Source organism: Populus alba, chromosome 2 (assembly GCF_005239225.2).
Source record: "Populus alba chromosome 2, ASM523922v2, whole genome shotgun sequence".
NCBI classification, from domain to species: Eukaryota; Viridiplantae; Streptophyta; class Magnoliopsida; order Malpighiales; family Salicaceae; genus Populus; species Populus alba.
The window spans coordinates 7,364,445-7,618,431 of NC_133285.1; the positions used below are offsets into that span (position 1 = coordinate 7,364,445).

Genomic DNA, 253,987 nt, shown 5'->3' on the forward strand with positions numbered 1-253,987 from the left:
AATAATATGAATATTTTAAATTTATATGTTAATTTTAAATTTAAAAATTGTGGAAATATGTAACACAATTGTAATGTTTTATGTGGCACATTTGAGAAGTATGATAAGTTTGAATAAAATAAAAGAAGAAACAAATGGATTTGTGTGCAATAGAAAAAATTCCCCTCGAGAAGTGGGACCATAAAAAAAAAAAAAAAAAAAAAAAACAGCGATGCATGTCTATCCAGACGGTCAATCAAAACAAGTGCAGTAGATTTTAGCAAGCCTGGTCTTCTAGAAGGTAGCTTGGCGTGGTCAAAACTCAAGCCAGCAATCATTTACTAAGATCGGAGAACGGTGGTCAATGGGAAAGCACAAGTTTTGTATTGTACGATTATGGGATGCTCCTTAATTTAATATGAACACAGGAGGAAAGGGACCCGTTAAAACATTTATTAATTAGCTAGATGCTGATCAATAACATATGATTTCTTTTAACAAATCAGAATATGATGTTAATTTCCATCTCTCTTTTGGGAAGAACGACACGAATTTTTATTGAAAAAATAATGAAATCTTGAAGCAAATTAGGATGAATTAAATTGATCTGGGCGTAAGTAAATCTAATGATCATCCTCTATTTATTTCTTTATTTATTTTAATAATGCTACCTAGTTTTTCAATAATAATACACGTATTTTAATTATATACAAAAAAAAGATAGGAAACTTTTTTTCTAATTAATAATACACGTACTTCCTCACTACCTCCATGAAGATTCTCTTCACAACCTTTATGATCACAATAACATTGGAAATACCATTGTTACAGAAAACAATAATATTCCATGAAATAAAAATAATTTTAAGCATAAACATAATAAAAAAAAATGTATCATGAAGCTCGTGGATAGGATTGGAGAAACCAAATTCTTCTTGCTCACACTGAGTTCCGCACACAGCCCTTTCAAATGCAACGTAATTGCTTGTTCTACATTGATTGTTCTGGTAATCTGAAAGTTTAAATTCTCCCATGTACTTTATAAAATTAATCTTGACTAAACATATTAAATTATCAAACAATAAATAAAATGGACATAAATAAACTACTAGCTCTTATATCGTTAGACTTGACCATTATATTTTCATAAAGAAGGAATTTATTGTCACTGGAAGGTGTAATTAAAAGGATATCAAAGATTGGCATTAAATTAAGCTCTCTAGTCTGGTCAAACATAAATTATTTATATTGAAATTTTGAATTTTATAACTTCATGAGGATTAATTGCTTATAAAATAAAGAACTTTTGAGTATTTTATTTTGAATTAAATAATTTGATATTTAAATTTTGGTGGTTGAGTAGTAGGCATAGAATAACGACCCCTCAACTATATATATAGACAGCCACTCGATTGCTAAAATTACCAACCATATACGTGGCTGTAATTTTTGTTTTTCAACTACGCGCGGGGTTGGAAAAAAAAAAAATCATGCACAACTAATTAATCAATTAATAATATAATTAACTAACTAATTAACAACATAAATAAAAATTTAATATTAATCTAAACCTAAATCATACACAACTAAACATATATACCAATATTTTGACACAAACTATATATAACTTAGTTTAAAACAATAATCACAACTGCACATACATTTTAACTAAACATAACATATATTATAAATTTAATATTAAAAAAATACCTTAGAAATTTGAAGACAAAGTTGCTCTTGTTTTTTTTTTTTTTTTTTTTGTGTCCTCCGAATTCAAGCATAAAAAATTATTTAAAACTGGCCAAACATGTATTAAATCCATAATAATAATAATAATAATAATAATAAATACATGTCATACACATAACGTACCTCTAATTTTTTTAAAAAAGTTACAGAAACGTATATATGCAAGTGGAGAGCTCGAAGAAGATTAGGGAGGGAAAAAAAAAAAAAAAGGAGAGAGAGCACACGTGTGGAGGTATAAAATCCAAATTTTTTTTACCACCAATGCCTCTCTCCTGGGTAAGCCATCGCCAATTCTGAATTTTCAACGGTTACCAACCGCAAGAACACCAAGAACAAATTGATCTTGTCCCCTACATCCTATTTCTCATTGTCTTGTTTTTAGAATTTCATCAAAATACAACCTCCTATTTTTTGTTTCTTCACTAATTATATTTGATATTGTTTTTACTTTATTATTTTTTAACTAAGAATTTATTAAAATAATATTTTTTATTTATTTTTTATATCAATATATCACAATCATAAAAAAAATTTAAATTTTTTAATTTAATATTTTTAAAGTAAAAGATAGTATAAAAATCACTTTCGAAAGACATATCAACCAAAAGAACAAATACATCATGTCCACAACTTTTAAAACCGAGGTACGCCACAAACATTTTGAGAGTTTTTTTTTTTTAAGTTAACACAATAAGTTAAAATTCTTGAGAGAATAAAATCATTTATAAGAGCACATAGGGGTAGCGTGTGGCTATTGCCCAATGTTCCCATCAGCTTTTGTTGTGGTCCGAGGAAGTACGTACAGTGTACGGTGTACGGAGTTGCGGACCTTTCAGCTCGACTGCTTCCAACATACTACAAGGACCCTCCATGCACTGTTGTGGATTTTTCTCAAGCGGATAATATTAGGGTGTGGCAATTATGGACCTTAGTAAATATATATATATATGTAAATTTACGAAGGAGACTCGTGCCCACTACATCACTGTCTTAAGCACCGTTTGGTAGGGAGGTTATATCTGTGTTTTGCTTAAATTTAATTTTTTTTTTGTTAAAATTGAATTTGATTTGTACTTTTTGAATCGTTTTGATGTGCTGATGTCAAAAATAATTTTTAAAAAATAAAAAAACATCATTGGCATGTATTTCGGCACGAAAAGCTATTTAAAAAGCAACTGCTACCACGCTACCAAACACGCTCTTACATCGTGAGTTAAACCTTCGAATTGTAATCTATGGTGGCTTGGAAATATATATATATATATATCTCTAATGCTAGCATTAATTATCTCCATTTTCAACCTAGCTACTCACCATTTCTGTTTTATTTATTTATTTTCCCACCAACTACGTGATGTTCTTTGATGATGATGATGCCATAATAATGTTGCTGTTAACCTCTCAATCTCCATCTTCTTCGTTTATTTTTTGGGCTGGACAAAGTTTTCTTATTCGAGATAGTAAGTTATTCTACGTTAGACGAGAAAAAATATATTAATTAATTAATTCGATTAATGTTATTTTGTTCTTCGTCGTGGACATGCTATCGTGAATGAGATTATTTATGCCTCCATGACTTGGAGATATTTGCAATAATTTTTTATAAATTAATTATTATTATTATTTATTAATATTGATATTTGAACTAATTTACACATTACTCGATTAATTCTCTGGACCTTAAAGTTAATTAAAAATCATATAAGTCTACAATGACTCTAAAGTTTGTGTAACTTGAACTGATAATCTCAATAGAGCAAGTTTATAGCTTGACCAGTTGAGCTACACCTTCAGCAGGAACGGAGTTGGAATTATATAATATATAATTTATTATTAAAAAACTTATTTATTTAAAATAAAAATATATTATATTATCCTATATTTAAATATTAAAGATATAAAAATTTAAAATATTTTATAGGTCAGCTCTTGCCCGCCTTTCCTGGTTCCGCCCTGCCTCTCAGGGTTGGGTCGTAGTTAACTAAACCAGTCACCTTAATAAATTCACTGCATTAAACAATAGGTTTTTTCCTTGCGTGTAGGTTTATTATTGGGTCATATTTCAATGAATATATATATTTGAATTCTAAGCACCGAACAGACATATCTTTTAATTAGTTTGATTATTTTTTAATAGAACTAGAAATTAATATAAAAAATATCCTTGATCGTCGAGGACAAATCACGTCGCAGAATCCAACAATTTCTTGGAAGGAACCCCGGTTAAAAATCTGGGATGCTAGGTCAATCCCACGGCTTAAAATGTCCGGACAAGTACAAATCAACGATCCACATCACCATTAATTGTTTCTTTATTTTCTAACGACTTTTTGTGTAAATCTAACCGAAGCCATCTCATCTGACCGTTCGTTTATCTGACCCCTGACTTCTCTCTCTCTCTAAATTTCAACACATTTTTTTTTTTTTTATGAATTTCTTCCAGGAATTCAGAATCGCGTGGCTGACTATTTCTCTTTCCTCCACTTTTGACTTGTTAGAATTCTAAATTCCCATATTTAACTTTCGTATGGCGGAAAAAAAGAAAGAATGAAAAGAAGATCACTCCATATCCGTCCATATGAGTATGATTATTAGCAAATAAGTCCTCAATATTCAAACCTTTTGCCCTTCCTTTCTTGATTTAACATTCCTACCTCTTGTTAATGTTTGTACGTTTCTTTTGTTAATGACAATGGGTAAAACACGTGCAACCGACCAAAAACAATCAACATTTTATCGAATCAAATTTTGTTGTTATATCGTTAAATTAGTTTTTACATTTACTTGAGTTTTTATTTTAAGATTCGGTTTAAAATCAATTAGGTGAGTCTTATATTAGGTATGAAGTAAGAGATTTTAAGCTTGTTTATGAGTATGATAAATATTGTTTTTCAAAATATTTTTTACTTGAAAATATATTAAAATAATATTTTTTTATATTTTAAAATTTATTTTTAACATCAAAACATAAAACAATTTAAAAAAATCTAATTTTAAATTAAAAAAATTTAAAAACATGATTAAACAACGATATCAAACAATATTTTCATCTCAAATAATAAATAAATCATATTTTTAGTTGAAGGATAATTTTCTCCGTATATATAAAGAACAAACACATACATTAATTTATAATTTGCAAATTTCCTTTTACACTAGAATCAAAGCAGGGCTAGGGAAAAGCTAAAATGATTTTAAGGTTTGGGGCTGAATCGAAAAGTTGGCTTTCTTTCTTTATTTATATAAAGGGAGAGGGCTGCTTTGTAATTTACTCGAAAATAAAATTCCCATGTCCTTTGCTTTTTACCTATGTATTTGTCTTTTCTAGTGGTAGATTCTTCTGTTGCATCCCTTTATATACAACCTCTCTTTAGTTCCCAATAGCTCTAGAACTGCTCACCTCCACCTCCTCACAAGAATAACCAGAACCACCACAAAAATCACCACCTTCGTCCACCACCACGACCATCACCACAAGATTTGGCATCAAAGGCAATAACTGATACTTGAGGGCGAGGAGAAACGGTTCAGACAGGCAAGTGTTGCTACTCTTTGGAATGAAAGTCTCATTTTGTAGCATAATTTGAGATGTCCAACATACCAACCTCTCTTTCTGAAGAATGCCTTGCCCTCTTCCGCTTAACCATGTCTGTAGTAGACCCATGGCCCTTTTCAAACCCCATCACACTATAACATAGCACCAAGTTTACATCCTCATAAAAATTCGTAAAACGCACTCTTATACCCACAAAAACTCCTCTTTTGGTTTTTCTTGTACTCTTAATATATCAAATGATGAGAAAGAATAGAGGTTTCAAGATCGGCAAACGGTTTGTCCGGATCTCAACTTGGATCTTCAGTCGGACGCGGATCCACCCACCGGGTTGCAACTCCATAGGCCCATCAGAATCAACATGCAGTTCGAAGTCAAAGTCCTTATCGAAAATCATCAACTGGGGCCGTCGTTTAACAAAAGGAGCTAAATCAATTTGCAGTGCGAAACCCCGGTCGGGTTATATACCCGTGGGTCATGAACCGGTTTGTGATAAACCTGTTCCAGTACCAAAAGGGCATTTGGCTGTTTATGTGGGTCAAAAAGATGGTGAGTTTCATAGAGTTTTGGTGCCTTTGATGTATTTTAATCACCCTTTGTTTGGAGAATTATTAAGAGAAGCAGAAGAGGAATATGGTTTTAATCAACTAGGTGGGATTACCATTCCTTGCCGGTTTTCGGAGTTCGAGAGGGTCCAAACCCGCATTAAATCGGGGTCAAGTGGAAGGAAGCTGACGTGGAAACGTAACCAACATTGAGGAAGGGTTTTTTTTTCTTTAATGACGACGACGACGATAATATTGTTTAGATGGTGATTATGTTTGGAATTTATATTTAGGCAGTGGTTTGCTCTTTTGTTTTTTGTTTTTCGTTTTTTACTATTGTTTTCTCTCTCTCTCTCTCTCTCTTTCTTTCTTTTCTTACCAATACTTATTGTAATGGATTTATTCTTTTAAATTGATAGAGAGTTTGCCCTTCGATTGTTGCAATGAGTTGATAGAGATGATAATAATGGATAAGTGATAGTAGAATGATGCTTGCTATTTTTGTTCGATTTGTTATGATTACTATATAATATAATATAATCCATTCACTTAAGAGTTAGTTTGGGCTGTGGGTAAACATGGTTTTTATAAAATCTTGATTTTTTAATTTTTAATTAATATTTTAAATTACTGTATCTTTTGCAGCCATGAAAATCTTGCTGGGATGTAGAATAGAAATGTAAAGTATGAGAGGCTAAAGAATGCAAGAGATCATTCTGTTATGCAGGGTCTTCAAAGGTTCGTTTTCAGGTAGGATTTAGGTAAGAATGAATACCTAAATGCTACCATTGGTGTGTAGTGGAGAATCTTATGATCGAAATGAACTGGAGCACTACGCAACACCCACCACAACTTTATGGGAAAATACAAGTCCTTTTCCCGTGTCAAGGTCCGCAGGTTAAATGGACCAGATGGTGTCTTTGCTGTATATTGCAGCTTAGCCAATGGACGCGATTGACCCTTTGGGTCAAATTTATCAATCAGCAAGGAACTGTATCACGTTTCCAGGATGATGGTCATGTCGCAGAATCAATCAACTGCAAGGAGAAGCAGCAAGTCTACGAGGGAAGAAGTAGCTTAGCAATGGTGTCTTTGCTGTATATTGTAGCTTAGCCAATGGAAAGGTCCAAGCTTGGAAAGGTCCCTGCTTTTTCACGGAAATAGCCGCAGGAGGAGTGGTTGTGTTGTCATCTCAATATGCATGGGAAGGGGTCAATCTGTCCATTCCAATGAAGTTTCAGCCCAAGGTCCTAAACTTAAGCAAATGCAAGAGGAAGGCCGCTTGGTCAACTTGTTGAACTGGTCAAATGGGCCAAGCGGAATTTACGAGGCCCTGTATAAAGTAAGTCGTCGTTCCAGCAGTGGTCAGGAGGAGTATGTACGGCCTCGTGTTGGAATGAATTAAAGATTCTGGAGCGTGCACGACGACTCATTCAAAGCGTTACGTTTTCAATGATTTTTTGAAATGTTGTGGTGATACCAAGTGTGAATCTCAGATTGTGAAATACTTTGATGTGAGGTGTTTTTGTTTTAAAATATATTACACTGATTTTTTATTAGATGAATAAAAAAAAATTATTTTAGTTCTGATTTGCTTTATTAGAATGGTTAAAGGGTACAATCATATTTATTGGATTCTTCTCTCCAAAATAAATTTATTAAAACCAAGAATTGTTTTTTTAGCCAAAATGTTGTTGACCGAAACCTTTCTCTCCCTTCTTCTTCTTCTTCTTTTTTTTTGGATAAATTTGTCTTTTTTTTTTCTTTCTATATTCCATGATTGAAACATAATACAAATTAAATTTAATATCAAAAGATAAATATCTAAAACTATAAAGATCAAATAAGTAAAAAATATAAAATTGAGAGACCGAGTTATAGTTTGACATGTCGAGATTTTACAATATTAATGGCCGCAAATCTTTTAGTTTTGTTTATAACATAATGTAATTGTAATTATGACACCGTTATGTACAAAAATACTCATGAACTACCAAAGATGAGAATATACACGCATGGTCCTTTCCTTGTGAAAACTCCTATATATATATATATATATATATATATATATATATATGCAAGAAATTCAATATCTTAAAGAAATTATTTAAAATAGTGTTTGAAATTATATAGTGATGTTTAGACAAATCACAAAAACTTAGTAAAAGTGTACTTATCTTATCAACATTTTTATAAAGTTTCAAAAATTATTTTGAAAGATAATTATAAAATGGAGGTTTTGAGACTTTTTAGCACTACCTGTCAACAAATACCTTTGATACCACAACCACTACTATAACAATCGTAGCTAATAGCCCCAATGACATCCAAAATCACAGAAGATGTTCATGTTAGTTTACTGATAGAACAACGTGCCATTGAGGGCATAGGGAAAACAAAATGAATTATTCTTTAATCCCTAGGTTTTGGATGTAATTGTAACTTACTCCTTCATATTTGAAAAGTTATACAAATTATAGTTTTATATCTACTTTGTGAGTAATGTGAACTTATACCTTAACTTTGTATCTATAAAGTGATTATTTATTTTGTATATTTAAAGTTGTGAGTAATGTGACACATGATCAGTTTCTGCAAACTTTTAATTGTGCCTCGTTTCCTTCGTAAATCATGTCCTTTTACTCCGAGGAAGAAACTGGCAAAGCGTCTGTTCGTCAGATTTAATAATTGCCTGTTACATGAAAATTGGGTTTTGTAGAAAATTGAAATGCATACGGGAGTGAACCAATCGCGGCGTGAGGTTAGGTATGGTCTATGATTCATTGTTTAAGCTTTTGGATTAAAGATTGTGCTCTTATCAATTTGTGTAGGCCCTCAAGTGCAAGAGAGCAGGCCCATGAAAAATCCTCAGTACAGATCTCCCAGTAAGTTCCATACGTGCTTAATTATCATTTCCTTTTCCCCAGGAACTCATAATTGTTAATGGCCTTTGCGCTCCACCAAACTAATTTTCCATGCGATGCATAATGATTGGCAGGCTCAGTGTGATGCTATGGCAAACACTTCATGATTTCAATGCTTTTGAAGTGTTTAGTTAAAGATCATATGATTCTGAAACTATATATCAAGATTGGTTTTTAAGGAATCGAAGTTCATCTCTTGCTTATCCCGATAACGATGAAGTAGAATGAGTAACACTACATTTTGAAATAGGATTGCAGTTTTAATTATAAAAAAAAATCAATACGTTTGTTTTCTTCTCTTGTGATAGTTTTTAGGACGTGGGAATCAAACTCACTACTTGAGTAGGGATGGTGGCATGATTTCTAATGTTGTTCAGCTCCAATTCTGAAAGGTCACTAACGCAGGCTGTTTTAGAGTTTCCCCAGAGGACTTCCATTCTAAGAAAGTTCCGATTATTTTTCCAAAAGAAATGATCGAGACAGATCAAATAAATCTACTCTGGTGAACATGGCAAGTCGGAAGTAATTAGACAAGCACAAGAACAAGAAATTTGTTGTAGTTTCCGTAGTTCAGATCTCTGCTAAGGTGTTGTGCCTTTAGTTAATAGCTGATGTAGCTAAGCAGAGTGTTTCCCAAGTCTGTAAGAAGGCATCCTTTCAATCCGACTGGCTGCAGCAGCAACTTTCCCACTATCAAATTAGAATAATACTGTTTAGAAACATCTTTTTTAGGTCTTGGCAAGAATTAAAAGCAATGGTATATGCTGATCTTTATTGAGGATGAAGTAAAAAGTTGAAGATGTCAACTTACAAAAATAAATCACGAAGAACAAATGGGCACTTTTCTTGGTGGGAAAATAAGAATTCAGGGAAATCCAAAAGGCAACCACATTCTCACTCCTTCACCATCTGAGCAAAGCACAAAAACAAAAACAAAAGGAAGGAAGGAAGGCCAACCTAGAAAAAAACAAGATAAAAGAAATGTTGAGAAGGCTTCACTTATACTCCACTCACAAAACAATCCCGGCTCCGAGACTCACCTCACTCTTCTTTCTCTTCCTTTCTCTCAGTAACTACGACAACTTTGTCAAAGCTCATATCTTCATCTATGCAGACTGCTCTCAAGAAACGTATGTGCCCAGCTCTCCATTTGAAGAAAACCATAACTCCCTCCTAGCTTCAATTGTCAGCTCATCTTCTCAAGCTTCTTACAATAGCTTTGCCATTGGAAATGGAAGCTCATCACCCCCTGAAGGAATTTGCTATGGCTTGTATCAGTGCAGGGGTGATTTAAAGACCAGCGATTGTTCAAGATGCATTGAAAGCGCTGTTAACCAGATAAGTTTGGTCTGTCCATACTCTAATGGTGCTGCTTTGCAACTTGAAGCTTGCTATGTAAGATATGAGCATATTGATTTCTTGGGAAGGCTTGATACGAACCTGAAATACAAAAGGTGCAGTAAAAGTGTAGACAATGATGTTGAGTTCTTTAGGCGAAGAGATGATGTTCTTGCTGACTTGCCAACAGCTATGGGATTTAAAGTTAGCTGTTCAGGTCCGGTAGAAGGTTATGCACAGTGTTTAGGAGATTTGAGCTCTAGTGATTGCTCTTCTTGTCTCGCGGATGCTGTTGGACAGTTGAAGAATCTATGTGGATCTGCAGCAGCAGATGTGTACCTGGGTCAGTGCTATGCTCGCTACTGGGCATCTGGTTACTATGATCTCACTTCAGGTTTGATTCATGCTTTCTTTTTTTCTTCATTAACAAATGCTAATTGAGGAGGAATTTTTACTATAGCTCGCGAGTGAAATCATGAATAGTTATTTCACGGTCTGCATATCTTAAAAACTTAACACTGGTTATTGTAGGCATTTAGATATTTCTACAAGTTTTATTAGTTATTATTAAATTAATAGGAGATAAATAAGTTTTTTTTTTATTTTTAATGCAGAAGAAATAACTGAAATATTATTGGAAAAAAAAAAATTAAAATTTATATAAAGGGGAATTTTGCATTTTCACAATGTTTTTTTTTTTTTTTCTGTTATCAATTCAGCTAAAATACAATTCAAGTATAAAAAATAAAAAGCATAAAATGATAAAAATATATTAAAAACAAAAATTTTAAATCCAGTGTTAAGGGGCCTTTTTTTTTTCAAAATAGTTTTTTGTTACTTTTTTTTTTAGTGATGTAGCGTGTGTCAAAGCGTCTCTACATTTATTATTGTTATTATTTATTTTAATTAAAATAAAAACCAATTTATTTCATTTAGTTAGTCACGGATTTTTTTAAAAAAAATCATTATTGCAACATTATTTTTAATGCAACATAGCACTGGCACACAGCCAGTGTCATTCTAAAAGTAGAGAGGTGCCATTTTTCAGTAAAAACAAAGAACAAGAGCTTTTGTTTTTTGTTCGTCAATCGTAGAGCCAGGCTGCCTTCTCCCATGCCTTCGGTGTAAACCAGATACACAGTCTCTTTGTTAAAAAAACACGAAAGAAAAAGGCATTCAACCATTTGCAATGGTAATTATGAAAATGAGGGCAAAATTTGTTTTGTAAAGGTTTCAACTGGATAGTAATCTTTGCCTGAGACTTCGTCGGCGTCGATCAAATATTTACAATATGATCACGTAAAATAGCACAGAATGATCTATATAGCCTACCCCAACTAATTAATTTGATATCCGGACTTTGCTGTTGTTACTGTCGTCTCCAATGGCGGCACCATGCCTCAATGCTTTGTACTAAAAGCACTGTAGAACTTGCGTATGGTGACAATGTATTCCATTCCTGCCTTTATGTCATTTTGTGACAATGAAGACCTCTTGAATTCTTCCTCAAGCAAGAAGCAAGCAAATATTGCTTTAATAAAGTAAATCATCAAGGTGTATGGGCGCCTTGGTTGCTTTCTGTGAGGCCCTTCCTCTCCTCTATCCATGGTTAAACAGTCTGATGGATAGGAAGAAAGAGTGTTTGTGTTCCATTATTTCTCAGTGATTAGGCCAACTCAACACTGCTGAGGTAGAATAGATTCCTTTTAAAGGAATCTAATACACATGGTAGAATAGATTCCTTTAAAAGGAACAATGTCATGAGGTGGTGGCAGCTTTATCTAGTCTCCTGTCAAGCCGTTTGCAGAGGACTAATTCTATTGCTTTTGGTTTCGTATAGATTCCTCCAACGAGGATGATGAGGGGAAAACGGTAGCCATTGTTGTTGGAATACTAGCAGGTGTAGCCATCCTAATCGTTCTCCTCTCTTTTTGCAGAAGTGTAAAGGGTATTTTCTTCTTCTTCTTCTTTCAAATTCATGTCATTTTTATCTTCATTTGAAGTATAAATGATACTGGATATTGAATCTTTAATGCAGATTAAGAAGAACATGACATATGGTATCTTACAAACATTCTTGAAGGATAATCATGTGGTGGCTAAGTCCTTGTTGTTTGTTTTAATAAATCTGTGAGAGAGAGAGATTGGTTTTCTACTTTTTTTCTATTTAAATAGACTAATTTTTGACACAAAAGAAGTTGGTGTTTTCTTCTGGTAGCCAAGTCCTTCTGTGTTAGCTGCTAATTCCCTTCTCTTCATGCTGTCCAATAAAAACCCACCAGTATTCCTCGACTACTTGCTTATTTACAAAGCCATACATTTCTAGATCAGCTCTAGAAGATGTTGATGTGTGGAAACCGATCCAGATTAAGATCTTCTCTAACTCTGACAGATTAATCATTTGAGTAAGACTGACTAAGATGGACCTGTTTTGACTATTCAGTTTGCATTTCTTCAAATTCTGAAACAATTTATCTTGAGGTTTTGGAAGCATGCATGGAAAAACAGAACAGAGTACTTTCTGAGTCTCTGTTCATTAACACCTAGATCTGTTTAATGCCTACGAGGCCTCAACAATGGAATCAAGAATAACGATCTCGAACATTTTGTGGGTGTCCTTCCTCCTGAGTCAGAAGCCAACTCCACGCATGCCGCCATCCCATGTTGACAAAAATCTTGGATGACCGATAACAATTTCAGTTTCTGCACGATGGGCCCAATATGGATCTCATTTGTTTTTTATTAAGTTTACACTCAATCAATCCGTATTTGGGTCGTTCTGACGGCCCACTTTCTATAAACGTCTATAGCAAATCTGACTTGGGCCTTAAGATAAAGAAAGCCCATACTCTCAAGAGGATGGGAAGCATGGGCTAGGCTTCAGGTAAAAAATATATGTTCTGCCGTCAAAATATTTCCTTTCGGTGTCTGCACTCTGCAGTCTGCACCACAAAAAAAATAAAAGCTTTGGTTGTGAAAAATATTCTCCATCTTGTAAATTCGCTTTCGCTTGCACCATGTGGATTTCGCCTTTTCTTTTATGGAACCATGTGGATTACTTCTTCTTTTTTTAATGCAACTTACTCTTAAAAAAGATTAAAAAAAAGAGAAGACAACAGGATAAAATCCAAAAGCTCTGCAATACAAATTTACAATTATTACATGAATGAAAAATCATAATTATTTCTTTACTGAAATCTCCACAAAGAATGAAAACTAGAGGCTGAATATGAACCAGACACTGGCAATTTATTTTCTTTTGTGCCAGAAGAAACTCAAATCAGTACGTATACCCCAGAAACAACATATCTAAATAACAATGATCCCTTGTAGATATATAATAATTCGAAAGAATAATTAAAGGCCGGCGGTGAATGGTACGTTGGTGGCCGGCAACCAATTATTCCCGGAAATGAAGCTGCCCACGGTGAATTGTGATGCTACGGTTGAACTAGTGATGACGCGGTAGCCTTTCCAATTAACTCTATTGGCAGTAGATGATCCAGGGCCAGTGTTCATGTATTCTCCATAATATAGAGTGTCGAGAGCAAAATTACCACTCCATGGCAACCAACCAGCTGGGTTAATCAAGCTATCAAGGAAGGTTTTCATAAAAACAGTCCTCGAGTACTGTTTCCACGGCCTACCAAGGTATGTCTTAACGGAGCCTTGGACCGGCTTTAGATCGGAAGCAGCAGTAACCCTACAGTTGTGAATCGAGATTCCTGTGTTTTGGTTAGGGTCAGTTCTACCTTGAGCAGTAATGGTAATTATCTTGTTTGGAGGGCTTCGAGCATAGATGTTACAGTTCTGGAAAACAACTGCAGCATTGCCAAATATGAAGTCAACGGTACCATAGATGTCACATTCTCTATAGAATTGTCTCTGAGAATAGACATAGAGAGTGTCCTGGTATCCTTCAAAGCTGCACTTGTAGAACACTGAGAAATCGGAGCCCGAACGCAAGGCAACTGCCTGGTGATTCTTGGCACCAGCTGTGTTTCTAAATGTCATGTCCCGAGCAATAAATTTATCTCCGACCACGGCTGAGAATATCCAAAACGATACTTAGAATGTTTCGTAGATTACTTTCATTAATATTGAAAACATAAAAGGATGACTAAATCGTTAGTTATAATGGTCTAATTAGCATATTTGATGAGCAAAATATGGTTGCGAAACTGCAAATAAACTTTTTTAATTTTATTCTACCATGGAGATCATCAATATCATGCCCAAGTCAAAACCACTACTTTCTTAAAATTATCATGATGGTACGTAGACGTACATGCAATTTGTGCAAAGCTTAACTCAGGACACGTACATGAAGTGCTTGACTAACTCATAATTAGTGGAGTTAAATCACTGTGATTAAAATATGTCATGAACCAAATTTTCTGGGCAATCTCTATCTGGGATTTCCAAAGAAAGTTCCCAAATCATTAAAAAAATCGAATAGCATCGAAGTTTCAGCATCAGTCTGATGAAGCCAGCTTTAGCTCTATATTGTAAATTAATAAACAATCTTAAAATATGATGATTGATGGCAGAAGATAATGTTTGTTATATGAGCAATCTCTGTTGGCCCTGAGGCTTGCCCCTATCAAAAGCACAAGACTTTCCAAGTGGAGGAACCAGCAAGCTTAGACTTCTAGGATTTGATATTTGCTTAAAATATTTGTGTCTCTTCCTCTCAAGCAACTCAGAGCCTATTGTCCTCTTGGAATCAAAAGGACCATCCAAACCAATGTAGATACCGTATATGGTCCCTAGTATGATAGACAGCCTCCAAAAAGTTATCCATTTTGTCGCTTTCGACATGACATCCGCAAGACTAAAGGTCATATTTTCTACATTTGATAACTTTTCGAGGTATTTCAAGGTGTTAAATGTTAGTAAAGGAATATAAATTGTGTGTTAGGTAAGGATGAGGTAAGATTTTTTTTAATATCAACAACTGAAAATATATTAAAAAAATATCAATTTAACATTTTTTTTCAAGCTAAACAAACTCAAAAACATATTCAACCTAAAATTTTATATTCCTCAATTTTGGTTTTTTCTTTTTATTCTTAGCCAAAAGAGTTATATTATACAATAGGGATAATCATAATTCTTGATTTCCCTCTATTTTCTTTTTTCTAGGATTGAGCTTAAGAACGCTAAGTATAGAATCCCAATAATTATTTGCTAAAGCTTTGTTCTAGAGACAATTTTTTCCTACTTAATTAACAAGGATATATGCATCTAAGTTCAAAACTTGCCCCCAATAAACTCTTTTTTTCCCCCTCCGTGTCACCTTAGCTAAAAGCAATATCTATGTAACAAAGCTTTCCAGCTATATATATATATATATATATGTCAGGATCCATTAATTCCCAGCAAGGTTAAAAATCTTAATTAATTAATTTATTAAACAAATTAATTGATTAGGGATACTCACCAAAAGTAGCTGACTTGAAAGTTGTAGTACCTCCTCCAGCGCTTTTGCTACCGGTGACAATTGTCTTCCCTATACCGTCACCAACAAACATAACATTCTTCGCATTTTTTCTCACCTCAACGTTTTCATTGTATATCCCTGCTTTCACATAAATTACATACCTCCCTGACCCTGACCTTTTCGATGCCGCATCTATGGCCTCCTTAATGGTCTTGACGTTCCCTGACCCATCTGTTGCCACCACAATGTTTGCCTGAGAAGCTGGTGAAGATGATTGCAAGAGTTTCCGGTCACCAGGGCTGACCCAGGAAGGAAACCCTGCTTTGTAACTAGGTTCACTGTATGGTACCTTGTTAATAGCCAAAGTGTTGCTAATTAACTTGGACACATTATTACTCATCAAAGGCAAAATAAAGTCAGTCATCCCGAATTCAGTGAACCCGGTTCGGCACGTTTCTAGGTTGGTTAGAGCCGTGCTGAGCCATGTTTGTGCATCATAGTCTGTGCACTGGCCGCTAGTGGTTTTGCTGAGCCAAAGAATGGTGTCTTCATAGAGCTCAAGGCAATCTTCCCATGCAGCCTTTTCAAGCCCATTTCTACATTTCGAGCCTAGGGAAAAAGTGTTGACTTTCCCTTGCATGGCACGGTCTAAGGCTAGTTGCATAGAGATTTTGAGAAAATCGGACTCATGTGTAATGGGTGTATTTCTATGGTCATGGCTTAAAAAATACTCACATGGTTGTGGGTTAGGTGTTTTGCTACACCAAGACATTACCTCATCGGAATTATACCCCAAAATGGTTGAGGAGAGTAGAAAAGGCACAAGTAAAAACGTGAGCACAATCCGAACAGCCATAGAAATGGCTTATTGAAGTTATTGGGTGGCAAGTTTGAAACGGGTTTTGAAGAAATGGATTTGATAGAAGGTTTAGGGCTTACGAGTTTGTGTGGATTCGTGTTCTAAATTAACTGCCTTATATAGAAGCTGGGTGTTGGCTTGGTCGCGTAATAACCAATGGGTACATGCTTGTACAACCTTCTTTCTTGACAAAATATCCATGTACCGGTGAATCTAATTAATTTCGACGAGGAATAAGTCCCTGTCCCTCCTATGAATTTTTAGTTTGTGTTTGACTAGACAAAAAACGCGTTATTGAAAATTTCTTTTGCATGCAGTACTCATTATTCAAACGAAGTAAAGTATAAACCAGTGTAAATCTTCCGCTGATGTTTGGTAATAATTTTGAAGAATAAATAAAGAAAGAGATATCCATGCACAAGGACGGCTCACTTAAGGAAATGAACTTGGCTGGTCTTGGTTGGTATCTCGTCCTCCTCGTATTCTTGTAAGAAGTGATCAGATGTTCGGTCCCAACTCCCAAACACATCAAATTCATACATTTCTTTCGAGTTAATATTTAACGCATATATTTGGGTTTTCATGAGCTCCTTATGAGATCCAGTGATTAATTTCACACAGAGAGAGTGGAAAAGAGAAGAACACCAGCTCGTGAATTCGGTGTTCTCCTACGCGGATGGAGATAAGGAGATAGGCCGGAGATGCAGTTACCATTTGAGATGCCTCATACTGTCCATTACTAGTCAACGATTCTGCCCATCCTTTTTTAGATTAATTAACTATATATATTATTTATGCATTAATTTGGGTAAACAAATCAAAACGGTGGCTTGTTAGAATAGTCTTGCTAGCTGCTTTAAACCATGGGTAAGGGGGCCGAAGCTGCAAGTTGCAACGTGTAACAGTGCTCTCAGCATTTAATTATTGTAATTATGTTGTAAGAAGAAAAATAAAAAAGGATCTTTTGTGGTTTCTTGAGAGCCCACAGTGTAATTATAAAGTTTTTAAATTTATGTAATAATAAAACAAGATTATGATACATTAAGTATATTAATAATAAATTTATGATCATTTAATTAAAAACTAGTTATGTACGTTTTTTATTTGGAAGCATAATGATATAATTGATCAGAAACGGGTGATCAATGGATGCACAACAAAAACACCCAATTATTTTAGTATATTCTATATTCTGTAAATATTATCCTTCATTTTTATTTTCTTTTATAAAACTTTGAAACCAGGCCGCTAGAAAGATATATTTATCATCTTCTTCTTTTTTTTAACGTGAAAGAGGACTCTTCCAATAACGAAAGTCTTGAAGGTGGAGATATAATAACTATCATCCGACGCTCGATAGTTTTGGTGGTTGTTCCCATTATAAAATAAGAAATTTTTTATGTGCAATTTGCAAATATTCTATTTTGGTTTGAAATCTTCTGTCAAAACTAATAATTAAGCTGATTTCTCAATGATTTGTAGTGATCATCCTTGGTTTAAAAAGGAATAAATGTGGTGTGAGTTTCATCATCATCCTTAAGGGGATGTTTAAATATTTCAATAATATGCTTAACTAAATCATTTTATTAAAAAAATCAAGGACTGTGAGCTTAGCTCTTTGTGCGAACACGAGAGTCACTTTCCTTGCAATTATATATATATTCTCGCGTCTTTTTTAAAAAAAATTACATGCTTTTCTCTCCATAACGACTGGACGATGCAGCCAGCGATACAAATACAAGCAGAACTGAACTCTCTTGATGAGCTAAGGTTGTCGTTTTAAGGGGGAAATATCGTGCGTACGTGTGCATTGCATGATTACGTGGCAACATCATAATCTCCATGATGAAAAAACAGTGTCAACGACTTAAACATGGACTTTGACTTCCCGATCATCATCCTTATCCATAGACAGAAACAGCATCATCATTCAAAACTCGACAGCGCCACAGAACTAAACCATGGATCATACTTCAATTAGTTTGTCATCAAATTCATATTGAATTGCTAGCCTTAACCCTTTAATTCGTTGCGAATTATTTCCTTAACCACTTTTACAAGTTAGAATTTCATACTGAAGAGCTTCCTCCAGCACTAAAGGTATAATTGCTCAAGAAACAAGTTCATTTATGTCCAAAACCATCAATTAACCATAAACATGAGAGAAAGACATAGAGCCTAAATGTGAAAAAAAAAATATAGATGTAAGGATAAAAAGCTCATGAAATCTTCATGGACTATTAGATGGCTTATTATTCATTCAGTTAACCAAAATAGTTGACTTGAATTCAAAGATGAACTACTTGATGGAGATCTTTAATCACAACTAGCAACTCGGCATCCTTTGAATCTTTAATTCCAAGAAGGGCAGAGAAAAAGCTCAATACTAAGCTTTTATGATTGCGAAGAACCCTTCTAATACCAGCAAGTCTAGGTTTGCCAATGGAAGAACCATAACATTTCATTTTAATGTATAACATTCAGGGGGAGACCATGAAATCAGAGCTCTAACACTCTTGTTATTATCCATCAAATCTAACAACCATGAGAAATTAACAATTCAATAGAACCAAAAGAAAAATTAGAGAATAAAATATTGATCCTCACACACGGTCTTGTTAGAATTAGAAGAAAGATGGCATCATAGTCAAGTTACTTGCGATTGAAGAGTAATTCATGTCAAATAAGCTAAAAGGATCATAGGATTGCAGAGAACAACATAAACCAAACTTTATTTTGAAATTTTTCTTAGACAAGAGATTTCTATTGATGAAGTAAGTCTAATATATTTCTTGGGCAATACCAAGATATACCCCATCAATCAAAGAATTTAATTAGACCAGATGCTTAAGTTATTATGACAATGAATAAGTAATCCAATGATTCCTTATACACTAAACATAGTGGACTTTGAGAATATCCTGCCTAAACATGACTTCTCTAATATTGATTTTACCAATAATAGTTGTCCAACAAAAAACTTCAAACTTTGGGGGAACCAATCCTTTTCATACATCATTAAAAGAATCATTAAAAGAATTACGTGAATTAGGAGATGATAAAAAGCCAAACATAGAATTGACTAAATAAACACCATTATAATTTGGTTTCTAAATCAATTGGACAGCAAGACAAGTATTCCCCAACCACACATCATTCCAAAAGCTAGGGTCATGACCATTACCAACCACGACACAAACTTATTTCTAAACAATATTCTTATTTTTATAACAAACATTGACAATCCTAGACCATGTATTACTTTGAGTTCATATAGATTGGGGGCATTTTTATTGTTGCTTTCTGATTCGAAGAATTGGAAATAACATCCTTCACCTTATTTTTGGAAAATAAAAAGAAGGATGTTTTTGCGAGTATTATGTGCTTTTTAGTTGGGTTTTTTTGTTATATATATATATACCCTTTAAACAGCATCATTATATTGAATAATGTATGTGATTTAGATGAGAAATGTCTAATACCTTTGGAATCCAATTGAAACAAATTCATAGTTACGAGAAGTGGTAGATATTTGGGGAAGTAATTTGAGATTTGCCCAGATAATTTTCATTTACTAAAATTTGATTCGAGTAGCAAGTAGATAAAAATGAAAGTTTCGGCATTTAAAATAATTTTACTATTTTAGACCTTTTAATTTTATTTTCTGGCTCAGCCCTCGAACACACGTAATAAAGATTTAATTTGGAAGAGGTTTTATTTAGAATTTGATTAAAGAAAATTATTTTATTATATATATATATATATATAAAAGCTGGTCGATTATGTGCTCACAATAAACAAATGATTTACTCGCAATATTTATCTGCAGGTTGACAGCCCATTCAAGTTTTTCTTTCCTTTTTTATTAGTGGGACCACTCTGAGAAAATAGCATCTCGTTTCTTTTTTTTTAATTACCAGAACCCACTTTGAGGGCACATTTGGAAGGATTGGATGTATCACTTCTAAACAAAGTCGCGCAAATCATATTGGCGCACCAAAAACAAAAATAACATGAGTTAATATATATAGATAAAAATATTTTTCATTAAAGTTTTAAAATCTAACTCGAGAGTTAAATCGAGATAAGATTTAAGTTATGAGTAAAGAGAATTAGTTTAATAAACCCAAAAAAAATTAAAAATAATCAAAGTAATCTTGTTTTGACTATTGTTTTTTTTTTTTTCAAAAGTTAATGAGTTTTTTATTCATTTTTTATTTTAGGTTAACTTGGGTTTTTGATTAGGTCAGGTCGATTTAATTATTTTTTAATTTTTTTTAATTTGGACTAGTCTAGGCCCTGAGTTAACCCGTCAAGTCAGTCCTAATTTTATAACTAGGGCTATTGTAATATTATTAATTTCAACACTCAATATAAACTAAAATAATATATATATATAAAATAATTTTGACAATAATACATATTAAGAATAATTTTTGTTATTTTTTATTATCTTATCTTATTTATCTTTATTATCTTTATCTTTTTTGTCTTAGAATATTAATCAAACATTATCTTAATAATTTATTTTACTGCATATCACAACAAGGAATAAAATTTAATTTGAGAAGAGATTATATCTAGAATTTGTTAAGACAATAATTTATTAATATGGAGACCCATAAAAATGTAACAGTAAGAGAAATTAAATATTTTGATGCGTCTAACGAAGTTAACAGATTATTAAACTTAAATGGTTTTATCAGAGATTTTTTTTTTCTACGGTGAGATCCAATGAACTTAATTTGGACTCACATAAATACACAATTAATGAGGATAATTCTATCTTAAATCTCATTCTATCTTCTTCCAATAATTGAATTCAAGATCTTTTCAATGGAAATCCCAAGGGTGGAATGGGAGAAGAAGTGTTGGTGAACACTAAGAGCTGTCCAAGTTTGGGTGTTTTATTCTCTTTCTTATGGGTAGTATGCTAGCTTGGAATGCATGTGGTCTGGGTGGCAAGGACAAGAGGAGAGTTTTGAGAAATGTAATTAGAAAGAATAATATCGACTTTATTTGTGTTTTGGAGACTAAATTAGAAATCGTGGATGAGAAAATTGTTCATGCTGTTTGGGGACGAGAATATAGGTCTTGGTATGTTGTTCCTTCGCTGGGTTTATCTGGAGGAGTTCTGTGCATATGGAATCATTCTAATTTTTTGTGTCAACTCGTCTTATGTAGAGTTCAATGGTGCGAACTCGTGGAAAGAAACACAAAATCTTTTCATTTATCTGCAGCTATGAGAAGGGAGAAGAATGTTATTCTTTCTTTATCTATTAATGGAAGAACTGTCTCAAAGCCATTGGAGATCGATGAAGGAGGAAGTGGCAATGCTCTACAAAAGTCTTTGTTCTCATGAAAAAAAGGATCAGATCATCATGCTCAAATCTGTCGTTCAAGAAGCTTTCACCACAATATGTTGCTGCTCTTGAGATCCCTTTCTCTTTTGAGGAAGTTAAAGATGCTATCTGGGAATGTGATGGCGATAAAGCACCTGCACCTGCACCTGCACCTGATGGAATCAGTTTCTTTTTCTTTCTTTTTTTTTATTATGAAAGCATGGTATACAATCGGTAATGACATTTACAGCATGGTGCTGATTTCTACACATCAGGCCTGTTACCAAAAGGCATAAACAACTCCTTCATCACTCTTATTCCTAAAGTTGCTAGGTCAAATTAGAATGCTTGTATCAGGGGAGGACAGATACTGGATAGTGCGCTCATTGCTAATGAAGTTACAAGTTATTTAAATAAAATAAAGGTTAAAGAGCTACCTCTTCAAAACTGACTTTCATAAGGCTTTTGATTCTGTAATTTGGGAATACCTGGATGAATTTATGGCTTGTATAGGTTTTGGTTCTAGATGAAGGGGCTGGATTAACCCATATGTCTCGACGGTTGAGCTCTCAGTACTAGTGAATGGCTCTCCTTCTGAGGAATTCAAGATGGGAAAAGGTTGGAGACAGGGTGATTCTCTATCACCTTTTCTTTTCAATATTCCATGTGAAAACCTGTAATCAGTAGAATCATCTCAGGACCTTATGCTTGGAAAGGAAGACACTTGTAAATTGGTGGGAGGGTGTCTCTTTAAATATGTTTTAAACAACCTGCTCATATATTATCTGTCTTTATTCCCTATTCCTTTGACGATTTTAGCTAAAATTGAAAGACAGATTCGATTCCTTTTGTGGTCTGGGAAGGAGGAGGGTAGAGAAATGTGTAGTGTCAAATGGGCTTCGGTGGTACTTTCAAAATGTCAGGGTGGTCTTGGGATATGTTCCATTTTGGATAAAATAAAGCTTTGTTGTTTAATAAATAGGAGTTCCATTTTAGGACAAGGTTAAGGCTAGACTTAGTCTCTGGTTAGAAATTCTCAACAGAATCAACGCCAAAGGGGTTTTAGCTAGAAGGGGCATTGTTGGTGTTGTGGATGCAGTTTGTCCAGTTCATCTTCTGTCAGAAGAGACTCTGGAACATCTCCGTCTACTTATTGCTAATTTCTGCTGTGGGGTTATGTTTGTGCCCTTGCATGACAATTTTGTTTATGTTGTATCAGCTTTTCTCTGACCCTTTTGGGTTAGTTTTTCCTTCTTCGTGCTTTAATGTATTTGCCTATCAAAAACAAAATCACTTATTTGTTTTCCTTCAGAACTCATTATGATGAGTTAGACTTTCTAAGAAAAATCTGTGAAGAGTTTCTTGATGATTTTTACACTAAAAGTCATAGTTCATGAGAGAGAGCAATAACTTCAAGATTTATCAGGAAATTCATCGCTTGTTAACATATGGATGTCTGTATCTTTCAATTTAGCTCTTCCGTTTGTTTAAGATCTTAATTACTACATTTAGTTTAGCAAAACTTTTAGGAACCTCTTTACCTCTCTTCTGCTTTTATTATTTGTAATTACGCTAAATAAATATCATAATTAATATTAACATGTTACGATAAAAATTGCTTCTTCCCCTGGCTGTATATATATATGTATCACATATATAGATCGATCTTCAAATTAAACAAAAATGTCAAGTGCTGGTACTGCCACCATTTTCCTCCTCCTGGCCCTAGCAGCCACCACCACCTTTTGCCATCAAGAATCGGAGAAATTAGAAAACTTCCGAACCCAAACTGATCAAGCTAGTGAAGCTCTAGCTTTGAATGTGAAGTCCGGTAAAGGGCTGAAAAGGAGTAAGTATATCTTAATATGGCTATTTCACTTGTATATGGCCCCGTTCACAAAACTTTTTTTTTCCTTTTTAATGATAATTAAGGTTCTAAATTAACAAATACCTCATTTATTTTATCGTTATACTCTATGCCAGAAGCAATTTCAAAAGACGCCAAAATTCTCCGAGTTCCAAAAAGTTTGCTGGGGATTAAATTTCTTTTCTGATTTTGCATCTCAGGAAAACCTAACGGGAAACTTCTGACATCATGGAATCCAGCAAATTCGAAGGCGGATTACGTGGTGGCGCAGGATGGCTCCGGTACACACAAAACAATCAATGATGCCCTTGCTGCACTTGACAAAACGGGTGGTGACCGGAGAAACCAAAGGGTGATAGTCTACGTTAAAGCAGGGGTGTACAATGAGAAAGTGGTAATTAAGAAAAACATGGAAAAATTGATGTTTGTGGGCGATGGCATTGATAGAACCATTGTCACAGGCAACAGAAATGCTAAACGCGATGGATATGCAACGCACGAGACAGCTACATTCGGTAAGATCATTGAAAGTGGAGCATACATTTCAGATTGTACAATTTGTTGTTGTTTTTTGTCTTTTCAAGAGCTGAGAGCTAAGATCGAGCCCTGTTTCAACAATAATATAGATATCAAAATTTTAAGATTTGAATTACTAATTGATCTCCTATTTTGTGCAGGTGTACATGCAGATGGGTTTTGGGCTAGAGACATGACATTTGAAAACACAGCAGGCCCCGACGGACGGCAAGCAGTGGCACTAATGGTGAGTTCAGAGCAGTCGGTTGTTTATCGTTGCAGCTTCAAGGGTTACCAAAACACACTCTATGTACGATCCAAAAGGCAATTTTATCGCGACTGCCATATATATGGCACTATCGATTTCATATTTGGCAATGCTGCGGTGGTTTTGCAAAACTGCGACATCTTCGTAAGAAAACCAAATGAAAACCAAAAGAACGTGATAGTTGCACAGGGAAGAAGAAGCCCTGATGAAAACACAGGGATTTCTATTCAAGGATCGCGAATTAGGCCGGCCCCGGATTTTATTGGCGTCAAAAACATCCCTACTTTCCTAGGCAGGCCATGGAGAAAGTATTCCCGGACAGTGATTTTTGAGACGGACATTGATGGATTTATTGATCCAGCAGGGTGGTTGCCATGGGAAGGCAGTGTTCATCTTAATACATTGTTTTATGCAGAGTATAACAACATAGGCTGTGGTGCATCTACAGAACACAGGGCAAAATGGCCTGGCTTTCACGTGTTTAAAAGTTGGAAGGAGGCTAGCCCTTTTACCGTTAATAAGTTCATAAAGGGGAGCTCATGGATTTCTCAGACAGGCGTGTCCTATAAGTTGGGAGTCTAAAAGCCTCTCTTTTCGTCCTAGTAATGTGGTGTTCACCATAATAGTTGTTTCAATTAGCATCAAAAGTGTCCTGTAAAATAAATGGTATTTTTATAATGGTGAAAGCATGAGTTCATTGCAGAGTTCTATATTGTTAATGTCATATCAATTCAGTGAAAACACCCAATACAGGAACTTCTTGGATAATAGCTCTACGAAATTGAAGATTTTCTCTACGAAGATAATCTGTTGTTACAAAAAAAGGTAAATTCAATCTTAATAAAAATTAAAGCCGATAAGCTCTCCCCACTCTTGATTTATTGCCGTCGTCTCTGCCCCTCGACGAACTCTGCTTCTTCGTTGAGACCACCAGGATATGCTCCATCGCCTTCTTCGCAGTAGCCTTTGCCCATACAACCGATGTCGCCATCACGCAAAGAGCATCAGCTGAGGAATTGTAGACTCGATCACTTGCGACGGTTCTAGAGGTATCTAGAAGTCTAGAGATAGCAGGAGGTTCTGGTTATGAAGGTTTTGTTAAGAACTAATCTTCACGAAGAGCTTAAGTGTATAGAATGGGATTGAGAGTTAGAAGAAATGAAAGAAGAAGAAGGAGAAGGAGAAGGAGAATTCTGCAGATTACAGAAAGATTACTTCATTCAAAACTAACTCTCCTTTGCATCGTTGTCACATTACTACTACTATAATGCCATTTTTCTGTGTTTGGATTTTGGTGAAGAGCAACCATACATAGCCTGAAAATGGCTCATTATAATCTTGGAATGATAATTGGAATTGTAACACCATTTTATTATATGGGTAATATAATAGATAAAGAAAATTATGATGAATTTTATTTTTAAAAAATAGATAAAAAGTTCTCTTGTTTTCAAGTTCAAATAAATACAGAATCAAAGAGGAGTACAATGAAGCGGGTCTTGTGGACGGAGGAGAGATCGGAGAGTTGTTGATTAGAAACGATGTCGTCAAGGAGAGATTTGACGAGTTTCCATTCTTGTAAGAAGTGTTTTCGGAGAAATCTCTCTTACGAGTCGTGTTCATCTTCCGTTGGGGCAAGCATTAGAAAAAATTGAAGAGTGGGGGGTAAGAAAGGAATGCTCGCTTGCTTGCTTGGTCCTGGGATTGAAATTGAATTCCCGCCTGGATTTATTTAGCACTCCTTTTCTAAATGGACCCCACTGAAGCTCGAGATCGAATTTAAAAAACGTTTCCGTTGCCGGGACTTGAACCCGGGTCGCTCGGGTGAGAGCCGAGTATCCTAACCAACTAGACTACAACGGATTTGTTGTTTTGATGCAGCATCATATATAATTTATATATTTCATCAATTATCGACCAAACTAGTTTTTTCAACCATTTGAGTAGTGGATGCGTTCTAGTCCAACGAAAAGCATTATATACAAACCGGGCCTTTGGGTGAACTTGTAAAATGTTTACGCGATGCCTAGCTTGCTTTATGATCTCCACGTTATAGCCTCAAGTTTTGCTTCTTTTTTGTTTTTTGTTTTTTGTTTTTTTTTTTTTTTTCAACTAAAACTGAGCTTTAAAAACTATCATTTTAAGACATTAAAAGCGTACCATTTGAAAGCAAGCAATCTAAACAAGATACTTAATATAGTTTACTCAGATGACTAAATGCATATGATATTCATAAAAAGTGCAGGTTGGATGTTCAAAAGCTACTAAATCCCATGTTACCTATTTCTAGTCTAAGTAGATATAGTATTTCCTTACATGCATTATGTACTGTGCTGCATATATATATATATATATATATATATATATATATATGTTGTTGATAGGTTTTTTAGCATAAAAAAATTAAAAACTATATCACGATTGATCTAATTAACTTGACAAATCTAAAAAAAAAATTAAATGATTAATAAAAATATAATTTAATTAAAAAAAATCAAGACAATAACTTTTTTAAATATTAAAACGACAATAGATTAGATAAATTCTAGTTAATTTGCCAAATTCATTACTCAGGTCACAAAACCCTAATAACCTTATAAAAAACAAATAAAATAAAATTCTTAAACACAATTCTCATTTAACCTAATGTTGAAGAATGAAAATTAAAAACAAAATTCAACTAAAAATTAAGCCAAGTCAAATGGCTTGAATAACTAAACTGAATGCACATGTCTCTTTTATTCTAGCATGCGATCGAATAACCTCATAATACACAAATCAAAATAAAATATAAAACTCGATTATCAATCAACTCAATATTAAAAGATGAAATTGAAAAAAATAACTAAAACAGGATAAAGAAAACACGAGTCAACCGGCCTAACCCACGACTTTAGTTATAAGACCATGATAACTCTATAGAAAACAAATTAAAAAAAAAATTTAATTATCAATCAACCCAGTATTGAAAAATAAAATAATAAAAATATAAAAAAATAACTCAAATCAACCCGAGTTAACTAATCATACCCAAGTCAAGAGAACATGATAACTTTATAGAAAATAAATCGAAAAAAAAATTATAAAATTCAATTTTCAATCAACTAAGTGTTGAAGGGTGAAATTAAAAACAAATATTTAATTAAAAAATAAAATATATATATTAAAAAAAATTAATTAAAAATAATATATATATATATATTTTTTAATTAATTTTTTTAATTTAACCCTTCAACATTTAGTTGATTGAGAATTGAACTTTATAATTTTTTTCGATATATATATATATATATATATATATATAAAAGTGTTGATAATATGTTTTCTGGTAAAAAAAAAAATCATATAATAATTGACCGATATAAATTAATTTAATAAATTCATAACCTGAATAATAGGGGAATAAACGAAACCATTAGGCGATTAAAAAAAAAAACAGCATGAGCAGAGCAATAGTTAATTCCCCTCTCATTTATTCTGTTAATAATAATAATAATTAATAAGAAGCGGAGGTTAGACACATCTTTTAGAGGGATCAGGGGGCTCATAATGGAGGACTAGTGAGGTTTAAGGCTTAGAAAACCCGCTCTCTCAACTCTAATGTCTTTAAAGAAAGAAAGTAGATTTAAGCAAGACTCGCTATTTTAAACCGTGTAGGATGCAGGCAAAAACTTTCTTACACGAAACGGAAAAACAAATGATAATGTCAACATCTTACGCAAAAGGATGAGATTACTGTTCAGTTATTACTGGTTCTTGAAGGTTCTTTGTTCACTTTGTATACAATTATACAGGAAACTGACAGAACCTCAAAACCACACAGTAAGAAATCTTGAACTGCAAAGTTTGATTCAGAAAGACAAGCAAGGTTTACATGTATCCTTATGGCTTGTGCTTTGAAGCGTACCGGTGAAACAAGGCTAATGCATTGCTAGCAGTCTGTGCCACATTCAAAACCTTGGCCTTGATTACAGCCTTTAACTTGTTCATATCCTTCCCCGGTAACTCATCCACACAAGTACTGGCATCAGTCATGGCAGAGCTTACCCAAGTCTCGAAATTACTTACATGCCAGAAGACGTCACCGCCACCCGCAGCACCTGGATGTTCCAGGCGATGGAGCTCTCTAACTGATTGGCTAAGTTGATCCACGCTATCACCAATTTGATCCAAGCAGTCCTTCACAGCCTGGTAATCCGTAGATTTCATTGCCTTGAGCTCCTTGACCACTTTCAACATGAATCTTCTTGTTTGGAGGGCCTTGTATAGGCTCACGGATAAGGCAGCTTGGGCTAGTTGTTGAGGGGTTTGTATTGTTGAGTTTGCAAAGACTGATAGGTATTGGGTGCATAGTGATGGATAAAGGGTCTTCGTGCACGCAGTCTCGATATAGGCCCGAGGCCGGGAATGCCTGGCAAACCTTGCCGGTTCCACCGTGCCTGAAATGCAAAGTATGGATAGCAGCAGAAGCGGTATGGAAAGGCCGAGACGATTCATTCTTGTTGAAGCTAGTAGAATTGAAGGAAAGGAAATGTGTCAACCACAGAAATGAACTTTCCGTTGAGAGCAGAGGAGTGGGGTAAGGCTGTATATATAAAGAGGCTGTCACAGGTTATAACTTCATAAACTTGGATCTATCTTGCACTTTACTCGTATTAATCACAAATAATACTCAATTATTAGTCCTTGAAAGAAGCCTGAATAGAAAATAGGATTATGCCTATCCGGGTTAGTCAAATGATTAGCCCTAAACCTGCATTATCGAGAGTATCTCGGATCTGCAGTAATGAAAAACAAACCTTGGCACGAAGATGATGGTTATCCGAACCTTCATTTTACCATAAAACACTGGCAGGGTTTCTCGGGAAGGGGCACGCGCGTGCATTTTGATGGTCAACATTTTAGGTTCTTCATGTTTCTTAATGACTCAGAAAGTTGGATCCATTATACAGTAGTGGCGAACTGCCGATTCCTTGTTTGTTTCCTGCCGTTGGATCGGTTGCACTGGAGAGGGTTCAGCGATGCCCGTGGCGACCTGTCTATAAACATGGCAATAGCTGTTAATTTCTGATAAACAGTCTGGTCAAAATTATCTTTAAGAAATAAAGTTTTTTTTAAAAAAAAATCTTTCAAAATATTTTTTACGATATATTAAAATAAATTTTATTTTAAAAAAAATTATTTTTGAATTATTTAACATAAAAAATAATTAAATTTTATAATAATCACGGTTAGGCAGCAGAGACAAGCCGTCTCCCAATGTGACACCTCGCAAATCATGTGCTTCTGAACCTGAGTAATCTTTCAGCAAAGATCAGCCACAATCTCTATCAAATCTACTTTTTTTATGATCCTGTGGATCCTTGAGCATATCTTGCATTGTTCTCCAGTAACATGATTTGTCTTGCATATTATTCAATCCAAGCATCTATATCCTCCCAGAGATTATACCGCAATTCCAAGCGAGATGCACCTTCACAGAAGCAAATGGCACTGATTTTCTCGTAACAATTTACCGATTTACTATCTGGAACATACAAAACCAGACAAGATCATGAAGCAGAGACACAGAGTGGGGCAGAGAAGATATGAAAGCTCATCTCTTCTCATCTCATTCAACGAGAAAGACAATTACATAAATTACAACATTATAAAGGAAACACAAATTGAATCCAAACACACCACATAAACAACACAGCAAATATTTGTTCAGGTTTGGTAATCATTCGGCAACCTTCACACCTGAGAGATAAACACGGCTCTGAATCACACTGCCTCCTATCCAAAACCCAGGCATAACCATTAGACCAACCCTAGGTTTTGGATCATTTTCATCTAATATCAGGTTTTTTACAACACTTTCCATATAAACCTCCGAGAACTCATTTCCTCTCTTAACCTGGAAGACCTTAACATTTGGATCAAAGGAATAAGCCAGCCTGTGCAAAAGCCAGATCGACTTGGCCAGTTTCAAGAACACCTGGTAGAAGGGCGTTCTTGGATGCCCTCCCCCATTTATATAATTTCGCTGATCTAAATTTCCAAAGAATGAAGCCTCCATCTTTGGGTGAACCACCACCAGGTATTTGCTCCTGCAAAATTTCCCAAAAGCAGAATCTGGGTTCTGACCTAGCATGTCCAAAGGATCCATTTCCCTCATAGAAAGAAATTGGTGGAAGAAAGTCTCCTTTGAAACTGCCCCACTGTCTACTTTAATTGAGAAGTTCTCGTGCTGAAACCCACTAAACATTCTTTGACATATATGAGACTCAAATGCGTACTTTTTGTGGGCTCTCTTTGCATAAACAACGTTGGATTCAATGGAGTTAGCTGCAGCATCAAGATCCCACCCAGCTGCTTTCATCATGTTGATCAATGGTTTAGAAAAATCATGAATGGCTTTGAAAGCTGTTTCTACCACAGATATGAAGAGATCCGGGGTTAGATCCACAGAATAAAAACCACTTTCATCTCCAGAACCCTCTGATTCTTTGGTTGACAAGCCCCTGAGTTTAAGATTCTTTTCCAGTTTTGCTCTTTTCTGGTTTGCCTCCTCAATCATCTGCTGCAACTGAAGAATCTCAGAATCTTTATTCTGAATTTCAGATTGGAATTTCTTCACCATAACCTCATATGTTTTGAGCAGGCTCTGCTGTTCTTGGATCTCTGCAGCTAACCGAGAGTCCTGAGGAGAAACACATATTGGCTTGGGGTTGTTTTCCCTGTAGAAATGCTTGAGCTCGGATAGATTTTTCAGCTCGGAAATTACATCTTTGTCAGCAGCTTGTATCTTATCAGGATCGTAGGGAGTATGAGCAGATTGGAGCTGGATGTAAGCTGACTTCAGAGAGGAGATGTTGGTAAATATTTTGGATATCAAGGCTTCCAAAGCTTCTGGATTTTGATTTGCAGAATCTTCCATGGGTTGAGGGTGGACCTTTTGACTGTTGCTCTCGCGGGGTTGATTATCTTTCAACCCAGTGGGTAGCATATCTACTTTCAAAGGATGGGCAATCTAGTTGGATTCCTTCTGAAAATACAACAGTGTGGCACAACCTGCAAAATCTCACAAAAATATTAATGATATCCAAGACTATCAGCAATGCAAGAAGCCACAACTCAAGCAATTCCCAGTAATATTTCACACATGCTAAATCCAAAATAAGCCTAAACTACGTCCACATTACAAAGCAATATTTCAGATATTGATCGCATTTCTAAACTCATCTCAATTCTGGCTCATGCACCATTGAGCAACCGGGATGAAGAATGTTGTGTTAGCACATAATGCAAGAGAAATCTTGTGAACAGTGATCATTTCGCTCCAGAGAGCTTATGAAAAATGATAAAAATGTTTGATGAATAGATTCGAAAATAGAAAATACTGCTTCCTGTTGCTTACTATACTCCACACTTACAAGGTGATAAAACATTATTAATGAAAATTTTAGGGGGGGGGGGTGTCCATAAAAGCAACTAGTAACAAAGGACTGAAGAAACCAAACCAAAGATGTCATAAGGCATATATCAACATGATCCCAACAAGGCAAGAGAGTCACAATGCCAGAATACCACAATCAATCACTTCTTTTTTTAGTAAAAAATTGCACTGGCAGGATTTGTACCAAAAACTCATTCTGGCCAAAGCCCTGATTGATTGGAGACAAATCATCCCCTTTAGCACTTGGACAAGAACCTAATGGCCTCTCAATCACCAAAATGATTGGAGGGAAATCATTCTATGCTCGACAGGTGAGCCCATAAAGTCAGGAGCCCAGAGACAGTACTCCAGCTAAAAACTTAATATGGTTAGAGAATAATGAGAACTACACAAGTCAGGGATTGACCTGGATCACAACAAGGCTTAATGATGTATGAAAGATCTAGCACCAGCTCAGTTACTAAACACTCAATCTGATTGCAGGACCTTATTTTGGCACAACCAGCTGAAACTATAAGAATTTTTTGGGCTAGTTTGCAAAAAAACAAATTTTAGCTCTCTGAGTTTGGAAGCAAAGGTAAGGCTGACAAAAAGAGAGAAGTGAGTAAAATAAGAAGAAAAGACTACCAAGCATCAATCCAAAAGGTCCTTTATCATAAAAGATATGCTGTTGACTACCACATTATAGCATCTGAAGAGAAATTCTCAAAGTGAGTCCACCTTGAAAACAGACCTATTTTACATAATTTCCTCAAACTTACTTCTTTTTCCAAAACCCCAGATTTGATCGCTTTTTGTCATCAAGCCCTAGAATGAAATAACTCACTTGACTAAAGTCGATCCTAGGTAGAAACTTGGAGTGAAGTGAAGATTCAAACTTTACATATATGTGAGCTTCTGATAACTCACTTAACTGATGTGAAATCTCAGTAGAAACATGCATAGAAAAGACAAATTCAAACTCTTATGTACATCATGCGCTTGCTGCAAAGACGTGTCTAAGACTCCAGACATGACATGTACTCCCAGATTATACTCAGTGAAACCACTTATCAGCACGTCAACCATGCGCATATGATACAGTGATCAACTTGATTCGGAAAAAGGCAAGTCACAGCATGGAACAGCAGTTGAATCATCCATAGATCAAGCTTCGAGAAGATGTAGAAGAAACCAAAAAAGAAAAATACACAAATAACTAGTATGATAAGGTCATAATCTAGCAGTTTCACTCTTTCTGTAGCCAAAACAAAATCAAAACTAAAACTCTTCAAAAACATTCATATAAGTTCAAGTTTCTGTGCCGTAGAATTATATTCCTTCTCACTTGATAGCTTATTTAGAAAATGAATAAGAAAAAGTTCATCCGAATCATAAACCACTTTGAGCTGCTTGCTTACCTATAAAGATCAGAAGGCACCCTCAGAATGCACCCAGCTAACATAATACCCGTCAACCTAAAATAAGAAAAAACAAAACACATCCAGTTCATTGTCATCGAATCTTGAAAGTTCTATCAAAACCCTAAAAGTAAAGCACAAAAGATTCCAAATTCAGTACCCATCCAGTTTAATTGGGCGTACAGGAAGTTAGATTGGGGGGGCGAAAGAAGATAAATACCTGATCGGAGATGTTTCCGGGGAGTGACCGGAGGTTTGAAAGGCAGGGAGTCGATGAATGTAATGGAGAGTTTGGTAAAGTGGAGGTTTCAACAAAAATATACCTATCTCGGGAACTCTCTCTGTTGCTTTACTAACTTTCTATTTCTGTGTTTTTTTATTATTTTTTTATGCGTGGGTTTTTAATAAATAAATAGATAAAATCGTTGTCTTTATTTTGAAGAGAAGAGGAAAGTGTAGGTAGCGCCGTGCTTTTTGAAAATTTAGAATTATTTTATTTTAAAATAACTCTTTTATTATTTTAATATATTGATATTAAAAATAATTTTTTAAAAGTAAAAAATATATATTATTTAAATATATTTTAAAAAACAATTATTATTATAATTTCAAAAATCACCGTAATGTTGGTGTAACCTATGATGATGAGTCATCAAAACATCCAATCTTATTTGTTTCCATTCCCGTAATAACAATGATTGAAGATTCACTATTTCATAATAATTCACCATAATCGCTTGTATCCCATGCTTTCTTTTTCTTAACTCTTTCATCTTGCTTAGAAGATTTTTTTTTCAATTAAAAAAGAATTGAAAAGATAAAGGTATTCATTGGTATCACTATGGTTTCTGGGTTTTCTGTTTTTTATTTAAAATAAAAAACATAAAACTTGTTTGAATTACCTATTGCATATTTTTTATATAAAAAAATAGTGTTTCTCTTATTTGTTGTTTATGCATGATGAGATAAAAAAAAAAATAAGAGTTTTATTATATAATGTCAAGGTGGAACCATATGCAATATAAATAAAAAAAAATCTAATAATAAAAGTTTGGGATTAAAAATTTGTTTCACCTGTTATCCTCAAATTTGAGTCTTTGTGATTGCTAATATGATAACTACTAGAGATTTACATAATCGTTAATTTTAGGATTTGTAGGATTAATCGAAGTACACGCAAGTTAATCTGAATATTCATATTAATAATAAAAAAAGTTTAATATGGCTAGTTATTGATTTTTTTTTATTTAGTTTATAATTTATGTGATAAAATCGGACTGTGATGAGTTGTAAAATACATGACTGATGTCGTTTGTTTTATGCGAATCTCCATTTCTAACTAAAATTTACTTCATTTTCCTGTAGAGTAAACTAGAGAGGTGTAATGCTACGTCAAATGTTGTGCCAAAAATTTTACGAATATAAGAAATATATTAGAATCATGGAGAATTTTTTGGTGGCTAACAGATAAATACTGAAATTTTTCAACTTAATTTTTTATCTAATTTAAAATTTAAATTAAATCAAAATTTATTGTAGTGTTAAATATGTTGTTAGCTTCTTTTTAAAAATAAAAATAAAAAAGTGCATGATTTAGGGATTTTTTTGGAAGTGTGGTTATAGTTATTTTTTAAAGTGTTTTTCATGCTAAAATGCTTCAAAATAATATTTTTTTTATTTTTAAAAATTATTTTTGAGATTAATACATCAAAACAATCCAAAATATAATAAAAAATAATTATTAATAAAATATAAATTTTAAAAATAAAAATATAACCACATCAAATGCTTTTCTATTCGGTTAAAAAAAATTAGACAGGTGAACTTTACTTGCTTGGCACAAACACATCTAGTTTCCTTTTTTTTAAGGTTTGATGCGTGCAAACCCGGGCAAGCCTAGAACATTCTTTGAACCCTTCTCTTCCTTTTAAAACAAAACCCTATTTATATAAATAATAACAATACGAACAATATTTGAAAAAATCATTCAACTATACTCATGGTTTTTAAATAAAATAATAGTTTTGTACGATAATATTTGCAAATTACTTTGAATTATTATGTATGAAACTATACAACAATTTCTTTTAAAAAAGTTACATATGAATGTTCAATGAAAAATAAATAAATAAAAAATATTATTTACTATTTATGGTTCCTTATATTTTTTTCCTGAATTAATTATTGTTTAATCTTTTTCAAGCAATCATAGTTGAAAATTGCTTTACAAATCATTAAAAGTTTTTATTTGAATCTTTTTCTCATCAAAGTAGGAAAAAAACTAACAAATTAACAAACAAAAAGTTGCGGATAAAGAAATATATGTTTTTTTCTTTTAAATTTAAATCAATTGAATTTTTATCATTATTTATTTTAACTGTTTTAAGTTTTTTTATTTAAATATGAATAAATAAATTGTTAATTAAAAAATGATTTCACCAAGATAAAAACAAATTATAAATAAAAAATATAATTTTTTCAGGAATTTAAATCGTTATAATTCTTATAAATATTATTATAAATACTAATATAGTTTTTTATTAGTTATTATATAAAAATGCATAAAAAACTCCAATTTTAAAAGAAGGAACCAGTGCCTTCCAAACCAAAAGCAAAATGGAAAAAAATGGATATAATTCTTTTTCTATCTTGACTCTCATGGAGTTCAACTCCAAAAACTATTAAATTCCACAGGAGAGGAAAGATAAAGAGAAAGAACGGTACCGTACCAAAATCTTCCACCTCTTGTCCACCATTGTCAAATTCTCTTCCACCGTAAGTTTCTTTCTTTTCGCTTTCAAATCAATTACTTGTTTGTCTCCTTACTTGCTTAATTAAGCAATCTAATTAGGCATTTCAGAAAATTATAATGACTGTGCTGAATTGCAAATGAGTTAATTTTGGGTTAGTAAATGACTCGTTCGATTTGTACTGAACCAGACTCACTCAGCAATCCTATGATGGGATTTTTTTTTGGCAGGTTTACACTGTTGGGTTCCACCATTTATTTTTGCGGTAATGGCAACTACTATGACGTTGCCTAATAATCCGATAAAATCTAAGCTTTCGACTACAAAGTGTTTGAAAACAGTAGGATTTCATAGAACTGCGTGTGCTTCTGGCCGGAAATTATATTCTCAGTGTTCTTTTGTCCATGTGGCTGAACCCTATTTGGCCAAGAATTTTTGGTAAGCATCCAACACGATTGTTTTTGAAGTTAATTATTAATGTTGTTTGTGCTGCTCGGCTAAGGTGCTTAAAAATGAGTCTTTTATTTATGGTTTAATGAGTTTATAGAGAAATAGTGCTTCGAGTGGAATCGAAAGTTGAATGCCATATTTAGACTAGACGATCACTTTGTTCATGTCTAGGTTTTGGTAGATTTCTCTGAGCAGCGTGTTTATTGATAGGGTCCTTAGAGTAATTGAGGCGCCCATGATTGATTTTACTTGTATGGGCAATCAAAGAAGTACCCTCAATTTCTAACAAATTACTTGCTGCTAACTCATAGTTTCATGTGAAGTGCACAATTGTTAGCAAAGTTGCTGTAGTTTCTTTGCAACAACAAGTAATGTTTACATTATGCTTTGGTATTATGAGGTGTGTGAAATTAATCAGGGTCATATTGTTCACATTTGTCTCTTGATGTTATTAAGAGCTTCTCTTTGAATCGTTAAGCAGGAGGGATTGGCAGATTAAGAGCAGTGTAGATGGTAGTGGATTGGATCCTTCTTCCTCGAGCAGTGGTGGTGGAACACGATTAGTTAGGGCAATTCAAGCTTTCCAAACCAGGCTGGGTGCAAGAATCCGGGAGATAAGGAAAAATCTTCCCATGAAATTACTCTTTTTCTTGGTGGGATTTTATTGTGCAACTGCCTTTGCTACGGTTATTGGTCAGACAGGTGATTGGGACATCTTATCTGCTGCCTTGGCGGTGGTGGTTGTGGAGGGGATTGGAGCCCTCATGTACAGGGCTTCTTTTCCCTTGGTCAAAAGTATTCGGAGCATTATCAGCGTGTTTAATTATTGGAAAGCTGGCCTTACTCTTGGTCTGTTCTTGGATTCATTTAAATATGAAATTGACAAGATTTCGAGCTTCAGTAACTTGTTCGATTTTGAAGTGGATATCTTCTCTCTGTTTTTGTGAAAGTTGTCCGTTTCAGATTCTATCGGTCAATATAGTTTGCCCCTAAGCATTATGAGATGACTGTACATATAAGTCAGGACTTGATTGCACACATGCGCTTTGCAAGTGGAAAGCTCTGCAGGGTCAACAGCACCTGGGTTGAGGCATGCCTTCCTTATGGGATCCCTTGTCTGCCTTCCAAGTTCCATCAATAGTAAGCATGATGAGTTGATTAACTGAAGATGGTGTTTCAGCAATTTACTTTGAGCCATGCGATCCTCGTATAGTTTTGATTGGTTGTACGCCAACATATGGCTTCTGTAGATACATAGATTTATATGATGGCTGCAAATATGGATTTTTTATTCGTTCAGTGCCTTGCATCTGACTATTCTCTCTTTCTGCTGTGGAAGTTGCTTTAAGTATGGAGAATACAATTGGATCTGATTTCATTTCAGGATTTCTGGATAGCAAGGCTTCCCCACTTGAAATGGGCTATGGTTTTACATAGAGTTGTGTTCATGCCTATGGCTAAGCAACTGAGAGGAAGGGTACTTATTTCACACCAGGATGGCTATAACATGAATATTTTCCATTTGACAGAACACTGTGATTCACTGTAGTTTAGTTTATAGGAATTGATCAGTGCAGATCATACTCAAATGCTTTGGTGAATCAACTCTGAAGGAGAAAATTATAGATGCAAAAGTGGCAGGCCCATTGTGCCAATATTGTTTTCTTCTCCAACTCAGCCATGGAATTGTGGTTGAGATGGAAGCTCAAAAAGGACACTGGGTCTGGCAGTTACGCATTTTTAATCGATACGCTGCACGCCCAGATTGCTACCAGTCGCCAGGCCCTGGTCCACCCGCCTCTTCATACGTTACATTGGTGCTGGATGAATTGTTTATGCAAAATGATTCGAGTCCATGCCTTGTCTCTTAGTAAAACATGTATATCATGCATCAAATACATGCAGAGGGCGGAGCTGTGATTTGCATAGTGTTTCAATTCGTATTCCATTATATTCCCCCCACTGCGAAAAATACTAATCCCGTGGTGATGCTTATCCGGGGCAATTCTATTCAACTTCCCTTCCAATCCAAGCACTTCTATCTATTTACACATGGAATACAGTTTATGGCACGATCAGAGATACCTATCATGTAACTCATTATTGAAGTCTGACTTACACTTTACAACATATAAAACAAACCTTGTTCCAGCCAATGAGAGAACAATGAGAACACTCTTGGCCTGTCTCTCGCTCCCCTCCCCCGCCCCAGACAGCCAAACCCGGAAAAACGAAAAAAGAATGCACAGGGGAAGAAATTATGAAGCTAATGTCACGCATGGGACTTGTATAAACCTCAGAATACAAATTATATTCTCGTATGAAGTTGTAACTCTTCAAAAGCTATTCTGTATCTGTATGTACTTGTTTTTGATGACAAAAGGCAGCTGACAGAAGCCCTGAGTGTTGCGGCAAACATATTGCAATCATGCATCAGTGCTCGGGCCAGGATAAGCTGGCAGATTCATTATCCGCTTGTCCAAGACAGGGCCTCCAACAGTGAAGTGATACAGACTCTGGAAGCTTGATCCCCTTAATCCAAGATTTTCATGCACTGCAACAGAATAACATCAGGAAAAGTTCAAGTTTACAATCTCAGGACATGAAATGCAAGAATGCTACAACGGGTACATCCTAGAACCTACACAGGCTGCACTGCAATGATCTTCTCTACTAACTAAAGAATGCTGTCATGCAGTACAACCGAAATGAGCTTCTTTTTGAAGAAATTCTTGATATGAAAGCAATTCACAATTAACAACATTTCAACTGGGCGCCAGGATAATACATATGGTGCCAGAGAACTGGAGACCAAGGCGAAAAGAAGGTGAAAAGGAGAAACATACCAGGATCATCAAAGAAGCAACCAATCCCAGTAGCAGAAATGCCAACTGCATGCGCTTCGAGGTACAAAACCTGGCCAAGAACTCCAGTCTCCCAAAACAATCTAGGATACATCCATGCACCCTTGCTGTGCAAAGTAGGCTCAAAATGAGCCACCATACCAAGGCTGAAGCATCCATCACTAGCAATGTCCTGCATGAAAGGAATATGCTAATTTAGCAAGAATTGGATTGTTTCAGGCCACCCCCATCAGAATTTGGTATTTCAGCTTCAAATTGAGAAAATCAATACACAGAAGTGACTGAAACCTCAGAATTGTTCTCAGGTTAGTGAAATACATATTTGTTTGCTGGTGATACTGGAGACAAATTACTGAAGTCCTTTGAATAGATGGTAATTCAAGTTTTTTACAGTAGTTTTGATGCTTGGAAATTGCAACAATAATTTCTTAACTGTTTAGGGAAGCTATTAGTTGATTTCAAAGATGTGTAAATTTTGTTAAAAACACTATTTTTCTTCTCTTTTTTTTTTTTTGATAAGTGAAAAATGCAAGGTGATCGACTTTTTTATTCATTGAAACACAACAAGGTGCTTTTATTAATCCACAAAAAGATGATGCCTCATTTAAATCTGCTGTCCTTTCCAAATTCATGTTCATAATCTAGGATTATTTGTTGAGCACCAATTTCAGTTTCATAATCACATGCTTGCCTAGCAATCTACTGATAATATTAAGAAATTGCAATGGAAAAAGTTAGGTAATGGCACACCTGATGGCATGAGAGCTGTTTAGCAATCTGCTGGCAATCACCCCTAGCAAGTTCATACAAGGGCAAGTCATCAGGACATCCCTCTGGTTTCTCCCACTTAAACTCAGCCCTTGTGGATTTCTTAAGCTCATCCAAGTGATCTTCATTCCTCACCAAGAAATACAACCCTTTAGGCAACCCAACCACTCTATGCACAAACAAAACTGCATGCACCTCCGCATCCCATGAAAGTGCCCGAAATGGCAATGCCAATTGCCTCTTCTGCTTCTCTCCACTTCCACAGCCAGAAGGAAGACAATGCAACATAATCTGATAAAATGTATCTCTCTCAATTTTAGTAACTCCATCCATATCTACCGCACTCCTCCTCTTCCTAATAATTTCCCTAGCGCTAAAACCCTTATAAGACCCTTCACTACAAACCCCACTGCTCTGAAATTTATCAACTAAAAACTTATCATCTATCTTTAAGGGTTTTTTAACAGCTTCTGCGGTTGTATAAATTACATCCCAACAAACATGCTTTTTGCTAAGCGAATTCGGATTCCCTATCCACTCTAAATTCCCAAATTCCATTATCGCCAAGCTCAATTCCTTATAATCCACTTTAAAATCATTGACACCATTAGGAAAAACAACAAGCACACAATCTGGATGCTCAAATTCAATCTCAGGAAACTTACCTTTAATTGGCTTATCCGGGATTCGAAACCCCTGATAAATTCCAAGCCCCATTAGCCTCTCTAACTCCTTAGACCCTAAGCCATCAAGCAACTTCACATCCCAACCAAGCTCAGCTGCAGCCAATGAAATAGCAGCAATAGCATGACCCACATCATGATTACAATACCTAAACGCCCTCTCTCCATATTTCCACGCCTCTCGCCAAAAAATGGACGAAACCCCTATCAAAAAAGCATTACTTGGAAAAAAACTAGGCAAAAAAGTATCTGGAATTTTCGCTCTAAGTTCCAAAGAATGCTCTTTTGGTGCATAATGTGCTACAAAAGCAGAATCACAAACAGAATCAACCGCTGGGCTAATAATATAAGCCTCTGTGGGATGCAAATTGCCACTACTGGGATTAACCCTGAGAGACCAGGTAGAAAAGCCAGTTGTTTTCCAAGCAGACAAGGCTAAAGAATCATAAAACAACTGAGAAATTGAGGATTTAGAAATGGGTTTTGGAGATGGAAGTGAATTGAAAAGAGAATGATACAAAGGAGCGGAAACAGAAGTCGAATCTTGATTATTTTCAACGGGGAAGTGAAGGAGGGAGAGAAGTGGAGAAGAAACGTAACGTCTAAAAGGGTTAGGTTGGTTAGCCCAGTCAAGACCATGAGGGCCTCTAGCATAGTTAGTAAAGAAGTGTTTGGTTTGATTGTGGTATTTTAAGACTTGGGCTATTAGGTTTTCAGTGTCTTTGTGTTCTTTGGGGTTGTTTGATATTGATGGTGACGGTGAAGAAGAGAGGGACATGGTGATTGCGGTGGTGGAGATTGGTCTTTTCGTGGTGGTGAGATTTATGAGAGGAAACGATGGAGAAGAAAACCTTGAAGGCAGGTGTAGTGATGGCATGATATACTTTCGTTGTCTTTTCAGGTAGGATTTTTAATGGAACAGAAGAGGTTTTAAGTTATGCTGCTTTCTTGATTCTTCTAGTAGAATCTGTTGTTTTTCCATGGATTTTGGAGAGCAGCCGTTTGTGCCGGTAAGTGGTACCAGGGGTGTTCACGGTAAGATGGTTTGGGGCCTTGGGCCAAAAAAATATGACCAGTCACACTGAAAACCGGTTTAAATCGAACCTATTTGGTTTGGTCCAAATCAGCTTTTTTGGTATTAAAAACTGAAAAAACTGTAAATTAGCTTGTTTTGTTTTTCCAAATGGGGCTTTTATTAAATTTAACTTTCACAATTTATTGTTGAGTTTAATTTTTTATATAGGTTTTTTAAATTAAATATTTTTAGTAGGCTTTTTTTAACAAAAGCCAGCACAGTTAGAAAATGAATCTCCCATAACTCAATGAAAAAGAGCGTGATTGAAAATTTAATTGTTTTTTAAATATGTTTTACTTAAAAATATAGTAAAGCAATATTTTTTATATTAGCATATCAAAATAATTAAAAAACACTAAAAAATATTAATTTTAAATAAAAAAATTAAAATTTTTAAAAATATGAGTTGAACTGTGTTCCAAACAGTTCTTAAATATGATGAAATTTGCTTTATATATATATATAATTTTAATGATCACCTTGTCTCTATCTTCATCACTAAAGTAGTTGGCTAACACAAAGTGCTTGAAACGTAATATTTGTTTAAATAATAAAAATAGATATTGTATTCTTCGATTGTGATATTAATTAAAAATCACGGTTCACAAATCACAATTATATATCTAAAAATATATTATTTTATCAAAATTTATTTTAATGATGAGTTAATTTATATCTTTTATTTTATATGCTAATGGTACAATTTATCTGCTTTTAGGCAACACGTAGGGATGCGTGAGGCACTCCGTGGCGCAATTAATTTCTAGTCGCGAAAAAAGGTGACGCCATCTTCCACCTTGTGATCCATAGTTCGTTCGTGGATTTGCCTCGTGACTCGGCAAAATCACCCTCTTGGACGACTGGCGTCATCACCCTGTCTCCCTCGGAAAATTGTTTTTGCTCCACCTTCCTCTTGATAGGAGCGCTCCTTTTTTCACTTCAATAGACGTATCTACCCTTCATATAACAATAGCATGTCCTTTGTTGCACTGTTGTTTCCCCCCCTTCTTTTTGGGTGGAATGTGGATGAATCATTTTCATCGATCAAAAGAGTTATTATTCTGTTAGAATTACATTAGTGATTCTTTAGTAATTATTCTGTTTATTTTCTGAAAAATAATATTTTTTTAAAGTGATTTTTTATGAAAAAAAATTCAATAGAAATAAATTATTTTAAAAAAAAACTATTTAATTTTATAACAATTAAAATACATATTTTTTTAAAAAAAAACGAGGATTAAAAAATTCTGAAATATAGTTAAGGTTTGTCTGGTAAGGATATAATAATATTTATTTTATGTTTTTTTTTTATTGGTAACATATTTTCTTACAAAAACTATAGACAATTAAATAAGTATTTGTAAAAAATTTCAATAATTTAAATCAAGGAGAAAAAATGTATTTTTTTAATCAAAATTCTCTTTCTTTATTTATCATTTTTTTTAATTAAAAGAATTTTTTTAAAAAATAAAATTTATTCATAATTCAAAAGGTAAATTTCAATAAAAAAAAAATACACTACTCAATAATTTTTAAGCGAATGCATGAAGAAAATAAGAGAATAATTAATTCAATTAAATTATATAAAGAATTATAAATAAATAAAAATATATATTTCATTTTTATTGAATATTCATGAGCAAATTTTCTTAAAACATTTCTATGTTTTAAGTTCATATATAATTATTCATGTAATAATAATTGTTAATGCTGCTATAAAATCTTATATGAGTTAGAAAAAATAGATAAAGAAGGTAATAACCATATCGCAAAAGGTAGATCAAAATTTTGAAATATTTTTAATGTTTGATTTTATAATTTTTTAGACCGAATAGAAAATATTTTGAGTTGAAAGCTAGAACCATCTGCATCAAACTCTTATCTTTTAAACAAATCAATTGAAATCACAGTTAATATTTTTTATAGTTAAATTGTGATTAATATAAAGCTTTCTCTCTAATGACTTTATCTTTTCTTTCTGAATTTTTATGAACTTAGAAATGATAAAATAAAAGTTTATTACTCAAATATAAACATCCAAAACTGCAAGTATAAAAAAAATCAAGGAACTTGTTACCCTTCTAAAATGAGGAATCCACATCCCCTGGGGTGAGGAATGTGAGATATATATTTATTTTTTCTTCTAACTAAAACACCCCATTTTTAATATCCTTAATCATTATTCGAAGTTTCTAATGTGTCCTTTTATTATTATTTTAAATTCCAAATTTCTGCCAAGGTGATTGATAAATACGCATTTTATGACATTGCCAGTGATAGATATTATTTCACTTGATAATTATGATTAGTCTAATCCACTCGTGCTCATTAGTGTATTTTATTTAGAAAAAAAATACATCATATTGTCAAATGAATTCTTTAAGCAAAAAAATTACTATAATAAACTTCTTTAAATTCGCATCCTAATAATCAACTTCATAAGAAAACCTAAGAATCCAAATTAGATATTGTGATCTTTCAACCTTTTGATGTATTGAAAATATATTTGATAGATTAATACTTTGTTTGTTTGTTATAAAGTATTTTTATTTTAGAAAATGGATTCTATAAAAAGTAGATTTTTTAAAAATGTATTATTTTTTTAACATTTAAAAATACTGTGAAAAAATAAACTAAAAGACACTTTCTAGTATTTTGTTATGTTATAAAAAAAATTTGAAAAATCATTTATTATTATTTATTTTTTTAAAATTTATCTAATATATACAAAATATTAAATAACTATTTGACCAATTACAATAAAAACAAATGAGATATGAACAGTATAACTGAAAAAAAAATTATTATATCATATATATATATATATTATTTTATAAAATGTAACTATACATATAATATAAATATTTTAAATATAATACTATGGACATATAACCTTGATAAATATTTTCAATTAAAATCTATTATTTTTCTTTCCATTTTAAAACCTTGTTAGATAATTTTTAAGTAAATCTATTAATATATCTAGTTGTATAATAAACAATTAGATGAAAATTATTTTCTAATATTTGAACATATAAATAAAATAAGTTAAAAAATAATAAATTTTGAGTTATTATTTTTTTTAAACAGTAGAATATTCATTTTTATCAAATAATTTTTTATGTTTGGAAAATATTGAGAATAAATTTATTTTTTATGATATTCTAATTTTATAATAATATAATATATATCAGCAGTTAAATAGATATTTTTATATTCTATTATGTTTTATTCATCGGTATTCAAATAAAATTCAAATATAATACTTTTAACAAACACAAGTATATGTTAACCTCTTATTTTATTTCCTTCTGTTCCAGGACAGCAAGCACGCACTTGCTCAAGGATAAGAGCGTCTTTTTCACTGTAGCAATGGGTGTGTGTCATAAACTCTTTTTAAATTATCCTCGTAGTTAGAAAAGACGAGAGGGCGAGTAACTGGAGCAAAACTAAAATGCTCATTCTCAGCACGGCCATTAACTAATCAAATCATCATTATCCAAAATCCAGCACAGCTTTCTTCCCTCCCTCTAAAACGGCCACTCCTCTTTATGCGAGCGCCAATTCCCTCTCACCGTTCAATCGCTAATTGCTGTTCCCTCCCTCCGGCTGCTGTTCATCTAATCCCTCACTCTCTCTCTACGTGGTAACCAAAAACCTCGACGTTTTCTTTCCTTTTCTGTTTATTAATCTTTGAAGTCTAATTATGATTATCATTATTTGTTGCAGATATGTCAATTATAGGGAAGAGAGGGATTCATTACTTGCAAAAACTAAAAACTGCAAATATCCCTCCCGAATTGCTAGAAAAAGGCCAAAATCGCGTTATCGATGCTTCTCTCACGCTTATTCGCGAGCGTGCTAAGCTTAAGGTATATTCATCTTAATCGCATTTAAACTGCCAATTATTATCATTTTCTTATTAATTTGTTTTTGCAGGGAGAGCTTTTGCGCGCGTTAGGAGGTGTTAAAGCATCCACAACGCTTCTTGGAGTTCCTTTGGGACACAATTCATCGTTTCTTCAAGGACCGGCGTTTGCTCCTCCGCGTATTAGGGAAGCGATTTGGTGTGGCAGCACGAATTCGAGCACGGAAGAAGGTGGTGCCTAGCGAGAATATATAAATATATATTTTTATTATTATTAGTTTAGACTAATTTTGTTTGTTAATTGGATTTTAACAAACTAGTTACCGATAGTTATAGCTTTTGAAGGCTCCCATTTCGTATGCTTTGGTGCCTGGATCAATGATGATGTAAATTAGTGCTTGCACATGCTCATGTATGATGCATGGCTGCTTGCAGGTAAAGAATTAAATGATCCACGAGTGCTAACTGATGTTGGTGATGTTCCGGTTCAAGAAATTCGAGATTGTGGTGTGGATGATGATAGACTGATGAATGTTATTAGTGAATCAGTCAAGCTCGTGATGGAAGAGGTGATTGCTGTGTTTTTTTTTTTCCTTCTAATTTTGCAGTTCTTCGGTTGTTCTGATTATTTTTTTCTGCATTTAATTTGACTTAAATTGTAGTTTCAGCGAATCTGAAAAGAGATTCTGCATGATTTTTTTTCTTGCTAGGAGTATTAAGTTCTTTAAATATTGGAGGCTAAGAAAATGTCTGCTATCTACAGGATCCATTGCGTCCGTTAGTCTTAGGTGGTGATCACTCAATATCTTTTCCTGTGGTTAGAGCTGTCTCTGAGAAGCTTGGGGGTCCTGTAGATATTCTTCATCTAGATGCCCATCCTGACATCTATCATTGCTTTGAAGGAAATAAGTATTCTCATGCATCTTCGTTTGCCCGGATTATGGAGGGTGGTTATGCTCGGCGGCTTTTGCAAGTATGTTTTCATCTTTCAATATACTTTTTCTGTATCTCTGATGTTTCTGTGGCTAATTTAGTATATATTTCTGCTTTTTTCAAACCATGACATTAACTTTCTTTTGTCATCTAATTTATGGTAACAAGTTAGAACAGACTATGGTATGTATAAAAATCCTATCCAGAAGGTGTAGATTGGTGATATCCCTTTAGTGATTGTATTACAAAATCTTCTGTTTATCTTAAGTTACCATATCTGTTCAGCTCATTGTTTCGAAGTATATGACTGCATCTATTGTTTGCACCCAAGATTTTGAGGTGTGAAGATAGCTGGTAATTTCTTAAATGCTATATTGATCAGCTTGAATGCTGGCTTTTAGGTGGGTATCAGATCAATAACAAAAGAAGGGCGTGAGCAAGGTAAACGTTTTGGAGTAGAGCAATATGAAATGCGAACCTTCTCAAGGGATCGGCAGCGATTGGAAAATCTGGTCTCTCTCTCTCTCTTCTCCTCACAGACACACACGCATGCACACAGCATACATGTGTATAAGTTGGTTTAGGGATTTTAACACATTTTTATTTATGGCCTGTTCTTGGACAGAAACTAGGGGAAGGTGTAAAAGGTGTGTATATCTCCATAGATGTGGACTGCCTTGATCCTGCCTTTGCTCCTGGCGTATCACATATTGAGCCAGGTGGTCTTTCTTTCCGTAATGTTCTCGACATTCTTCACAACCTTCAAGCTGATGTTGTTGCGGCCGATGTGGTTGAATTCAATCCACAACGTGACACTGTTGATGGAATGACTGCAATGGTTGCTGCTAAGCTGGTAAGGGAACTGACTGCAAAAATCTCAAAATGATGTTACAGTTCCTTGTCAAGACATTCTAATGTTACGAAGTCCTTGGTGGTCAGCCGTAAAGTTTGAGCAAATGGCCTTCCAACATAAAAATTTGTTTGAGCGGAAGGCTGCAATTACCATGGCTACTATTCCAATTGCAAACCCAGTCCCTGTAGTTCTGGGAGTTTAAGGCTGTCATTTTGTATTTTAATGAACAGAGGAAGAATTTGCTTGTCATGGAGTATAATGAAAGCAGATGTGCCTAACAATGTCGAATACTGTCATGCTGGCCGGAGGAGTGTGGAACTCGGAGATTCTTGTGTCCATGGCAGCTCCTTGTTCCACAAAGAGAGAGCATTTATGTGAACACCAAAGAGGGCAAGTTGAGGAAACCTAAATTGGTAATAGCCTCAATATTGACACAACTTATAGCAGAAAAAATAGAGATAGGATTTTCAAATTCTAATTTTAGCATCCTAAACTTTAAAAATTATAAAGAAAATTTTAATATATTCTGAAGGATCAATATTCATGAACTTCTCTACTAAAAAAATAGCATGAAAGGCTGTTTAAAAAAAAAAAAAACCTTTTTAATTAGTAACATCTTAAGTAAATGGAAAGTTTTAATCCAAATAAGAAAAATAATAAAAAATAACAAGAATAATAAATAAATAAAATTCTGAAAGTCTTAATCCTACAAGCCTCCTTTGCCTCATTTACATATTTACCTTTTATTCTCACAAGTGGTACGACATGAAAACTGACATGGAGGAGGGATGTCTCAAGGTGGAGGCTTTCGTTGATTTTTATTTTTGCTATCTTGATAACTATTTACAACCACGAACCTGCTTACCAAATTAGAAGATTTTCGTGTCAGCTCACACTTCATGTTCTTCTGCGGTTTAGTTGTCTCCGAGGTTGAAAGGAAAGCTTAATCTAAGATTTTTTATTTAATGTGGAAACCTGTTTACCAGATTAAAGATTCTGTGTCTGTTCACACTTCATGCTATTATGCAGTTTAGTTGTGTCCAAGGTTGAATTGGAAAAGCAAAAGCTAAAAAATAAAGATGCAATTATCATTTTGAACTTTGAATCCTAGCTCCTAGAAATAAGATGAATTTAATATATGATGTGGTTGGTGAGCATGTGAACTTGAAGTGGTTGGTGAGCATGTCAATTAGAAGTGTTGCTATGGATTATAAGTAGCGTTATGCTGTAAGTTGATTAAAAAAAATTTGAGTGAAGAAAAAATTTAAGTATTGTTATTGTTTATCTAGTAGAAAAAAATTATACAAAGTGGGAGTTTACTTGATTGACTTGGCAAAGCAAAAAACAACGGGTACAAACAATAAAAAACATAACTTGATTTAAAAAAATTCAGGTCAGCATTTTTTTTTTTAATATTAAAATAATATATTGGAAATTGACTCAAGTTTAACTTATGTCAAATCTGCAATCCTAATAATAAGACCAAGATAAGCATATAAAAATCAAATCGAAATAAATTTTAAAGTCTAATTCTCAATAAACTCAATGTTGAATGATAAAATAAAAAAATGATATAAAAAAAGACACAAAAAATGACTAAAATCAACATTGGTTAACCTGTTAAACCCATGACATTGATCATAAAACCAAGATAATCTCATAAAAAGCAAATCAGAAAAACAAACATGAAGAAAGAAATTAAAAATCTAAAAAAATAATAATTGAAAAACAAGTCTAATTCCCAATTGAAAGTTAACTCAATGTTAGAGAAAAAAAATTTGAAAAACACATTGGAAAAGCACAATCAAACCAATGTTAAAAAAAATGAAAGAAAAAATTCAACAAAAACAATAACATGAATCAAATTAGGTTAACACGCCATACTCGTGTCTCGGGTTATAAGATTGGGATAACTTCATAGAAAGTAAATCAAAAACAAATCATAAGTCTAATTTCCAGTCAATAAAATGTTCAATGATGATTTTTTTTTTTTTAAATAATCAACTAAAAAAAGGAAAAGAAAGAAACCCGAGTAAACCAAGTTAACTCGTCAAATTCGTGACCCGAATTATAAGACTCAAGTAATCTTAAAATACAAATTGAAACAAATCATGAAGTTGAATAATTAAAAAAATAAATATTGAATAATTAAATTAAAAATAAATAAATAAAAATACAAAGCATTACTAAAATAAAATAATGTTTTATGAGGTACTGCACAATTATTAAAAAAAAAATTCATAAAATTTAATAATAAAAATAAAATAAAAATTACCATTACCTTGTAAGGTGATGTACAGTCACTTTCGTTAATTAATGTTAATATAAGTTTGTACCACATTGGTAAGAATGTAGATCTGCTTAAATAGTAATACAAAATCATGGTGGGATTGCATATTTTGAACCAAATTTCAACACAAAGTAATTTACTTGCTAATCTTGATGCCATCCACCTTTTTTTATTGCCAACAACCCCCCGGCTGCAGAAAATAAAACTTTACACGGACTCTATGTCTTACATGATTGCTACTTTGTTAATGCTTTTAAGTTTTCCAAATATTGAAATGCCAATTCTTTTTTTAAAAAAATATGTAATAATATGAAATGTATAAATGCATTTAAATTGTTATACGTATAAACCTATAAATAATTAAATACTTTTTTAAACTATTTATAAATACATATAAATTGTTATATGTACAACAACATTGAAACCCATTTTTTTGCTAAAAATAGTTTTTTTTTTAAAGTGAATTCCAGGAAAATAAATTATTTTGCGATATTTAGTTGTATAATAAAAATAAGTTGGAAAATATTTTCTAGTGTTTGATTATGTCATTAAAAATAAGCTAAAAAATAATTTATTAATATTTTATTAAAATTGTTGCATTTCCTTCTTAACCGATTGAATTTAGGTGCCATGAAAATTATTTATTCTAACCACTATAATTAAATGGCTAATCATACCGTGTTCCTCTCACCGAACTTCCTTTTATTAATTTTGTGGTTGCTCGTTCATTGCTCTACCCCACAAATCAAGCCATTGTCCAAAAGCCAACATAATTTTAATTTGTTGGTAAGCAGTAAGCAGAGTCCTTCAATAAAACCAAACTAGTTTGTTGGTGGCGAGTATAAAATAATTTTTTTAATATAAAAAAGTAAATACATAAGTGTTTTTAATGCGTTTTTTAATATAAAAAATATTTAATTAAAAATTAAAAAGATAATACATATATTTAATTAAATAAATCAAAAATCATATATATCAATAAAAAAACATATTAATTAACTAAGAACTAAATTTAAAAATTGAAAGAAATATGTACATTTTTTTTTATCTCACAGCACAAGTCATGTATTAGATTGTGTTTGATAAAATTATTTTTTTAAACTAATTTTTTATTTAATTAAATTATAATAAAAATATGCAAACACAAAAAAAACAATTAAATGAAATTTGAGAAAAAAATCATGCAGGGTTACACAAAAAAAAAAACACCTATGAATATTAAAAAACAATATCATTATTTATCTTATTTCTAAACCTAAAATTACTATAAGAAAATAATTTCTCATTAAAAGTTATAAATTAATAAAAACAAATCAATAAAATTCAACTAACATTAAAATTTCTAATCTAAACAAATCAATGTAAATCTTAACAATTATATAAATATTATAATAAAAATAATTATGTTCATAGAATTAAAAAAAATAGCTTCCTCGTCGTGTTGGCTTTGGGTTCCAAACAAACAAAATCTAATTGCATTATATATATATATATATACTAGTTACATTAAATGTGTGATGTCATAGGTCTTTTTTTTTGTCTAAAAAATGTAAAAAAAATAATTAAGATTTAAAAGTGTTAGGTCTTTCTGCACAGCTATACCCAAGAGTCTTGGGTTTGGTTGCAATATCTGACCTAAAAATAATATTTATAATATTAATAATAACATTAAACTTGCATGACCCAAGTTTAAGTGAGTCTGGCTGCAACACCGGACCTAAGAATATTGGATGTGGGTATGACTTTAAGATCGTGTCATAAAAGTGTGATAATTAAATATATTAATTAAAAAGAAAAAAACTCAACATGAAGAAAAAAACTAATGAAAAAAAAAATGAATCAATTGGGTTAACTCTTCAAACCAGGTTAACCCGTAAAACCTGGGGTTTGCGTCATGAAAGTTTGATAATTAAATAGAAAAAAAAATTGACGGGCTTACCCAGAATTAACTAGGTTAACCCATCAAATCAGGTTAACTCGTAAAGTCCATGACACGTGTCATGAAAGTCTGATAATTAAATATAAAAAAATTTAACATTAAAAAACCAAACTAAACGAAAAAAAATTAATTAAAAAGAAAAAAAATCTAGGTTAACTTGTTAAATCATGTTAACCCGTCAAACCACGGGATCTATATCATAAAAATCTGATAACTAAATAAAAAAAATTTAATATTAACAAACTAAAAAAAATCATTAAAAAAACTAAAAAAAAACAGTTCTATAATATAATATAATATAATAATTATAATAATATAATATATTAATAAATGAAAGGCATGAGGAAGACCTTTTAGAGCATTTTCTAAAATATGTTTTATTCTGGAAAAAAAAAAAAACGAAAGGTAGAGCATTTTCCAAACCCCTACCCATAGTCAATGGCGTAGATTTTCTCTCTTTCCACGTCACTGTGAATCCAATGGTCAAGAAAAGAGGAGAGAATGGAAGGCAGATAATTTCCCATTTCCAACCCATACTCATCGGTCTAGATCACAGCCTCTTCCAAAGTTTACGTTAAAAGATCAACAAAACTTGTTGTCTCTTTGTACCTTGCGAGAAGTTCAAAGATAAGAAAAAAATATTGATTATTTATCTAGTCCTTGATTTGTTCATATAGTTATAAATTAATCCTTCATGTTTAAAAACATATAGCTTAGTCATTAATTCTTGCTGACTGTTTTTCCAGTAATACAAATGTTGAGTTCTTATTAAAATAAACAAAAATCCAATCTCATCCTTTGATAATTCTAAATTCTTGGCTTGGAGAAAAACGAATTCGTGAAGATTTGGAGAAAATTAAGATATTTTAATAAGAGAATGGCTAATACGAGTCAAAGGGTTAAATTACAAAGTTTTAAAAAGAAGTTATTAAGTTATAGTTATATCCAAACATTAGGAACTAAAATATAATTTGTGTTAAATAAGAGTTGCAGTCCCTTGCCTCTTTCATTCTCAAATAAATTTAACTCTCTCTGTAATATCGACAACAGACCCAACAAAAACCAGAGAGAGAGACTGAGAGAGTTTCAGAATTCAGGAATGGCTTCCACTTCTTCTCTAACTCTTTCTCAAGCCCTTTTGGCTAGAGCCGTCTCTCACAATGCCATTGACCACCTCCGTGACAGCCGTGTCTCTCTTGTCTCCCTTCCTGCTTTCTCCGGCCTCAAATCCACCACCTGTACAGCCACACGCGCCACAACAACAACTAGCCGCCGCCGCCGCGTGTCTTCCCGAAAAGTAAGAGCGGCGGCAGTGGAGACACTGGATGCGACAACAGATACTTCATTGGTGGAGAAGTCGGTTAATACGATTAGATTTCTCGCTATTGATGCTGTTGAAAAGGCTAATTCAGGTCACCCTGGTTTGCCTATGGGGTGTGCTCCGATGGGTCATATTTTGTACGATGAGGTCATGAGGTACAATCCGAAGAATCCATATTGGTTCAATCGTGACCGGTTTGTTTTGTCTGCTGGCCATGGCTGTATGTTGCAATATGCTCTGCTTCACCTTGCTGGATATGATAGCGTCAAGGTTGGTGATTTCTTTCTTCTTGTTGCTTAAAATATTTTTTTGATAGAAACTTTGAGTTTCTTAAGTTTTTTTTTTTGTTGTGTGGTTTTCTGAGATGGATCCGGAATTCCTTGATCAAGGAACCAAAAAGATTATTAAAGAAGATTCAACATGTTATTATTTTGATGCTTGCTAATTATAAATATGTTATTGCATGTAGAAGATCAAGCTTGAATTATGCAAATGGAGCTAAAGTATACCGCTGTTATTGTTTACTTGGACATTTGGTTATTGGTATTGTTGAAGTTAACCGAGCATTCTGATTTGGTTGAATTAACAGGAAGAAGACTTGAAGAGTTTCCGTCAGTGGGGAAGCAGGACACCTGGACATCCTGAGAACTTTGAGACTCCTGGTGTTGAAGTCACAACTGGTCAGATTAAAGTTTCTACTTTTTTTGACCACTTTTATCTATTATCTGCATGTTTTTACGTGCTTACCTGAATTCGAAACTTAAACTTTCTATTTTCTTCTTCAGGTCCTCTTGGACAGGGTATTGCCAATGGTGTTGGTTTGGCACTTGCAGAGAAGCACTTGGCTGCTCGCTACAACAAACCAGACAATGAGATTGTTGACCACTACACGTATGATAGCTGTCTAATTTTTTGTATTTTGTTAATTGTTCTTCCATATAAACTTATTGAGCCTCGTCTTCTGTGGCTACGTCTTTTCATTTGTCACGTGTAGATATGTTATATTGGGAGATGGTTGTCAAATGGAGGGTATTTCAAACGAGGCTTGTTCATTGGCCGCACACTGGGGACTTGGAAAGCTGATTGCTTTCTATGATGACAACCATATCTCTATCGATGGTGACACTGAGATTGCGTTCACTGAGGATGTTGACAAACGTTTTGAGGGTCTTGGGTGGCATGTTATCTGGGTGAAGAATGGAAACACTGGATATGATGAGATTCGTGCTGCCATCAAGGAGGCTAAGGCTGTGAAGGACAAACCCACTATGATCAAGGTTAGATATTTCATCTCTTATACACGTGGTGTGTTTTGAAGATGAGCTGGCAAAATATTTGTTAGGATGATGAAATCATATGGGGAGTCTTCTGATTAGGCACTGAAAAATCAATGTCCGTACACTGGAGACAACGTTGAAGTTGCAGTTTTTTAAAAAATATACATTAATTGGATGGTATGCTCTAAACTTGCTGTGCGTTTTCTTTTCTTTGAAGGTGACTACAACCATTGGTTATGGATCTCCAAACAAAGCAAACTCTTACAGTGTACATGGGAGTGCATTGGGTGCCAAGGAAGTTGATGCTACCAGGCAGAACCTTGGATGGCCATATGAGCCTTTCCATGTTCCAGAGGATGTTAAGCAGTAAGTGAAGCAGGATTATGTTTCTACCTATTTATCGTCGTACTTTAGTTGATTTGATATTCATAAACTGTCTGGGTTTTTCTTAGGCACTGGAGCCGCCACACCCCAGCTGGTGCAGCTTTTGAAGCTGAATGGAATGCCAAGTTTGCCGAGTATGAGAAGAAGTACAGTGAAGAAGCTGCAGAGTTGAAGTCTATTGCCAATGGTGAACTGCCTGCTGGTTGGGAGAAAGCACTTCCTGTGAGTAAATTCAATTGTGTTTTCTACTGATCTTTCCGGGAGGACCTCTCTGTTGATTCTATATTTGCATCTTTTAATATGAGCTTTTTCATACTGTCGTAAATTATGGATTCTGGGCATCATGCCCCGCAATTTTGTGAACTCAATAAACCCCACCCACCCCTCAAGGATAAACACATTATCGGCAGGGTGTGGATTTTGCATGCAAAATTACGAATCTATAGATATTTCATTTGGAGTAAAGGTCATCTTTTTCATCCTTCATATTTTTAAATTGCAATGTTGCAGACATATACTCCGGAGAGCCCAGCAGATGCCACCAGAAATCTATCTCAGCAAAACCTAAATGCACTTGCAAAAGTGCTCCCTGGTCTTCTTGGTGGCAGTGCAGATCTTGCCTCTTCCAACATGACCTTGTTAAAAATGTTTGGGGACTTCCAAAAGGACACCCCTGAGGAACGCAATGTCAGGTTTGGTGTCAGAGAGCATGGAATGGGAGCCATCTGCAATGGCATTGCACTTCACTGTCCTGGCTTGATCCCCTACTGTGCTACTTTCTTTGTTTTCACAGATTACATGAGAGCTGCTATAAGGATTTCTGCTTTGTGTGAGGCTGGAGTCATATATGTCATGACCCACGATTCCATTGGTCTTGGAGAGGATGGACCAACCCATCAACCAATTGAGCACTTGGCGAGCTTCCGTGCAATGCCCAACATTTTGATGCTCCGCCCAGCTGATGGAAATGAAACTGCTGGCGCATACAAGGTTGCTGTCCTCAACAGAAAGAGACCCTCCATCCTAGCCCTCTCCAGGCAAAAGCTACCTCAACTTCCTGGAACCTCCATTGAGGGAGTTGAAAAGGGTGGCTACATCATTTCAGATAACTCCTCTAGTAATAAGCCTGATGTTATCTTGATTGGTACTGGTTCAGAGCTGGAAATTGCTGCTAAAGCTGCTGAGGAACTCAGAAAGGAAGGCAAGGCTGTAAGAGTTGTTTCCTTTGTTTCATGGGAGCTTTTTGATGAGCAATCAGATGCCTACAAGGAAAGTGTTTTGCCAGCAGCTGTAGAAGCTAGGGTTAGCATCGAAGCTGGATCAACATTTGGATGGGAGAGGATTGTTGGAGACAAAGGAAAGGCTATTGGAATTGACCGGTTTGGAGCAAGTGCACCAGCAGGTAAAATATACAAGGAGTTCGGTATTACTACAGAGGCTGTTATTGCAGCTGCCAAAGAAGTCAGCTAGGTGGATCAATCTTCACTCGCAACATCTTGTTAAATGCGCATCTGTGGTTTGGGTTAGAGAATAGAATGGAGAGGCCATTCCGGGAGACCTGTTTCATTACTTGGCCTCTTTTGTTTCAATAAAAGACTGAGATGAATCCTTCTTCTTCTGCTTATAAGTGGTAAGTTGAGCAAAGCTGGATCAAAGAGAGAGTTGGGTTTATGATATCTTTGAATTTGTAACTGTGTTGCATCTCATCTCTCTTGAGTTTTGTAGTGTTCTTTGGTAACTTGTAATGAGTTGAAGATGAATTATTATTATTTCTCCTTCATGTTATTAAGAAGAAGAAAGATACTTTGCTTTAATTCTCAGATCTCTTTCTCTCTCTCTTTTGCTTTTCTGTTGTGAGTTCGAAGAGGATCATATTGCTGACTCTCAGGTAATTTGTTCTCTAACTGTTTCCCCTACCAACCCCCAAAATATCATCACGAACAGCCAAATAAATAAAAATGACGGGTTGTTGAAATTTAAAAGGTGGTTTTCCACGACCCCCCCCCCCCCGGGACCCCCCAAGAACAAGGATAGAAAGATATACTCGGAGAGGTTTGCGCAAGGGTATGCTCTGGCTATGAATATAAGAGAGATCATAAGAATGAACGGGGAGGTGATTTGATATATGATTGTGCGCAGCAACCGAAATAATTCCCTCGTAAAAGAATTGTTTGGGACCAAGGCTTCATCGTGGTTGCATGAGTTTGGACATGTGTGCGTGTACAGATGCATAGCTCGACCATGTAAGAAATATCATTTCAACTTTCTAAATTATATGGAGTGAGGCTTCAGGGGTCCACTTATGGGTGTGGAAGATGGGAGAGCTTGTCCAATCGCTGATATGTGGTTGTCGGAGCTCATAATCTCAGCTTCTTATCCAGACATCATCCTCTGCCACCAAAAGCTCCTTTCTACTTGTTTCGTCTGCACACAGGTAGAGGTAGGGGAAAGGTATGGTAGGGCCTACCTTTACAGCATCTACAATGGTTTTATCTGATGTCTATTATATTGTCTGTCACATGCATGAAAGATTTTAGATATCCACAGCATATTCTCCTTTTGGGGATGGATCTATTGCCTCATTGGTGGAGTGGCTAGATGTGGAGATCATCCATAAAGGAGGCCCAGAATGGATCTTTCTCCTCTAAACTATCTGGGCTCTGCTTGGTTGCTCTCTTCCAGTCATGCTCAATTTATGTCTAGCACGAGCAATTCAAGACCCGTACGCGGTCAGTATAGCTTTGGTAGTGTAGTAAAGATCATTTTTTTAAATAATTTTTCATTTTAAAATATATGTTAATAATATTTTTTTATTTTTTAAAAATTATTTTTGACATTAATATATGAAAAACAATAAAAAACATACCAACTATATTAAATTTTAATAATAAAAAAAAAATTAAATTTTATAAAAACACGGTTCAACCACGTCTCCAATAGCTCTTAGTCTTTAAACTGTTTTGATACTTTTTTTTTATTAGTGTTTTGCATTTTCAGAACTAAAAACTTTTTGAAATGTAAAATAGTACAAGACTTACCGGTGAATGGTGAATTCGTTGAAAAACTTGAAATGAAATTCTCCTGACAATGAGTTTTGGGTCTGCACATTATTATTCAATTATAATAATAAATAGTAAATCAATTAAATTAGCTCGGTTAAATTGAATCCTGGAGCTCAGCCAAGGGAGAAGAGATAGTGTTCGGTAGGGTCATAGTTCAACCGAGCTCGACTCCGAACTGTGTTTAATTTTTTTTTTTATTATTATTATCAATGTCAATCCTTTTATTTTATTTTATTTTAAAATTTTTGTGGTAGGTTAGGTCAATTCTTCGATAATATCATGTTCACTTGTTGCTGGAGGGCTACCAAACTTGCTTACGTCATGGAGTGCCCTTTCCTTTCCTTTTAATTAATACGGTGTTTATGTCAGTTGATGTGAATATCAACTAATTTTATTATTTTTAAAATAATCATATAAATTTTTAGTAATTATAATATTAATAATTATAGAATTTAAATCTAAAATTACAAAAACAAAAACTTTTTAATTTTAAATTTTTAGTATTGGACCACGTAATAGATAATTAAACGTTGGCAATTTTGCTCATGCCATTACCTACCAGCATCCGGGGCCCTCACAAGATAGAAATAGAGAAGCAAATCAAACCTACCGCACGGGCCCCACTCTTTTGGTCACAAGCCTACCGCATGTGAGCCAAACATAGGGTTGGTGGCTTGGTCTGGAGGTTGATGAAGGACACATGGATTTCCGAGATCAAACTCTTCACGTCCTCTCACCAACCCATTTTTGGTGCCTCAAATCTCTAAACTGCCCCCAAATAAAACATTAATAAAAAACCCTACTGTACAATATTTCCAGCACAAGGTACAAACAACCATATCACGAAACCCAGCATTTTGAAATGATAATTAATAATTAAAAAAAAAGGCAGGACGAAGGAGTAAGGAGTAATAGCAAGTAAAAAATCTGAAAAATTAAATGAAGGGAAACCTCGCTATCATCTTCAACAGATTATATAATTATCAATTTCAACCCGATCAAATTAATTTTATCAGTCTCATCCTAATTCCATTAAAAATCAGACAGGTTTCCTTTTCGCAACCAAGGCAAACACATAACAATTCCTGCAAAGAAGTTCAAAGCGTCCAGTGATGAACATATTTGAGAAGAACTTTTTTCCTCGACAGGGAAGATTTGCAATGAAAATACGCTAATGTAAGAGTTGGGTTAGATTCGGGATGAAATTGATAAAACGTATTGTTCGGGACGAAACTAAGACCCAGGCAATATTTTAGGAATCATAGAAAGGTTTTCCAAAAAATAAAAAGTTGGTTGGTGAAGACTACTGCAACAACAGCAACGACAACGAACACCCAAGCCCACCAAAAACCCCTTTAAGGCTTTAACCAAACCAAACCTCTTGAAAAAACCACAAACAGAACACAACTGTGTCGTCCTGTCGTGTAAGAGAAGAGAAAGACAGGAGAGAAACAGAGTGAAGGCCATGGCTCAAGTGAGCAAAATCAGTAATGGAGCACAAAACACCTACACAACAATCCATCTTTTAAAACCCCAAATACCCAAATCTTTGTCTTCAATTTCATTTAGATCACAGCTCATTAAAGGGTCTTCTTTTGGTTTGAAGCATTGTAAAAAAATGGGTAGTTGCAAGCTAAAGGTTGAACCTTTGAAGGTTTTAGCTTCAGTTGCTACAGCAGAGAAGCCATCAACTGTACCTGAGATCGTTTTGCAACCCATCAAAGATATTTCTGGTACTGTTACTTTACCGGGTTCCAAGTCTCTGTCAAATCGGATACTCCTTCTTGCTGCTCTCTCTGAGGTAATATTAAAAAATGTATATATGATGCTTGAAGTTTTTCATTGCTTTTTGGGTTTTGAATTTTGAGCTACTATAGGAATGAAATCAAGTTTAGATTTAGACTTTTGGATTTTGCTTTTTTGTCAGAGTACGTGTTGTCCTTGTTACAGTCTGAGATGTGAGTTAAATAGAATAAATTGAAAGATCGAGGTTTTATTGGTTGAAATGATATTTGGTTGGTGGATTGTTATAGAGAAGAAAAGAAAGGAAAAAAAAATATATATATTATTTTTAATCGTTTAGTTTCACAAAGATAATTTCTTTGGTAGTTGTTTCTAGTAATTGTTTGTATTTTTCACTTGGAATTGAAATTGATTTATTTTTATGCTGCTGACAATATTCGGTAGAAATGCTATAGAGGAGAATGGCTTCTGGTAGTGACGATTATATAATGAAATTCATAAAATAAAAAGATTATACAGTGAATGCTTTTGACCTTTGTTTGTATTACTTTCATATAAAAAAACGTTACTTTGAATACTGCATACATATGGGGAGTTATATGTTTCTTGTCTCACATTTCTAGGCCTGTTAATTTTGTTGGCAGTAATTAATTTTTTCCTTTCATCTCTTTCATTCAGGGTACGACTGTTGTTGACAATTTGTTGAATAGTGATGATGTTCATTACATGCTTGGCGCGCTAAGAACACTTGGCCTACATGTGGAAGAGAATAAGAAACTCAAACAAGCAATTGTAGAAGGATGTGGTGGCCAGTTTCCTGTGGGAAAAGAAGCAAATGTTGATGTTGAACTTTTCCTTGGAAATGCTGGAACAGCAATGCGCCCATTGACAGCTGCTGTAACTGCTGCAGGTGGAAATTCAAGGTCTGTTCTATATTACTTCACTCCCAGCCTTTTCTTTCTTCCTTTTAAATAAGTTGTTCCAGTAAAATTAATCCTGACCATTTAGAGGGGTTGATTATATATTATCTTATGATCTTTCAAAGTTGGGCGGAGGTGAACTATATGCAAACTTGATTTCGGCATGGTCTCAACAACCATCACTTTGTCATTAGCATGAATCACCATCACAAAGTTGAATTTTCAGATTATAAGCTTTAGGGTGTATAATCCCCACAGGAAACAACCCAAGTAGAATAGATTTCTAAATTTCCCAGTCTTCTGTATTTTGAAAGTTGGTACTTAAATCAATGGCTCAATTTTGTTCGATTATATAATGATGCTCACTTTATGAGAGTGCATCTCCATGTCTTTCATTTCAATCCCACTACTTCCAGATCTCTTTACTTACAGTGTTTCCGTTTATTTTTTGTTGGTGTTCTTATTCAATACACTACAGCTACATACTTGATGGGGTGCCACGAATGAGGGAGAGACCAATTGGTGATTTGGTTATTGGTCTTCAGCAGCTTGGTGCAGACGTTTCTTGTTCTCCTACAAACTGCCCCCCTGTTCGCATAAATGCAAATGGGGGCCTTCCAGGGGGAAAGGTGTGGTTTTTGTCATTTTCCACAGTGATCTTTCCTGTTGTATAACATGATCCATCATTGTTTCTTCCTTTTGTTTTTCTGGCATTAGGTATGGGTTGCTGCAACATATTGAACAATTAAGTGATTTTACGTTTTATGGTAGCATCCAACTGATACAAAACAGGTTTAGAAAATGAGGCCTATGTAACTGCTAACTCAACTACTGCATCCCTCTTTACAGAGGCATAGTGTCAAATGAGTTGGTAACCCTGGTTGGTGATAGTTGAGTGTGGCTTGTGACTGGCCAGGGTATTCTTTTTGCTGTCATTAAGAAAAATATATGCTTTCTCCTGTGTGATAAATGCATGTGCATCTGGTTGTTCATCTAAAATGAGAAACTTGAACTTGAAACACCCATCAGTTTTTTAATCACCTACTGAGGTTTCTTGAAAAGGCATATCACAGCACAGTTTTTTGTTGCATTTGAACTTGAATCTGCTATTGGGAATTAAGTTTAGGTTTTGCCTGCAACTTCATTGTTTGTTTCTTGTTTAGAATGATATTTTGAAATAAAAACTCGGTGCTGTTGTCATTAATGATGAAATGATAGTCTTCATTCTCCGTTCATGTTTCCCTCGTCTCCATTTTCAGGTTAAACTCTCTGGATCTATAAGTAGTCAATACTTGACTGCTTTGCTCATGGCAGCTCCTTTAGCTCTTGGAGATGTGGAAATTCAGATCGTTGACAAATTGATTTCTGTTCCATATGTTGAGATGACTCTAAAGTTGATGGAGCGCTATGGAGTCTTTGTAGAACACAGTGATAACTGGGATCGTTTCTTTGTTCGAGGAGGTCAAAAATACAAGTAGGTTTCTTTAGTACATGTAGTGCATGAATATTTGAAGTAATGTTGCACTTGAAGTAACATGCTGAAAATTCAACCAGGTCTCCTAAAAATTCTTTTGTTGAGGGCGATGCTTCAAGTGCCAGTTACTTCCTAGCTGGTGCAGCAATCACTGGTGGGACCATCACTGTCGAAGGTTGTGGGATGGATAGTTTGCAGGTATTTCACTCGTCCATATATATAGGACTTCTACTTAGCAATAATTTTAGAATGTAATATTTATGTGCTGACCACAACCATCGCTTTCCACATATCAAAAACTTTGTTATATTTCCTTCTCAAAATTTGCATGATGTCTTCCAGAGTCCCGACTGACTCCCTGATTCCTAATAAATTCCATGGAGGGATAGAATATTACAAAATCTATCTAACTATTAAATGCAGCAGACAAGTACAGTTTATTACATGTATGCATTCAGTCTCCACACCTATCTACTACCTAACTCAAGTTTCTTTTTGGTTGGAAATAAAGGGAGATGTAAAGTTTGCAGAGGTTCTTGAGAAAATGGGAGCCAAAGTTACCTGGACAAATAACAGTGTTACTGTCACTGGACCGCCACGAGATTCTTCTGGTCAGAAACACTTGCGTGCTGTTGATGTAAACATGAACAAAATGCCAGATGTTGCTATGACTCTGGCTGTTGTTGCGCTTTTTGCTGATGGACCTACTGCCATAAGAGATGGTATGGTTTGACCTTTTAAATGCAGCCAATGGAGTGCCTTTTAGCTTTTAAATAAGATGACAGTGAGGGAAACTGCATTATATACTAGGAACTTCATATTTATATGCTCATAAACTTCCCAAACTATTTCATGTTAAATAAAAATGCATTCATTAGTACTATTTGGTAGATCAGTAGAACATGTCAGGGTGCGGCTTAACTTCTGGCTATGGAAAACAGCAATAAACATAAGCCAACCTTATCTTTCAAAATCCTTAAAATACCGATTATCTGGCTTGAAGTTCTAAAAGTTATAGGCTCGTCAATGATGATTTTGATAGTCAGATTTACTTATTCTTGTCTGCTCATGCTAATAATGAATTCTGGGATTCACAATTTTTTACTGTTCTCTAACTTTGAACCAATCTCTCACCTTCTATATTTCCCAGTGGCAAGTTGGAGAGTGAAAGAAACAGAACGGATGATTGCTATTTGCACAGAACTTAGGAAGGTTAGTTTCTAGTGGCTTTCTACTCATTTTAATAACTACCCCAGCGAGGGACTTGGTTAAACAATTTGCTAATTTTGACATCTGGGCTTTATGTTTCAGTTGGGAGCAACAGTTGAAGAAGGACCAGATTACTGTGTGATTACTCCACCTGAGAAACTAAATGTGACAGAGATTGACACTTATGATGATCACAGGATGGCAATGGCATTCTCTCTTGCTGCTTGTGGAGAAGTCCAAGTCACCATCAAGGACCCTGGTTGCACTCGAAAAACTTTCCCAGACTACTTTGAGGTTCTTGAGAGGTACACAAAGCATTGAGTTGCACTCAAACCTTCATCCATGTGTACAAGAGAGGTTATCCGTTACCATTAGCAACCATGGGTAGTCCTGAATCAACCCAAGTTTTTAATGTATCGTGGTGTAATATTTGATTACTTATGCAAGCAGGTTGATGCTGTTATTGTACTGGAGACAGGTCATATGTGAAAGGAAAAGCCGGACTTAGTTCATTTAATTATTTTTACCCTCAAGAGAGTGAGTGTAGTTCTAGTCAATAATTATGAACTTAAATAGTTCTATTTGTTTTTCCATTAATCAATCAATCAATCAATGAATGCTTGAAGTGATCAAATCAATAAATGTTCATATTTTATATTGTTTGCGCTTTAGATATATCTGGGATGATCCAAAGAACACACTTTGAGTTGAGCAGGTTTGTCCAGCAGAACTTAATTCCTCTCTCCAGGGCAAGATTGTGAAGAATAAAGGTCATCGTTTTCCCTGTTTAGTTTGGCCTCTTTAAAGCGAACATCCAGCCTCGTACCTTGGCTTTCGTAGCTCGATTATGCACAGCCATTAAGAGTCCAGCTATTCATGAGAAAGAGAAAAATAAAGAGAATTGCCTTAACAAGTAACTATATTCTTTAGTCCATGCTTGATCACAACATATAAATACACAGCGTTGGTTGGTTCCCAGCAGCTTCATCAATGATGAGATACTTGTCTTGCTCTGATTTTTTTATAGCTTTTGGCCATCCCCCCAACGCTTAACCTTGATGACCTTCACGTGTTTTCAGTCACTAAAGAAACAGGGAAGAAGGCATTGATCTGTGAAATCACACCTCCACAGCGTAGCTGAAACCGACTTATAAGGCATGGAATTGGCACGGAACGTGTTGCCAAAGCATGTAAAGATTGAATTAATTAGGTGGTAACCCCTGTTATTAATTTTTTTTTATCAGAATCTCACATGGGGTGGTGGGTATAGTGTGCTGCTGGTGGGTGGTGGCTATGGAAATTTACTGTTTTCCTTTGCATTTCATTCAATATATAAACTACTCATCCCATCTGAAACAAATGCCAGTTCATTAGTGTCTAGCAAAGCCATGTTCTTGGGACCCTGCAATTTTTGCTATATATATTCAAGCTTTGATTAGATTATATGGATCCAATACAAATCTGCGAATGCAGTCAACAAGAATAAATCCATGGCAGAATGGACAAAGATCACCTGATCTGTGTAATACAACGGAGTGGCATTTGATTTGTGGAGCACCATTAGTGGAGGACGCAAGGATGGTGATTATATTGCAAGGAATATATGGGACAAAAACTTGGATGTAATCTTCTTCAACATTGAGCTTTCAAAGGAAGTAAAGTGGATTTTTGGCCTGTGATTCTTTGATAATCTCTACATTACACCGATCCACATGATGCATAGCTACTGCTAGCCTAACATAAATTGCAATCTAAGATATCAATAAATATTCATTGGAAAGGTGCTTTAATGCTTTTGCCTTCATCTCAAGTTTTGTGCTGCACTACCAATGCTCACTGTATTCGTAATAACTAATAAGCCACTAATCTTCTGGTGGAAGTGTCAGCGATCTATTTTATCTGAAAAGCTTGTGCTCCATTTTTTAATTTTTTTTTATTCTCTAATTCAGAGACAGTCCTGTGCAAATCTTGCTAGTGATTGTGGCAAGCTGGAATCAGTATCAGTAGTACACTCCAGACCCACCTGTACATAATTACTCGCACCTACCCAATTTATTGTACTGGAAAAAATAAGAAGAAAAGGTGAACCCTTTTTTGTAAGAAAAAAAATCCCTGTGACTGTGATTATTTTGAGGTTTTATTCTTAGGCTACAAGTATGGTTTAGTTTCCTATTATTATTCTTGTACAATTCTGGGTGTGGCCCTCTCCCTAGTTTGAGTGAAACGGAAGAAAACCGGGGGCAAAGCTATCCCTGAATCCTTAATCAATGCAAGAAGATTGGAGCTAATGAGACCTAAATTGATGGAATCACTACCATATGCAGTGAGTAATGACAGTTCAAACCTAGTAGTTTATGCTCCTACACTCGTATGATAAAAGTTCAGTCTCGAAAGCTCCCATAAATCCCACTCTCATTTCAATGGTGTGAAGGCATCATAATTAGCCTCGGAACCTCATCTACACCATCTCCAACAACATCCGTGCTCTGTCCATACATTTCCTCCGCATCTTCTAATTTAAGAAACCGCCTCACGAGCTAGCCATAAAAACAGGAAGGGCTTGCAGATCTTGGCTGTCCCAAGCTCTCCCCATCCAATCAAATCCAAGTCTTACACATAGAAATGAGATAGAAAAGCTTTGATTTTTGTTACAAATCCCTCAATTCTCCATTTCCCATTTGTGAAGATTCTCATTCAAACCACAACAACAACAAAAAGCACTCAGACACCTATTTTTAAAGCAAACTAAAATTAACCAGTTTCTTGATCTCCCGTTACATAAATTTGAAACCCCCCCCCCCTCTCTCTCTAAATCTATACCCCTCCATTCTACTCAATCACCATTTTTAACAGAAAAACAAGAAACTTTGGTCTTTATTCCTGTCAAAGAGAAAGTCACCAAACAACACCTATCCATCCTTCCACGAAACCAGAAAAAAAGGAAAATAAAATAAGATTCCTTATACCCTTCAAACCCAACATGAAAAAACAGCTAAAATAGCAAAGACTCTTCCTGCTTATCTCCACCACCACCACCACCACCACCACCACCAACCAATCAATCTACATTCCTTCAAACCCTAACCTTTACCTCTCAAAACCAAAGAAAACCCACATTTTGATTTTTCAAGAAAATGTCTCATCTTGATCACACCCCGTCAACACCAGGCAAATTCAAGATTGACAAATCACCATATTATTCAAGAACAAGGTGGCATTCCTCTGTAGCCAAACTTACTCTCTGGTCTTCTCTCTTTGTTGCCTTAATCTTTCTCTTCTTTTATCGCTCCCCATCTTCTTCATCAAACAACCCTCCATCCTCCGATCCATCACGCCGCTATCTTGCTTCCGCTACTTGGGGCGGAGCTGCTTGGGAAAAGCGGGTCCGGACATCTGCCCGAATCCGGTCTCGAAATGGGTTCTCTGTTTTAGTCACAGGAGCAGCTGGTTTTGTTGGAACCCATGTTTCTTCTGCCCTTAAACGCCGCGGAGATGGTGTTCTGGGGATTGATAATTTCAATGATTACTACGATCCAACTTTGAAGAGAGCAAGACAAGCACTTCTTGAAAGGAGTGGTGTTTTTATTGTGGAAGGAGATATAAATGATGTTGCTTTGTTGAAGAAATTGTTTGACATTGTGCCTTTTACTCATGTTATGCATTTGGCAGCTCAAGCTGGTGTTAGGTATGCAATGCAAAATCCTGGCTCTTATGTGCATAGTAATATTGCTGGTTTTGTTAGTTTGTTAGAAGTTTGTAAAGATGCAAATCCACAACCAGCTATTGTTTGGGCATCATCTAGTTCTGTTTATGGGCTTAATACTAAAGTGCCTTTCTCCGAGAAAGATAGAACTGATCAACCTGCTAGTTTATACGCTGCTACTAAGAAAGCTGGTGAGGAAATTGCACACACTTACAATCATATTTACGGACTTTCCCTTACTGGGTTGCGATTTTTTACGGTCTATGGACCCTGGGGGAGGCCGGATATGGCATATTTCTTTTTTACCAAGGATATTTTGAAGGGGAAGAGTATTCCGATTTTTGAGGCTGCGAATCATGGGACTGTTGCTAGGGATTTTACCTACATTGATGATATTGTGAAGGGTTGTTTGGGTTCGTTGGATACAGCAGAGAAGAGTACCGGGAGTGGAGGGAAGAAGAAAGGGCCGGCACAATTGAGGGTTTTCAATTTGGGGAATACATCTCCTGTGCCAGTTACTGATCTTGTTGGTATTTTGGAAAGGCTTTTGAAGGTTAAGGCTAAAAGGAATGTTATGAAGTTGCCACGCAACGGGGATGTTCCATATACACACGCAAATATTAGTTATGCTCAGAAGGAGTTTGGATATAAGCCTACCACGGATCTGCAGACAGGGTTGAAGAAATTCGTGCGGTGGTACCTCAGTTACTATGGAGACAAGAAGGCTGTTGCAAGATGAGTTGAATTTTTTCGTTTCAGTACTTGGAAAACATTCCTCGTTCATTATGATTCTTATAATTGCTTTCTTAACATTTCTGTGTTGTTCGCTGCATGAAAATTGTCTTTCATATATGATTAATTGATGCTGTACAAGGAGGAATATCGTGTCCTATGTTGAAGAAGATTGTTTGGTTGGTGGATTTTGTTTTGTTGGGCACTTCCTGCACTGTATCAAAACAAAGCCAGAACCATCCTTATCTTTTGTTTCCTATTTTTTTGGAATATGTAATTGTTGTAGTTTCGGCTTTGTAGAATTCATGACTGATAGAGCATATGCTGATTGTTGGACTTGTATCATTTAATAAAATAGCACACGTGAATTTCACATATATGTCTTCTTACTGAACAAATTGAATTCATTTGACTATTGTATAGTTGTGTTTTTTTTTGTACCAAGGCTCGGTCTGGTATTGATATCCATGACAATTTTCAGCTCAGCTATTTCTTTCTTGCTTGTTGTGAATGATTTTGATGGTTAGTTTCTATTAGACCAGCTTGTCTCTGTGTTGTGGCATATATTCTTGATTCAAAAGTCCACCATTCCCCTCACTTTGTTTTTGCTGTTCTGAGTGAACAATAGTTATTAGTTATGCGTTGCATTTGACCTAGAGTTTTATCCTTTTCTTCTCCATACATGATATATTCCAGGATGTTGTAACGTTCTGTTGATGAATGAGATGCTGAAGGACACATTTCTGCCAGAGCTGATTAAATTTATTAAGCTCCCATCTCTCCGAAACTAAATTTTGCCACTGTGGTCTTGGCCCAACCTTCTCTTCCTTTTTTCATTTCTAGATACGCAATTTTTGGTAATTTCTAGTTCAATGCATGTTTGTCGAGTTTCTTAATTGGAATTTGATTTTTACTCATTAGACAGAATATGCAAGTGTTAGTTATTAAGCAATGGATTTGGAGGAGGTAAACCATCATTGTTTATTTTGATCTTTCCCTGAGACTTTGAAGTATTTTCTTGAAAGCATGGCAATCTTGCTCTCCATTTCCATTGCTGTATTCTGTCTATATCTTCTCATCGTGTAGGGGGCTGTTTTGGTTCCTTGACTTAAACTTGGAGAATTGCTCTGTGTGCAATTATATTCCATTTCATATAATCCTGACTTATGCGCTGGAATAGCCTTTATTCCCTTTCTGGAAAGTATATAATTTAATATTATTCCAAATGGCATGGATGATCTCAGCTTGGTGGATATGATTCTTTGAGTTGGAAGGCAAGAAACTTTCTTGGATGCCAATGAAAGGTATCCCGGGTTGTGTGTCTGTGTATAGATGCACTTGCTTTGTGTTTGAAGCATATGCTTTGCTGATTACTTTGATTCCCCATTTCATCTTCTATAAATCGTTACTGTCTGCTGTAAATTGCTCATTGATGAATAGTTTCTTCTCATCAAATATTTGAGCATTTTGGATAAACTAGCATGCAGTAAGCTGTTGCAATTAGCTGTTTTTTTTTTCTTCCATTTCTAGAAGAGCTACTTCTCGATGACACCCTCGTTTGTTACGTGGTTTGAGGGATTGTAGAAAACTGCAATCCCTGGTGGCATCCCAGCAAAGAGAAATCATCAACTCGATGTCCATGGGATTAAATGTAACATTTCCGGGACATGGTATGGTTGGATTCCTAGACCATACTGAACGATGAATCGTAGCAGTGATCCAGCTATACAATAGAAATGGAGGTGGCAGTGTCAACTTCATAAATTGAGGTCGAGGAGGGTAACCCCAACTTGAACGCCGCTCGCTGCAGAGCGGAAGCCCCCCTGGCCTAAATTCTGGACACTCTAAGCTAACACACGATTTATATCTGAAAATTAAACTGCACAAACTCCAAAAATTACTTTTTGACTCGCCGGACACTGCCAGGACACGCAATTCCATTCTAACAGCTAGATGCAAAGAAAGCATCGACACATCTTGCACGTGACTCGCATTTAAATTCCTCAAGAAGCATAGTGCATCTTCTGCGAAAACACATCATCCATAAATTTTAATTTCTTGCTTTCAGATACAGGGAGCTGGAATATACATGCTGCTTACTGACAAAAGCAGTAAATGAATATGACCCATTTTGCTTCCATCTCGTTCTATTCTTTGAATCGCTACATGCTCTTCTCGAAAAGGGAAGGGAAAAAAAAACAATTACTAAAATGTAAGAGGTTAAATCCTTTTTTTTTTTTTTCCAATCCCTTCTCCGTAGGCTCTAGCAAAAAGTTGAATAGGGCTTGGTCTTTGACAGCTAATGGTGATTGAGGCAGTAAATATAGAGTCAATAACCAGAAAGACGAAGTGTAAACAAGCACATAATAAAAACTTAAATTGAAAACTGAATGTTCAAATTAATTATATTTCTCATAAAATGATTTAACGTGGCTAACAATTCTGCTAGGAGTTTGAATCCAAAATGTTTTCACCCATTTTTGGAGACCCTAGTGTAAGGTTCAAAAGTCCCTAGGAATTTGAGAGCAATTAAATCCAGAGATTATCATGAAGGAGATTAGCTGTGAATATAAATACATCCACGCACCCTTCAAATATCTGTCAAAATCCCATTCATCATGATAAACAAAGCTGATAAAAATCAACAGAAATATGGCATAATTTTAAGAAGAAAAAAGCCCTTCAAGAGTCACCAAATAGTTCATCGAAGAGAACAATTAAATATAGGAAATTGAAATCCGATATAGCTAATTAAAATTGTTCCAAAAGAAACAAAAAACTGGCAAGAACCAGAATTTCTGGACTTCATCTGCAATTAATAAGAAAATCATAAAAACAAAAAAAACAGATCCTTTAACTTGCAATTGTAACCTCAACCTCCACACCAGGTTCAATGGTAATGGAAGTTATCTGTTTCACCACATCAGCTGAGCTAAAAAGATCAATCACTCGTTTATGAATGCGAAGCTCAAACCTATCCCAAGTGTTTGTTCCTGAAAATTAATAAATAAAATCATTGAACATCTATATACACATTGATCCTGTCATGATCGATCCAATATAAAAAAAAATAAAAAAATTCCAATGGCAATTAACATACAATAATTAAAATCAATACAAAGATATTTAATTTTGATAGCAATAAAACAAAAGGATATAACTAATCAAGTAAATCTAGATTCTGTATCGATACCTTCACCACATGGGGCTTTTCTAGTAGTAATTCGGAGAACTTTGGTTGGTATCCTCACAGGTCCCTTCACTTTTAAACTTTTATCCTTAGCACCACGAATTAAATCCGCACACACTACATAAAATAACAAAAAGTTCACCCAATGAAATAAGCATAAGCAAACAAAAATAAACAAAACATCATAAAACCTTAATTGATAAAAAAATACACACCTTTCTCAAGGTTTTTGACATTCTTTGAAGAAAGAGTAATCCTAACACGTTGAACTTGATCATGATATTCCTCTAAACCAGGCTTCATAGGTTTCATTGCAGCCAAAGCCATGATTTAGCTAGTGTTGCTAGGGTTGAACGGCTACTGTTGCTAGGGTTGAGCAGAGGAGGTAAAATAATAGTGATGTGTTTTGTGATTAGGGTTTCGTGTTTAACAAACTATATATAAGTTTTGGGTTTTTTTTTTAGGTTTTCATAAATGCCCTTAAGATACTCTCCAGTAATAATAATAATAATAATAATAATAATAAATAAATAAATAAATAAATAAAACCATATTTTCCAGTATCTTTTGCCATGTAATCCTTCAGCGATTTTTATTTAAAATTTATTATTGAAAAACATAAATGAGGAAAACTTGATTATAAAGGGCACAAAATTTCTTATATTTAGTCTGGCCTCCAAGAACAGAGAAGAAACCTAGAATAAAAGAACTGAAACTAGCAACAGGAGATAAAAACAGACCACCAACATAAAGCACAAACTGACGAGACCTAGGATGCCAACCGGGAGATCAAAATATCAAGGATCAGGGCGGAAGCCGTCGTTAACCCTAGGCGGAGCAAAAGCAAGACAACAGGGACAGGGCAGGAGAAAAAAGGCGACAAAACAAATTTGCATTTGGGCAATAGTAAATACTTTGATCATATTTTTTTTCCCTTTGCTTGACCATCACCTAAAACAAACCTCATCAAGCCTTAAGGACACTCTCTCATAATAATGGTTCTTCAATGAACAAAAATTGATGTGGTTTAAGAATTTCGCATATGCCTGAGTTACCATGTCGACTATTTTGGCTTCTGTGCGATAAACATCTTTAGTTATCTCCTGGAATGAAGGTTTAACAGGGTCGGTAACGGTGATCCATCCATAAGTCCATTGACAAAGGACACGACTGCTCCGTTCTGCCTGCGCGCTGGTCATCATCATTGACTGAGACTGAGACTAACGGTGATCTCGTGGGCTGACGGGCATTGCTCTTGGAGGTTGAGATAAGTGTTCATCACCAAAATAAAGGCTTATGATCTCTGCCGCCCGCTGTCCATCATTGGTTGACGCTAGATGTACTGTTGATCACCAACATAATAGGCCGATTCATGTTGCCCACTGAACATCATTGGCTAGGGATATGAGGGAAGCGGCAATCACCAAACTGTGACCGTGGAACTGAGGGTAGCGGTGATCTCACAAGATAAGAACAGTTCCCGTTGCTCGCAGTTTATTACTGGCTAAGATTGAGGGTGTTGCTCCCCACTGACTGGTTCCAGCCGCCAGCTTGATTGTCTTGTAATTGTTGCAAGATCAACCATTTGCCAAGAATTAGCATTGAGATCATCAAATGCTTTTAGATTGAAGAGACCCTAGCAGTTGCTCCACAGTGCATCCCTTTGCCCCGGCAGCCACCATATTCAACATACATTGAAGTGATATCATAACTAGAATTTTTGTCAGTGTCTTCGGTGATCCCCAGTAACATGATCAATGTTTTTCGAATTAAAACGCTACTCCTTGTTGTTCTGGAAGGTAAGAGCCAGGTGAAAGTTTGGGTGATTGGTAAACATGTGTGTCCAAGGTCATCAACCACAGCTATATCCGAGTTAGTGAAGATGTAATGACTTGTATGCCCCAGGTTTTGAGCAAGCTCCTGAAGCCTCGTTTCTACAAAAGTCTACGTAGACAGCACAAAGATTGAAAAAGGAATTAATAAATGGTATTCATCATAAATCAAAGATATACAGTTTCTTGATCTTTCTTCAATAAGGAAGACTGCAAATCAGAGAGCAAAACTGAAAGAAAAAAAGAGGAAAGAAACATTGTAATGAAACTCATCTGAGTAAAGAGAGGGGAAAGAAGATTGAAGACAAAAGCATACTAAAATCTCGAGTGGAGTATAGAGTACAAAGGCAGAGAGAATACATCAACTTGTCTTGTGAATTCTCACCCTGAATGGGATACACAGAGACACTATTTGGGCGGCGAAAGATCAGAAGCTGGATTGGTCGGGAGGACACATTGCTCGGAGGCATTGTCACCTGAAAGTATGCATGTGGAACAAGGATTTGAACCAGCTCTCCAATTGCAAACAGACATCAACCACATCACCATAAAATTGCCTCTTAGAAAGATGTAAATTATAACAGGGAATATAAATTTTTATGTTTGGAGCAAATGTATTTGATTTTCTAAAGTATTCCATAGATGAATGAATAACAAAATCACCTGGATGAATTAATGAAGACATTCAAAACAGCCATTGACCTCTCGGTTTTAGTATCTGTTTGACGTTGTGTTATAATTTAAAAGATATTCGGTTTTTATTGTTTAATTAAACTTGTTTTTTATTTTAAATTGCGGTAAGAAATCTATAGCTTTTTCTTAAAATTGTATTCTCAAACTATAATAGCAAATGCTAAACACAATTCTTGGTCGATGTTTTGCGTAAAATAATATATACAAAAATATTTTATAAAAAAATAATCAATAAAAATTAAAGTTTATTAGTATTTTTTATAAAAATAATAATCAATAAAATATTTTTTTATAAAATATTTTATATAAAAAATAATCAAACTATAATAAATATTTTATCGACAGAATCGGCGGTTTTTACGCACAGATATATATATATATATATATATATATATATATATATATATATATATATATATATATATATGCTTGCAGTGATTTTGGTAGGCTAAATCAAATCTACACGGCCCATTTCATTTTTTGCCTCTCTCTATTGGGCCGCTGTACGTTTGCGTTTTTGATATGTTTATCAGCGCTGCGGGGTGTGTGATCCTACGACTAATTTTGGCATTGAACTTGCCAGATTTTTCCTCCAATAAATAAAAAACCTGCCAAATTTCGTCAGAGCACCGCTCCCACATTTGGAATCTCGGTCCATTGAAGGCCCGACCCAAACTAACCATGGCCTGGACCAATCTAAAAGAGTCCACAACACAAAAAACGAAAACTCCCAAGGAGTAAAAGCAAATTAACGGAACTATAAAAGCCTTACCCACACCCCTTTCTTCTTTCGCTAGGGTTTCACAGAGCCACCAAGGAGCTGCGTTAAAGCGACTGCAATAGAAGCAGCAAATCTCCAAAGTCCGTCATCATGGGTCGTATGCACAGTAAAGGGTGTGTTTCAATACCTCGACTTATTCCCTTAAACAATGTCATGATCACCACTTTCAAACTTAACTCAAGAATCCATTTGATTTATTTTTTTTTGCAGTAAGGGTATTTCAGCGTCTGCTTTGCCATACAAGAGAACCCCACCTAGTTGGCTCAAGATTTCTCCTCAAGATGTGAGTAACCCTAAATAACACTGCAATATCTTGTTTGCTCTTTGATTGTTTCTTAATGGATTTTTGAAAACTATGGCTTCCTCGCATATAGTAAACCGATGAGATATCATGTTTTTTGGGTGTATTTTGTTTTTTAACATGCTAATTGAGATTAAATTTGTGTACTTGCAATCCCATTATTTGCACAATAACAGTTTTTTTTTTTTTTTGTGAAAATAGAACCGTGTTACTGAGTGATCTGTTCAAGTGTTGCGTGACAATAGTAATACAATAAATATGAAAAAAATTAAATTTCAGTTTCCAAGCGTTTAACCTTAGTCATCAGTTGTTTGCGATTGGATTTATGTAGTTGTTATTCAGACAGGTACTCAGTGTTCTTTTAATTCTTTCAGGTTGACGACAACATTTGTAAGTTTGCCAAGAAAGGTTTGACACCATCTCAAATTGGTGTTATTCTTCGTGATTCTCACGGTATTGCTCAGGTGAAAGCTGTTACTGGCAACCAGATTTTGAGGATATTGAAGGCACATGGTACATATTTATTGATACTTTCTATCAAGACACTAATGGATGATGAGAAATGTTTTGACATTTCTTTTTAACAGTTCACTGCTTATTGCACTTTTTTCAGGCCTTGCCCCTGAAATTCCTGAGGATTTGTACCACCTTATCAAGAAAGCAGTTGCTATTAGGAAGCATCTAGAGAGGAACAGGAAGGATAAAGATTCCAAGTTTAGGTTGATTTTGGTTGAGAGCAGGATTCACCGCCTTGCTCGCTATTACAAGAAGACCAAGAAGCTTCCACCTGTCTGGAAATAGTGAGTATATGTGTTTCTTCCTGCATTTATAATTAAGTTGATCCTATTGGGATTAGTCATTATTTGTTATCATGGATTCACTTGGCACAATGATTTGGATCCCAACATATGTAAGTAGGTGGATATGTCAATCGCTTACAGGATGGGTCTTGGTAATAGCATTGCATGTATCCAATTCCAGGAATCAGTTATTATTTTTTCCTTTAAATTTCAATTTGGAGTAGTGCTGCCCTCTTTTAAACTGGATCGAGTTTATTGTAACTATTTGGGTTAAGTACGCTTTATGCCCTTAATATTAAATGTGATAATGGAATTGTGCACACAATGGGGCACGAGCTCTGTTTTTGTTAATCACAGTGGGTTACTAGCTTATAAATGCTACTGCATGCACGTATGATCGAAAGCTTGAGAAATAGTTAATGCTATTGTTTTTTGTCCACAAAAGTCCTTGTAGTAAACTTGAGGGTTGGATTAGCTTATAAACCACGCTCATAGTGTAATATTTGGAGCTTCATTATCTTCGCCTGAATTGCTGATTGAGCTTTTTTCTTTTCCTGCAGTGAATCCTCCACCGCCAGCACTCTTGTGGCTTAGGCAAGATTTGTTTGGTTTTAGCTGTCGGAACTTCCTTGAACTTAATCTTTGATGAACTGATCTCAGCTTTTTGATATTTGTTATTCTCATTTTTTCAGAACTTATGAATATTACCTTTTATTTTTCGTAATCTCAGCTTCTGGTTTGATGTTTTTGATGCTGCAAGTAATGTCGGGATTCTGAGTTTGAATAGATGCTGAATTAAGTTGATTCTTGTCAACATTTGCAGAATTTGAAACCTGGTTGTTAATGCCTAGCAAATTTAAGATTTGGATCTACGAAACTGGCCCCTTAACGTAATGCCGTGAACTGCATCTCAGATTATCGAACGAGAAACTGCCACTTGTTAGTTCTGCAAGTGCTCAAGGCAGCTTTGCTGTTTCGGTGAAAGATCAATTTTCAACATAATGTTTGTGCGTTTTGGAAACTTGGAATTGACAAATAAATTGAGTTGGTCAACGAAGCTATCATATTATGGTATCTGCCCTTGGTCCTGTGTCCGTGAATTAATTAATTTACTATGGAATTGAAAAAACTGTAAGAGATGATTGTTTCATGACTGAACAATTGAAGACGTAATTCGCGTTTTCCTTTTCTTTTCCTTTTGGTTTATTTTCATCTTACGAGAAAGGGTATTTTTTTTTCTTATGTTGGCCGGTGTGTGTATTTTCCGGAGTATAGGATATATTTTTTTTAAAAATTATTAAAATAATAAGGATAAAATTTTTATTGATAAAAATAATTGGAGGTTGAAATTGAAAAAAAAATAATTTTATAAAGAATTTTAAATAAAATAATAATAATAAAGAATTTAAATCCAATTTAAATAAAAATATTAAAGGAAGATGAAATTAAATTATTTTATTTATAAATTATTTTAAATAAAATAAATAATAATTAAAAGAATATATATCAAATTTAATGTAAAAATAAATCAAAGAATTGCTTTTAAAATTTAAAAAATCAGAAAAAGAAAAAAAAAAAAATGTATTAGTTGCATTGGACATTGTACACGATCTCACGCGTTGCTGAAATATAACGGGGTATTTGATAAGCTAGTGTTTCCAATGCACCATTTTTCATTTTAAATTTATATTTTATATTTATTAAAATATTAAATTACATTGATTATTACTAAAAACTAATATGAATTATGAAAAAGTACCTGCACCCCCACCTTAACAAATTTTAATTTAAAGGATAATTTTACTTCTTTTCTTTTAAGAGACAGTTATATATGCAGATTTTTTTGCTAAGCTAGGTGCTAAATCTCATGTTTCGCTTTAAATTTGAGAGACTCCCCTTAATGCATAAATACTATTTTGTCAAGAGATTCCACGAGTCTCTCTTTTGTTAGAGTTTAGTCTTTGTGGTCTATTTTCACACACGCACGAGGAAAAATATGCATTGTGGGATACAACACTTAATTTTATATTTAAAAATAGAAGCTATTTTTTTATGGGTGTGAAAAGGGATACGTTTGTGTTATTCACTTATCAATATTTAAAATTATAGACTATAGTGGTGAATAATAAAACATATCTAAAGTTATAAGGAATTTTACCCTTTTGTTTTAGCTGTTTTGTTATATATTATGGTCCATCGGGGGCATAAAAAGGGGTGGGCGACATCAAGCATTATTTGATTCTACCTAGGAAGTTTGGCTTATCATTCCAAAGTATTACAAGATTTAAAGTGCATTGATTTGTCTCCCCTATGCGTCTTGTGTGTGGAACAGAATCAAAACCCTCCCCCTGCAACTCCGTGACGACCTATTATCAAATGTGCCCTCTTTTTTTTTTTTTTTTTTTTTTTTGAGAGAGAGTCGCAATACAGAGAAATAAAGGAAGATGTAAAGCTGAAACGATGGAGATATGAGAAATGGTTTCCAACGAGCAATCCAGCTAGGATATTGTGAGGTGTAGCTCAGTTTCTTCATAGAAATATTGAAAGGAGATACCCTTTTGATCATTTTTGTGCCACGATTTTGAATCGAGAAGCGGAGGCAAGGGTTTTTATGATTTCAACCCTCCCGAGTCACGAATCAAATCATGGCTGTCGATCCCGATTTGTTTTATGTGGTAGGTGAGAAAGCTTTTCTGCATGGAATTCGTTGGACTTTCATCGTTAGCCATGTCTAATCTACCATAGAATATAAAAATTCGTGGGTGGATGTGAATTACTCTTAGAAATTAGAATCAGGAGTCGGTGCTAAATTATGAGCACCGAGACTCCGAGCTTTTCTGTGTTTTTTATTGACAGGATTAGGTAGCATTCAATCTATATATAAATTTAGGACTATATATATCCTTGGATGCTACGGCATTTCATTAGTTTTTGCAAACATAGTGCAATCTTTCACCTTGATTTCCACCATGGCATGATCTTAACACCTAGCGACAAGGTCCCATTTTTCAGAAAATGGTTTCACATGCTCTGATAGAAGGAGATTGGGCCCTTCCTTCGTTCTTCAACGTGAGAGACAAAACAACATGAATACTAATTTCACATGCTGCTCTTAATCGAGTCCATACTCAAGGGTGTCCGACCATGCAAGATCACCTGAGATCAAGCACCTTCTCAGACCAAATACAAGTCTTAAATCAAAGTTGATTATATAGCGACTAAATCTAGATATTAGATCAAATAATTTAATAAATTACGAGCTGCGAAGAATAAAGTAGGCGAAGCAAAAAAAGAAACTAGCATGCCAGCAAAATGTTATTAAGAACATGAACAGATTAAATCACACTTGCTCAAACGTAGATTAAACAGTACTGCAGATTGAGATAATTATCATAAGAGTGGAGCAATGATACGATAGAAGGTTAATTATTCCATTTGTCCTTCAAACAGAATTTACCCATCTCCTGCCTCTGTGGGATGCCAGTCTTTAACAGAGGCGTTAAAAATCTGGATTTTAATATTTGGCATGGTGCTTTGAAATACTCCATGGATCTCTATGATTAGAGAGCTCCAGAAGCTCTGAATTTTCTTTCAGCCTACTGCCCACCTTTCCTGCTCGAACTTTGATTGGGAGGCTGCTGTGCTGTCATCGTGGTGGTTATGGGCCATCGACTTTTCCCTCTCTGTCCTTCGCCATTAAAGTCCGAGCATGGAAAGGAAAGGAGAGCAATCATCAACGTCATTTGTCAAAGGTTGGCATCATATTCCCTTTTGAAAACAACATCATCCTAACTACGATTTTGTTCTTTTATTGGTGCTTTAATTTCCAACCTAATCTCGCATCGTCTGTTATCGTGTTTCTTCGCAATTTAAGTTACCTTGGCGACCTGCTTTGACCTCGATAATTCAAAATTAGATACAGAAAACTGCGAGACAGAAAATCTTGACTCGCCTTACACAATGGGTACAAAATCTATTTAAAATTTGGTATTGGGCTGCAGCAAACGTGCTAAAAAAAGTATCCCCATGGTTAACAATAAAACAACTCAATCACTAATGTAGATGCATGCATCCTTAGAGTATGTTCATTTTTACAATAAAAAAAATACTTTTAAAAATTTTAATTTTTTATATATATTTTTAATTTTTTTATTATAATTTATTTTCTATGACACTACTTAAAAATTTAAAAATAATTTATTTTTCTGAAAAAATTATTTTCTAAAAAAACTACTATAACAACGAAGAAACTAATTAATTATGGTAAGGTACGGACTAGTATTCCCTTAATTCATAAGCGAAGGCTTTTGTTGAAACTAATTGTTACAAAAAACAAAAGGATTTTTCCTAAAAAAATAATGATTTTTTAAGTTTTTTACTATAACAACGATGAAATTGTAATTTTTTATAAGATAAATTTACCACTTTATACTTGATGTGTTTATTATTATAGACTTAATATTTATCAATATTGTTTTTTTCTTATCTGTAACTTTCATAATTAACCCTTATCTTAAAATAATATATCTACTTTACACCTGGCATACCTAATGTTGAAACTTGAAATGACACCTTGAAGATTTTTAAATTTTTTTTTCTTACATCTTACATTTTCTTGGATCTAGTCCCGTCGACTAGTCACGGCATACAGGTAATTCCATGCACTAATCTGTTGCCTGTCTTGAATAATTGGTTTCTCTGATTGAGAAATAACATAAAAATAATGGGCTAAAAAATAAATATAGGGTGACAGTATTTTCAAAGCTAGAGTTGTCTGTTCAGTGACTAGAACCCACCGTTATGGACACCATAAGAATCTAACAATTTCCGGTACATGTCCTCTCTTCAGACAGGGATTTTGAAATTTCTTTGCTCCTCGGTGTCCTTTAGACTGGTCCAAGTTGGGCGCTTGGAAGGGTAAGGGTCTTCTTGATTGAATCACGGCGCTTTGAGTTCACAATCAAGCTGAACCTGAACCGTTTTTCTACGCTCATCCAACGGCCAATATCCACCGGTACATCGCCCTTGCACCCATGTCTCCATAACACAACGTCGGTTCCTTATGATCTCGGGGCCCGCCCTCTTGCCTTAAGAAAAACCTTACGAGATTCGAGTGTTGACTTTTATGGAGATCCCGTGATATGTCATCTCGGTCCCTGTAGCTTGAGACTTGTCGATATCCATCCTGGAGCAGTACGGCTTCACTGTCACATTCAAGCATGGGTAAATTGCTGACGGTGACTAGTTGCCGGGCCATTTTTTAACTTTGTCGGGATATTTCCTCAGACGCTATATGTGAGCAGAGAGAGTTGAGAGGTAAAATGAAAGAAAGGAGAGAGAGAGAGAGAGAGCGAGAGAGAGAGAGAGAGAGAGTTTAGTGATAATATTGCATGTATGTGAAATCCATAACCATAATCATTGTCGGTGAATATTTTTATAGGATTTTAGGATAAAACAAACCTGAAATCTGCAAGTACTTATTGTTTTTTTGAACAATCAACATATTGAAAGGCAGAAGGAAAAGAGACGATAATGCGTCAAGAAACCTGCTTATCTAACTAAAAATTAAAATTAAAAAGAAAAGCTAAAAAAATATGAGAAAAACATTGAATATATATATATATATATTTTATATTGTTGATTGTAATAGTAAATGATTTTACCAATAAGAAAAGTTCCAATAAACTGTTTCTCCGGGGTAAAACAATTTTTTTATTTAGTTTATTTTAGAATTATTGGAGGATATCTCAGTCTTTTCATCATTATTTTATATAATAAATAATTTTTTTACCTTTAAAAGAAAATAATTATTTAACTATGGTCTAAGATCTTTTTTGATATTTCATATTTTTGTGACACTATAATGACTTTATTATCTTTAAAAAAAAATAACTACAAATTCATTTGAATTAATTATTATGAGTTGAAATAGTAAATTTACCAGTTTTTCCTACAATAGCTTTAATACTTACCTTTTATCAATTATTGTAGATTAATTATTTTTTAATTGAGAGAGGCGATTATCTTTTTTTTTTTTTTTTTTGCAAAGTTTGTTACTAGAATGGGCATAAATATAAAACAACACCTAACTTGAATCTAAGTTTTCTTTTTATAAAAAAATCTCTTTTAAAGCTTGACTTTTGAGGTTTAATCATCATTTTGGAGATAACTTGGTCTTTTACTTAATATTGATAATAATTAAAAAATACTATTTTATTTTTTTTCTAATTTAATCGTTCAATGTTAAACTGATTGAGAAATAGACGTCACGAATGATTATTTTTCTTGATCAATTAGGATTATCACGATCTCAAACAAACATTTATTTTAAGATTGATGCTTGAAATTACAAGCATCTAATTTTTATCATATAATTAAGTAAAAAATATTTGATTTTTTTTTATTAAACTCATAAGTTTATGAACCGAGTTGCATATGACCGAGATTATCTAATATGTCGTTGTCTCAACATTTGAATTTTTAAAAAAATTGATTCATGATTTTGGCCGATTATTTAGGTTGCCTTTGAACCCATGAAATCAATTAATTCATATCTAGTTAATTCTTATATGATTTAATTGGAAACTTACGCTGAGTAAGGAACCAAGTTAATGGATTTCAAGATTTACTTGCTTGTTTGGGTTTAATGACATCACAAAAAAAAAAACACCATATTTTAGTATTTCTTTTTATATTTTTTAAAAAATTGATCCACATGACTAAATTCAGATCGACAAACTAGTTTTAATTCCTAACTATACTAGCTTGTGTGATCTTGAGAAACACTAAAGTAATGTGTTATTAACATACACCAGGGAGACATGTTTTTATGGATAATCATATCATTTAATATTGATTTGAAAATGTAGGATATGATTTTTGTTCTAATTTTGTTGAAAAAACTCCATTTAAAAAAGAAATAAAATAAATTTTTTTAATTCACCACACACACACACACATATATATATAACAATCATCAAGAATCTCAAACACAACTCCATAACCAACCCAAGATATAATTATAAACAAACCATACAAGTTTCCTTTTAAAAACAACTACTCATGACCAAATTTTTTACCCCACCTAGTGTAAAAATCTAATAAAAAAAAGAAAAGAAAAGACAATTATTATCTTAGCAAATCTCACCGATATATATGGTGGAAGACAAACTAATCAATTAAGATAAAAAAATATACCTTCATTTAGTCTAAAAAAATGGCTTATACCTTCTATATAGCTAAAAAAGAAATCAAGGATCATGTTGGAACTCTAAAGATTGTAGAATATTGACAAGTCTTTAACTACAGGGGCACAAATGAAACATCATTGCAATTGGAAAGACTAAAATATATTTTTTTTAAAAAAAACTTCACCTGCAAAAAGATTTCACTGAAAAGTGAAAAGAATAAAGGATTTCCTGTACCTTCATTAATTCAACTAGCAACTAAGATTCTAAGCCCTTCACTCTCCATCTCTCTTTCACACCACTTCAAAATCACCACGCTTTCCCTCACTTTCCTTCACTTTCTCCCAAACCAAACATGCATCTCTTCTTCTATCTCCTTCTTCTCTCCCTCTCCCTCTCTCAAACTCTCTCTTCACCAACAGAACTTGAACTCCTAATGCAAATCAAGGCTTCTTTAGACCCGCAAAACAGGTTGTTGACATCATGGGAGCCCAACAAAGACCCATGTAGTGGTGCCTTTGAAGGTGTGGCATGTAATGAACAAGGCCACGTGGCTAACATTTCCCTTCAAGGGAAGGGTCTTTCAGGCCAAATACCAGCAGCTTTAGGTGGCCTAAAGAGTTTGAGTGGTCTGTTCTTGCATTTTAATGCATTGAATGGAGTGATACCAAAAGAGATTGCTGAGCTGAGTGAACTCAGTGACTTGTATCTCAATGTTAACGATTTGTCTGGAGAGATTCCACCCCAGATTGGTAACATGTCTAATCTTCAAGGTAAGTTAAAAAGTTAAATCTTTTTTTCTTTTAACGTTGCAAATTATTATATATATTAATGGAAATATACTGGGAATATTTGTTGTGTGAAAAGTTTCAATATTGTAGTATAATTAATCCATTTTCATTTCTCTGTTTTTTTTTTTCATAATTTAATTGTTTTCTAGGTTATTTTTATCTCAGCATTTCAAAGATTGAATTTAGTTCCTTGGAAGCTAACATCTTGGCTGCTCTTTCTCTCTGAAATATACAGCTTGCTTGCATTGGGTTTCCATTTTTGGGCATATAGATTTTCTTACATTCTTAATTAAAATAAAACAAAGGTTTGGTAATGATATCTGATTTTGGGTTGTTTATTTTTTGAATTCAACAACACTTCAATGTCCTCCTTGATCAATAACAGAAAGCAAAGAGCCAAAAAATAGAAGAAGTTCCCCTTCCATTTATATGTAAATGATTACTTTAATACTGAAAAGAGAGTGAGAGAGAGGGACAGTCCTCCATTATTATTTAGATGGTCAGAAGTTATTGCTTCTTTCCTTTCTAAAGATTCATTCCTTTGGCTTATGGCGGGGTCAGTGTTTTAGAAACAGTGCACCCCTTAACCTGGAATCTTTGCTCCAACAATTGATATCCTCCGCTCTACAGTCATAGCTTGTAGAGAACTTTAAGTTTGTTTCTTGATTTATTGCTTATTTTGCTTTAGCACATCATATCATAAGCTACCTTGTGGAATTTCAAGGACGCTACTGCCACCAAATGGGGGATCTTTTGCAACTGAGTATTAATTTTGCTCTCTGCGTACAGTTTTGCAGCTTTGCTACAATAAGTTGGCTGGGAGTATACCAACACAACTGGGATCTCTGGAGAAGCTCAGTGTCCTTGCTCTGCAATATAATCAACTAACTGGTGCAATTCCTGCGAGCTTGGGGGATTTGGAGTTCTTGTCAACGTTGGTTTTGAGCTTTAATGGCCTTTTTGGTCCGATACCTGTAAAATTAGCTAGAGCTCCTCTGCTAAAAACTCTAGACATTCGTAACAATAGTCTCTCCGGGAATGTACCTCCAGGTAAAATGGTTTCTTCAACTATAGCATATCCTAATGTATGCTTTCTATTACTTGTTTGTTGATGTCAAAGTAAAGGTATAACTGACTTCTGATTTGACTTGTTTTTTTTCTTTTCTTTTCTGTTTTTATGGCTGAAAATGAAGCTTTGAAGAGGCTAACTACTGGATTTCAATATGGAAACAACCCTGACTTATGTGGCGTTGGGTTTTCTAACCTTGAAACATGTGTGACTTCTGATCCTAATAAACCTGAACCTTCCGAACCTAATGTTGCTTTGCCGAAGGACATCCCAGAGTCTGCAAACCCTTCTAATTGCAGTAAAAGTGACTGTTCACATCTGAAAAAACCCCCAAGATATGGTATCATATTCGGGGTGATTGGAGTTTTCATTGCAATGTCTGTCTCCGGGTTTCTGATGTTCTCATGGTACCGTCGCCATAAACAGAAAATTGGAAGTGCTTCTGACACTTTGGATAGCCGTCTTAGCACTGACCAGGCCAAGGAGGTTTACAGGAAGAGTGCCTCCCCGCTTATTAGCCTAGAATATTCCAATGGGTGGGACCCCTTGGCCCTTGATCGAAGCACAAGTGGGTTTTCTCAAGAAGTTCTTGAGAGCTTCATGTTTAATTTAGAAGAGGTGGAGCGTGCAACTCAGTGCTTCTCGGAGGTGAATTTGTTGGGGAAGAGTAATTTCGCAGCTACCTACAAAGGGATCCTGAGAGATGGGTCAGTTGTTGCTATAAAGTGCATCACCAAAACAAGTTGCAAGTCTGATGAAGCTGATTTTTTGAAGGGGTTGAAGATATTGACCTCGTTGAAACATGAAAATCTGGTGAGATTGAGAGGTTTCTGCTGCTCAAAAGGAAGAGGGGAGTGTTTCCTCATCTATGATTTTGTTCCCAATGGAAATTTGGTGCAGTATCTTGATGTAAAGGATGGCAGTGGGAAGGTTCTTGAATGGTCGGCTAGAATTTCTATCATAAATGGCATTGCTAAAGGCAAGTGTATCTTCTTGCTTGCAGAAGTTGCAGTAATTGTTTTGTTTTCTCACTGTTTCCTTCTTTTTATCTCGATGTTAGCTTGACTTCCTGCTAAAGTTTTAGAAATGGCCATTACTAATGTCTTTTCAAGTATGCTATTGTCTATGAGGGTTTGGATTTTGGTGGCAATCGAGGCAAAGGCTGAGTTAACCATATGATTGACATAGATGATGGAGGCTGTGATCCATTGAGATAGACTGCAAACCTTATTGAGACATGCATTTGTTGAAGCTGGAATTACTGTTATTTTATTGTCATCTAGATCCAGTTAATGATCATTCTAATGGCCATTACAAATGATTTTTGCATGAAGTTGCAAAATACCTGTGCAGTATTGAGCACATAATATGCTAACTCCTTTGGCCTATACTGAAGTTTTGTTCCTTCCTATCCAGGTATTGCGTACTTGCATGGAAGTGAAGGAAATAAACATGCTGTAGTTCATCAGAATATATCGGCTGAGAAAGTGTTCGTCAACAGACCGTATAATCCCTTGATCTCAGATTCAGGCCTGCACAAACTCCTTGCGGATGACATTGTCTTCTCCATGCTCAAAGCCAGTGCTGCCATGGGATATTTGGCTCCTGAATACACAACCACTGGCCGTTTCACAGAAAAGAGCGATGTTTATGCATTTGGCATGATTGTACTTCAAATCCTCAGTGGAAAACGTAACATCACCCAGTTGACTCTCCACGCAGTTGAGTCATGCAGGTATGAAGATTTTATTGATGCAAATCTTGGAGGAAACTTCTCAGAATCAGAGGCAGACAAGCTTGGAAGAATAGCCCTTCGTTGCACTAGTGAATCTCCTGTTCACAGGCCAACCGCGGAAACTGTGATGCAAGAACTAAGCGAATCTATTGTCGCTGCTTAATTTATTTGAAATTATGGTCTTTTTGTCTCAATTTTCGGACAAGAAGAGGGAAGTTGTAGATGCGTCACTAACCACTAGCAGATGTCGAAACTCCTTTTACTAATATCTAACTGCACCGTGTTGTCTTGAGGACTCAAGTTCCTGTGAACGTCGTATCTGTGACCGACCTTCGAGCCAATTGTAATAACCTAGGGGGTTGTCTGAAATGAATTTAGTCATGTAACAAGTGAGTGTCTGTTTTCTTAATAAGCAGACTAGGTTTATTCTAGTTGCATTCAAAGTTCTTGCGGGTTTATGTTACTCCATGCATGCTGTAGCGCATGAGAATTGGGAAACCCTTTCATGCATTTTTCTTCGCCCTCAAATCCTTGGGGTTCTCTTCCTCTGTTCCAGGAATCAAACACCATTGACACAAAATAGCCTGACCTTGCATAGCCACTTCCATCTATTATCTTAATGGCAGCAAAGTACTATTGGTTTTCCATAGATAGAAAGGTCATGGTGAGCTCTGCGTCATAGATTATACAGCTCAACTAATTACTTTGTGGTTGGAAGATTGAACACGTTCAAACCTATTTTATTGAATTTTTATTTGATTTTATTATTGGAGTTAATCTTATTTAGTTTGGACTTCCATCTTATTTTAGTAGATTGCTAGTCTAATTGTTGGAATGGTTTACTTCTACGTACTATTTTAGTGTATCTTATTTTTTATGAGATTGACACTTTATAATGATTGATTAAAGAAATTGCATGCATAACTTTTATAATAGCCAAAACCCAATAATTGCCACTCATTAGAATCGTGTTTTTTTATTTTTTTTTATTATCAATATCCTTAAAAGAATGAAAAAAAATAATCAATAACCAAAATTTATCAGAATCCCTTTCCAATATGCACCCTCCAAGATCTGTTCCAACCTCCCCTCTCAATCTCTTCAAATATTCGATATTTGTTAACAAATAATAAATGCCCATAGCTTCCTCTGATCTCCTCTGCTGTTATGTTTTATTCTTCACACAAAAAAGAAATGACAACGAAAGAAAAAAGAAGGAAAATAAACCAAAAGAAAGAAAAGAAAAACATGTATGAAGCTTTGCCACATCTTAAGGGACGACCACAGATAAAATACAAGGGCCAAACTTGGTCTCCTATTAAAGTCCACAATGGCATTTAGTTTTTTTATATTAATTATTAATACTATTAAATTTCACAATGACATGTAAGAAGCTTCACCGTACCATCCATAGTAATTCTGCCACTGTTTACTTTTAAATTTTTTTTTTTTAATTAACTTGAGTGTCCAACCAGCTTTCATGTATTTCAATTAATCCCACGAGCTCTAAAATTAATGATAATATAAGTTTCTAGTAACCATTATATTAATAACTACAAGACTCGAACTTGAGATTATAAGAGAAATAAATTTTTTGGTTATAAGCTTTTTATAACTAGACTATTTACAAGATGGTTTTTTGAAGCATGATGAAACAAACACCTTTAATTTTAGAACGTCATGAGTGAAAGGAATTATAACTTAACGACATTGCATTAAACAAATAATAATGGTCATTTGATATAAAATGAACCATTATTCTAAACATTGACCCTTATTATAATAGCCTTTCTTAGTTTTTATATATATAAAAAAATTATTGTTACTTTAATGACAAAAACATTGAAACTTGCCCTAATTATAATGGGTTTTTTTTTTTTAAAAAAAAAAAAAAACTAGATAGAAAACATGTCTTTTTTGGTATCACATCATACAATAATACTATTTGGATAGTTTATCTTTTTTGAAGTTTGATTTGTAAAATAAGCAGGAATTAAATGCTAACAAGAAATTGAAAAGCTGCTTCGATAGCTTAAAATAAAAGTGAAAATTAGAATATTTTTTTCTGCTAACGACCTCTTCCTTCCCTCCATTAAATATCGAGAAAGAAATGTAGGGGGCAGTTAATAAATTGGCTTCCCGCGTTAATTTTCTAGAAAAGGAGTAAAGATACTGTGAAGATGAGAGAAAAAAATTAATGTGACAAAGATTAAATTTGACAATAACATTAATAGATTGCCAAATTAAATAGCATATGTAAGCCTCTGATTTAGAAAATCAAAAGCTAACTAGCTAGTCGTGACTCTTAAATATAAACTTGCAACTAATTAAGTCTTAGTCTATAACAGTTAGGTATATCTCATGCAAACTAGGTCTTAGTCTATAACACATTTATATAATTTTTTTGTGATATTTTTACAGTAAAATTAAACAAATTAATAGCTAGTGAGAATGCTCCATATATATATAGTTATTTTCTTCTATTATGTAGCATGATATATATATCCTCATCTTAGTTTTAGGTATTCTTGATTTTGTATATAGCCGTTCTTTAGACTACATACATTTCTATCTCTTCTTTAGTGTGAAGAGCGAAAAAAAAATAGTTTTCGTTCAAATGAACTAAACTTCGCCTCTTTATTTCGTGGCGAGGTTAGCTTGTCACAGGTGGCTATATTCTGTGAGGATCACTTTAACACCGCTGGCAATTATATCCATTTCGTTGCTTAATCAGCAAGAAAAAAAATAAAAAAGAAAAATTTCTGATCCCACTAGTTTCAACAACTGTCTGAAGCTCGCAGTGATCCTAATTAATTACAAGCATGCAAGATAATAATAATAATAATTTATTTCAGCTAAATTGCTAATTAATATTTAAGCAATTGCCAAAAGTGGAGGTTTTATTATATTCTTGGATTATATATGTAACCCTATATATTCTTTTGGGGTTAAGATCAAACGCGGTTTCTAGATATTTCTCATACCCTTTTTAAGACCCAACGCCTCCACCAAAAACTCAGTCTCAATTCTCAACACCCCACAGAAAGAACACCAAACATAGAGGAGAGAAGCTGAAAGAAATACTAGGAGATCAGAGTAAATTAGAGATTATGAAGCTGGTTTGGACCCCAGATACTGCTTTGAAAGCTTATGTTTGTACTGTCAAAACAGTAAGACAATCCCGACCTTAAACGCACAACTCCATCTTTTATGTCTATTCTCTATTAATTTCATTTTAATTTACTTATTATTACTTTTTTACTTCTATTGCAGTGTGGGGATTTTAAAGAATCGAGTGTAGCAGAACTTCTCTCGGCCATGGCTGCCGGTTGGAACGCAAAGCTAATAGTTGAATCCTGGTCCAAGGCTGGCCCGATAGCGACGAGCATCGGCCTAGCCGTGGCGGCTAAGCATACGTGTGGAAGACATGTGTGTGTGGTCCCAGATGAAGGGTCAAGATCGGAGTATGTAAAGGCCATGCATGGCGCCGGCATGAGGGAGACAGAGGTGCTGGTAGGAGAAGCAGAAGAGGTGATGGCAGGGCTTGTGGCGGTGGATTTTCTGGTGGTGGATTGTAGGCGGAGGGATTTTGTTAGGATTTTAAGGTTTGCTAAGTTGAGCCATAAAGGTGCCGTGTTGGCGTGCAAGAATGCATTTCAACAGCCTGTTTCTGGGTTTAAATGGCACGGGGTGCTTGAGAGAGGGACACGTGTTGTTAAAACTGCGTATTTGCCTGTTGGGCAAGGATTGGATATGGCTCATATAGGGAGTAATGGTGGGAAGGGGAGTTCAAAAGGTGGTCCTAGCCGTTGGATTAAGCATATCGATCGAAAATCAGGTGAGGAAAATGTATTTCGTAAATAAAATCTTGGTGTAATTACGAGAAACACAGAGGTACGGACGAGAGTCTATATATAGAGTTAATGAATAATGAGTAATAGTTCCTAGAACCTAATTAATGGAGTATGAGTTCTTGCAAATTAGTCTTTTTGGGTGGGATTTAGGTTTCTCTTATGATTTAGTCAATTTTTTTTTTAATGAGAAATTGTAATAAATGAATATTAAATTTTAAAAATAAGAATGTTTTTAATTTATGTATAATAAATACTAAAAATATATTGTAATAGATTGAATACTGTGAACCCTTTATCTAGATTGTTTAGAAAATATTTATAAATTTGTACCTTAATTTTTTTTTTTCATTCATATTTTATTTTTAATTCGTGGAGTTGTAATTTTTTTTCTTTTTCACATAGAGAGTAAGATTCTTGTATCAACATTAATGTTAATATAAATATTTATTTATATGATATTAATGTTGATAAGAGAACTGTGTGTTTATAGAAGACAGCCCAATGTTATTCTGCATGTAATATTAATATTAATGGGATGAATCCTTGTAATTAACATCAATATTGCTTGAAGTATTAGCAACTCTACAAGGACTTTGTTGCAAGGCTAGGGTGCAGAGAAATGATAATTCTAGATTTTTATGTTGTGTGCTTGAATTCAAAGTAATTCTAGATCTAAAAATATTTGATTTGATATCTTGTTAGACTTATAAGCATTTAAATTTAATGTATAGCTGAAATCAAAAGAATTGAGTCTGATATTTTATTAGATTTACAAGCGTTTAAACTTGATATATAACCAAGTTTAAGAGAATTAAATTTGATATCTTTTCAAAAAAAATATTTCTATGATTCTCTATAGATTACACATGGTTTTAGACAAAGTGCAATGGTTTAGCCTGTTCTTTTATTCTGTGAACAAAATTTAAAATAAACCCATTCTTTTTTATATGGAATTTCGGGAAAAAACAACAAACTCGCTGAGAACATCCAACTTCTTCAGGAACACGAAGTCAGATGCTTGTCACATGCAATGTGGTCTTTACATCAAATCAACATTATTGCGATCATGAAGATAGCAATCTACAAGTACAAAAGCTGCCCCTCTGTAGTCCTTTGATAATAGGGTCTTGGCATCTCCAATGACAAACTTAACACAATCTGCATAAGGTCCTGAGGACCTGGAGCATTTCTTGCATCTCCAATGACAAACTTAACACAATCTGCATAAGGTCCTGAGTACCTGGAGCATTTCTTGTTAGGGCTAGATTTATTCTCATTAAATTATTATTTTAAATTTTTAAATCATTCTTGTTAATTTTAGAATTCATAAGATTAATTAAAATATATATAAACTAGGCTAGAATATCATGTTAATAAATTTTTTTTTTTTTAGATATTTTAATAAAAATAAATTTAAAAAATATTATTTTAATATATTTTTTAAAAATTATTTTAAAAAATAACTTCATTTACCATTTTAAAAGGGAGAGGGAGAGAAGGAACCCAAAAGGCCCAGTCCTCTGTTTTTGCGGTGAGAAATTATAACTACCGAGAACTGGACACGTGTAGTTCAAAAAAGAACACGACACGTACTTAGTTTTTGTTTTCTTCCAATGTTCGGCCCATTTGTCTGAATTTTGAATTGCATTTCCCGGCCTCTTCGATTTTTTTTTTTGGCTTTTTTATTTTTCAATCCCTTTTATTCCTTCTTTCCTTTTCATTTCTGTCATGCTACGGAATCTTTTTTTAATATTTATTTCACTATGTTGGTTATTGTCTTCTTTTTCTTTCTTCTTTACGATCAGAACAATTTTTAGCTAACTTGTAACAAAAGAGAAGCAAGAACAAACATTTTCTTGCTGATGATTTTACAAGTCAAAGGACACTCTAGAAAAGAGTCGGGTTAGAAACTCTCTGTCGAACAAAATATAAATAAGGTAAACATTATTGCGATTGGAATCACCAACGGCTCTCACACTATAAATTTGACTGGGAAGACCACACACATTTCACATAAGGCAGTAAGATGATAAATCATTGATCCTCCTCTCCTTTAACAAGGCCTAGTTTATGACTCATGGCACACAAGCACAGCGTTGGAGTATATTTTCCATTTAAAACAAGCATCCGGCAATGCAAACCAGACTAGTTTCTATATTTCCATTCAAATGGTACAACAAAACTTACAAAAACATCAGCAACGCACCACGTGCTAAAGAATCCACATTCCTTATCTTACAATTCTCAAGCTCCTGATAATCAGAACAATATATAAAACATCAGCCTTTCATGCCATCCCCACTATTCAAGCAACCTAGGTATTGCTTCACCTGATCAGCTCCTCTATGCAATGCTCCCTGTCCCATCTCCTTCTCTCTCTCTCTGGTTATCTCTACAATATGTCCGTGGGAATGAATGGTTAGGGGCGAATTAGCAGCTGCAAGTTGTATACTGGTTAATTTGCAATCGAACATGTATTGTTACAGGAAAAAAAAACCCTAGTTCATGGATGCACAACTGCTGCCTAGAATTCTTGGGAATCAAAATCAGGTTTCGATGGATATTCAAGACCCTGAAGTGCAGGCATTCGCCTTGTATCTTCATCTGAATAAGCTGGAATGAACCAGAATCGCTTATCTGCTCCAAACACCTGAAACAAAAGCACAACACATTCGAGAATATTCAGCAGAGGAGATGGTTATAACAACTTGACATCCCACTTCAACAATTTATTAGGCCTGATGATTGCCATTTCAACACAGCTTGACAATATGCATGTTAAAAGAGGTAAATATCAAACATGCTAGGAACAATTTCCTAAGATAACTGCAGACCTCGGACACATTCCTTAAAGCTAATAGGCATTTATCATGGCTACATAACATTGGCATGCTAATATGATGTTTTTCTGATTTACAGTGAAAGAGTGCTATGATATTGCACTTTGAAAATGAAGTGAGATTGTTGAGTATGAAACGAGTATTGTATTTTATAGCCATCCAGCCATGAGGATTCTCACACCTTTCACACATAATCTGCCAAGAAATAATTCAAAAGGAAAAAACATCACAAGTTCATTAAAGCAGAGACAGCATTAATTTTTACTCTTTCTTAGCTTTCGTACAGGCACGAAAGAAAAGAAACCAACATCAAAAATAATTTGTAGAAAGTACTAGCCTGCTCAAAATTCTTCTTTCGACCAAGGTCATAGCGCCATTTTGGGGTGGTCTTCTTCTCATATGCCTGAAAACAAGACAATAGCAGCTCAACCAGCAGATCTTCAACAGAAATGGCTGCAATTCTATTAACATACTTTCAATTATTTTGTGTATCAGGAGATCCACACAAAACCAAGGAAATTGAGTACCAAAGACCAAAGCTGTGAACATTCACAAGCATGGGGCAAAGCAACACAATGAAGTGATATGAAGACCCTCCAGAACAGTAGTTAAACTATTCCACAAATACCTCCTTGTCTACCAATTTTTATTAGACATTGACACTGCAAACAGAGTCATCATAGTTTCTTATACCACGTCCACAAAGCATGGAAAGCTTTTTATTAGACGAAACTACAAAAAGAGTCACCATGGTTTCTTATACCATATCCACAAAGCAGGCAAAGAGACTCGCTGAATGCCACAGAACAAAAAAGCAAAAGCTGAAAAATTGACATCTGGTCTAAATACACAAACTTAGGTGGAAAAAAAATAAAAAAATACCTCAATAGTTGTTGTATTGGCAGATACCAGAGATATGTGCATGATCAGAAATCCCAGAACACTCAATGCAAATGCCAGATTTAAGACTGTAAAACAACAATAATAGTTTTAGACAACTGCAGACTTCACCATCAAGTAGGTTAGAAAGCTAAGCTCAGTAGAACTTACCAAAGGCAAGAAATGTGGTTGCAAGAGTGCCTGGAGTGCCAGGAATTTCTCCATCACTAAAGAATGCTATAAAGTGTGGTAGAAGAGATAAAGTTACAAGACTTGTCTCAAGAAATGTATAGAACTGCATAAAAAATTTACGATTGCAATTAGTTAGGATATTCTAAGTCAGACTACCGACAATTTGGTACAACCTCACAAATAAAAAGGAACAAACTACTTCTTATAGCCAGCATTTCTATCTGATTATATATTTATCAAAGCTTTAAAGGTGAACAATGTTTTAAAATCCAGACAATTTCTTCGCCTTTGGATTACAAATGAAAAAGAAAGAAAGAAAGTAAGAAGTGAAAAATGAAATCAACACACTCATAAATAATGACCTCTGAGTCATCAGGTTCAAAAGGTAGACACTGAGATTAATGATGCTGGTGTATGGCAGTCCACAGAAAATCTTGGCCAGGTTAAACCAAACTCTAAACCAAAAATTGGAGCATTGTCAAACAGCCTAGGCTATATCATCCAAGCTATACAGGAGAGGAGCACGTTGCTGGTATGATCACATAATTTGTCACTAAATAAGCATAGATTGTGTGCTAATATATATACAGGCAGGCAGTTCAAACTTTGTCAAAACTCAAGACACCAGGAGCATATTTAGACAACTAGTTAAGTCCCAAACTTCCTATGTGTTAGACAATATGATATGGTAAGACAACATATTTTCAGCTTCTTATGATGAGCCCTGGATGAAAACTTGGAACCACAGATAATTCCCTCTGCTACCCAAAGGGACATGAAACAGAACATCAAACCACATTTCTGCTTACCATTTAAACAAAACAAGAGCCTATCTTCATTACAGTAAACAGCTCCCTTATAACCTAGGGGATACATCAACAATCAATGAAAAAAGCCAACATTTTGCCAAAAGGCATAGAAAGAAGCAAATCACATTGTTTGAGTTAAACAAGAATTTTGAAATAGGTAACTTCTGTGGGGTGAGGCAGTAAAGCCAACTTACCAAAAATAGAAGGAAATACTTATAATTTAAGGCCCCAACACAATTTACAACCCATACACAATGATGGTCCATCTTTAGCACACACCTCCCACCTGAAAGGAAACAGAACGCCAAACCATCTTCTTTAGAGGAAAAACTAACTAAAGCTAAAGAATGCTACAGAAGAAATCATAGCATAGAAACTCACAGACAGAACAATGATGGCAACGAGGTGGTTTTAGCTGGTTGCACTTCCTGCAATACCGGATTCTTTGATTTAATTGGTCAGACTGCACTCCACTAAATTCCGACCCATTCAATGGATCGGCCTCCCCTCTTTCCTCATCAATAGCAGGCCTCCAATTAGGAGGCACACTACCAGGATCAGTTAAAACAACAGAGAAGTAGCTCCATAATAGCATCACTAGCTGCAAAATTCAGACAATATACTCACATAAGCAACAGCTATAACGAACAAATTGCTGTTTTTACACTATTTTAAGCTAAAGATTTAATTTTTTTCTCTCCAAAGTTTCTCAAGAGACCCCATTTTTAGCTCCATCTAAATTCTCTGAACTTAAAATTAAAAAAAAAAAAAAAAATCCTACCATCCTTAAAAATCCACTTTCGTAAACTTAAATCAAACAATTAGGGAAAAAAAAACAAAAATCTATGAAGCAAAAGAACTCTACAAAAACAAACACACATATCACTTTTCTTGATAAAATCTTACCAAAGAATGGAATGTGATCAAGACAGCAAGAGAAACGAGAGAATCAATGTCACCATCATATAAAGCAGGGCCATAATTATTCAGAACAACAGCATAATATGTGACAACAACAACACCAAGCACCAGCAAGATCATGATCGAGCCTAAACCCCTTAAGGCCGTACAAAACTTGAACACATTCCAAGCCATAACAGCTCTAGATCTATGCATACTAATAATATAATAAAAGAAAACTCAAACTTTTCAAGTTTTCTTTGATGGGTTTTCAGTAGACTGAATTTTAAGTGAAATTAACTTAAAAGATAAATCTAGACAGGAAACAAAAAGAAGGTATTTTTGTCCTGTGGGTTTGGTGTTTTCGAGTGATTTTTTTGTGAATTGTTATATGGTTTGTCGAATTTGGGAATTTGAGGATTCCTTGGGCAGGTAAGAAGTGGAATCCATAGTACACAGGACACGGGATGGTTGTGTTCTGTGAGGGAGAAGGGGGACAGGGAAAGTATATATATATATATATATATATATCTGTGGGGTTTGATAACGTGGAGTAATTTAACAACTCTCAAAATACAAATTTAAGGATGTTTGTAATGAAATTTATATTTATAATTTTTAAGTATAAAAAATTTAATCTTTAAAAATTATACAAAGATCAACCCCTATAACTTATTATAATAGAAAAAATAAATTAATATAAAAAATATCCTATAATGTTTTCATATATATATATATATAACACTGATGAGATTTTTTAGCATTATGATAATTTCCGGAAAAAAAAAGTAGTCAAGTCATAAGATTATTTTAGGATCCTCATTGCGGTTAGGATTTCAATCTAAAAAATATATAGATTTAATTATAGAATGGATGAGTATTAAATAAATATAGAGGAAATTTTATTATAAATACCTTATTATGGTTTGTCTAAAAGAGGAGTTAATCTCAATTCAGAAAAGTTAGTCTAAGAATATTCTAATTCTGAAAAAAATATGGGAAGGATGACAGCTGGATAAATATTTAGAATTTGGTAAAAACATTTATGAGAAACTACTTAATTATATTTTTAATTTATTGAATTAATAAGAAACTTTTTCATTGCCTATCCAGCATCGTTTTCGTGAGACATCGAGAGTTTTCTTTTAAAAATGATCGCATCAAAGGGGTCGGTCCAAGCACAATCATATAATATACAAATTCTTAATCGAAAGCCCACGGTCTCCGGCAACCTCTGGTGGCCGTCGGACCGCCTCCCATCATATTATCATGAGCAATAATGGATATCCTATGAGCTTCGGATGTGAGTTTCCTTCTAACTTATCGGTTTGGATTTTTATTTAAGAACAGTCTGTGAGAAAGATATTTTCTCGAAGTTAATAATTTTGATTTTTGGATAATATCATTAATATTTAATATCTTATGAGGGGAATTTAATTTTGATAAAAAAAAAAAAATGATTCAAAAACACCTTGAAAGAACAAAACCTATTGCTAACTTTTATACGTCATTACCAATGACTTAGTTTGGATTTATTTAAAATTAGATCCAATTTGTTGACATTTACGAAGGTACTTCAGAAATCCGAACATATATTCGTTAACTCACCTGAAGTATTTTTCTCATAAGGACATACAACCATGTATAAATACTATTTCTGTCTTAAGAGGGGCGGTTTTTGTCCTGACATCTTTTTACTTGTTTCCAATACCTTCTTCTTACTTGGACACAAGGGCATGAAAGTTAAAATCACTCTGCATCGTTTTCTTCGCCCAGGGAAGGAATACAGAGATCTGAGCCTCGTTCATGGTGAGATCAATAGTCTCTTATAGTAGCGTAAAAAAGGAAGTCAAATGGAAGGGTGTTCAGGGAAAGGTGCGGTGGTGGAACAGGATTCATTGCTTCTTGCCTGATCACGAGGTTACTTGAACAAGGTTATGCGGTTCGAGCCACCGTTCGATCTCTGGGTGAAGCTATTTTCTTGATATTTTCCATTTCACTGACCTTTTTTCATATGTTATGCCTAGAATATATATATATTATTCTCTCAACTATGGAGAGAACCTATTTAAGTAGGATTTGTTTGCTAATTAATGCAAACTAACATTTATGAGCACCGATTCTTCTTTAACATTACATGGCCAGATGGTAACAAGGACATCAGCTACCTCACAGGCCTACCGGGAGCGAAGGAGAGACTCCAGATTTTCAAAGCAGATCTCAACGAACCGGAGAGTTTCAATGAGGCCATTGAAGGGTGCGCGGGAGTCCTGCACCTGGCTCCTTCCCTCGATCTTGTTGACGGAGAACCAGAAGAAATATGCTCCAAGTTAAACAGGGCGCCTTCGAATATATAGCAATAGAGAACGATGGAGGAGGGAGTAGGGAAAACAGGAGAAAAAATTACACGCTCAGAGGGCGTTGAGAGAAAGAACAGAAGAGAGAATATAGTAATTCTGCTATATTTTTCCACACCCATTCTGTTGCAATCATTAGGGAATTTAAAGACAATGCTCTCTATTTCTATTGCTAGCGTGGCATCACACACGTTGCTATTCCAGCTTAACTAATGTTTATTTTAAAACGAGATTGCATAAAATATAGTCGTAATGTTACTTGTATTTAAAATTCAAATCTCGCTTCAGCTTCCCCCTTTGTTTGTTTTCGCCTTCTTCATTTCTATCTGTGACAATGCTCCCTCCATGATCTCAACCTTGTCCTAAAGGTGAAACTCAAGAAATCTCCAGCCAAACTCCTCTGCATTCTTCTAGGTCGCTTCTGTTAATGGTAAGTTTTTTTTATAAAACCAAAAACTGGGTTGTTGCAGCATTTCCTCGTTTAACCATTCTTCTCTTAATAATTTGTTGTGGTTGTAGCAGAGGCTTCTCCGACAAAGTGGGAAGATCAGAATGCACAACATGATTTCCTACATGTTTCTTTAATTGGGACACATGAAAGACAGGATGGACTACAGTAGTAGCAGGTAATTGTAATTTGTAGGTAACTATTCTAATTTTCTTGATGACTGGGTAAAGGCCGAAGTACTTTACTGATAGCTTATAAGAATTTCGCTTATGAACAGACTATTGTCGGTATGGTTGTAGTTTCAAATAAACTAAGTCGTCCACAGAGAACATTTTTTCGCTCCTTTTCTTATTTGCTTGCTGTGTCATTCTGTTTTGGGATTGCAGTAGATTGCTCTTGATTAACTTGAACATGTCTTCCCTTTGAGTTAAATAATGATCCATAGCCTCCACTGGTGAGTCTTTAGGCGTATAAGGAATGTGAATTGGAGGCACAACTCCATATAGTATCTCATAGGGTGTCTTCCTTGTAGAAGTGTGATAGTTTGTATTGGACCACCACTTACAGGAGCTCAACCACCTTTCCCACTGTGCAGGTATGGTTCCTGTCATGCACCTTAAGTATCCCTTTATATATTTGTTGACCACCTCCATCTAACCATCAGACTGGAGATGATAGACAATGGAATACTGTAAGTTGACCCCTTGTTGCTTGAATAATTCCTTCCAAAACTGGCTGAGAAATATGTTGTCTCTATCACTCATAATCGTGGCTTGCATTCCTTGCAGCTTATAAACATTTTCCATAAAAACCTTGGTTACAGTAATGGCAGAGTAGGGATAAGAGAGGGCCATAAGATGTGTATACTTGCTAAACCTATCGACCACTATAAATATTACTTCCTTTCCCTATAACTTAGGTAGCCCCTCAATAAAGTCCATGCTGATATCTATAAAAGGAGCGAAGGGCACTAGTAATGGTTGTAGCAGACCTGGGACTTAACATTTTCAGCCCTATTTTGTTGACAAACCGAGCATTCTCTGACATATTTCCTTACTAACTTCTAGAGCTTTTTCCAATAGAACACCTGCCCCAATCTTTTTGAAGTCATTATAGCTCCTGAATGCCCCCCCCACTGCAGAGTCATGATAGATACTGATGAGCTGGTTCTGCAGGTTCAGATCTTATCCCACTACTACTTTCCCTTTTTGAATAAGAGTGTCATTGACCTATAAGTAGTTGGGATGTGAATTAGCATCCTTGCTTAATTCTGTTATTAACTGTCACAGGTTCTGATCTATTTTCCAAGTCTTCCTAATTTCCTCCATGATATTAATGGAAATTGAAGAAAGGGTTAAGGCACACAACTCATTATGGGAAACCCTGGAGAGGGTGTCTGCAGCCAGGTTGTCAAAGTTAGGCAAGGCCAGCACAAGGGGTTGAGACATCGCGTGCTTGAGTTGCTTGAAGGCCATGGTAGCCGTGTCTGTCCATACGAATGAGTCCTTCTGTAATAATCGAGTAAGAGATTTACAAATAACACCATATCCTTTCACAAACTTTCTATAATACCCTGTTAATCCCAAGAAACTCATAAGCTGCTTGATGGTTGTAGGTATGGGCCAATGCGACATGGCTTCAACTTTGTACGGGTTTGTTGCCACTCCCTCCTTGATATTCCATTTGCCTTGTACTAAACACACACTTACATTTTTTTGCCACTAATTGATGAGCAAATAACAATTCAAAAAACAACCTAAGATGATGTAGATATCCTTTCATGTTATTACTGTAAATGAGTATATCATCAAAGAAAACCAAAATGAATTTTCTCAAATAATCCTGAAAAATATCATTCATTAGACTCTGGAAAGTGGTAGGTGCATTAGATAGTCCAAAAGGTATGATAAGGAATTCATAACAGCCATTGTGTAAGGCTGTTTTAAAAATATCTTCTGACACCATTCGGGTTTGATGGTAACCTGCCTTTAGATTAATCTTATAAAAAATGGTTGCCCCTTCTAACTCATCTAACAGTTCATCAATAATAGGAATGGGGTATTTATCTTTGACAGTGAGTTTGTTGAGAGCTCGAAAATCAACAAAAAACCTCCATGTCTGATCTTTCTTTTAACGAGCACTATTAGAAAAACAAAGGGACTATTGCTGGGTTGCACAATGCCAGCCTTCAACATTTTAGCCACTAGACTCTCTAGTGTATCCTTCTGTAACCTTGAATATCTATAAGGTCTCAAGTTGACAGTCTGGCTCTCATCCTTTCAAAGGTATTCTGTAATCATGCCTCCTAACTGGGGGTAACCTTTTAGATCACAAAAAATGTGTTGATAGGCTGCTAGTAGAGTCTGTAAAGGTGAATCCTCTTTGTCCTCGAAAGAATGGGGTATCTCTCAAGTAGGTAGTTTCATATCAGCCTTTCCCATTACCCTTAAACTACAAAGTCTAACCTCTAATAGTAAGGTTTCAGTGCTCAGCAGTCCATTTAATTCCTTCAGCCGTATGGATTGAGCTAACTTAGGATTTTCTCCCCTCAGTGTTACTTCCCTATTCTGCCACCAAAAGAATACCCATCTGTCTTCATAGTTAGACAATACATTTCCTAATAGCTTCAACCATTGTATACCAAGAACCATATAATAGTTCTGTAACTTCATAACAAAGACATCTGCTTGAAACTGAACACCCTACATCCTTCATTGTAGGTTTTTACATACTGCTATGTACGATATGTTACCTCCATTAGTTGCCTCTACCTTCATAGGTTTGATTAGGGTCATGGGACACCTAGCTTGCTAGTCAGATCAACGTGGAGGAAGTTATGGGTATTACCCAAATCAATCAAAATAAAGATAGGACATTTGTCTATCTTTCCCCATACCTTAATGGTGTGACAACCAGATGTGTCTTGGATTGCCTGTAATTATAAATGAGGAGTGAGAGCTTCCAAATTCATTGTTTCAACATCTTCTACTATACATATTGATTATTACCTCCAGTTTTTGCACCTATGCCCTGATACAAACTTCTCTTCACACCAAAAGCATAAGCCCTTGGCTCTTCTCTTGTCCATTTCTTTGGTTCTAATAGGTCTGGTGGCTTTGTGGTTGGGGTAGATATTAGTGTTGTTGAGGAAGGTTTCAAAGGGTTGAGGGTGTGATTGAGGTTTGTTTTATGAGTGTTTGCAGGGTAGGTAAATTTTGCAGTCTGTGGGTTGGGACTCGTCTGGACATGATGTTTTGGGGTAATAAAGGGTTATTTTTCTGTAGGTGAGAGTATTGTCATATAACATAATTATGTTATAGGCTTGTTTGAAAGATTTAGGCTCAAACATCTTTACCAAGTTCTTAATCTCTATCTCCAAGCCTCTTAGGAAGAACACCAAGGCTTGCCTCTTGGAGATTTGGGCCTTGTTCCATAATATATCAAATTAAGTCTTTGATATAACTTTCTAATTCACCTTCCTGCTTGTGTTCAATGAGCTCCTCTAAAGGGTCCTTTTGCCCCCCAAACCTACAGCACAAGGTGTCCATATACTCTGCCCATATTACCTCATGTCCCTCTAGGTTTCTGGTGTAATTCTGATGCCAGTAAAGTGTCAAGCCATCCAAATAATACGAGGCTAACTTCAACTTGTCAGATTCAGGTATTTCTTCCACATCGAATTATTGATTGCATTTATACAACCATTTGTGTACTTCTTCCCCTTCAAAGGTAGGAAAATCTCTTCTGGGCTTGGGTGATCTGCAGGTAGATTGGGGTACATCTCCTATCCAATCTTGGTTGATGGTCGAAGCAAGATGTTGGGGAACACAAATATTCTGGGAAGAACTTGCCTCACCTGCTAAAGTTTGCAGAGTTTGTTTAATGGAAATCTGTTGAGTAGCCATTTCCTTTATTATAGCCTTAAGTTGTGCAAGATCATCCGATTGAGCATGCAGTTTAATTTCTATACCATTGACTTTTTGGTTAGCAGCTTCCAAATAATCATCCAGCCTTCTTACATCTTGGGACCTGGTCTTTGGCGGCATCTTGCTAATGTCCAAAGACATGAGCTCTGATATCAATTTGTTGCAAGTTAAACAAGGAGCCTTTGAATATAGCAATAAAGAACAATGGAGAAACGAGTAGGGAAAACAGGAGAAGAAATTACACGCTTAGAGTGTGTTGAGAGAAATTACAGAAGAGAGAATCTAGTAATTTTGTTATATTTTTCCACACCTATTCTGTTGCAATCATTAGAGAATTTAAAGACAATGCTCTCTATTTCAATTGCCAGTGTGGCATCACACACGTGGCCATTTCAGCATAACTAATGTTTATTTAAAACGAGACTGCACAAAACGCAATTGTAATGTTACTTGTATTTAAAATTCAAATCCCGCTTCAGCTTCCCCCCCTTGTTTGTTTTCGCCATTTTCATTTATGTCTGTGACAAAATAGCCACCAAAAGGTCCTTAGAAGGAACCTTAGGAATTCTGAAAGCATGTCTGAATTCAAAGACAATGAAGAGAGTTGTTTACACTTCAAGCATAGTCGCGATTATGCTGAGTGGAAATGGTCAAGAAGTTGTGGATGAGAGTGCATGGACAAACATAGATTACTTCATGGATCTAAAATTGACTACCAGTTCTTACACGGCTTCCAAGACAAAAACAGAAAGGGCTGCTCTAGAATTTGCTGAGCAGCATGGATTGGATCTAGTGACTTTGATTCCTTCTCTTGCTCTTGGTTCGTTCAATAGTCCCAGAATCCCAGCCTCGTTATATGTGGGGCTGGCTATGATCACGGGTATGATTACTCTCTTTAAGAAGAAAACATATTGAATTAATTTTTAAAAAACAGTTTTAAAAAATCATTTAAAAAAAAAACGCTGCGGTTTGGGCAAGGCCAAACACCCTATTAGCATGCCTAGATCAACAAGAACTCCTTCAGCAATCATGGGCTAAATCCTTGCTACAGTATCATTAGACTGTAAAGATACTTGAACATTGATGTTAAATGTGCAGGCAACATGAATTATATTATCACTTTAAAGCATTATATTTAAGGTAGATTGCATTACTTATTTTGTCTTCTATTCTTAATAATTTGTTATGCATAGTTTACTAGTGATCTTTACAGGATGATAACAAGTTTATTGCGATAAGTTAAACCCTGATTGTTGGCTTAAACCTATCCATTCTAAAGTCCGGTTTATTTTTTTCACTTTTGGTTATTACTTTTGGATAACATTTTGGTGAATTGACAATTATAAAATTGATCACTCCTGGTCACAACCTATAATTAATTATCAATCAAGTCATGTTATTAAATAATCCATAAGTCAATGTTGGGATCATTGAACCCAACCTAAATCCTAGGAAAGGTTTATGAAAGATTCTTTGATGAGGTTCATTTATTCTAATTGAGTGTGTTTACTCTAGGTATCAAAAATAAATAGCAAAATATTTTTTAACTTGGAATTTTAGAAAACCAGGATGAGTATTTAATTTGGGAATGCCAACGCAAGGTGACTTTTAACTTGAGTCAAATCTCAAAGGATTAACTAAGAATCCAATACGAAAACATGCTATCTGATGAATTTTTCTTTTTTGTTTCTTCTTTTTTCTTTTTTATTAGAAATGAAAATATGAAAATAACATGTTAATTAAATTAACCTGAATATTAACAAAATACAATTTTTTAACATAATTACGAAGATAATGGTGATTATAGCAAGCATAAAAACCCAAGACAACAATTAACAATATCTAAATGGTGTGGGGGAATCACTGTTCCCCACACACAATGTACTATGGATTACAACAGTAATCCACAATATACTCCTTTTTTTTTTCTTTTTTTTCCAAACTTTTCTCTTTTTTTTTATTCAAAATTACTTTTTTTTTCAACTTTCCCATTTTTTCTTTTTCTTTTTGCATTTATTTTTTTCCTTTTCTTTTCCAAAATTATTTTTTTTTATTTTACTTTTTAAATATTGACTTGATTAAAAATTTTACTTTGTAATTTTTTCTTTAAAATATTGTGGATTGTTGCGGTGTTTTTTCACATAGTTTTTCTATTTTATTTTTTTATTTTTTAAAATTATATTTGTCGATTTTTTTTAATATTAAGCTGATTGAAAATTTAATTTTGTTATTTTTTTTAAAACATTGTTGATTGCTACAGTGTTTCTCTGCATGGTTTTTTATTATTATTTTCTCTAAAATTATCTTTTTTTTATTTTATTTTGTAATATTGAACTGGTTAAAAATTACAATTACAATTACAATTACAATATGTGAGGAAAACACTATAACTTTTCTAAAAAATTATTATGGATAGCTATAGTGTTTTTTTCTACATGATTTTTTTTTTCTGTTTTTGTTATTTTTTTTAATTATCTTAGTCAATTTTATTTTTTAAATATTAAGCTGGTTAAGAATTGCAATTACAAGTAAATACAAGTTTTTCCTCACAAAATACTATGAATTGATACAATTTTTCCTCACATGGTTTTTTCCAGTTTCTTTTGTGTTTATTTTTTTTGTAATATTTTTTTCTAAAATTATCTTCATCAATTTTATTTTATTTTAATATTGAGTTGGTTAGAATTTTACTTTGTAATAAAGCTTAATCATGTGGGGAAATCACTGTAGCTTTCCTCACAAAACATTGTGGATTGCTACAGTGTCTCTCCGCATGGTTTTTTTTTTTCTTATAACTTTCTTACAAATTATCCTTGTCAATTTTTATTTTTTTTTAATATTGAGTTGTTTGATAATTACAATTACAAGTCATTACAAATAAGGCTAAATCATGTGGGGAAGAACTATAGCTTTCATCACAAAACACTGTGAATTGCTATAGTGTTTCCAACATGTTTTTTTCTTTTCTTTTTTTGGTGTTTGTTTTGTTTTTTTTTAAAATTGTTTCTGTCAATTTTTTTTTTAATATTGAGCTAATTAATAATTTAGCTTTGTAATTTTTTTTCTTTAAAACATTGTGAATTGTTGCAGTGTTTTCCCATATGATTTTTTCCAAAATTATCTTTGTCATTTTTTTTTTAATATTGAGTTGGTTAAGAATTATAATTACAATAAAGCTAAATCATATGAGGAAAATGTTGTAGTTTTTTCTCATAAAACATTGTGGATTGCTACAATATTTTCTATAAATGGTTTTTTATTTTTTTTATTGGGGAAAGCACTATAGTTTTCTTCACAAAACATTGTCAATTGCTACAATGTTTTTCCTTATAAGTTTTATTCTTTCCAAAATTATCTTTGTTGATTTTTTTTTAAAATATTAAATTGACAGAGAATTTAGCTTTGTAATTTCTTTTACTTTTTTATTAACAAAAAAGCTAAATCATATACCGAAAGCACTATATCTTTCCTCACAAAATACTGTAGATTATTACAAATTATTTTGTTCAGTCTTTAAGTTTTTAATCACCAACACAACTTTTTTTTTTTCCATCATGAAAATATTTGCTCAATCATACCTTTAGTTTCTATTACTTATATAGCGTTGATTCACAATTATAATACTATAAATTGTATTTATTTTATAAGCCTGCGGCGACGCGCGAGCATATTATCTCGTTTAATTCTAAAAATAAAATGCTTCAAGTTGTATTATTCATTAATCTATTATCTAAGCAAACAGAAACACTTTTCATTCATGATCAAGAAGGAATGCAACACTTTTTTTTCTTTTTCTTGTCCCCCTAATCTCTACCCTCTCGACAGGTTGGCTTAAATACCCGTTAGGAGATTAGAGGGAGAGATTAACAAAGATCAAGAAGCTACCTAGATAGCGAGCGCATATATATATATATATATATATATATATATATATATATATATATATATATATATTATATATATATATATATATATATATATATATATATATATTTCAATATTTCGCACGCATGTAAAATATGAATAAAGATTCCTCCCTTGTAATTGTCTGTCATTGTAATCAATATTTCATCGAGTGAAATATTATGACTGAAATATTAAGATATCAAAATATGTATAATTAATTTTTAAAATATAATGATAATTAAATTAAACTTTGTACATGAACTTTAAAATTATCACATATTTGTAGCGTGTTTTTCTACTCTAGTTATTTATCTTTTAATTTTATTTTTAATCAATAGACTCGTTTCAATTGCCCTTGAAATGATGTAATTGTATAAAAAAAAATATACGAGAAGGAAATTAAAAAAGAATTTATAAACAGTAGTTCTACAGTAAAATAGGATGCATAATATTATCAGCTCTTAGAATGAAAAACTCATGCATTGTAGTTTTTTACTTAATAATGTGTTAGCAATTTATTTAAACACACATTTCACTAAAAATAATAAAAGAAAGCCCTTCTCCATTAGAATCTTGAAGGCTTGCTTGAATTCAAAGACAGTGAAAAGAGTTGGTAGCTTTTAATGACAGTGGCGTGGAAATGATGGATGAAAATTACTGGAGTAATGTTGATTATACTGAATTAATTTTTAAAAAACAGAATCATTTTTAAAAAAAAAAAACGCTGCGGTTTGGGCAGGGCCATAAATTGCATTATGATCATGTCTATTTTGTTCCTTAGGCTCTAGTATTGGACAAAAAAAGATATCATTTCAACCCTATTTTCTAAATGCAGTTGAGTTTCTTGCCTTGTCATATTTCGAAAACATAATATGTATACAAGTCTGTTTTATTCTCAAATAATCTACTAAGAAAACACTAGGTAGTTTGTTGATTTAGCCATTGATTTATTTTTATATTCACTTTCTAATTCAAGCTTTTCAAATTATATCAATAACAATGATGCCTTCTGTCGCATTCGATATCATGGTTGTGACTTGTCCTTTGCTTGACTTGTCCTTTTTTTATGGAAATACTGTTTTTTTGTGTGAGAGAAAGGCCAACATCTTAACTTTATAAAAATAAGTTTCCACCTAATAATATTATTATAATCATAAAAAAAATTCTAATTAATCAATAAAAATCCATGATAAAAAACTAGTTATACTAAAGAAAAGATATTATTACCTTAAAGCATGATATCCAAGGTAAATTGCATTACTTATCTTGAAGAAAGTTCATTCAATTTTATTAGCTGGCCTTTTTCCTTGTATCTCTCCCTCCAGCCTTACATCCCTCTTGTGTACAGGTCCTTGAAGGACATTACAGGTTACAACTTACAAACAATGCGGCCTCTTGTCCAAAAAGCTCCTGGATTGTGGATTCAGATTCGAGCATGGTCTTGAGGACATGTTTGGTGGAGCTATACAATCCTGCAAGGAGAAGGGGTTTCTTTAGAATAATCTTGGCAACAATTTGTCCTTTTCTTCGCTTTGTAAGCGATTAATGGGTTTGTTAATTAGAGGGATAATTAATAGCTTGAGAAAGATGTTAGGTGTTGAGAATTGAGTTTAATGAGTAATTTCAACAGCACTCTCTTGCTCGAAGATAGTAATTAATAAAAGTCAACGATCAGAACATCCGTAAAATAGGGAAAAATGAACAAAACAGGATAGGCAGTACCGCACATGGCTCAGTTGAAACAGACCCGATCAATGCGGTAGCCTGGATTTTAGAAGTGGAACACATTTTTATATTATAAGTGGAACAACACATTTTCAGCTTTTATTTTAAAAAATAAAAGAATCGCATGCAACGGACGTCTAATAGCCTGCTCTGGTCATCGAAAATTCAGGAAGTGATGTTTATACCCAAAATTTTATTTTTAACTTATTTTTTTACCTTAAAACACCTTATAGAAATCGTTAAGACATTAACAAAAATTGATCAGAAAAACCCAAAATCAATCCCGAACTATAAAACTTTTCAACCCTATATCTACTCTTTTAAGTAAGGTTTACCTAAATAATATCTAAAGATAACTTTTTTTATCAAATAAAACCTGTTGATATTATATTAGTTTTTTTTTTAATTGAAATTTATGATAAAAATTTAGTAACCAGAGAAAAAAAAAGGATCAAATTACAAACAAAAAAAAATATGCAAAACGTTAATCCACAATGTTCATGTTTATGGGTGTGGGGCTAACAATGTTTTTCCACATCTTTTAGTGTTGTTTGTAATAATTGTAATTATAAGAGATTTTTAATGCTTGCTGTTGGATGTGCAAACAAATTATCTGAACACTCATTTCGTGAAAATAAGTAAATAAAAAAGAAAGCCCTTCCCAGTCGAAATAAATAATTTTAGCTATAAAAAGTTTAATGTTTGTTATTTTACTAGATGTCGTGTTTTATCCTGGGTTAGATATTTTTTTTGTAACAAAAAAATTCTATACAGACTTTTTTCGATACCTTTCAGTATTAAAAAAAGTTAAGGGAAAATAAATTTTTTTATATATACATATAATCAAATAAATTAAAAAAACCATAAATAATAACTACAAATAAAATCGAAAAAATTAAGAGATAAATATAGATTAAAATATTTAATCTTACATGATGAAAATATTTATCTGGTTGTGTTTGTTAATTGTTTTTATTAAAATAATTTTTTTTATTCAATCAAACGATAATAAAAATAAACACATATATTGAATTGATTAAATAAAAAAAACAAATTATTATACATGGCTGCACAAATTATAAATATTATTTGAAAATAAAAACTTTATTTTTAAAAATAAAGTTAATCAATGCAAAATATTAAAAAAAACTAATAAAAGATGAATCTTCAAAATTTAAATCCATAACAAAAAAAATAATCATAATTTAAAAGAGGTTATCTAAATAAAATAAAAAAGAGAATGATATTAATCAAAATATAAATAAAAGAGTTTTTGAAAAAATAACATATAAAAAAGTATGAACTTAAAAAAATAATTAGAAAAAAATAATACATAGAAAAGAAAAGTTATGGCACTTACGGGCCTAGCAAGTCTAGCTTATTTTATTAAGGTCTGCATGTCTGGGTTTTTATTTTGTTGTTGTATCTGTGTCATTAGGTTCCATATATGTATAATTTTTAAAGTATAATGATTAAATTAAATTTTTTGTATGAACTTTGAAACCATCATCTATTTATGGTATATTTTCTACTTTAGTCTCTTGTCTTTTAATTTTATTTTTAGTCAACAAACTCAACTCAATTTCCCTTGAATTTCCCTTGGAAAGGATGCAATCACATAAAAGAAATGTGTGAGGATCAAATTGAAAAAAATATAAACAATAAGAGGATGCACAGTGTCATCATGGGTTTTAGTTTTTCACATAATAATGTGTTAGCAATTTATTTGAACACACATTTCATTAAAAAATAAATAAATAAATAAAAGAAGCCCCTTCTCCATCGGAATCTTTAGTCTTGGCTATTTAAATAGAATCCCTAAATTGAATCGCTTATGCAATAGGAGCAGCTAAGTGAAGGAAAAGGAAAGAAATTAAGAATTTGTTTGTTTTTTGAAAAAGTGATTTTTTAAAAATTATTTTTTAATTTTTTTTTATGTTTGTTTGTTTTTGAAAAAATTGATTAACGGAAAACACTTTTCAGTAAAAATAAAAATTTAGCTTGGTTTCTAAAAAAATATTTTCTTTTTATTTTAGATGGAAAACACTTTCTAGAAATTGTGAAATATTTAAAAATATTATATTATTTACTGATTATATCAAATTTGATCTTCAAACTTTTGATTGTTATATATATGTGTGTGTGTTTTGTTTTGAATATTTTTTTTTTCAATTTCATCTCTTAAAATTTAATTTTTATATTAACTTTGATCCTCATTTTTATAATTGTTATTTGATTTTTCTTTATTATTTTTTAATTGAATTTTTTTGGTTCTTATTCTTTGGATTTTTACTTATTGTATTTGAAATAATTTATGAAATATTAATTATTATTATTTTAATTTCTTCATTTTTCAATTTTACTTATTCTATTATTTTGATTATTATTTATTTTATTTGAGATAATTTATAAAATTATATATTTTTTTCATTTTTATTTTTATTCAACTTTTTAATTTGTAAGATTTGTACCTTATTATTTTAATAAACTTGAAAAAAAAATATTAATAAGTTATTTTGCAGCTTATTTTTTATAACATAACAAAATACTGGAAAGTGTTTTCCAACTTATTTTTTATTACATTACCAAACATCAAAAAATAATTTATTTTTCTAGAATTTACTTTTTCAGCATTTATTTTCTAAAAAAACCTCATTGTGAATGTCAATAGGTAGCCGCTTTTAAAAATAAGAAAGAGGAGTTCACGCCACATTAATAAATAAATAAAAAGTAAAAAAAGAGGAGGAGTTGACACGTCTCTTTCCATGCGTATATATGAACCAGAGAGGGAGGAAGACTCCCTCCAACAATCTTATTCGAACTCATCTTAGAGAGGGAGAGAGAAATGGAAGGAGAAAGAGGAACAGTGTGTGTTACAGGGGGCACTGGGTACTTGGCCTCGTTGTTTGATCATGAAGCTCCTGGAGCAAGGCTACTCTGTTAACACCACCGTCAGACCTCACCCTGGTAAGTTTTCTATATATATATATATATATAATTTTTTTTTTTTTTGGGGGGGTGGGGAATTGAGAGTTCTGAGCCTCGTTCATGGTGAGATCAATAGTCTCTCATAGTAGCGTAAAAAAGGAAGTCAAATGGAAGGGTGTTCAGGGAAAGGTGCGGTCTGTGCAACTGGTGGAACAAGGTTATGCTGTTCGAGCCACTGTTCGATCTTATCCGGATGAAGCTATTTTCTTGATATTTTCCATTTCACTGACCTTTTTTCATATGTTATGCCTAGAATATATATAAGAGTAACAAATTAACGATTATATATATATATATATATATATATATATTATTCTCTCAACTATGGAGAGAACCTATTTAAGTAGGATTTGTTTGCTAATTAATGCTAACTAACATTTACGAGCACCGATTCTTCTTTAACATTACATGGCCAGATGGTAACAAGGACATCAGCTACCTCACAGGCCTACCGGGAGCGAAGGAGAGACTCCAGATTTTCAAAGCAGATCTCAACGAACCGGAGAGTTTCAATGAGGCCATTGAAGGGTGCGCGGGAGTCCTTCATCTGGCTCATTCCCTCGATCTTGGTGACCGAGAACCAGAAGAAATAGCCACCAAAAGGTCCTTGGAAGGAACCTTAGGAATTCTGAAAGCATGTCTGAATGCAAAGACAGTGAAGAGAGTTGTTTACACTTCAAGCGCAGCCGCGATTCTGTTCAGTGGCAATGGTCAAGAAGTGGTGGATGAGAGTGCATGGACAGACATGGATTACTTCAAGGATCTAAAATTCACTGCCAGTTCTTACACGGCTTCCAAGACAAAAACGGAAAGGGCTGCTCTAGAATTTGCTGAGCAGCATGGATTGGATCTAGTGACTTTGATTCCTTCTCTTGTTCTTGGTCCGTTCAGTAGTCCCAGAATCCCAGCCTCGTTATACATGGGGCTGGCTATGATCATGGGTATGATCACTCTCTTTAACAAGAAATCATACTGAATTCATTTTTAAAAAACAGTTAAAAAAAATCATTTAAAAAAAAAAACGCTGCGGTTTGGGCAGGGCCAAACACCCTATTAGCACACCTGATGAACAAGAACTCCTTCAGCAATCATGGGATAAATCCTTGCTACAGTATCATTAGACTGTAAAGATACCTGAACATTGATGTTAAATGTGCAGGCAACAGGAGTCTATATCGACTTCTTATAGAGTCAAATATGGTACATGTGGAGGATGTGGCCAGGGCACACATCTTCCTTCTCGAGTATCCTGGTGCGAAAGGGAGGTACATCTGTTCATCGGATAGAATCTCACTGCATGGGATGTCCGAATTTCTTTCTGCTAGATACCCAGATCTTCAAATTCCATCAAAAGAGTGAGTTTGCATTTCCTGTGTAATTATATGTTTCTGATTCATGAAGAATGTTCATTCTATTTTATTAGCCTTGTATCTCTCCAGCCTTACATCCCTCTTGTGTACAGGTCCTTGAAGGACATTACAGGTTACAAACAATGCGGCCTCTCGTCGAAAAAGCTCCTGGATTGTGGATTCAGATTCGAGCATGGTCTTGAGGACATGTTTGATGGAGCTATACAATCCTGCAAGGAGAAGGGGTTTCTTTAGAATAATCTTGGCAACAACTTCTCCTTTTCTTCTCTTCGTAAGTGATTAATGGGTTTGTTATTGATAAAAGTAAACGATCAGATGATTCCACAAAACTACTCGTGTTATTTTTTTTTGTTAACTTAATTAAAACAGAAGGCTTTTTATATTCAATAATAATGAATCATTGTCATCCGATCTTTTTTTTATTTAATTCATTCTGATATTTAGGCCTGCATATGTTCGTACTGAGGATCTAGCTATTTTGTAGTGGTAATTGATGGTTTTTCTAGGTTTACATGGATACATATAGTAAATTATTATAGATAATAATTTCCTTATGATTATAAATAATTCATAACTACGGTAATCGCTTAATTCTTTAAACGTCTTAAGGTGTTTTATTTTAACAATAATTTGAAATGTAATAAAAAAATTTTATTGTTATTAATATGGGTGTCTGGAATAACTTACATATACTTTGACAAATTCTACAAGTTCTAAAGTTAATAACTATGTAAGTCTTAGTAGCTCTGTAATTTGTAAGATTTGAATTGGTGACCTCTAGAAAACAAACCTAAAATCTGACCAATTGAATTAGACCCTCAAGATTAGCTTAAAAGTTATGGTATTGTCACCCAAATATCATGTTTAAGAATTATCCGATAAAATAGTATAGCTGAACGTAAACTTGAAACTCTTTAAAGGAAGTTATTTAACTATTGTTTATTCAATTATTATTTATAAAAATTCAAAAAAAAATTAAGAAAAAAAAAGTTTAAAATTCAAAATATATTTTTCTCGAGTCAATCGCATCTTTCCATAAAAACCGATTTTACCGGGTCAATATGGGTTAAACCATGTCAATCAGGGTAAAAAATGAGTTTTCATGACGTTTCGGGTCAAAACCGTCATTTTCGGTCAAAACCGTCATTTTCCATAAAAACCGATTTCACCGGATCAATACGGGTCAAACCATGTCGACCAGGGTAAAAAATGAGTTTTCATGACGTTTCGGGTCAAAACCGTCATTTTCGGTCAAAACCATAATTTTCCATAAAAACCGATTTCACCGGGTCAATACGGGTCAAACCATGTCGACCAGGATAAAAAAATAAGCTTTCATAACGTTTCGGGTCAAAACCGTCATTTTCCATAAAAACCGATTTTACCGGGTCAATACGGGTCAAACCAAGTCTACCAGGGTAAAAAATGAGTTTTCATGATGTTTCGGGTCAAAACCATCATTTTCGGTCAAAACCGTCATTTTTTATCAAAACCGAGTCCACCGAGTTAATATGGGTCAAACCATGTTAATCGGGGTAAAAAATGAGTTTTCAGGCTGTTTCGGGTCAAAAGCATTATTTTTCGATCAAGACCTGGTTCACTGAGTTGATACCCATCAAATGTTTTTTTTTTTGTTTCAATTTTTTTTTTGGTAATTAATTTTCTGTTTTTTACGATTGACACGAGCTTTTTCTAATACTGATTTAAGTTTTTTAGTTTTACCTATATAAATATTTGTTATTATATATAATAAAACAAAATTAATAATTCAAAAATTCATTATGGTAGATGAGTTAGTTGCATAGTGTATTTTTTTTCCTTTTTGAAATAAATGAGTTATCCCATGCTTATTGGCTATAATAGCCGAGAGAGCCTAGAGAGGAGAAAAGAAAGAAAGAAGATTATATCACTATTTCATATTTTTTTTTAGTTTTTCTTCGTGAGAGTAAAATATTGTTTTTTTTTAAAACAATTTAAAAAATATCAAAAATATCATAACCGTTAGATCTAATAGTTTTAGTTCTGGACCTTTAATTTAATAGGATACAATAGGGCTTACCACATTAGATTAAAACTCAAACTCATCTCAACCTTTGAAATAATCTTCCCTTTGATCCTGTTGTGCCACGTCACCTGGTATACCGATCTTTCGGTGCACCGCGTCACACCAAATCAAAGCTCAGCTTATTCAGACCATCCGATCAACCTGCAGATCAAGCCAATCACAGCTGAACGATCGTTTCATTTGAAATCCAACGGCTCACAGCCTTCAGCGGTACGGGTATACCATGCATGCGTTCACATCGTAGCATAATCTCGGACTTTCTCTCTCCTCTCACCGGCAACTCCCTCTCTCTCATTCGATCTCCTTTTTTCGGCCGTCTCAAGCTTCCTAAACACCACATAAAGGTTGTTAATCTCCTAAAAAGCAAAAACCCCGCATGTTTCAGCGTTTTCTCCCCCTCATCTGGCCGGAAAAAGGCTGCGATCTTCGCCGGCCACCAAAGCTTCAAACCGACGGTTCTCCCTCTTCAGCCATCAACGGCTGTCGAGACCACCACCATCAAAATCCTCTACCTCAGATCTACCAGAATCGACCATTGATTGGCCAGAAATCTCGCCGGAAAATTTCACCGCTGCCAACAGTAACCGCGCGTGAGCCACACGCGCCACCAGGGGCAATTTCATAATTTTTCTAGAAATTCAAGGGTATTTCAGTCTTTTTACCTATACAGGACACTCAGGTAATTTTTTTTGAGATTCCTAACAATTTTTATTTTATTTTTATATTCAAGTATTTGTAAATTTTCTTGCATGTTGTAAAACAAAAAAACCAAAAACAAGTATAAAAGGAATAACAATGGGGGCCAATATATATCCTATCATGTTATCGTTCGTGGATCCAAAGCCCAATTCTTGAATATGGTTATACCCATTTCTCAATTATATCAGAATAATTTTTGTTTTATAAACTAATATTGTTTATCATAATTCGACCATTAGATTTTATGTTAGTTAATTTGACACAAAATTTAAGGAAAACATGATCAACTGGATGGAATTAATTAGACGAATTGGAAGAATGAGATAGAAGTTGAGCAAATTGACAGCACAGGCGAATATTGGCACAGATTAACATGTGGGTGTATATAAAATAAGAATTTTCAATTGTAGAAAAATAAAAACTCCATCTATTTTTTGCATATGTTTCCAAACTTATATATTAATTAGTCCGTAGCTCCTTGAAGGACATTAAAGGTTTCAAAATGCGTGGCCTCTCACCCAAGAAGCTCTTGGATTGTGGATTCAAATTTGAGCACGGTCTTGAAGACATGTTTGATGGGGCAATTCAATCATGCAAGGAGAAGGGATTTCTTTAGATTCATTCTCGCACCCACGTATTGCATCTTATGTTATAATGTATTATATATTTTCAATATTTCGCAAGCATGTAACATATGAATAAAGATTGCTTCCTTGTAATTGTCTGTCATTGTAATCAATATTTCACGCACTGAAATATTGAGGTATTCGTATAATTAATTTTTAAAATATAATGAATAAATCAAAGTTTTTACATGAACTTTAAAATCATCAAAAATTTGTGGTGTGTTTCCTACTCTAGTCATTTATTTTTTAATTTTATCCTTAATTAACAAACTCAATTTAATTGCCCTGATGCAATTGCATAAAAAAAAAAATGCAATGATGTCTGCTTCAGTTCACGCAATTTAAAATCATCACATGAACTTTAAAATATGCAATTTAATTGCCCTGATTATATCAGCCCTTCTCCATTGGACCTTGTAACTTTCATACCAACCTATATTATTGGCCCCTTCATTTGTCCAAACAGGCCTGCTTCAGTTCACGGCATCATTGGCGATGGTGCTGGGTTACTCTGAAAGGTTTTGTGGGGGTGAATTAAAAACTAAAATTTTATTTTTAATAATGCGATGATGGAGAACCGAGAAAAACCAAGACAAGATTTGACAGTATCCACTACCAAAACGTTTAACTAGCTTTCTCCATTAAGCAAAGGTGTCTATCTGTCATTTGTACGATTCATCTTCATTTCGAGAGAGAGAGAGAGAAAGAGAGATGGAAGGAGATAAAGGTAAAGTGTGTGTCACTGGTGGTACTGGGTTCTTAGCATCTTGGTTGATCATGAGGCTCCTTGAACATGGCTACTCTGTTCACACCACCATTAGACCTGACCCAGGTGAGCTTTTGTTCCTCTTCTCATTGTCAACACAGCTTCGATAAGGAGCAGGACACTTACATGAACAGATACATTAAATTCATCGTTTATAGATAAACAAATTCATTTCAACATCGTTACAAAACTTTGGTTTTCTATCCCCCCCTCCCCCCTCTTCCTGTAGAATAAAAGATCGAGCCCTCTATGGCTTCTCTACTGGGAAAGAGCGAAGTGTTAATTTTGCACAGCTTTTTGGCACAGCAGATCAAGCTGGCTACCTTTCTTTGTATATTATCTCCTAATAAAGTTCATGGTAATAAAATTATTCGACTGCTTTAATAAGATCCTATAATCAAATTGAGAACATGTCTAGTGGGATTCACCAACAGAAACACTAATTTGATCAATAAAGACGATTTCTTATGCGTGATGTTATTGATCTAATCAATAACATCATTTGGCGGCGCGTATTTAGTTTGGATTGGTAAGTACTGCGATGGTTACGTTGCATCAATTTTCTTTTTCTCAAAGACGATTAAAGTTTCAACTCGTTTGATTCAGCATAGGTTGTGAATCCCACCTGCATAAAAATCAAAAGTTAAATCTCAGTCTTTTCATCATTTTGATGCGTGACTAGAACACAAGAGAGATGTTAGTTTCCTAACAAGTCTACCAGAAGCATCCGAGAAGCTTCAAATCTTCCAGGCAGATCTAAGTGACCCCGACAGCTTTGAGGTGGCTATTAAAGGATGCATTGGAGTCTTTCATGTAGCTACCCCTCTTGATTTTGAAAGAAAGGAACCTGAGGAAGTGGTCGTCCAAAGAGCGATTGATGGAACATTAGGCATCTTGAAGGCTTGCTTGAACTCCATTACTGTAAAGAGAGTAGTGTACACTTCCAGTAGCTCAGCAGTAGTGTTTAATGACAGTGATGTGGACACAATGGATGAGAGTTATTGGACTGATGTAGAGTATGTTAAGGCCTTAAAATCCTTTGCGGGCCCTTACTTTATTTCCAAGACATTAACGGAGAAGAGAGCTCTCGAATTTGCTGATGAACATGGATTTGATCTTGTGACAATAATCCCTTCTTTTATTAATGGACCTTTCATTTGTTCCAAGTTTCCTGGCTCGGTGCGCACGTCGCTGGCTATGGTACTGGGTAAGTTCTGTTCTGTTTGTTCTTCTTAATGATCCTATGATTTCTTGAAGGAACTGTTTCCAATGGATATCATTTCAGGTGAGCACCAGAAATACGGTACTCTTTTGAATACGTCTATGGTGCATGTTGATGATGTAGCCAGGGCACACATTTTCCTCTTCGAACATCCTGATGCGGAAGGGAGAAATATTTGTTCTTCACACACAATAACCATTGAAAAGATGTCTGAATTTCTGTCTTCCAAGTATCCTGAGTGCCCCGTACCATCATTGGAGTGAGTACTTTTTAATCTTCCCCTTGTTCTTCTCTTAATCTTGAAAATAAAAGCTAAATGTTAATTACTTCTCCTTAATTGCTGGCAGATCTTTGAAGGAAATCGAAGGCAACAGACTCGCTGGCCTCTCATCAATGAAATTACTGAATTTGGGTTTCAAATTTAAGTACGGGCTCGATGAAATGTTTGATGGGGCAATTCAAAGCTGCAAAGAAAAAGGTTATCTCTAGTTCAGGTTGAGACAAACTGTTCTGTAATAGAATCATCATAGCATCTGCCAGCCCTATCGTATCTTCTAGACAGTTTGCCGATGTGGTTTTGTAAAATTCATTGAATATTTTCAGTGGTTTCTGGTGCATCAGAATTCCCAGGCCAACGCGTAGTAACTAAAGTTTGGTGCATGTAAACTAGTATAGGATCGTACAGGGAAAACTTTCCACTGTAATTACTACATTTACGGATGAAATTTCTATTTTGTCCGTCATTATGATTCACGGTGACGACTCTGATAGTCTTATATTTGAAAACGAAAAGAAGTTGATCACAATTCGAGTTTAAGATCTAATAAATCAAATAATAATAATAATAAAGACTAACGAGTTTTTGATTCCCAAATATTAATTGTGAGTAAAAAAACTGAAAAATCAAGAAAATCAAAAAAAATAATCTAAAAAAACCGAACCGTAAAATAAAACCGATTAAACTGATTAAAATTTTTAAAAAAACTGATCGATTCGGTATTGGTTTTATAAGCTTAAAACCAAACTGAACCGAAAAAAAAAAAAAAAAAAAAAAAACCTGAGCCAAAACCGAATCAAACAAAAAAAAAACAGAACTAAACCGGTTTGAACCGGGTTTTTTCTTTTCTAAAAAACCAAACCAAAACTGGCCGGTTCGAATCAGTTTTAGTTTAATTTTAATTTTTTAAAAAAAAATTCAATTTAATTTATTTTTTAATAAAAATCAAACCAAATCAAATTTCACCCTAATGGATATTCAACTGACTAATTAATTCTTTATAGCGTATCCCATCTTTCTGTCAAATAAGACAGTAGTTGTTGGTATTTTCTTAGAATCCTTCGAATGTGCAGTCAAATCCATCTGTCAGTCGTTCTATCTCTGTCAGTCAGCTGGCTAATTAGAGTGTGTTTGGTAGTGTGGTAGCGGTTGCTTTTTAAATAGTTTTTCATGCCGAAATATATGCTAATGATGTTTCATCAGACATGATAAAACACAGTTTCGACCGCACTACCAAACGGTCCCTTAATACTTGTTTGTCTCCAATTAAGTAATGCGGTTTTAATCTGATATGACTTGATTTTGCAAGTTAAAATACAAAGCAGAATACGGGAAAAAAAAATGATTTGTCTAAAAAATATAAAATGATTTGCTGGATGACTTAAAATGTATTTAAGATTGTAGTAATTTTTGCTTAGAAATATACTAAAATAAATTTTTTTATTTTTAAAAAATTATTTTTTATATCAGCATATTAAAACGATTCAAAAATATTAAAAAAAATTCAAAATGTAAAGAAATGCAGTTTGGATCTCATTCCTAAACAAACTCTTAACATCTTTTAGCCATAAAAAAATAAACACAAGTGTGTTGGTCTCCTAGTCCAGGCTCGTGTGACTAATTTTTTTTATTTTTTATTTTTAAATTACTTTGTTTGCCTTGTTTAAAAAAACAGACAAAGTTGTCTGTAAATTCAGCACCATAGAGGTGATCAAAAAGTAGAGGTGTTCTTTTGACCTAAAATCCATTTTCTAATCAATTTTCATCTAAAAATACTTAATAAACACTATTAGAACCTTAAAAAACAATTTATCATCCTAAAAACTCTAAAAAATATCAAAAAAAAAATCAAATAGGAAAAAATTCCTCTCTTAACACGATCAATCTTTCAAGCAATTTAAAAATTTAAAAAGACCTCAATGAGACTCTCATTGTTGAATGGAATGTTAAAACCAAGATCAATTTTCTTTTTTTGTTGTTGAAACATGGTCAATGAACAACTTTATTTCTTCTTTGTCATAATTCAACAACTTCTCTCTCTCTCTTCTCTCAAACATGAGAATTGAAATATGAATAAAATAAAATCTAGGACTAAATCATATAATTCTCAAATTAAAAGGACCAAATAGGATTTTGACAGAATCTCAAGGCTAAAAGGCGATGAAATTAATATTTTTTAAAAGGGTTTTCATTACACCAAGCTTTTAATTTTGATCTCCTCGTTTTTAATTTTTAAAAAACAATAAAACTAAATTCTTATTTGCAAAAAGCTAAATTATCAATCAATACAATGTTTATGGATAAAATTGTAAAAAAAAAACTTGATTGTTGGACTAAGAAAATAAAGGATAAAAAGTGAATTTTTTAATAAAGGGTTGTCCTTTCACCTCACTTTCAATTTTGATCTCCTTAATTTTTAATTCTTCACAAACAATCAAACTGAATTCTACTTTGCAAAATTTAGAGCCAACTCAATACCAATAATTTTTTTGAGATCATGAAGATACCAAAAAAAAAAAAAAAAGCAGAATACAATAAAAATCATCAAGTTCAATTATTAATTAACAAAATGTGAAAGGATGAAATTAATAAAAAAAAATTTTGATAACCTAAGTACAAAAAAAAAAAGTACAAAAAAATGAAAACAATATGTTAATCAATGGTGTTCTCACTCACAAACCACGATGAAATATACTGAGGTATTATGTCTTTTAATAATAGATGTCACAAATGTGACCATAATCACCGAATTGAGTATCAACTCAATACCAAGATATTTTTTTGATATTACAATAAACGTTAAAAGGTAAATTAAAATAAAATACTAACCCAAAATCTCAATAAAAACATAATGTGAGAAGTAAATTAAAATTCATAAAAAATTAATAACCAAAGATTAAAAAGATTTTTAAAAATACAAAATATTATGAATTACTATTATAATCCATAGTATTTATGGATGTGGGTCTATAAATGTTTTTCCACACCCATTAGTGTTTGTTAATTATAAGAGATTTAATGTTTGCTATTGGATGTGCAAACAAATAATCTGAGCACTCATTTCATGAATTTTTTTTTTTAAAGAAAGCCATCTCAGTTGAAATATATAATCTTAGCTATAAAAGGTTCAATGTTTGTTATTGTGCTAGACACTTGACCTGTGCGCTTCGTTGCATGTTAGATATTTATTTTTCAATAAAAAAATTATATATATAGTCTTTTTCAACATAGTTTTGTATTAAAAGAAATTTTAAATGAAAATAAAAAAAAGTTTATACATACATATAATCAAATAAATCAAGAATTATGTATTAACAAACTAAAAAAGAAACCATAAACTATAACTAAAAATAAAACTGGAAAAATTGAGAGATATGTATAGATCAAGATATTTAATCTTGTAAGACATGACATTTGCCCTGTTATATTTGCTAAACTTATTTATTAAAATGTTTTTTTATTCAATCAAATGATAATAAAAATAGATACACACATTAAATTGATTGAATAAAATAAAAAAAAAAATCATGCAAGACTACATATATTATAAATATTATTTTCATATAAAAATATTTTATTTTTAATAAATAAAGTACATCAATACAAAAGATTAAAAAAAAATAGATGAATCTTCAAAGTTTAAATGTATAAAAAAAAAATAACCGTAATTTAAAAAAGACTATCCAAACAAAATATAAGAGAGAATGATATTAAACTAAATATAAAATTAAAAAAAAAAACATAAAAAATATTAATTTTAAAACATAATTATAAAAAAATAATATAGAAAGAAAAGGTCAAATGCTTCTAAGCCTGGCAAGTAGGCTAGCTCGCTTGACCTATTTTGTTAGGATTCGCACAACTGGATCTTTTATTTGTTTTTGTTGCATCCATGTCATTAGGCACTGAATATGTATAATTCTTAAAGTATAAGCACTAAATTAAATTTTTTGTGTAAAATTTAAAACCATCACATATTTATGGTGTAATTTCTATTTTAATTTTTTATTTTTAGTCAATAAATTTAACTCAATCGCTCTTGAATTTGGCATAGAAAAGATACAATCACATAAAAAAATATGTGAGAATCAAATTAAAAAAATATATGAATAATATATCGACAAAACATATATAAAAAGATACTCTCTTACTATAAAAATAAAATCCCAAGCTTCTTAGTTTTTTACTTAATAATATGTTTAGCAATTTATTTGAACACACATATAATTAAAATAAATAAATAAAAGAGAGTCCTTCTTCATTGTGTTTCAAAAGTGCTTTTGAAAAAAATTAAAATTTTTTTAGTTTTTTTTTGTTTTAAATTAATATTTTTTTGTGTTTTTAGATCATTTTAATGCACTAATATCAAAAATAAATTTTAAAAATAAAAAATATATAATATATTTTTAAATAAAAAATACTTTAAAAACAGGAAAAAATCCGGCTTTTCGCTATTTAAACAGAACCCTTAATTAAATTGAACCGCTCAGCAGCTGAGTAAAGGAAAAGGGAAAAGAAAAGAAAAATCAAAGTGATTGCTTGAAGAACCTTTTGTCTGGTAGCTTCAGTGTGAATGTCAATAGGTAGCCACTTTTGAAAATAAGAAAGAGGAGTTGACACGTTTCCATGAGTATGAACCAGAGAGGGAGGAAGAGCCACCACCACAATTTCATCTTAGAGAGGGAGAGAGAAATGGAAGGAGAGAGAGGAACAGTGTGTGTTACAGGGGGCACTGGGTACTTGGCCTCGTGGTTGATCATGAAGCTCCTGGAGCAAGGCTACTCTGTCAACACCACCGTCAGACCTCACCCTGGTAATAAGTTTTCTCTATTTATTGACTGAAAAGTTAAAAGGTTGCTGGCGTAGTTACTGCTTGCTTATACACATTACACATATAATTTCGGTTTTTTTTCATTTTTTTCTGAATTTTTGTTATTTTTATTTATTTTATCTTTTACTATTAGAATAATTAAAAATTAAATTTGATAATTTATTTTTTTATTTTATTTTTTTATAAGATTAAAGTAATTTATGAATTTGTATATCACATGTTACTTCAATCCACGGGTCTGATAAGATATTTTTATTATTGATTATTTTTTTATATAATTAAAAAAATTAAAAAAAGAAACTCATTAAATTTTATGAAATCCATATTTATGTCCATGGGTTTGGGGTCTAATAAGATTATTTTTAAAAATTTTATTTATAAATATCAAGTTAATTAAAAAATTAATTTTATAATTTATTTCATTTTCTTTTCTATAAAAAGCTAATATGGACATAACATTGACTAATCTATTGGGCGTTTTGATATCTTTTGATGAACTGTTTTCAATTCAACCCTGTGTTTTTATTGACACCATTATTGATACTTTTCGTTATTTTTATGTGATGAATAATAATTGAGTTGAACATATTTTTTATATAATGTAGTTGATACATAAAAAAAACTGAAAAAAAATAATAAAATATCAACCCCTAATCTTTTTTTTTTTTACTCCGTAGTAGAAGTTTTTTGAAAAAAAAATATATTTTCATGCTGTTAAAGGAGTTGAAATCACAACATAAGTAGTTTAAATCAGAACACCTACAGTAGGAGTTGAAATCACAACAAGAAGAACAACAGCAGCAGCAGCAATTTACAAGGGTGGCATTTGCACCACTATCCATTGAATTTTGAAAAGTTCTAATTCACCAGATGTTTTTAACATAACCCGGATATATTACAATCAACATTTTCAATGTTTTTTTTTTTTTTTTTTTTTTTTAAACTTTGTGCTATAAATGTGACCAGAACACAAGAGGGACGTTAGCTTCCTGACAAGTCTACCAGGAGGATCAGAGAGGCTACAAGTCTTCTATGCAGATTTAAGTGAACCCGACGGCTTTGATGCGGCTATTAAAGGATGTACTGGTGTCTTCCATGTAGCAACTCCTCTGCCTCAAGATTTTGGACATGGAGAAGCCGGGGAAGTAGTTATCCAAGGAGCAGCTGATGGAACATTAGGAATCTTGAAGGCTTGCTTGAATTCAAAGACAGTGAAACGAGTTGTGTACACCTCTAGTGCATCAGCGGTAGCTTTTAATGACAGTGGCGTGGAAATGATGGATGAAAGTTACTGGAGCAATGTTGATTATATCAGAGCTTCAAACTTACCCATAGGTCCTTACTTTATTTCCAAGACTTTAACGGAGAAAAGAGCTCTTGAATTCGCAGAAGAGCATGGATTGGACCTTGTAACTTTAATACCAACCTATATTCTTGGCCCCTTCATTTGTCCAAACATGCCTGCTTCAGTTCACACATCATTGGCGATGGTGCTGGGTTAGTGCTCTTTGTTGTTTAGAACATTGGTGTTTAATTCGAGTTTTTCTTTTATGATGTTCTGAAAGCTGTTGATCTAACGGACATCATCTCAGGTGATCAGGAACAGTACGAGTTACTCATCAACACATCTATGGTGCACATTGATGATGTCGCCAGGGCACATATTTTCCTCCTTGAATATCCTGAAGCAAAAGGGAGATATATCTGTTCTTCAGACATCATAACAATTGAGGAGATGTCCAAATTTCTTTCTGCCAAGTACCCTGAGTACTCGATACCAACATTAGAGTGAGTAATTTCTATTCCTTTCTGCAACATTCTTCACTTACTCTTCAAAATTGAAAATTAACCAAGCGTTCATGTTTCTTTTTGGGCAGATATTTAAAGGATGTTGAAGGCTTTAAAATCCCTGGTGTATCCTCAAAGAAACTACTGGATTCTGGTTTCAAATTTAGGTATGGACTTGACGAAATGTTTGATGGAGCCATTCAATGCTGCAAAGAAAAGGGTTTTCTCTAGTTCAAATTCAGGACAAATTACTCTGGGTAACTGGGTTGGAATTGAACTAGAACAGTGGTAACTCCCGTCATGGATTGTATTTGCGCGCGTGTTTCTGTAATTGTTGCATCAGAATGTAATAGTGCAGAATTATTCCTATTTTGCTTTTGATTTTAATTCTAAGAACACATCCACTTATTATTGTCTCACTCCTAAACATTTACGTGATTTAATGGCTTGTATCTAGCAAACATAATTTCTTTCTGGACTTGTTTCCTTTCTATGATACAGAGGAATAAATGTGAAGACTAGATTTCTTGCATGAACGACAGACGGAATGATAGAATCAGAAAAGTCCAAACATATGTCAAGACTAGCAAGGGGAAAAGAGGGGAACCTCTCTTTCCTTGAGTACAATCCACAAAAACTAGAGGTGAAGAGAGGCTCCCTGCCAAAAAGTGAGCTAGCTAGAGGTGAAGAGAGGTTCTATTTTGATGTTCATTGAGAGAGTGAGAGGGAGAGACACGCACAAACAGAGACATGGAAGGAGATAAAGGAACAGTATTACTTGAATTTTACTGTGAAACAAATTGATTTTCTTCTTGGGAAGACTGCATTCTTCAATTCTGAGCTCTTCTATACCACCAAATCTCATTATATGGTGAAACCTCATGCTTACCATTTTTGTTGAAAGTTCAATCTCATTTGCTCAAGAGACTGCACACGCCCCCTGGCTGTCTGGATGGTGTTCTGTTCGGATCTTCTAAAATCCAACCTAGCTTCCTTTTGTAGGGCCGGGTCATATTGTTTGGGCTCGCACCAGAGTAAGTCTGGATGTAATTGGGCCTGGATCCTTTGTACCTGGACTCTAAGCATCGTACAGACCACTTCAGAAGATTTTCCTCGACGAAGAATCAAACTGGTTTTCAACTACCATTTTCTCTTCTAGTTCTGGAGAGAGAGTGAACGAGCGAAAGACGCAGCCCCGCCATTTCTCATCATTATATCCAAAATCAAAACCCTAAAAGATTCAGAAAAATGGATCAGGTCCTCCCGATTGCACTTATCTCACTCCTTCTCGGTACTGCAATCGCTCTTATTTTCTTCAAGAACTACTTCCTCAAAAGAAAATCCGAGATTGGATCCATCTCCGAACCCGGACTTCATTCGGATCTTCATAAAAAACCTCCTAAACCTACTCACCAATCCAGAAAACCTCACTCCAAACCTCACTCGCATGCCTCCTCCGATAAGGTAAAGAAAATGACAAGTTTGAATTTGAATTAATTCTTTTTCCTTCCATGTGAATTTTATTGTTTTGATCGCAAAATGTGCAGGATCATAATAAGAAACATCATCCATTGGATTTGAATACTTTGAAAGGTCACGGTGATTCTGTTACCGGCCTGTGTTTCTCTTATGATGGACGCAGTTTGGCTACCGGTAACTTCTTTCAACTATCATTATTAGTTTTAATTGTTAAATATTTATGAAATTATAATTTCTGGTTCACTCTTACTGATTCGGTTAGTAATTTTATTATTATTGTTTTGTAAACAAAAAAAATAAAAAAACAGCTTGTGAAGATGGAGTGGTGAGGGTGTTTAAATTGGATGATGCTTCGAGTAAAAGTTTCAAGTACGAAACCGAAGCTTTTCTTTTTCAGATTATGTGACCAATCTTTTATTTTATTTTTTAGTGCTGATAATTAATTTGTAGGTTTTTGAGAATTAATGTGCCAGCTGGGGGTCATCCGGTAGCAGTAGCGTTTTCTGATGATGCATCATCTGTGGTAGTAGCGTCGCAAACACTGTCTGGTTCGTCTTTATATATGTGGGGAGAGGAAAAGGTAAAAGCTACTGATGACTCTAAGCAGCAACCAAAGCTTCCGTTGCCTGATATCAAATGGGAACATCACAAAATTCATGAGAAACGGGCTGTTTTGACCCTGGTTGGAACCGCTTCTACTTATGGGAGTGGTGATGGAAGTACGATTGTGGCCTCCTGTTCAGAAGGTATATGCTGATTTGTTTTCCTGGCTTAGATATTTAATCCTTTTGAGTTCTAATAGTAACATATAAATAAGCATCAATGAGTTGATGTAAATGTTTGGCACACTATTGAAATGGTATGAATGCTAGGATTCTGACGTTTTACTAACCTTGTTAGACTAGGAAAGGTTGCCTAATATTTGGATGTGGTGGCAAACTAAGTATTGTAGAATAGTTATGGCTTTGAAGTTTGAAGCATGCCTCAGAAGTAGAATTTTTACGAGGATCAATGGTTGGATAAAATTTAATTGTCAGCAATAACACAAAATGTTCAGATAATTGACTTTAGTGGTTTCTGACGTTTTGGATTTTGGCATATTTGTAACAAACTTTTTTTTCTTTTGCCTTACAAATTGAAACAGTTTCATCCATCCATCCATTCAACCTTAATTGTACATCACTTGCATCTCACATGGTTTTAGCAATTAATCTCCATGATTTTATCGTGGATATAATCCAACACTTTCCAAACAGGTTTCTGTCTGATTAGCTGCCTTCAGAACATATTAATTAAGGACCAGACATCACTGGCGTCTATACAGGCTTGTGGATTCTAGTGGCCAATCCACTACATGGAGAATGATATTATGATTTTTTTTCCCCATTACATTATACCAATTGCATAACACCATTAATCTTAAAATAATTGCCCATCAAATTTGCAATTTTAAATTATCAAACCGAGTACTTGGGGCAGAAAAATCCAAAATCTTTGATTTACACTTCTCTTGTAATTGTTGTTCGTTCTTGGGTTTCAGAAAGCAACACTTATTATATATATTTTTTATTTTACTTTCCAGGTACTGATATCAAAATTTGGCATGGAAAGACAGGAAAGGTTTTGGGGAATGTCGATACAAATCAATTGAAAAACACCATGGCTACTATATCCCCAAATGGGCGTTTCATTGCTGCTGCAGCTTTTACTGCAGATGTGAAGGTGAACGTCTCTGATTACTGATAGAAGCATATTCTTGGACTCTGCAAGCGATATCCCGAGTTTGTGCTTAACAACAGGAAATTTATTCACACAATGCACCATATGATGTGATTCCTGATAGAGTATATGGTGTTGAAGATTCTTAGGCATAAAATCCTACATCATTTGTGACACTCATAATACTTCCCAAAAATGATTTAATTTTTCATAGAAAGATTTAGCTAGTATGTAATATGTATAGATGTGAGCCTAATATGATAAACATAAGCCATCAGTTAGTATTGCTGCAAGATTTTGTTTGATGACCTTAACAGGCTTATTAGTTTAGGCTTGTTTACAAGTCTGCTTATGAGTCAATATATCAGGTCATGTCAAGAGATTATCGTCCCTCTAATGAATTACAACAACATTGTTATCTGTCACCACATATGGATTAAGTCTATTATCTTCAATTGCAACTGTTATACAAAAATTATTTTAAGAGGCGCCCAGAATCTGATTGCAAGCTTTAAATTTAACATTCTGGTAGCAGTTGAAAATTGACTTGCTATGTCGGTTCTAAATTTTATTTGGCAGGTATGGGAGATTGTATATTCAAAAGATGGTTCTGTCAAGGAGGTTCCAAAAGCCATGCAACTTAAAGGGCACAAAGTATGTGATCTATAAAATAATTTTACACAAATTCATCTATATCTTGTTAAAGCTTTGCTGTTATTTTTTTAATTTTTTCCTTGTTCTACTTCCCCTCTTTCTTTATTTTGTTTCTGAACTTCATGGATATGAGTGTCATATTTTTATTTAGCATAAAAATAGCTATGCAGTTTAATTTAAAATCAAATCTATGATTGGACCTGTATGAATAAAGTTGAATTTTCTGAACTGGAATGTGCATTGTTAAGCAGTGATAAAACATTGGTAACAATGACTAAATTATTGTGTGATATGGTGTCATACAAGTTTATCCTAGTAGATATGTTCAATCTTTCTGCAGTTGTTGATATGAATTCTCCTATAAATGGAATGATCTCTTTTATCATAATTTTAGCCTTGTTATTTGAACTATATTCTACTTTTGGTGTTGTTATCATGTTTCTCGCTCTTTTATATCTAGGATATGCTTTTTTTTCTCATCTCAAGTTAATTTGATGTTCAGAGTGCAGTAACATGGTTGTGCTTCACTCCAGACTCGGAGCAAATCATCACAGCCTCCAAAGATGGTTCGATAAGAATTTGGAACATCAATGGTATGTCCTGTGAAAGTGAAAAATCTTTCATTATGTACTTGAAGTAGGACCGCCTTAAAAAGTTGAAAATTAGGGCTGTTCAATGCTTACTATAGGTGGGTTTGGCCTTCTCAATTTTTGAATTTTTTGTCATGAATTGAGACAAATCAAAGATGATTTCTAGAGAATAATTGAAAACCTAAGAGTGTTGTGAACTGGCGGTTCAGGCTGTGCAAACTTTATCTTTGGATGTTATGTCAGTTTTATCTAAAATAAACCCCAATCAGCACTCTAGTCTGCAGAATCTACAGAATGAATGATCCTCAAACATTTGTGTTTTGTCAATAACAAGCAATATCTAACCTAACCTATAATACAGGCAAGACTGTCATAGGAAACACTTGGATACTGGTAACATATTTTGCTTTTGAGTTCTGGAATAGATTTGTTTGTTTAATTCTCTTCACCTTTGAATGATTGCAATCATTTTGCAATGTGTGTGTATTTGTGTGGCTTCTGTGCTGGTAACCATATGATGAAGATCATACTGAATTATTTTTTATTGATTTTCTTCAAGTTCGTTATCATCTTGATGAGGATCCAAAGACTTTAAAGGTGTTTCCAATTCCACTTCATGATTCAAATGGTGCAACTTTGCATTATGATCGTCTCAGTTTATCCCCTGATGGAAGGATATTGGCTGCAACACATGGTTCGATGTTGCAGTGGTTATGTGTTGAAACTGGAAAGGTTTTGGACACGGCTGACAATGCCCATAATGGTATGGTTTTGGTTCCCTTTATGTGACTTTATTTTAATATGTTCCTCCGTGGAGTGGTTGAAAATTTGAAGATCATATTGCTGTCCTAAATACATCTATTATCTTAGCATGAGTAATTGCCGATGGATACTGTGACCGAGATCTTGATGCAGTGGCAGATTTGCCCCCAGTGCCCAAAAGTCCTGCTTTCATCTGGAAATCTTAGCTTAGATTCTTAACAACTTTTGTTTTGAGAAATCGGACAAGTTAATTCATTTGATTTCTCAACATGTATGAATGAAAAAATCTGCTGTCTCATGTTTTTCAAGGAGTCAGACTTGGCGTGTTCTGTAGTAAATAAGCACGGGTAATATCTTGGTGGGTATTATACTAATGCTAGTTTATTATGCAGGTGACATCACGTGGATTGCATGGGCGCCTAAACCTTTACCAGCAGGTGCTCATTTAACAAAACATCCTTGTGGTTATTCAGTTCGTTTTTCAATTACCCTGTGCCATGCCTATCTTTTTAGTTTTCTTTGCATTTTACTCTAGGAGTATATAGGAGAAACAAAGCACTGAGTAATGAGAAAGACTTGAGGCCATGATTTTTGCCCGTGCATTTTCTGGCTGTAATTGCATGTGATTGATAACCACTTCTGATGGCCTCCAGGTGATGGACAGACCTTCGTTTTGGCCACGGCCAGCGTGGACAAGAAAGTGAAGTTATGGGCAGCTCCACCGCTTAAATCATCATGAAGGGATCATTTATTCCGGTGATAGATATGAAGCTCTTGACCTGACACTCTCATAGATGATTAGCCTTTAGCTTCATGAGTTGAGCAGTATGGTTCGCTCAGGTTCAGTAGCATTAATTACTTCGAAAGAGAGTTGAATAGAGAAAAAATCCCAGCTGAGTTGTTGGACAAAGTTTGAAATTTGGAAGTTGAGAAAAACTAATCATTGTATGGCTTACATAGCCTGATCTAAGTATCTAACTGGAAAGTCTTGGTGACCAAAATGATCTGAATACAAATAGGTGTTGGTTTTGAATGTATGATTATTATAGCTTATTTTTTTTTTAAAAAAAATGAATTTAAAAATTAAAAAAACAATTATAACCACAATTTCAAACACCTTTTTTTTTTATTTTATTATTATGTGTCCTTCCTGACGAAAGGGATAGAGCTCCGTTAACTTTTGTAACTTGTCTGTTAATGTTATAAGACCGGGTGGTATGAAAAAATGAAAGCGCCCACCGTGGGGCTCGAACCCACGACCACAAGGTTAAGAGCCTTGCGCTCTACCAACTGAGCTAGACGGGCTTGATGGAAGGTTTCGAGTTTTTTTCTATAAATAATAAGACACTTAAATCCTCGCTGGTTCACCTGGCAATGCGTATCGAATATTGAATGCCTGTATCTCATGGTATTAAGTTCTCCTGGCCACACGCATCTCGAGGAGAATAAAAAATATCTATCTGACGTATGGTGACGAGAGTTTATTGGTTACTTTGTCGACAAAAAAATTAGGATAAGAAGAGTTTTTCATGGATAGTGGGAACCAATCCCAAGGGGTTGATGTTGTAATTTAAGTGTTAATCAATTGGAAGGGGCTGATATAGTGGTTAGAAAGGTATCATACAAAGCAGCGATTCTTTACTGCATTATGTTTGAAGCATCAGCAAATCCTAGAAGCTTCACACTCTTTTCTGGTTTGAATTTCACAACATCCCACTCAGCAGATGATATTGGAACAACTTGTGGTCCATATCTATAACCCCTAATTCTTTGTTAGGACAACCTTATTAGGATCTTCCACACTTTTGTACTCATAATCCAACTTGACTTCATGTGTAGCAAATCTGTCTGTTGGAGGTGCTTTGTCAGAGTATTTCTTCAGAGTGGGAAACCTCTCCTCTATGGTCTTTTTGTAGACCCACACCTACTCATAAATAATACGGACATAATCAAAGTCTATATTCTAAAAATGCAACTTCCAATACCAGCACGCACCAGCTTTTAATAGTTGAACATCAAAAGGAAAAAAAAAAAAAACTAATAAATAAGAACTGTACAAACAGGAAACCTGAGAAAGTTAAGTAGACAGAAACTGAATCAGATGAGGATTGGAATTGTGGATGACAAGAGTCAGCTAATGCCATGCAACCACTTAAATGGCATGATTCCTTTCATTTCTACTTTAGAGTAAGATATAATTAGGGGAACATTTAGGTCTGATCAATCCAATGCATCAAATCGTTTTAACATAAAGTATAAAGAAACAAAGAGAATATGCTATAACATCCAACCACAAATAATGAGATACGAGGTGTTCCAAAAATAATCTTTAATGACAAATCAAAAACTTCACCTTATCTTTCATCTTGGAGCTGAGTTCAAGGTCACCTCTGAATATTGTAACTGGAGATACATTTCGAGTTCTAAGTGCACCTAACAATGCAGGAGTCTCAACATACACTGCCTTAGCAGATGTTTTCTCTGAGAAAAGATTCAGCAGTCAGTCATTTTCATCCATTATTCTTTGGTTTCCACCCCCGTTTAATCTTCCCCTCGCAATAACACTTTCCATTTTCACTCCACGTGCGCTCATTTGAGCTGCGATAGTGTTACACTTGATCTTCCCCGGTCCCCTCATATGGATATTTAACAGGACACAGTGCATTTGTAATGAGACAGAGACGCTTCTTTCCTTTGTTTGTTGCTTGATACATTTTTATCATCATATCCATTCCAACAACAATAGCATCAAGATCTACGTAGGTTAAGTACTCAATTATTAAAGCATTGATCAGATTAATGAAGAGACAAAATGTAGCGCCATACCATATTATTGGGCCTCACAAAATGAATACAGATAGTCCTCTAATACAGATGAATGGAATGCACGTGTCAGATGAGAATGGCATCTCGAAAGGCCTATTCTAATAACTCGGCCAGAGGAAAATATGTTATCAAAGCTCACTTCATTCTCTATTTACAAATAAACTCCCCTGGAAAGAGCTGAGAAAACAAAAAAAAATAAAGACTCTTCTATTGAGCTCAAATGCATAGAGGCAGGCAGGCAGTAGTGCCAGGAAACAGAAGGTGAACACAAATAACAAGAACGCGGAAAAAACAAGTCAAATCACCCGCACAGAGCATAAATTTCCAAAACAAGTATTATAGAAAAATCCACAGATAAAATCGCCATCAAACGTTCCTCGAGGGAGCTCTTGAAATGCATCAACCTTTTGCGCCATTTTTAAACACAACACCTATTTATGGTGCTTTTCTAAATCGGTCCTTCTTCTTTCAATTTTTTTCCTAGCCAACAAATACAAAGTAATTGGTTATGAATTTTGCAATTAAAGAAATTAATTGATGAAAAAAAGTTAGGGGATCAAAATATAAATAAAAAAACACTGCTGCAATTAATATTTTTTTTATTAATATAGATGTCCGGGTCTAACTTACGCACATCTCGATTAATCTCATGACCCTTGAAATTAACGACCATGTAATCTTTAATGATCTTGAGATTTATAAAACCAAACTGATAATATTTAAAAATAAATTTAAAACTTGATCAATTGAGTTAAATCAATATTACATTGTAAGCATGTAAACAATGTTGAGCACTATTACAGATCAGATGAAAATTGTAGCTTAGTTTATTTTGTTAATGTCATGTTATTTTGTAGTTTAAAAAATGGCTTGACAGTACGAGAACCCATATTGCTGTTTTTTTCTTCCCGCCTCGGGTTGCTAAGAGGCAAGTCCTGTGGTTGTGGATTTTTTTAATAGCGGAAAAGGGAGGGAGGTTAAAAGTCCGAGAGAGAGAGAGAGAGAGAGAGAGAGAGAGAGAGAGAGAGAGCACTGCTACAGATCATCTAATTAAGCCCATCGAGCAAAACAGAATCATGCCAACACGAATGCTCGTTTAAACATGCCTAATTATTGACACATTTCTTGTGGCAAGAAACCACCATTCACGTTATGTATTAGAATTGAATAAAGAGTTGTGAAGTATGGATTAGAATGAACATGTAAAACTTGATTGCAGGCTATACCTCATAAAATCCAAACTTGAACGTGAATTGTGAATAAAAGATATAAAAGGTCTACATGTTACAAAATTCTTAAAATAAAAAATAAATGGGTGGCTACATTTAAATAAAATTAAAAGTTATTTTTAATAAGATGAATGAATAGCTACCAAAAAGTTATCTTGAAATTTCTTGTTTAAAAAAAAAAAAACAAGACAGCCAAGAAAAAAAACTGAACAACAAAAATTGAATTGTTGTTTGATCAAGTTTACAAAATCTCAAAACATGATTTTGTAAACGATAGAACAATAAACGATAACTCTACAGGTGATAATCAAATAGGCTTGTAATTTCAAATTTATAAACCAAAAATACCCAAAAAAATGCTTCATCATTTAGAATTTTCAATATGTTGATGTAATCAAGATATGAAATCATTTTATAAATATAAGTATTTATTTTTTTAAGTTATTAAATTTACTTTATATCAAATTGTTTTAATTATATTGATTATTTTTCTAGCTGAGCTATTATTTGTATGAAAATGAATTTAATTATATTAATATTTGTGTAATTTTATAATACAAAATTAAAATTATATGAGTTTAATTTAAAACTAAATTATTCTAACCATTCGAGATAAAACTTCAATATTAACTTTTAAAGTTTTTTTTAATCAAGACAACACAAACAAACCTACAAAAAAAAAAAAAAAGCAGCAAATCAATCACTAATATTATTTTTACGAGACACCTGTCAAATATTTCTAAAGTCTCAACCTTCAACCATTTTTTCTACATCTTGAATGCTTAATTCTTTATTTAATCTCAAATTTTTAAAACTTATCCAAAATAAAACTTTCGTTTAGACGATTTCCAAGAAAAGTAAAATAAAAACGTGTAAGATGCCATGTGTAACATGTAATCAGTAGTTTTATTGCTATCTTTATTATTATTATTATTATTTTACTTACCTTCATTTTATTGACCTGGACTTTGCTCAACAATATGTATCCATACATTCACGGAACTTACCTTCTAGTTGTGCCCTAACGTAATTTAGTTTCCTTTTTTTTGAAATAAAAATCACAGCATTACCCTTGCCGTTTCATTTTTCAAAGTGGGAGGGGGCGGTGAACGCCCCTGGTCAATAAAAAAGAAAAGTAACAACAGCCCAATCTCTTATCTAGACCGTCAACACGGAACGCGTCATCCATCGCAAGGTGGGCTCGTGCTTAAGGATAGAAAGTAGAAACGCCTCCAAATTGCGCAGGCAGGCAGCAACACAAACAAACAACACGAGACACAGAGCTTGAGTTCGTAAAACATGGCTTCAATGGCGCCACCAAAAGCCTATCCTGGCTGTCTCTGTAAGGCTCGCAGAACCGAACACCACAATGGGTTTACTCGTCCTCGTATCCTCTTCTGTCAGCAGCAGGACAACGACAACGAACCCCAGCATCAAATTGCTCGAAGGTACTAAATTCTTTGTAGGCATGAAAATATATTTACATCGAATGTGTCTGTCTATCCAATCAGGTGGAGAGGTTCTGATAAGAAGTATATAAATTTGAAGGGAAATAGTACTGAGGAGCAGTGAATTAGCAGTAGCAGGTGCCATTTTCAATCTCGGGTATGTTTCCTTTTCTCCACCCCTCTGTCTCCTTATCCCTTTAAAGTCTCCCGTCGGCAAAACATCAGTGAAATGTTAGAGCAGGGAGAGCCGAAGTCTCCCATTCTTAGTATTGTCTGTTGTCATGTAGGTTTTTCTCGTGAATTTTCTAATGCTCTACACACTATATAGAGAGGTGGATTTAGTATTAATATGATCCAAGGACCTGATAAATATTTAACTAATCACTTAGAATTAAACACTAAAAAGTATTGTTAATTTCTTAGAAAAAGTTTTACAGTTAGGTATACTCGATAATTTATATTTAATTTGGATTTTATTATTATTTTTTTTTATTTTAAAATCTCATATGTTTTCAATCTGGCATATGTTAACAGTGGGAAAAAGCCTGATTACCTTGGGGTGCAAAAGAACCAACCATCATTATCTCTGTGCCCGGCTACAAAGAATTGTATCTCAACATCGGAGAATATCACTGATCTTACCCACTATGCCCCTCCATGGTAGGTGCTGCCACAAAAAATCTCGCCGACCTCATTATGAACATTTCTAACATGTGAAAAGCAAGTCCCAAGTTCTCAACTAGTGCGTCTCGTGGTCGCCGATAATGACCCGTCAAACTTGACCTGTGCTGAGTTGAATATTTTGGTGTGTTTTTTTTCCCCTTCTTCTTTTGCTGTAGGAACTACAATGGTGGTAGAAAAAAGCCAGTCAGCAAGGAAAAGGCAATGGAAGAGCTTCTTGATGTGGTAAACTGTCTATTCAGATTCCTTCTAAGCATGTTGAACAAAAAAGAGATGTGATACAACAATTCCATTGCTTCATGATTGTAGATTAAGCTTTTAACAGCAAGATCAAATTAAGCTGAACCTAAATAATTATCAATTGCGCAGATAAGATCAACGAAACCGGAGAAATTTACACCAAAGATTGTAGAGAGGGATGATGATTATGTGCACGTGGAATACCAGAGCCCTATTTTAGGGGTAAGTTAGATGTCTTCCTCTCAAGAAATCGCAAGTGGAACCTTTGAGCTGCAATGAAACGCTTAACACTAACCCACTGATGTTCTTTCAAACAGCTAGTCGATGATGTTGAGTTTTGGTTCCGGCCAGGCAATAACGCGATTGTGGAGTACCGGTCTGCATCACGCTTGGGAAACTTTGATTTTGATTACAACAGAAAGAGAATCAAGGTTAGCTTTTCTAACATTATGGGGTCCTTTCCTTCGAAAATATCTTCACTCACTGAGCAGGAACTTGGCGTTCACTGCAGATATTGAGACTAGAGCTGGAGAAGAAAGGCTGGGCATCTGCAGAGAGTTTCTGAAGGGGCCCTTACCTGATAGCTGCGCTGTTAATTTAGAACATCAACAGCATTTCATTGATGTTGAAAAAAAATATAAAAGAATAAGATTGTACCGGGAAAAGTTTACATCTACCCAGTTGTACCCCATGATGATTTGTTTCCTGGTGATCTAATGATCCACGGAAAGAAGTCAAAACTGATACTAGTGGGTACAGGCCGTTGTAATAATCTCCATGTAATTACATCAGGAGTCCCTTACTCTTGATGATAAGGGACTAGGGAAGCTAGAACCCTGAACCCAATTCCTACAGTGATGGGAATAAGTGCAATTAAAATTGCAATAGCATTGCACATTTGTACTTGACGAGACCAATCGCCGTATCTTGAAGGTCGGCCATTTTCATTGATTGTAGCTGGAATTTTTTAAAATAATTTTTTTTTGTTTGAAAATATATTAAAATATTTTTTTTTATTTTTTTAATACATTAAAATAATTTAAAAACACAAAAATATATTAATTTAAAGTAAAGAAATAAATAAAATAAAATAAAATAAATATTTTAAATATTTTAACGCAAAAATAGTGAATATTTCATAAAATGCTATGTGCATAACACTTATCAGTTTCACCCCATTAGCAAATGCCCAATTCTCAAGTCAGTGATGTTAACTAGTTGCTCAACGTCAAATTTTAAAACGGGAAGGATGTCACTCGAGGAGAAATTACCTGACCAAATAAAGAAATAATGCGCACTTCATATCGTATACAAGGCCAACGAAAAATAAAAACGAACGGAGAACACACCACCAGAGCTTGGTAAAAATATCATGAAGACCGCATATGAAAAGCATCGTCATCTTTAAAATCCATACCCAACACAAGATGATGAGGGTAACAAACTTGGCTTAAATCAGCTGCATTGATCTAAATTACATGAAAGCTTTCAACGTTGCAAAATATTCATTAACTAGGAAGTGCAATTGTTCAAGTTCAGGACTGATTTAGAAGTTATACTGTAATGGGAGAAATCATAACAAAACGAAGATATGGTAAACGACAACCACCACTTTAACTTCCATTAAGTCCGGCAGAATGATCATCTGTGGATCAATCTTTTCTGAGCTCTGCAAATTCACGACGCATACCATCAGCATTTAAGATGACAATTTCAAGCTTGTCTCCCTGCAAAACAAACAAGATATATTAAGGAGTATGATAAATGAACTGAAGTCAATGCATGGACATAGGCATAATATCTTGTATGGGTAAACCATACAACATCCTGCCCAATCTTTTCCTTGTGTAAGAGTAATAATTCAGAGAGAGGCAGGCCTTCCTCCAGATACTGGATATAATTTAAAGAGGAGAAAAAAAAAAAAAAAAAAAAAAGAGGGAGGAAGAATTGATTTGAAGGGAAAAAGCTGAAAGGAAACAGGAATTTACAGTGTATATATCCCTCTCAGTTGCAGATGCAAAAACATCTTTGACCACATCAATTGCTTCTGCCTCAGAAAGTGGAGTTACAGCGTCCTATAAAAGTCACAAGTTTTTTAGATAACCAGATAAAAGACATAACACCCCAGACAATTGACAAAAGAAACAATGTTAGCCAAGGAGAGCATACCTGCGCAGGTAATAAAAGAGGGCTGGGGGACTTCAGCTGGTTATCTAGCACAGGCATGATGAGTTTAGCACCAGAACCTTGGGCACTATACCCAACCTTCTCATAGGAACCGACAGCATCGTAAGTGTAAACACAGCCCTTTCCTAGATTTTTAAAAAGAACACCAATTTAACACCAATCGAAAGCTTAAAACTGCACCATTAACTTGTATCACTTACCTTCCTCATCAAAGCCAACCAAAACGTTGAAGGTATAATAAGGGAAGAAACGTTTGTAGTAGAGAGTGTTGGAGAGCAGTCGAGCCATGGCAGGGCAGCTCATCTGCTTGTTGTGTTGATGTTGATAGATCTGTTAAGTGATTAAGAACAGATATTAGCTTCCGTGTCAAACAAGAAGCAAATTTCTTTTCAAACGCAGCAAAAGGGAGTCCATTAGACCACAAAATCATAGATATTTACGAACACACACTTCTAGATGGCCCTTTGTTACTTGAAAGTTACACAAAACACCACCATTCTTAACAGATATAAAGGTACACAAATTACATAGTTCTCATAGTCTCTTCCTCCAAACAAGAACCTCTCCAACTACTTCCATGCGGCAATCTTTACAATTTTCAATTTGGACTATAATCCTGAAAAAACTTGGGCATAACAACCTCCATACTTTCCAAAACAAACAACGCAAAATAACTAACACCCTGATAAAACTTCTAAGGAAAAATCTCAAGATATAGTAAGATCCCAAGGAAGGGAACTAATGTAATCTCAAGGATACATTCAATCAATTGCAACATGCTTCTAATATAATTTAGGTGGAAAAAATTCTGCAGAACTAAAGCATTAGATTGTTTTATATTCAATCAATTTGAAGAGAGAGAGAGAGACAGAGAGAGAGAGAGAACTAACAACAAATGCATCAATTTATTTTTCATGAAACCTCACCAGGTGCTTAGCCCCCAAAACCTTTTGTAGGGCTCTCACATCAGCTTGAAAGCCAGAAGAAGCCATCAAACATTTGTCCGCTCTGACATCAGTGAAGCACATCAAGTCAGTCTTGTTAATAAATAACTAGGAAAAGAACACACTTCATTAAGAAGCTGAGTAAGGGATGCAAGTACTTCCAGATCATTATCAAAATTGATTCAATGAAAACTCCACCCATCTAGTGAGCACTAAGTTCCATACTTTCAGTTTGTCAAAGGTTACAGGTATTGGGAAGCATGTGCAAAGACAAGTTGGAAGACAGATATCTCTAACCTCATATTTGTCCAATTTAGAAAGTTTATTAAAACCTTTCCAATGAAATCCTCAATGAATAAAAATCCCCAATTGAATTATCGTTACATTCATTTGATCCAAGGATGAGATGAAGCTCAATTCTTACCTGTGCCCTCGAGCAAATTCATCCTCTTTGAAAAAAGCACAAACTTTTTTATTTCCAAAAACCAGACTGATCCCACAGAGTGCTTTACACCAGCATCCAATTTTACAATGGGGTTGTTGAAATTAAACAAAACCATAAACCCAGTTGTAAAAACCACATTTATCAGTCAATTTCACTTAACAGAGCCTAAATTCCCAATTGGAGCACAAAAAACGAGGATATCCAAGATAAGAAAACCCACAAACTAATTCAAGCAAAACAAAAACAAAAGAAATGGAGAGAGATTAAGAAGACATACAATTTATAGATTTTGGAGTAATCGCGAGTGAGAATATTGTATCCGGTAGACATTCGAGTATCAGCGGCGACTACACAGTAATCAGCTCCAGCAATCGCAACGCAAGTCCTTCAAAAAAAAAAAAAATCTCAAAATCAAACAAATCAACAAATAAATAGACATAACTTACTGAGAGGGGGAGGGGTAGAGGGTTACCCTCCATTAAAATCGTAGGGTTCAAATCTGGCTTGTTGTTTAGTCATTGGGTGCTGGAAGAGAGAGGGGTTGTTATGGCTTAGAGAGAGTGAAAGGCTTAAAATCGGAGAGGGCAGGCTTCGAGTTTTATTTGTTTTAGATCTCTCGTTGCCGGGTCTGTCTTGCAGCGCACTTCAGATGTTTTAAGAGAAAAACCCTCTAAATAGAAGTACCTAACGTATATATAGATAATCGATTAGCTCTTAATATATTAATTATCTTCTTAATCATACTATTTGGTTAATTTTATATTTTTTGTTCGTAGAAAACCATTGAATCCATTTACATCTCACTTTTATCGTGTGATGATAAACTAAATAATACAAATAAACATAAAGTTTTTATATTTCTTTAAGCAATGGTAATAAATTCATGGGGTTTTTTTAATAAAAAAAATAAAGTTATGCAAGCTTCAAATTACATAATGATTATGTTAATTAAAACTAATGAAAGGATTAACAATTAACAAAAACTATAAAAGCTGTGGAAGAAATCATGTAGCAAATATTACGGACACCCAATGATTTTACTATTCATTGGTAAAATATTATGGTTTTTCAATTTGAACTTTATTTTTTTGATTGTTTTTTTTGTTAGATTGATTTTTTTTTAATTTTATCATTTAATAAAAACTTGTAAATATTCTCTAATTTATTTTTTATTTTTATTTTTTATTTTTATTTTTTATTTTAAATCCTTTTGTATAATTAATTTTTCCCTTAATTTTATCTTACAACATTTGATTAATTGAGAATTAAGTTTCATGGTTTTTGCGTGTATAGTGCTTTTAATTTTATGATCTAAATCACAAGTTTGAAAAGTTAATGTGGTTTGACACTGTTTTTTTTTTTTACTTCTTTTCTTTTTTTATCTCATCATTTGATTTTTTTTCCTTAAAAAAATTGGTTTTGTGGTTTATTTTTATTTTTTTTATCGGGTTATCTCAATTCTATGATCTGGCTGCAAGTTTGGTAAATTAACCCAAGTTGGTTCACCCCTACTCAACTTTCAAGTTTGTTATACTAACTCAGATTGATTTAAGTTAATTTTGTTTTTCTACGAGGTTATCTCAATCTTGTATTCATAATTGCGAGGTTGGTAGGTTAACCTAGTTTGACTCAAATCTTTTTTTTCTTTGATATTTTAATAATTTTTTTAGTTTCATCACCCGACATTATTTTATTGAGAATATTGTTTCATTGTTTTTTTTTTTTAGTTTGCCTTCTATGCAGTCAGTCCAGCTCATGATCACTTTCATGGATTTTGAAAGTTAACACAAGTTGACTTTGATTTTTTTTAAATTTATTCTTTAACACTTAGTTTTTTGGAAATTCATCTTCGTGTTTTTTTTCCCTCACTTTTCTTTTTTGAGGTTTTTCTAATTTTGTGCCCATGGTTGCGAGATTAGCGAGTTAACCCAGGGTTACATAATTTTTTTTGTTTTTTTTAAATTATATATTTTTTTTTAGTTTGAATTGTTTTATAGTTGAGCTCTCGTAATTTTATTCAATTCACTTTCATGATTTTTTTTTATTAGCATGAATAATCATTTGATTAAATAAAAAAATTATCTTGAGAAATATAGTTGTTAAACACAACTGAGTGAATGATTTGTTTTATCAAATTGAATATCTTAATCTTAGTTATTTTTTGATTAAATATCAATTTATATAATTAGAAGTATGTATGAGCATTTTGATTTATGATAAATAATTTTTTTATATTTAAGAACACTTTTGAAAGCCATGTGTATTTATTTTTTTACTAAAAAAAGTATTTGAAATGTGGCGAGTCACGGCCTAATAGCTCCTAGTTTCTTTTTTTCTTTTTTAAGTTTAATGGTAGTGTCCGGGCCAGCTTGCGCGCACCTCGACTAATCCCACGGGCTCTGAAATTAATGACCATGTAAGTCTCCAGTGGTTATTATATAAATAACCACAGAGAGAGCAAACCTCTTGGTCTCAAGTTCTTATAACTGGAATAGCTACTAGTTTCTTTATATAGGAGGATGGTAGCAGCCTAGCAGGGTGATTTAATGATACATGCAACTATATCCCATCCCTTCCTATTCTCCTACAGATTATTTTAGAAATCTCCATAGCAGTATCTAAAGGTTGGTTATATGGCCAGCCAAAAAATCCAAGAGGCGTCAGCCAAAAAATCTACATAGCGATTGTTTCTCCTCCATCGATCTTTTCGCGTGCATCTGTTTCGATGCATCCTTTCTAATTTATGTTTTTAAAACTAACTAACTGGACGTTAGCACTGGATTTTTAACTCTATCTAGGTGGCTGCACTTGCTATCCCGTCGAGCTTTGGTTGTCTTCCTGAACGCCCTCATGGTTTTATCTCTATATTTAGCTACACTCCACAATATATAAACCCCTATTCCACGAACATCTCCTGCATCCTTTTCCTCAAGGCTTCAAAATATTAAGCTTACCATTGGGTATATTATTCGTATCCCTTCTACCTTTCTCTCTCATCCAAAACAGGAGACATATATTTACTATACATCCTCCTCAACACACCAAAAACACAGGCTATCGTTTTTATATATGGTGCCTTTTGATTGTATCATTTCTACTGCTAATTAAAAATGGCAACAGAGATGAGACAACTTTCTATGAAGCCAGCTTGGATTGAGGTTGCACCGTCCCTCCTCGGTTTCCCATCGGGGCCTTCCAAGTTTCCCAAATCGGAGACTTTTCGAGAAGAAGGAGCTGAAGGTTATGAGGATGAGAGCGATGATGATGGTGATGGTTGATGCTTTTCTTTGTCCTTTTCAAAATAGAGTCTTAGAAGCTGTCACAAGGAAGATGAGATGTTGGCAGCTGCAAAGATGCTCCATAACATACATATTTGATGAAGCATATGTCTTTCTGACATGTTCTATTATATATCTGTTTAGAGAAGTGGGAATTCATCTTAGGGTTTCGCAGGAGATTAGGTGCCACTTCACCATTTTACTACTACGTGTTTCGCAATTGGTTGCAGATTTGAGTTTGGGGAGACTTGCAAACGGAAAATTATGAGGAGCCCGGCTCACCATCAACCTGCTCGCATAAATTAAGTGGGATAATTTATGTGAGGCTATGAACATAGGCTAATGATGAGTCGGGCTCATTCAATAATGTCTTTGTCTTCACGTATGAATAGTTTAATTACCCTTTTCAATAATATGATGAATTTTATTTTATTTTTCAATCGTTGCCTCCTAGTAAATAACATCTTCAATGCTAATTGTATCCGTGCATGCACTGCTGGATAATGGTTGATATTAAACCAATTTCAAATTCTTTTGGTTGTCGAGTTTTTCCTTGCTTGTGTGACTGTACTAGCTCCCCATAAATTTTCAGCACGTAGCATTCCTTGTATTTTTTTTTTAGGGATATTATCCTTCCTACAATGGTTTTCATTGTTTGGATCTGACAACCACCAAAAATTATATTACTCACCATGCCTCCTTTGGTGAAACTCATTTTCCTCTACTTCTCAACTCTTTTGTTTAAGCCCGTTGCTACACGGGACTATTCCTCCTTTAGTTCACCCACGTAAGATCACACTCATCTTCGCCTACTTCTTTAAAATATTACTCCTATACAATTTCACCACTCCCATGGCCATTGCTCACACTCCATCGTCCAGCCTTTCCCTTCTTGTTCCCCTTATGGGCGTCATCGGTTACGGGGTCTGTTCATGCTCTATTGCCCTACTTTTCTTTATTACTTTGTTTTCCTTTTTATGCGATCAAGATGGGATTTAGATGCATGGCGGCATGTCAGAAGTTAATCACATCACCCATATGATCTGATGAACAAGGAAACCTCTGATCGATGGTGGTTTTTTTATGTTACCTTTGACTGTATTGCTTAACATTCAATAATGGTTGTCAATGCGAAGAAAAAAATAGTAACTTTCAACAAACAGGTTGTTGTAAGCCTCTCTTAAATTATAGTTTTTTTTTTTTTTCAAAACCATACTTGAATAACTGAAACACAAGTATCTTAAAAGGATGAGATACTTTTCAATGTCTCATTCAACTTAGAATATTGGGAGGCCTTATGAGACTATGTATATATTTGTTTAGTTGCATACTTATCCTGGAGTTTATAGCTTTGAACATGCATGGTATTGCCAATGTATTGCCAATAATTATTAAAAGTGAAAAAAAAAAAAAAAAAAAGACAAAGTTCAAGCTTGGGTATTGGCTAGATATGAAAAGGTCCAAGCCACGCGCTTGGCTGATTAAATTTTCTTGAAGGAGCAGACGTGATTTGCTATAAATAACATGTCATCCGCTGGATATGTGATGGTAAATTAAGGTTTTAGTTTTGGTATCTTAAATATCTATTTTTTAATTTTTTTTTATTTATAAAACATTTTAGAAACCTCAATAAATTTATTTTTACCTTTAAAACACTCTTTATTATCTCAAAAACACACTATAGACCTCAAGAAACATACATTTTCAACTCCAAAACACTTTTTAATCACTCTAAAAAAATTAAAAATAAAATAAATTATAAAATTTAATCAACTTTTTCCGACATGGTTAAAAGACAATACTACTTTCATTGAATTTTTTTTTAAAATAAATTTATTGACACTAAACAGTAGATACAACTGTAAAGAAAAAAGGGTAGTCGGAATGTGGTCGACATAGCACTCTCCTTTTCTTTTATATTTTTTAATATAAAAAAAAAATTAAAAAAATATATATAAAATTAATAAAATAACAAGGATCAAATAAATACATAAATTAAAATTATAAAGCGCCAAGCTAGGTTTTCCACGTCGAAATGGGGTCTTTTTTTAAATAAAAAAAATGGTCATGTGCTTTTAATTTTGTAACAACTTAAAGTCTCATTTAGCAAAAATCAATTTTAATCCATTCTAGAATATTCCTCGACATTTTATATATGCAGTAGCATGCAGACAGAAAGAAATCTAAATATATAAAATCATGCTAATATAACTTAAATGATAAAATTGCAAAGAATAAAAGTCGAAACTAAAACAAAAAGAAAAAAGCATTGTTTATATGAACTGTATATAGTCTACAGTGCATCTGGGTCCGGGTACAGAATGAACGATACCATTACTTTTCCCCAATTCTTTTACTTTATTAGCAATTCTACCACATCTTGAGCATCTTTTTTTTCATGATCATTAATTCAATTGTCAGGTACTTTTCAGTTCAGCTCGCCATATATCAAATTGAATTCTATTTGGTGAATCTGGCTATGAGTTGTAGCTGTTATACCTCTAAATTTGGTATTAAAATGGTTTTATGTAATGATGTATTAAAAAGTCTGTCATGTATTCTGGCTTTTGGTGCATATCTCCTAAAAAACTAGAAGTACTGAGCTATCGGACGGGCTCTACGTCGGTCCACTTCACTCCTGTCAAGAACAGGCCGCCCAAGAAAGAATTGAAGGGTTCACGAAAAAACCCTCGAGATACAAGATCGCTGAGAGATCAGGGATTAATTAAAGGCTCCACCACCGAGAGAAGAGAAGATGACCGGAAGTCCAAGAGGGGTGGGTCAAAAGGAGAAGCAAGTCATTTCGAAGGATTTCTCGGGTGTACCGGTTTTCAGAGCAAAAAAACACGATCACTTTTCCAACAACAAACATAGCTTTAGTTTGAATCAGTTCGATGCAGGTTAAATTTTTCAAAAATAACTACCACTCACGAACACCCCTAATATCCACATGATTTCTCTCGAATATTGTGTTAAGCTAGTTTTGCAAGCCTTACAAATCTGTTCATCCAGACTGGCATTCAATTCAATGTGCTGATAGCCAGACACCTCCCTATTACCGTGCATGTTTTGGAATGTCCTAAACAGAGGCAAATATCGTCTGCAATTTCAAATAAAGGAAGTATAATTTGGTAGAAATCTTGCTATTATAAGAATTTGGCCTGGGGTTTAGGAGAAGTGTCATAAATAAACTCATAACCAAGGCAAATCAAATGTGTTTACAACCAAATACTCTACCCACAACAAACCAAAGAAGCCTACTTTAGATTAGCCCTAGTAATCAGATATCCTGTCTGAGCCCAGCCAAAAAGTATGTCATTCCTAACATCCTAGTTATTCCAGAAGAAATATTCAATAAAGCAAACAGAATTTGATACGAGGAGCGACTCAGACTCCAGGATGACCAATCAATATAGTCAGTAAGAGATGCTTTGACTAGGACTCTCAAAATTAACCTTCTGGCAATGATATGTTGATATCAGTTACTGAGTTTCTCACATCCTGCATGGAGTGCATGGTGGCCCAGTTCTCTCTTTGGAAGGGCGAGGAATTTTGCTGCTGCCCATGTGGAGTGCCCACACTTTCCTCTCGCTCCGCAATAGACACGGGTATCACTGGTGCTGGTGCAAAAGTTGCTGGTATTGAGTCGATCTTCGGTTTCTTTGGTTTCTGGTCTTGATGATTTCCTGCCAGGAAACTGCCTACCACGACCTGATAACAAGATGTTAAAAGCAAGTATTTCAAAACTTGATTCATTTCAACTTGTGTAGGGGAATGCAGTGGAACATCAAAGCCCTTAACACCTTCTTAGTTACTGCACCCGTAGCGGGTTCTGAAGGGGAAAAGCAAAGTGGAGTTTTCCATCTTTCATTTCAAATGAGAGCGAGAGAGAGAGAGAGAGAGAGATCTTACCTGCACAGGACTAGCAGCCACTAGAAGTCCAGCAACACTGCCCCCTACAACACGACCATCAGGGCTTGCCAAAGAGACACTCATCCCACCCGATCTGCTCCTTGTTCCTTGAATCTCAGTAGGCATAAATGATCCAGACAAGGAAAGTATTTCAAAGCGACCCTATAAAATATAGAAGAGATTAAAAACTCCATACAGCAACTGAACCTTGTACCCTTCCTAAATATTTTTTAAAAAATGAATTTTCAAATATAATTGCTTTTAAATTCTACTGGGAATAAAAAAGCACAACCAAAAACTTGCATTTCCCATCCCTTTTTTTTGGTAATTAACCCAGGTTCAATCCATGTAGGAATTAGACTGTTGAAGGGTATGCATCATTAGACATTTATGTTTTATGATTTGGAGAGTCGGAATATGCTTCTATAAATATAGGAGCCAGGTCTTATTTTGTGTGTCTAGAGGTTAGAAAAAACAACAATGCCATGTCCGTGGTTTAGAAAGAGTTGTGCTGTGTGGGCTGAGTTACAGCTAATTGGTTTTGTGGGTTTTAAACAAATTAGTGTGCACTGTTAATGAGAGGTCTTTTAATCAATAAAGCACTAGTTTGGGTATTTTAATTTCCTACAATCTCCCTTCATATTACTAAAACCAATACTTAGACAAGCCAGATAGAAGTCAACACGTATGAAAAGAGTTGGCAACTCTCTGCTATTTCCACAAAATTGACCATCCAGCATCAGCCAATATCCATCAACTGTCAGAGAAACAGCGTCTCAATTTTGACATAATTTAACAGTATACTCATGTTCTACACTTCAACTAGGTCAATTCTCCAGTGTAGCAGTAAAAGACAACAACAGAAGTGCATTGATGTTGAAGTTACCCAGAGGAATGGCATTCAAGGCCTCTTCATCTTGGACATTGTATTATCAGAAAAACCCTATGAACCTCGACTTGATTATTCCAACATAAAAAAAGGCTTTTCACATTACATGGATTATATGAGTTTACAAGTTTCCGGAGAAAATAAGGATACCTGACTATTTGAAACATGTGCTGGTCCGATCCAAGTTACAAAATTCTCAAAATCAAATAAATTCTAAGATTTCCCAACTTGCTAACTTTACCCAGAGAGAAACAAATTTGCAGAAGATCACTTTAAAACTCCAAGACATCCTATACTTTTACAAAATCAAATCCATGGAAATATAAACTACAAGAAAGCTAAAACAATAACAAAACTGGTTAAATCTTAAATTTAGTATATGCACTCGTTTTAATTGTAAAGTTAACATGAGTTGTTTAAGAAATAGGATGGAATGAGAGAATGGCAGACCTCATATGTCAAAGTACCCCCAGAAGAATCAGGTTGACGAAGAGTGACATTTGAAATTACTCCATTAGCAGATAGGATGCAAATAGCACGAGGCCCTTGTTGTGAAAATGATATCACCTTCATGGTAACATCCTTGAAAACCATAAAAAGATTACAAGTGAAGTAGACTTTAAAGAGCCAAAGAAGATCCCGAGTGAAGCTAAACAGAACAGTCATGCAGAAGTTAATTTGCAATTTGTCATTTCACCGGGAAAAAAAAAAGAAAAAAAAGGAAGAGTATTACTGTAACTCAATCCCATCCATAACTAATCAGATGAGTGACCAAAATTAATTTTGGCAAGCATTTCAGAAATGCCAGTGCTGAATACAGACAATCAGTTACCACTCACCAAAACAACTTGCAAAAAAAGGATGATACATATAATAGAAATGGAATGTACCAAAAACTGGTTCTTGATCCTTTTAAATATCCATCACGATTTCCCTGAATGCTAATATATTCTCCAGTCTTTTTAGATCAGTTAAATTGAAACACCATGTGAGAAATTGGATAGCAGACTTTCAAGTGGAACAAATTACTAAGAAGCATCATCCATCAACAGAAATGAAAAAAAATATATATAATTGATAAAGAAAACCAGTGTGTATGCACGAGTCAGAAAGATGATCTGCTTCAAGGAAATAACTCTGTTTAAATGGAATAACTCTGCAATGAAATCTGACAGTCAGGACTTGGGATATAAAAACTTTTGTCGCTATTAGAGGCCATTCATGCTGCATGTTTTCTGAAAATGTGTTCATTTAAGTTCACAAGCCATATACAAATTTATTAAATACAAAATTGAAAATGCAAACAATTTCCATATCAGCATAATCCAAATGTAAGTTAAAATTTGTCTGTCTTCGGTCAAGCATACCTCGCCAGCATTAACAGTGATGACATGGGGCGTAAAATTTGTGCCAACAGAATTAGCAGCCCATTCACCTAAAAAGTAACCATCAAACAACACCAGTGAATTCAAAATAAAGTCAGCAATTTTCCCCTAACAAACAATTTAACTTTTTTTTTTTTTTTCTGAAAGCACATGTTCAATTTTCTTTCATTTAGTACTTTAGAGCATAGTATCTCAAAGCATGTTACCCCACTTTTTTAGAAACAAGGGAAAATGAAGGATAGGAGTTCAAGTACAGCAATATATAATGTACAAGTTGGACAAACTAAAGGAAATGGCTTTTGGACAGAACTTAGTACAATTATTAGCAAGCCACACATATTCTTTTTTACATCTTGAACAGTGAAAAACTTCCCATAGTCAAGTCAATCTCATGAAGAGAAGCTTAAACAACTGACAAATATCTCAAATTGATTATCATTGAAGTTGAAGCAAAATGACATTGCACTGAAATTGTCGCCACAAGGTAAGAAATTTCCACAGTTTGATAACTGGATATTGTATTATGGAAAACATTTCTCAATGAGTAGATATACCATATCATAAAGTGAAAATTCATGCAAGTCAATTGCACATACATATGGAAGGACATTATGCATTATAGCTCAGAATTCAAAAAGTACAGGGCTTCAAATCCCCAAGCTCCAGGCGAATTAGTGTTCCAACCACCAATTTGCACCTGGAAAGCCTTGGGCTACTTATACAGGGTTATAGTCTGCCATGCAACTTCATCGGTGATAATATTGACAAGTGTCAAATTCTAAGGCATGACTCCAGGAGGGGCAAGTTTGACAAGCATCAAACAAGATATTCCATTGCTCTAGAAGTGCGCTAGAAGAAAAGAATCTGTGCCCATATGGAAAAGAGAATTTAAAGCTCAAAAAAATTCAGAAAAAGACAGTTTTCTCAATTGAATAATGGCACCCAAGGAAGGACAGGAACGGAAATAACATTTTGCAAGCTATTTTCTAATGCAGTTACTGTAACTAAAGACATTGCCGAAGAATTCCAAACTTAACATGCACTCTTTCTGCCATCAGAGCATATTGTTCAATCCTCGTCAAAAAAGCAAGGAATATTCTCACTCTCATGCCAACCCAACAAAAGCCCACCTTGTTATTTTCAAAACCAGCACTATATAATTCCGAATATAAACAACAGTATTTCACAAAGCTGTCCCAGGTGAGCTTTCAATGAGTGTTATTAAGGGGTGAGTTCACATTAAGGGAATCTTTGGTGTTTGAGGGACCTGTGTTCTTCAAATCAATCAAAACAATAATTCAAAAACCCAAATTGCACAACTTAAAAACAAGTTTGGAGACCAGTTCAACTATAACAAAAGGAAACAATGACTAAGTCATTAATATGAAAAATTAAAATCATTGTTATTCATACCGTTCTGATAATAGAACAAAATCATTCCTAAAGAAATGGGCTTGAAAAGGGAAAAACATACCTAAATTCTCCATTCCCAATTTCTTGTACTTCTTTTTCTCATAACTACCAGGCCACACTTTTCCCGGCTTTCCAGCGGAGTAGTCTCCACCAGGTGAGGGGGCCGAAGCAGAGATAGGCATCGGTGATAATGCCCTAGCGACCGCCCCATCCGGTCCATATTTCCTTGGCCTCCCTCTTTTTTTCTTTTCTGTAGTTCCTCCAGTCAATCCAGCACCAACTGGTGGCACCTCTACGGCTGGTGGTGGCACCACAAACTGGCCAGGATTTTCAGTCCTAGGAGCCACGTGATAGTTTGATGGAGCTTCTGCTCCTATCACTGTTACCCCTGCACTTAATCCTTCTCTTCCTTCCATGCATAAACTATTCAACAATCACTGCAGCTAACAATCCTATTTTCCTGCTTCTGCAACACAGAAATTCATAAAAATTAGAATCAAAATGAAAGGTTAACAGACAATAAATTAAAAAAAATGATCTCAGTAAAAATAAAAACACAGGAAATTTAATTCAACCTAAATATTAGCATTTTAATTCCGAATTACCATACACGGAAAAACCTAGAGATCATAACCTAAAAAAAAAATCATATATGAAAGTAAAAAAGGAAGGGAATTTTAAAAAAGAAACAACAATTTGCTTTAATCTTCAAAGATCAAAACCACGAACTTTCACATAAAAGAAAAGGAACTGTTAAACTCTACTTCTTTAAAAGATGTTTACTCAAAAAAAAACAACAAAATGTTAAAAGATCATGACCTGCAACAACAACTTCAGGACGTAGAGAGGATTCTCTTCAGAAACTGTTGCCTCTCTCTGAGTCTTTTTCACATTCGCTTACCTTCTTCAAACAGTACTGGCACTTTCGAAGTTTCTTTTAGCAAAACACTCAAGAAAAAAAAAGGAACAGGAAAAGAAAGAGAAGAAACTGTTTGCTTCCTGGGAAAAAAAAATTTCTCGAGAAAACAATAGTCTTCCCTTGTCGGAAAAATAATCCACTTGCCTTGCCGGTCTGAACAGAAACCAGAAAACGAAAAAAAGGGAGTGGTAAATAAATAAATAAAGTACGAAAGGGAAAAAACGAAAATGAACATTTAAGTAAGAGTAAAGCAACGATTTTAAAAAAATATTAATTATTTTTGCTAAACCCGATAAATACAATTGATTTAAGGGAAATTTCACGTCCGTGAGGGGAATTGAAATTTGAAATTTGAGTTAAATATGGTTAATTTTGTAATTTTATTGATAAAGAGCATGTGAAATAAGGTAAAAAAGTGGACTGCTTTTTCTAAAACAAAATAAATAAATTATGGGTGTTAACATTTAAAGCTGCAAAAAATATAGGCGTTGGATGACCAACTTTTTTTTTTTTGCCGCTGACCTGCTTTTTGTCTTTTTCGGTGAATGAAAAATCTCATTCTAACCATTGCCATTTGTTGTCATTGAGAATTACAAACTGTGCCACTGCGCTGTATTCAGCAAATCTAGATTTTTTTCCCCACCATCCAAGTGTACAATGTTGAGTTTTATCAACTATTATTTTTAAAAAAAAACTTTTATTTATAAATATATTGAAATAAGTTTTTTTTAATTTTTAAAATTTATTTTTAATATAAATATATTAAAATAATCTAAAAAAATTAAAATTAAAATTAAATATTTAAAATTAAAATATTATTTTTTTATAAAAATATTTTTCTACCATGAAAACAAATAGGGTCTATATATTTATATTGTAGTTGTTTTTGTGGTTGTAATTTTAAAAAATTAAGTTTAAAAAAAGCATATGTTGTTATTGATAGTTTAATTAAAATATATGTTTAATTCAAATTGATGTTAAATAAAAAGTAATTTAAAGTTGTTTGGTTAAAACTAGAGTTAAAAATAATATTAATAATAAAAAACTAGAAATAACATGTAGTAATTTCATGACTTCATATTATACAAGAAAATGTGATTATTAATACATAATAAATAAAGCAAAAGGCCATAAAGGTCCTAAAAAAAGAATATTAATAATAAATGTATCAATTGCAAAGTTTTTTTTTAACATGAGTGTCTGGGTTAGCTTGTGCGCACCTCGACTAATCTTACGGCCTTTAAAGTTAACGATTATATAAGCCTTCCCCTTCAGTAACCTTAAGGTTTGTGGAACTCAAAATGATGATTTTTAGGGAGTAAATATGGAGCATGACCAATTAAATTACACCATGTACGAATATAAATATTATTATTATTATTTATACATGTTTCTTAATATAAAACTAATTTTATTATTTTATTAAACTAATTATGACCAAGTCTATGGTTTGCAAGACTTTATGAACATGGAATAAAATGGATTAAAATCTCATGATGATCAAAATGCAAGATCATGCTGGATTTTTTTTAATTTTAATGTGATTGTTCAGGTCAGTTTGCATGCACCTCGATTAATTTTACGGGTTCTGAAGCTAACAATCATATAAATTTCCAGTAACCCTAAGATTTGTGGAACTCAAAATGATAACTTATAGGGAATAAATCTATAGCTTGACTAGTTGAATTACACCACATACGAATATAAATATTATTGTTATTATTATTTATACATGTTTCTTAGTATAAACTAATTACGACCAAGTCAGTGGTTTGCAAGACTCTATGAACATGGAATAAAATCGTTTAAAATCTCATGATGATCAAAATGCATGGTCATGCTAAGATTTTTTTAATTAAAAATAATCTTTTGATTAATTTGCCTTAATTTCCATCCATTTTAAATGTCATATATTCATCACACTCATGTTTTTCAATTTCACTATCCATGCAATCGCAACCTCTTATCATGAAACATATATAATCACCGTACCATTCATTTAGTTTACTTTTCATTCTTGCCATCTGACTTTTGTCAACTCATTCCATCCATTTTTCATTACAAACCTTTTATTTTATTTAAATACAAAAATCAAAATAAAAGTTGAGTAAAATTAGAAATCAGAAAATAAAAATTCAAAGCTTCTCCTCCCTCTCCCTTTCCACAATCCTCTCCATCATCGTCCTTGTCAATATAATCCATCACAATTAGAAAAATTGAACAAATCCAGCAAGCAACATGCCCAACCTCTTCATTTGCTCACCTCTACTTCTTCATTCCTCCCCCTCTGCCTCCACACGACACCTCTGTAAACACAGCCACCACAAAGCAACAAGCATACCCAACGACAATTGACACAACAATTAAACTTCTCCCCCCAACACCATAATCACACACCCAAACATCAATTGAACCCATACCCAATCACACCACCATCTTCACCGCTACAAGCAACACCAAGTCCCGCCATTTTAATTGTCAAAAACCCAAAACAGATCTCGCTGGCGTTGAACCATCTACGGGTTCCAGTTTGGAGCATAAGAAACACAACGAGACTTTTGGAGGTTGGGGTTGAACCATATACTGGTTCCAGTTTGGAGCATGTTGTTGGCACAAAGACTGGAGGCTATAACAGATCTCCTTGATGCGTGAAAGATTTGGGGGGAGATGAGGCTATTTTTGTCAGATGAAGAGCGGGTTTGTAACAGTAAGAGAAAAGCGTATCTTTATCCGAGTGTGTTTGATATACAGTAATGGTTTCAAAAAAGATGTGTTATAAAAAGTGTTTTTGGTTTGATATTTATATATATTTTTGTTAAAATTATAATTGAAATTAAAATTAAATAAAAAATAATTTAATATATTTGTTTAATAATATTTTTAAAATTGAGATTATAAAATAATTTTAAAAAATATATATTAATATTAATGGTTTTTAATTTAAATATTGTAGATTTAATTATTGTTATTATATCATAAAATAAATAATACTTTATGTAAAATATTTTTCATTAAACTATCTATAATTTCATTATGTATAAAATATATCTGAAAACGACTATGTTAAACCCTAGTTTTTTGAATAAAACATAATTAAAAAATTAAACATAAATTTTATTTTTTTTATTTTACTGGATCGGAACTGTTTCAATGCATATTGAGTTTTAAACTGAACTCGATTTGGCCAGAACTGGTTTGACCAAAACAGTATAGCATGCTACACTGTGCAGGTTAATTGTACTGTTTATTGAACAATACAATTAGCATGCACAGTAAAAAGTAAAAAGTAGGAATTCATTACTTTTCTTTACTTGCCTTTCAAACACAAAAATAATATGGAATTCATGAATAGTAAAATCACGTTGTTTACATGATGAAAGGGCTGAAAACTATGATATAATTAAAAATGCAATCAACAAACGGCCTTGGAGAAGCTACAATTTTCAGCGTAGCGCAAACCGAGTTTTGAAAGACACGGGCAACCCTAGGTGTAAAATAAATAAAAAAAATAAAAATAAGAAATACGATATGTTTTTTTAATGAACATGTTTGAGAAAGAATTAGAGACCCGAGTAGCAAGCGTGGCGACTGCATCACCTCATTGAAAGGATCAGGCTTATCATGTGATCGAATCTGAACGAAAACGCAAGCATGGGGCAGGGAAGATTTTGCAAGAACCATACGGCTCTTTTCTTTTCTTTTCTTTTCTTTTTTAATCAGAGAAGAGGGCGATGAAAGAAAAAACAAACAGTAAAAATGTCAGGGGGTGGTATGTTAGCAAAAGCAAGTTTGAAAAAGGAAACATTTGATTTATTGAATAATGGAGGTGGTCGGGTGGGCATGCTTACTCTAGTTGTCGTGTTTCTAATTATGATCCTCAACTTTGAAAATCTTGACTCAATCTTTTGTTAGTTAAAATATGTATGCGTATGCGTGGATCTTTATCTTTGAAACACTCTTGCTTGGTTTTTCTTTTTGTTTTTTAGGGGTGTTTGGCATAATTTTTGTTTTTATTTTTAGATCTTTTATTAAAATATTAATTTTAATATTTTTCGTGTTTTTTTATGATTTTACGTATTAATATAAAAAATTAAAAAAAATACTTTATTTTATTTACAAATAAAAATTATTATACACCAATATTATAAATATTCCCTTGTTGTCATGTTTGGAATGAAATTGTCAATTTGTCACAGGTGGAATGTAAGGTGAAAAGGACTCTATAGGTGAAAACTATAGCTATTGATATTTTCAAGCCCACTACCCATCAAGATCTCGACCATTTGACCATTGGATCTGCCATGGCTAGTGTCCCATACACAAATCGTAGGTATATGTTATAGACTCCCCCTGTTTTTGGATTTTCTTATAAAAAAAATAAAAACAGTAAATTTAAAGTTTTTACAAAATAATAACGTTTAAACTTTTTTGATGAAATATCACGATATCAATATTATTTTGTATAGCCAAAAATAGAAACAGTAAATTTAAAGTTTTTACAAAATAATGAATAGCCAAAGATATTGCAGCGGAGAAGACTTCACAAAACCAAAGATACTATTTGGGAAGGGGCTCCAAAAACATCTCAGCAGATTGCAGAGAAGGCCTCTCAAGCGAAGGGCACTGTCCTTGAAGGGAGCCTAGGTAAAAGACACTGTAGTTGAAGGGCCTCAAAAATCCACCCAGAATGCTGTAGATAAGGGAAGGACACTGTTGTTGAAGGGACTAAAAAACCTACCCATTATCTTGCAGAGAAAGGAGCACAGGTAAAGGACACCATTGTTGAAAGGGCTAAGAAATCCACCCAGTACGTAGCAGAAAAGGGAGCACGGGTAAAAGACACCATTGTTGAAAGTGATAAGAAAACTTCAGAGTATGTTGCAGAGAAGGAAGTAACAGCTAAAGATGTGATAGCGCAAAATGGCAAAAAAGTGGTTCGTTGCGTAGAGAAAGTGACAAAGAACTTGTTCATTGTGTGTGTGTATATATATTTTTAATTAACGTGGGTGTCTGGACCAGCTTGCATATACCTCGACTAATCCCACGGGCCCTAAAGTTAACGACCATGTAAGCCTCCAGTGGCCATCATATAAGTAACTTAGAGTTTGAACCTGAGACCACAAAAAAAACAAACTTTTTGGTCTCAAGATTTTTACCGTTAGATCACCACCTAGATGATTGGATCTCCACCTATTAATTTATGTTGCGATTCATAATTATAGCATTTATTTAAATTTAGGATTAATTAATTAACCAATTCATTAAACCAATCGGTAATTGTAAGAAAAATCATAAAATGGCCAAAACTAGAGCCCCATGGCTTTTTTTATAGCTTGGAGTTTAGACTCTTATATATCTTTGAATCCATATGAATGTGTCAATGTAAAAAGAAGACTACAGTTGTGATGGTCATCACTGGTTGGCTATTAAAGACGTTCAAATTGAATCTCGGTTTTAAATTTCAACGCGGATATCATTTGTGTTCCCTCCGATTGTTGACACCAGTTTTACTGTCATGGTTGAAGACAGCTATGGAGGGAATAATTTAATAATTTTAAGTACCTGATACTCTTTTTAATTCACAAATCAATACCGCCACCACAAACATATATTATAATATTTTTTTTAAAAAGTATATATTACAGCACTATTACAATTAAAATTAAACAAAAAAAAACTTAAACACTAAGGAAAATTACTGTTGACTCGGATACAAAATTATTATGAATGGCAATAGTCTGCATTTTTTTTAGTTGTTCAAGCTTTTTTGGTTCATCAATTTTATACTTTTAAATTGGATTAGGTAAATATCACACTTTATATTTTATATAGGCTGGCTTTCTGTAGGGTTTTCGCGATGTCTGGGAAAAAAAAGCAGTCAATTAATGTTTGCTTTGACAAATTTAAATGAAATTATATTGATATAAAATAATTTAAGTTATGAGAAATTTGAATAATAGACAAATATTCAATCTTTTTTCTTGGAAGAATTAGGGACTAAGTGCAAGAGAAAGGGAAGATCATTCCTAAATTTTTCTTGGTCATTCAATTTTTTCTTCTTCTTTCAATTTGATCATTTAAAATGTGTATTTTATTATTGTACTTAAAAATGTTTCTTGGTTGTCTATATATGAGAATTCCATAATGCCGATGCCAAGAAAAACTTTCATCGCTTGGTTGATGATTAATTTTGTAAGATAAATTTTAATTTTATTTATCTAAAACAATTAGGGCTTGAGTGATTAAATTTGAGATTGTAAACAATAGAAAGACTAGGGTTGGAAAATGGGTTGGCAAGCAATGAGTACGACTTTCTCTGTTGTCAAAATGCCATCTTTGGTGGTGTTCAATACATCTCAATGAGATCTTTTCAGTGGCATAGTGTGTGTGTGGCAATTGGTTGTCTTTGGAGAGTTGTTTTTCTTATTTCTTTTCTTTTCTCTTTCATTTTATTGGATTTCACGCTACTTTATCAAAAATTCAAAGCACTCCTTTTATTTTGTTTTTATTTCAAATTGAGTCCTTCTTCTTCTTATTTCTTTTTTCTTGGGTCCTTTATATATATATATATTTTAAATTTTATCCTTTAATATTAAATTTGTTGAGAATTAAGATCCATGTTTTTTTATTAGGTAATCTCTGTTTTATGATATGAGTCAGGGATTTAAAAAATTAACCTAGCTTAACATTATTATTTTTTACGTTGTTTTTTTATTTTGATTTTATTTTACAATTTTATTTGTTAATATTGAATTTGTTAAAAATTAAAATTCCTTATATTTTTCAGTTTGTTTTTTTTCTATAAGACTATTGTAGTCTCATGCTACTACAATCTACTCATAAACTAAACAAATATCACAATTAATCATTTAATTCCCAAAATATAGAGTGACTACAATTTTCTAGTTTTAATCAGTCTCCTTAAGCTAAGTTAATTTGGAAGATTAACAAGCCAATTTAAATCGACTTCATCACAAATGACAACGGAAAATGAAAACGGTCATCTCTAGTTGCTCTTCAGTAGATTAAAAGCCAATTTAAATCGACTTCATCACAAAAAAACGGTTATATCACCAGTAACACTGACAAGTATTGTGGTTCGAGACAGAAAAAACCAGCTCGAAGCTCTTCAAAGGAGTGGTCTTCTTGTTCAAAAAAATTTCTCGCTGTTTCAGGGGCACAAGAAACATAAGGGGTAGCTGGTGTTAAGACCGTCAGCATAGGAACTGATGTTGTTGGAGGAGTTTAAGCCACTGGAATAGCCAGCGTGTCAGGTTCCTTTTTCATCATCTCCAGCATAGATCAAATTTGAAGGTGTATCCATTGCTCTCTTGTGTTTAATGCTCCACTTGGTGTTATTTTCTGCTCCTCCACTAAATTAACTATGTTAGACAGGGGTTTCCGTATCAAGCTTGACTCATTTTCACGTGCCTTTGCAGCAGCAGTAGAGGGACGCTTCTTTACTAGTTGACCAAAAATCTCTGAGTTTCTCCTACCTACAAAGTTCTGTACAACTTGAACAATGAAGAATAGAAAGTTTCGAAACGGGAAATTTCGAAATGATTAGTGTGTTTTGAGCTTATGGCTCTCAAGAAGCAAACTAATGAAGTGTCTTGCTTGCAACTGACCAAACAGTCGGTTCTTCCAGCTGAAACTGCCAGGAACCATTCATCAATTTAAGTTCAAAATATGATAATATTCTTGTAGATCCCACTGTCATGCAGGAAGAAAAAGTCCAATTTGATCCAGAGAACTAAGATGCAAAACCACCGTGTGGCCCGTGTCTTGAGGAGGTGCATCGGTCTAAGACATTGCCCTTTTTTGTCTGGATTCACAAGAGGAGATTTTCTTTTCAGCTTTGGAGTTTCAAAGCATTGCTCCACCAAGAGAGAGTTTCCGATTACTCTGCAACTCCTATGGAAGTTCTGGAAGGCTTCCTCCCTCTCTGTAACCGGGACTTGGTTTTGACCGGAAAAGCACTTCCTGCTCTGAAATCAGCTGTGCCCGACGTTTCTTCCGGTCCTATAATGCATAAATAATTACAGTAAGAGGTGTGAGGAAATGTTTCGTAAAAATAACCCTACACTTTTTCCTATAAAGCTAAATAAAATGAGAACCGTAGTCTTTGCCTGATTCTTTCTTGTTCATTTTCTTGCTTTAGACTGCTGTACTGCTCAAGCCTAGAAAGAAGGCGTCCCTATGTAAAAGAAATGTTTCGTAGAAATAACCCTACACTACTTTCATTGTTGCATATTATTCTTGTACCTTTAGCCATCTGTAGGCGCTGGTAGGTCTTAAATAGGTCTGTATGGGCATCAAGTGAATAAGTTAATTTAATCCATATACCTTTTGCTGTGATATTCAACCACATGTCATATATATAGAAAGGTTATTCAGTGTGTACTTGTTAAAAATATATTTTTTTATTTTTAATATTAGTATATTAAAATCATAAAAAATACTAAAATAATATTAATTTAATATATTTTTTTGAACCAGACACAATTTTAAAAACATAATTTAAAGTGAAGAAACAACAAGCTCTTCATCTTTTCTGCTTATGACCAAATGTGTTTTTTGCTGGGCTCTCTCTTGTTTGAAGTTATTGAAGAATTTTGTGCCAGATTCTTTTTGATGTTTTTATATATATATATATATATATATATATATAATATATATTTAATATAGATGTTTGGACTAATTTGTGTATATCTCGCCTAATTTCACGAGCTTTTAGAGTGAATAACCATATAAATCTTCAGTAATTCTAAGATTTGTGAGACTCAAACTAATAATTTCTACAAAACAAATCTAGAGTCTGATTAATTAAGTTAAACCCTCGTTACTATTGTGTAAAAAGGTTATGCCCCTACTTTGGGAATATGATATACAGGCTTCATGCGTCATTGTACACCATGCATATGTGGTTTGTTTTTGGAGGGTATCTTTCTTTCCTTCTTTAGCTTATTCTTCTTTTGAGCAAGAGAAGGAAAGATCATAAATTTTAGTTGGTTTGCTAAACCCTTGGAAACTTTTTAATCTTTGTCCATGTTAGCTCCTTACCACATATGATAAACTTGCGATAATTATATAGAGAGCAGGAGTTAAGGCTAAATCTCTCACTCTTGTGCCATCTTATTTGTGTTCTTGCAGGGGGTGCTGTTTTTTCTCTCTTTAATAGTAAGCTAGTGGACAGAGAATGGTTTCTTTAGGTATTTATTGCGAGTTAGCTATTTGAGGTTCACAATTAAAGTTTGTGATGCAACAATGACAATTTGATCTCCATAAATGATACCGCATTTTACCAAACATGAAGAATTTTTCAATCGCGGACAATGCTTTCTGGAAAATTCATAAACTGCGTTGAAATAGTTTTCTACATTCTGTCATTTCATATTTCTTTTGCAATGCTTATATATTTTGTTGATTCTGGATCTGGAAATCATGCAGTGTCAGTTTGTCTTGAAACTTTTTAGCTTCTTCAATTAAAAATAAACAGTGGGGTTCTTTTAGCTAAATTTTGCACAGATTATGTTCAAATAGGAAATGGCGGTGTATTCACTATTCAGGACACTGATAAGTTGTTCTTTTCCCGTGTGATTTTTATTATACAGCTTGATCTGAAGGTTCAGATCATGCTACACATGACATCTAAAATGCCGTCGTTGTGTCTTTCCGGATAGCAATTATCTTTAAGTTATGCAGGAGTGCTCAATCTGCAATACTGCATCAATTAAATGGATATGAATTAAGAGCGTCAAGCTAAGGGCTTGCTGTCTTTTCTCCTCTGAAGAAACTCAAGCTCGCTGCAGATTTTGGGCTAGAATAGCAATGGCTATATGTCCTATGTCCTAAGGTACATAATTATGTTCTTCACTGTTCTGTTTATGCTTCTCTTCTTGAAACTAACTGGTCAGTCCATGGTCAAAGCGTGGCTTCTCTTTTATCTATCTTATCTCCTATGGCTATTCAAGTCTCAAGGGAGTCTTGATATTTTTGAAGAAAAACACGTCTCTCGCTGACATGATGGATCAGTATTCAACATTCTACTGGCTTGTATCATTTTTTTCTTTTGAAGATACTCTTTTAATGTTACTTGATCTTCTAATTCTTTTTCATTAACTGTTTGTTTGTTTCATGAGTCGTTGGTTACTCCGCCTTCAAAGTTCAACCATGAAGCAATATTGCTTTGAAGGTCAAAGAAGGTTTGCACTAAGAAAATACTTATCTTGTACTTCTGCTTAGACAGTTTTTGTAACTGTCACCATCTCCGATTTCTAATAATTACCTGTTCTCGTTATTATCTTTCCCATCTCCGGTTTGTTGGATCTGTGGCTATATATATTGGCATCCCAAGGTTCTTTGGAGCCCGAACACACTCACTAGTCTTTGGGGCATAAAATATAATCACAGTGGATTGTGATTCGATAATGTTTCCTTTTCTTGGCCACAAGTAATGTGAAAGCATGGGCTGTGAGCTAAAGTCGATTCCCCTCGCATGCTAGTTCCATTCCCCTGCAATTTACTTTAATTACCATGTGGCTTTATATTGATTATGCTCTGGTCAATATTAGTAAAGATTCTACCTAACGCATCGTAATCTGTAATCAAGGGTCTATCTGCATGTGGACAATGTGAACTCTGTTCTGGTAATGGAGATCCATCCGTTTAAGTTCTAGAATTACTCTGTTTCTTTAGTACGTTCCCTGCCTTGATTTTTTTTTTTTTTTGGAAAGTGCACTTTGAAGGCCAAGTAAATAAGTAAAACTCCGACTGTTCCAGACTCTCACAAAAAATACACATCTTAACTTGAATTTAAGACCAGTTATACAGATTTTAAACCCTTTATCATTACCTCACATCCCTTGTTGCTTTAATGGATTAGCCAACAGAAGATGACTTCGGGGTTTTTCATGCTCTTGTTACGCATATCATGCTAGCATGCTATGGTGCTTTTTTCAGTTTCCTACATGGTTTATCAGTTTAAGTGGCTCTCTGACACCATCTGCTTTCACCTATGCTTAGATTTTGTAATATTTGATGTAGGGAATTATGGTTTGAAATTTGGATTGCCTTGAGAAACGTGTGATGTCTTTGGAGTTGTTGCTGGATCATTATGGAAACTCAGGAAGGTAATTCCTGCATGACCCGATGCGGCAGGATGTGCTTTTTAAGTAACCAACATGCTAATAATGCTAAGGTTCGCTCTGTTCATAATGATAGCAGCCGTTGCTTAATAAAGAGCAACGAGTTAATTATTAAAAATGTATGAAAAGAGTCGTGTGAGCTTAGTTAATGGTAGTTGATTTATAGTTATTAGACCCGGAATGTCCCGGCAGATTGGTCCAGGATATGGTGACTGGATCGGTCCGGGTTTGTCAAAAAACCGGCCGGTGTAATGACCTGGCCAAACCCGGTTGACCCGCCGGGTCGACTTATAACCCGGGCGAGACCCAATTGTTTTTTTTCAAATATGATTTTTCTTCTATACCCCTATTTTCATATTTTTTTAGTAGGTTAATAACACTTTTTAAAGTTCATTATGTAAATATTAAAAAAGTGTTTTACTTTTTCAATGTGAAATTTGAAATTCTTTAGTATATATATTCTATATTTTTTTAATGTGGGATTTGAAATTCTTTCGTATTTATACTATGTGTTCACAAGAAAAAAGTTATATTTTTTCAATATTGGATTTGAAATCTTTTAGTATATATACTCTATGTTCTCAAGAAAAAAAATTATTTTTTCAATATAGAATTTGAAATTTTTTTGTATATATATTCTATGTCATAAGCAAAAAAGTTATGTTTTTTCAATGTGGGTTAAGAAAATTTTTTAGTTTAAATACTTTAACTTAAAAATATAATATAGTATCTTTTTAATATGAGATAAAAAAAACTTTTTAAAAAATCATTTTAAACTTCATTATTTACAACATTTATAATTTATACTTACATTGATTTTTTTAATAAAATATTAAAATTTTTAATATATATTTTTTAATTTTTTTAAGTTGATTCAGATTAACTTAAGTTAATCTATAAAATTTAAAACTTGATCTTTTAACTGGATCAACCCTGAACCAAGTTTGATAACTCGGAGTTAATTCGAATCGTTTCCTTTGAATCGTTTCCTTGGGTTTTCGGTGGAGAACGGCTTCGATGGATATATTTCCGTACAAGGGAAGTAGCCGTGATGAGCAAGATAATGGGCCTACTCAGAAAGCCACACTCAACCATTAGAGACATGCAAAAGCAGCTAGACATGCGAAAGCACCCAATCTCTTCCACTTAGACTTAACTGTGGTTCAACATTAGAGAAGTGGCTGTACCATAATGTACAAGTATCGAGTCTGAACTGCATCTTCAGGGTATTATTCATTTTGTTGAAATATGCCAAGGGATTAAATGAATAAACTCCCCTTCGCTGCTCACTTATTGTTATGAATCGTGCTTGTAAACTGATTTTAACCAGTTCGATTTCCTAAAATCTAGATCTTGGGCTTAGAGAAGCGGAGACGGAGGGGGAAAAACAAGTACAGTTATACCAGATAGATTGTGAAATAAATACAAGATGAGCGCACTGGAAAGACAACAGAAGCCAAATTCAACAAGACCTGGAATTTCTAAGGAGAGTTTGGAGGCCTAAATCTAACTCCTGGCAAGCATCTAGACGCAAACGCTCGAGCCAATTCGTGGAGATCCTCATTATCAATTCCATGCTCTGATGGATTGTAGAAACCAGTCGATTCTGTGGATGCTTGTTGCGGCTGTAATTGTAACTGATCAAAGTGCATTGATATGTTAGAATTCGAAGCTAATTTTGAGAACGATGGTACTTCTGAAGATGAACTAAGACTCATTAGGGAGTGGCTTTGAGCACACAGAGGTGGTGGCTGAGGGGAAGGGAGACACCGCAATGTTGAAAGGTGGGCTTGAATGTAGGCCAGCTCTGCTTGCAAATTCATGACCTATAATCACCAGAAAAAGTTCTCATCAGAACCCTGTTACCTTCCAAGTAGCATCCATCGAACTCGTATAAAAAAGGGTAGGATCCAAATTTCAACTTGTAATCCAGGAGCATAATGATATTTGTTTTTGTTTTTCATTATAAGAAGCAAGTGTCGGTGATGAATCTGTATACATAAAAGTCTAGCACGTTTATTGAAACGGACCATGCATTAAAAAGAAGATGGTTGCCTTTCCATGTATTTTTTCAAGGAGTAGGTGAAGAACATGAGCTGCTCTTGGAAGAGCTGCTGCTACCATGGAAAGTAGAAACCAGAAAAGGAGAAAAAAAAGGCAAATGATTAGAATTCAAAGATCACCAGCTAACATGGGAATTACGTCAATGTGATTTGTTTATAATTAAACTGTTAAGGCTGAATTCCACAAGAGCAATCAATGACAAAAGTAAAATGAAATAAAAGAGAGGGAATTTATAATGAATACGCTGTCTGTGCATACTCATTGGCATGTTTACTCTAATGTTCATAATGTTTTTTTTTTTTCTTTTTGTATCCTAACTTTTTATTATACTTAATTTGTTCACTAAACTTTATTTCTTTGTTTTTCGTTTCTTTACTAGTTATGTCAATTCGGTTTTATATTTTATAGTTTGTTTTGTTTTGCATGCTTGTGCATACATGCTATAATAAATATTATTTTTACATTGCATTTAAGATTTCTATTAAAATAATAATTATAGAGTTGTATCTTTTTTATACTTCGGTACTTGTCTTTTTTAATTTACATTCCAGTCATAAAATTATTTTTCTTTACATTTCAATCCTTAAAAATAAAGAAAGGAGAGATAAAGCTACTAAAAAGGAAGAGGATAGTGAGAAAATTTTTGATTAACTACATTCTAGCAAGAAAAAAAAACAAACAATTGATAAGAAAGTTCAATTAAGGTAGTTTTGATCTCTATTCATGCTGAAAAAAGTAGAACGAAGTTCAAAAAATCTGATTTAATTTTGAGTTTTTAAGCTAATTAATGTGTTTTGACCTTTAGATGTTTTTGAATATTTTAAGGTTAAAACGTTGAAAATTAGGCTTTGGGTTTTCTAAAACTTAAACTCCAACTTTCGATAATCAAAATTTGTTGCAACATAAAACATTTTGTATGCTTTCTTTTTTTAAAAAAATCTAGGCACATAGGCCTTGATTTGCCTCTGCTAACCTCCTCCTTTTTTTTAGATTTTTTAATATACTAAAATAAAATTATTTTTGTTTAAAACAATTACGATGATATTTTAAAAATAATGATACTTACTTTTCATATAAGATTAGAGGTTTTTAATGGTAATATAACACTTAATTTATGAATAATTAATTATATATAAGTCTAATAAGCATAACTTTCTTTTTTTTAAAAAAAATCTCATCAATATTCAATGCAAGTAAAATATCTCAATTTTTTATTGTAGTTTTTACAATTTTCTCACATGAACTATATATTCCTTTATTTTCACATATAGCAGCATAAAAATTATTAGGTGAAACTCGCCAGAAAAAAACTGGTATCCAATGTTTTTTTTAACTAGAGGTTGGAACTCCACTATTTAAAATATTTAAAAAAATTTAGTGTATTCAAAACACTCGCAAAAACAAACATATTCTAAAAACAAATCGAGCACTCCACTAGTTATCTTTTCCAAACATTGTAAACTTCTGGACTCTCTATCTCAAAGTCCTATCATAAGTAGTCAAAATTAATTAACAAAGGAGCGCTGTTACACCTAATTTAGTGAAGCAAGTAGCTAGATGCTAATTGGTTATCTGCCCATCAAGCCTAGCTGCTAGATGTAAGAATCACAGACACTCCATGAAGGAAATTTTATATCCTCTCATTAAAAATGAGAAACCCTAACATAACCCACCGACAAGGGTTTGATCATGAACAAAATGGTCTCGTAGGTATATCCATGTCTGCCCGTGTGATTATATATAAGAACTTCTGGTCTCTAGCTAGCAGAATTGCCATAATAGAGCCAAAACATATATAGGTTAGGTCCCACTATGATCGCTTCTTACAAGGAACATTAACCCTCCTTTGTTGATCATAATTAATAAATGCATCAAGAATTCAATATTTCGCAGATTACAAGTAATATTAATTATATAGGACTGCCCCTCAAAGTCAAAACCACATATACTTGAGTGTTTCTCGAGCTTTGCTTTGTACGCCTTCAGTCAATCCTCTCTCGGAGTTTTACCATTCGCACAGAATCTAAAGCGCAAGTCAGCCTAAATTTCACGCAACTTTATTTTTGGTTGAAAAACATGATTAGTTTTTTTACACCCCAAAACATTGATAAATATATTCAGTCAATAAATGCAAGCTCATTACACCGAGAAACCAAGGGAGAAGTGATGTTTGAAATTAAAAGAAACTAATTAAAGAGATGTTGGCGAACCCTAGCAATTAAGTATAATCCACAAGAATACTAGACTTCACGTGCTTTGGGACTAGAAAACAAGAAACCCTACGGAAAGTTAAAAGTTAGTAGCAATAATCTGTTCATATTCGCGTATGAATATGCCAAATTAACCGGTGATGATTTCACAAACTTGTGAAACAAACAGTAATGTGCAGATCCCGACCGACCAACTAGATTTAGCTTTAGAGTTCTAGACATGAAAACAAATCGTAATGCCGCCACGAACAATTTACACGGCAATCGTGTGAATTAAGTTCAAGAAAACTGGTAATATTAAAGCCTGACAAAAAGTTTGCGGCATGTTGATATTGATGATCTAGTTTATGTTTTATAACACAATAGAAATCACACTCCCCACATATGAATTAACGGGACATAATGGAGTCTCTTTAAGAAGATTTATCATATTAAAGGTCTTTTGAAAGTAATTTGAAGTAGGAGCAAGTTCCTGAAAATCCCTTTTAGTTAACATAATATGGAAGCAGACAGCACAAACCAATTTTACTCGAGAAGATCTTGTCGACCCCAAATTATATCAGCAGATGACACTTAAATCTCTAATGGATATATAACAAATTAAGAAAAGAGGTTATGTAGTGATAAGCTACAATTACTCCCGATTAAATTGTTCTTCCACCACCGTACGTTCTGTGCAAGTTTAGAAGGGAAAGGGGGGATCGAGAAAGCTAAAGATGATCAAATAAAACCCTAACACGACAAAACCTTCAAGTAATAAATATTGAAAGGTTTGGCCAATTAATTATCATCAAGAAATAAATATTTACCTGTTGTTGGAGAGTGAAGATGTGGCCAACACAGCCATAAACAGGGTCTCTAACCCTGGTCAAGGCCTCGTAACAAAGAGTAACAACAGCATCCAGACGCTTGTGAGTAGGTATGCGCAAGAGAAGCTTAGAAGCATTGCTAGCACCAAAGACCTTGTGCACTGCTGCAAAGTGAGCTGTTCCTTGATCAGGATCAAAGTATGGTGCAAAAATGCATCCTTTTACACACTTTCTCCTTAGGAACTTGCAGGCACCACAAGGTCCACTTCCATTATTTGCACCAGCAGTACTCATCATCTTCTCCCTGCAGAAATGACCCCCTTCCTTGGGGTTTCAGCTTCACTCTTTGTGGGGTCTATTGAGACAGAAGATGGAGAGAGATATGAAACGAAGGCATGAATGGGTATTTATTTACTCCATCAGAGACGAGAAAGGTCTGTTTGTCTTCATTTTACCACTAAATTTGTTTTTTTAAATTATTTAAAAATTTATTACGTTTCGATATTGATTACGTAAGACTGCAAATGAGTTTACTTTCCACTTTATATTTCATGTTCGAATTGAATAAAAAACTGTATTTTTTTCCCTGATACATCAATTAGATGTAGATAAATGACCAGCTTGATTTAAACATTGGAGAAAAACAAATTAATAAAAGGCTTTCATAAATATTTAAAATGCAAATTGAGAAAAAAATTATATTGATGTGTGAGAATTGATAGAAGATTTATATCTGTTTTTTTTTAAATTAACTAATTAATTAAAAAATGCAAAGAGATTAAATTTTAGAAAAGTGAGTGTACTTTTTGTTCAAACTTTAAAGCCACGGCAACCATGGGGGGGGGGGGGGGGCGGGCGGGGGCGAGCAAGATTGCGTGAAGCAAACATACATGCGGCGAACGACAGTATATCAACATCCAACCGCCGCAGTAGTGGCCACGTGCGAGACCCCACGTGGGACAAACATCCTATCTCCTCCTTTCCCATCAAAGTATCTCTCTCTCTCTCTCTCTCTCTCTCTCGTCTCTTCTATGATTTCTTTTAGAGACAGAGACAGTGAAAGATAAGAGGCTTCCAGTTTTCTTTTACTTCTGTTTCTTGTCTTCGTCATCATTATCTTCATCTACCTAACACTGTGACTGTAGATAGAGTTTAAAAATACAGAAAATTATATACAGAAACTCATGTTATATAGGACGATTAGTATCAAAGCTTTATTAAATCATATCACATTCATTTTATTTGATAAAAACTTTGCAGTAAATATATTTAAAAATTATATAATTATATCTTAAAACTGAACCCACAACTTAAACTTTTAAATAAGATAGAACATCAAGCAAGAGCAAAGAGTAACAGCAATTGTGATATGAGAGAAAAGCTGCAATTGTGATCTGAGAGATCAGCACACTGTAACTTGCTACTATTTGCGTACAGATGCAAATCTGCGAGCAGTTTTACAATTTTTTCCAAGCGTTGGTACAAGTTACTCCACTCCGGGAAGGATGAATGAATGAGTTAAAGAAACGATGGTCTAATATTCTGAAGAGTGTAAACAATCATTCAGTCAACTTGGAGTCCAGCATTATTGGTTTTCAGGAATGATAGTAATGTCTGCTCCAATCATAGCTAGCTAGTAGCGTCACTTTGAATATTTACAGGTACACTGGTTTAATTCACTAGCTGTGTGGTGGCTAGCATACACACACACACATACATATGCACTTCCATTTCCTGTATGAAAAAAACATATCCCGTGACTCTCTCCTTGAAGTGCATGCGAAATGGTGACAATTCTATTATTGTGTTTTCTACAGCGGTAACTTTTGTAGTTATGATTTGAAAAAATTTATTTTATAAAAAATATTTTTGGTTAAGGTTGGTTTGATATTTATATATATTTGATTAAAATTGAGGTTGAATAAAAAATAGTTTAATGTGTTTAGTTAAACATGCATTTCAAATTGAGACTATAAAATAACTAAAAAAAATATATATTAGTATTGATGATTTTTAATTTAAATATTATAGATTTAACTACCACTATTACATCATTAAATAAATAATACTTTATATCAAATATTTTTTATTATTCCATTAACTTATCTACAATTTCATAACGTATGAAATTTATCTGACAAGAACTACGGTTTTCATGGTTTTTTTAGCGTGCAACAAAATCATATAAAATATCATTATAAACAAAATTGGAATTACGATCAAATTATGTAAATACTACGTCATTATGCAATCTTCTTCTAATTTATATAGTATTGTTGAATAATATTAAACACTAGTTTTTTAAAAGAAAAACACAATTAAAAAAAATTGATTTTTTTTTACTAGATCGGACGAGTCCAACGAACAGTGGAGTCACTTTTCATGCGAACAGTGACAAGTGAATTAATTCACCAAACACTGTTTACTTCTTGAAGTAAACAATGTAGAGTGAATTAATTCATTATGCGCATATGGCAATGGGACCGGCAATGAAAAGCAGCAATTTTTTGCTTTAGCAAAACTAGTGGTATGACCACAATTTTTAGTGGGACCCATCTCTAAAATCCGCGTTGAAATGTTTAACCAAACGGCTATATATAAATTGTGGTTGGAGCAAAACACATTTCACCAAACGAACACTAATATCTGGATGGAAAATAGTTATTTTACAAAAGGTTATTTTCATGAAGAGTAGGTTTCAGATTAGATTATTTTATGATATTTGATATGGTTATAAGAAATAAATTGAAAAATATTTTTTAGTGTTTATTTATACCATGAAAAATAAGTTAAAAAATAATTTTTTAATATTTTTTAACAAGTTCATCAAAATAAAGGGGTCAAATCTTACGGTCAAAAAAGTTAAAGGATCATGAAATTAGAAAACAAATCAATTTTATAATTTATTTTAAATAAAATAAATAATAATTAAAATAATAAGGATCAAATCTAATAAATAAAAAAGTGTAAAAAAGATGAGATTTGAAGAAAAAATTTAATTTTATAAATTAATTGATATAAAACAAGTAGCAATAAAAAAAAATTATAGTATTTAGTCATTTTTCCTTTGAATTTATTTTTTAAAATTTTGGATAAAGTTTTTCAAAGTAAATAAAAAAACACTTTTTTTAATGTTAATTTCTCGTTCGACAGGAAAATATTTTTACGTTGAACAACGTTTTTTTTAAGGTTATTAAACATTAAGAAAGTAATAAAAGTGTTTTTTTTCTAGAAACAGATAGGCATAGTACAAAACGAGACTATCACAGCTCAAAGGGAGTGCCATCAGCCATGATCTCAGGATCCGTACGAGCTCACGATGCCAAAAAATCCGTGTACGTTTACATAAAAAAGAATAAATTGGATTATAGATGTGGGACTCCATATATCACAAGATCACCGTAATTTTGCGAGAGGCTTGTTTTGTTCTTTGAAAAAGGTTAATTTTGTAAAAATCATCATACTTTTGTGAGTGGTTCGTCTTCTTAATTTTATATATATATAAAAAAAACGCAATAAGTTTTAAAAAAACGCAATAAGTTTTCTCGTATCTTTGTCATAGATGAATGTTTTATTTCTTATTTATTTATTAAAAAATTAAGATTGGTTGCGAAGATCATTAATTTACTTGATGGCTTGAAATGGAACTTTCAGGATGTTGGGAGTAGATTAGAGATATTGTAATCAAACAAGGAACTTGGTTCCTGAATTATACTCTATGCAAATACCATTTATATATAAGTTTTATTTGATTGTTGTAATTTATAATACAATGAATTCTTGATATGTCATTAATTATATATAATAATACAACTAAATTTGTTAATTTAGTTGAAAATCCAAATTCATCAATATTCACCATAAATAATGAAATTATCAACTTAATTAATGTATTTTATAGCTAATTATCATATTTTATATCTAATTTGTCAAAATCTTTGAATTTATCTAAGAAAACCTTAATTATAATTCCCAATCGATAATCCAAAATCATTGATTTTCTTTGAAAATAACAAAATTAATAACTCAAAACAATGCATTTTATAGTTAATTAACCTAATTTAAATCTAATTCACAAAAAGCCTAATTTTTCTAAAAACACCTAATTCTAAACCCTAGTATTTTTCAAAATAACAATTAACACAAATTAGTATAAATTGATTGAGTAAAAATGTGTAAATACCTCTCAGTGTTGAATGCTGATAATGGTGGCCGAAACTTTGGTTAAAAAGAGACTCGTGGTAAAAAGAGGCTCACTAGTGGAGAGAGACTCACTAGTGGGTGTGGAGAGAGAAAGAGGCTCGTCACGGTAAAAAGAGAGAGGGTGATATTGCGGTGGTTGAGCGGGTGTTCCGCAATGGGTGAAGAGGGGTAAGGTTATGGGTACCGACACGTTCGCGGAAATGGTGGATATAAGAAGTGGATGAAATGGGAAATAAAAGGAGAAGCGTGAAGAAATTAGATCCACGGTTATAATTCATTTGAAATCGCATGTCTCACATGCAATGCAACTTGTTTTTTAAAATATTTTTTTACTGTATTATTTTATGAAAACTATATGAATTCTGTAGTAATGAAGCATATCACACAACACCAAAACTTTCAAGAGAACGGTGAACATGATAAATTTCCTAGACAGTTCGACGAAAATGACTTTGAAGTTGAGAAAAGCTGTTCATAGATTTCATGATTGTCTAGTCCAAAATATTTCTTTGACTGATTGACTAGCATTAAAAAAACAAAACCAAACTAGTTTCTGTCTCCCTAAAGTACTTATGTAACTAATAAATCAGGGCACGTAATAGCTGCTTTGCCATATTTTATGGTGACATCCTCGAATTTATAATGCATTTTTTTCAACAGAAATTTCAATGATGACAACCATATATATATATATATATATATATATATATATAAAATCTTCTGATTCCTAGGTGTTGACCGCACGGATGGTAGAAATTAGAAACTTCAAACTTGCGGGGGGCTATTTTAGAGGAATTACATTTCGTTATTGAGCTGTGATCGGGCTGCACATTTTCTGTTTGTAAAAGTTCAGGCAACCCTAATTACAGAACATCACTTCAAGATCAAGGTTCAAGAGTACACTAATTTGGGACTCGAACAATTAAAAAATGTGTGTTTTCTTGGACATGTTGCCAGATAAGTGGGCTTTTCTCAAATTCTGTAGGGACATTGTTTCTCAAAATTACTCCTTCATAAATGATAGCTACGTACAATGTTCAAATTTGGTTGCAGCTCTAATATTCAAATGATTTTTATCATCCTGAAATTTATATTGGACCGCTCCATATTATTTTAATTACTAGGTATTTTAGGTACTCTATAGAAACGAAATGAATTGTCTTAAAATATGATCAATAGCCTAAAAGAGAGTTTTTTCTTCTTCTTTTTTTAATTTTCGGTGCATGAAGATTTAATTAGTCCTTAATGGAAAAACAGCTGCTTGAAATATGGGTCTATGGCTCTATTTCACGTGTGGGAGGTAGTAGAGGCTTGGCATGCTAGTGTTTCGAATAATCAGACAATTAGCCTTGTAGTTTAAGTTATAGTAGCCCTATGTAGATACAGTAGTTTTGAATTTGAAGTTGTGTGAGCTGACTCTAGCTTACATGTTAGAAAACTTGAAAAAGAAGAGATACGGAGCTATATAAATACATGATTTAAAATTAAAAATAATATTACAAAAAATAAATTTATAAAATTTTTTAATATAAATTAATCTTTCAAGTTAACCAAATTAATTTCGACCATCATTACATGTTTTTATAAAACTCAGAGTCTTCTGTTTGTTTTTGTATTTTAAAAATATTTTTAAAAAAATTTAATTTTTTTAATTTTTAATTTTATTTTAAATTAATATTTTTTGATATTTTAAGATAATTTTGATATATTAATATAAAAATAATTTTTTAAAATAAAAAAAAAAATATTATTTTAAAAAATAATCATGGGTATACCATCAAGTTCTACGGAGGAAAGAGGAGGAGCAGAAACCCAACTCTGCCACCCTCTGGAACTGCTACAACGTAAGCAACTGTGACCAAAGCTTTATAGAATATTTAAACAGTAACACTTGCCGGTCAAAACTATGGAATTGCTTCCTGTTCCCAACGACACGCGATTGGACAAGTCCCGGACGACGTGGTGACTTGCCGTTACTTTCACTCTCATTTATTTTTTAGCCCTCCCATTTATTAAATTAAAATCAACCGATTATATATAGGCGAAAAACTCCTTAGTTTATTATGTTGATAAAAGCTAGCAACTGGTTCATTTTATGATAAATGATTTGATCTCCTAGCTCTATATTTTTGTTTTAGCTGTACTATGTATGGGGCAAATATTTATTTCACCTAACCTAATTTCTCAAATCATCTAAATTATATATGTTTTTTATTCATCACACCATTTCATATAAACTATATTACATCAATCAATTAAATTTGTTCAACCAATAGATCCTCCGAGTTACGCTGCAAGGTGGAGCAATTTTTTCAACAAAAAAAACATGGATGTTCTTAACTTTTTTTTTATTATTTATAAAAAAATTAAAAACAAAATAAAAGGTTGATATGTGTGTTTAATAAAAAAATCGATAATTATATGCGTTAATAAGTAATAACATATATATTGATTTTAATTCAAAAATTAAGTTGAATATATATATATGGATCTTTAGGCTAGGCCCACATGTCTAGCTTTGTTTTTTTTTTTTTTAAACTTCTTCTTCTAAAGGGTAGATAACTTGGAGTCCACTCCTTGTATTCTTAAAAAAAATAAGTGCAAATATATTAATTACTAGCCTAGATTTTGACCTCTAAAAAGTGGTTAGAATTTTGGGCTGGTGATGTTTTTTAAGTTTAAAACTATATTTTTTAATTTATTTTGATACAAAACACTTAATAAACACTTTAAAAACATCAATAAATTAATTTTTTAGTTCAAAATATCTATAAATTGCTTTAAAAACACAAAATAAAACTAAAAAAAATTCTCCCCAAACTTGATCTATTTTTTTAGGTAAGATGAAGACTAAAAACAACCATCATCAAACTTATCCCATCAAATAAAATCTTTTGACATCAAATTAACTTAGCCATTTTGATTGTTGAAATTATGATAATTTACAATCTTTTCTCTCTTTTACTATTTTTAGTGAGTTTTTCTTTTATCTCTCTAATTTAAAGACTAAAAAAATAAAAAATATATAATTTTAAACTAAAATAAAAATTGTTGTGAATTTGAGTTCGCCATAACTTTTTTTCATGCTTTACTTTTTAATCATTTATCTTTTAATTTAATACTTTTAATATAATTTCAAGCCTAATTTCATCAAATAAACTACATAATTATGTAATTAAAAAGAAAAGAATTAAAATTTTTGAAAATTTGAAAAAATCAAGTGCTTCACTATTCACATAAACAATAAAGAATTATTAGATATCTCAATTTTTTTTTAGATTTTTAGGTAATATGATCAGTCAATAGTCGAATGAGATATATCTTACTTTCTTTCTTTTTAATAAAAAAATAAATTAAAGTGATAATTAAAAGGACATTATTTAATATTGTATAAAGTTCATTTAATGAAGAGGCAAGGTGTGTTACTTAATTCTTTTTCAATGGAATGCGGCGTGGACCCGTATTATGAGCAAGATCCGTTAGTAAGTCATGGTTTTACCGGCTGTTTCATTCTTCTTCGCGGACTCAAACATGTCAACCTGCGTGTCAATCAATCTTTGAACGCTGAATTTTAATTGACCAGGGATGTTGATAAATGTAGATGGATGGAGTTTAGAAATACAATTATTTCAAACTTAATATTTTATAAATTATAAATTAAATATTTTTTAACTGAATGAGTTGGATGTGTCGAGTTAGATTTATATTATGAATTTTTATAAGCTTGTATTTAGAGGATGATCTATAACTTGAATGGTAGGTGCTATAACATTCTTAATATTAAATCTAATTTTAATATATTTCACCACCATTAAATATTAGTTACTTCCTCCTTACCTCTAGTAAATAAATAAGCTATTTTTTGTTATATTAAAGAAATCTAATCAGAAGACCATTGACAAGAATTTTTAAGATGAAACATTTAAAAAAAAATTAAAAAAAATACATGTTAAATTCATAAACTATCAAATATAAAAACAAAAGGAATATAGGATATACAGGTTAGGTCGAGTTAATCCAGTTTCAAAAAATCTAGACTCATCACTTAATTTGTGATATCTATTTTTTAGATTATTTTAACTTTTTATTATTTATAATTTTTATATTATTATATTTTAAAGAATCGAGTGAGGTCAAATAATATAAATATTAAAATCGAACCAGTTTTTTTACCTGTTGGGTACATAGCTAGCTAACTTTAATTGCTCTTGTTCAGCGCGTGGAATGGTGGGTAAATGGAATGTGTGCTTGTTTATCGAGCCATAAGTTTCTTTGTTTTGATTTTGTTTACCAGATGTTAAATGCTTTATAAAACTTTTTAATACAACAAATTCAAGCCCAATTATAGCATGTGATATATTTCAGTTTAATTATACATAGTAAATCATGATGAAATATTTTTTTTATGTTTTTTTATTTTTTTAATTTTCTAGTAGTAATAATTGGCTGAAAGATTTTGGTATTAATTGAAGGATATGAATTTTTGATCAATGAGGTTTGATAGTACAGTCTGCTCCTCATCTATCAACGTTCATTGCAACAAATTTCTACAGAGGCAACCCAAGTTTAGGAGTTTAGAGAGTTTAATTTATTATCCAAATTAGTCAATGCGAAAATAATGACGTGTCTAGCTATGTCTTTTTGATATTAATAAAACATATTTTTTATTTATTAAAAAAATCATAAATTAGGGGAGGCCCAAATTGCTAAGAATCGGAAATTAAAAATGAGAAGGTCAATGTGCCTATAATTTTAATACGGAGGCCCATTAAAATTACAAAGTCCGATAATTTGAGGACCACATATATAATCTAGTTTACTCTTTTACATGTATACTCAACTCTAAACATCCTAGAAGTTGGGAAATATAATAATTAATTAACAGTAACATAATTAACTACGGCGGTGAATTTGATAAATCCCGTTTAGATATCAAATCCCAGAAATAAACATGATTAAACCATGAAAATACAGCCTGTTCAATGTGATTATTGGTTCAAAGGAGATCATGTTTTGACTTGACTAGTGGTTCTTCAGAATGGAAGAGACATCTCCTTACATATTAGTGGAATGTACTTACGTAGTATTTAATCCATAATCTTATAAATTCATCTATTTCAGTGCGCAAAGCTAATATAAATACTCATGTTAATAAAAAAAATATCTTCAATTACTATAAAAAAATAAAATCATCTAATTTAATAACAAGATGAAAAAAAACGTCATAAAATCCTAATAATACGTCTTCGATTACTATAAAAAAAAAAATAAAGTCATAATATATCGGCTGAAATTTAGACAATGAATTTAAAATAATCTGAAATCTCAAGCGAGTTGAAATTTACTAAAAGATAACAGATCAAAATAAAACGAAATTGACAACTATAATTTTAAGGATTTGCCGTATTATAAATCACTTAACGCCAACCTATACAAGAACTCTAAGAGAATTGACTGCTCGTGTGTTTACTAAGTTAAGTACTGTATAACTTAAGCGAATCAACCTTTCCGTTTTGAGCATAAATTTAAGAGTTCATAAATTGACTGTAACAATTTATAGAACATGAGAAAAGTCCAGTTTCCCAACTTTTTTCACATCACTTGTACTCAACACCTCTCTAACTCAAAGCTAGCCAGGCAGGCATTATATTACCTATCAGATTTTTCATTGCTCATTAAAGAAGTAACTAATTAATATTATGTAAGTGCAGTATTTTAAAAATGGAATTAATTAAACCTGTGGGCATTCATCTCTTACTAAAAACCCAGTGGATTTGTTTTGGCTTATTTTATAGAAAGTGAAAGGGAAATTGAGTCATTTTCGACAGAGAGAGATGGTTGGCGTCTTTTGCCGTCTACGCAGCTTAAACCACGCAGTTGCAGATTTAGACACAGACCCATTGACACGTTTCGACTTGAAAAACCCTCTATTCCTTTTCTTTGCTTTATATTTGGAAATTGCAAGCTAGCCAGATTATTTCATATATAGCTAAGAACCAAAGTTAAGTATATACAAAGTTATGCATCACATTTTTATCAAGTGATGGGAGAGAAAAGAAAGAAACGTTTAGAGAGAAGAAGAGAAGGAGCTGACATGATTATCAGTCTTGCTAGCTAGGCAAGAAGAGAAAAAACTAAAAACAAAAGAGAAAAAAAAACCAAAAAAAGGGCAGTTGAGAAAGAAATATTTATTACTATAGAGCTAGGCTCATCGCATGTTTGCTTCACGCAAGCAGCTAAATTGGAAGGGAAAGGTTTGCTTTATCGCGTGGCTTTAAAGACTTCACTAGCGTTTTAAATCCCACCTTAAAGAAAAAAAACAACAAACTCTAACCCCAAATACCCCATAAACCAACACCAGCCACCAAACCAAACCAAACCCTAGACCACCACCACATACACATACCCTCTCCATCTCTCTTCTCCTCCTTCAAATACAAACCCTGGCTAATTATGTGACAAACTGCTTTATTTACTTTCTTTTGTTCTTAAAGAAAGAGAAAGGAAATGAGCACTACAACAACAAACCCTATAAATAGCGGTGTTGGTGGTGGGAGCAGTGGTGGTGGAGGTGCAGGTGGAAGTAGTGGTGGTGGAGGCGGGCCATGTGGTGCTTGTAAATTCTTGAGGAGGAAGTGTGTGCCAGGCTGTATATTTGCACCTTATTTTGACTCGGAGCAAGGTGCGGCACATTTTGCAGCGGTGCATAAGGTTTTTGGTGCGAGTAATGTGTCGAAGCTTTTATTACACATACCTGCCCACAAAAGACCTGATGCTGTGGTCACAATTTGCTATGAGGCTCAAGCTCGTTTAAGAGATCCAGTTTATGGATGTGTTGCTCACATCTTTGCTCTTCAACAACAGGTAAATTATATTTCTTTTTAGTTATTTATTGTCATCCATTTCTGAACTTAAGAAACAGAAGGACAAGATAACATTTGTTGTTCTGTTTTCTTTCTTAGTTGAGGCTATTAAACACACCACTCATGCTATTTGCACGACACTTTTAAATGATGTTTGGTTTTTGTTTTTTTTCCTGTTGTCTTTGCTTGCTTATGCTGGTATATAGTCTATTCTTGAAATTCCTTTTCTGAAGCTCCCCTTTGCCAATGAGATTAGCTGTTTTAAACAGTTAATAGTACTGCTTTGACTTTTCCTAGTTTTCTTCATTGAAATTAATTCCATGGGGGTGGTTTTAGTTTTTGTCAAACTATGCAAGTTAATCCAAAAACCCTTCGCAAGGTAGCGGTGACCCTATATGGGAAGGCAAGTGTCCGACTGTTTCAAGTCAGTGAGAAGGCAGATTTTATCGGTTCTCCTTTGTAGCTAGGGAGAAAGCAAGTATTGGGTTCTTAATTTTGTTTTCTGTGCTGCTGCTCCGCGGCCTAGGGGATAAGTTTTGTGCTTTTTACTGAAAACTAGAACGCATTTTTGAGAGGCAAATCACAAGCCACAGGCGGTCACTATAATGGGATATCTAGAGTGCGTGCCATTTTTCCTTGCAAATAGTGGATTTTGCAGTTATTAAGGAAATGGTCGGTTTTCCTTGTTTTTGGAAGCAACCTTTTGGGCCAGGGCGAGCAGTCGAGCGCAAATAGTTGGATTTCCAATCAAGGCAGGGTCATATAGGGGTGCTGTTGTCAAATCATGGAGGATTTAAAGTAGTTGAAGCACTAAAATATTATTTTCCTTCCATGAAATCATGAAACACATTGCGATTTTTCTCCTTTCTTGTGTTTCATAAATCACCACTTGAATAAAGATCCTTCTATCTCTTAGTTTAAATATATGAACGAAATGAGACACCCTTTTATACGTTCATGTGTTTGTCGATATTTTGATACTCAACGCCTTTATGGATTTAATTATGCCGTACGTGTATTTTATGAAGATCAGATGGATTTAGTTGGGCATTGATTTGTCATATTGTAATTTTATCAAAAAAGATCAATCTGATCTCTTAATTATATCATGACAAATGATTGAAATGCATGAGCAGTTATTTTGTTTCAATGCTGTACAGTATATTTATATATGTGTGTTTAAAATTTACAAGTGATTATTATATATTAACTGGATATATCAAACAATTTCGACAACCAGCCACTCCTTCTCGCGTTTCAACAATTAATGCCGAAGAATTCTGCTCTGAATCACTATGCTTCTCTTCCTTTGTCAAAAGAAATCGTTATTTTGCTCGCAGCACTATGTTGCAATGCACGTAATTCAAGCATCCTTCTAGCATAAACAAAGACAAGATGCTTCAAACTTGTGTCAAATGTTTTTCTTTTCAAGTCGTCGTCGTCGTCATTAATTAATCAATTTAAGCAATTCTATACATTTGTTCTTTTTTTAAAAAGAAAAAAGGAGAAGAAAGTTAGCCCCATATGTATATAACGTCATTATAACTTGATTGACATAAACTGTCTTCTTTCCATGTCTTGGAAGTTTGTTTTAACTTGCCTGCAATAACTTTCGGTAGAAAACACTCTAACCTGTGTTCAATTATGGACACTAACTACAATAATGACGGTTTCAAAATGTTTTGAGACCTTCTGGACAGTTGTATGTGGAGATGACACCATTATTCAGCTCTGATTATTCTTAGAAACTTCATATCAGTGTATTATTGTGCAGGAACGAAAACAATTTATAAAGCTAGATGTTCATATGTAATTTTCCTCCCAAAGCGTGGAGTATTGATAAAGATCAAGCGCTAACAAATTGATAGTCTTGTTCTCTTTTGGCAAATCAATTCTTTGATTAACAGGTGGTAAATTTACAAGCAGAACTCTCATACTTACAAGCCCATCTAGCAGCAACGGAGGTTCCATCGCCACCTCCTCCACCACCGCCAGCACTAGTGACGCCGCCTCCATTCTCAATAGCTGACCTCCCATCAGCCTCTCCTATCCCCGCCGCGTACGATTTATCATCTCTTTTTGATCCAATGGTGCAACCCTCATGGTCCATGCAGCCAAGACAGCTGGATCCCCATCAGTTTGGAGGCAGCAGTACTGGCACGTCAGAAACTAGTGGTGGTGATCTACAAGCATTGGCTCGTGAGCTCCTCCATAGACAAGGATCTCTACCGCCAGGGTCCGTGCCCTGTAGTGACGCATTAGCATCATCATCTATCTCTAAATGAGACCGATATTATATTAACAAAGTACTTTTACTAATGGGATGCGAACCAGGGGGTTTAATTTCCCTGCTATTTCGCTGGCCACGCATGATTTGGTAGTTTGATAATTGATCGATATTTCTTTTTGTTCTTCCTTCTAGCAGTGAAATTCTTTAGATTGGGAGGTACGAATTAAAAATTAAACAATGTCTTAAAATTCTTACTCTACTTGCAGTTGCTATCTTAGGTAGAGTTTTCCAAGCTATTTGAAAAATTAATACAATCAATTTAATGTCATTGATAGCTGAATTTCACTGCAAAACTATATGATATATACAGGGAATTCTTCGATGCTTAATTAATAAAAATGAAAACAAATACACGGGTCAGAAAGGACGACAATATTATATATGTAGTGAACGAATAGAAATAAATGTAATTAAGGAGAACGCTTTTTTTAAGATGGTCTGTGTTTTTTTCTCGATCTTCTCTTAGCAGATGTCGCGTTAGGGTATTTATACTTGGAGGAATTGCACTAGTTTGCATGGGAGCAGAGGCATAGATGACATTACACCATCCATCCTAGCATAGGAGTAATTGTGGGAATGTGATGATATTTATATACCATCTGCGTGATCACCACTACCAAGCTTAACATGGTGAAGTGATGGTGCAGAGGCAAGCTGCATCATTTGGAATCAGGCTAATTTCTACTTTTATATGGTCTCTTAAAATATTTTTTATATAAAAATATATAAAAATAAATTTTTTTTATTTTTCAATAAATTATTTTTGATACAACATATTAAAACAATTTAAAAATATAAAACATTAAAATTTTAAAAAGTTAATTGTTATAATTGTTCCTGCTGAGAACTCCAAGAGATAAGCATGTTGAAAAAGTTAAAGAGATGGCATTTATCGAAGATAATATATCCTTTAGCATGGCAGTGCCGTATGGACACTAAATTAAAAGTACTATCCTTTATATAAAGCTCGTGTCTTTCACATTTCTATCCTTCTTAAAATAGTCTTCTTCACTGATTTATCATTTTTCTATAAGAGATTTTTCTTGCTCTTTGTATCCTTGACTTGTCTCTTTATACAGAAGGCACAATGAATTGTGATGGGTCATCCAGAAGACCAGTTGCCATGTCTTTAAGAGTAGAAGATCGACCTGACGAGGACCTCACATCACTTATTTCTCTGATGGTGAAGGTTCATCTTCTCATCCTATTACCATCCCCGACCACCGTTCAAACATGGAGGACCGCCGCTCTAAAGGGTGATCTGTGCCTGGCCATATTGCCCCTTTAAAGATTGAGCGGTTCAAGGCAGAGTTATAGGCTCAAGATGCTTTATTTAGAGACAACCATATACCTTTTTAGGAACCAGTACGATGGAGAGGGTGTAGGTTTTGTTGCATGTCTGATGCAAGTGCTTGTTACTATGAGAAGCAGTTCTGTCTCATTAATTACATTTTGATCAACCAGAGTATTTTATTAATGGTAAGAGGAGGATTTGATAGCTTTCTTTTCCTTTTGCTCTCTCTCTCTCTCTCTCTCTCTCTCTCAAAGTGTGTGTGTGTGTGTGTGTGTGTGTGTGTGTGTGTGTGTCTTGTATTACAATTTCTTATTTTTAAGCCTTTCAATCATAAACATTCATCATCGAGCGTTGAGAGGCTAATTAGCAAGAACACATGGCCTATGTTATGTCTAACGTCCAAGAGATGTCTCATGTGATAGCCTCACTGGAGAAGCATTATGCAATTATAGAAGAAAGACGAAGAAATATTAATTACATCACATTATTTTATGAATTTTATTGACTTTAATAATTTTTTTATTTTAAATTAATTTTTAATTATATAATAAAAACGAATTAAATGACAAGACATCATAAAAATTAATAAAAAAAAATCAAGATAAAAAGAAAAAAAAAGGATATTTAAAGCCACATTACATTGCGGGTTGAACAAAAAAAAAATTGAAAATAAAAAATTATCTAAAATATAAGAAACTTTTAGTATTGTTGTTAAAGTTGTTCAGCGAGTAAACTTTTCAACTTTTGTAATTTAACTTTTTATCTAATTCAAGTTTCAATTAAATTATGTGAAAATAATTTTGATATGATTCAGTCAACTTAATGGGTTTAAAAAACAATCTAGATGACCAGTAAAAACATGATTTGACCTTAAAAAAATTAAAATAATATTTTTTTTTAATATTGAAATAATAATATATTGAATCGACCTGGATTTCATGGATTCACTCGTCAAACACACAATCTAGATCATGGACTTTAATAATTTTAATAGCTTATAAAATCTACAATTAATCAAATCTCTATAAATTATAAAGAAAACAAGATTAAAAAAACACTGAAACTAAAGAAGAAGAAGAAGAAGAAGAAAAAGAAGATATGAATAGTGCATTTCACCTTTTTTTTTTAATTTTAATTTTAAATTAGGTTTAACTTTTTAAATTTAGTGCTTGTTTATTATTGTAGTAGCAGTTACTTTTAAAAATGTTTTTCACTTAGAAATATATTGATAAATTTTTTTATTTTAAAAAATTTATTTTTGATATTAGCATATTAAATCATCTGAAAACATCTAAAAAATAATTTGAAATAAATAAAATTCATTTTATTTTAAAAATATTTTTGAGATGCAAATCTTGTTTTGGTATGAAATATCAAGCTAGCATATAGATATTATGGAAGGATAATTTGATTACTAATTATTTTTATTAATTTAGAAAAATCTTACAAGGACCTCAACCGATAAAGTTTAATATATTTTTGTAAAAGCTTGTTTTTACTTAAAAATTAATATCTAAAAAAAATACCATAAAAATTCTAACAAACCTATTTCCATCCTCGACATCCTCTAATCTTTTTTAAAAATAAAAATTAAACAAATTTCAAGGATTTTAAAATATTTTTTATGATATCATTGGAGATGAAATTCACGTCCATTAAGTTTCCCTCTAACAATACAAATAAACCAAAAATAAATATTGCTGGTGGTTTTCTTAGATTTTTTTACAACTCTCCCTCGAGACTAATTATGAAATAAAAAATTAAACCCAACGAACCAAATTATAGTTCTATGCCCCTTTTGTGGCCAAGGGCTATGTTTCTTTCTTGATGTCAATTTGGTCCATCTATTCTCAATTGTTTTTTTTTGTTTTTTGAAAAAGCTAAAATTTAATCTTGTAAAATTGTTCATTAATTTGACGCTCGAATATTTTACAGCATGAGATTCAGGAGAGATGAACACAGAAAAAAAAAAAAAGAGTATATGAAATCATGGAAAACAAAACTTGGAAGGATTGAGTTGAAATGAAAAGAAGTTTACTGCAAAAACAAATTTGTATTTAGAAAATATTTGAGTATATAATAATAATTGTTTTTTAAAATATTTTTTATTTAAAAAATATATTAAAATAATATTTTTTTATTTTAAAAAAAATTATTTTTAATAACAATATATAAAAAATAAAATATAAATTAATTTTAAATAAAATAAAATTTACCTTTATTTAAATCACATAATCAAAAGCTTAATTTAGATCTTCATGTAGTTCGATGTCGAGAACCAACAGTTAAAAACACCACATAACATTATATCTATAGCCATATTTGTTTTTTTATTTTTTATGTTTTAAAAATATTTAATTTTAATTTTTTTCTTTAAATTAATTTTTAAATATTTTTAGATCATTTTGATGTGTTGATGTAAAAAATAATTTTAAAAAATAAAAAAAATATTATTTTAATATATTTCCAAATAAAAAAATACTTTAAAAATAATTAAAATCACATTTCCAAACACTCCTTTACTTTACTTTACTTTACTTTACTTTACTTTAGGATATCTGTTTAACCCTCCAACATTTGGCATTTCAATACCGAATTTTACAATGTTTTATGAATTTTATAAGAGAACGATTTGTAATTTTGCAAAATTATAGACCATCAATCAGTCATCCAACAGCCACTCAAAAATAAATAAATAAAAAATCAAATTACCACACATTTCGGTAATAGAAAATCTAAATTTACCAACACAAAACTTAATATTCATGAAAGTCATAATTATATTAAGAAAAAAAGATATAATTCAGATGGCAAAAAAAAAAAAAATCAAAATCGAAGCTCATAATTAATGACTCGGACCTTCTCTTAATTTTTGGCTTTTTAAGTATAATTTTAAATTTATATTACACGTTGACGTAATATTAGTAGAAATAAACAATATAATTTTTAAAGTTTAGACCGAAAGATATAAATCAAAATGTGAAAAAAAAAAAAATTGCTACCACCACCTCGGAAATAGCCTGGAAGTGAACGGCTGTCCACTCCGATCGTGATTTCAAAGGAATAAAAAAAATCATTACAGTAAGGCATCCGAACTTCGAATCCCCAGATTACCCGCCACTAAACCGCATTATTACCATCGGTCAGTCATCATATCACCCCGTTAAAGTTCCCTAATTGGCTAATTCATTAGAGAATGCAGGGCAATACTGTCACACAAATGTCAAAACCTGACTTTTCCACGAGACAGAAAAACCCAAAACGCGATCTAAATCTCAAAGCCACTGAGCTCTCTCTCTCTCTCACTGTTCTCTTCATTTCGATTTCTCTGTTATGCACTTCACTGTCTCCTCTCCAAGCCATGGAATCTAAAACAACAAAACAAGCCCTAACATTCCCTCTCCAGATCCGAGCTCACTGAGTCACGGACCTCACTCACCTTCCTGACTCGGGAATGGCTTCCTCGGAAGCCGATTCCCGGTTAAGCCAAGTGGTATGCCCTGCTTTAGAAAAAATCGTCAAAAACGCATCGTGGCGTAAACACTCGAAACTAGCACACGAATGCAAATCCGTCCTCGAGATTCTCACTTCTCGAAAACCCCAACAACAACCTCCTCCGACTTCCCCGTCCGACGACTCCTCATCCGAATCCTCTCTCCCTGGTCCACTCCACGACGGCGGGTCCATCGAGTACTCCCTCGCCGAATCTGAATCTATCCTCAGCCCTCTGATCAACGCGTGCAACACTCAATTCCTCAAGATCGTCGATCCAGCCGTTGATTGCATCCAGAAATTGATCGCGCATGGGTACCTACGTGGGGAGGCGGACTCCACTGGAGGTACTGAAGCGAAATTGCTAAATAAGTTGATTGAATCTGTGTGTAAATGTTATGATTTAGGGGATGATGGTGTTGAATTGCTGGTTTTGAAAACCCTATTATCAGCCGTTACGTCGATTTCGTTGAGAATTCATGGAGATTGTTTGTTACAAATAGTGAGAACTTGTTATGACATTTATTTAGGAAGTAAAAATGTAATTAATCAAACGACGGCGAAAGCGTCTTTGATTCAAATGTTAGTTATTGTGTTTAGGAGAATGGAGGCTGATTCTTCGACGGTTCCGGTTCAGCCGATTGTTGTGGCTGAATTAATGGCACCAGTGGAGAAAACGGATGTGGATGGGTCAATGGGGGTGTTTGTTCAAGGTTTTATAACGAAAATTATGCAGGATATAGATGGGGTTCTTAATCCGGGGACACCCAGTAAGTCTTCGATGACAGTGGCACATGATGGGGCTTTCGAGACCACTACTGGTACGGTGGAGAGTACAAATCCGGCAGATTTGCTTGATTCGACGGATAAGGATATGTTAGATGCCAAATATTGGGAAATTAGTATGTATAAGACGGCTTTGGAAGGCAGGAAAGGGGAGTTGGCTGATGGGGAAGGGGAGAGGGATGATGATTTGGAAGTGCAGATTGGGAATAAGCTGAGGAGAGATGCATTTTTGGTGTTTCGAGCACTTTGTAAGTTATCTATGAAAACTCCGCCCAAAGAAGCATTGGCGGATCCACAGTTGATGAGAGGGAAGATTGTTGCATTGGAGTTATTGAAGATTTTGTTGGAGAATGCTGGTGCTGTGTTTAGGACTAGTGACAGGTACGACCTATGCTATACCTTTATAGTGTATATATTCTTTCTGGATTTTGCATTTTTTTTTCCATTAATTTTTTGTTTCACATTTGATTTGAAGTTAATTGTCATAAACATGCTGATAAATCTTATCACGGTGCTTTGTAAAATGATAGATGCATTTACATCATTTGTAAGGTCTTGAAGTATTTCTTCTATGTAGCTATATACAACTATTACTGAATGGAAACCAGACTTGTTCTAGTGGATATAGGTGCATTCTAGTGAATTTGGTTTATTTTGCCAACAACAAAGAGATGAAGCAACAATTGTTAGATAGTATATTCATGATAAAGAGTCTTCAAGGTAGATCTCAACTTTTGTATCCATAGTATATTTTCTATATAGCTAACCTGACCACTAGCGGCTGGAAAACAGATAGATTCTAGTGGGCACAGATGCATTTCAGGGCGCAGTCTTCTGTGCAGATGACCTAGAATGAAGTTACAATGATTAGTTAATATTTCCAAAAAAGAAGAGTCTTCTAGGTTTTAGATCTAAATGTATCCAGCATAAGCCTTCCTTATCCTGAAAGTTTGTTAAAATGCTGCCATTGTTATATCCAAGCTTCATAGAGAGTCCACAGGTAGAGCCATCATTAGCTCATGCAGAACAATCAGCACTGTAGCTCATTCTGGATCTGAATTGTTTAAAACTCTTTTATAAGAAAGATCTTAAAATAGAAAATTGAACCACTGGGAGAGATAGGGTGGAAAACTTGTGGAGGTCAATTGCTTGCAAATGGTATGGTACCAGTAATAGTAGCTGCTTATGCTACTTGGGAGAATCGGTATAACTTTAGCTGTAAATGGACTTCTCCCATTTCAAGGATTCATGTACTGTTTGTGCTGTTAAGATATGGGTTAAGGATCCATTCGGTAAATTGCTTAATGGTCTTTTCATTTTCCATTGTAATAGGGTTTTGAATACATGGCCGAAAGCCCGTAGACAACTGTTGTGTGGCTATCTCAGAACTAAGTATTGTTGTTACTTATTTCAGTAGTTAATTTTAACCAGTATTTATCCCTTTCATTTCAAGGGATTAAGGAGTGTTGTTTCAGGTGTAAGAGTCTTGCTTTAGCTTGGCACTTGGAATTTCTGATGGTAGGACAAGTCCTTGAATGCCTTTTGGTTGGATGTAAGCCAGGAAAGCATAGCTACCAACTCTTTTGGGAGGCACACTGATCTCACATATTCTAGGTTAGTTGAATCTTAGTTTAGAGGGTGAGTCAACTAGTGCTATTTTCCCATCAATTGGCTTCCTTTTCCTCTCTTGGCTTCAAAGCTACCATGGTATTAGAAAGGGTCAGGTTTCTGATATTTTTATATTTTAGCAATCTTGTGTGGTTATCAGCATCTTAAAAATTGACTTTTGAAATGCTGGTTCTCTTGCCTATTATTTTTGCTCCGAAGTTGAATGGTTTTATTTTGGTTTCATTTCAATCCTTTTTATATCCATAAGCGCCATTGTTATGATCTTAATGGTACTTGATGAAAAATTGAGATTTAGCTTTTATCACTTCTTCGCGCATGCAATTATGTTGCTCATGGAATGCTATTCGCATAACAAAGCCTCTCAAAGTTAAATTTGTGATACATTAAATTTCCTTGATTCTTGCTCTGAAACAGGTTCTTAGGTGCCATCAAGCAATATCTATGTCTTTCACTGTTGAAGAACAGCTCGTCAAGTCTTATGATCATTTTCCAGCTTTCTTGCTCCATTTTCATTAGTTTGGTTTCAAGGTTCAGAGCTGGACTGAAAGCAGAAATTGGAGTATTTTTTCCTATGATTGTTCTCAGGATTCTTGAAAATATTGTTCAACCTAATTTTCAGCAGAAGATTATAGTACTTCGGTTTCTAGATAAGCTCTGTGTTGATTCCCAGATCTTGGTAGACATTTTTATTAATTATGACTGTGATATCAACTCATCAAACATATTTGAGAGGTATGCTTTTTCTCCTTTCTATAGAGATCTGAGTTTGTAATACAAATGATCTATAGCATTGACAATAATATCACGTATTAAATTGGTTGATGAATTCTGATTTGTTATCTTGATCATTCAGAATGGTCAATGGACTTCTTAAAACTGCACAAGGTGCCCTGCCTGGTACTGCCACTACACTGTTGCCACCTCAGGAGGTGACCATGAAACTTGAAGCTATGAAATCCTTAGTGGCTATTCTGAAATCAATGGGAGACTGGATGAATAAACAATTGCGCATTCCCGATCCTCATTCTGCCAAGAAACCTGATGCAGCCGAAAACAGTCCTGGACCCGGAAGTCTTCCCATGACAAATGGTAACGGGGATGAGCCTGTTGAAGGATCGGATTCTCATTCCGAAACCTCAACTGAAGCATCGGATGTTTCAACTATTGAGCAACGACGGGCTTACAAGCTGGAATTTCAGGTAACTGATTTTATTTTATTTATATGCTGACAACTGCAAATGGAATCTAATTTAAAATTTGTGGCAGGAAGGTATATCTCTTTTCAATCGGAAGCCTAAGAAAGGAATTGAATTTCTAATCAATGCAAATAAAGTGGGGAATTCAGCAGAAGAGATAGCAGCCTTTCTTAAAAACACATCTGGCTTGAACAAGACACTGATTGGCGATTACCTTGGGGAAAGAGAAGATTTTTCACTGAAAGTAATGCATGCCTATGTAGATTCTTTTGACTTTCACGGCCTGGAGTTCGATGAGGCTATCAGAGTCCTTCTACAGGGCTTTAGGTTACCAGGTGAGGCACAGAAGATTGATCGAATTATGGAGAAGTTTGCTGAACGTTACTGCAAATGTAATCCAAAGGTTTTTAGTAGTGCTGACACAGCCTATGTCCTTGCTTACTCCGTGATACTGCTCAACACTGATGCTCATAATCCCATGGTGAAGAATAAGGTGTGTTCAAATTCTTTAGTTTTATTCGGTGGATATTTCAGGTAGCATGATGGATAAGTTTGTGCCCTCCTCCCTCACTTATCTCTCTTGCAAAAAAAATAAAAAATGCAGATGTCAGCTGATGACTTTATAAGAAACAACCGTGGCATTGATGATGGGAAAGATCTACCTGAGGAGTACTTGAGATCTTTGTTTGAACGAATATCAAAAAATGAGATCAAAATGAAAGAATATGATTTAGCTCTCCAACAAAAGCAGTCTTTGAATTCAAACAGAGTTTTAGGCTTGGATAGTATCCTGAACATTGTGATCCGCAAGCGGGGTGAAGAAAAGAATATGGAAACAAGTGATGATCTTATCAGGCACATGCAGGAACAATTTAAAGAAAAAGCTCGAAAATCTGAGTAAGAACCACTGCCTCTCCTGTTCTCCAAAATCCTTTTGCATCTCCATCTGAAACACTATGGTAACTGATCCCAACCTATCCAGTAATTTGGGTTCCGCACCCTATTGGGCTCTCCAATATGTGGACAGGGTGATAATCTTTTTGATCTTAATTCTATTGATAACTGTTGACTGTTTTTATCGTTAAGGTTTGATTAGTGCCTCCTGAAAAATAAAAATCCTTTTTGTATATTCTTTTTCCCAAGAGAAATGTAACCACGTTTATGTCATGTGATTATGCTCTTGGTGAAGTTGATATTTGTAGTTTGAAGGTTATATTTAATTCTCACAGATCAATTGTGGCCTGGCAATTTGCAGGTCAGTTTATTATGCTGCAACAGATGTGGTGATTCTTAGATTCATGATTGAGGTATGCTGGGCTCCTATGCTGGCAGCCTTCAGTGTGCCTCTTGACCAAAGCGATGATGAAGTGGTGATAGCTTTGTGTCTTGAAGGTATCCGCTATGCAATCCATGTTACTGCTGTGATGTCCATGAAGACTCATAGAGATGCTTTTGTGACTTCATTAGCAAAGTTTACATCGCTCCACTCCCCTGCTGATATCAAGCAGAAAAATATTGATGCTATCAAGGTTCGTGTTTGGCATAATTTCCCTTATAGATGCTCCTGCAGATTACTTTAAATAAAATTAGTATTGTTTTGTGATCCTACTTTCTTTAGGTTGTAATTTAAGAAATCCCATTGAGATTATCATTGCCTTGTGCTACATGGGAGTATATCTTTTATATTTTAATGGCTTTATGAGGCTCCCTTCAAATTTTAACATTGCAAATCTTTAGATGGGAAGTTATAGTAGGATGGTATTAGATGTGCTAGCCAAAGTTTTTTTTCTCCCTCAATGGATAAATTGATATCTTTCGAAGAGGGGGGTTACAAAATTGGGAATTTTTTTTTTGGAGGGAGATGTTTGGATATAAATAGGTTCTCTGTGTTAATGTTTCATGAACAATCTTTTGGCAGAAAATTAAATGGTTAAAATGAATGAAAATGTAATATGAGAAGAGCCAATAGAAGGTTAGATGGTAGCTTTATTCAACCTTCTGCTAACTACAAATCTCTTGCAGAAAGTCTGCAAGTTGTCACAACATTTGTACACACCTATTATTTTTTGGAGCTTTAACTATCAATGATCCCAATATTATATTCTTTTCTTCATTCCATAGCAATATGCCCATGGCTCTAATAGTGATTTGGGTTTGCATTATTTACAGGCAATAGTTACAATTGCAGATGAAGATGGGAATTATTTGCAAGAAGCTTGGGAACATATTTTGACATGTGTCTCACGCTTTGAACATTTGCATCTCCTGGGAGAGGGTGCTCCTCCAGATGCCACCTTTTTTGCTTTTCCCCAAAATAACTCAGAAAAGTCAAAACAAAGCAAGTCAACCATCCTCCCTGTTCTGAAAAAGAAGGGACCCGGGAGGATGCAACATGCAGCTGGTAGTGTGCTGAGAGGTTCATATGATAGTGCTGGTATTGGTGGAAATGGTGCTGGGGCTGTCACAAGTGAGCAGATGAACAATTTAGTTTCCAACTTAAACATGTTGGAGCAAGTTGGCAGCTCTGAGATGAACCGCATCTTCACACGGAGCCAAAAGTTAAACAGCGAGGCAATAATTGACTTTGTGAAGGCTCTTTGCAAGGTTTCTGTGGAGGAATTGAGATCAGCTTCTGATCCACGGGTCTTTAGCCTTACAAAGATTGTTGAGATTGCGTAAGAATCATTCAAATTTTCGTTCCTTTCTTGGGACTCTTGCCTTTTCTGGTTCTTTGAAATTTATCTGCTGTTACTGGAAGGATTGCATCATAAATTTGATTTGATTTCTTTCAACAGGCACTATAACATGACTCGCATCAGGCTTGCATGGTCAAGCATCTGGCATGTGCTTTCTGATTTCTTTGTCACCATTGGCTGTTCTGAAAACCTTTCAATTGCAATTTTTGCAATGGACTCTTTACGCCAATTATCAATGAAATTCTTAGACCGAGAAGAGCTGGCAAACTATAATTTTCAGAATGAGTTTATGAAGCCGTTTGTTATTGTTATGCGGAAGAGTAATGCTGTTGAAATCAGAGAATTGATAATCAGATGTGTCTCACAAATGGTCCTGTCTCGTGTCAATAATGTTAAATCTGGATGGAAGAGCATGTTCATGGTATTGAAATCTTCTGATTCTCAACCTTGTTTATGGTGAATTTACTGTTAACCATTAAATTTTAGATTTGATTTTATGAGATATTCTACTAGCAATACTGTTTTTGACCTTTTGAAATCATATTGCTTTAGGTTTTCACAACAGCAGCTTATGATGACCACAAAAACATTGTACTCCTGGCCTTTGAAATAATTGAAAAGATTATTAGAGATTACTTCCCATACATTACGGAGACTGAAACAACCACCTTTACTGATTGTGTGAATTGCCTGATAGCATTCACCAATAGTAGATTCAACAAAGACATTAGCCTTAATGCAATTGCTTTTCTTCAATCCTGTGCCACAAAACTTGCTGAAGGAGATCTTGGATCTTCATCAAGGAACAAAGACAAGGAAGCCTCTGTAAAAATTTCATCCCCTTCACCTCGGACCGGAAAAGATGGAAAACAAGAGAATGGAGAAATCAAAGACAAGGAAGATCATCTTTATTTCTGGTTTCCTCTGTTGGCTGGTAAGGAAACTGGATAAGTTGGCACTTTGTCCCATTACAAACTATTTGCTTTTGCTCAAGTTGTAGAACCTCTTTGTTTTAATTTCCTCTTCAGATTTCATCGATCTCAATCATTTTTTCACTATATTAATTACTTGTGGTTGGTTTGTGCAGGTTTATCAGAACTTAGCTTTGATCCTAGGCCTGAAATCAGGAAGAGTGCCTTGCAAGTTCTGTTTGAAACTTTACGCAATCATGGTCATCTTTTTTCTCTACTTTTATGGGAAAGAGTCTTTGAGTCAGTCTTATTTCCTATATTTGACTATGTGCGGCATGCTATTGATCCTCCTGGAGGCAACTCCCCTGAGCAGGGGATTGATGGTGATATGGGTGAACTTGATCAAGATGCATGGCTCTATGGGACATGTACCTTGGCTCTCCAACTGGTTGTAGATCTTTTTGTGAAATTCTACAATACTGTCAATCCGCTTTTAAGAAAGGTGCTATCGCTTCTGGTTAGCTTCATTAGGCGTCCTCACCAAAGTCTTGCTGGTATTGGTATTGCAGCATTTGTGCGTTTGATGAGCAATGCTGGAGATATGTTTTCAGAGGAGAAGTGGCTGGAAGTGGTTTTGTCATTGAAAGAGGCTGCCAATGCAACACTACCTGATTTCTCTTACATTGTAAGTGGAGAATCATCAGTAATAGCCGATGAACAAAATAATGGAGAGACTGCTGGATCTGACATGCCCAAAGATGAATCAGAGGGACTGGTGACACACCGTCTTTATGCTTCTATATCTGATGCAAAGTGTCGAGCTGCTGTTCAACTTCTGTTGATTCAGGTACTCTTAACTATTTATTTTGATATCATGGAAATTTTACACAATTATTTCTGTGTTTGTGTTTGTGGGTTTTGTGCTCTCCTTCCGCAGCTCTGCTTAGGTGTGAGTTTGATGGATATATATGAAAGAAAAGAAAAATGTAACTATTACAAGGACATCATGTTGGAATCTAGTATCTACAATTCTGCAAGAGGGTGACTGTTGCACAATATTGATACCAGGTCGTCTAATCTGAAAAAATATACTCAGTTCTAAACATAAGCATTCGTGCTTTCTTTTTCTGAAAGTTCTGAATATTGGCATTTTTTTGTAGACAAATTGAGGTTAAAATTGAAGAAAATGAGCTTGATTTTCAAATCTTGTTGAGGTTGCTCATAATTAGGAGACTCAGAAATTATTAAATTCTAAACCAGAATAAAGTTGAAGGGCCTCAGTTCCTTCCCTGATTGCATGTGCCTCAACGACATGAATGTTTTAATGGTTTTATATGTTGGTTCGTAATTGCTTACTCAGAAATGTTAGTTTTGTGATTCAATCCACTGAACATGGAGTGTGACCATTCCATTATTGTATTTGGTAGGCGGTGATGGAGATCTATAGCATGTACCGGTCTCATCTTTCAGCAAAAAGTGCCTTGGTGCTCTTTGATGCTTTGCATGAGGTGGCATCCCATGCTCACAGTATCAACACAAATACAACATTACGTTCAAAACTACAAGAGTTTGGCTCTATGACCCAAATGCAAGACCCTCCACTATTACGCCTGGAGAATGAGTCCTATCAAATTTGCCTCACATTCTTACAAAATCTCATGCTGGACAGACCTCCAACTTTTGTTGAAGCTGAAGTGGAATCCTGCCTTGTCAACCTCTGTGAAGAGGTTTTACAGTTTTACGTTGTAACTGCCTGTTCTGGACAGACATCAGAAACTTCTACCAGTGGACAATGCCTGTGGCTGATTCCTTTAGGTTCTGGAAAACAAAGGGAATTGGCTGCACGTGCACCTCTTATTGTTGCAACTCTCCAGGCCATCTGTAGTTTGGGAGACTCTTCGTTTGAGAAGAATTTGCCTCATTTCTTCTCTCTTCTTTCGAGTTTGATAAGTTGTGAGCATGGGTCAAATGAGGTCCAGGTAGCTCTCAGTGACATGCTCAGCTCATCAGTGGGTCCTGTTTTGCTTCGGTCTTGTTGATCTGGGTGAGACTCAACTGCATTTTGGGTTGTTCATATAAGTTATCCTTCTTAGCTGTCTTTTTCTTCATTTGCTTTATTATTATTTGTTACTGTTGATATAGATTCATAGAGTATGAAGGGGTAGATGATTCTGGATCAGCCAATACTTCTGAACGTTACTGTAGTTAATTCAGGAGCTTGGCTCTTCCTTTGTTCAGAATTCATAGATGTCATCAGTTTTGGTGCTGTATGCTAGTCATATATTTATTTTCCAACCTTCCTATCAAGAAACTTTAGAACAATAATTACCTGTAAAAAGTTGCCTATTCAGAATGTGAGGTAGAGGTTGCTTTCCTACTTTGATAATTTATTTTACTCTGGGTGACTGCAGTGTTGGAATCTTGAGTTGGACTTGGATTTTAGACTGCTATTTTTCTTATGTACTTGAAGGAGTCAATAGTGCAATTAATCTGACTGGATTTCATTAACTACGTGGGATAGTTTTAGTGCAGGAAGGCAAGTATGATGGCGAGCTTGATCTTTCGTCACTAATCTATAATCTATGAAGGGCTCGAGTGCAGATTTCACTCTTGTCGTGTTATTATGTAGGTTATAATTTATACATGGCAGTCCACAAATTCCGACGTTGAAAATACCAATAAGAGGGCTCGATTAAAGTCTAGTTTTGGAGACCCCAACATGTAAATACCAAGGCTTATGCTGGTGAAAACACGGATGTGCCTGCTCTTTTTAAGCTAGGACTTGATCAGTTCTTCAATGACGCCTTCGCTCAAAGCATTTGATAATCCCAAGGTACTGACGAGAAGGAAGGTCTGTTCCTAAGTAGGGTCTAATTGTATCCGTAGAATTATTGCAAGGCGACAAACCCAAATGCTAATTTCTGCCATTCCCATCCATATAACCCACAAAATTTCTACCCATTCCACTGCACCACCTATCATCATCCCCAGCATTCCTACAATCATCAAGCACAAACACAAGCAAATCCATGCTGGATTCTTTCAGAGCTTGCTTGAGATCTCTACACGGGAGGGCGAAAACCTTTCTTCAACAGCTGAGAACAATGGATAGAGTTAGTAACTGCAGGGGGAGGAAAAACAAGAGATTACTGTCTTCTAGTTTTGATCTCCTAACTTCATCTTTTGCAGCCATGGAAATGTCCAACTAGTTCTAACATGTTTTCAAGGTCATAGGCACAACCGGGGATGGCAAAATATCTTGCCATGAGCTCTGTGAAGTTCTTCTGTGTCTTGGCTATGAAAATTGAAAGGCTACTTGGGAAGCTGAAAGAATGGTGAGAGATGGATTCATTGTGTTGGATAAATTTGTCGATGCTGTGAATGATGATGGAAACTTTAGTAGCGGTAACAAGTAGGATCATCTCATGGACGCTTTTCTAATTTTTGATACCGATAAGAATGGCCGAATCTCGGCGGGGGAGTTGGACTGTTCTTATTAGCCGCGGATGCAAAAACCTGCAGCCTTGAAGATTGCAGGCGTATGATAAAAGATAGTGATGGCTTCGTGGGCTTTCATGAATTTCGATCGGTGATGACAGCAAGTGCAAGCTAGCTACAAGATTAGCAAATGAGCCATGCACGTTGTTCTTGGACTTTTTCGATGTTTCTGCTATCTTCAAGCACAAGTGTTAGCGAGTTGAAGCCGAGTGCGGACATCAATCATTGAATGGAAGAAGCGACTTTACAAAAAGGTGGGAAAATTATCAAATAATTGAAGTGTGGTATTTTGTCATTCTTTGCATAAAAAAAGGGCCTTTTAAAAGAGAAGAAAGCTCGTTTCTGATGTGGTAACATCTGCATGGCAAAGACTAGCTAATTTTTATCATCACGATTTGAACATGGTCAAGTACAGCTGTTTATGCAAAAATATTTATAGTTGATAGATAGAGTTCGTCCATTAATAATATCAGATAGGAGGAGGCCCCGTCTCGCAAGCTTTCTGATGTGCCAAGGAACACACCAAACCTTGAGGAAGCCCATAGACGACAACTTAGAGCAGGATATTATTCTACATGCAAACAAACATGTGCTCATCATGTTTCTTATCTGTCGATTTCACCAGTGGAAATCTCTGTTCCAGAGCTCCTTGTCTTGTCCTGCTCTTTCCCCCTTCGGATATCCTTGTCCCTCTCGTGGCATCCTCCTCGCCCGCAAGCCGCAAAGAAAGCGGTATGATTATTTGATGTGAATTGAGTAACTGGGCTTTGAAAATGAGCCTGGATCAATTGCTATGAATCCTTGTACCAGTAGCTTATTATTAAAACAATTATTAAAATTAAAAAGCGTGGGATCGGTTTATAAATCAAGTTAATATATTATTTTACGCATTTTATAACAAAATTCTATGAATTCTTGTAACAGTAGCTTACACACACACACACAATGCATACATATATAATCGTAGTGTGAACGTTAAAAACAATTGCTATTCGAGAATCATTCAGCGTCTAAGTAGTTGGTTTTCATATAAAACTTAATTGTGTACACACACACACATATATATATTGGTTTAGTGGAAGGTTTAACATGTCTTGGATTATATAATAAGATAAGATCATTTCCATTACATAATTATAATCGAGAAACTTATTTCATTAAAGAATTTTCTAAACTAACTCCTCAAATTGGTTACGACTAGGATCAGGCTAGTCGTAACCAATTTGAGGAGTTCGTTTAGAAAATTTATCTACCTGATTTTGTATTTAAATCATTGGAAGTATATGGATTGTGGAGCATGCTTTTCCTAAGAGTTAGTGCCCATCCCATGATGATTCTTGTTTGGTACAACATCAAGAGCAAATAATCTAGATAAAAAGCTATGTGGGTTTTGTAGTTTCTCATCGTGTCATTGTGGATTGCATTGACCCTGTATAATGAAAATCTTATTCTTTCTTAGACATGAAAAAGTACAATTTGGTCCTGTAGTTTTTAGTGTTGACATTTCGATTCTAAAACTTTATTTCTCCATGTTTCAGTTCTTTTAGGTGATTTAAGAGAGATAAAGTTGTCTAGAAAGGAAGAAGATAAATTTTTGCTTACCACATTCTAGTATTGAAAATTATTGATTTTTGTGTAAATGAATTTGTTTTAAAAAATAGAATTTGATTATAGTTATTTAAACCTTCAATCATGGCATAAAAATATACTGAAATTCTAAAAGTTTGTTTGATTTGATTTAGTTTTTCATTATGAGACTAATTATAAAGTGTTTTAAGATTGAGAAATGAAGTTATTGAGCTCCTATGATTTTTATAGAATGTTTTTAGCGAAAAATATCTTAGTATTTTAGAAATTACTTGCTTAAACTTTAATTTTTTACCCATTAAAAATAATTAGAATTTGTTATAACAGATGATACATTATTTATTTAGATAGATGATGCATCATCGATCCTTTCACTTAAAAAGCTTTAACTGACGACGACTTGTTGTCCATTCAAGTTTATTCTTTTAAAAAAATATATACAACTAGGCTAATAGAATTTCTAATAAGTTAGATTTACGAGCTAATCCTTAATTTAGGTTTAAGAATTCTATTTAATAAAAAAAAACAAATTATATATAGGCACACGAGCCTAGGCTTGAATCCTTTTGGCCCTTCACGTTTTTTTTTGCCTTTTTTTTATTTAATTGTTTCATTTTTTATATTTTCTAATAATATTACTAATATGATATTTAAAAAAATATTCAGTTATGCCATAATTTTCAAATAAGATTATACCTTTGAATGATAATATTAATAATTACTTTATAAATAATTATATAAAAACTTAATACATAGAATTTTTTTTAAAAGAAATTAATTGCTCATAAATATTCGAGGAGAATAAAGTATCAATTTTTTAATCTTATTATGGATTTGTTTTTATAAGTACTCTTCTGAATGAATTTTTTATATAGTCATGTAAAAAAGGCATGTTTTCATTAAAATAAAAAAGAAACGGAATGTATTTTTTATGTTTAACTTAAATCTTTGGAGTTTGTATGAATATTTATTTAAATTGTCTTAACTTTTTATTCAAATATTATATTGTTAATAGATTAAAAAAAAACCATTTTTTGTAAGCATAAAAAAGAAACACATGAATAAGAAAGAGAAACTTTGATTAAAAAAAATACATGTTCCTAAGAATTTAAAATATTGAATTTATTTTAAATATCTATTTTAACTTACTACATAATTTCATATATATTTTTTTTTCAGAAAGGGCTCCACAACGCCACATCTTGTGAGCAAACTGGCTTGTTCTCAACAATTGAAATTAGCCTAAAAATGTATAACGGGCTTGAAGGTTATTGGACTGGCACATTCACTAGAGAAGGAGTTTCATCCTAGTAATTTTCTTACGGAGGGCCCTAATTAAACTTTTTTCTATTTGATTGTTAAAGGCGTAAATAAAGGATTAATTATTTACCTTCATTTGTCAAATTAAGCACTCAGAATTTAAATTATGGTCTTAGAAACAAAGAAAAATTATTAACCTTGTTATAATACGGAAAAGAAAATGATCAATCAATCGTTAACCACAACTAATTAACAGCAGCCCACGAGAAATCCCCATCAAAGCAGAGTAATATCTGATCGAAGCTTGATTAGCAAATGACATTTTGCTTGTTTTTTTAGCTATCTCGAGAGATGTCCTATCGATATGTTCTTACGATGCCAACATCTAATTATTTATACATGGAAGTCCTTAAAACATAGAACCAGGCGTCGAGATTGTCGTGATGATTAACGTTTTGGAAAAGGTTAAACGACTGTCTAGGTACTTTAAAACCCTACCTTATGTTTAATTATTAGTTCACAATCCATTGCTCCTCACACAAAATGATTATCTTAATAACTCTCAATTAATTTAGTTTAAAGATCGCATGAGCTAATTAAATTGTCACGCATTTCCCAGACATGTCAAGCACAATCATTTTGTTTTCTATGCATCTATTAGGATATTGAGTTGTCTTTTGGCTTTCATCATCATGATCATGTCTTTCAATAGCGGTTCTTACAAAGCCGATGAAGTTGTCAAAAGAAACTAGCTGGTTCTTCTCATTTTTAAGCTTTTAGAAATGCGAGAGGAACCCAACTAATGATCCAAGGCCATCATTAGATTAGCGCATGCACATTGACTTCTAAAACAAAATTTCACATAGTGTATGCATCATATAAATATCATTAGTGAAGTACCAATCGTTTCTTAAAAAATTATCAAAACTGTCAGAATTACTTCATCCGACTTTGATATGTGAGAGGGATAATCATCAAATGATCAATTTGTACTTTGTCATCTGCACTCCCAAATATGCAGGAACCAAATTTTATAAAGCCTTATAGCTAGTATTATGACATATTATAGCCAATCAGTAGTCGTTTGCTTAAAATATTAGGTTCATTGAAATTGATTGTGGTTAAACCAGGATCCATCTATGGATTATAAAGGGAGAAAATTACATTTCTGTTACAATCACCAAGTTTTGTAACACTTACTAAAGAAAATACAAGTGATGTGACAAGTGATTATGGGTTGGTTCAGGCATGCCAAGAATTGTTTTAGTAAAAAAATTCAAGGGTAAGCAGTTGTAGCACAATAGTACCTCAATTATTATCGTGGCAACAGTTGACCACACTCTTATGACCTGTGCTAACATATATATGTGTGTGTGTGTGTGTGACATGATAATCAACGTCTTCAGGGTACTTACCAATGTCAAAGAAGTTTGAAACTTCGTGATAAACCCTAAAAGAGAAAAGAAAGAGACTTGAGACTTATCGTTCCTAGTTGATATTTAGCGATTGGAGAGGCTGACACCAGTTGCCACAACAAAACTGCAACTAATAAGGAATTAAGGAGTAAAAGTAGGGTTTACTCAAATAAACCGGCCTGCTTTAAATCAACAACAAATGTGAAAAAAAATCAAATGGTTGACAATACGGTACTAATTGCACTAACGTTTAACTTTTGAAGAGATCATATAAACGGTTGAAGGGATCAGAAGACAAAAATGATTCCAAAAGGAATCACTATCAATCACATGGGAACCTAAGTTTGGTCGGCTGTTTAGTGTCTAAAATATTCGTGGTGCTCTAGGTGATTACGACTAATTAATTAAAGCACGAAGGCCTTCAAGTGGCCTTCCATGGAGGACAGGAAATGGTCGCAACAATCTCAACTTTGAGTAAAAAGTGGCTTCTCAAAGAGGGAGAGAACATGCAACATCATGCTAGATTCGAAGAGATCATCAACCATCGGTGCCCTTCACATGGAAGTAATGCTGTGTTTTTCTTTGATGTGGTCCATAGCTTTACTCAGATAATTGTTTATTGATTTGGACAAGATAATGGGTTCGATTTGTTTAATAAAGGAGACTAGAGCTAGTTGATTAACTCTATGCTGTCGTTGTATTTGTATTAGCACGAAATGCGCATCAGTTTTCTCCGCTTTGATTCGTCCATATTTTGTTTTTATTTGTTCAGGGAAGACCAAGTCTTCTTGAAGACTTAAAAAACTTGTTATGTTCACGATAGAACTCAGCAACAATCAACATTTTGGTTACTTTCGGAGCTTAGTTTTGTTTCAATGGCGTCCCCGTGAATTCAACGCCATATCCAGACACGTAAACTTTTGAATAAGTTGGGCTGGAATCTCGACCGCCAGTTTCGCCATCAACTATGTAATCACTCAAATTATTTTTAGTTTTTGTGGAGGGAAATGATATTCCGAAAAATCTAATGCTTTGGAATTCAATATGTAAATCGCCAAAAAAAAAAAAAAATGTCAAATACAGATGAACTCAACATATTTTGCCTTCGAAATTCAATAGAATTAATTCTGCCACTAGCTAAAATGCTTAGCGTATCACTGCCATGGAACTTGTGGATGGTAAGTGATGATGTCATTAAAAACGGCAGACATGAATTGAACTTTCTAGCTAGGCTGTTTCTCGGGCTCGATTGAATGTAGGCTCTAGTCTGAGTGGTTACTGAAAAAACAAGTTTTTTGTGAAAATAATAAATATTTTGATATTTAAGTTAGTTAATATATAAAACAAAAGTAGCTTCATTATTTATATAAATAATAAAATTTCATAACAAACCACATGTTTATTCTATTTGTTCATTAACATTAACTCTATATGTTGTATTGCTTTTTTTTTCTTCTTCTTATTTGATAATGGAGTTGCAGGATTATGAATATTCAGAAGTCGTTACCTAGTGTTATAGTCACTAGCTAGAAAACCTAATTGTGTGAGTCCAGGTAAAGAACTAGTTGTATAAGGAGAAAACACATCACCCCTATCGCATTCTATCTTAAATAAGTTGTGTTGTTATTTGATTGTTATTCTAAGTCGTATTTTTGTCTATTGGTCTTATCTAAGGTACAAAACAAATCTCTCTTCGTAAAAAAAACTCTACCTCATTGGATTAAATCGTAACCATTCTAAGGCCCATATTTATTTATTTCTTTGATATAGCTAAGTCTTAGTGTTTCGAATAACAAACTAATTATAATGAGATTTTTTCTTTGTATTTTGCCCAAACCCTAATAGATAATCATAAACCGGATACAATATCTATTTTGCATTTCTAAAACATAATAAAAATGATTTTATCTCTCTTTTGAAAGACATGAAAAACTTTTAGAATTTGGTTGTATGCATGAAAACCAAACACTTTTTTTTTTTTTTGAAATGAAAGTTTATTTTTAAATTTTTGGATTTTTTTTTTTAAGTTTGGGAGAAAAACAGGTTATTTTAATATTGGGTCCGTATTTTATAGTGTAAATCTACAACCTAATATTATACAAAATTATTGGAAAAACACATATTGGACCCACAAATATTTTTTAAAATGCCCTTTGAAAAAATTGATTTTTTTAAATATTTAAATATTATTATATTATTTAAATATGATTTAGTATAACTAGGTCGGCTAATCGCCTAACAATCCTCTCTTGCAAATTATGGTTCTTGAACATGAGTGAAGCTCGATGAAGTTTTTTATGAAAACGCACATGAGGAATGATGATCACTAAAAAGGAGTACAACAACTCGTGGATAATCGAGCTCAACATTTTATAGTATATTGTTTTTCAAGCATTTTTTTCAAGTTATTATTTTTTTGAATTTGCTATTTTTTTTTTTTTAGGATACATATAACACTTGTTTGAAGGAGAAATATGGGGAGGTTCCTTCGAATCATCCAGACCGAGATCCGAATTTATAGTTGGAGGCAAGATCGTATGGTGAACCTGATAAAAATCATATGCCACGGTCTCTCTAGCAATACGGCCGAAGACTTGTAGACGGCACGTAATGTTTCAACTGTTGGATGATTGCAATTGATTTTCAGCACTCAAACTTTAGAGTTCGAGGCAATTTTATACCAATGAGTTCAAGCTCGGACAACCCATTTCAATGCTGAGATGACCAAACTTCGCTGATTGATAATGGAGATGAAATCATAAGTGGATGGTACATATACTCCTATTTATTAGCCCCACAGCTCCCGTGAAGACTCGCCTCCTCCTCCTATAACACCTTTATTTTAGATTAATTGTATTTAAACTTATATATGTTTAAATTTGTAATAAATATTTGATTTTTATATTAATTTAATTTATTGTAATTATTTCTACTTCTATTTAATATATATTTTTCAAAAAAATATATATATTTTAATCTATTATCTATGGGGTTATTTTGTTGGTATATTTTAAAGAGTTGAAAAAACTTTACTTCAAATACCATTGTCATTGTTTAATCACAAACAAAATTATTGGCAATTTATTTGTCGATTATATTTTATATTCACTGAGAAGAATATCAATGGACAAAAAAAAATCACCAATAAAATTATATATATATTTTTTTCAGTAATATTTCTTTTGGCGTGTTTTTGCTGTTAGTAAATCTATCGGTAAAATCATTACCGTTGGACTCATCAATAAACCACAAATCATTGATGATTTTTCGGCGAAGTATTTATGTCCGTAAGTTTATTGGTAAAATTCATGCTGATGGGCTAAAAATATAAATACTAATAGAAAATTATGTCAGTAAATCTAAACATTGGGTAATGATTGTTGACTAAATAAGAAAACTATGGTTTGAATTGTATTCTGTCCATAAAACATATTCAAATTCGATATTTAGCTTCTTTTGTTTGCTAGCTTCATTAGATAAAAAAAGATAATGGTTTGGTGAATAATGAATATGATTTTTAATAATTAAGGTCATTTTCTTTGTTGGCTTGTCGTTTGGTGCACGAGAGACATGGTTTGTTAGTTTATAAATCATCTGATGAAGGGTTGGAGAAAGTTATGTGAAGTGAGGAGACGGTGACCCGGTTGTCTCGGCGAGAGGACCCCTCTCTGATCTCTCTCTTGGATTCTCCCTCATCCCATCAATACCAAACTCGTTTTCTAGTGTTTTTAATTACATCTCTTACACTAATCGAAAGAAAACACGATCAATCATCAAACAGTTTAATCAGTTCATCAATTCTGCAATCTTCGCATCTTTCATCATTATATGATTACTCAACCGATCAATTCTTTTGTGATAATTTGTATTACTTTACTCCCAGTAATATTTAAGAGAAACCATTAAAAATTTCTTAGGATGCCCAGTCTACAGAAATATCCACATTCCGCCTTCAAGGTTGGCGCTGCATTTAGAAAAAGATAAAAGGACAATCATGCTGAAAAGGAGAAAGGTTGCTCTATATATATATATATGCAAAGGCTACAGGAAGAGTGGCCTTCGTTTTAGTTTTGTCTAAACACGATAGAGACATTTATTGACAAGTCGAGAAAGGCAAATGACAGAATAGGAAATGGGATTGCATTGAATGTAGTGTCAATCCGACATATATAGCGCATCAGATGGGGCTCATGGGATTCAGGGCGTGGAGGTGAGTGATTGTTTTCATTTTGATTGTGATGGCAGCCACCACAGAAACTGAACTGTAATCTATATATTATTTCTACAGAAGTGAAGACAACCCGTAGTTGATCTTCAATTTACTGCTCTCGATAGTTTAAACAGCAAGCTGAGGCGGTAGCTTCCTCTCCTCCATTCGTGATCCATCAATTTCTCACTAATGATTCAAAAATACCTCAACCAGTCTCCATTGATAGACTGTATATGGTACTGTTCTTGTCGTTGTTAATAACCTAGCTGCCTTTTCTCTGTCTCAGCTCTCACATCGCGAGTCAGGTTTTTTTTTGTCAGCGCCACCCACGCTCTTCTCTCTCTCATACTCATGCCCACACGCCCTGGTTTGTGATTCAACAACATCCAGCACCATTGACGATGCAGTCAAAACATACTTGTCTGTCCTCGGCAAACTTGTGCTTCCCACTCATGCCTCTATTTAATTGAAACCTACTAGCTGGTGCCTATGATCTGTAGCATCATACATGTCATTGCGCCTTGTGTACCCGAATTTCTTTTTAACACTAAAAAAGAAACCGTTGCTTTCAGGTTAGTTACTTCATCAATATAACAGTGTTTTGACAGTGTGGTAATAGTTACTTTTCAAATAATTTTTTATATTGAAATGTATGCCAACAATATTTTTTTATTTTTTAAAAATTATTTTTGATATCAGTACATCAAAACGATTTAGAAAGTACAAACCACACTTAATTTTTTAAAAAATAAAAAACTTTTAAATTTTTTTGGAACACAGATTGATCCGCGTTCCCAAACACTGCCTAGTCTTTAACATATATAATATAAAACTTCTTAAAATTTCACTTAATAAATTTTGAGACTTAAATCGTGTTTTTATATATTATTATAATATTCTTGTCAATTACAAGTTGAAATTCTATCATCTCCTTCTATTAATTAGCAGTAATATAGAAAATACTATGCTTCTGAATGCTGTACGCCACACCATCCACAACAAATTAAGATATTAGCAAGGAGATCGAGAAAAACAAAGCATTTATCAATAAACTAAGTGGTTGTTGATAGATTCACAAATTAGTTGTTTGGACCATATAACAACTCCTAAATTATAAGTTATGATTTAAACCCATTGTGTGCTGTTTAAATCATCAAATTAAAAACCGTATATACATTAAAGGTCATATAAAAATATTCAACCGTTAGTTTTTTTTAGACATTTTGATCAATTAACATGTAACTGTTGATTTCTTTGATGGCTTTTGATCAATTTTAAATAATCTTTGAAACGAGAGCAAAAAATAATGAAATTTATTACAAGTCAAAACCTTTAAACACCAAAAATATCATAGTTGTGTGAAGACTTTTAAAATACTTAATTTTATTCATTTATATTTCACTTGTCAAAATGTTATTACAACCTTTTATAAAAAAAGACCCTAATAATATTGAATAAATAAAAAATAAGCCACAAAACTATTCATTTTAAATAGAAAAAAAAACTTGAAAAATATAAGAATAGAAAATAGAAAAGTAAAAATAGCAAAAAAACAAATTAACTAAAAAAATATCATTTTCCCATAAAAAAGTTCTTGGATATGTCTTCCTGTTTTAAGTTCTTGGATCGGTTTTCTTGTGTTGAAAAGAACTTGCCCTTGAGATTTTAATAAGAAACTATACTCCACCATAAACATTATTTTGTTTGTGGCTCTGGTCCGAAACATCTTTCTACGAGCATAAATCATTATCATATTCATTCCTTAAAATATTTTAATAACATATTTTTATAATGATGAAGTGCATTTAGTAAAATATATAATTTTTTAAGATTAATTTTAAGATTTAAACTTAGAAAATCGATGGAGAAAACTAACCTGTTTGACCACCACCTATATGTATGTAAGCATCAGTCAAGGAGGCCTAACAACATGGATTCTTTCGAGAATTAACTCTTACATAAAACATTGAGCAGCGATATACTTACAAACAAACTATACACTTTTTTTGTACAAATTAATGTGACAATTACTGTAATTAAGTCCAACCAATCATGTAAAATGTGTGAGATCCTCGACCCATCACCTCCGATCACTTAATTGCTTGTATGCAAACATCTTCCTAAAACAGTCATGAAAGAAAATGGCTATGGAGGAAACAAGTAGCTGAGCAAATATAGCACATTGACCCGGTACTTCCGGTTCGTTGCCTTGATTTATACTTTCCGGTTCTTGTGGTGCTCCAATTTGGCCCAACACAGGCATCATTTTCCTTGACCATTCCCTATGGAGTAATTGTAAACTTGCATTTTTCTAAGTTATTCCTAGAGCAAAAGGTATTAATGAAGACTCCTTCATGCTATCTTGAATAACTTGTTTTTTTACACTACATTTTTTTTCCGTGAAGTGGGATATACGTGGATCGATCTTTTTAGACCACCACCATACTGCTTGGAACTCAAAATATTAGGTCACGTTGGTTCTTGAATTGACAGAAGCCACTATATATATTTATGATAACTACAGATGCATCAAATACATTAATCATTTATGGGAGATATAAAGCCTATATATATATATATAGGCACACACCATTGAAGGATTTGTATGTTTTTTTTTTAATTCTCATAAGAATTAAGAACTTCAACCCTTATTACACTAAGCATGTTAGAATGGACTCAAATTATTTAATTGATTTGTGCAATAGATGCTGGTATTATTAATTTATTAATCATTATTGTAACATATTCCTAAATGATTTGATCCACATGTATTATATAGATGCCTGTAATATCGATTTGTCAAACGGGACTAATCAAGTTATCCTGGAGGCACAGAAATTAATGCACATACGCAAGACAGAAACATGGGACTTCCCTTTACTTGTGTTAGAAGGGACTTAATTACCTTCCCTTCCCTTGCAACCCGGGGAGCAAAACTGAACTTGAACGAACATCGAGCTACCAAGATCAGAAACAATATCATATCATTTATTTTATTTTATTTTATTTTATTTTTAATTATTTTTTTGGTATTTTCAAATTATTTTAACGTGATAATATTAAAAATAATTTTTTTAAAATAAAAAATATTATTTTAATATATTTTAAAGAAAAAAAATATTTTAAAAAAGAAATAATTTAAATATTATTATATTAAAATGATCTGAAAACACCAAATAATATATAGGTTAACATCGCATAAAAATAAATAATTTGGATGCTCAAATTTAAATTAATTAATTCCCAAGATAGAGCTGATTTTTAATTAATTAATTAATTAATTAATTTGAACAAATGAATTTGTCCGAAATTAACCTTAATAATCAAGATTGGAGAAAATTCAAGTCATTAATTTGCACTCCTAATTTTCATTATGCGATGCTCATATATTTGTACATATATATTTTTTTTTTTCCAAAGATGCCGTGCGTATGCGAGGGTGGCACCATGTTGAGTATCATGATAAGGAGGAGGAGAGAGCGGGAAGGAGCTGGAGCTGATCAGCATCCCATGATCGGCAATCGGTGGACCCCAAACGACTGCGTACACATCAACATCAATGCATTCACATTCCTGGAAATCAAGAGTTCCCCTTAAGACACGCCCTGTAGGTCCAACCCTATTTCCCATGTCCCACGCGCCACCATTGACCACCCCTTGGAATCCCCCCTAATCCCTATCCCTCCACAAAACTACTAGAACTGCCTGTTGAAACTATTAATTGTAACGTTCTCCTGGGAAACCTGATTACACCAGCGTTATGTATTGAGCTCTCATCAGTTGTAGTTTAATTTGTTATGTTGTTTGTCATTTTCTAATCTTAATAACGCTTAACTCTTTTTTTATTCTGGTTGAAAAGGTTTCACCTTTTTGCATTTCCTTGCAAGAAATTCATGAATTTCTTTTTTCCATATATCTCGTAAACAAGCTTCAAGGATTTAAAGGGTATGTTAAGAACAGGGTTGTTGCCAGAAATTGCAACAGAGAAGAGGAGAAAAAATAGTAAAAAGAAGGGCTTCTAGTTCAAGTACAAACTGGAAGGACGAAATGATCTTTGGACAGCAAGCTTTCTAAGACATTTTGAGATGGGGGTGTAATTGGGACCCGATAGTTTGTGAGAGACAAAAGAGTGAGGGAGAAGTAGGACCCACACAGCACCCATGCGCACGCTCTTACCAAAACTAAACCCTTCTACCATGGACCCGATGGGATTAGCCCTTCACCTAACCCTAACCCACAGCACACATTATCTATCTGTACCCAAAACCCAGAACACAAGAGGAACCACCACCCCTCTCTTATCAGCTAGCTTTAGCCTTTTTCTGCTGTTCGTTTTCTCCCAAACCTTTAACCAACAGCTCTCTTTATCTTCGTGGGATAGGAGCTAGCTAGACACTTGAGATTATAACCTAAGAGATTAAAACAAAAGAAATCACCTTGTAGAGAGGGAAAGAAAAGGATGGGCTTGATTCAGCTATTTTATTTCTGCTGAAATTTTGGTGGCTGATGCTTGGAAGACCATCCTTTTCCATCTTTTGGTGAAGGTCAGTGTTGGATTTGATCCATTTACAGAACATCCAAAGAAAAAGAAGTCCAAAAAGGAAGGAAAGGGACAAATCAAGAACCACCTAAGAATCTCTCTGCTGCTATCTTTCTATTTTTTGGGGCTAGTTCTTGTATGTTTCAGCTAATTTAATTAGGTTGATTTCAAGCTACCAGAAAGAAATGGATCCAGTTGCGGCTCATGGGCGTCCTCTTCCTCCACCTTTCCACACAAGAGATTTTCATCTAAATCAATTTCAACACCAGCAACAACAGAATTCTGAAGATGAACAAAGCGGTAACGGTAACTTAAACCGTGGTCAAAAGCGAGAGCACGCTGAAATCGCCACTAATAACAACAACACAGCAGAAGGCAAAGAAATAGTTCCTTCTAGTGCTGGTGGAGAAGGAGAAATTACAAGAAGACCAAGAGGTAGGCCTGCTGGGTCTAAAAACAAGCCTAAACCACCAATCATAATCACAAGAGATAGCGCAAATGCCCTTCGATCCCATGTCATGGAAATCGCTTCCGGTTGCGATATCATGGAGAGTGTATCAACTTTTGCAAGGAGGAGGCAAAGAGGAGTTTGCATTTTGAGTGGAACCGGAACAGTAACAAATGTAACTCTTAAGCAACCAGCTTCGCCCGGTGCGGTGGTTACTTTACATGGAAGATTCGAGATTTTATCGCTTTCAGGTTCGTTCTTGCCACCTCCAGCTCCACCAGCTGCTTCAGGATTGACGATTTATTTAGCTGGTGGCCAAGGCCAAGTTGTTGGAGGGAGCGTGGTGGGCCCACTTCTAGCATCTGGACCGGTGGTGATCATGGCTGCTTCTTTTGGTAATGCAGCTTATGAGAGGCTGCCTTTGGAAGAGGATGAGTCGCAAACACCGGTGCCTGGAACTGGATCTTTAGGGTCACCGGGAGTTAATAGCATTGGGCAACAGAATCAGCAACAACACCAACTAATGCAAGATCCAAACACATCTCTCTTTCAAGGGTTGCCTCAGAATCTACTAAATTCAGTGCAACTCCCATCTGAGGCCTATTGGGGCACAGGCGGCCGCCCTCCTTATTAGTAATAAAACAAGAAAACTTGTGGTTTTTCTTTTCTTTCTTTTACTCTTTGTTTCTTTAATTAACTTCTTAACCATCCATCTTCATTCTCCTCTTCTTGCTTTAAGAATTAGGTATCTTTCTAAGATGTTGTTCATCGGGGTTTTCAGCTACCTATGATTGAAGAAGGATGTACAAATTTATGGAATTTTTTTTTGTGGGTTTGGTGTTTATCAGATCAGTAGTTCCTTTGATTTAGCTTGAAGATGAAGCACCATCGTCAAGTTATGACATTGCAATTATCTCTATTTCTTTCCTTTTTCTTCAGCTGCAGTTCTGATAACTTGCCTGATAATTAATCTTTGAAATATTCTTTGCTGAAGAAGGAAACAAAAAAAAAACAAATGTTGTTCTTTCTTTTTCTTTTGTTTATGTATGTGTGCTCACTATGAATTTGAGAGGTTCTATGTTACATGATCCGAACACACTCATCTATTAATTTTCTTAGAAAATATAATTACAGTGGAGTTCTGGATCTTCTTAGACTGCGGTGATTTAATTTTATATTTTTTATATCTGATTTTTTTTTGTTCTTAATTTGTAAACGCACATAAAATCAAATACAATAACATAGACTTTTTATTTTTTATATCTTATTTTTAAGTTTTTTTGTTTTTACTTTTTACATCTGATTTTTTTTTTATATATATATATTAGTTTGTTTTTTGCTTTTTTATTTCTGACTGGTTAGGGTTTTTACTGAACATTTGGAAGCACTGGCAGAGAGATGAACATTGGGTACTGGGTTGCACGTGCATTTCTCTGTAAAAGCTCCTTTTCGAGGCAACATTGATGCACATAAAACTTCCATGTAAAGGCAGGAAAAACAGACCTCTCTCTCTCTCTCTCTCTCTCTCTCTCTAAAACTGTCACTGCAAGGGTAGGGACGACGATAAGCAAGGTAAGCATTATGAAGACATGTATAAGAAAATAGATAAATAAAATTCTGAATTCTTGAGTGAATATACCCGTTCAAACCCTATATATATATATATATTGGTAAATTGAAACCCTAATTTTGCTCATAAATTCTTTGCAGTGAAAAAAACCAACATTGAATTTCTCCTGTTATTCAGTTCTTATATGTGTGTGTGTGTGTTGGTGTGTGTGTGTGTGTGTGTAGCTATTGGAGCCGGTTGAGAATTTGATTGCATTTACCTTATTAGTTATCCCTTTTTTTATATATAAACAATATTACTAATTCTCAGTTATTTACTAACGCACGTACACTGATATATATACATATATATTGATTATTTTTAAGTGCAAAGAATGTTTTTCATTAATTTTGAATAGTTTCATCCGTTTTATATTATAGACAGACATGGTTTTTTTTTCCTTGAACTTCTTAGTTTATTTTTTAAAAGAAATATTGATAATTAAAAATTGATTAATTGATATACCACTATATCTATACCCATATCCATATATTCTTGTCTTGCTATGCTATTTTATTTCCTTCTTGGATTGGCTAGTGTTTTAATTATGTGTTTGGACTTAGGAACATTTCCTCAATCTTCTTGTCACTAAATATATTTAATTACATAGTTTTTACAAGGTTTAAACTGAGAAAATATATAATATGGCTTCTAGATTTTGTACCGCTTGGAGGAGATTGTTGTTGTTGTTGTTCTTATTATTATTATTTTTAGCTAAGTGGACCGTGTTTGTTGTACTTTGCCCCAAATGCCATTATGGTTCTTCATGATTAACACATATTGATTCTTTGAACTACACTTCAATGATTAAATCTATCTGTATGTATAAAAATATTGAGATTCCACTCTTATTATGTTTGCCTTTTGCTCTCTTTTCTGGCACCTATCTCTTGAAAGAACTTCAAATTTGATGGCTGCCTTTATACCATCAACACACACCCGGCCCACGTCCCAGTTGTGCTTGCATTGCATACCAGACTTTTGAACTTCAACCTGGTTTTCCTGCATTTCTTTCGTATATCGACCCTTTCTGATCAGATATGTTCTTATGCAGTTTTTTCCTCCTTAGAAATATGATTGTAGTCGAGCACTGCTCGGGTACTTGCCCCCCTGCTGTCTAGAAACTCCTGCTCTTTTACTAGGTCTTGCAATATATGGACCCTTTCTGAGTTAGGATTTTAAAACTATAAATGTCACGTTGTGCATATTGCTCCGCTTCTGTTTATCAACTTCTTTCATTTTGTTCTTTTGCTTTTTTATTCCTCCGATTTCAGATTCCTTACAGAAAGAAAGGTCCTTTTACCTATCTCATGCTCCAATTTTGTGTTTCTGTAATTCCACCCATTTCTGAGTTGTTCAATAGCTAGTGATTAGTATTTAATGTGAGTAACACGCTTGCGATATCAGTGATAGTACTTGAGTAACTACTTTGTAATTCTGTAATTCCACCCTTTCTGTAGATTATGGAGCAACTTTTGCAGTAATAAACCATGCATGAAACTATTTAAGAGAACTAGTTACGTTTCAGTTACATCACAAAAACCCACCTCGATGATCAATAAAGATACAAAGACACGCTATATTAGTTAACCAAACAACTTTAATCCATATAAATCTGAACCGCGTAATAATTTCCAGATCAGTAGTTGGCTGCTCATACACAGCTCCTCAAAGGAATATGAATTTTAAGAAAGCAAGTGCGAAAGTGTTTTTCTTCTGATAGATGCCACGTTTTAAGGTTACTTTCAATAAGTTTCGCAATTAAAAGCTTCAGATATATGTCAACGAAGAAGCGAAGTTGATGCGTCTTTCATTAATTAATCTCACAGGCCTGGGGCAATAAATTAATAGCACAGGAGTTGATATATGTCAATGGAAGAATAATAGTCATGTCCAATCACCTTAAAAAGAGGTGTAACTATATAAATATCCCGTACGTGAGCAAAGGAGTGTCCTAATGTCCTGTGAAGATCAGGAATATGTTCTTTTAGCTTCATTACAGTATGTTCTTTTGATTTAAACAAACCTTAAATTCCTTTGTCTTACTGCAACAAGCTCTTAGAGTGAGTTCTTCAACGGATAAGTAAATATAATGATAGTTTATTGAAGCCTTTGTTGGAAAATTTGGTCGAGAACATGGTTAAAGGTGAGGTACACTCACTTTTAGGGTTTAGATTTTGATAAAATTTAATCTTTAATATAAACTTTTTAATATAGAATATTAACATGTTTTAAATAAATTATAAGTAAATAAAAAATTAATCTTAAATAATTTCTAATTGATATGTTATGGTGAAACCTAAACCCCTCAAAAAATATACTTATTAATAAGAATTCTTGGTTGGTATCTCAAGTAATCCTATAGCATACTTATAAACTAAACATATTTTTCATACTTGTCTAATTTTAATTGTGAATTTTTAAACTAAATATCTCTATCTGCTTCTTCTTTTTTTCATTTACCTTGAAAGATGTCTTCACAAGTATCTGAGATGAGTATTTAATTTCGACATTTTTGCTATTCTAGTTTTACTATTCTTCGACTTTTGTGTATAGTGATTTTTTTATCTCGATCTTAAAATAAGTCATTCACGTTCAAAAAAAAAATAGATCAATTAATAAGATAATTTTTTCCACGGCTCCTCTGAGGTGTCAAATCCTAGGCGATGATTTGGGAATTAACCGACTTATTATCCTATTCAATTAGTTAAGCCTTTCAAGAGGATTAATTATCCTATAATAATTAATAGGGGAGAGACAGACCTGTGCTGTTTTTTTTTTTTTCGTTTTTGTGAAGTAATTGAGACATTATAAAGAACATACACAGAAAGAATGTTGCCAGCAATAGCATTTCAGGGAATCATGACATAACATCTATATATATATATATATATATATATATATATTATATATATATATATATAGGCCATGAAAGCCTAATCACAATGAAGCATTTGATAGAACCAAATTATCGATTTGGGTTAAGAGGGAACCACCCTTTTGAATTAGTGCTGGGAGTTTGCTTCAAGGTGGTGCCTGGTGGGCTGGTGGCTACTATCACGGACTACTGACCCAGGCAAGAGTGGGTCAGAGTGTTCATCAGCCTGGATCCGGTAAATTTTGTGATTTAGGCTCGCGGTCAGCCGTATGAGAAAAGGAGATGTTTTTTTACTGGTCAGTGGGAAGGAAAGTGAAGCATTGAAGGGCTTACGCGGCTTTAATATGACCAAGTTGGGTTACCCTGCAAATTCGTAGTTGGGACTCGTGGGATTTCCATTTTTCAAAATTATATGGAACTTTTCCTCGTGAAAAACTTGGAAGAAAAGGGATGTTTTGTGTTTATTTCATTGGTAAAATCCATTAACCTTGACCTCAAGTAAGGTTCTAGATTGATTCCCACTTCCCTCTCCTGTAGACTCTAGCACGTACGACAGAGCAGTGTCTAGAGAAAAGGATCTGTAGTCTTCACCATAACAGAGCTGACCAACGAATATTTTCATTGCTGGTAAATAGAGTGAATTTACAGTGTGAAGTGCGGCGGGCGTCCCTTGTCCTACGGGACTTCAACTCCAGTTACTATACTTTTTTTTTATCTTTTCATGATGGCTACGAGTCTATTCTCATGTCAGAACTACCATTTCCCGTCTTTTGCCTCAATCCAGCTACAAATATTAATACACTAGCACAAGACCGATTGTAAACAATCCCCCCAGTCTCGCCTCTTTACACAAAAATTGCGAGAGTATTCCAATTGACCAAGTAATTATTCAGTGCAAAGAATGATGTGTGATTCTTGACCAATCTATACAGCAACCAGAGAACTAGCTTGGCCCACAGATATGGATAACAACAAATTAACATGTGGTCAACACTCTATCCGTAACCGCCGCATTTCAGACCTGAAGGTGGAACTTGAATTCAAAGTCCGACGAGCAAGAGCTCTTATGTCCTCTCGAGAACAATAACGTGAGATACGAACTAGCTCCCAAAGCGCACCTCCACTGATCATTTCTTTTGCATTTACTTCTGAAAAATAAGTTGACCTTTCAAGGAACATGTCAAAGGGAGTTTTCTCTATCAAAATGAGGAAGTGGCACTTACCTTGCTGAGCCAAGTGACATAGAGCAAGCTCAATGTGGCGTCTGATTGGTGCAGCTTCATTATTAGCATTTTGTACAATCCATGGAAGTGCGTCATCTTCTATAAGAAGAGATCTGCCACTTTTTAATCCTGTGGTAGGCCAACATAATGTTAACATTAAGAATATAGATTCATTCACATCTTCCCATACAAATATGTTCATGACACAGTCTATGAACTATCAGATATATTCTTATCCAGTGTGCTATAGGACATGCGAAATATTATCAGACATAAACTTGATCGAGGAATCTGGCCAGAATGTGAGAGCTGAGAACATTTAATAGAATTGCTTAACAAATTTGAAGGTACAATAATTATCTCCTCAACCCTAACACTTGCCCAAGTGCCCCCACAACAAAAGAAATAAACCCACATGAACAAAACCCAAGAAAAGCATTAAGCAGATACTTCAACCTAAAATCAAACATATATTTTCCGAAGCAACAAATGAAAATAAAAACTTTCCCTAAACACACATGATAAGTTTCCATTTTCTGATTTGACAAACCACCACAGAGATTGAATGTAATATCAATTGCCATTAAGGTCCAGATATAGCCTGTTTGCAGGCCTTAGATACAGAAGTTCATGGTCAAGATCATATGAGACTGAAAACTAACCTTGAGTAGATGCTCGGGACTCGCATTTTGCAAAGTTTGCAATCCCACGAGCAACTTGGGAAAGAACATCAGGATGTCCACACCTCACCATTCCTAGCAGAGCTCTTATCCCACCTTCAGACCTCAGCTTCATTTGTAGCTTATCTGTGAGACAAAAAGAATGTAGTATATCAATACCGCACAATAATTTGATATGACATCCAGTTTAAAACATTGAAAGCATACAATTTTCATTTGAGCCTTAAATCCATAGCGGAGGCAAATTAACAGCTGCAGCAAATGCATTTCTCTCAATGGCATCTTTTTAATACAGCATATTCACTGAAGCAAAGCTAAAGAATATGTGTATGGCCTTCGGAAATTATTAATTGACATTTCTTTGATGAATGTGCTCCAATTTTTATTAAGTTGGATTGACAAAGGTGAGACTCAAACCTGAGATCTCACCCCTCTTGCTCATGCAAGAGTACCACTAAGCTATATGCTCATTGGCATGTTATTAAATTAACTATTCATCAAGAATCAATAATGACATGCTTTTAGAAATACTCCTTAACTGAAATGTGTCCTAGATTTTCAGTCTAGCAAAGATTCTTGATGACATGCTGTTAGAAATACTCCTTTACTGAAATGAGTTCTAGATTTTCATTCTTGCACTCCTGTCTTGATGAAGGTCTAGCAACCTTTCCATGGCTTCTATTTTACAGCAAACTGAACCTTCTTATAATGTTAATAATGGCCAAAAATATATGAAGAGGAAAGAACACTAGCATGATGCAGCAGAACAAGCAGTATACCATTTCCACATAGATTAGCAATAGCTCCAGAAACCATGCGTAGAGTTTGAGGATCCTCAGCATCAGCTGCTGTCATAGATAACAAACTAATTCCCCCTTGAACCATGATTAGTTCTTGATTGGCTTCTGGAAGAAAGGCAACAATACACAGAACCTATATATTTAGGAGCTGATTGGTGTTGGAACCAATAAAGCAATAATTGTGAAGATGACAAGAGAGAAGTATGGGTGACAATTACCATTCATTGCAAGATTGGCAATTGCACCTGCTGCTACTCTGCGAATAGTTTCATCCTCAAAGCTTCTAAGGACCATCAGCAAGGAAGTAAGACCACCAGATTCAACAATCCTTTCTTGATTTGCTTCTGCATGATATACAAGGTGAAACACAAATCAGTTGCATGAAATAAAAAGAAGAATAACAAAGTACTATAGTTTGAACCTAGGATCTACCACAACCCAGCTCATCCATTCCAGCTATAAATGAGTACTGACCTTCAGCTGCTAGATTAGCCACCACTTTTACAGCATGTATTCGTACATTCGCATCTTCTGACTCAAGCAGTGACAAAATCTTTTGCAATCCAACTGTCAAATCCATTGATCATTAAACTACAAGAAACACATGGACCAAACATTGTTCATATTTTGTGCAAGAATTTTATTACCGTGTTCAAAAAGTGAGGCAGTCGGAGCCTTCTGTCCATTTATAGTGTCTTTAAATTGTGAATGCCTAGCTTGCGACATGAGAGAATCCACACCACTGAAACCATTTGCGGATCCACTTCTTTCAAGATACCTTTTTGCCTACAAACATCAAGGGTGTAACCAGGTTAAAGTTATAGATAACATATGATTTTGTCTGTGATTAAGGCTGGGGATGGGCCACTGGACAAGGACGTTGCATCTTGTAACAATTATACTTAACCTGTGAATTAAAAGCATAGTCAAAAATTAAAAAGTTTGCTATAAATTAAGAATATGCTGGGTAAGGTGGTAAAAAGGTTGAAAATTTACGTTCATAATTTTTCACCCCTTTACTCATGTTTGGTATATTTTTTAGAGGGGAAGATTTAAAGGAGGTTGACGTTCAACCCTCAAAAGGGGGTCAAATGTAAACCTTGGAGAGGGGAATAGAAGGATTTTTCAGGGGGGGGGGGCTTTCAATTTCGTGTTTTTCCCGCTCTTTTTTTAATTTTCACCATTTTTTTCCCTCATTTTGATCCCATCTCAAATTTTGGACAACAAATATTTATTATTTTAATATTTCTCATGATAATATTTAATTTAACACTTGGTTTAATTCAAGTGGGACCCACTATCACACATATTTTTTCATCTTTTACCAAGCATCCTTGACATTTCACCTTTTAGCATTTTTTTACACCCTTAACAACCATTAATCTTACTTCTTAACATTTTCCCTCCAAATTTTAACCATTAAGAGCAAATGATCATGGTTTGAGTGATTATACGCACAAAAAGAAAACTGCCCAATATTTCTAAATTGAATACCTGATCAGCTTCAAAAGTCAACTGCAACAACTGACTTTGTAGGATCACAACTTCTTCTTCCAGTTTCCTTTTCTTACATGCCTCATCCTCCAATATCTTGTGAAGCCTTATAATCTCTGTATCTCCACCAGCCTAGTGCATAAATAATCCACAATTTATTCTTTCTATTTTTTTGTTGTTGGATGTGGATTGATGATGGAGTGTTTGGGAAGAGTGCAGAGAAGAAAGGCAATACAAAGCTTAATCCTTACCCCTGGCTGCATAAATTGTTCAAATTGTCCCTTAAGTTTGTTGATCTCATCTTCAGCCGCCTTTCTTAACTGAATTTCATTTTGAAGCAACTTTCTGAGATCAGAAACTTCCTCAGAAACAGGGCCCAGCTCCTGAGAAATAGGATGGAAACAGGAGAAAAGGCAGGGTTCATATTGAAAAAATTTGGAAAATCAATTTTTAGAGAAAAGATAAAATGCACTGACAAGGGTCAAGATATAACAGCAAAACATTCATTGTAACACGGTGCCATGAGTAAGTACATCGTAGCGCCAGGAGATTCTGTACTGAACTATAAGTGCATCATCATAATTAGCAGGGATATGCCTGTCCTATAACCAATATTATTTTTATCAAAGGCAAAATTTATACAGCAGCTGGATAATATAAAGTTTAAGAGAGGATTGAATCCTAACTGGAATTCAGAGATTTCAATCTGACAACAGTCATAAGACTACATTCTCAACAGCAACAAGTGCCACAAAAAGAGTACCTCTCCATTGCAATTATCATTGATGAAGTCATCACGGTCATGGCTTTGCTGATTTGCTAACAATTTTTCCTCTAGCTCCTTGACAGATTCCATGTATTCCATCTGACACTTTAGCCTCTCCTTCTACAAAAAGCAACAGGAAACTTAAAGGTGTTGAAAAAAAATATTATAGTAACTGAAACAATAAGACTCCAATTTCATGTTAAAGGGTAGCAAGGAATGAAAGGAGTAAACTGCCCCGAGTAAATTCCTTCCTAAGGCATTTTTAGTCCCTCAAATTTCATTTCTCTTGTTCTTTCCAAAATCTAAACAAAAACTAAACCCTGAATGAGAGTACAAGATAAACTGCATTGACAAGAAAATGAGTGCCATCCATGACCATTACAGCCTCAGCTCTTTCCACGTTTTGTACAAAAAGAACAAACAGAGAAGTAAATGAACACAGTGCTATTGTTTGCCAGTGCAAGGCTCTTCTTTACAGGAAATAATCAATAGCTGAACTGACCTCTAAGGCTTCTGCAAAGCTCCTTTCCACCTCAGCAATACGATTTTGTGCTTCTTGATTTATTCTTTCAACTTCATTGTCAAAGGCTCTCTGCTGCCTTTCATTTTCTGCAATGAGCTTGTCTACTTGTATTTCAAGCTTTCTAGATAAACTTTTGTAATCGAACTCTTCCTTTATTCTCAACATGTTCTCCACTTTCATTGCCTAAAGACAGACGAAGTATTTACAATCTGTTGATTATTTATGCTACATCAATATGTAACATATACTTTAATGGTGCCATCATAAATACACTACGCATTATAATAAAACTCTCATTTAAGCAACAGGGATGCCAAATAAAAGCAGTATGAAGTCATGATGTAAAAAGGTTGAAATACACATTTCACAATAGCATTTGTAATTTGTACATTATAACAGAGGAGAGGAAAAACTGTTTGATGGCATGTACTGCAAAAATTAAAGGCATGACACATGAATCAACAATGCTCACCCTTTGTCCAAACAATATAGTGCTCGAAGTCTCGCCCCTGTGGCGTGGTGATGGGCCAATGGTCACAATTAAAGAAGTTCTTGCAGTTCCTGCAGTGAGATGACATGTGACCAAAATATGAACTGGCGTTTTTTTGCAGAGAAATCTAGAATAAGAAGCCAGTTCATTTATGAAAATAAACCTTCATAGAATGGTAAATTAGTAAATGAATTATTCCTCTCAAGAAACAACAAGGGTAAGGTAATGGTTCAAATAATCACTAATTTGGATCTCACCAATAACATCTAATTAATTGATCCAGTCAGATCATATCAAAACCTGAGAAAAAATTAACTTACATGAATAAGAATGGCAACTCACCTCCAAATGAATCTTTAAGCAACCTTGTAAGTTTTGAATCGCGAATTGGAACATGAGAACTATTCTCAGCCAGTGCATTTATGCACTTCCCTAGTGCACTCAGTGAGAGATTAATAGACTTAGCTTCCTCTAGCATATGTCCCTCGCTTCCTGTCAAATGAGGAAAGAGCATATGTTAAGAACCTACTAACTCATAAAAACATTAGAAAGAGGTTTAAGAAAGCCATGATTGTCAGAAATCACACTCCACCTCATATATATCCACACTTATAGTCCAATGGATATAAAGAAAAAGTAACATCTTCTGGTACGCACCTGACTTGTGAACACGTTCTGAACCAGCCAGATCTACCAAAACCAGCTTGCTTTTCCGAACAATAGGTTTTGAAGGTTTGACCAAATGAGATGAATTATCAATTTCACTTGAAAGAGCATCTTCTCGTCCTGTAAATGACCTCTTAACCTGAACCTGCACTAAAATATGCAACTATAAATCAAACAGAAAACTGAATCAAGAGCATCAAAAGTAAAGAAGAATTATTCACCATTAGAATAGCATGACTACGAGAAGATTCAGTATTCAACTTCGTATTCGCAGCAATTCTATGAGCTTCCCCTAATCTTAGCAGTTCCACAATACTCTGCTGGTCCCTGATTTCTGCAACAGTTGCCCCAGGTACTGAAACATCACCAGTTTTTGGATCTTCCACAATAGAAATATTATTGTTTGACGGAACAAGAAGGTCCTGGACAGCCTCCATATAAAGCTATACATGTTTGTAAAGAACAAGAATGTTAGGTAAGTTGTGAAGGCGCAAACTGTAACAGAACAAGATCAAAGTGAACATGGTGAAGTTCAGAAGTAATTTCATTCAATTTGTCACAAAATAAATGTAAGAAAAACAAATAAAAAGAGATCATGCAATGGTACAACCATCTTTCACCTAACTTGAGCCCAACCTGCAAATATGATACTGAGACAGAATCAGTCTCTGGAGAGATTTCTGTTAAAATATCCTCCATTGCACGAACCATGATCCCACGAGAAGAAGTATCATCCTCTCCCAGGTGTCCAAGAGTAAAAGTTTTCCCAGTACCGGTCTGACCATAAGCCATCACTGTCCCATTGTAACCATCTAAAACACTCTAAAAAATGAAAACTCACATCAGTAAAACTTTTAAATAAGACCCTACAGATAACATACGAACATCCAGCATGGCATTATAACCCATACAAACAAAACGGAAGCTGACAGCAACGTTCAAGGATTTTAGGATACGCCACGCCCAAAACATAATGTTTATTGTTTAGTGACAATAAAGCGCCAACATCGTCGCTTAATTCAGCAATGTACACAATAAATAAACCAAAAGTAACCAACCTCGACAACAGGCTTAGCAACAGCTTCATAAACACGCTTCTGAGACGCGAATTCAGTAAGCACGTCATCGAACTCATATGTATCCGCATCCCAATTGTTTTTTCGAAGCTTCAACCTCTTAAGCTGAGATTGAACAAAAAAAAGGCCCCAGAATCATTAATAACACCACAATCAAGCTCAAAAACAATACTCTAATAATGGCACATTCAGACCACCTCAGGCTGCAATTCAACATAATCGGCAAAATCCGCATCTGCTGCCAACTCCTCTGCATTTCGCGGCCGCAATCTCACCGCCACTCTAACTCTTCCCAGCACTGTCAAAACCATTAAAACATTTTGAAATCCACAGCACAGACTGATACTCCTTCACCACTCAAACAAAGATCCAATGCCGGAAACCTAAAACCACTATAAATGCTTTCTACTAGTGATCAACATAGTTCGAGATGAGTCAAAATGTAGTAAGAGAAAAGGAAGGAACTCACCTCCGTCGTCGGAGGCGGAGAAAGTGGAAGGGTAGCTGCGGCGGAAAGATGGGAGAGGAGCGTGAGAGGGGTGGACTCTGGATTTGAAAGAGGAAGACTTGAGATTAGAAGCAGTGACGGGTTTAAGTGGCCTTTGAGCGCTGCTGCTGCCATTTCGAAAAGCACTGTTACTTGACGATGATGATGATGCCATGTGATAATTACTTATCCTTTTCAGATTCTCCGGTTACTTTTCCGTTGAATGGTTGCTTTTGTTGTTGGCGGAGCTGAGTTGAGTGGAGGAGAAAAGGGCCAGAAAGGGAAGGATTGATGTCCGGTTGTGGAGGTGGAATTTGGGGGTTTGGGTCCGATTCCAAGTTGTTGGAGAATGGGGTCCACTTTTATTTGAAAGAGTTGCATAGCAAGATACAAGATGGGTCATTCATGGCAGGTTCACGTGTCCCACATCCCAGTCCGTTCCTTCAATTTTTACGATTTAAAAGTAATTGAAATTTACATTTTCCTTTTCTTTTTTAAGAAACTTTAATTTGAAGTTTAAATTTTGCTTTCAGAGGAAGGTGGAGAAATCACATGTTTTCATCTTTAAAGTTTTATTTTTTTTATATTTAAAAAAAAAGAAATTATTTTTTTAAATTTAAATTAAATTAATATTTTTTTTATTTTTTATAATTATTTTAAAATATTAATGTCAAAAACAATTTTAAAAAAAATAAAAAATATATTATTTTAATATATTTTTTAAATAAAAAATATTTTTAAAAAAATTTCAATCACTATCATATTCTCAAAATATTTCTTTTTGAGTGATGAAAAATTAATTTTTTGTTATCATCTTATTTATTTTGGGTAATGTTAGTAACATGTTTTTACAAAAAATTAAATTTAAATTAATTTTTTTTTAGATTATTTAATATTATTAATATTAAAAATAATTTTAAAAAAAAATTTAATTTAACATATTTTCATATAAAAAAACATTTTAACTCAATTTCTACTTACAATTTTAAATAATTTTTTTGTTTAAAAAAAACCGAATTGAGGAGACTTTTGAGAATCACTTAGAAAAATATTATATATATAAAAAAAAAAAAGAATGAAAATAGACTTGCACTTTACTATAAAGATATTGATTTTATGAAATTAAATTTGTATTATTAGGACTAATGATTTTAATTATTATTTTTGCCATCCATTACTGGAAAATACAAATTTTAAAGGGCCATGTCGACTTGTATCTCTAAAAAAGCATCCAATATATAAAAATCTTAAGAAACGGATTCGGTGTGCAGTCATCATCTAATTGCAAAACATACCTAATTTTCGAGCGCAGAACGTCGGGAGCCTATGGGTAATTTATATGCACCTTGTGTAGAAACACTAGAAAACAAAAAACATGGCTAAAAAAAAATGTTAATCCGAATAATATTATGGTAAATAATGAAAATCGCAGAATGCGCATAAGCAGGTTCATGGATCCTGCACTCAGGCCCCGTCGAATATTAAAGAACTCTAAAACGCGTGGGGAAAACACTGTAGCTTTTCCCCTACGCCTTACATATATTTTTTTTTTTTCCACGTTTCACTATATTCATTAGTTTAAATATCAAAAAAAAAAAAAACAAAGAAGAAGAAAACGCTGCAGCCCCCTCCTCTCTTTAAAAAAACCAAACACAGCCGCCTCCCCGGGGTTTCAATTGTTTCTCCTCACCGGACCGCCCTCTTCAGCTTTTCTCTTCTTCTTCTTCACTGGAGCTCCCCACGGTTCTCCTTCTTCTCGCCAGCCAAACTCAGCCCACGAAGAAGCCGCCACCATTTCATCAACACAGAGCACATCGACACAGCCCTTAATTTCACTCCCTCTTTCCCCCATTTTCCTTTAGCCTTTTGGACCACAACAACAGCCCCTTTACCTTCTCAGTTGCAGGAGCAAAAGGCGAACCGGACGGAGACCAGCCTTCTCCTCCCTCAACAGCAACGGCGAAGGCAGCACCGTCCACCACAGCAGCGCCGCTCCTTCGTCCTCTGGTTTCTCGGCCACCTCCAGCGTCCTCCCCTCTCTCGGCCGAACCCAGCTTCAACAGTACCGACAGACCAGCTACAGCAGCGCCGTCCACAGAATTCGCACAGCCACCACCACTCGTGGCTCCCGACTTCCAACGCTCCCGCCTCCGACAGAGCCGCCATCTGAAGAAGGAGGACTAGCCACCAGGAAATAGAAGGATTTGATGCAGATCTTAAAAAAGGCAAAAACAAAACTGATCTAAAAGAAAAAAAAACAAAGTAAAATCAAAAACTGTTATGTGCGTCTCTTGATTGTTGCAGGTCATGCCGCGCGAAGACAGAGAAGAACAAGCCTTTCGAGATCTGTTGTTCCCAAGTTTCTTCACCACGGCGCATGAACCCACGCGACGCCAGTGGCGGGGGTGCGTGGAGTTGCCACGCGTCGGTCCGCACTGTTTCATGCATACCCAGAAGTCCTTCCGTGCAAATTCGGGAGTTTTGAGGGACCATTTTGTAAATTTTTTAAAGTTTTTAATGTTAAATTTTTGTTTATTTTATTTTAAAAATTTGTAATATGTGAATGTAAAAGAAAAAAAAAAAGAAAAGAAAAGAAAATAATAATAAAAAAGGGATGTGTGTGTTGGTGTAATTTTTATTATGATTTATTTTGAATTTGTATTTGTATTTTGTATTGTGGATGCATGTAAGAAATAAAAAGAAAAAAGAAAAGAAAAGAAATGAAACCCATAGTGAATGGGTGTGTTTGTCTTATTTTGTCGTTATTTCTTTTTTTTTGTATATTATTATTATTATTATATTATATTCTCCTAAGCATCACGTGAATGAAAATTGTTTCTTTTTCACGCCTCACTTTACTCATTAATATATTAATTAATTATATCTATTATAATATATTATTCTTAACTGTCTTTTTTTTTTTTTTTTTTTTTTTGAATGAATTAAGTGCTGTGTGGCAAGATGATAATTTTTCTTTCGAAGTGCTGTGTGACAAGATGAGACCATGATGATTTAATTAGGAAAAAGCTATAGCTTTCCAAGTGTTGTTATGACAGAGATGAGAATTTTCTTCTCGAAGTGCTGTTGTGACAAGATGAAGACCATGATGATTTGAATAGGAAAAAGGTTTAGCTTGCTGCTCATTTAAATGCTTTTGCAAATGTCCACTTTTTTGCTTTTTGTTCTCTTTCCGGTTAATTTGCCCACAGCCCTTTTCTTATTATTATATTCTTCAAAGCAGATTGAAGAATATTTAACTTACAAAAAGCGACATCATCATGTTTCGACATATCATCATATTCTGTATTAAATGCTTTTAAAATTTATATTATGTTTTTCTTTACGTTTTTTGCAATTCAGTCTTCTCTTCGTAACATTTTTTTCTATTTAAATTATCAGATTTTTCATAATACATGTATCCTGGCTTGACGGGTTAACTTGGTTTAATTTTTTCATTTTATTTAGTTATCAAACTTTCATGATGCGAATTCCAAATTTGACGGGTCTTGAAATCCAGTTAATTAATTTTTTTTTTTTCTTCATTAGTTTTTTTTTGCCTGTTTGTTTTTTTTCTTTTTTAATCAATCTATTTAATTATCACACTTATATGACACGACCTTGCAGCCAGACCTACATCAAGACTATTGGATCTGATATTGCAGCCACCCCCACTTAAACTTGGGTCAATGCAAGTTTAATATTATTATTAATATTATAAATATTATTTTTAGGTCAGGTGTTGCAGGAGTAATATCTTCTATAATAAAAATTAAACTTGCATGACTCACGTTTAAGTGAGCCTCTCCACGGTGTAACACCGGACCCAGGAATATTGGATGTGGGTCTGGCATATAAGGGTCGTGTCATAAAAGTTTGATAATTAAATAGTTCTAATTAAAAAAAAAGAAAAAAAATCAACTGAAAGAGAAAACTAATGAAGAAAAAGAAAAAGAAATTATATTGAATTGGGTTAACCCTTTAAAACCAAGTTATCCCGTAAAACCTGGGATTTGCGTCATGAAAGTTTGATAACTAAATAGAATTTAATTTTTTTTAATGATTTTTTTTGTTTGATTTAGTTTGTTAATGTTAAAATTTTTTATTTTTGTTATCAGAGAGGGTTTTCATGATACGGATCTCGAGATTTGATGGGTTGACCTGATTGACGAGTTATTTTTTTGTTTAGGTTTGAGTTTGTTAAAGTTAATTTTCTTTCTATTTAGTTATCAGACTTCCATACTTTCATGATACGTATCCTGAGCTTGACAGATTAACTTGGTTTTTGATGGGTTTAACCCAATTAAATTCTAGGTAAACCCGTCATTTCTTTTCTATTTAGTTATCAAGACTTTCATTTACGCACAATCTCAGGTTTTACGGCGTATACCTGGTTTAAAGGGTTAACCCAATTAATTTATTTCATTTTCTTTTTCTTCATTTAGTTTTCCTATCCTTTCTGTTTGATTTTTTTCTTTGTTTTTTTTTTTTATTAGTTTATTTAATTATTACATTTTTATAACACAACCTTATAGCCAAACTCACATCCAAAATTCTTGAGTCCGGGTGTTGCAATTAGGCTCACTTAAACTTGGATCATGCAAGTTTAATTTTATTATTACATATAAATATTACTTTATAGAATCAGGCGTTGCAGCCAAACCCAAAAAGATTTTTAAAATTTTTGTTTTTTTTTAAATATTTTTTATACAAAAAAAAAGACCCGCGGCAGCGCGCACTCCTCTGCCTGGTTAGTACCAAGGCTAGTTTTACGATTTTGTGTAGAGAAAAACTTTACTTTTTTATTTTTACTTTAATTTGGGAGTTTTCCCTTTTTAGGGAGAGGAGAAATCTATGTGTTGAATGGAAGAAATCTATTAAGCGTGGATGGTTAAGGAATGTCATTCAGCATTTAATTTCTCAAATATATCCGGAATTTACCATAAATTCAATAGTTTTTGTGGTGAAAATAATTTTGCAAATGACATTTTTAAAAGAGGGTTTGTTTTGAAGTGTGGTTATGATTGATTTTCAAAAGTATTTTTCGCGCTGAAAATACATTAAAATAATATTTTTTTTATTTTTAAAAAATTATTTTTTTAAGATTAAGTATATCAAACAAATCAAAAGCATATAATAAAATGAATATGTTTAACAACAAAAAATTATTTTTTAAAAAACACGGGTATAACCAAATTTTCAAATGGTCTTTAAATATTGTCTTGGAGCCTAGGCATGGATGGTTGTTTCAAAAATAATTTGAATATAAAAATCATAATTTTGAATTATAATCATTGCGTTTGACAAGGATATATTCAAAACGAAATCCTCCGTAAAGAAATCTTGGTGTTTGATTTAACACTTAATTATAAATATAACATTCTATGAAAATATAAAATGTTAAGGTATGTTTTAATTCTTTGTATAATTATTCACCGCTTACAAAAAAATAATAATTCTTAAGAGTTTAATTTTGGGTCATTCTTGTTGGAATAACCAAATTCAAAAACAAGATAAAATGAGAAACTAAGCATATAAGAATTTACATGATTCATCATCCGCTTGAACTATGTTCACGAGCAAGTATAAATTTTTTTTATTAAGAATTATAGGGATTACAATTATTCTATAAAAAAATGATACGAATAAACACCTGGCATATTATTCTCATTGATGCCTCATAAAATATATCACTTACCTTATTGTGGAATTTCTTTCTTTTTCACCTTGATGGTGCCTCGAAGGTTCTGGGATGCATCTTATTTATAGGATAACTATAACAACCTTTGCATTAATTTGACATCGAATTGGTGCCTACCATTTTTTTTAATTTAAGCACCAATTTGATTCTCACACATTCTTTTATCAAGAGAAGAATGGGTTTCCATTCATTTGTTAACAAAAAGGGTTAACAGCACCACGTTTTGCCATTTGAAAACATTGATAATTTAATCATGTCTTCACACTTAATCATCATTATTTATGATTTTTATATCCTTTATGCACTTGTTATCTCCATGTTACTTACATTTCTACTAGGCAATAATAGGATCTACACCATATCTATTTATTAGTGTTGATTGGTTTGGTTAAAACATTTGTTAGGTTTTTTTTTAATATTAATCTTCTTTAAATTCACACTTCTATTTTCCATCACTTCTTAAACAAAATAACATTGAACATCTATGTGTAGTGTTCTTGAATGAAATGTTGTATTCTTTGCAATACACAAGTCAATCTAAACCATCACTAATGACAATAGTGATTCTTCAATACACATATGCTAATTAAATAGTAGTTGTGTTATCACATCACAATTTTAACATAAACTTGATCTTGTATTTTACATAAAACAAAGTCCAAACCATCACAACTGAAACCCAAACAAACCCATAAATCACCAAACTGTAAACCCATAATTGAGATAGCAGTATTTTAACATCATTTTTATTTATTAATTATAATCCCAAATTAATATGTGTTATTTTAAATATTGTTTTTGTTTATTAATATAAAGATGATTGATAATAACAATAATGAAATATAACAATGTGTGTTTCTTAACTTGTAAATGAATTATTTGAATTTTTAAACAACTTGTTCACGATGTTCACATGTTAATCTAAAATAAATATGAAAATGCATAACATGTAAGACAACATTAAAATCAACATGATAATAAGCTAAAATAATATTACAAAAGTAATAATAATAAAAATAACTCTTAACTATAAAATAACACAGCAATAATACACGAGCAAAACTATGTTTTCTGCAATGACGAGTAAATGGGCCAACTTCATCAATAACATGACTTCCATCTGTATGTGTGGTCTCATCCTCTAAAGTAACATCATTTAAACTCAATGTCCCTTTTAATAAGTCAAATGTAGTGCAATATGTCTTGAATCACGAATCAATAAGATGTATAATAACGAGCAAGTTCATTATCATCATTGAGGTCACAAAGATCAGTCGCAGCACATCAATTATCATATAACAATTTTTCAACCTAATATAAAGTAAATAGAAACTATTAATCCATAAATAAAATGCAATGATTTTTTCCAAACTTATAAAAAATAACAAATACTTACAACATTTTTGAATCCGACATGCATACGGCTCATGCTTCATCTCTTTGTGTGGAGGAACCCTATGTTGGGATTTGGTATTATTGATTTGGCGTATTTATACTTAGCCGCCAACTCATGTATTTCTCCTTGAAAATTATATAATGCACCTCTATAAAAATAAAAAAAATTTTTTTGTACATCTCACATCGATATACACATAAGATAGTGGATCATCTAATTATAATTAGCGTGTCTACCTGAACAATTAATGGAATACAGCTAATCACTCGCATCTATGTTAGACATGATGTGTTGCTTAAAGCCAAATTGTTGTATTACACGGTTTGGGCAATACATCTCAACAAGCTCAAAAAATATGAGAACAACTAATGTTCATAAATTCATTGTCAATATGTATATAATAAGAGTAGCTGCCATATCATATTTTAAATAAGGATTCCACACAACCTATTTAAACATCAACAATGCAATTTTTTTTCATCATTTATCAATAACATAAAACTCCTACATCTTAGGATTTTTGTTTTGCAAGAGCAACGACCATGAAGAAGAGAGGGAATTATATATTTATCCTAACCATGATTATGAATCATGGATGTATTATGCAATCACTATTTAAAATTATGATTCTTCGTAAAATCATGATTCTAAATCATGGTTTATATTAAAAACACAATTCAAAATAATGGTTCTTTTTAAATTACGATATTCTCCAAAAACTTTTTCAAATAATGTCATTCCTCTAAAATTTTATTGTAGCTGTGTCATTTTTCAAAAACAATCCTAAATTTCTTGGCAAAATCATTTAATGTTGGAAGTGGAGAATTTTGAATTGGTGAAGAAATAAGACGACCATGTTTTTTTTTTTAAGTAATTAGCTGAGTATACTTGACTGGATTTGCAATTTGCATTGACTGACTTTTTCGAGTACTACAGCAGATCCTGTTTTCACTACAAGAAAATAATAGAGAATTATTGAATTGTTAACTTTAAGAAAATGGGACTGCGGCACTGCGCGGTTAGGATAACAACAAATGCCAGACTCCACAATTAGAATACAAGAGTTGCAAAACTTTTCTATCGGACTGGGACCACATAATTACAAAAACAACTGCATTCAATTTTAAGTAGAATAAGTAAAATGTGCGCCAGATGGTTTTTTCATGCATATTTTTCACACGAAAAGAAATAATTAAGTTATTCCATATGAGCCATTATATCGATTTGTTATATACATAATATATTTATAAAGTTAATAGGCGATGCTTTAAAATTCAAGATGTTTTGAAATATAGATTTTTAGTGGTTGACTAATAAATTTATGAAGTGTTTTTGCTATTTGATTTATATTTTATAATTAAAAAAATTGTTAACTTGATGAGGAATCAAGATATACACAAAACAATTATTTTTTTAGTGAATTTTGGGAATTTTATATGATTAAATCAATATATTTATAAAGATAAAATACAAAAAATATTCTATAAGATATTAAATCTCAAGACCAAGATTGTTTGTTCTTGTTTTGATATGTAATAAATGTTTTACAAGAGGATAACATTATGTCTATATAATAAGAATAAAAAAATTATAAATCTAAGTAATTATTTAGATGATTCAAAGAATATTTACATCTTTTAAATCTTGTTTTCTTGTTTAAATAAAAGGGTTAAAAAATTATTTTACCCCAATAAAATTTATAAAAAATAAATATATTTTACACAAGTAATGTCTGAGACTGAGCCCAGGCCACGAGGTCTAGGCCCAAGAGGTGTTGGGTTGGTTGGCTTAACGCCGAGCCTAGGCTCTCTCCTAGCAAGGGGCTTCTAGGGGGGAAGTGGCTGAGGAGCCCTCTGTAATAGTCAAGACTGGGCCCAGACTCTAACGATTAAGCCTAAAGGGGCGGGACTGGTTGGCCTAGCGCTGAGCCTCCTGTAATATCTCAGACTATAATGCTTAAGCCAAGGGGTGCCAGCTGGGTGGCCTAGAGCTGAGCCTAAGGGGCACCAAGCCACGTAGCCTAGCGCTGGCCCTGGCGCCTTATATATAATATAAAGGCGCCAGGCCACCCTAGCACATTCTTTATAAAGGTGTCATGCCATCCTGGCACCTTCATAAATATATGGCGATAGGCTAGTGACTTGGTTCTGGGCTCAGGCTTTGTGCCTAGACTCAAAAATCATGCCAAAGCCACTGGCTTAACGTTGGGTATAGGTCGCGAGTCTAGATCCTATACCTGTTTCTAGATTCCTATCAAGTCAACCTGTTATATAAAAAAAGTGGGTTTTAGATAAATAAAAAGTCATTTAAAAAATAATGATAAACCATATTACATCACATATAATGTTAATTTTAAATGGTATTAACACACCATAGCAATACCAAGGACTTAACAAGATTCAAACTAATCACTATACATATATTAAAAAAAAATTTCTCTAATATATTGATGATCAATCTGTAATTTTTTATATATTTTTTTTCAATTTATACTTAACATGTTTACACTTTTTTATCTTTGTTTTTTTATAATATTTTTTTTATTTTTTTTAAATATTATTTTTTCTTTGAACTTTGAATATTTATCATTTTAATACTTGATCTATTTATATTATTTTTTGTCCTTATATTTAATCTTTTATAGTTTGTTTTTTAATTATTTCTTTTTTTTTTCTTAATATTTTTTTTAAATTATTATACAAAGTAAAAAAAATAATATTTCACTATAACAATGTAACATTGTTTTATTTTTCTAATATTTAAAACATATTTATATATATATATTAACGCATGTATTATTTATTATATTTTATTACATGTAAGTATTAATTTTTTAATTCATAATTTTTATTTTTATTTAATTTTTAAAAAATATGTTAATAACACCTACACATTAATTATTTTGGGTTATAAAAAATTTATTTGACTTCTAGATACGTGAATCAAATAAATGTGTTAACACATTTTTTTTATTGACACAAATAATTATTAATTTATTTAATTAAATATATGTATAGACCTTTTGATTTAATTAGGATTTTTTTTACAAGAAAAAATACAGTTAAAAAGCTTGAACAAGTATTTTTTTTTTTTAAAAAAAAAATTACCCGTGTTGAAACAAGTCAAATAACCGGTTAAATCTATTTAGCCAGATTAAAAAATTAACAATATATTTTTACATAATCAATCAATAATCAATCAACAATCACATTGAAATATATTACTTGTGCTGTTGTTTCACTTTCTCAAAGGAAATCTCAAATTTCAACCTCTACTTTATAAATAAATAAAAGAAAATCACATTATTTTTTTCTTTAAAATTTCTGCTTTTATTAGTCTTTTGAAACAAAGAAAAAAAAAAAAAGGAAGAAAAAAAACAGAAAAGATCACTAATAGAAATCGGATTAGTGCTGGAATTCAATAGCGCCAGCTGTCACTTATAAATGAAGAAACACCCTTAAAAACCCTAAGAAAGCAGCACCCATAGCAAGTCCTTACGCCACAGCCTCCACTCCAACACACGCCGACTCCCATTCTTATCCCCGTCGGAGCTTGACGTAATGGCCGCCCTATACAGCCACAGCTCCGCCGCCCTCCTCCAAAACATCACCATCAGCACTACGATTATTGCCACCATTTCAACTATTATTACCATCAGCACCATTCATTGAAATCCCATCTCTGCTCTTCATTTTTTAATCATATATTGAGAAATAAATAAATAAATAAACTCACTCTCAATACGCAAGAAGAAGAAAAGGACTTAAGCTTAAAAAAATGGCTGCCATGAAGAGCTATAGCGTATGCTTGAGGGAGTCTACTCTCCAGTTTCCGCGTCCTAATTGCAGTGATAATTTCAAGAGGTTTATCTCATTTTCTTATTAAATTGTTATTAGTTCTGTTAAATATATATATTTTTTATTACTTCTTAAAAACAGATCCTGTTGCCTCACACACATTTTTTTTTAAAATGATAGGAGGGGTGGAAAATGGAGATCTCCACAAGCTGCTGTCATACCAGATCTTCGTCTTCCAATGCGAAGTTTTGAAGTTAAAAACAGGCAAGATAATAATAATAATAATAATAAGCTTCTTTCGATCTTTTAGCAGGTTATGATTGTCGATTATTTAACGTAGCGACGCTTCTTCTTCTTGTTCATTATTTCTTTTTTTTTTCAAATGCAGTAAGCAAGGTAAAACTCAGAAAAGAAACGGTGCCAATTAATCATCATTTTATTATAATAACCAAGAATTTAACTGACAACCTCGGACCTGGATAGATAATATTCAACATAGAAAAATCAAGGGCCAGACATGTAATTGGAATCTGTAACTGTGTAAATGGATTCTGACGATGCTAAGGAGGTTTTTTTTATTGTTTTACATGTTTTTTTTAAATAGTTTTTAGTGTGAATTTATATCAAAATAATTTTTTTTTCAGATATTGTTTTTTTTAATTTTTAGTATTAATATATTAAAATCATTAAAAAACATTAATTTAACATTTTTTCAGACTAAAATTATTTTTTAAAACACTTCAAAAGCAAGAGTAAAAGCTTTCCCAAACACCTTTTTTGTCTCTTAATATTATACTTTGGTAATGCGGTATCTTCTTCTAGCTGATGTTAGCTGATGAAGGGCTATTCCTCATTGTATAAAAGGATCAAAACCTTCCACACTCACAGTGGATTTACAGATTGTACCTTTTTGTTCAGCCCTTGAGAATCAAACACCTGTATTCCCTTACCATATAATCTTGTTTCATGAAAAGCACTGCTGTGTTTTAAAAGTATCAAATTGATGTTTTATTTAAGTTTTTTTCAATGGTTTTGATGTGAAAAATAAAAAAAATCTAGAAAAAATTATTTTAATGCATTTTCAAATAAAAATCATTTTTTAAAAGTACCATGCTCTACAATACCATACACACACAATATTAATGCCACTGTTAAAACGAAGAAGTTGTGTCTAGATTTATGGATGCGTTGATTTATAATAGGCATATGACCGATGAAAACCTTTCCCCCCTTGAATTTGATGTTTTTGATTGAAACCACATCAATAATTGTGGTATGCATTGGATATGTAAAGCTTACATTGCAAACTCCGAGGACCTGTAATTGATATTCGTTTAGTAGGTGAAAATTTGTACTTCGCATATTTTTAATTCATACAGTTTTAGACATCGGTTGTTCTGAATGATTTCTTTGGTATAAAGATTCTAAACTGGATGTTGACCTCATTATTCCGGTGGTTTATTCTGATCAACGGGAAAATATTCTTGTTTAAATGCTTTGCTTTGGCTTTTATAATGTGGTGGTTAACGACAGTAAATCATGCGTGCAAATTAATGTTTGCATGAATTCATTTTTCTGCAAGCAAAACAGTGCTATTTTGAACTTGTTAAACTTCATATCTGTGTCGCCATGGGTGTGGGGTGAGGAATACAAAGGCCCCGTGAGAAAATACCCTTTCCCTTTCTAGAATTGATATTGCGAATGACAATGTCTTCTCTTCTATTGCAGGACATCAGCAGAGGATATAAAATCTCTTAGATTGATAACAGCCATCAAAACCCCGTATCTGCCTGATGGTAGATTCGATCTCGAAGCATATGACGCGTTGGTGAATATGCAGATTGTTAACGGTGCTGAAGGTGTGATAGTTGGTGGCACAACTGGTGAAGGCCAGCTAATGAGCTGGGACGAACACATAATGCTCATAGGCCACACTGTTAATTGTTTTGGTAGTTCAGTGAAGGTGATTGGAAACACTGGAAGTAACTCTACAAGGGAAGCGATTCATGCCACAGAGCAAGGTTTTGCAGTTGGAATGCATGCTGCTCTTCACATCAATCCTTACTATGGCAAGACCTCCGTGGAGGGGATGGTTTCTCATTTTGACTGTGTGCTCCCTATGGGTCCCACTATCATATACAATGTGCCATCCAGAACTGGCCAAGATATTCCCCCGCGTGTTATTCATACTATAGCACAGAGTCCAAACCTGGCCGGAGTCAAGGAGTGTGTTGGTAATGATCGGGTTGAACAATATACAGATAAAGGAATTGTGGTGTGGAGTGGGAACGATGATCAATGCCATGATGCTAGGTGGAACCATGGGGCTACTGGTGTGATTTCTGTTACTAGCAACCTGCTTCCAGGCTTGATGCGGAAACTCATGTTTGAGGGGAGGAACACTGAACTAAATTCAAAACTCCTGCCTCTTATTGACTGGTTATTTCAGGAGCCAAACCCCATTGCATTAAACACAGCTCTTGCTCAGCTTGGGGTTGTAAGGCCAGTTTTCAGGCTGCCATATATGCCTCTTCCTCTGGCTAAGAGGATAGAATTTGTGAATCTGGTGAAGAAAATTGGCCGGGAGAATTTTGTAGGAGAAAAAAAGGTTCAGGTTCTTGATGACGACGACTTCATCTTGATAAGTCGGTATTAGACAGTATATCTTGCTGAGACTTCTTGTGTGGGCTCGCCAATTACCAGTTCACATTTTATGTGCTTTTCCATTTCACTTTAGTTACACATAAGCTTCATGATGTGGTGTTAGGATATGGCAGAAGGCAGATGAAGATGCCTGTCTTACGCACTATTGCGTTTGCTTGCCTGTAAGTGCTGGAAATGGCTCGTTTGCTAGCTGCGTTGGCTATTCTTACCTGTTTTGTAGTTCTATGCTGAACTGTTTCCAGAAGATGGTGTTATTAGAATGTGGCAATGTGTTTTTTGCTTTGAAAAATTATTATAATAATATTTATTTTTATTTTTAAAAAAATTATTTTTAATACATATAATGATTTAAATATATATATATATATATATAAATAATTTTAAATACAAAAATAAATTCAAAATTCGATTAAAAAAAATTTAAAATTCACTCTCAAATACCTTTAAAGTATGCCAATAATTCACTCGGAGTGTGTTAGATGGTAGGTTTTGGGTGAGTCATGAAGGTGTTGATTTGAATGTATTTTCCAATCCATTTCCAACCCAATCGTGTGCATGCATATGATAGAAGAGCTTTAAGGCAAAAAGTTGATAATAAAGCATGTATCCTTTGTAGAAAATGAATAGAATTATATATTTTTTTTAATCTAAAAACATGATGTCAAAGCGTTGCTAGTGTATTTAAAATAAAATGTAACTTGAATTGTAAATCTTAATGTTAAAAGAAGAAGATGAAAAGAAATTGAGAAATATTAAAAAAGCTTTAATTCACTTTGGGTTAACATAAGAAAATTGTAACTTGGATGGAGACCACATAACATTTTCATTGAAAGCATATAATTTTTTTTAAAAAAACTTAATATTAAAAGTTGAAATAAAAAAAAAATCAAGTGTGAAAAATATTAAAAAAGAAGACCAATGTCTATCTGGACTAACATTCCAAACCTTATGACTTGATCATAAAAATGAAAATGATAACATCAGAAAAAATAACAAAATTTAATCCTTCAATAATCTAATGTTTATGATGAAATAAAAAAAAAATTAATTTTTAAAAAGGATAAAAAATTAAAAGAATGAGAAATAAATTTTACATAAAATAAAATAAAATAAAAAAAAACAATGTAAACATTTCAAGGCCAATCCGAGCTAACATGATAAATTTGTTACCCAGATCATGAGGTTGAGTTATTGTTATAGAAAACAAAATGAAAAAAAAAAGTTTAATCTTCAATAAATTCAATATTAAATAATAAAATTAAAAAAATTAAATCGATGAAAAAAAACATAAAAAAACATTGATATCAATCCAAGTTAAAATTTTATGCTAACGACCCGAGTGATGAGAAAAAAATAACTGTATTGAAAAAATTAATGAATCTCAATTCTAAACAAATAAAAAATTGAAGGATAAAATTAAAAAAATAAATAAAATCAATTAAAAAATAATAATTAAAAGAATAAGAGTTAAAATTCATATAAAAAATAAAATAAATTAAATAATAAACGATGTAATTAATTTATTTTTTAAAAAAAATTAAAGAATGAACACAACCATTATTTTGGCTAAGTACAGCCTCACATGCGTTGGCCAATTGGATGCACCTCCACGTAAGGTGTTGAAGGAGACGACAATTGGCCATTTTTGATAACGGGAGGCACCGCTCATGCCTCCCAAAAGGCGCAAACATCTTTATTTGTTGTCATATGTGTTGCAGCGTGTCATTAAATTTTTTATTTAATTTATTAAAAAATTTAAATAATTATAATTTCACAAGATATTAATAAAAAAATCACAATAAAATAACCTGAAAAACCCTTACATAAGCTAATGATTTTTTTTTTCTTTCAAGAGCACCTCGATAATTACACCGTACACACAAAATATAAAAAAAAGCCCCTTCCTGAACAATTTTAAATATATTTAACTTTTAAATGAATTTTAGATATCACACCATGAAAAAAGAGAGTAAAGAGAAAAAGAAATAGATATCATGAAAAAAACTATTTTGGCCCGAGAATAAGTAATATGGTTTTCACTGTGAAGTGTTGATTGAATTCACAGTGGAATGTGACAGTAAAAACCTACTTTTATAAATTTTTTTTTTTATTAATATTGGTATTTTAATTATTTTGTATATATCTGGATTAATTTTATGAATTTTAAAGTTAATAAATATTTAAATTTTAGTGATTTTAAAATTTATAAAATTCAAATTAATAATTTTTAAAAAATAAATTTAAAATTTAATTAGTTAATTAACTATTTCAGATATAGATTTTTAGCTGTCAGATTTAATTCAGTACGTCGACCGTATACCAAACCAATCTCATTGGTCGGTGCAATTTATCTGATTAGTCTGGACGGCAACAATGTCTTCGGTTTCCTGAACAAAGCGTTTCTAATTGGGCCTTTTTGCTGTGGCACTTTATTACATCCAAGTCCAACTTATTTTGGACCATGTGGAAGTTGGACAGTATCAGCTGTCAATGACTGTAGAAGGAAAGGGACGTGGAGCAAGAGGGGCAGGAAAGCCTCATGGGCATGTTTTCCTTTCCCGTTGAAACGTCGGGCATTCGACTTCTACGGCCAGGCTAAGGAATATTTTGCTATTGTCTTAGGCTTTTGCTGTGAGAAATTTGTGCATTAGCGTGTACTTAAATACTGTTTCATTGACCGTGTGCTAGACCCCATTGTTAGAACCAGTTGGTGCAGCAGAGTAAGAGACAAATGCGATTGGTGAGATCAAGGTTTTTGTAATAATTAATGATTGTTGCTTCTCGTAACCTTCTGCTTCACTTCACAAGTCAGGCAAATTCTAAGAGTTTTCCGGGCATCGACATACGCATGGGTCACGGGTCCGGAGAACTTCACTGTCCCCGCCCTTGAGAAACTCATCTGTCTGGCTCGACTCACGAAGATGAACAACAATAACCAAAAACTAGGAAAAAAACCATATGAAGTTCTTTTAAGTCACTGGATTCTAAATAACTGATTTTCCTTGATGTTTTTGCCCACCTTATATTTCCAAAAGCCACCTGATACGTTGTTTTTTCCCATCCGGTATTAATGAAAACCCACAAATAACTTATCAATTGTTAAAAAACACAGAAGAAGAGAATGAAGGAGAAGGTGAGATGACGGAGAAAGATTGAAGAAAGCATTGGTCCTCTTCATTTCTATTAATACTCTTGTATTCGATCTGCATATATATAGTAACTTCTCCTACATAGATATATATGGTCATATTAGTTGTTGGGAGCCAAGTGGTCATGAAGAGGATTAGAGGACTTCTTTTGGAGCTGGTAAAACAGAGCTTGATTTTCTTGGTGTAGAAGGAGTGCTTTCTTCCTCAGCTTCTCATTCTCTTCTATGATGCTTTTGTTCTCCAGGTACAGTTTCAGGTTCTTGATTTCCATCTCTTTCTTTACCAGCACAGCCATCTTCTTCTCCTTAGTTTGTTTGGTCAACCTTCTCTTCCTGTTACATCATACAATATTTAGAACTTCAATTTGAGATCAGAGAGACACGCACAGAGAGAGAACTACTAACCTGTTTAGCCTGTGATGTCGAAGGCTGTGTCCTTTTGATGGCTGTTGATTGCTAAAAGCAACATACAAGGGACTGCATGGGCTCAGTTTTGAACATGTACTAGCACTCATTTTGTTTCTCGTTAAAGTTCAGTTTTTGCGTCACAGAGAAAAGGGGGCTTGTTCTTTTTCTTGTAAAAAGGTGCCTAAAAGAGAGGGAGAAAAGCTTAGAAGGGATCGAAGATGGGTTTGGGGGGATTGTAGATGATGGTAGAAACTAAGAGAAATAAAATGAGAGTTATATAGAAGGGGTAATGTGGCTGTGCTTGCATCTGCACATGAAAGAAAAAGATGCAGAGGCCTTTCATGGTAATGATGGCATGGGGACTCATGATTACAAAGGCCAGCAATAGACGAGGACTGCAGAGAAGAAGAAGAAAAAAGGGAGGCTCTCCTTTTCTTTGGCCTCTTTTATTACTATTTCAGAAAGTCTAAAAGGCTAATGAGCTGGTTGAACTGGTGGGGGCTTTTGTTGGCCCCACAGAATAAGACTTACAGTTTTTTTACTGTGTTTGTTTTCATTAAAAATTGATTTGGAAATTTTTTACTTTTCTTATTTTAAATTAATATTTTAAAATAAAGAAATTATCTTAATATATTTTGAAATAAAAATACTTTACTATAATTTTTTATTCAAAAAAATAAATTTTTAAATAAATAAATTTATTTTAATATATTTTTAAATAAAAAAATATTTTATAAAACAACACAATCTTCTGTTAAACAACTTGAAGTCGCTTTTTTGAAATTTGGAACTTCCCCTTTCAATTGCAATACTGCCGAACAACATCTAGTCACTTGTAGCTTCCTAGTTTGGCAAACTAATACACTAGATCTGAACCCGCGCTATTTTCTGAATTTGTATTTTCTTCGCGGAAAAAGATAATGTATAGGCACTACAATCATGTTTTAGACAAATAACTAAATAAATAGATTGAATTATATCGCTTACTAAGTTTAACAAATTGATTTTATTTTAATTAAATAATAAAAATAATTTATAACTATAGTAAACAATCAAAATTAAAAAAAAATGATAACCTAGGAAAAAAAACATTTGAAAGCATCCAATTGGATAAAATATACAAAACAATAGGATCGAGTCAATTTGAGGTAGTGTAATAAATATATAAGTTTAGTAATAAAAAGTGAACCAACTCGTATTAACCCGTAAAATTCATGGTCTAGTTTATGAGATCAGATATACCTGAAAAAAAAAAAATTTTTTTTTTAAAAATCACAAAACTTTTTGTTTTAAAAAAAACAATCAAAGTTGAATGATGAAATTAAAAAAAAAAATAAAGCAAAAACTAAAAGAGGATGGCAGGCTATATGAACTTTTAAAATCCATAAACCAGGTCATTATATCGGAAGTATCATATATGAAAAAACGATTAAACTCAATTCCTAGCAAATTTAATGTTGAATGATGAATAATCACTACTATTATTATTATCATTATTGTCGGTACTAGTATCATCATTATCGTTATTATTATTATTACTGTAATTGTTATCATTACAACTATCATCATTACCACTATTATTAATAAGTAGTATTATCACTATTATTACTATTATTACTGTTATTATTACTATCGCTATTATAATTATAACTATTACTATTATTGTTACTATTATCACCATCACCACTATCGCTATTCTCATCTAATTATTGCAAGCATAATTATTATCGTTACTATTACTACTACTACTACTATTATGAGTGTTAATAGTAGTAGCAACAACAACAACATTATTAGTATTATTATTAATATCATTAATATTACTACTAACATTATTACCTTGGCTATTGCTATTACTATAGGGGGAAAAAATCATAAACTTAAATTGAATGATAAAATTAAAAATCATAAATTTTTTGAAAAAAAAGCCAAAGAAAAAAAATAAAGAAATCAAAAGTAGAGGGACCAAATTGAAAAACATTATATATACAAATTAGAATTGAAAGATTAAATTAAAAACAAATAAACTTTAACAAAAAAGAAAAAAAAAACAATCAAAACTATAAAAACTGAATTTGAAACACCAATTATAATGAAGACTAGAGTGCATTTCTTGGTGTAAGAGAGAGAAATAAAAGGAAAAAAAAAAGAGTTACCAACTATAAACCGACCATCATAAAATAACACGTGCAACCTAGAAAGAAAAAAGTGACCATAAAGAATAAAAAAGATGGTGAAAGCATATTTTCCAACATCGAAAGTTATCACACATGCGAATAACTTTTTTATTATAAAAAGCATTAATTAAATTCTAAATGATGTTACCAAACCAACAATTAACAAAAAAAAAGAAAAAGAAGGTAAAAAGACCCTAATACCTCTAATTCCCCTTCCCCGAGTTAAATCTTTTGGCTTCAAGGACATATTTGTAACTTAACTATATATTAAACACAAAAAAGACTTAAAACACTTCTGCCTTTTAGCATATATTATATTTTTAAAAATATTTTGATTATTTTACTATTTATTAAAATATTAAATAGAAAAAAACACCTCTTAAAAAACCTACAACAACAATTTGTTGTGTGAAAAGAGACAAGAATAACACTGGTGACAGACAGTTGTTCTAGAAAAGTACCCATACATATCGGTTCACTATTATAGTGAATAGTGAATCATATCAATGGCCAAAGTAAAATCACCTTCCCTTCGTGTTGTTGTTTTATATATATCCCATCCCATGTGCTGTAGCGATGGACATACATAGTTCAGATTAGTATAAGATTTCTCTTATCACTGTAAACGGGAGACAGATGATCACGCCCTAAGGTGTAAACAAATACATGATCCATTTCCTTTCTCAGGGGAACAGGCCGGCCGGAATAAAAATAAGACAGTACCTTTCACCCCTGGTTTTGCTACTCTATATCATATTCGAATAACGAAAATGAGTGATTTGTCTGAATTCAGTCGGAGACAAATAAGACTGGTCTGAACTGAAGATATCGTAATTCTAAAAACCTAGAGTTTGATTAAAATGAAGCGGAAGGGCAATGTTAATGCACCATGCAGTCTCTACTCGAGGACTAATAAGTGATTAGTTATTGAAGTACTGGGCAGCTCACCATGTTTGACGAGATCAGCCACCAAAGATTCCACGCATGCAGTAGATATCCATTAATAATTAGGTTTAGGATGCTGTCTAAAGAAGAAGAAGAAGAAGAAGAAGAAGATGAAGATTTAGCGTGGGCCTGTGACGGAGTATAGTATTTGGAGCTGCTAGTCAAGGCTCAAGAAAGCCATAGTTTATATTCTGTTTATTAACCCATAACCTTGAGATGGTGCTGCTTAGTACATGAATCAATCTTTACATCAAAATTTAAAACTGCTAAAAGCATTCTTCTTCCTGTTTTTTTTTTTTTTTCTTTTTTTCCCGGAACATCGGACGACTGTTAAAGGTTTAATCTGATGGATCCTCTATATTGAAATTACAGACTTATGGAAATCTTACTTTTTAACATATCAGTTTAAAATTCAAATCTTAATACCTAAAAGAAAACGTGCTTTTGCACTATGGTGTGTTAGTCTTGCCAGGAAATTTCCCATAACTTCACTGATGGTCGAAAAAATTTTAAATAGTGTATATTATGATAGTGATTGATTTTTAAAGTGTTTTTTTATTTTAAAAATATATTGAAATAATATTTTTTTTATTTTTTAAAAATTATTTTTTATATTAGTATATTAAAACAATTCAAAAACATTAAAAATAAATTAATTTAAAATAAAATAAAATTTAAATTTTTTTTCAAAAATCCTCTGTATCTTTGTCTTGTGTGCGTGAATCGACCTTGGCAAATTAAAACTGTCTTTCTTTATCATTACTATTTTTTTCACCGGAAAGCCCTTTAAGTCTTGAACTATTCCGATATTATTTTAAAATAAAAGGTCCACCTTCAAACAAATCAAAATCCCCAATTTTCTCATCCTCATTGTGCTTAATCATTTGCATTAACGAGAAGACAATCACGAACAAGAATATATACTTAATTATAGTGGATCTGACTTAGATTGCATTGCGCTGTAGTTAATTGCTAGTCAAAGTTTCCGTCATTAAATTACTAGATAATTCAAGAAGATTAACCAACTACATGTAACCACTTGCTCCACAATCACCACATCTATCATCATGATGTTAATGCACCACTCTCATCTCCATTAATTATGAGAATATATTTAATAGCAAGATTTCTATATCAAGAAATCATCTTAACTTAATAATTTAAATTGTTAGGTAAGATTTTAATATATAATTTATATTATTCTCTAACACACCATCTTAAATAAAGGCTCTTTAGGCTTAAAACTTACATAAACTCATATTACCTTGTGCTTGGTTTTTTTTATTAAATAACTGAGGATGATAAAATTCAAACTCGTAATCGTTTGATTATTAAGACTCTGATACTATGTTAATGAATCATCTCAATCTAATAGCTTTAACTGTTATATGAGGTCTTAATATATGATTTATATTATTCTCTAACAATGTATATCTTTGATAATGACATTTTCAGAGTTTTGAAAAAATAAAATTATATCTCTAATTCTCTCAAGTTGTTCTTTGCCCACTAAATTAACTCAATTTTTTTTTCTACCATGGTCTATATTTTTTCACCTTAATTAACTTTTTTTTTTTAAACTTTCATTTATAACTTGCTTGTTTTAATTTGTTATTCATAGATACATCAATACATTAAAATAATTTAAAATTATTAAAAATTTAATTATAAATAAAAAGTCAAACTTTTACCTAACAATATTTGATCGTGTTTTGAAGCAATACCTAGAACTAATACGAAAACACCTAATCGCTAAAGTCCAAAAATTAAGCATACAACATGAGGCACGTAATGCGTAAATCCACTACTCAAATGCAACAAATGTTGTAATTGTCCACTTGCTGTACTATAATAATTAAACATGCAAGATTTGCATGTTTAGGGACATTTCCTGTTCCATGAAAGCGATTATACTTGAAGACAAATTAATCTCTGTTTAACGAACGAAGCAAGCTCTTTTCACCAAGAACTTCTTGCTTGGAAACTTCCTTGGCCTTGCCTTCATTTGAAGCTACCTTTCCCTCATTTTTCAAAGGTCAAGTCACGAGCAAATCACGTGTCGGAACACTTTATGCGGGCAGTAGGGAAGTAGCCAGGGAAAACAACTAGGGCAAGGGAAGATGGGTTGAGGCGAGGATAGTACTCGAAAGAGGAAGAAGAGGCTTTCTCGAATATTTTTTTTTAAATTAAGTTTTGTATATTTTAAATTGTTTTGATGTGTTAATAATAATTTTTTAAAAAAATAAAAAAAATATTATTTTAATATATTTTTTAATAAAAATTATTTTAAAAAACAATAATTGCTGTATTTATTAAGAATACAGCACCGCCAAAGAAAAGTAGAATTCAATGCTGTTACGTTTTTATTTTGTCCCTTTTCTTCATGTAATTGAGTGCCAATGTCATGGTCATATATTTGGAAAATGAACCTCCAATTTGGCCTCATCTTCTTATCCACCATCATGATCATCACCACCTCTGCCCTCTCTCGTCTATAAAATACTAGCAGTATCATCATGATCAGGATAGTGATTTCTTTTTCTTGTCCTATTGCACTTCACATGGTCCCTGAATTGCCGATTGGACACTTGGCTTAGTTAGCCAGTCATCCAGTTCATATTGAACCAGGATTAGATCGTATGGTGCTAGCTACATGGCGAAAAATACGAGAGGCTCATGACTGGTACTGCAGCCATGGCTTGTGAGTTAAGGTAAAGTTCGTACCATTATAAATTGACCATGATGTGTTTTTTGGATGTTATTTGCCTTGTTTTTGCTAGCCATACATGTGCATGTACCTGCATATGATGTCGAGGTTTTTAATACCTCATCATACCCTCTTTGAACTGGAAAAAATGAATCAGCAATTCAGTGAGGAGGACTTGGGCCACTAGCCTTCAATGCTCATGCCTCATCTCTTGTTTGTCGCTAAATGAATATAGTCAACTATGAAATGAAACGCCCTCCATTTTCAAAACTGATCTAATTATACTTCGGATTATTCTCTTCTAGTTACAATCACAGATCAGAACTATATATGTTTTTATGTGCTTCTTTGAATGAGCACCGCATGCCTTCAACAGCTTCGAAAATCTGACAGCAACCCAATTGCACTTGCCATGATTTGATTTTATTTTAATTTCGTACACGAGATAAACTTTTTTTTTGTTATTAAACCGGCGACTTTCGCCTGAAAATTAGAAATAAAATGCCGGTTGCGAAAGTCTGAAGCTGCGATAAGGAAAGATCAAAATTATCGTAGCAGATTTGCCATGACTTCTATCAGGAAAGGGCTCTGGCATCCAAGGCAAGCAGCCATGTATGTAACAGAAGTCAACGAAAAACATAGTAAGAATTTTAATTTTAATGGGTTTCAGAGCCAGTGGATATTAGTTTCACATGCACAATGATTACGATGATGATGATTAGGATGAGGACGATGACTGTTCAAGCCCATCCCCTATCCCTCCACCGAAGGTGGTCCAAATCTTCTTAACGCCAAAATTCAAAATTATAATCGATGGAAATTTCCGATTTTCATCACCTCTGATGCTCTTCTATTCAACACTCATTATCACAACAATTAAAATCCCGACTCTTTGCAAATGCGTAATTTTAACATGTGGGAAACTTGCACAGGTTCAGCCTCGAGAAGGAAACGTCTCCCCTAAAACCCTCCAGGGACTTCGATGACAGAGTTTTCCAACAACCGTGCACGGAGGAGCTACGACAATCTATTCGTAGCATAACAAACCGGATACCGGTCAACTGCCATCACCATCCACACACGAGGGAAACGACAAAAGTCTAGTAACCGTGCTTGATGAAAATGCTACAGCCCTGCCACCAAGAGCAGATTCTTGATGGGGCTAGAACCCATTCTTTAATTGGCAATCAACTTCGTTAATCTGCTCTGCGCAGCAACTTTCCTCAAAAAAGCGTTGATATACGCAAATAATTTAATAAATACAGAACGGGAACTTGAAAAAAAAAAATAATCAATTTTAGTTTTTGGCACCCTTGTAAGAACAACGCAGGCATTTTTCCGGAGCGAATTGATAGTTTTTCCGTTGACCGTTGAGGTGCAGTAGCATGCATCCAATACCTTTAAATTAACTTGCAGGAAGCGTTGAGATTGATAGAAGATTTGAGCAGTGCACATAAAACGATCAATGTCTCTAACTTAGGAAGGAGGTGCGTAGATTAAAAAAATTGTTTCCTGTCAAATTCATTTTTTGTTATTTTTAAAATTCTATTTCAGAATATCAATTTTTAATTTAGCATCAGGTTATTTTTAAACAAATCGCATCCAAGTGAGCATGCAAAGAGAAACAGATCCAACACATAAAATCATGTCAGGGATGAAATAACAAAGAAAAACAATTCAATGGCTGAAAAGCAAAAAAATAATAATAAAATACATGGACCTACAAGGAAAGAAATGACTGTGAACAAAGTTCTATTTGATTTAATTAATATATCGTAGTAATAGTAAGCATTTGTATTTGCTGTCGATCTATGATGATTTTTTTTTTCTAAATTCATCAAATTTTATAACAAGAAAGGATTTTCTTTAATATTTTTGCAGGTCTCTTGCTTGGATGCACCTTTACTGTGGTTCATGAGGTCAAGAGTTCAAATATCAACCTCGTCATTTTTTCAAACTAATAAAGTGGCATTATGTTTCTAGATAAATGTATTAACATCTTCGTAATTAAATAATGTAGTGGCTTATCTGAGAGTTCCAATATATGAATGATGTAGGCAAGGATAACAAGGAGAGTTTATGTAAGTCATCGAAGGCTCATCTCCTCAATAGTGATCCATACGATTATAAATAAATCAAAACTGATGTAATAATACGAAGAATATCTTATTCTTAAGATTACAGTAATCATCTCGATACTTCAATTACAGTAAACCTATAAGTGATTCAATTATTCGACTCATTTAAGAATGAATGTCAATTTTCAATCCCAAAACTCTTTTGTATTATGGAAAAGTCTAGTTGTACTTTAAGAATGATCAGAACACATAATAGATAGAAAAAAAAAAAAAAGTTTTTTTTATTAAGATTGCGTTTATTTGCTGAAAAGTAGTTTTTTTTTTTAAAAAAAATAAATTCCGAAAAAAATAAATTATTTCTCAATGTTTGATAGTGTAATAAAAAATAAGTTTGAAAATACTTTTCAATGTTTTGTTATGTTATGAAAAATAAGCTGGAAAATAACCTATTAATATTTTATTTTTTTCAAGTTTGTTAAAATAATAAGAAACAAATCTTATAAATTAAAAAGTTGAATGAGAATGAAAATGAAAAAAAATATAATTTTATAAATTATCTCAAATAAAATAAATAATAATCAAAATAATAGAAATCAAATTTAAAAAATTAAAAATTAAAAGATGAAGAAATTAAAATAATAATTATTAACATTTCATAAATTATTTCAAATAAAATAAGTAACAATTAAAAGAATGAGTATTAAATTTGATAAATAAAAAAATTTTAATTAAAAAATAATAAGAAAAAAAAATAACAATAATAAAAATAAAAACCAAAGTTAATATAAAAATTAAATTGTAAAGGATGAAAATGAAAAACAAATATTCAAAACATAATATATATAGCAATTAAAAGTTTGAGAATTAAATTTTATATAATCAGTAAATAATATGATATTTCTAAATTTTTTATAAATTCTATAAAGTATTTTTCACTTGAAATAAAATAAAAAATATTTTTATGAAAACTAAGTTAAAATTTATTTTAATTGGAAAATGTTTATAATAGGCTAAATAGCACATCTTATCACATGAACTTTACAAGCCCATATAGATAGCAAAGCCTCACCTAGCATGCGGGCTTCTAATACCCATAAACCTAACTAGTTTTATATTAGGATAAATAGCACATCTTATCAATCATGTCTCAAATCTTATTTACGCCAAAGGTCTCTTCAAGAGGTTTAGTCTAACTGGAACTCTTGGAATGAATCATGTTTAAAATCATAGTAAATATTACTTTTCAAATAAAATTTTTTTGCATACAAACATATAAAAATAATATTTATTTTTTATTTTTCAAATTTATTTTTTATATCATCACATTAAAACAATTTAATAACACAAAAAATATTTAATTTAAAGCAATTTTTTTTCTTCATATTTTAACAAAAAAAAGGTAAGCGATGTCTAATTAGAATTTTAGTTTCACAGACAAAACTAGACTCGTAGTCGCAGTAGGATTCCTAAACCTAATCTCATTAGAGCTAGTATAGAGTCCTGGTCTCATTAGAACTCGGGTCTGTTTGGTATTGAAGTTGTTGTTGTGGTTTTGAAAAAAATTGTTTTATAAAAAATACTTTTAGTTGAGGTTGATTTGAAAAAATATATGTTTGGTTAAAACTGTGGTTGAAATTAAAGTTGAATAAAAAGTAGTTTAATGTGTTTAGTAAAAAAATACTTTTTAAATTGAGGTTATAAAATAATTAAATATATATATATATTAATAATTTTTAATTTAAATATTATAGATTTAACCACTGTTATTATATCATGAAATAAATAATATTGATATCAAATATTTTTTATTCTTCCATTAAACTATGTGCAATGTCATTACATATGAAATCTATCCAACAAGGACTATATTTTTCATGGTTTCTTAAGCGCACAACAACAAAAACTGAATTTTTTATTATGTCATTAAGCGATCTCCTTTTAAGTTTTTGAATAAAACACAATTAAAATAAAAATAAAAACTGAATTTCTTTTTATGTAGTGTTATTAAATAATATTAAATACTAGTTTTTCAAGTAAAACATAATTTTTTTTAAAAATTTACAATTTTATTATGTACAAAATTCATTCGACAAGAACTACAGAAAAAATAATTTTTTGAGCGTGCAATAAAATTAAGTAAAATATTATCAGGAATAAAATTGAGATTTCAATACAAGTAAATTTAATTCACCTTAAAATAATTTTTTTAAAAAATAATATTGTTCATGTTCACGTGAACAATGCGAGTAAAATCAATTAATTGCACTAATTTTTCAAGAAAAAAAAAATAAACTTCTCACAATGTTTTTTAGAAGAAAAAAAAAAAACTAAAACTGTAACAATACGAATGAATTAATTCACTCGCATTGTTGCAACAGTGGAGCATGGCTCCACTGTTCTGCTTTTCTACCCTACGAGAAGCAACATTTTGTTGCTTCTCCAAAACATGTGGTGCGGCTGAGAATTTGATGGGTTCCACCATCAAAAAGCAATTTTTTCTTGTTAACCAAATGGTATTTGGCGTGGCTGTAGGTGAACCTCACCTGTAGCCACGTTACCAGACGGGCTAGAGGAAGTACTCTAGCAATTTCATTAAATAATTATATTGTATTTACATGCACAGGCTAGTATCTACTGGATACTAGATTATAACACTTCCATAATCATGCTGGAAGCTCTGATAACCAAATGCATTGAGTAATTTTACAATCCTTTTATACTCAGCTTTACACAATTAATTCTCCAACTTCACTCTTTACTTTTCAAAAGAGTACATGAAATTTATTTTTTTTCCTTTCATACTATCTATTGTTGTGTCCCTTGATCTTTACTAAGAGAAAACTACAACCTTGGTAAACCAACTTTCACTTATTCGATGACATGGACTTTCTGACCCTGTCAATCAAGAACTTCTACACAAAAAATCCACTATTTTTTCCATCTATACTGTAATCAAATGATAACCATTTCGATGTTTGAGCTAATACATATCTTAATTGTATTAATAATTTATTTTTGTTTTAATTAATCATAAAATAATTTTTAGTCTGGAACTGAGAGACAAACTTATTTAAATACTTGAAAAGTACTCTGAAATATCACGCAATTGTAAATAAAACATGTTGCTTTACATTATTCAGGTCATACTTGGTATTTCCTTGTTAGCTGTAATTAAGTTCAGTTGTTACTGTTTAAAGGCGGATACATTTATCCACGAGATTCAATCCTAAATCAATGTTACAAACACACCAGTATCTCGCTCCAACAATATCCAGACAGATATTCCGAGATGGAAACTAACCAGCAAGTGGGTTGGCATGTATTGTCACGCGATTGATCCTTATCTCTGCAAGAGGTCTATCCCCTTGGCCTGTTTGAGTCTGCGCAAAACCAAATTGCAGTAAACATTGCTGTATCTGGTGAGAAGATGCAAAGGCAAAACATATAACATGACGAGTAAAAATTACAGACCCGAACAGAAGTAGCAAACAACAAGGTTTATCAATCTTTCAAACAGAAATCTACTGCCCTGAGGCAAACCATTTCCTTTACTTCCATACAGGGAAAGACTGTAGATCTATTGACCATGGTTAGCACAACATACCTTTTCCATGATATCGAGGACTTCAAACCCATGAATTACTTTTCCAAACACAGTGTACAACCCATTTAGATGGGGTTGCTTTGCATACGTTATGAAAAACTGGCTTCCATTAGTATTCGGTCCACTATTGGCCATTGAGAGTGTACCCCTTGCATTATGCTGAAAATAAGAGAAACAGTGCATCAGGCATCAGCATTTCTAGCATCTGAAAACTGGCACTAGAAAACAGTTAGTTCTATATTGAGTATAACTTGTTGCGACAAATGCAGTATACAATGAAAAGTAAATAAATGACTGTCAATACAGCTATGAGTCTAAAATTCCTCACACCTCAGGTTGTTGACATTGATTAGATCGGAGGGTGATGATAAATTACTGCATTTCAACCACCTACACACATACATTATTAGCTATCTTGTGACCATGCAGCCAACAAAAGAAAAAAGAATGAGTGGCGTGATAATCTAGGCCACTATATCTACCACACTCTCATTTCGTTTTAGAAGCCTTGAAGTATATGTCCTTTCTAGAGGCACTCGCTTTGCAAAGTTTACGAAAAAGAACAACATCGTCTCCGACAAGAACACAAGTGAATCCACATCCTCAAATCTTACAAAATAGGATTGCATCATACACAAGCAACGACTCTGTTAAGAATTCTTAAAAGGTGACACTGAAAGTTACCAGAAATAAATTCAGAATACATAATGCATACAAAGATCTAAGAAGCTTCAGACAAATTAAATTAAAAAACCTTGAGAGACTCTCTAATCTCATCATTGAACTTCTTGCCCCAAATACTAGTTCCTCCTTTTCCTGTCCCTGTAGGATCTCCACCTTGAATCATAAAACCTTTAATATTTCGATGAAATATGGTCCCATCATAATACCCACTAGCACACAGCGCCAAAAAATTCTGTAAAAAATCCAAAACAAAGCATAAGAACTATAGGATTAGCTCATTAACATAAAACCCACTTCTATTTCTACCGATACAATTTCTACTTACAGCAATAATTATAGAACTTAGTTTTTTCAAAACACAGTTACCGACTGACCTCGGAGGCCTTGGGAACTTCATCGCAGGCGATCTCGCATTTGATATCACCAAGATTTGTGTGAAGTGTAACTGACTGCAAAGAAAAAAAGAGAAACAATTCGTTTTTTAGTTAATAGAGGAACGTAGTTAAGGTGCTCGATAAAATTTAGCAAAGAGAACTAACCATTCTGCGTGGTGGATGCGCTCACTGATAAGGAAAGCCTGTTTGTTAACTGGTCCTGGTGAATGCTAATAGCTCCAGCCTTCAAAAACTTGGCGTTCGAGGCCTTTCTAGACTTATATGGGCTTTATTTTTTATTTTTAAACATATTAAAATAATTTATTTTTATTTTTTAAAATTTATTTCTCAGAAATTAACACATTAAAACTATATAAAAACATAAAAATTTAAAAAGAAAATCATTTTTATACAAAAATATTTTCTAGCCACATCATTTTTTTACAAAATAAATCATTATTTTTTAAATTGTTTTAAATATTACAATTAAGTAATATAATTTTCTATTCTATGACACCCCCCTGAATAATTTTTTTATTTCGATAATTTAACTAGTACATGTTTAGATTTACACCCCTTTTACTAAATTTCGTTAATAATTGAACTATTAAAAGCTTGTGAAAATCACGTGCAAAAAAAAAAGGGGGTCAAAATAAACCTCTTGGACCGCCGCCTATTTTGATTTACGCCCTTTGAATAAATTTTTCGATCCCGGCAGTTGAACTATTACAAATTTAGATTTACATTGCTTTTTGCTAGGCTTGTTGGTAAATATATTATAAACTATAAAATTAAGATAACAATTATTTTTATTTTTATGTTGAATCAGGTGAACCTAACAATTTAGACTCGTGATTTAAGTCTTAACTAGTAATTTGGATTTTGTCTTGGATCGACCCTCGAGATGTGTTTTAAAATTATGATAATAATCATTTTATTATTATATATTTTAGTTATATAATTTTAAAATTGAAATTTTTTATAAGAATATTTAAAAAATAAAAATTAATAAATATTTTTTCAGAAACATGTTCTCTTTGTACCTCTTGTTTTTAAAAATATATAAATTTACTCCAAAACTATCTTGGAAATATATTTATTTTTATGTTTTTTATCTCTCTCTTCAACAAAGTATATTTTTTATCTTTATTGTTTTTATCTATTTTATCTTGGATAATAACCAAATACTTCTTAAAAAAATCAAAATAATTAACAAATGAAAAATCAAATAAAAGAAAAAAAAAAAACTGGAATAAATATACAACTCCTCGTGAAAATCCCACACAACAATTAAGAAATGAAATTAGATGTAAGTCATTGTGGAGCTTTTTACCGCGAAAAAAAAAAAAAGTAAACAAAATTTATCAACTTTCAAGTCAAAATCAGTTTTCGTAATACACAAAAAATAAAAAGGAAGAAAGAAATTGTTTAAAGAACAGAAATCAAAACAGACAATAATTTATCAGTTTTTAGAGTATTTGAGATTATAATAATAATTATTTTTTAAAGTATTTTTTATTTAAAAATATATTAAAATAATATATATATTTTTTAAGAAATTATTTATAAAATTACCACCGAAAACATTAAAAAAAAAACTAATTTTAAACAAAAAAAAAAATGAATTTTGATAAACTTCTTTTTAGTCCGCATTCTCAAACGAAAGCTTTGTACAGGATTAACTATTTTACGACTATT

General features: G+C 33.5%; 30 protein-coding genes, 2 non-coding genes and 2 pseudogenes across 37 annotated transcripts; 21 read left to right on the forward strand and 13 right to left on the reverse strand.

Annotated features, from left to right (window-relative positions):
* The first annotated feature begins 5,092 nt into the window (after positions 1–5,092).
* Positions 5,093–6,259, forward strand: LOC118042209 (auxin-responsive protein SAUR36). The gene has a single exon (XM_035049818.2). The coding sequence runs from the start codon at positions 5,521–5,523 to the stop codon at positions 6,037–6,039; it is 519 nt and encodes a 172-aa protein (XP_034905709.1). The 5' UTR covers positions 5,093–5,520; the 3' UTR covers positions 6,040–6,259.
* A 3,307-nt stretch (positions 6,260–9,566) lies between these two features.
* LOC118042210 (plasmodesmata-located protein 8) lies at positions 9,567–12,383 on the forward strand. Its single transcript, XM_035049819.2, has 3 exons — positions 9,567–10,482; positions 11,929–12,036; positions 12,127–12,383. The coding sequence occupies exons 1-3, from the start codon at positions 9,732–9,734 to the stop codon at positions 12,129–12,131; spliced, it is 864 nt and encodes a 287-aa protein (XP_034905710.1). The 5' UTR covers positions 9,567–9,731; the 3' UTR covers positions 12,132–12,383.
* An 826-nt stretch (positions 12,384–13,209) lies between these two features.
* LOC118042211 (pectinesterase 2) lies at positions 13,210–16,493 on the reverse strand. The gene is made up of 2 exons (XM_035049820.2): positions 15,532–16,493; positions 13,210–14,134 (listed from the first exon to the last, which is right to left on the reverse strand). Exons 1-2 carry the CDS (start codon positions 16,385–16,387, stop codon positions 13,446–13,448), a joined length of 1,545 nt encoding a protein of 514 aa, XP_034905711.1. The 5' UTR covers positions 16,388–16,493; the 3' UTR covers positions 13,210–13,445.
* Positions 16,494–23,353: 6,860 nt separating this feature from the next.
* LOC118042213 (probable pectinesterase/pectinesterase inhibitor 36) lies at positions 23,354–25,083 on the forward strand. Its single transcript, XM_035049823.2, has 3 exons — positions 23,354–23,581; positions 23,800–24,114; positions 24,277–25,083. The coding sequence occupies exons 1-3, from the start codon at positions 23,416–23,418 to the stop codon at positions 24,963–24,965; spliced, it is 1,170 nt and encodes a 389-aa protein (XP_034905714.1). The 5' UTR covers positions 23,354–23,415; the 3' UTR covers positions 24,966–25,083.
* Positions 25,084–26,173: 1,090 nt separating this feature from the next.
* On the reverse strand, positions 26,174–26,246 carry TRNAE-CUC (transfer RNA glutamic acid (anticodon CUC)). Its single transcript has one exon. It is a non-coding gene; the product is annotated as a tRNA-Glu (tRNA).
* A 1,838-nt stretch (positions 26,247–28,084) lies between these two features.
* On the reverse strand, positions 28,085–29,856 carry LOC118042214 (21 kDa protein). The gene is made up of 2 exons (XM_035049824.2): positions 29,183–29,856; positions 28,085–28,891 (listed from the first exon to the last, which is right to left on the reverse strand). The coding sequence occupies exon 2, from the start codon at positions 28,878–28,880 to the stop codon at positions 28,266–28,268; it is 615 nt and encodes a 204-aa protein (XP_034905715.1). The 5' UTR covers positions 28,881–28,891; positions 29,183–29,856; the 3' UTR covers positions 28,085–28,265.
* Positions 29,857–29,997: 141 nt separating this feature from the next.
* On the reverse strand, positions 29,998–33,603 carry LOC118042212 (protein GRAVITROPIC IN THE LIGHT 1-like). Its single transcript, XM_035049822.2, has 3 exons — positions 33,445–33,603; positions 33,225–33,281; positions 29,998–31,439 (listed from the first exon to the last, which is right to left on the reverse strand). Exon 3 carries the CDS (start codon positions 31,372–31,374, stop codon positions 30,106–30,108), a length of 1,269 nt encoding a protein of 422 aa, XP_034905713.1. The 5' UTR covers positions 31,375–31,439; positions 33,225–33,281; positions 33,445–33,603; the 3' UTR covers positions 29,998–30,105.
* A 2,211-nt stretch (positions 33,604–35,814) lies between these two features.
* Positions 35,815–37,815, forward strand: LOC118042216 (ycf20-like protein). 2 transcript variants are annotated; one of them, XM_035049826.2, is made up of 3 exons: positions 35,815–35,999; positions 36,205–36,412; positions 36,903–37,815. In XM_035049826.2, the coding sequence occupies exons 2-3, from the start codon at positions 36,243–36,245 to the stop codon at positions 37,369–37,371; spliced, it is 639 nt and encodes a 212-aa protein (XP_034905717.1). In that variant the 5' UTR covers positions 35,815–35,999; positions 36,205–36,242; the 3' UTR covers positions 37,372–37,815. The 2 variants fall into 2 exon arrangements, with proteins under 2 accessions (XP_034905717.1, XP_034905718.1); XM_035049827.2 differs by having other exon boundaries at positions 35,816–35,999; positions 36,906–37,815.
* Positions 37,816–38,429: 614 nt separating this feature from the next.
* LOC118042215 (uncharacterized) lies at positions 38,430–41,787 on the reverse strand. Its single transcript, XM_035049825.2, has 3 exons — positions 40,039–41,787; positions 39,271–39,460; positions 38,430–38,978 (listed from the first exon to the last, which is right to left on the reverse strand). The coding sequence occupies exons 1-3, from the start codon at positions 41,614–41,616 to the stop codon at positions 38,851–38,853; spliced, it is 1,896 nt and encodes a 631-aa protein (XP_034905716.1). The 5' UTR covers positions 41,617–41,787; the 3' UTR covers positions 38,430–38,850.
* Positions 41,788–45,226: 3,439 nt separating this feature from the next.
* LOC118042217 (arginase 1, mitochondrial) lies at positions 45,227–47,749 on the forward strand. Its single transcript, XM_035049828.2, has 7 exons — positions 45,227–45,460; positions 45,544–45,686; positions 45,754–45,913; positions 46,118–46,251; positions 46,446–46,655; positions 47,017–47,127; positions 47,241–47,749. Exons 2-7 carry the CDS (start codon positions 45,546–45,548, stop codon positions 47,499–47,501), a joined length of 1,017 nt encoding a protein of 338 aa, XP_034905719.1. The 5' UTR covers positions 45,227–45,460; positions 45,544–45,545; the 3' UTR covers positions 47,502–47,749.
* A 4,962-nt stretch (positions 47,750–52,711) lies between these two features.
* Positions 52,712–56,493, forward strand: LOC118042218 (transketolase, chloroplastic). Its single transcript, XM_035049830.2, has 7 exons — positions 52,712–53,288; positions 53,608–53,698; positions 53,804–53,909; positions 54,013–54,295; positions 54,513–54,661; positions 54,748–54,901; positions 55,190–56,493. The coding sequence occupies exons 1-7, from the start codon at positions 52,797–52,799 to the stop codon at positions 56,147–56,149; spliced, it is 2,235 nt and encodes a 744-aa protein (XP_034905721.1). The 5' UTR covers positions 52,712–52,796; the 3' UTR covers positions 56,150–56,493.
* A 2,562-nt stretch (positions 56,494–59,055) lies between these two features.
* LOC118042219 (3-phosphoshikimate 1-carboxyvinyltransferase 2) lies at positions 59,056–63,744 on the forward strand. Its single transcript, XM_035049831.2, has 8 exons — positions 59,056–59,542; positions 60,163–60,407; positions 60,883–61,033; positions 61,664–61,878; positions 61,959–62,076; positions 62,390–62,600; positions 63,029–63,090; positions 63,190–63,744. The coding sequence occupies exons 1-8, from the start codon at positions 59,207–59,209 to the stop codon at positions 63,406–63,408; spliced, it is 1,557 nt and encodes a 518-aa protein (XP_034905722.1). The 5' UTR covers positions 59,056–59,206; the 3' UTR covers positions 63,409–63,744.
* Positions 63,745–65,390: 1,646 nt separating this feature from the next.
* On the forward strand, positions 65,391–67,897 carry LOC118042220 (UDP-glucuronate 4-epimerase 3). Its single transcript, XM_035049832.2, has one exon. It carries the CDS (start codon positions 66,222–66,224, stop codon positions 67,527–67,529), a length of 1,308 nt encoding a protein of 435 aa, XP_034905723.1. The 5' UTR covers positions 65,391–66,221; the 3' UTR covers positions 67,530–67,897.
* Positions 67,898–70,210: 2,313 nt separating this feature from the next.
* On the reverse strand, positions 70,211–71,113 carry LOC118042221 (small ribosomal subunit protein uS10y). The gene is made up of 3 exons (XM_035049833.2): positions 70,928–71,113; positions 70,716–70,829; positions 70,211–70,515 (listed from the first exon to the last, which is right to left on the reverse strand). Exons 1-3 carry the CDS (start codon positions 71,037–71,039, stop codon positions 70,376–70,378), a joined length of 366 nt encoding a protein of 121 aa, XP_034905724.1. The 5' UTR covers positions 71,040–71,113; the 3' UTR covers positions 70,211–70,375.
* Positions 71,114–73,971: 2,858 nt separating this feature from the next.
* On the forward strand, positions 73,972–75,868 carry LOC118042222 (small ribosomal subunit protein uS15). Its single transcript, XM_035049834.2, has 5 exons — positions 73,972–74,131; positions 74,229–74,301; positions 74,694–74,832; positions 74,933–75,119; positions 75,680–75,868. Exons 1-5 carry the CDS (start codon positions 74,109–74,111, stop codon positions 75,711–75,713), a joined length of 456 nt encoding a protein of 151 aa, XP_034905725.1. The 5' UTR covers positions 73,972–74,108; the 3' UTR covers positions 75,714–75,868.
* A 6,689-nt stretch (positions 75,869–82,557) lies between these two features.
* On the forward strand, positions 82,558–86,665 carry LOC118042223 (proline-rich receptor-like protein kinase PERK9). The gene is made up of 4 exons (XM_035049835.2): positions 82,558–83,079; positions 83,887–84,147; positions 84,291–85,145; positions 85,583–86,665. Exons 1-4 carry the CDS (start codon positions 82,662–82,664, stop codon positions 86,062–86,064), a joined length of 2,016 nt encoding a protein of 671 aa, XP_034905726.1. The 5' UTR covers positions 82,558–82,661; the 3' UTR covers positions 86,065–86,665.
* A 2,064-nt stretch (positions 86,666–88,729) lies between these two features.
* LOC118042225 (uncharacterized) lies at positions 88,730–93,770 on the forward strand. 4 transcript variants are annotated; one of them, XM_073407672.1, is made up of 4 exons: positions 88,731–89,071; positions 89,175–89,739; positions 90,756–90,841; positions 91,240–93,770. In XM_073407672.1, the coding sequence occupies exons 1-4, from the start codon at positions 89,012–89,014 to the stop codon at positions 91,288–91,290; spliced, it is 762 nt and encodes a 253-aa protein (XP_073263773.1). In that variant the 5' UTR covers positions 88,731–89,011; the 3' UTR covers positions 91,291–93,770. The 4 variants fall into 4 exon arrangements, with proteins under 4 accessions (XP_073263772.1, XP_073263773.1, XP_034905729.1 ...); XM_073407671.1 differs by lacking the exon at positions 91,240–93,770 and having other exon boundaries at positions 88,730–89,071; positions 90,756–90,979; XM_035049838.2 differs by lacking the exon at positions 90,756–90,841 and having other exon boundaries at positions 88,732–89,071.
* Positions 91,862–95,883, reverse strand: LOC118042224 (probable protein S-acyltransferase 14). The gene is made up of 7 exons (XM_035049836.2): positions 95,382–95,883; positions 94,857–95,076; positions 94,670–94,761; positions 93,646–93,769; positions 93,478–93,563; positions 92,933–92,998; positions 91,862–92,405 (listed from the first exon to the last, which is right to left on the reverse strand). Exons 1-7 carry the CDS (start codon positions 95,589–95,591, stop codon positions 92,280–92,282), a joined length of 924 nt encoding a protein of 307 aa, XP_034905727.1. The 5' UTR covers positions 95,592–95,883; the 3' UTR covers positions 91,862–92,279.
* A 1,345-nt stretch (positions 95,884–97,228) lies between these two features.
* On the forward strand, positions 97,229–103,079 carry LOC118042254 (vestitone reductase-like; annotated as a pseudogene).
* A 7,455-nt stretch (positions 103,080–110,534) lies between these two features.
* On the forward strand, positions 110,535–112,504 carry LOC118042230 (vestitone reductase-like; annotated as a pseudogene).
* A 3,588-nt stretch (positions 112,505–116,092) lies between these two features.
* On the forward strand, positions 116,093–118,226 carry LOC118042229 (vestitone reductase-like). The gene is made up of 4 exons (XM_035049842.2): positions 116,093–116,317; positions 116,934–117,458; positions 117,537–117,732; positions 117,821–118,226. Exons 1-4 carry the CDS (start codon positions 116,197–116,199, stop codon positions 117,960–117,962), a joined length of 984 nt encoding a protein of 327 aa, XP_034905733.1. The 5' UTR covers positions 116,093–116,196; the 3' UTR covers positions 117,963–118,226.
* Positions 118,227–122,245: 4,019 nt separating this feature from the next.
* On the forward strand, positions 122,246–124,843 carry LOC118042228 (vestitone reductase-like). Its single transcript, XM_035049841.2, has 4 exons — positions 122,246–122,563; positions 123,548–124,078; positions 124,174–124,369; positions 124,459–124,843. The coding sequence occupies exons 1-4, from the start codon at positions 122,377–122,379 to the stop codon at positions 124,598–124,600; spliced, it is 1,056 nt and encodes a 351-aa protein (XP_034905732.1). The 5' UTR covers positions 122,246–122,376; the 3' UTR covers positions 124,601–124,843.
* Positions 124,844–125,479: 636 nt separating this feature from the next.
* On the forward strand, positions 125,480–130,610 carry LOC118042227 (uncharacterized). Its single transcript, XM_035049840.2, has 10 exons — positions 125,480–125,833; positions 125,917–126,022; positions 126,157–126,217; positions 126,299–126,594; positions 127,431–127,570; positions 128,147–128,221; positions 128,724–128,814; positions 129,371–129,574; positions 129,966–130,010; positions 130,227–130,610. Exons 1-10 carry the CDS (start codon positions 125,618–125,620, stop codon positions 130,310–130,312), a joined length of 1,320 nt encoding a protein of 439 aa, XP_034905731.1. The 5' UTR covers positions 125,480–125,617; the 3' UTR covers positions 130,313–130,610.
* A 195-nt stretch (positions 130,611–130,805) lies between these two features.
* On the reverse strand, positions 130,806–130,878 carry TRNAK-CUU (transfer RNA lysine (anticodon CUU)). Its single transcript has one exon. It is a non-coding gene; the product is annotated as a tRNA-Lys (tRNA).
* Positions 130,879–134,766: 3,888 nt separating this feature from the next.
* Positions 134,767–136,991, forward strand: LOC118042231 (uncharacterized). Its single transcript, XM_035049843.2, has 7 exons — positions 134,767–135,076; positions 135,177–135,233; positions 135,611–135,736; positions 135,916–135,982; positions 136,127–136,219; positions 136,315–136,428; positions 136,509–136,991. Exons 1-7 carry the CDS (start codon positions 134,928–134,930, stop codon positions 136,560–136,562), a joined length of 660 nt encoding a protein of 219 aa, XP_034905734.1. The 5' UTR covers positions 134,767–134,927; the 3' UTR covers positions 136,563–136,991.
* Positions 136,992–137,428: 437 nt separating this feature from the next.
* Positions 137,429–140,242, reverse strand: LOC118042233 (proteasome subunit beta type-1). Its single transcript, XM_035049844.2, has 7 exons — positions 140,046–140,242; positions 139,851–139,958; positions 139,111–139,192; positions 138,385–138,514; positions 138,167–138,309; positions 137,986–138,072; positions 137,429–137,724 (listed from the first exon to the last, which is right to left on the reverse strand). The coding sequence occupies exons 1-7, from the start codon at positions 140,090–140,092 to the stop codon at positions 137,650–137,652; spliced, it is 672 nt and encodes a 223-aa protein (XP_034905735.1). The 5' UTR covers positions 140,093–140,242; the 3' UTR covers positions 137,429–137,649.
* A 5,776-nt stretch (positions 140,243–146,018) lies between these two features.
* LOC118042234 (AT-hook motif nuclear-localized protein 1) lies at positions 146,019–151,584 on the reverse strand. Its single transcript, XM_035049845.2, has 6 exons — positions 151,270–151,584; positions 150,512–150,916; positions 149,020–149,087; positions 148,103–148,234; positions 146,764–146,925; positions 146,019–146,562 (listed from the first exon to the last, which is right to left on the reverse strand). Exons 2-6 carry the CDS (start codon positions 150,864–150,866, stop codon positions 146,302–146,304), a joined length of 978 nt encoding a protein of 325 aa, XP_034905736.1. The 5' UTR covers positions 150,867–150,916; positions 151,270–151,584; the 3' UTR covers positions 146,019–146,301.
* A 12,315-nt stretch (positions 151,585–163,899) lies between these two features.
* Positions 163,900–167,982, reverse strand: LOC118042235 (LOB domain-containing protein 19). The gene is made up of 2 exons (XM_035049846.2): positions 167,600–167,982; positions 163,900–164,342 (listed from the first exon to the last, which is right to left on the reverse strand). Exons 1-2 carry the CDS (start codon positions 167,894–167,896, stop codon positions 163,998–164,000), a joined length of 642 nt encoding a protein of 213 aa, XP_034905737.1. The 5' UTR covers positions 167,897–167,982; the 3' UTR covers positions 163,900–163,997.
* Positions 167,983–177,943: 9,961 nt separating this feature from the next.
* Positions 177,944–181,077, forward strand: LOC118042236 (LOB domain-containing protein 30). Its single transcript, XM_035049848.2, has 2 exons — positions 177,944–178,666; positions 180,573–181,077. The coding sequence occupies exons 1-2, from the start codon at positions 178,310–178,312 to the stop codon at positions 180,948–180,950; spliced, it is 735 nt and encodes a 244-aa protein (XP_034905739.1). The 5' UTR covers positions 177,944–178,309; the 3' UTR covers positions 180,951–181,077.
* Positions 181,078–185,510: 4,433 nt separating this feature from the next.
* LOC118042237 (brefeldin A-inhibited guanine nucleotide-exchange protein 2) lies at positions 185,511–195,354 on the forward strand. The gene is made up of 11 exons (XM_035049849.2): positions 185,511–186,908; positions 188,571–188,888; positions 189,010–189,355; positions 189,423–189,845; positions 189,957–190,249; positions 190,608–190,881; positions 191,522–192,027; positions 192,148–192,469; positions 192,601–192,982; positions 193,136–193,806; positions 194,387–195,354. The coding sequence occupies exons 1-11, from the start codon at positions 185,704–185,706 to the stop codon at positions 194,996–194,998; spliced, it is 5,352 nt and encodes a 1,783-aa protein (XP_034905740.1). The 5' UTR covers positions 185,511–185,703; the 3' UTR covers positions 194,999–195,354.
* A 13,827-nt stretch (positions 195,355–209,181) lies between these two features.
* Positions 209,182–210,786, forward strand: LOC118042238 (AT-hook motif nuclear-localized protein 22). The gene has a single exon (XM_035049850.2). It carries the CDS (start codon positions 209,655–209,657, stop codon positions 210,549–210,551), a length of 897 nt encoding a protein of 298 aa, XP_034905741.1. The 5' UTR covers positions 209,182–209,654; the 3' UTR covers positions 210,552–210,786.
* Positions 210,787–215,189: 4,403 nt separating this feature from the next.
* LOC118042239 (kinesin-like protein KIN-UB) lies at positions 215,190–222,964 on the reverse strand. Of its 2 annotated transcripts, none has more exons than XM_073407290.1 (19): positions 222,592–222,964; positions 222,320–222,420; positions 222,105–222,227; positions 221,683–221,868; positions 221,268–221,489; positions 221,038–221,191; positions 220,723–220,872; positions 220,363–220,451; positions 219,870–220,073; positions 219,365–219,487; positions 218,853–218,984; positions 218,602–218,733; positions 217,755–217,893; positions 217,582–217,674; positions 217,326–217,451; positions 217,087–217,209; positions 216,290–216,433; positions 215,628–215,756; positions 215,190–215,552 (listed from the first exon to the last, which is right to left on the reverse strand). In XM_073407290.1, the coding sequence occupies exons 1-19, from the start codon at positions 222,782–222,784 to the stop codon at positions 215,392–215,394; spliced, it is 2,724 nt and encodes a 907-aa protein (XP_073263391.1). In that variant the 5' UTR covers positions 222,785–222,964; the 3' UTR covers positions 215,190–215,391. The 2 variants fall into 2 exon arrangements, with proteins under 2 accessions (XP_073263391.1, XP_034905742.1); XM_035049851.2 differs by having other exon boundaries at positions 217,087–217,212; positions 222,592–222,963.
* Positions 222,965–233,150: 10,186 nt separating this feature from the next.
* Positions 233,151–236,424, forward strand: LOC118042240 (4-hydroxy-tetrahydrodipicolinate synthase 2, chloroplastic). Its single transcript, XM_035049852.2, has 3 exons — positions 233,151–233,566; positions 233,681–233,764; positions 235,229–236,424. The coding sequence occupies exons 1-3, from the start codon at positions 233,481–233,483 to the stop codon at positions 236,154–236,156; spliced, it is 1,098 nt and encodes a 365-aa protein (XP_034905743.1). The 5' UTR covers positions 233,151–233,480; the 3' UTR covers positions 236,157–236,424.
* Positions 236,425–250,712: 14,288 nt separating this feature from the next.
* On the reverse strand, positions 250,713–252,577 carry LOC118042242 (peptidyl-prolyl cis-trans isomerase CYP18-1). The gene is made up of 5 exons (XM_035049855.2): positions 252,455–252,577; positions 252,290–252,364; positions 251,986–252,147; positions 251,232–251,390; positions 250,713–251,007 (listed from the first exon to the last, which is right to left on the reverse strand). The coding sequence occupies exons 1-5, from the start codon at positions 252,455–252,457 to the stop codon at positions 250,924–250,926; spliced, it is 483 nt and encodes a 160-aa protein (XP_034905746.1). The 5' UTR covers positions 252,458–252,577; the 3' UTR covers positions 250,713–250,923.
* Positions 252,578–253,987: the final 1,410 nt, after the last annotated feature.

What these genes read in the sequence shown, in the direction of transcription:
- LOC118042209 (XM_035049818.2), top strand. Translation starts at nt 5,521, where the DNA reads ATGATGAGAAAGAATAGAGGTTTCAAGATCGGCAAACGGTTTGTCCGG.
- LOC118042210 (XM_035049819.2), top strand. Translation starts at nt 9,732, where the DNA reads ATGTTGAGAAGGCTTCACTTATACTCCACTCACAAAACAATCCCGGCT. An exon ending in TTACTATGATCTCACTTCAG is followed by an intron (nt 10,483 to 11,928) that starts GTTTGATTCATG and finishes GGTTTCGTATAG; the next exon opens with ATTCCTCCAACGAGGATGAT.
- LOC118042211 (XM_035049820.2), bottom strand. Translation starts at nt 16,387, where the DNA reads ATGGCTGTTCGGATTGTGCTCACGTTTTTACTTGTGCCTTTTCTACTC. An exon ending in TTTCAAGTCAGCTACTTTTG is followed by an intron (nt 14,135 to 15,531) that starts GTGAGTATCCCT and finishes GGATATTCTCAG; the next exon opens with CCGTGGTCGGAGATAAATTT.
- LOC118042213 (XM_035049823.2), top strand. Translation starts at nt 23,416, where the DNA reads ATGTCAAGTGCTGGTACTGCCACCATTTTCCTCCTCCTGGCCCTAGCA. An exon ending in CGGTAAAGGGCTGAAAAGGA is followed by an intron (nt 23,582 to 23,799) that starts GTAAGTATATCT and finishes TTTGCATCTCAG; the next exon opens with GAAAACCTAACGGGAAACTT. An exon ending in GCACGAGACAGCTACATTCG is followed by an intron (nt 24,115 to 24,276) that starts GTAAGATCATTG and finishes TATTTTGTGCAG; the next exon opens with GTGTACATGCAGATGGGTTT.
- LOC118042214 (XM_035049824.2), bottom strand. Translation starts at nt 28,880, where the DNA reads ATGAATCGTCTCGGCCTTTCCATACCGCTTCTGCTGCTATCCATACTT.
- LOC118042212 (XM_035049822.2), bottom strand. Translation starts at nt 31,374, where the DNA reads ATGCTACCCACTGGGTTGAAAGATAATCAACCCCGCGAGAGCAACAGT.
- LOC118042216 (XM_035049826.2), top strand. Translation starts at nt 36,243, where the DNA reads ATGGCAACTACTATGACGTTGCCTAATAATCCGATAAAATCTAAGCTT. An exon ending in TATTTGGCCAAGAATTTTTG is followed by an intron (nt 36,413 to 36,902) that starts GTAAGCATCCAA and finishes TGAATCGTTAAG; the next exon opens with CAGGAGGGATTGGCAGATTA.
- LOC118042215 (XM_035049825.2), bottom strand. Translation starts at nt 41,616, where the DNA reads ATGCCATCACTACACCTGCCTTCAAGGTTTTCTTCTCCATCGTTTCCT. An exon ending in AACAGCTCTCATGCCATCAG is followed by an intron (nt 39,461 to 40,038) that starts GTGTGCCATTAC and finishes CCTTTCATGCAG; the next exon opens with GACATTGCTAGTGATGGATG. An exon ending in TTGCTTCTTTGATGATCCTG is followed by an intron (nt 38,979 to 39,270) that starts GTATGTTTCTCC and finishes ATTCTGTTGCAG; the next exon opens with TGCATGAAAATCTTGGATTA.
- LOC118042217 (XM_035049828.2), top strand. Translation starts at nt 45,546, where the DNA reads ATGTCAATTATAGGGAAGAGAGGGATTCATTACTTGCAAAAACTAAAA. An exon ending in GAATTCGAGCACGGAAGAAG is followed by an intron (nt 45,914 to 46,117) that starts GTGGTGCCTAGC and finishes GGCTGCTTGCAG; the next exon opens with GTAAAGAATTAAATGATCCA. An exon ending in GGCAGCGATTGGAAAATCTG is followed by an intron (nt 47,128 to 47,240) that starts GTCTCTCTCTCT and finishes GTTCTTGGACAG; the next exon opens with AAACTAGGGGAAGGTGTAAA.
- LOC118042218 (XM_035049830.2), top strand. Translation starts at nt 52,797, where the DNA reads ATGGCTTCCACTTCTTCTCTAACTCTTTCTCAAGCCCTTTTGGCTAGA. An exon ending in CTGGATATGATAGCGTCAAG is followed by an intron (nt 53,289 to 53,607) that starts GTTGGTGATTTC and finishes TTGAATTAACAG; the next exon opens with GAAGAAGACTTGAAGAGTTT. An exon ending in GAGATTGTTGACCACTACAC is followed by an intron (nt 53,910 to 54,012) that starts GTATGATAGCTG and finishes TGTCACGTGTAG; the next exon opens with ATATGTTATATTGGGAGATG.
- LOC118042219 (XM_035049831.2), top strand. Translation starts at nt 59,207, where the DNA reads ATGGCTCAAGTGAGCAAAATCAGTAATGGAGCACAAAACACCTACACA. An exon ending in CGAGGAGGTCAAAAATACAA is followed by an intron (nt 61,879 to 61,958) that starts GTAGGTTTCTTT and finishes AAATTCAACCAG; the next exon opens with GTCTCCTAAAAATTCTTTTG. An exon ending in ACCTACTGCCATAAGAGATG is followed by an intron (nt 62,601 to 63,028) that starts GTATGGTTTGAC and finishes TATATTTCCCAG; the next exon opens with TGGCAAGTTGGAGAGTGAAA.
- LOC118042220 (XM_035049832.2), top strand. Translation starts at nt 66,222, where the DNA reads ATGTCTCATCTTGATCACACCCCGTCAACACCAGGCAAATTCAAGATT.
- LOC118042221 (XM_035049833.2), bottom strand. Translation starts at nt 71,039, where the DNA reads ATGGCTTTGGCTGCAATGAAACCTATGAAGCCTGGTTTAGAGGAATAT. An exon ending in TGTCAAAAACCTTGAGAAAG is followed by an intron (nt 70,830 to 70,927) that starts GTGTGTATTTTT and finishes TATTTTATGTAG; the next exon opens with TGTGTGCGGATTTAATTCGT. An exon ending in AAAAGCCCCATGTGGTGAAG is followed by an intron (nt 70,516 to 70,715) that starts GTATCGATACAG and finishes ATTAATTTTCAG; the next exon opens with GAACAAACACTTGGGATAGG.
- LOC118042222 (XM_035049834.2), top strand. Translation starts at nt 74,109, where the DNA reads ATGGGTCGTATGCACAGTAAAGG. An exon ending in GAGGATATTGAAGGCACATG is followed by an intron (nt 74,833 to 74,932) that starts GTACATATTTAT and finishes CACTTTTTTCAG; the next exon opens with GCCTTGCCCCTGAAATTCCT. An exon ending in CTTCCACCTGTCTGGAAATA is followed by an intron (nt 75,120 to 75,679) that starts GTGAGTATATGT and finishes CTTTTCCTGCAG; the next exon opens with TGAATCCTCCACCGCCAGCA.
- LOC118042223 (XM_035049835.2), top strand. Translation starts at nt 82,662, where the DNA reads ATGCATCTCTTCTTCTATCTCCTTCTTCTCTCCCTCTCCCTCTCTCAA. An exon ending in CTCCGGGAATGTACCTCCAG is followed by an intron (nt 84,148 to 84,290) that starts GTAAAATGGTTT and finishes CTGAAAATGAAG; the next exon opens with CTTTGAAGAGGCTAACTACT. An exon ending in CATAAATGGCATTGCTAAAG is followed by an intron (nt 85,146 to 85,582) that starts GCAAGTGTATCT and finishes CTTCCTATCCAG; the next exon opens with GTATTGCGTACTTGCATGGA.
- LOC118042225 (XM_073407671.1), top strand. Translation starts at nt 89,012, where the DNA reads ATGAAGCTGGTTTGGACCCCAGATACTGCTTTGAAAGCTTATGTTTGT. An exon ending in ATGTTTGTACTGTCAAAACA is followed by an intron (nt 89,072 to 89,174) that starts GTAAGACAATCC and finishes CTTCTATTGCAG; the next exon opens with TGTGGGGATTTTAAAGAATC. An exon ending in GCATATCGATCGAAAATCAG is followed by an intron (nt 89,740 to 90,755) that starts GTGAGGAAAATG and finishes CAACTTCTTCAG; the next exon opens with GAACACGAAGTCAGATGCTT.
- LOC118042224 (XM_035049836.2), bottom strand. Translation starts at nt 95,591, where the DNA reads ATGCATAGATCTAGAGCTGTTATGGCTTGGAATGTGTTCAAGTTTTGT. An exon ending in TGATCACATTCCATTCTTTG is followed by an intron (nt 95,077 to 95,381) that starts GTAAGATTTTAT and finishes TGAATTTTGCAG; the next exon opens with CTAGTGATGCTATTATGGAG. An exon ending in AGTATTTCCTTCTATTTTTG is followed by an intron (nt 93,770 to 94,669) that starts GTAAGTTGGCTT and finishes TTTTTTATGCAG; the next exon opens with TTCTATACATTTCTTGAGAC.
- LOC118042229 (XM_035049842.2), top strand. Translation starts at nt 116,197, where the DNA reads ATGGAAGGAGATAAAGGTAAAGTGTGTGTCACTGGTGGTACTGGGTTC. An exon ending in GTCGCTGGCTATGGTACTGG is followed by an intron (nt 117,459 to 117,536) that starts GTAAGTTCTGTT and finishes ATATCATTTCAG; the next exon opens with GTGAGCACCAGAAATACGGT. An exon ending in TGCCCCGTACCATCATTGGA is followed by an intron (nt 117,733 to 117,820) that starts GTGAGTACTTTT and finishes AATTGCTGGCAG; the next exon opens with ATCTTTGAAGGAAATCGAAG.
- LOC118042228 (XM_035049841.2), top strand. Translation starts at nt 122,377, where the DNA reads ATGAGTATGAACCAGAGAGGGAGGAAGAGCCACCACCACAATTTCATC. An exon ending in CACCGTCAGACCTCACCCTG is followed by an intron (nt 122,564 to 123,547) that starts GTAATAAGTTTT and finishes AAATGTGACCAG; the next exon opens with AACACAAGAGGGACGTTAGC. An exon ending in TACTCGATACCAACATTAGA is followed by an intron (nt 124,370 to 124,458) that starts GTGAGTAATTTC and finishes CTTTTTGGGCAG; the next exon opens with ATATTTAAAGGATGTTGAAG.
- LOC118042227 (XM_035049840.2), top strand. Translation starts at nt 125,618, where the DNA reads ATGGATCAGGTCCTCCCGATTGCACTTATCTCACTCCTTCTCGGTACT. An exon ending in AAGAATTTGGAACATCAATG is followed by an intron (nt 128,815 to 129,370) that starts GTATGTCCTGTG and finishes ATTTTCTTCAAG; the next exon opens with TTCGTTATCATCTTGATGAG. An exon ending in GGCTGACAATGCCCATAATG is followed by an intron (nt 129,575 to 129,965) that starts GTATGGTTTTGG and finishes TTTATTATGCAG; the next exon opens with GTGACATCACGTGGATTGCA.
- LOC118042231 (XM_035049843.2), top strand. Translation starts at nt 134,928, where the DNA reads ATGGCTTCAATGGCGCCACCAAAAGCCTATCCTGGCTGTCTCTGTAAG. An exon ending in TGGAAGAGCTTCTTGATGTG is followed by an intron (nt 135,983 to 136,126) that starts GTAAACTGTCTA and finishes TCAATTGCGCAG; the next exon opens with ATAAGATCAACGAAACCGGA. An exon ending in ACAACAGAAAGAGAATCAAG is followed by an intron (nt 136,429 to 136,508) that starts GTTAGCTTTTCT and finishes CGTTCACTGCAG; the next exon opens with ATATTGAGACTAGAGCTGGA.
- LOC118042233 (XM_035049844.2), bottom strand. Translation starts at nt 140,092, where the DNA reads ATGACTAAACAACAAGCCAGATTTGAACCCTACGATTTTAATGGAGG. An exon ending in TACTCCAAAATCTATAAATT is followed by an intron (nt 139,193 to 139,850) that starts GTATGTCTTCTT and finishes CACTGATGTCAG; the next exon opens with AGCGGACAAATGTTTGATGG. An exon ending in CTCTTTTATTACCTGCGCAG is followed by an intron (nt 138,073 to 138,166) that starts GTATGCTCTCCT and finishes TGACTTTTATAG; the next exon opens with GACGCTGTAACTCCACTTTC.
- LOC118042234 (XM_035049845.2), bottom strand. Translation starts at nt 150,866, where the DNA reads ATGGAAGGAAGAGAAGGATTAAGTGCAGGGGTAACAGTGATAGGAGCA. An exon ending in TCACTGTTAATGCTGGCGAG is followed by an intron (nt 148,235 to 149,019) that starts GTATGCTTGACC and finishes ATGGTTTTCAAG; the next exon opens with GATGTTACCATGAAGGTGAT. An exon ending in TGGCTGCTAGTCCTGTGCAG is followed by an intron (nt 146,563 to 146,763) that starts GTAAGATCTCTC and finishes TCTTGTTATCAG; the next exon opens with GTCGTGGTAGGCAGTTTCCT.
- LOC118042235 (XM_035049846.2), bottom strand. Translation starts at nt 167,896, where the DNA reads ATGATGAGTACTGCTGGTGCAAATAATGGAAGTGGACCTTGTGGTGCC. An exon ending in TCTTCACTCTCCAACAACAG is followed by an intron (nt 164,343 to 167,599) that starts GTAAATATTTAT and finishes TGGTGATTATAG; the next exon opens with GTCATGAATTTGCAAGCAGA.
- LOC118042236 (XM_035049848.2), top strand. Translation starts at nt 178,310, where the DNA reads ATGAGCACTACAACAACAAACCCTATAAATAGCGGTGTTGGTGGTGGG. An exon ending in TCTTTGCTCTTCAACAACAG is followed by an intron (nt 178,667 to 180,572) that starts GTAAATTATATT and finishes TTTGATTAACAG; the next exon opens with GTGGTAAATTTACAAGCAGA.
- LOC118042237 (XM_035049849.2), top strand. Translation starts at nt 185,704, where the DNA reads ATGGCTTCCTCGGAAGCCGATTCCCGGTTAAGCCAAGTGGTATGCCCT. An exon ending in TCATCAAACATATTTGAGAG is followed by an intron (nt 188,889 to 189,009) that starts GTATGCTTTTTC and finishes TTGATCATTCAG; the next exon opens with AATGGTCAATGGACTTCTTA. An exon ending in ACAAAGATTGTTGAGATTGC is followed by an intron (nt 192,028 to 192,147) that starts GTAAGAATCATT and finishes TTCTTTCAACAG; the next exon opens with GCACTATAACATGACTCGCA.
- LOC118042238 (XM_035049850.2), top strand. Translation starts at nt 209,655, where the DNA reads ATGGATCCAGTTGCGGCTCATGGGCGTCCTCTTCCTCCACCTTTCCAC.
- LOC118042239 (XM_035049851.2), bottom strand. Translation starts at nt 222,784, where the DNA reads ATGGCATCATCATCATCGTCAAGTAACAGTGCTTTTCGAAATGGCAGC. An exon ending in GCTTTGCAGAAGCCTTAGAG is followed by an intron (nt 219,488 to 219,869) that starts GTCAGTTCAGCT and finishes TGCTTTTTGTAG; the next exon opens with AAGGAGAGGCTAAAGTGTCA. An exon ending in TGACTTTTGAAGCTGATCAG is followed by an intron (nt 217,894 to 218,601) that starts GTATTCAATTTA and finishes TGATGTTTGTAG; the next exon opens with GCAAAAAGGTATCTTGAAAG.
- LOC118042240 (XM_035049852.2), top strand. Translation starts at nt 233,481, where the DNA reads ATGGCTGCCATGAAGAGCTATAGCGTATGCTTGAGGGAGTCTACTCTC. An exon ending in TGCAGTGATAATTTCAAGAG is followed by an intron (nt 233,567 to 233,680) that starts GTTTATCTCATT and finishes TTAAAATGATAG; the next exon opens with GAGGGGTGGAAAATGGAGAT. An exon ending in AGTTTTGAAGTTAAAAACAG is followed by an intron (nt 233,765 to 235,228) that starts GCAAGATAATAA and finishes CTTCTATTGCAG; the next exon opens with GACATCAGCAGAGGATATAA.
- LOC118042242 (XM_035049855.2), bottom strand. An exon ending in AAGTTCCCAAGGCCTCCGAG is followed by an intron (nt 252,148 to 252,289) that starts GTCAGTCGGTAA and finishes GATTTTTTACAG; the next exon opens with AATTTTTTGGCGCTGTGTGC. An exon ending in AGATTAGAGAGTCTCTCAAG is followed by an intron (nt 251,391 to 251,985) that starts GTTTTTTAATTT and finishes TCTTATTTTCAG; the next exon opens with CATAATGCAAGGGGTACACT.